Source organism: Eretmochelys imbricata, chromosome 9 (genome assembly GCF_965152235.1).
Source record: "Eretmochelys imbricata isolate rEreImb1 chromosome 9, rEreImb1.hap1, whole genome shotgun sequence".
Classification (NCBI taxonomy): domain Eukaryota; kingdom Metazoa; phylum Chordata; order Testudines; family Cheloniidae; genus Eretmochelys; species Eretmochelys imbricata.
This window is the reverse complement of record NC_135580.1, coordinates 83,026,620-83,297,794: the sequence shown is the minus strand read 5'-3', so window position 1 is coordinate 83,297,794 and position 271,175 is coordinate 83,026,620. Positions and strand designations below refer to the sequence as shown.

Below are 271,175 nucleotides of genomic sequence, written 5' to 3'. Positions count from 1 at the left end.
AAAAAAAAATCACAGACCCCTACCACGAGATCTAAGAGATAATCTTTAATAACTGTTCCACTATTAAGACCTTCATCCTCTGTGTGCATTCGCTCCAGGCAGAGCAGAAACATGTTTGTGTATAGTACTTGAGACAGGCAGAAAGTTACACACACAAGCCATCATATTGCAACTGCCTCATACCTGTGATGTAACATAAATCATTGAATTATAGAGCCAGGGCCTTTCTTGTTATCAATCTCCTTTGAGCTGCTCTGGCGGCCTAAAGGGGCTGGAAGGCTACCAGCTTCTCCCAGCTGGTGATTCCCACCACATGGGGGAGTTCTCAGCTGGTGCAAAGTCGGTGTAGCTGGCTGCTGCACCACATGTCCTGTAGTCACCAGTGAAGGGGGCATGTCAGGGGTAGAAAACCATGGGAGGGAGCACGACCAGAGCACTACTACCCACCAGCAATCCACAGGTGGTCCTAGTTAGCTTGCCTACTTTAGAGCAGAACCTACAGTATGCCATAGCCTGGGTCATCGTAGGACTGGATAATACCACTTAGCTCAGAGATAACATATTTCATTCGTAGATCTCACAGCACTTTTCAAAAGGAGGTCAATATTATTATCCCCATTTTACAGAAGAGGAAACTAAGGCACATCCAGGGAAGTGACTTGCTAACGGTTACCCACCAGCAGAGCTAGGACGAGGACCCTGCTCTCTTGAGTCCCAGACTAGTGCTCCATCCACAAGGCCATACTACCTCCCCAGTTAGCTCATCAACTTCTACCCCAAGCAACGTTTTGAGCCCTAGTCAAGGAGCCGTTCCAGGGACTTCATGAAGTCCAGTAGGGACAGCATTACTGCTATTGATTTTACATGGAAGGTGCTCAGATACGATGGTGATGGGCAGCCGTATAAAACCATAAGACAGACAGACAGCTCGATCTGTGGCTTCGACCCTCCCCTGCTCTGCACCCATCAAATAAAGCATAGAGTCTAGACCATGATCTAGAGATGAAAAAGACCTATTCGCTCATATAGTGCTCATGCAGGGCTTTTCCATTCTGAACATTTCATGGCATTTTGTCCAACCTTGGAGTAGTTTTAAATGCAAAAAGAAAAAGTTGCAAGTAAACCATGTTTTATAGAAGACCCTTTGCAAACTTCTAGAGTAAGGAAAACTATTGGAAGACATTATTTTATAACTGTACTTAGTCTTTCTGACCTCTGCTCTTTGATTTGACATATTATGTTGCCATCAGCTGTCATTTCCTTCATTTCTTTACAGACAAAAAAAAAAAAAAAAAAAAAGAAAAAATCATATAAGCCAATACAGAATGTCTGGTTGTTAAGGGAATACAAGCAATTTTAGAGCAATAAATGTGAAATTTGTGTAAACTTCATTTCACTGAAATTTAACTTCCATATTTTCAATAAACACTGTGCATGATTAAGCCGATTATCTGAACCAAGCTCCAGTGGATACATTTATTTAACTCCTGTAGTGTTATCGCATTAGGAAGTTCTCTCTTTCAGATACTCAGTCTGCTATCATTTTACCTTTAAGTCTTTGATGTGTGTTAATGGAAAAGTGAAATCCTGATTCTAATCCCAGGTAAGTATTCTACAAACAATAGCAAAACAGATGGGATTAAGAAAAAAACAAACACCCTATGACATTGCTCTTGTTAATAAAATAAAATGAAATAAAAAAATAAAATGTAACAACAGAACAAATGAATAGACTGGGGTTAAGATGCTGCTAAAGCCCTGAGCTTGTAAGAAGCTTCCTTAATGGCAATTTTAAATGCATTTAGCTCAGACTGCAAATTAATCTCCTTACCACTAAATCAGTCTCTCTCCTGTCAGGTTGTGATGTGAGAAACTTCTGCTGCTCTCCGACATTCTGCCAGTCACACTGGCACTGTAATGAAAGCTCCTCTCCTCTCTGATGCCTGTGTGCAGCCACTCACCTTTGGGAAGGAGGGGAGGAGTTCTCAAGCCTCACTACCTAGTAGGAATTAACTCTGAGCATGCTGAATGCTTCCAACCAGGGCTGCTTGATGACACTGGGTAGAACAGGCTACAGTCCTCCAGACAGCAATATCAGGTACTATCCAAGAACACCATGAGCAGTCACTATTATGGGAAAGGACTAATGCCAGACATAAAAGTTACGACACGGGGAAGGGTCATGAGGGCAAGAATTGAAGCCCATGTTAAAAATATTGGCTCCATTTGTTTAAATCCAGAGTAGGTTTTGATTGTACACAGCAGCTTTCGTACTCAACTTGAGGTACTTTACACTGATGAGTTAGAGACGAGTTGTCCGGGGACTATAAACCAACACAGCAGCCAGTATGTGCTCAGCCATAGTTCATCTTGTAAATTAAGGACCAGATTCAACCTCGGTGTAAGCTGGCCACAATGGAGGAGGATATGGCTCTGTCCCAGGGAGGACACTGGCTGCTGGTTACTTCCGGCAGCAGGCAGCACTCCACCCCCACTTCCAACACACCCACCGTGGTGATGGAAAACTGATATGCTGCCCTGGCAACGAGCGATGAGGAATCACACCCAAAAGTGGAGAAGGAGAAGCCATGTACCCCCATGGCTGGGAGAATCGCAGCCACCACTCCCAGAAGTAAACGTAGGGTAGTGGTGGTTGGTCACTGTCTTCTGAGGGAGACAGAGGCACCCATCTGTCACCCTGACATGGCATCCCAGGAGGTATGCTGTCTCCAGGGGCCCATATCCAAGACTTTACAGAGGGATTGTCAAAGATCATCCAGCCCTCTGACTACTACTCCATGCTGCTCACCCATGTGGGCACTAATGATACTGCGAAGTATGACCCTCAGCAGATCAGAAGTGACTACAGAGCTCTGGGAGTAAGGGTGAAGGAGCTGGGAGCACAGGTGGTGTTCTCTTCGATCCTTCCAGTTAAGGGTAGGGGCCCGGGGCCCAGGCAGTGACAGATGCATCCTGGAGGTAAATGCCTGGCTGGGAGGATGGTGTCACCAGGAGGGCTTCGGCTTCCTTGACCACGGGATACTGTTCCAGGAAGAAGGACTGCTAAATAGAGATAGGGTCCACCTCTCGAGGAAGGGGAAGAGCATATTTGGATACAGACTGGCTAACCTAGTGAGGAAGGCTTTAAACTAGGTTCGAAGAGGGCAGGTGACCAAAGCCCACAGGTAAGTCAAGAACATGAAGACCTGAGAGAAGATTCAGAATTTGGGGGGAGCATGGGCTGTTATAGCAGGGATAAAGGAGAGACAAGACAGAACTGGGGGCGGGGGGGAATCAAATTAGTATCTTAGATGTCTGTATACTAATGTGAGAAGTATAAGAAATAAGAAGGAAGTACTCAAAATGCTAGTAAATAAACACAACTATGACATAGTTGGCATCACAGAGACTTGGTGGGATAATACACACGACTGGAATATTGGTATAGCAGGGTACAGCTTGTTCAGGAAGGACAGAGAGGGAAAAAAGGGAGGAGATGTTTCCTTATATATTAAAAGTGTATACAGTTGGACCGAGGTTAGGATGGAAATAGGAGACAGACTTGTTGAAAGTCTCTGGGTAAGGATAAAAGGGGTAAAAAACAAGTATGATGTCATGGTGGGGGTATACTACAGACCACCGAACCAGGAAGAAGAGGTGAATGAGGCTTTTTTTAAACAACTAACAAAATAATCCAAAGCACAGGACTTGGTGGGGATGGGGGAACTTCAACTACTCATTCATGTGTTGGGAAAATAGCAAAGCAGGGCACTGATTATCCAATAAGTTCTTCGAATGTATTGGAGACCATTTTTTATTTCAGAAGGTGGAGACAACTACTAGGAGAGAGGCTGTTCTAGATTTGATTTTGACAAATAGGGAGGAACTGGTTGAGAATTTGAAAGTGGAAGGTAGTTTGGGTGAAAGTGATCATGAAATGAGAGTTCATGATTCTAAGGAATGGTAGGAGGGAGAACAGCAAAATAAAGACAATGGCTTTCAAGAAGGCAGACTTTAGCAAACTCAGGGAGTTGGTAGGTAAGATCCCATGGAAAGCAAGTCTAAGGGGAAAAACAACTGAAGACAGTTGGCAGTTTTTCAAAGAGACATTATTAAAGGCACAAGAGTAAACTATCCCACTGCATAGGAAAGATAGGAAGTATGGCAAGAGACCACCCTGGCTTAACCAGGAGATCCTCAATGATCTAAAAATCAAAAAAGAGTCCTTCAAAAAGTAGGAACTAGCTCAAATCACAGAAGATTAATATAAACAAATAACACAAGTAGGTAGGGACAAAATTAGAAAGGCCAAGGCACAAAATGAGAGCAAACTAGCTAGAGACATAAAGGGTGACAAGAAAACATTCTACAAATACATAAGCAGCAAGAGGAAGACCAAGGACAGAGTAGGCCTGTTACTCAATTGGTGTGGGGGGAGACAATAACAGACAATGTGGAAATGACAGAGGTGCTTAATGACTTCTTTGTTTCAGTTTTCACCTAGAAGGTTGGTGGTGATTGGACATCTAACGTAGTGAATGCCAGTGAAAATGAGGTAGGATCAGAAGATGCTAAAATAGGGTAAGAACAAGTTAAAATTTACTTAGACAAGTTAGATGTCTTCAAGTCATCAGGGCCTGATGAAATGCATCCTAGAGTACTCAAGAAGCTGACTGAGGAGAAATCTGAGCCATTAGTGTTATCTTTGAAAAGTCATGAAAGATGGGAAAGATTCCAGAAAATTGGAAAAGGCCAAATATAGAGCCAATCTATAAAAAGGGAAATAAGGACAACCGAAGGAATTACAGACCAGTCAGCATAACTTCTGTACCCAGAAAAATAAAGGAACAAATAATTAAGCAATCAATCTGCAAACATCTAGAAGATAATAAGGTGAAAGTAAAAGTCAGTGTGGATTTGTCAAAAACAAATTGTGTCAAACCAACCTGATGGCTTATTGCCCTGTCCAGGAAAGCTTTGTGGATAGGGGGGAAATCAGTAGACGTGGTATATCTTGACTTTAGTAACTCTTTTGGTACTGTCTCGCATGACCTTTTCATAAACAAACTAGGGAAATGCAACCTAGATGGAGCTACTGTAAGGTGGATGCAAAACTGGTTGGAAAACCATTCCCAGAGAGTAGTTATCAGTGGTTCACAGTCATGCTGTAAGGACATAATGAGTGGGGCCCCAGAGGGATCAGTTCTGAGTATGGTTCTGTTCAACATCTTCAATCAATGATTTAGATAATGGCATAGAGAGTACACTTATAAAGTGAGTGGATGATACCAATTTGGGAGGGGTTGAAAGTGCTTTGGAGGATAGGATTAAAATTCAAAATGATCTGGACAAACTGCAGAAATGGTCTGAAGTAAATGGGATGAAATTCAATAAGGACAAATGCAAAGTACTCCATTTAGGAAGGAACAATCAGTTGCACACATACAAAATGGGAAATGACTGTCTAGGAAGCAGTACTGCAGAAAGGGATCTGGGGGTCATAGTGGACCACAAGCTAAATATGAGTCAACAGTATAATGCTGTTGCAAAAAAAGCAAACATCATTCTGGGATGTATTAGCAGGAGTATTGTAAGAGAGACAACAGAAGTAATTCTGCTCTACTCCACACTGCTAAGGACAAATTGGAGAAAATCCAGAGAAGAACAACAAAAATGATTAAAGGTCTAGAAAACATGAGCTATGAGGGAAGATTGAAAACACTGGGATTGTTTAGTCTGGAAAAGAGAAGACTGAGGGGGGACATGATAACAGCTTTCAAATACATAAAAGGTTGTTACAAGGAGGAGGGAGAAAAATTGTTTTTCTTAACCTCTGAGGATAGGACAAGAAGCAATGGGCTTAAATTGCAGCAAGGAAGGTTTAGGTTGGACATTAGGAAAAACTTCCTAACGGTCAGGATGGTTAAACACTGGAATAAATTGTCTAGGGAGGTTGTGGAATCTCCATCATTGGAGATTTTTAAGAACAGGTTAGACAAACACCTGTCAGGGATAGTCTAGATAATATTTAGTCCTGCCAGGATTGCAGGGGACTGAACTAGATGACATCTTAAGTTCTCTTCCAGTCCTATGATTGTGTTCACCTCGGCTTGATTTTACACCAGAAGTTTGCCCTCCCTTGTCACCACATCTGGGGTTCGCTCTCTCTCTCTCTCACACACACACACACACACACACACACACACTCTCTTTTCTTTATAGGAAAGGTGGAGGGAAGGACAGCTTGACAGCTCTGGAGAGTGCAGGCCTCAATTTATCCCCAAAACCAGCCCAGCACAGGCAGCTGCAAGACGAACTTTCCCCACATTGCCCTGCTGCCACTGTGCCTCAGCCCTGAGCTTGGAGGATCACTTTCGGGGTGGCTCTCTTTCTTTTTTGCCCTCCTCTGCTGAGACTGCCAATGAGGGTGCCAGGTGTGGAGGGAAACTGGCAGTGCGGGTGCTTAGAGATAGCCGTCCACAGTGTGAGTTTATCTGGCGAGTCTGAGGCAAAACATGGCCCTTGCCCTCTACCCAGGGAGCGGATATCAGCAACTCAGCTCAAACGGGCCACTAAACATTTTCATTGACCTCAGTCAGATTTGAGCAAGTGACCTAATGGTGACAGAATTCTGTGCCATCATTACTAATCTGGGGTCTTAGTTTCTTCCTGGACAGCCTCTGTGCAGAAAACGTCTCAAATAGCAGGTGCAGGACACTCACTCTAATGCTACCTCATGCTCTCGCTAACCTCCCCTCACAGCTCTGCAGTACTTGATAAGCATGGGGTAAAGTGGGGCATGAAAACATCCACTCTGCAAATCAGAACGCAACCAACTCAACCACAGCAATGTTCATTTTAAATCGAGCTTTGCAAACATCATAGCAACTCAGCCAGGGTTTTCTGATGGGAAGAATCGTAATGATGATTCCAAGATGGTGTGAGAAAACAGCCTCATTCCCTCATTGCCCTGAACCTTTGCTGCATTTTTGCATTTTCCCTTTTTACCTGCCTGCTGTCCTGAAGCACAGAGATATTAAACCAGGCAGAAATTTCATCTGATTCCTAATAGAACAGTCAAAATTCCCTTCCCTCCCTTTTTCTGTAATTTATACCATATAATACACGTGTGTAATGGAGAGCAGAATCTGGACCCTTTTCATATTATTCAAACTCTGGAAAGCACTTTGGGATACAGTTGTAGGGAGGACACTGTTCAAAGGATCATCGAGTCACACTATGCGGATGTGACCTTCATCTGAGGTTATTTTGACTTTTCCTGCATTCCATTTTCCATTCCCTGACTTGCAGTGCAACGTTAGGCAAGCCAGCCATAGGAATCATGCTTCACTGATTAGCGCTTAACTAAGCTCTGGAAATGGAAAAGCTAGGTTAAAAACATGGGGGGAAGTTCAGTTTGTGAGAGCCAAGAAATGTCAGCATACAAAGGTTTTCACCAGAATGGCTGCTGTTTGTTGGACAAGGACCTTTCCACCTTGTAAAGCATAATAGGGTTGATTTCCTTTTCGACCTGTTGCAAATCCCATCTCTTCTTCTCATCCTCTACCCACCCAATGAGCCATAAAACAAAGAGATTCCAATTCATCATCTTCTCTCGCTGCTAGACCTGCCTAGGACTGAACTTCTAAGTGCTATCAGGGCATGTTCTATAAAAGTTATCATGGACACACTTCAGCAGGTTGGAGCTACTTAAAAAGCCACATCAGAAAAACAACCATTACGGAGGGCCCCTTTGCTGAGGGCTTTACCAATGAAGCCAAAGCCTGAAAGGACCAAAGAAGGTCCTAGGATTCTGTCAGATCCTGGAAGAGCCGGACTTTTGCAGAGTGCAGGATGCTGTTTCAAAGGAAACTTTGTGAGTGGCATTTTTGTTGAACTCCAAAGAACTCTTCACAGGGCCCCATGTGACCCAGGAGGGAAGCCCGTCCCACACCACTGCCACCACCAGAATCCAACCAGCAGCTGGCTTGCCACACTCATGTGGGTGGTGGAGAGCAATTTCTTGATGCTTGTACAGTCCCACCAGCTGAGGAAGAAGGGTTCATTACAAGAGCTTCGATGGCATCTCAGAGCATCTGGAGACCCCTAAATCTGTGGGAGCACTGGCAGAGCTCTGCAATGAGGTTGAAATCAGTCCCTACTTGCTTTTAACACGCTGCAGAATCTTACGCAGTGCTGTAGACTGATTGAAAGCAGCAGCCTTGGTGGTTTTTGGAGAGACAGGAGGGAGTGGGGACAACGCAGGGTCAGTCAGTCCGTCTGTCTAGGTGGGGATTTAACATGGGAAAGAAAATCAGCCTTCTGGAAGAGTACAGCCAAGGTCTCACACCTGCCACAACCCCAGGGGGTAGATGTTTTGCGCTGTTAAATCTCTGGCCATGAGAAAGCCCTACTCTCGGGGCTGGTGTAAGCTCAATGGCAGCTGCTGCAAGAGGTCTCAAGCTAAGTCAAAAAAAATCAACATGAAATCACGTAAGATATATAAAGAAAAGAGAAGACGGTGACCACAGCAGAGAGCGAGGGCCTTTTGCCGGGAGCACTAACCATAACTGTGAGATGCAGCGAGTTCAGAGTACACGTGGCATTTTAACCCCAACATGGGTGTGGTATAGGAGGGACGGGGTCGGCCACTAAAGACCTACAGTGTAAGTATATTCACTAGTTTTTCCCTGCAGCTTTCAAACTAACCAACTAACACTGCTGCTTTTGACATGCCCTGCTTCTGACAATCCCAGGGCCCCTGGGGCTAGAAGAGGGGCTGGCAGGTGGAGAAGGCAGAGTTTCAAAGCAGGTAGCTGGATTAGAAGCTTAGAAATTAGAGGCTTTGGGTAATTAGCCAGAAAAACTATTGGTCTGGGCTCGAAGAAGCACGAATGCCCGTGGTACCACTAGGGTTTTTAACTAGTGGAGGAGAGCAAGGGTGCTGGCTATTTAGGGGAGAGGCAACAGATCTATGCTCCACTGTCCCATAAGCCTCTCTTTTCTCTCCTTTTCTAAATGTAATTACCTCTGTCAGCTCCCCCCACTGCATCTGCTTCCCTCAACCTGCACTTGATATGGGGCATTCACCTGCTCCCTTTGTTCCTGCACCTTGAACAGTATGGTCACCTCGTTTGGTATCTTTGCTTCCAGCTACACCTCCCCCTTATAATACTGTACCCTGCACCTGTTCTCCCACAGGCACCTTGCCACTCTGAGCCAGCCACCACATCAGTGCTGTCAAGAACAGGCACATCTGAATCTTGTCATAAAGACAAGGATGGAGGTTTGGAGTGCCATTCCTCCTTAACTAAAACAAACACCAAAACCCCTTCCAGTCATGCCAGGTTGTAGAGACAGCCCAACTATTAGCCTGTGGGTCTTCCACTGCTAACTTCCCAAAGTCCCCAGCAAACCACCTTCCCCCAAACAGACTAATGGCATAAATGTCTGACACAGAATCCTAGGTAGCTTTGCAGCTGTTATGCAAATTCAGCCCTATTCCTCTGTGGTGACTAATGAAGCCTAGATCAAAAGAACATTTAAAGACAGAGGTCTCAACAAAGGAAAAGAGTTAACTTTCAAAGAGACAATGAGAGGGGAGTGCTGGAGCCTTGAACAGGGCTGTTGCCGACTTCACTTCAAAAGAGGTTTGTTTTCCGTGAGCATAGAAAAAGCCTGAGATGTTTGTTTAACCAGGATAAAAATGTCCTTTCAGCAGTTTCTGAACATAAAATGGAATTCAAAGGGACTGGCTTATTGAAACATGATGATGCTTGGGCTGAACATTTGCATTTTTCCCCTAAGAAGAGGGAAAATAATCCTTTTTCTTTACATGTTATGTCTAGTGTTTGGGTGAATTGAGCACTAGTGAAGGGTACCAGAATGACAGCTGAAATTCTGTTTATCTACAGAACTCACATAGCACTAGATCGCTTCCCCTACCAACGTGCCTCTTCTGGTCAGGAGGGCCCAAATCTTGGGGAGAGGAGAGCAGAGCAGCTCAGCCTCCATGCCCCACTTGTTGTTAGAATGAAACTTATTTACTACTGTAGTGCCTAGGGCCCCATGGTCACGCTCTCAGTGGAGACCCACAAGTTAGTTGATGGTGGTTTGTTTTTGTGACGTGGGATGACTAAGAATAGCCACAATATCACCTGCAGCTCACCTACACACACACACACAAATTGCCATGACAACAACTTTGGATCAATACTGACCCAAAGTGGATTTGAACTGGCAACTGAGAATAATCTCAGAATAATAGCAGGTGACCCTTCTTCTACACTAGACACATGCAGTTTGCATGTGACTGAGCCCTTTATACCTCTCTTGCTGGTTCAGTAGTCAGGCTGATGGGTTTCCAGCAAATAAAAGAGCTGCTGCTATGTAAAGGCTCTTCTAATTTCATATATGTAAAGCAACATAACGGACTTATACAGGTTCTTTCATCCAGAAGGATTCCCAAGCACTTTGGGGGTTTACAGAACTGGACAGTTAGAGATCACTTTACTCATCAGAGAAATGCAGCTGCTTCTGGGGTAGGGTGCATTGGCTATTTAACAGTGCACTGTAACAACGTGTAATGGTTTAAGAGACAAAATCAAGGACAACAATGTATCTATTTGAACATGTAGGGAGAATTCATGCATGCAGAATCTAACTACCAAGTTATAGTCTGCCCCGAGCTCCTAGATATAACGCTGTCCTCTTGGACTTGTCTTTACTTATATTCTGAACATTTTTCTCCTGGGAAAAGTACTATTGAGTCCTCTTTGATATTCTGCCAAAGTGCAAAATAGCATTTTTCAGAAGAGGCTATCAAAGTACGTTACAAATAATGAGTGAAGCCTCACAACAAGTGGCAAACACAGGCACATAGGGTATGTCTACACAGGGATAAAAAAAACAAACACACATAGCTGGCCCAGGTCAGCTGACTCAGGCTTGCAGGACCCAGGCTGCAGGGTTGAAAAATCATTGCGTAGATGTTTGGGCTCGGGCTGGATCCTGAGCTCTGGGACCCTGGGAGGGTGGAGGGTCCCAGAGCTTGGGCTCCAACCCAAACCTGAATGTCTACACAGCAATTTTTAGCCCTGCAGCCCAAGCCCCACAAGCCTGAGTCAGCTGCCACAGGGCTTTTATCCCTGTATAGACATTAGGATAAAGGTTGATTGACTTGCCCAGGATGAGATAATGAGTCAGTGCCAGAGGCCTTATACCCAGTCAAAAGGGCAAACCTTTTCCTTCTCGTACTAGTGTTTCTATATTTTTAGCATATTGTTAACCAGCGTGGCAAGTTCCATGGAGTACACAGCGTTCACTGAGATCTTAGAGCAAAAACTAAATAGCAAGGAAAGGCATAGGTCTGTATCCGGGGAATGATCGCCCCATTTCTTGCTGCTGCACCTCCAACCCAGATAACTGCTTCCAAAATCAGATTAGGAGCAGGGCAATTGCAACCAAATGAATCTGATATCACAGTAACACACACATCTTGCAGAGAGTTTTCTCAGAGCTCTTAGCAAAAGACAACAGCAGTGAGGAGTCAATACCCACAATACGCCGAACACCTGGCCCCATAAATATCTGGCCCTTCGAATATGTTTTGTAACACAGACAGGAGAGTAGTCTAGCCCATTACCTGATCTAGCAATTAAAGATTAAATTATCTGCATGAATCAAACTGACCGGGAGACGAAACAGCCTGCTTTCATCAGAGCCAGACCTCAGCAGGGAGCCTGAGGAATCTTATCAGTCCCTTGCATTAATTATGGACTAGTAGGTACACAGGTGTGTCGGGGACCAGGAAAGCTCCTGGGGGTCACCCAGCCTGGAACCCCTGTATTTTGCAGGACTAATCCACACATTATTCCCAATCAAGTCTCATGCAACCTGTTCTTAGGGGGGCTCCTTAGTCATTCCTCAATACTACAAATACAAAAACAAGACAGACTAATAAGCAAGGGCATCAGGAAGAGAGACAAGCTTGAGCCACACAGTTCAAGAGCAAATTCAGAGAGGAACTTCCCCACTCTTCAGGGCCATTCACAAAATACCCAGTCCCTGACCTAGTCTGTGCAACCATGTCTCCATCCAGCATCTAACCACCATACTCTGCCACTTTCTCCCAACTAAAGGAGCTCTCCTTTAGTTCAAATAGCAAGGGTCTGTAACATTTAGAGTGTGGGTGCTCTGGGGCCGTGACTGTGTTTTGTTCGTTTTTTGTAAAATGCCTAGCACTGTGGGGCTCCAATCCTGATCCGGGGCCTTTGGGCCCTGCTATAGTGCAAATAATCACGAAAAACAGTCATTTTGGTGCCTTGGGTTCTGCTGGCCACTGCTGACTAGCATGTCTGTGTACACGGAGCCACAGCTTGTTACAGGGAGGTTGGTTTGGCCCATTATAGAAATGGGGCTGGTGTTAGGATATAGATAGTAAGGCCTGTCTGTAAAGGCCCATACTCTAAGAATTTAGGTGTATTCTTATCATTTGGCTAGTTCTAGAGGTATAAAAGAAAGAATCAAAATCACTATCTGCCAGTGTAAGGTCCTTCTCTTACTGTGACAGTCTGAGGCCCTATTCTTAGGCTAAGGCCTTTGGCTAAGCACAGAGGCAGCCATAAGCTGGGAAGCGACCGGTCACATCCTCACATTCCAAACTAGTCACATTGAAAGAAGGTGTTATTGGGCTGTTAGGAATACAATCCTGTCCTGATAATGCCTATCGCCTCCAGAGAAAGGGAAGTGCCTAGAAAATGTAAAAGGAAACTTAGTTTGATAGCATCCTGTCTGGCAAGAACTCACTTATCAATAGCTGGGATGTGAAATCCTCACTTCTGTATTGTTTTGTCATTATAGTTCCCACTTTGCTATTGTTTGTCTGTATAATCTCTGTCTGGTTCTGTGATTGTTTCTGTCTGCTGTATAATTAATTTTGTTGGGTGTAAACTAATTAAGGTGGTGGGATATAATTGGTTACATAATCATGTTACAATATGTTAGGATTGGTTAGTTAAATTTCAGGAAAATGATTGGTTAAGGTATAGCTAAGCAGAACTCAAGTTTTACTATATAGTCTGCAGTCAATCAGGAAGTGAGTGGGTGGGGAGGGGAAATGGGAATAGGGGTGAGGAAATTGGATTCATGTTTGGCTAAGGGGAGGAATGGGAACAGGGACACAGGTGTAAGGCTCTGTGGTGTCAGAGCTGGGAAGGGGGACACTAAGGAAGGAAACTGGAATCATGCTTGCTGGAAGTTCACCCCAATAAACATCGAATTTTTGCACCTTTGAACTTCGGGTATTGTTGCTCTCTGTTCATGTGAGAAGGACCAGGGAAGTAAGTGGATGAAGGAATAAGCCCCCTAACAGCTGGAGCTGAACTTCCCGAGAAGTTCTGGAGAGTCAAAACCTGGAGGTTTCTTTTGGGTGTGCCTCTATTCAAAAAAAAGTGTCCACCATTGCTAACAACTTATGTCGGGATGCTCCCCATTTAATTGCTTTTGGATTCTATGATCATTGTGATGTATGTTGTAGAAAAATGACCATTCTGTGGTCCCGATGCACATCTTCTCTCCTGGGGGTGTAGTGCTCCAGGGTTTACTCTGAGACTGTAATGTCCCACTACTCCAGTAACCAACACCTTGTAGCTCACTAAGAGCACAACATTTTGAGTGTTTCCTGGGTTCTCCTCCAGCAGAAGGTTATACATTTCTGATAGGGTTTAATGTACCTTAACACCAGGCCCATTAGCCTTTGGTGGGTGAGAATGCTTCACATAGGCTGTGAGTGGCATTTAAAGAGGTTATATCTATGAGCTATAAATAATAGAGAGAGAAATTAGGTAGGGCTAGTGGATAAATCTACAGTCTCACCTTTGGAGCCACAATTTGATCCAGTCATGGTTATAAACTGAGCAAGCCCCCATAGTGGCCTTACTGCCTATGACCATGGGTGTACATAACAAGGAAAATGCGCCCTGGTAAGAATGCTCACCATAGTGCTTTTGGAATCGTTGCAGAACACCTCAAGTCTCCTGGGTCAGTATATACCAACAGGTAGAGCTAGCAGGAGCTGCCAGGAGGGCTCACTTTTTACACAGCTGGTCATCAGCATATCGGACATGTGTGTTCATGTAAGTACAGAAGGAGGGGCTGCCTATGTCCTGGATTTCACTCTGTCACTTTAGAAATAAGTCCTTGAAGCTGGCACATATTCCATCACTCAAAGACGAACATCTGAGAGATAAGGTAGGGGAGGCAGTATCTTTTATAGGACCAACTTATGCTGGTGAAAGAGACACGCTTTTGTGCTACACAGAGCTCTTCTGCACCAACAGAAGTTAGACCAATAAAAGATATTACCTCACCCACCTTTGTGTCTCTATTATCCTGGGATCAACATGGCTACAGCAAACAACATCTGAGAGACTAACGGGATCTTTCCGAGTCACTCTAGGGACAGAGATTATAGCAACTCACTAGCATCATGTTCTGGTGTGATATAATGAGACTTCATCATAACATTATATCTCAAGTAGCTGCAAAATGAGGGGAATAGATCTGAAACCAATGGGGCTGGCAAAGAGCTGTCTAAGGCTCTTTAGTACAAGATATTCATTTTTAGTAACTTCACTGAAAGTGCCAGCAACATAGGTATTTAGCACCACTGGTAACATCTTCACCTCTGAGCCAGACCTCCCCACCAAAATACCCAATGCAGAGGTTGTAGTGCAAGATGGGGGGAAGCACCACCTATTTGGGGTCCCTTTCTTCAGTAACATGGTAGACGCAGACTGGTTGTGCTAGTAAATTTTAATGATGATTTTGCAAGGCTAGTTATGACTTATTATTTCCATTTTACAGATAGGAAAACAGAGGCACAGAGACTGAATGGGTCAAAGGCACACAATAAGTCATCAACAGAGACAGCACTGGAACCCAGGACCCTGGCATGCCTCCTGTGTTCTAAGCATACTACACAGAATTGAGGTGGGTGAATAACCTGTAAGTAATACTATATGTCTTTCATTTTACCTCTCTTTGCCTGGGAGCAGATCACAATTTTATCACATTCAAAATTAATCACCAAATTCTGGGAACAATTCTTGGTCTGTAGCAAGCTCATTGCAAGTACTTGGCTGTCAAAGCCTGAGTTCTTTTAATTGAACACATACATCATCATACAGTGGGTGAAATCCTGGCTCCATTGAAGTCAATGGCAAAACTCGCATTGGCTTCAGCAGAGCCAGGATTTCACTCAATATGTTTCTGTTCCCTGACTGGATTAACACAATGTTTAGAATCAGGTTTGGGAGTAAATACTCATGATCACAAATGCACCTTCCACAAACTCTCCCTAATATGGGCTGAAATTTGCTATTTCCCTCAATGTTCCTGCCGGCAAATGCATTTGTTAGGAGGGTAATGGAGAGTGAACACAATGAGGGAACAGACAGAACACAGATGCATGTATTTAAATATCTGATCTAATATTTGTAATGGTTGTCACCAAGGAGACCAAACATACTGGACACAGCGTGGGCTGTCAGTAAGAAGTGCAGCTCTCTTTTCACTTGTCTTTACGGTGTTAGCTGAGCAGTATCTTCTAACAAAAAATATATGTATCAGGATTTTTCCCTAAGGAATGTAGCATTCAGTTTCCCACTGGTACATCATCTCGGTGGCATGTAGAAAGCAGTTACCGTGATTAGTGAGCAAAAATAAAATCCCTGAACATGCAATAACAAAGCAGCAAACAGGAAAGTGATTAATACCTACAGCTTCTAGTTTTTTCACAGCCGCCCATCCCCCAGGCTGAAATAGGACTGTGATGCTAAGCACCCCTATATTCACACCCTACTGTAATAATCTTTGCACAAAATATGCCTTGTGAGGTATCGTTTGAAAACTAATAACCCACTGATCATAATATTCTTGTGTGATCTATGTACATGGTGGATATTAAGAGTTACAGATATATGCTAGAAATGTGTCTTAGGTATGTTTAAATCCAGCACACCAGGGGGCTGGTAGACAGGTCTGCGCTAGCCAAAGGGCCTGTCTACACTTAAAATGTTACAGCAGCACAGCTGCTCTGCTGTAGCACTTCAGTGTAAGACTCTGCCTATGTGAGCGGGATGGGTTCTCCCATTAGCATAGGCAATCCACCTCCCTGAGAGGCAGTCGCAAGCTGTCTGTATGGGGATTTAGGTTGGCTTAACAATACTGCTCAGGGGGTGGATTTTTCACACCCCAGACTGACATAGTTAAACCAACCTAATTTTCTAGTGTAGACCAGGTCAAAGGAACATGTTTTTCCTACCTGGGAGTTACTTTGAAAGACAGTGAAAATGTATTTACATATCATGTGAACAGACCTATCTCGCTAAAAAAGGGCGGAGGCAAACCTCACACTAACAAGTGGAGAGAGGAGACAGCACGGCAGCTACACACAGCAGGAGAGAGAAGTTTGGTCCAGGTTTTACTTTTCAAAGAATACATTGTAAATGTTCACTGGTCTATAAAGACAGGGGGCTGAACATCAAGTGATAAGCAATTGAATCAACTGATTGCATACAATATTACTGTATTTTAAGAGAATATAGAATGAGGTCTTTTCTGAAAGCTAATGACATAATGGTGATTACTATCATTGTGAAATGCATGTATTCACACTATATAAGGAACTATGGATACTTGTGGATATTAGGCTGTACAGGCTGCTCAGGCAGGCAGGAAGGTCACAGCTGTCTACCTGTCTCCTGTATAACGTAAGCATTGTGAAACCAGAAACAATCGAAAGTTCCACTTACATAGAAATCAGCAGGGGGATGGGAAGCCCACAGCAAGGGAAAAGTACCATGAGGTCATCCTGCCTCTTGAAACAAGTTCATTGAGCTTTGGAAGATACAAGCAAAGACAGAAGTACTCGTAGGCATCCATCACTCGACAGACACAAGGGAACAGAGCTCTAGCAAGCTGAGAAAGATGGGTCCTTCAACCAAAAGGGGGCTGAAGTCTCTGGAACTGAATATAGGTGAGAAACCTGCTTAGGCAAAGCTCTTTCACCTATGAAGATAAGGGAAGCCGTCAACTTGTACTTTTGTGGAAGGTCCTGCCTGAGGGAAAGTCAGCCATGGCTGGGAAGAAAAAAAAACTGGTGAGAGAAACTGTCTTGAACAAAGCCTGTATCTTGTGAGATTAAGTTTTAGACTTTTCAATGAGTGTTTTCAATTTTATTTGCTTGTAACCCTTTCTAACTTTATTCCTTTTACTTCCCATCACTTAACCTATGTCCTATTGTTAATCCATTTATTTTTGCTATAAACCACCTTCAGGCTGGTTTTAAAAGGGAAGAGTGTATTTACTCCCATTAAGTTAATAAGCTGTGATGTGGTTTTGTCTCTTTACAGGAGCAACAAATATTATATTATTTCTCTGAGCCCTCCAGGAGAGGGCTGGACACTTCAGGGCATGCAGTTTGGGGAAAATTCGGGACAGGGAGTGTGTTGAGGTCACCTCGCCAATTGTCACCAAGGCTGGGGTCAGAGTTGCTGAACCAGGGCTGCCTTACTCACATACACTCAGGGTGTGGTCTGCGTGCTGGTAGGCTGGCTGTGAGTAGCCCAGGTTGGGAGCTACAGCAGCAAAGCATTGTGGGGGATGCAGTGTTACAGGACAAGTGGCGACACAACCTCTCACTGGTCTGGGCTGTGTACCCAAACCCCGACCAGGCTAAAACAATGCGACTGTATTTTATTAAAGAAAACTGGTAATATTTGCCATATGTTGTTCTATCTGGTTCTATATAGAACTGTGTACTTGAAGCACTTTGCTCTTCCAGGGAAATGGCCATAATGACCTGGTAACTGAATTCATCCATCTAGCTGCCAGACTGGAAGAATACAGGACAGCATGTTGGTTAGTCTTACTCCCTCTCACTATGTTCAGTGCTCAGCAGGGGTGAAAGTAACAAAGGATTTAGTGGTACTCCAGAGTCCTGAGCAGGCGTCATGGCCTCAACTGGAAGAGGCGTGGCCTCAACTGGAAGAGGCGGGGCCTTTAAATACCCAGGCCCTTTAAAGCGCCAGCCTGAGGAAGCTGGTCCGGTCTAGCAGCAGCATAGTGGCTCTTGTAAATATACCATACCAGCCCATACCAGCTTACTTTCACCTCTGGTGCTCAGGTATTACCATGATTAATATATACCCCCAAGAAAGACGCATTTCCCATTTTCTTCACCCCATCTGCTTCCTAAAGCAGACAGCATCCCAAAGATGCAATCCACATTCCAGAAAGGTTCCTCATATCACCATTACTAGTCCATCAGGAGAGAGGATAAAGTCCAGACGACTTCAGAATTAAAGCCCCTGGGACTGATAAGTGCTTTATTGACTGTCTGTGAAGCTAATGGCTAAAAGGTAACCAACAATGAACCGCAGGAATGCAAGTGCACTAAGGAAAAAGCCACATTTTAAATCACTTAATAAGGCTTCTTCATTTTTAATGAGTTGTAAAGACAGGGGGATAGGAGGCTGCTCCGTTCTCCTTGACACAGACCTGCTGCTGCACACTGCATTAAAAATGCTCTCTCATTCCTCCAGGAGAACATCTCCATGGCTCTATACTAGGGTGACCAGATGTCCCTATATTATCGGCACCATCCCAATATTAGAGGCTGTGTCTTATATATGCTTATATATGTCTTGGCCCTCTCCCCACCCTCCCAAAGAAGTGTCCCCATTTTTCACACTTGCTATCTGGTCACCCAGTTCTATACTAGGGACCATACTGAGTCAAGCTTCACCACCAACCATTTGTCGCTATAGACTGACCTGAGCTTGATCCAAGGATACATCTCTCCTGAACCTTTCTGCCTGGTTCTAAATAGTGCACTGAAAGGGACACTCAAGTTCAGGTTTAATTTGAAAAGAGCCTCTTTAGGCCTTTGCCAATGAGCCAGACATCCAAAAGCACCTTTCCAATTACACTGTCCCCTGCAGAAGTATGCAGAGTTGGTGTTAGGGATCCAGAGAGAGGAGGAGAGAAGTACTAGGGCATGGATCCTGGATACAAATGCTGCGGGGAGCAGGGTCGGCTCCAGCATTTTTGCTGCCCCAAGCGGCAAAACAAAAAAAACCTGCCCGCCAAACACGGAGGCGGAGTGATGGTGCGGCCGCCAAATTGCTGCCGGCAATCAAAGAAGAGTCGCTGAATTACCGCCAAGGGCAGATTGCCACCCCAGAGCCTGACGTCCTTCCGCCCCTTTACATTTGCCGCCCCACACACCTGTTTGGTTCTCTCGTGCCTGGAGCCGACCCTGGTGGGGAGTGCCCACTCATTAAAGGACTCCAGGGGGTATACATATCAGAATTATTCTCACTCTTCAGGTGAATTATTCTCACTCTTCAGGTGTCTTTTCCAGACAGACCTCGCCTCTTCACTCTAGCAGCTATTCCTAAATCAGTCAAAATCACAGATTAAAGAGACAGCTCTAAAGTCTATGGGCTTCCTTGATGGTGAAGGAAGGGGAGTTGCAGCACTGGAAAGCAGGTGGCTTAAGTCACTGAGAGATCCCAAAGCAGTCGATGCCTTAGAAATCTCTCTGACGGAGAGACAGACAAGCAAGCTAGGGACTCCAGAGAGAGTGGATTGTAAAAGACTCAGCAACTTGGAGACCCCTGAGAAAAATATGGCTTGGACCAGTGTATATTTACCAGTGTTATATCAATACACCCTCTACCTTCTTAGGTTCAAGTTTTAACTGGCATTTTGAATGGGAACTTGATTTAAAAGAAAACACCTATTTTCCTAGTCCCACAGAGGCACAAATTAAAATTTACACAGGTTCCCTCAGGCCACCCTTTTGGAAAGAGATGACTGACCATTGAACTGCAGATACGTACATGCTAGTGCCCCCTAGAGGATGTTCTGAGGGCAGAAGGCCCCTTTGGCCAGCAAGCAATAGGAAGTGAGCTGTAGCTCACGAAAGCTCATGCTCAAATAAATTGGTTAGTCTCTAAGGTGCCACAAGTACTCCTTTTCTTTTTGCGAATACAGACTAACAGGGCTGTTACTCTGAAACCTATCCCTTATGAGTCAGTTTCATTCAAATGAAAAGCCATTTCTGTAAAGCTCAACCAGGGGACTCAGGACACCTTGGGGGATATGAAATATCGGGGGAACTTTTAATCTGTAAATCATTGGTTTAATGTCCATCCACGGTGCGTAGTAAATTACAGCTGTTACGATATGATGGCAGCATGGTGACCTACTGAAAAGAGTCTCACAATCCAGTCCTTAATGGCCATGAGCATGGGTTATATAACTGGCCTTATCAACGGTGGGTCTGGGGATTAAATGAGCATGGAGGCTGGACTAATGAGGGTTCAGAGGCACTGGCAGCGTGTTTGTATATAGGCTTACACTGCCCCCTACTCAGGCTGAATCTGTCCTGTAAATAAACAGAGGCCTTCGGAACTCTCCATCTGGCATCTTTCCCTAAGGCTAAATTCACTGGAAGAACTGTAGGAAAAGCTCAAACCGATTGCGACGTGATCAGCCAAATTGCTGATCCCAGCACCCCAGGCAGCCCATCAAAGGCTCTGGATAAACTGGCATTTTTCATCAGGAGCAAGATGCAAATACAGGAGGAGTCTCCAGTGAAGTGGGAGAGAGCTGGAAACAAACTTGAATGGGAAGAACAGAGCAGTTTACTGTTACTGCCGCCCATACCCTGCCCACTTTGAATTCGCTGCCCCAACCCCCAGTCAGGCCTGCTTATCTGCCGCCTGACTTATCGAAGGTGACTAATGCCTGCTACTGCTTCCTTCCATTAAAGCAGAACCACATCTTCCAGGAACCTGAAATATTCAGGTCTACTGGAGCTGGCTCCCCGCCACATGGCTCTTTCAGAGAAACAAGGCTAAGAATAGGTGATTGGGAGAGTGTTAAAAACCACAGAGCATCAGGAAAGCATGCGATACCCAGCTGATTAATGGAGCAATTGTCCTGCAGGTTAATTGTCCTAATCTGGGCATTAGAGCAGCTGATTCTTTGTCTGAATGCTCTCAGCAAGAGCCTGTTCTTCCAGGCGGTGCTTCTGCCGCTGAACCAGGGACAGCTGAAGCAGGTTTATAAAGGCCCCCTTGTTTTGTCAAACACAACCTGGCTACAACAGTCCCTCTGCCAACATCGTACCACCGGAGCACAGCACATGTTGTGTTTAATCCTGCAGGAGTGCAAGAAGCCCTCTTCCCACTTGCCCCCTGCTGTCCTGCTCCTGGCACTCCCAGAGATCCCAAAGGCAGTGACAAGTGTGGGAGCGTGGCCCTGAACCCTGCTCCTCATCCACAAAATGGGCACAGGTGATTTAAGCTCCATTTCAGTGCTCCCTGCTCACACCCACTCATTTTTGGGGTGCACAACCATAACAGAGGTCAATGGGAGCTGCAGGTGCTCAGCAGTGCTGAACATCAGGCTCTAGATATTTCAAAGTGGGCACCCAAAATCAGTGACCACTGTGGAAAACAGGACTGTCAGTGCCTGCCCTTGGAACCTGGCATTGCCCAGCAGCTTGGCTCTGCTCCGTGTCTCCCCTCGATGCTTGCCATAATCGGTACTGGGGAGATCAGGGAGCACTTAAGGTACCTACTCTCAGACTTGGGTTTTCCTCCAATCTCCTGGATCCCTCGAGGCCAACAAGCCTGTTCCACTCTCATGCCCATGAGTACCTATAAGGGGCACCTTTGACCCCCACAACACATCCAGGTCACGTACTGCTGTGTGCTGGGCTGGAAGCATTGTTTCTTCTCTTCTCTGAGTGGTGGAACAGTCTCTGCAGGAGATTTCACCACTGCTTTAGATCGCCTTATTTTCCATCATTCCCACAGAAAGCCAGGTACTTGTCAATACTTTACACTTTCTGCCAGAGTGGCTGTACAAATCCAGACCCTGCTCAGGTTATACCCAGACAAGAGCACAGTCCTTTGCTTCCATGATGCCATTGTTCAGCTAATATTTTTGTAACTCCCTTTTCCTTTTAAATAAGCGTTCTAGGTGTGATTAGCTCAAAGCTCCCTCTTGTGGTCTCCTTTAGGCAGTGTTACAGAAACCTCCCTCACAGATATACTGCACATAACAGACAAGTCTTCCAGACTAAATACAATCCAGGGACCAGATTCTGCGCTCATTTCTCTGTCACCTCTAACTTTAGGCTTCCCCAGTGCTCCATGGGTGAAGAGGTTTCAGGGACATTTTTTATTGCTGGACAAAGAAAAAATGAAATCCAACAGGGGTAAAATGTGCTGGATATTCTTTCAGGATGTTTTCAAGTGCTCAGGAATCACATGACAACAATCCTGGAAAGCCAAAAAAGAGAGAAAAAAGTCAAACTGACAACACATGCACGTAGGAAATTCAGACACTCAGTATGCAACATATATAGAATGTCCCCATTCAAATTCAGCACGCTTTCAGCCACAGCATCATGCCAGAGAGCAAACACAGCGCAGGCAGGCCTGAGTCAAAGTCTGTGTCAAGATTCCACTCTGAATCTTTATTGTGTCGGCGTTCCAAGTTCAAATGTTGGGCTCCGGCTTGCACATTCTAGGGGTGAGATTGAGTCATGCTATTTGGATGCACAGCTGCTGTTGGGTCTGCACTTTTCCAAAGTTGTGGAGAGTCCCGATCTGGTGTTCTATGTCTGGCCCATTTTAATACCAAGTTAACTATTTTATTTCTTTCTTTCATTTTTGCAGTTAGAATATAGGCAGCATCTACTTGTGTCCAAACCCAGCACCTGACATTGAGAATACACGGTGCAAGCTGCTTCTTTGGGGGTTTTTTCCTTAAGGGAGGCGGGTTATATAAGTTTTCCTGAGCTTCCCACCAGCACACCATGAAAAAGTTGCTAAAAGCTGATGGAAGGAAATTTATTATGTTGGAGAAGGAGGACTCCCAAAATAAGGGATGTGCTAAACATATGGGGCCTAATTCATCACTGCCCTGCACTTTGTGTAGCCATTTACAGACCTGCAAAGCATCAGAAAGGCTGTGTTTTATACCCACCGTACACTTGGCACGGTATAAATGACAACACAAAGCACCAAGTGATGCCAGTGAGCTCATGGGGTGGATTCCTCCTGCCCACGGTGATGTCGATCAGGAGGATTCCACTAAGTCAGTCCACTGCTGGTGTAAGCGAGAGGATTGTTTCAACAGGCTTTCCCAGCAATTTACAGAGTTAAAAAAATGAGCAGCAGATCTGTCTGCAATGCTGCACAGCCCCCAACTGAAAGTATGCATGCAGGCTGATTTTACTAAGCTGGGCCACTAAAGCAGGGGATCAGTGAAATTCACCTGAATGCAAAGCCATAGGTACCACTTAAGCCTCACATTAAGGAACCTCTCTATTGGGATGAGTATTCCATTAGCTGGCTGGTTAGAAGCTCACATTGTGTGTCAGTGTCTTCCAAGAAGGAGGGTGAGGTGAGGGGTATGGAAACAGGAAGGGGCGATTGCTCTCCCTTGGAAATGACAGGGTGTGACGAGGGAGAACCAGGGCCTCTTCCTGTTGTATCCTCTCTGTGTTTTTATGTGGTTTTCCAAAAGGCCAAGTCAAGGTCACACCCGTTACTTGTGGTATTTCCATAGGAACCCCCCTTTGGTTGTTTGAATTCTCTCTGTGTAGAACCCGTCAAGTGCTCACTTCAAGGGGCTGGTTCAGATGAGTCTGAGAAATTTGAATGTTAGTTATTTTGCAGCCTTTGTCCTCAGAGTACAAAAATAACAGTCACACTTGCCAATCCACACGGTCTCTGTCCGTCTGTTCCTTCTCTGTTTCTTCTAAAGGAGCTGAACTGGGCACAAGATTACAGAGAAGAAATCAGATCAATAATTTGCATTTATAGAGTCCCCTTCATCCCAATGGATCCCATGACAACTACAAAGTGTATATGTACGGCACCACAGAAACACAGCCACTTCTGGGTTGAAGAGAGGCAACCAGCTGGCATGTAGTATGCTGCATTATAGTACTGAGGGCTGAAGCAAACCCACATCACAGGGTGAGGGGCAAGAGACGCTTTTAGCTGTTAAATTCCAAATTGTGACCTTCTGCACAGATGTGTCCCAAGATTGAAATGTCTGTTGAAAAGAAAACTAGTCCCCCTCCTGGCCAGCAGGAAGGAAAATGTGAAAATAGACAAGAAAAATGTAAATAAAATAAATATTTAAATGAAATAAAAACTATTTACGTAGGACCTACAGTATTTTGGTCAACAGTTGGCAGAGGGAACAAAAGTTAACTCCTCCACTTCTCAGGGCTACGACGACAACATTGATGGTGGAAAAAAAAACAGGGCCATAAGCAGAAATGTCTTGTCTATTTTAGAGACAAGGTGGGTGAGCTGCGGTAATATGCTTTATTAGACCAACTTCTGTTGGTGAGAGAGACAAGCTTTTGAGCTTACACAGAGCTCTTCTTTGGGTCTAGGAAAGGTACCTTTCACCAACAGAAGTTGGTCCAATAAAACACGCTACCTCACCCACCTGGTCTCTAACATCCAGGGACCAGTACAGGTTATTACAAAACACCCTACAAGATAGCAGTTGGCGGCATCCCCCTCAATGTTATTTGAGTCCATGGTGGAGATACACTGGCAGCTTAACTGGAGAGGCACATGGGGTTCAAAGTCTAAAATGAATTTCCCATCATGGCTGATTAGCAGAAACTGGATCTGCCTACAGCAGGGCATGCATGAGCAGCTCATTCAGTGACTTCTGTTAGGAAAGTGTCTCTCTCCCGCGGGTTCCCCCAGAGAGCTACCAACCAGTAAGAGGTTTAACCTTCATGTGTCACAAGGCCTGTGGAGCTGAGCTGCTGCAGCCACAGCCAACTACATCGAGGCTTCTTGCTGAGAGGAAGTTTTCAAAATCAATGGGCCCAGCTGCTGAAGCCCCATGTACCTGCTATCAATAGTAGCAACGGGTCCAGGGTTCAAATGATAGATAATGGTGCTGTCCAAACAATAACAACAACTATTAAGGATAGAATAGTGACCTAAACCGCACCCAGCCTCACCCTCCTCAGCACTTTAAAGGAAGCTTTCAAGATGAAAAGCAAGGACTGTCATTTTTCCGCATGTTTGTACAGCTCCTAGCACAGTAAGGACTTAAGCTGGTGAGGTCTTTAGGCACTACTGCAATATAAATAATTAATACAAATAATTTTTAAAATGCTCTCTCTTTTAAAATGTCCTTACTTGGGTCATAAATAAAACTGTAGAAAACTGAAAGTTGTTTTGTTTTGTTTGTACTTTGAATCAATTCTGCTAGGTTTTTCTTATTATTATTATTAATGAAACTCGCATTTTAGGAAAACTGACCAGTCAAAATTCCATTGTCAAAGCTTTCTGGTTCTCATGCACTAGTAGGGCTGTCCTTTTGTGATTGGATTTCCAATATCACAGGGAAATGCTTCAATCCTAAACCTTTCTTCTATTCCCTTACTTAGCACTTACTCCTAATAATTTACCATTACTCCCCTCCCCACCCCCTTTGTCTCTCTTGTCTGTTTCAATTGTAAGCTCTTTGGAGCAGCAACCATTTCTGGCTGTACAGCATCTAGCTCAGTGAGGTCCCAGTCTGGGCTGGGGTCTCTAAGCATTACTATAACTCAACAAAGTAATAACGAAATATAGGTTTTGTAAAAACCCCTTTCTGCAATACTTAAATGTGAAATCTAGTACCCGGTCTGCAACAGTGCCGGCTCAAGATGTAGCTCCCCTGCCTCTTGCATCCAGCAGTGCAACATTTTCCTCCCGAGCCTCTGTAATGATCAGCCCTGAAGCCTGAGGACTGAGCCTTAATGATTTGAGCGGAATTAGTTTAACTGCAGATGTTGCTAATGACTGTGCACATAAATATTAAAAACTTTTCCACAATGCTGAATGCTAGTATCGGAAGCATGAGCACTAACACTCCAGCACCAGGAGATTAACTATTTACTGGCCCGCACAGTAACACTGGCTGTACTTAGCGGCTTCCTTTTTCCCCCCTATAGGTTTGTCAGCCTCTTGTGAATCTTCCTTGAAATGCTTAAAAAGAAAAGGAGGACTTGTGGCAGCTTAGAGACTAACCAATTTATTTGAGCATAAGCTTTCGTGAGCTACAGCTCACTTCATGGGATGCATACTGTGGAAAATACACAAGATGTTTTTATACACACAAACCATGAAAAAATGGGTGTTTATCACTACAAAAGGTTCTCTCTCCCCCCACCCTACTCTCCTGCTGGTAATAGCTTAAACCAATTTATTTGAGCATAAGCTTTCGTGAGCTACAGCTCACTTCATCGGATGCATACTGTGGAAAATACAGAAGATGTTTTATAAATTGGTTAGTCTCTAAAGGTGCCACAAGTACTCCTTTTCTTTTTGCGAATACAGACTAACACGGCTGTTACTCTGAAACCTTGAAATGCTTAACTATTTAACTCTTGATGTGCTTCCTCCTTGTCAAAGACCCCTTGTCAGGCAAATAGCCCCCATTCCGGCATTAGATCAATCCCAGATAGCACTGATATTTACCCATCTGATATCATTAATATCTATCTGTTCACATTTTAAAAAATAAAGATTTGTAAACCCGTGGACATTGCTAATCTATGTAACAACATGTTCCTGTCACCGTCATCCTCCTCCATCTCCTGCCGTCCCCTCACTCTGTTTGTTAAAGAGACTTTTTGGAGTCCTGGCATAAATTGGACCCTAATCCTTCAATCTGATCAGCAAGCATGAACTCCTTGTCCTGCCGCAGAGCCCCACTGAAGACATAAGGTACAGCCAATCGATGAAGCCAGGCAGAAAGTGAGATTTTGATCAAAAGGAAAGAAATTCATAGAAAATGTCAACGGTGCAACAAAAATCGAAACCAGAAAACTTGGACTTGGAAATGTCACTGTGACGCATCATGAGAATCGGAGTGCAACTGGGGAGCCCAGCCCACCCCATAGAGGAGAATGGGGGCACGAGGCACCTGAACTAAGACTCCCACGAGGAACCGCTGCGGCACATCCAAATTGAAATCTTCTGGGTTTGGCCAAAAGTTTTTGCCTTTCAGGTACTCAGTTTTCCAACTAAAAGTCAACATTTTCACCAAAAAAATCAACTTCTTTAGTCAATAACTCAATTTGCCATTAAAAAAACAGTTTTGATGGGCCATTTTTGACCAGCCCCATCACTGCCGTGCTCTGCAAGGGGTCTGTACTAGTGGAGCTGACTGCAGACTTGGGGCTTCAGAGAATAACCTCCTCGGAGCCTGAGGGCATTGCCTACAGAGCCTAATATAATGGGGCTCTGCTCATGACTGGGGCCTCTGGCACAATACAAATAAATAATTGTTACCCCCATCCTCTGGTTTGCAGTTGGCACAGGTGACCTAATGAAATCTATAGGTCCCTCACGGCGACCACAGCGCGAGCAGCGCCTTCTGGTTTGTTCCCAGGCTCGTGTTTACATGCTCTCGTTGCCCAGTTCCTAGTTGTAAACATCCTGTGATTTTCACTTGATTGTTTGCACAGCTGAGAGTGTCCAGAAGGAGCAAACCTGCTCCCCTCCTCCCTCTCCCAGAGCTCCCTGTGGCCAACCAGCACCTGCAGTGGGACCTTGCCAAGGCTGGAGACCTCTCCTGTACAATACTAGGGGCGCTTTGGATCACAGGCACTCTCCAGAGTTTGCAACACTTTCTCCTCCCTGCTAGGCCTGGCTGCACCATTCTCAGCCTTTGCATAAAATGCCTTAAGATCCCGGGATGAAAGGCACTCTAGAAGGCCAATGAATTAATATCACTGCAGTAGCTTAATAGGCAAGCACATGGGAACATGACAGGGAAGCACTGTCTGCCCAGGGGCGCCCAAGATTGCCCACTAGTACACTACATTTGCTGCTGCCATTCACTGCCCTTCTCCTGGCATATAAAGAGGAACCAAGCCTCTTTGACCCTATCCTCCAACAGCCTCACTGTCTCCACAGTCATTGCAGGATCCAGTTCATTACTAGTCTCTTTGATCCCACCTTGCTCATGGACACAGATTCTCCTCTCCCATCAGTTAGTACCATCCTCCTCTCTGCCCCTTATACAATCTGGCTGGAACTGAGACTGCATGGAGACTATTTTAAAAACACAATAACAGATTCAAACGAAACGTATGCCCCCAAATTAAAAAAACAAAACAAAAAGTAGGAGGACCAAAAAAATGCCACCATGGTTAAACAGTGGAGTAAAAGAGGCGGTTAGAGGCAAAAAGGCCTCCTTTAACAATTGGAAATCAAATCCTAGGAAAATAGAATCTGGCAAGTCAAGGGTAAGAGTATAATCAGGCAGGCCTAGAACGAATTTAAATGCAATTACTTAAAGACATTAAAAAAAATAACAGCAAAAAAATGTAAGTACATTAGAAGCAGGAAGCCTGCTAAAAAAAGAATCAGTGGGGCCACTGGACAATCCAGGTGCTAAAGGAGCACTCAAGGAAGACAAGGCTGTTGCAGAGAAGCTAAATTAATTCTTTTCATTGGTCTTCACTGCAGAGGATGGGGAGGAGATCCGCACGATGGAGACATTCTTTTTAAGTGACAAATCTGAGGAATTGTCCCAGATTGAGGTGTCATTAGAGGAACAAATTGATAAATTAAACAGTAATAAGTCACCAGGACCTGATGGTATTCACCCAAGTGTTCTGAAAGAACTCATACGAAATTGCAGAACTACTAACTGTAGTATGTCACCTGCTGCTTAAATCAGCCTCTGTACCAAATGACTGGAGGATGGCTAAGATAATGCCTACTTTTTAAAAAAAAAGTCGCCAGAGCAGATCCTGGCAATTACAGGCTGGTAAGATTAACTTCAGTATTAGGCAAACTGGTTGAAACTATAGTAAAGGAAGAATTATCAGCCACACAGATAAACAAGGTATGTTAGGGAAGAGTCAGTATATCTTTTGTAAAGGGAAATCATTCCTCACCAATTTGTTGGAATTTTTTAAGGGTGTCAACAAGCATGTGGACAAGGATGATCCAGTTGATACAGTGTACCTGGACTTTCAGAAAGCTTTTGACAAAGTCTCTCACAAAAGGCTCTTAAGCAAATTAAGCTGTCATGGGATAAGAGGGGAGATCCTCTCATGCATTAGTAATTGGTTAAAAGACAGGAAAACAAAGGGTAGGAATAAAGGGTCAGTTTTCGCAATGGAGAGAAGTAAATAGCAGAGTCCCACAAAGATACTCGGACCTGTGCTATTCAACATAAATGATCTGGAACATAGGGTGAACAGTGAGGTGGCAAAATTTGCAGATGATACAAAATTACTCAAGATAGTTAAGTCCAAAGCTGACTGTGAAGAGTTCCAAAGGGATTCCATAAAACCGGGTGACTGGGCAGCAAAATGGCAGATGACATTCAGTGTTGATAAATGCAAAGTAATGCACATTGGAAAAAATAATAGCAATTATACATACAAACTAATGGGATCAAAATTAGCTGTTACCACGCAAGAAAGAGATCTTGGAATCACCGCTGATAGTTCTCTGAAAAACATCTGCTCAATGCACAGCGGTAGTCAAAAAAGCTAACAGAATGTAAGGAACCATTAGGAAAGGGATAGATAATAGGACAGAAAATATTATCATGCCACTATATGAATCCATGGTATGCCCACACTTTGAATCTTACATGCAGCTCTGATCATCCCATCCCAAAGAGAGATATTAGAATTGGAAAAGGTACAGAGGCAGGGCAACAAAAATTATTAGGAGTATGGGACATCTTCCATATGAAAAGAGAGTTAGAACACTGGGTCTGTTCATCTTAGAAAAGATGACTAAGGGGAGATAAATGTCTATACCAGAGGTTCTCAACCTTTTTCTTTCTGGGACCCCCTCCCCCACACGCTATAAAAACTCCATGGCCCACCTGTGTCACAATAACTGTTTTTCTGCATATAAAAGCCAGGGTCAGCATTAGGGGGTAGCAAGCAGGGCAATTGCCCAAGACCTCATGCCACAGGCATCCCCGCAAAGCTACATTGCTTAGGCTTCAGCTTCAGCCCCAAGTGGTGGGTTTCTGCCCTGAGCCCCATCGAGCCCTAATGCTGGCCCGGCTTGGTGGACCCCCTGAAACCTGATCGTCGCCTCCAGGGGGCCCCAGACCCCTGGTTGAGAACCACGGATCTATACAATTATGAATGGCGTGGAGAAATTGAATAAAGAAGTGTTATTTACCCCTTCACATAATACAAGAAGTAGAGGTCACCCAGTTGAATTAATAGGCAGCAGGTTTAAAACAAACAATAGGAAGTACTTCTTCACACAACACGCAGTCAACCTGTGGAACTCATTGCCAGGGGACGTTGTGAAGGCCAAAAATATAACTGGGTTCAAAAAAGAATTAGATAAGTTCAAGGAGGATAAATCCTTCAATAGCTGCTAGTCAAGGTGGTCAAGAACCCAAACCCATGCTCTGGATGTCCCTAAAGTTCCAACTTCCAGAAGCTGGGACTGGACAACAGGGGATGCATCATTCAAAATTGCCCTGTTCTGTTCATTCCTTCTTAAGCATCTGGCACTGGCCACTTCAGAAGACAGGATACAGGGCTAGATGGACCACTGGTCTGATCAGGATGGCCATTCTTATGTTCATTGGTGAGAGAACCTTCTTCTTTGCATCTCTTGCTAGCTACAACTCCCTTCCCTCCTCATTCAAATCTGAGCTCTAAACCTCTCTTTTCTCCCTTAGTTTTTCTCTCCCTCTGCTACTATTGGTTATTTAGTGCTACAGCATGCAGCATTTATCTCTATATAGGCTTTTAGGATATGCTCTGTATGAAATGCAAGGTTATCGTGGAGTAGTAACCAGTGCATGCTTTTTGTTTTTCAAAGACCAGGCTTTGCATGCATCCTCCTTCATTTTGTTTTGCTTTCAGCTAAACAAGGCAGCACTTATCTACAGAACACTTGGAACACATCACTGTCCTTTGCATGATAAGGTCATGTGCTTGGCACTGTGCCTTCAACCCAAGAAAGTGAAATAAAGTAAAGCCTCAGGCTTTAGAGAGCCATATCCTTCTATTCTCCTGGAGGACAGGAGACCCTCTACGGCCAAACTGAAGAATTTTTAACTTCTTAATCCTACCAATTTTCATTCTGCAACTAACAGCTGCACCTGCAGCTGTGATCTCATCAATTCTCACAAGTCCAGCAGAGTCAGGCCTGCTTGGTGCTTAGGATTTCTTTGGTAACCATTCACCTAAAGTACCGTGGGAAATGATGCTAGTGATTCAGTAAGTGATACTGTTTCCTGTCAGAACTGAATGAATGCTCTAACATGATGCTGAGATGCTGTCTTTTGGTGTAGACATAGACTAAAGTCCTGACCATTAGTGATCATTGAAGATCCCAGGCTATTTTACTAGTGAAGCATTGTTAGCTCTGCTATCCTGGCCCAATCCCAATCAGGGTAATAACATTCCACCTCCCTAAAATTGTCATCTTCAGTTTCAGTTAGAGATGTCTTCTTTTTCCTGTCCTAGACTCTGTGTGGTGCTGCAGGGTGCTATTAGACAGCTGCTGTGTTCAACCCTATAGCCATCTTTCATTTTAGTGAGGGGGTCAAGGATTCTGTATTTGACAAAGTACTTGGGGATGCTTCAAATGAAAAGCACTATTGAAATGGAAGACATTATATTGCTGTTCCAGGAAGAAGGACTGCTAAGCAGAGATGGGGTCCACCTATCAAGGAAGGGGAAGAGCATATTTGGATACTGACTGGCTAACCTAGTGAGGAGGGCTTTAAACTAGGATTGATGGGGGCAGGTGACAAAAGCCCACAGGTAAGTCCAAAACATGGAGACCTGGGAGAAGGGTCAGAATCTGGGGGGGGAACATTGGCCATTATAACAGGGATAAGGGAGAGACAAGAGAGAACATAGGGAGGAAATCAAATCAGTATCTTAGATGTCTGTATACTAATGCGAGAAGAACTTGAAATGTTAGTAAATAAACACAACTATGACATAGTTGGCATGACAGAGACTTGGTGGGATAATACACACGACTGGAATATAGGTATAGAAGGGTACAGCTTGCTTAGGAAGGACAGGCAGGGAGAAAAGGGAGGCGGTGTTGCTATATATTAAAAAAGTGTATACACTTGGACCAAGGTTAGGATGGAAATAGGAGACAGACTTGTTGAAAGTCTCTGGGTAAGGATAAAAGGGGTAAAAACCAAGGGTGATGTCATGGTAGGGGTCTACTACAGACCACCGAACCAGGAAGGAGAGGTGAATGAGGCTTTTTTTAAGCAACTAACAAAATCATCCAAAGCACAGGACTTGGTGGTGATGGGGGACTTCAACTACTCAGACGTATTGGGAAAATAATACAGCAGGGCACAGATTATTCAACAAGTTCTTGGAATGTATTGAAGACAATTTTTTATTTCAGAAGGTGGAGAAAGCTACTAGGGGAGGGGCTAGATTGTTCTAGATTTGATTTTGACAAATAGGGAGGAGCTGGCCGAGAATTTGAAAGTAGAAGGCAGCTTGGGTGAAAGTGATCATGAAATAATAGAGTTCGTGATTCTAAGGAATGGTAGGAGGGAGAACAGCAAAATAAAGACAATGGATTTCAAGAAGGCAGACTTTAGCAAACTCAGGGAGTTGGTAGGTAAGATCCCATGGAAAGCGAGTCTAAGGGGAAAAAACAACTGAAGACAGTTGGCAGTTTTTCAGAGACATTGTTAGGGGCACAAGACAAGAGCAAGCTATACGACTGCATAGGAAAGATAGGAAGTACAGCAAGAGACCACCCTGGCTTAACCAGAAGATCTTCAATGATCTGAAACTAAAAAAAAAAAAAGAGTCTTACAAAAAAGGTGGAAACTTGATCAAATTACAAAGGTTTAATATAAACAAATAACACATGTATGTAGGGACAAAATTAGAAAAGTCATGGCACAAAATGAGATTAAACTAGCTAAAGACACAAAGGGTAACAAGGAAACATTCTACAAATACATTAGAAGCAAGAGGAAGATCAAGGACAGAGTAGGCCCAGTACTCAATGGTGCGGGGGGAGAGGGGGCGACAATAACAGAAAATGTGGATATGGTAGAAGTGTTAAATGACTTTTTTGTTTCAGTTTTCCCCAAAAAGGTTAGTAGCGATGGGACGTCATAGTGAATGCCAGTGAAAATGAGGTAGGATCAGAAGTTAAAATAGGGAAAGAACAAGTTAAAAATTGCTTAGACAAGTTAAATATCTTCAAGTCACCAGGGCCTGATGAAATACATCCTAGAATACTCAAGAAGCTGACTGAGGCGATATCTGAGCCATTAGCTATTATCTTTGAAAAGTCATGGAAGACGGGAGAGATTCCAGAGGACAGGGAAAGGCCAAATATAGTGCCAATCTATAAAAAGGGAAATAAAGACAACCCTGGGGAAATACAGACCAGTCAACTTAACTTCAATACCCGAAAAAATAAAGGAACAAATAATTAAGCAATCAATTTGCAAACACCTAAAAGATAATAAGATGATAAGTAACAGTCAGCATGGATTTGTCAAGATTAAATTGTGTCAAACCAACCTAATAGCTTTCTTTGACAGGGTAAAAAGCCCAGCGGATAGGGGGGAAGTGATAGATATGGTATATCGTGACTTTAGTAAGGTTTTTGATACTGTCTCTCATGACCTTCTCATAAATGCACTACGGAAATACAACCTAGATGGAGCTACTATAAGGTGGGTGCATAACTGGTTGGAAAACCATTCCCAGAGAAGCAGCCGTGTTAGTCTGTATTCGCAAAAAGAAAAGGAGTACTTGTGGCACCTTAGAGACTAACCAATTTATTTGAGCATAAGCTTTAGTGAGCTATAGCTCATGAAAGCTTATGCTCAAATAAATTTTGTTAGTCTCTAAGGTGCCACAAGTACTCCTTTTCATTCCCAGAGAGTAAGTTATTAGTGGTTCACAGTCAAGATGGAAGGGCATATCGAATGGGGTCCCACAGGGGTCAGTTCTGGAACCAGGCCTGTTCAATATCTTCATCAAGGATTTAGATAATGGCATAGAGAGTACACTTATAAAGTTTGCAGACGATACCAAGCTGGGAGGGGTTGCAAGTGCTTTGAAGGAGAGGATCAAAATTCAAAATGATCTGGACAAACTGCAGAAATGGTCTGAAGTAAATAGGATTAAATTCAGTGAAGACAAATGCAAAGTACTCCACTTAGGAAGGAACAATCAGTTGCACACATACAAAATGGGAAATGACTGCCTAGGATGGAGTACTGCAGAAAGAGATCAGGGGATCAAAGTGGAGCATGAGCTAAATATAAGTCAACAGTGTAACACTGTTTCAAAGAAAGCAAACATCATTCTGGGATGTATTAGCAGGAGTGTTATAAGTGAGACAAGAGAAGTAATTCTTCTGCTCTATTCCACGCTGATAAGGCTTCAGCTGGAGTATTGTGTCCAGTTCTGGGTACCACATTTTAGGAAAGATATGGACAAATTGGAGAAAGTCCAGAGATGAACAATAAAAGTGATTAAAAGTCTAGAAAATGACCTGTGAGAGAAGACTGAAATAATTGGGTTTGTTTAGCCTGGAGAAGAGAAGAGTGAGAGGGGACATAACAGTTTCTAAGCACATAAAAAGGTTGTTACGAGGAGGAGGGAGAAAATTATTCTCCTTAATTTTGGAGGATAGGACAAGAAGCAATGGGCTTAAATTGCAGCAAGGTATAGGTTTAGGTTGGACATTAGGAAAAACTTCCTAATGGTCAGGGTAGTTAAGCATTGGAATAACTTGCCTAGAGAGGTTGTGGAGTCTCCGTCACTGGGGATTTTTAATAGGAGGTTAGACAAACACCTGTAAGGGATGGTCTAGATAATACTTAGTCCTGCCATGAATGCAGGGACTGGACTAGATGACCTCTCGAGGTCCTCTCCAGTCCTATGATTCTATATTCAGTCCTTCCCATAGGCCAGGAAGCTAAAGATGGCCAAGTTGCTCTTTGTAGGTGGTTTAGTGCACACTTATAGATGTAAAGATGGACAAAGATCAGAAACAATGGCAAAAGAGATAAAGGAGTTATGTGAAACCAGGAGAAGCAGGTCAGGCATGAAATAAAAACAACAAAAGGTTAAAATGCAGATCTGCCCTGAAAAGTGACTCTAAATATGGCATAATGGGGCCTCAATGATTTCACATTACATTTCCTCTGAAGATCAAATGAGGTTCTATTCCGCTCAGGCATTTACCAGTAACGAAGATTCTGCAGGTCGGTTTCTGCCTTCAGTTACATCTGTGCAACCCTATTGCCTTTGGATTCTGCCCTCAGCTAACCCAGGCAACTCTCCTGCCTTCACCTATTACAATGATTGTCCTCAAAGAAATTGCACAGTTGTAAACAAAGGCACCCTCTGACTTAGGTGATTGGAACCTAGTTACCAAGGCTGTTGACGATGCACAATCCAGAACTGAAGCTGACTTTGTTTCTGATGGCTGTATTTGCTCAGCAGGACAGACAAGAATAAAGAGACATGTTGAACTTAATTTTGTCACTGCAGTAAAGAGATGCAACTCTGGGCAAAGGGAGGAGGACTGTGGAGTAAGAAGGTGCTGTTTTTATACAGCCCCCTTTCAGACTAGAATCACACTTTTAAACTCTCATTCTTCATAAAAATCAGAGAAGGATCTGAAATGCACATGTACAAAATGAATCAGGAAACTGATCTTCCCAAGAGAGATTCTGCAGCCTCTCTGCTCCCACATATGGGTCTTCTATGCAGCTGGAGGAAGTTTAGAGGTTGGTGGCAAATGCACAAACCACTGGAGTCAAAGCTGATTCCTAAATATGAGGCATGTTTGCCAGGGGAATCTTAAATCCTTGTGGGGTTTGATTCTCTCTGCAGTTAGAGGCTTGAGAGTTTTACAAGGGTAACTTAAGCTCTCTGCGAAGCTATGAGGACAGGAAAACCCAACATAAAAAAAAATTCTCCCTGGCTCCCAGGAAATAGATAAATATTTCCCTCAGCCCCCATCCCGCCCCCCCCCCCCAAAAAAGAGGAAGGACTCCAATTAAGCTCTGTAAATTGATCAAGCACATTGTTTGAAGTTTGTTTACTTTAAATGCAGTTGGATAAATATGGTGACCTATTAAACACACACACACTGAAAAAGTGCCAGTGAAATGTTTAAAGTTAACTGAGAACAGAACTTTCCTGGAATCCATCCTTGACCTCCCAAAACATATGGTTTCATTTTTCCCCCTCTTAAAAAAAAAAAAAAAAAAAAAAAGGCAGATCGTGTGTTTCCAATAGATTCCTTTGATATATTCCCAGGCAATCAAAAAGAAGACGGCTGCCAAGAGGTAGGTCTAGCGAGTTTACTGTGAAAGAATTTATCATTTCACACACAATCAATGAGCCATTTACAGCGCTGCATGTCACTATGTCAGGACTGTAGCCCCAGCAAGGTCACCTGTCACAAGCTGCCCATGAATCTATTAGTTGCAGCTCCACCACCAAGGACAGCCGCTTGTGGCTGCCAGTGATACGGGTTTGGGGTCATCTCCGCACAGATTTCAAACAAAGGGACATCCAGATACCAGCGGTTAGGGATGCTCGTCCCAGGCTATATATGTTGGGCTAACTTCAGTTTTCAGCTACGCTGTTGTGAATCCCAAGTAACTTCACTGAAGTCAATGCACTGAGAGCAGAATCTGGCCTGCTGTTTCTTCAGCATTTTGGCCCCCAGGATATGCAGCGCCTCCATCCAACCTCACAGAAGTCCCTGTCAGGGGCAAGCAGTGCCTCTCCCCAAGATACTTCTGCTAGTTACCTTTCAGAATAGGCTGTCAGAGACGCAACTTCTAATGTACTGCTGAGTCTGGGCTAAGCACCATCTGAATCCGGTCAGCTTTTTCTTAACTCAGTTCTCATGGACACCAATGGGAGTCGGATATAAAAGCAAATGCAAATAGAGGAAACTATCCAGATTTTGTCATGGATACTATACTCCCACACAGCTGCCAATTGGATCAGGTATGTACCTACCTGCTACTCTTGGAAGAAAGTACGTGTGCAGGGTAAACCACATGATAGCATTTATAACTGAATTAGTACTAGCTACTGCATAGTCTATAAGGGCCCCCTGCTGGTCTGCGTCCTGGAATCCTCTGTACATCTGATCTCCAGGGGACTTCTGCACACAGACTCCCTGGAGGAATAGACCTCATGAGCAGCATTTGGGAAGATATTCAGAGGGAAAGATAAATAAATAACCTATAAAGAAAATGTCTTTTTGTATACCCAAAGGATTTTACTCTGACTGGGCTCACCATTTGCTTTACAGTTTCTCTCTGTAAGGCATTGTCAAGTTCATTAACACACTCAGCATTTCTCTCGTGGCACCTTTTAGCCACGGATCTCGAAACATTTTCCTAACGCTAATTAAACCGTGCAACTCTCCTGAGAGGTAGGGATGAAAATACGTTTGGGACACAGTCAATCAAGAGTGACTGGCAGCAAACTGTATGTCAGGATATAAATAAATCTAACACCAAATGAACGCCTCTTTCAGAGTATTCTATTATACCAAAGAGCTTTGAAAGAAATGGACTGATTTGGGGAAGGCCTCTGTTTATCTGAATGCTTGCTTCAGTCTAATCTGTTCCTCACAATGCCCCCTCTCCCCAACTGCAGCTATTTTGTTTGTGGTAAAGGATAGCATGATAATATACATATCTCAGTTGCATATGCTTCATGGCAGTCAGTGGGGACAGAACATCGAACCTTGCCCCTTGAGCTGACAGAGGATCTCTGTTCGCTGCAACAGGATTTCAGTTTTGTGTCTTTCGTGGGACCGCCACAAACAGCCAACAGGGTCACCATACTAACTATGCAAGCCTGACACTGAAGGACAGCGGTCCTTTTCCTAACAGTAATTAATTGAGGGACACATGCCTATGACACACGCCTATGACACACGCCGCATCCTGTGAAACGTGCGGCAAACCTGTGAGCCTCTATTTTGCAGAGGGGGAGTTTCTAGATGTATGGCGCTGGACAGTGTGCATGGGGATGGTTTCCTGTTACTGAAATGTTATATTAAAGTGTACCCCTTTTCTTTTTTGAGTTGCCTAAGAAAAAGCTAGTGACAGTTCAGGGTGGATGGAAGATATGTGGTCTAATCAAGATCCCTTCTCCATCGAGTCTTTGTCCCTTGCAATTCCCTTGTCCCCCCAAATGAGATTATCTTCTCAGTCAAATCTTGGTCTTGGAGCAAAACCAGGATGGCTTCAGATCTGCATGGGGGTTGAATTGATGGCTTTCCTTTTAAAGACAATACCTCTGTTATATATACCAGCTCATTTTCCTCCTTTAAAATGTCCGTTTCAGTCTCAGGCTGTTAATAGACATCTGACCCTCAGTTCATCTTGCCAAGTATTTGCTTTTATTTCTGCCTTTGGATAACATTTTAAAATTCCTGAGGAGATAAACAAGAGGATTAACTAAGTGGTAACAAAAGGAAAACCTGTGATAAGGCATGAGAGGAGCGGCAACTCGAGCTAGGGAATGTAAATGTTTGTAAACCCTGTTCTCAACTAGAGAGAGTTACAAGAAAGACTCAGCCCTGTATTCTCTGTCATGCTATTTACAGGAAACAGTTTGCTGGTCTGCTACCAGGGTGCTCCCCAGTCATGATAGCAAAGAGACAGGCATCAGGGGTAGTTCAAGCAATTCCCTCAAAGCCATTTGACCTCCCACCCCCACCCCCAGAGAGGCTGGAAAGCCCAACATTCAGTGTGCACCTTTCTGTTTACACCTCCCCACATAAAGCCCTGGTGGGAGTGAGGGTTGGAGATTGTTAAAATAATAGTGGGTGCAGGCTTCCTATTAAACAAATAGCGGAGGAAACCTACCTTCATTCCCCTGTTTCACTGACTTCTTCCAGTTTATTCTCTGCATCCTACATTGCTTTTTTCAGAAGCTGCAACTTCTGATCTATCATGAGCTCCTCTTCTTCCTCATCTCTCCTATCCGTTTAAGGTTGTTTTGTGCCTATATAATTGCCACCACTGAACTGGGTGAAAACCACTTGACTTCTTCATGCTGGATGTCTGATAACACTGAGTATTGCAGAATAAATAGAACAAATGGGAATCGCCTCTTCAGTGAACTTAAGCCTGATTTACCCTTAAAAGTCTTGCTGGCATTCGTCATGGTGGTTGGGTGTGATTTTTTGCCAATGTAGCTATGTTGTCAAAAGCTCTAGTGTAGATGCAATTATACCAGCAAAGAGAGCTTTGGTTAGTGTAGCTTATTTCACCCAGGGAAAGCTATGCTGGCAAAAGGATTTTTATCCCAGTATAATCTGTGTCTATATGATCTACCAGCAAACCTTTCAAGTGTAGATGAGGCTTTACTGTCATTAGGATGCTAACTCAGAATTTTTGGCTTCTTTGGTAATTCCAAAATGTGTGCGTGTGTATGTTCTCCTGCCTTCTTCAAGCAGGTCCTCTCCCTTCACATAGTCTATGTAGTTATACTGGAGACCAGTATAGTTTGAAATATTTTAAACTGCACCAGTAAGAGGTTCTCATGTTTTTTTAACCAGATACTAGAGCAGCATGGTCCACTGGAAAGCACCCTGTCTGGCCTTGGACAAGTCACGTAACCTCTCTGTGCCCATGGAAGGTGAACTGTAGTTGTTCTTATGTCTTTTCTCCATATATACTTTATATGGGCTTCTTTATTAACACACACAAATGAAAACTCTAGTCCTTTGGTGTCTAGCAGGGTAGATGTCTCAGTTTTCCTGACAATTCATTAACAGGTGTTTGTTTTGGGTAGGCAAACTTCTTCTCAAGATATTACGCATCCACGCACACAATTATAGATAATGCCACAAGTCATCTCTGCTCAACCCTTGTTTTGACTGAAGGTGCAAAGTGTTTCTTAGCTAGCTCAAAGTCTGACATCCTTAGAATTCCTTTCTGCATCCACTTGTCCAAAATTATTAGCTACCCAGTTATCTTTACTGAGGGTTTTCCCTATAGGTGTCCCTGAACTTTTTCCTATAGTACAATTTGGTTTTACAATGTACTCCACACAACATTTACCACACAGAAATAGCATTAGAGTGTAAAGCTTTATGTAATTTAAATGAACACCCTTCGAAGGTGCACGTCACTGGTAATATACAGTTTTTACAGTACATTTCCCCAGGGCATTAATGTTCTAGCTTTTAATTATAAAGAATAGATCTGTGTCACAGTCAAAGTCTTTTGATGTACATTTGTTGTTTCAAGCCTCATTTGTTTACTCATATTGTAATCTGATTCGTTTTAGTCTGGAATTTGTTTTGTTTCTTTTGAAGAATATCCATTTGTGGCATTTGAGAACTAGTAATTAACCTGTGGTGCTCCTACAATCTTTATAACATTACCCCTGCACCACAAGTTTAACATCTAACGGGGTTCTTACCTCTGTAATTCATCCGATAATTTGTTCTTATAGAGGTATTTTAGTCTCGAGTTGTCTTTGGCATTATTTTTGTTTTCATACTTTGTTTATTCTGATTCCAAAATATTTCATTTTTTTCAGACCCAGCAAAATGTCATTCTTTAATGTCTGAAGCCAGCCAACCAACAAGTAGAGATAGGACCTTCTAACTTAGTCCTTTTCACCTTATACCCTCTGCTACTATTGCTAGTGGTTTTGGTATCAAACAGCAGGATCTTGGATTAGGAACAAACTGTTATCCACATTCCATAGTTATATTCCTGCACTCCAAGGGCTTTTAAAAATCTCCTTATTGCTACTGATAGTGATTCTAAAGCTAAAGAAAACAGAATCAGAGCTAAAGGGCATGCTTGCATAATACCTTCCACAAAGGGCAGGTTTTCAAATGTGAATTTCCTGGACAGAAGTTAAATTAGCCCCTGTGCAGAGAAGCAAGAACAAGGTTTAAGCATCATTTTAAGTCCCACTTCGGACCTCAAAATTAAGGCTGAAGTAGGATATAAGTGACGCACAGGCCTTGTGCAAACTCTCTGCCCAGGTGTGAATTTCACCCCGATGGCTTGATTAATGTGCTATCTTATTTATTTGGTAACCCTTTAGTTTTGTACATAGTCATCGGTGACAAAAATCAACAGTTCCCTATGATGAAAGCAAGAGCAACACCATGAGATTATTTAACATGGTCTTGAGCCATGACATTGCTGGGAAATAGGGAAGTGAGGAAAAGAGTTGCGGAGGGAGTGGGAGTAATGAAAACACAGAATTTTTCATCTTCAGGATGTTGATTTAAATCCAAGGGAGGTAGGCAGTGACTAAGGGCATGTTTACACTTACTGCTGAGCGTGTGTGGTGAAGATGCTCCATGCCGACGTTGAATAAAAATACATCCCCGTGAGCAGCAGAAGCTATGGTGGGAGAGCTTCTATGCACACGAGCTCTATGCCAGCGTAATTTGTGTCACTCGGAGGGTGGAATATTCACACCCCTGAGCGACACAGGTTTTGCCAACATAAGTGGTAGTGTAGATAGAGCCTAAGGGGTTCCAACACCTTTTGGGTGAAGTCAGTCCATTTCCTAGTGTCCACCACACAATGCTCATTGAACTGCAGCTCAGTTAAGAGTCTCACTGTGACCCAATTCTTGGCTGCTCTTGTGGCATAAAGGACTCCAGCGACGACCAGATCCCCTAACAGGAACCTTCCAGCTACAGAGGGGCTCCCCACACTGACAGGTGGTGGTATAATACCCCTATTCCTCTCACAGTCCCTGACATAGGGATGTGCCAGAAGTATAGCCAGAGTGCAGAATGCCCTGTCCTATCTGGGCTGCAAACCAGCCACCAGCTTAGGTTGGAGCAGCTCCTAGAGCCATTGTTAACTTGTATCACCAGCCATGCCAGCCCTTACTCCATAAATCCACTTTTGCCCTTGCTTCTCCTGGGCTATACCTCCTGATTTCACGTCTAGAGGTGATTCCACCAGATCACGGGTAGGCTGGGACGTGTGAGCATGCATTACCACTCCCTTACTTGTGAGAGTAAACAGAGATCTTCAGACTCCAGCAGAATCAGAGTGGCCCCTTTGAGCACAATTAAATTCAAACAGGAAAAAAAATTAAAGAAAAAATGTTACGCTAACATTACAAGCTGGGTGAAACCTTATTGTTGGTTGAATTGAGACTGATCATTAAGATTAATAGGTATGAGCTCATCCTTCAGTTAAAAGAACTGTAATGATAAATCCCCACCTAAGACCAAAAAAGAAAAAAAACAAAAAACGCATGTGAACCCAGGCAGGAGCTTTTACTGGGTATTGTTTTGGGGAGAGGGTGTAGGTGGGAAGGAGGGAACGGACAAAAAGCTGGGAAAGACACATACACAGAGAGCAAGAATATGCACGCACACGCACGCGTGCTGAATGTATGGTGGCTGACCCTAGAAGAAACCTGGGGAGAGGTTTTGGGTCTGGAGTGCCGGCTGAAAAAAGTGCTCTTGGTGTTGGGAGCAAAACCAGCAGTTTCCTGTATTTGATTCCTGCTACTTTTCAGAGACAAAGGACTTTCGACCGTCTTTGTAAATAAACAAAACAGCATCAAAGACATACCTGACTGTCAACTATTTTTCCTCCTAACTGGAGCAACCTACTAGACCCCAATATTTTGGCTAGCCGCTCCAGACAAAGGGGTGACAAGACAGACAGGAACAGCCCACAGCACTGTCAATTGACTTGTCGTGTATTTCTTTTACAATTCTGTAGTTTAAAAGAAATAGGTGACCACAAATAATTTAAAAATATGAAAAGCCAGCCAGGAAATCTGGCTGCAAATGTTGGAAAATGCATTTCTAAGTGAAAATTACTCACTTGGTTTTGATCTCATGGGGAGATAGGATAGAGAAAGGTTAAAGGCATCCAGGGACTCAGGAATGCAGACCTGGCATTCCCATTTCACCTGAAACAAGAACTTGAGGGTTTACACACTGAACTAAAAATAGGAAAGATTTAGGATATTGTTTGCCTTAAAGGAAGGGGAAACTTCTGAACACAAGAGGAAACAGGCCCCCTGGACACAGTTGGAGACCTGTTCTTTACAAGCAACGAATTAATTCTTGTTATGGATGAGAGGTCAAGAAGGATGTGAGAATTAAGTCTTCTGTTTACAGCCTGGATGATCTTCCCTGCACTGCTATGGCAACATACCATAAGACAGAGCAGCACCATTAACCCTGCTCTGGGGCCTGATCCCGGAAGGTGCTGAACCTTCTCCACTCACAGAGACAGCAGGGAGAGCTGAGAGCATTCAGGGCTAGGTTTACAAATGGATCTAGGTCCCTAAAGATGAAGCTAGGCACTCAGTGGCATTTATTCAAAATGCTTAAGCCGTTTAGGCACCTAAGTCCCATTGAAAATCAAGCCCTCAGTACCTTGCAGGACTAAACTCCTAATAACTAGGTTTCCACAGTATGCATCCGATGAAGTGAGCTGTAGCTCACGAAAGCTTATGCTCAAATAAATTAGTTAGTCTCTAAGGTGCCACAAGTACTCCTTTTCTCTTTAGGCTATGCCAAGGAATTAGGCCCTGTCATATTTAGTATGGGGTACTTAAGACATGGAAAATTAAGATTTCATTTTGGACCAGTTCACATTTCAGGGGGGCTTGTTAAGCTTGTTTTCACAGATTTCCACATTTGAAGCAAACTAGATGCTTTTAATTTTGTGCTGTATATTAAAGAGTGGGCCAAATTTGGATCTCTATTACACTGAAGTAACTCTGAGTTACTCTGGATTTATACTCATACAAGTGAAATCAGAAACCAGCATGTCACAATGTGTATATACAGAAGCAAAAGATATCTCCTTCTGTGAGATTTTCCAAAGCTCTTTACAACAATTCCTAGTCCCTAGCCCTTCCTGGAGTTAGCTCTAATTTTTATTTTTAAGCATTCCCTGTTTAGGTTCCATAGTTGTTGCATGTCTCAATTTGCTCTTATTGCTTTACTTTATAAATTTATTTAGTCTAATTTTCCACTGGTGTGTAATCTGCATTTAACAGCAATGCAATTTCCTTTCAATTATTTTAAAAATATGTTTGGATGCAAACATTTTAATGAGTCCCAAATTTCCATGTGCGCAGTTGTAAACACTCTCGCATCTCTGTGCACAAAAACTCTACCCAAGGAGACAATCCAGATGAGGGCAAAGGCTTCTGTAAATATGCACTGGTACCTGTTAAATGCAGAGAACTTACACCTCTCCCTCTCTCTCTGAGAAACCCCCAATATACAGAGACAACACAATTACATCACTCAGGACTTTTCCCCATGTTTGGCGCAACAAAGAATAAACTCAGTCACATCATGTGGGCCCAGGCCAACTTCTGTTTAACAGAAAGACTCCAGTTTACTTCAGTTCAAGTAAGACCAAGCCCTAAAGACCTGTGATAGAGTAAGCTGCCCCACAGACCGCCCATCTGCTAAATTGCTAATTCACAGATTCTCTCAGACTCCCTTTCTGAGTTATATGCAAAGTCTCAAGGAGAAGATACAAAAAGAAAACTCAACTGCAGGGTGGACGCTGCAAAGCTGCTTCTTCCATCTTCCAAGTGCTCTTATCTCAAGAAGTAGAAAGTTGGACATTCCTACCTTAAGACTGATTTTGGCAGGACTTTCTCTGGAAGCAGGAGAAGCCAGTACTTGCTCAGAGCTGTTGGACTCCATTTTAGGTCATGTGATAGTGAGGCAGGTGAGTGCTGCTGTTCCTACCTTAATACAGCACCATCAGGTGTTAAGGCTGCAGTATTGCAAAGAAGGAAACAGTGCAGCTTCCCACTGAAGGGGAGAATTTGTGCTAATAGGTGGTTAATTTGCTCTAATTCTGGTTTGTTTGTGTGTGACTTGTTAATGATGGACCCTTATTCCCTCATAGGCAGAGGAATTAGGGTGGGAAAATGTTTTAATGGGAGAAAAAGTAATTAATAAAAGAGTGAAAGAGAGAGAGACAGAATGAAATGAAACCTGCATGGAGAAGTGGAAAGGGCTGATTGGCTAAAACCAGTAAGGGGTGGAGCCAAGGGATTATAAAACTGATCTCCAGCTCCAGAAGCTCAATCCAGGTCAGGACTTGAAATCAGTTAGAGATGGGCTCAAAGGTTTCAACCAGATGCCTTTTTGCCCTGAAAAGCAGGTTTTATGAAGGGGAGATTATTTCATGAGACTGTTGTCACTGGACCATTGTCAGTCAAACTCATATTCCTTTATGGGATCTTAAATTAGAGTCCATTTACTTTTGATATCTACAATAGGTTCCTGACTCCTTTCTGCTCTCTGTCTCATCACTGTTTCAATGAAGCTATACACCCTGCCCCCCACTACAACTGTAGAGTGACAGGCCCTGATGCTGCATTCACTTAGGCATATTCTTAACTTTAAGCATGTCACATTGCCAAGAGTGGGGCTTAGATCTGGAATAGTTGGGATATCTTCTCCATCTGGGATTCCTCCATAGCCTCCCTCTCTCTCTCTCATATATATTGGTGCCTGAATAAATGCCCTAATGAGTTTTCTGCTCACAGTCAATGGGCCTGGCCCCATCCAGGATACAGGTTCTGAAATGAGACTCAGTCCTATTAGCAAGATATGGGCAGGGCTGGTCCTATCCTGTCTCACATGCACTGATATCAACAGACAGTACATGTCACTGAAAAGCCCAGACAGACCGTCCTTAAAATGGGTTGGATACCAGAACAAACCAGGGCTAAGTTTAAACAAACAGACTTTCCAGCATCCATCTACTCTTTCCTTAATCCTTGAGGGGGTCATATATATTTGTACTGTGTATTCATACTAAGTCAATAAAGCTATAATAATGTAAATGTAGAGCAACAGTTATGGGCCAACATATTGTTGCAACGTACAGATTTCCTCTGCTGGCTCCGTTTGGATAGGTTTGGCACGGAAGCCCAGTGCGGGGGACACTAGCATGAGCTTGACTATACACAATAGAAGGGGCTTGTCTACAGGAAGAGTAGAAGAAAAAGAATCATTCACTTCTGAGTTCTAATCCCAGATCTGCTATTGGTGTGCCTTGGCCAATTCACTTCAACTCTCTGTGCCTCAGCTTCCTATCTGCAACATAGGGATGATTAAATTTACCAGAATATAGAGGTAGTGGAAGGCTTAATTTGCAAAATGCTGATGTTGTTACATGGTAGGGCCCATTTACACTACTCCTCAATGAATTCCCCAAAGAGCAAAAGCCCATAATAATATAAATAACTCCACTGCCTTCAAACTCATTTTAGAACATTAATAACGGTTTTTGTTTATTATGTAACTAACTCCCAAACCTTCTGCTGTATTTTTCATCTGCTGGTGCTGCCTGGCGCTGTATCTGTATTTGTGCTAGATTGTAAATGTGAAGAGGAGGGGGGTGAGACCATACACACACACAGAGGATGTCACGCCTATTTTCCACTGAGCTACTTTTGCCAAGAAGTGACATTGTTGGAGCATCCAGCCAAAAACAACCAGGCTAACCGTAATCAAGCGATCTTTAAATAACTCCTGACAGATTTTTTTTTTTTAATGAGAAGTCTTCTACATCTGATTAAACTATACTGCAAAGGGGGACTCATAACCTTTCCAGTTTCCTGGCCTTGGTCAGGGCTGTGTTGCAATTACCAAACACTGCACTGCAGTTTTTAAGCTAAAAAAAAACGTGTTTCAAACTCCAATTCCCTTTGCACTCACTCAACAGTCTCTTTCCACAGTTTTGTGATTTCCTCATGGAGATCAACCAAATTGGTAAAGTAAATATTTCCATCTAAAAAAAAGTCTTCATGAAAACTGCAGGCGGTTCAGTTCTGTTCTCATTTGTATGCTGGTGAGGTAGAGGTAGAATTAATTGAATTGAAATTTAATATAATAATGTCAGACACAGGAGGTAACTGTTCTGCTCTACCTGGCACTGGTGAGACCTCAGCTGGAGTACTGGGTCCAATTCTGGTCACCACATTTTAAGAAAGGAAGACACATTAGCTAGTGGTCTGACAGAAAATACTGCACTGAACAGAGTATTTTGGCAGGAGCAGACACATAGAGCAGACCCCATTTGATACAACGCAAGGAGGAAAAAATGTTTAAGATGTGACCAAGCTGGAAAGAATCCAGAGGAGAGCAACAAAAATGCTAAGGGGTTTAGAAAACATGACATAGGAGGAAAGATTGAAACATGTTTAATTTAAAGAAAAGAAGGCTGTAGGGACGGACATGAAAAGTTTTCAGATATGTTCAGGACTGTTATGCAGAGGACAGTGATCAGTTGTTCAGGGGGTTGTTCAGGGAGCAGTTGTTCAGGGGGTCAGGGAGCAGTCAGGGGACAGGGAGCAGGGGGTGGTGGATTAAATCTATACCTACCTCCTATAAAACAGAAATTAATGACCTGCCAATGCTACATGCAGATGACAATAACATTGAATGTATGAATAGTTTTTCTCTCTAGGTAGTCACTTGACAGTGGGAGGTTCTATAACCAAGGAAATCACATGTTGCATCAATCTTGGATCAGTGGCATTTCAGTGTCTTCAAAGGGCTCTGTTTGAGCAGCAGGATATCTGTTTGGCAACTAAGGTACGAGTGTTCAACATGGTACTAATAATAACCCTGTTAGATGGAGCAGAAACATGGCTATTAAAAGCAGCTGAGGAGAGGAAACGAAACAGTTCTCAGTGTCAAAAGTTACAGCAAATATTTTTAACATCTGTTGGTTTGATTTTGCCATGAAAAAGGAAACACAATCCCAGCAAGCTGCAGCTTGCATCACCTGAGAACAAGACAATCGTTATGGTGGGATCATGCCCAATGTGCAGAAGGTGCCACACTTTTACAGAACGTTTATAGGGCTGAGGTTGAAGGAAGTAGAGCACAAGGCCAACCGTGAATGAGGTTGGAAGATGCAATTTTGAGGGATTTAGCATGCCTAGGTCCTTCCATATTGACTCCTGCTGAAGGAAGAGACTTGCAAAGGACCATTCAAGGTGGAAGTCCATTCTACGGACCATCAGGGCTACATCATAGCAATGTGACTTTGCTGCTGCTGTGCAGAAACAAGCGTCATCCATGAAAACCCAAAGTTTTGGGAAATATGGGGGACGCTCATGTTACTGTTATTGGAAGGGTTGGTCAATTAATGCACTCGCCAGAAGGTGCACAGTTGTTGGTATGAACTCCCTGGAGCTATGTGAACAGATTACACCTGTTACAAATTCAAAACTTGGCAAACTGATTGAGCGAAACTGATCTGAGATTCACACAAATCTTCCTCTTCATGGAAGCCAGGGAGAGAATTTATGGTTTAGATTCCCAGCTATATAAGACTTGCAAACATGGGAGAGGGCTGTATGTTGAGACCATTACACAGTGTGTGTGAAGAGGGGTTTCTTTTCTCTGAAGTTGATATCAGAGTGTAAGATTTTAGGCAGCTCAAAATGAAAAAAGGAACAGGTCCTCTACATAACATTTTAGGGTGAAGGAGGGGACATGCAGCCCATTCAAATTTGTCCTCTATCTGCCTTTGGTTTGTCCTTCCATAATTCCAGTGGTTGGCTGCGCAAGAGAGGATACCACATCCCCACTCTTCTCCAGTGGGCCTGTCTATTTCTGAAAATTTTAAGATTTAATTTAATAAAAATCAAGTTTCAGGCTCTTATGATTAAAAGTAAAAATTTCCAAGGTAAGCAAACTGATGCAATTCTGCCCTACAGTCTATACTCAGATTCCATGCACAGTTGCCAACTTTCACACAGTAAGTAAGCACCCCAACTTTCACAATAAGTCAAAAATCAAGCTAATCCCATTTCAAAACAAGGCCAAAACAAGCCAATCCCTAAGAACCCCAACACTATATGTGACTAGATTCCCCCCGGTGTGCAGCCTGGGACTCTGGTGGGCCCGCTGTGCATCCCTGACTCTTTCTCTTGCCCCTTGTCCCTGCTTGCCCCTTGCCCCTGCTTGCTCTCACCCATGCTCCTGCTTTCCAGGAGCCAATCAAAAAAAAAAGAAGCAACAAGCTACATGCCAAAAACTAGCCAACAAGCAACTCATAAGACAATTAAGCCAAAAATAAGCCCAATTTTGCCCCCCCCCTTTTTTTTGGTGTGGGTTTGGCATGTCTTGATTTCATGGTGATGGATACACAAGAACCAATGCAGAACAGACCAACTAGCCAGAAAAAATATCTCCTCAATATCTCCCCAGCTCCCCGAACAAGCTTCTTTACCAGCAAATATTTCCTGTTTTGCCAAATTTCTGTCCTGTATCCTGGTTGTGCTCCTTCAGACATGCACAGTAGAAAGGAATAACAATTCATCCAGAAGAAATAAAAGACAACAACAACAAAATACTACAGACTGAGTTTTATTTTCCAGCTCCTGAGCATGGCAACAGAAAAAGAGAATAGTGCAAAAATAATTCTTCTGTTAGAAAACAACTCACTGTAAAACTTACTGGGGAAAGAAAGCAGTTACTCTGCCTAAGAAACGTTCCTTCTACCGTTAGGATCTCATAGACCTACCACTGGTGAACTCAGTTTTTTACTAAAATAAATACACAAATAAATAAATGTAGCTTTGTGGGGGAGGTTTAAAAAAAGGGGGAGGGGGGGACAAATTATTATCGATTGAAAGAAACACTATTCCTCACTCTCGACATTTGTGCTCATCAGTTTTTCCCAAAACTACAAAAGATTATGTCATTACTCCCTGTCTCCTCCCCCCCTCAACAAAAATGTCCCTTTTAAGAGGCCTTTAACCCCCTGAAGAGCAAACGGGGCCTCTTGTTGCCATCCTGTTTTATACATTTCTAGGAAGTCAATTCCAGTTACAGGATTTGTTTTTACAAGAAAGATGCTCAGATTCTACATTACATAGGGGAGGGGAGTCATTCATCTGCCTATGTAAGTGACTCAAACTACACTGGGATTCTGTGTATTTTAGCAATTGCTTTAAAGCGTCTGTTAAAATATAATAAAACGGTTAGTATAATATAATTATGCTTGAAGTTGCTGTACTCCAATTAAACCTAGGCCAGATATGAAAAGCTCAGTGGAAAGCAATAGCATCCCTTTAAGAGTATTGTCATGTGTACACTAGCCAACGAATTGTCTGGGGCTGTAAGCTAGCTTTCCATTGGTGTACTGTGTTCAATTAGAGCCCCTTTTCCTGGTAAAGGGAGTTACATACATGCCAAGGAAACAACAGAACCCTACACTTTTCCAGTTTCAGTCTGCAATGACATGGATCTATTTTTCCATGTAAAGATCCAGCCATTTAAAAACGGAGTACCAAATTAAATTAGAATTTGTTTTTAATTTAAACCCAAACATTTGGCACATCAAGACTCAAAGAGCAAGGAGAGAGAAAACTCACACCGAACACTTGCCCCAAAAGCGTTTTTCTAAGCAATAATACTGGGAACTGTGCAACCCGGAAGGACAGAACACACTGGGACAGCTGTATTGTAAGGCTTGCCACGTATGGATGTGCTAAAACAGGTCTGTCAAACAAGTGCAAGGACAAGAGAGAACCAGACTTATCACTGCAACGGCCCTGATCCAACACTCATTGTAGTCAATAGGAGTCTTTCTACACTGTCGTCAGTGGGTGCTGGGTAAGGCTCCTGAACTTTAATGAACTTTGGCTACATTCACAATGAATGGCCAAACTATGTTATGAACTGGGTTTTGCACCATGTTTAAATGGTGTTTAAAAGGCAACTTGCAAATGCACTACAGTTGCACTGCAGAAAAGCCAACTGTGCAGAAATCCACTGCTGTTGTCCATGGATTACACAGCTAAACAACAAGACAAATGAGCTCGCAAGCAAGGGAGACAGACAGAGACACACCCACCCTCCATTAAAATTTCTGTAGTGCTGTGACCAATTGTTTTAATTTAACCTCTGGCTCCCAGATTTGCTGACTCAGTATTATTTAAGAAACTATTGGCAGCTCATGAAGATTAGAAATATCAAGCTCCTCTTCTAAAGATTAACAATGAAAACACATCAACTCCGACAAGCCTGCTGAGACCTACTCACCTCCAGATGATCAGCATTCTTTCCCTTACAATGCAAGATAAGGGTGAAAAAAAAGAAAAGAAATGGAAGTATTCAACTCATACCAGAAGTAAATGAACAAACTTTACATCAGCAGCTTAAAGACAAAGGGCAAGCTTTTCAAAAGTAACTTGTGATTTTGGGTACCCAATTTCAGGCAAGCAAAAATGGCCAGATTTTCAAACAGTGGGCCCTTCTCAAATTGGGTAACCAAAAATTGAAGAACCCTAAATTGCCAGTGCTAGTCAAAATGTTCCAAATTTAAATTTTTCAACCCGGGGGAGGGGAGGAAAGAAATGGGATTAATTTTTTGCCAAACATTTTTCAGAAAAAATTTGATCCTGTTTTTCTGACCTGCTATATAATTGGTTGGGAAAATTCACATTTTGCTTTTTTGACCAAAAAGTTTTTCAGCTAAAAAAGGGACACCTTCCCCCCTCCCCCCCCAAAATTCAAAAAAATAGAAGTTTCCCCACGTTTCAACCACATTTTTGAAAATGTGAGCCAGAGAACTGGATTCTCCTCTCACACTGGTGCAAACTCCATTTACTCCGATCTACACCTGCGTAAGTGAGATCAGATCAGGTCCCAAAGTGAACTGGATTGAGTGTTAATACCCCTTTTTGGCATACACAGAAAATGTCTGTGGTAATTAAAAACAAACAAACAAAAAAAGCAAACTTATGATAAAAATAAATTTCAAAACACAGGATCCACATTTTAAAACACATTGAAGATATTTTTATGGCTAACTACAGACATGATAATACAGACATTTACAAAAGATTTAGTGCATATTTACACTTTTTAAAAAAGAATTAAAGCTGCCACATTCTTCAAAGATTTTAGGGCTATTTCAACAAGTGAGTTACAAAAGAGCTCATTCTCCAATTATGAAATCAACTTGACAATTTAAACAAAAAGGAAAAAAATAATCCACACAATTTATTTTAATATAGATTTATATAGAAAAAAAGACCATTCTCTTGATACATTTTCTACGGTTGTTAAATAGCAAACTTATCATGTTTCCATTCATGGTTTGATATTTTGGACCCTAAAAGATAAGCAGCACATTGGTCAGTTTCTTCTGGCTCTTCCCTGTAGGTCACAACTCCAGGGAAAGGAAAACCAAGACAGCATAAAATGTAACCCATCTAACAATTACTATTCTATAAATGGAGAACTAGAGGACTAGAATCCTGGAGAATATCTCTCAGAACCACTGAAGTCAATGGGAGTTTTACCATTGAGTCTATGGAGAGGCAAACCTCTAAAGGTTCTGATCAGCATCAAGTTGACCTGTGGATATTGAGTGGAATCCCAAAGGACAAGTCACCCGAGATTTATTTCAACACTTCTGCTTCTGGTCCCAGCCAGAAAGCGGAGGTGAATGAAAAATTATTTAAACATTTGAGAACTAAAACAAAACCCCCAAAGGCTCTGCTTGAGTTAGGAGAGGGAAGGGCCTGTTATTTTAATCTAAACTCCTTAGCTCAGTACTTGTTTTACATTTACACAACAGTGCAAACAAGACAGGTTTCAATGCTTTCCTGAAAGCCTAAGAAACATTACTAGAAATCATAAACTAAAACCACCCTAGAGTAAGATCTTTTGGGGGGAGGAAAAGAAGTATTTTCTTCATAAATACAGTAGTACAATTATATTTACTGTCTTTTACTTTCTAGACATAAAACTGCTAGCTTTTTTAAAAGTTCCTATATGAATATACGAAAAGAGAACCCCTAGGCACATTTGACACAGTGTGGAGAATTACAGTAAATCCTGTGCAGGCGCTCACCAGTCCTAATGGGTGTTAAAATCCAGAGGCCAAAAAAAGTCTGTCCATACTAAATGTGCGGTGTTACACGACCACCGGTGTAATGACCAGATAAACAACAGTCTCTGTGGTGGCTGCTAGTAATAGGATTCACTGGACAGATGTCTAGAGAGACTATTGCAACACATAATTTGAGCAATGGACTCCTGGAGCATGCAGTGTTCTTGGTAACTTTTGAGTGAATCCTGCAAACCAGCCGCATGGATAGCTCTTAGGAAAACCCACTAACTCATTTAATCAGCAAACAGCTGTTAGATGGGAGCATTTAAAGTCACCAGTGACATGGGGCCATATCTGAACCAATCATCTAGTGATGAAAGGTTCTGTCTCCTATTACTCAGTCCCCTGGGCCATCAAATCTCAGGGAGTTCCCCATGGAAAGCATTTGTGGGATTGGACACTTTGTGAGCATTTAAGGGGAAAGAGAAAGAGATGAAAAATGTATGCTTGTTCTGCTCTACAAAGAGGAATATGAGGTTTTCCTTATAAAAGCTGCAACTCTGCTTCTAATACCCGAGTTTAAGACAAACTCTTAGTCTAAAGTTTGGTTTGAGATTTAAGCTCATTGCAATTACTTTGAATTACAATCTTACTTCAGTAGAAAGTAGTCTACAGAAAGAAAAGGACCAGGTGTGCAGTTTGACTTCTTTAAGTAGCTTCTGTTTAAAAACAAAACTGAAAAATCTGTACAGAGAAAGACTGAAAACTATATCACACGACTCCCACAAAGAAAGCAGCTTGTTTAGATTCACATCAGGATCACTCAGGGAAGACTTAGGGGAAAGCACATATTCCTGATGGCTCCTAGTTTGTCAACCCAGCAAGAGGACCTCAGATCCCCAGCTCACACAAGAATAATCCACCTTTTTTTCCTTTCTTTCTTTTTTAAATGGCTGACTGTAATAAAAACTTAACTCACGACATCAGTGCTAGAAAACAGGGAACTTAACTAAAGCAATATGAAATTGTGGGCAATGTTTCCTTCCAAACTCATTCACATTTGCACAGAACTGCCAAAGGCACCATGTAATACTGAAGTTTTTCATTACTGGAGACCTCTAGCCTGCATTTTCAGGAGGAGACCATTGCTGTGCAGGTTCTGTGTTTCATTCAGAAAGCCTAACCCTCTATTTCTTTTCTTCATTAGAATAATTACAGTGGAATTTTGTTATAAGGAATGAGTTGGGGGAGGACAAACAACCAGTGTTGACTGGTCCATCCTAATCATCAACACACATGGACCCAGGCAAACTGGAGTTTACCCAATCAGACATATGTGCATAATTGATCCATAAATTTTAGTTCCAATGCCGGTCAACTGAGTTAGAATGGACTAATGGGCACAGGATAGAACATTTCTTCCCTGCCTCTGAGTAGCACTCAAGAAGGTACAGTTTTCCCAGACTTTGAAAGACTAACGAAAAGACTTCCACTTCTCACCCTGAATCCCTCTCACAGCTATACTCTCAATCTCCCTAGCTGTTCACTGTATTAAACCCAGCACACAAAATGTACAATAGGGAACAATCCTATGGCAGGAAGATGGATAATGTCACACAATGCATCCAATGACAACAAAGAAAGGAGAAGCATCATTTAGAATCATCCCAGGTAGGCATTACTTGATGTCATGGGATGAAATTAAGCAAAAAAGAACATTAGGTATTTTCAACAGTGAGAGCTATGAGGCTGTGAAGGGCATCCCCATGGGAAGGGGAAGAACACTTGCCTGGACAAAATATAACAGAATGAACTTTAAGGAACAATTCTGTACAGGCCAAGAGGAAAGACGAGGACCTACCTGGTAGAGCTGGGCCAACTCTTAAAGTACAGCTCTGAATTATCCCACACATTGTGGGTGTCCAGTTTTGGGGGGTGGATTCAGGCTGTTAGAGAAAGAGGTCAGTGGCAAAGTTAGGGTATTTGCACTGTGGCCATCTCTTACCAACATACTTTGCCATCTCTAAATTTTATGGTTCTAAGAGCTCTCAATGATTAAAATTAGCAAGTGGCAAACCCACCAGGACCAAGAGGAATTGCCTTTCAAGAGTAAAGCATAATCCATTCTGCTGAACAAATGCTTCAAGTAAAATATAATCCCACTCTGAGCGGATATTTGGGCATTACAGTGTTAACTTTGGGATAGGATGAAAACCAAGAAAGGTATCTGAGGCCTACTAATGGGGGACACCTTTCTGGGTTTTCTTCTCCCCTGTAAAATCCAGGCTGCTCCCACTGATCTGTTAAGGCCAATTACTTTAATCCTTTTAAAAGCCGATTAGCCAGAGGCTAGAAGACACAGTACCAATAGGTGATAGCGCTGCAGCCTCCATACTCCCACTGCAATTTAGGGCCTAATGCACTAAGGTGCCTAGTGCTCTCGACTCAGTGGGAGTGAAGGGTACTGAGCCCATTGTAGGATAAGGCTTGGTGCTTTAATGTGAAGCTACTTCACTCCATGGCAAGATTTGGCTACTACAATGCTGTAGTGGAATTTTGGGATCAGCTGAGATGCTTTAGCAGCACTGTCAGGTAAAGAAATAAAATTTAAGGAAACCAAGTGTTTTAAAACAAACTAATATTAATACAAGTGTTTTCATAATTTTTTTAAAAAACCCTCAAAACAAACCTTTTTTAAAATGTGTCTGAACACCCCCCCCTGCAGGGTTTGCAACCCATGCACTGCAGCATTTGGGCTAGTTCCTAAAACCTGAAAGTGAAACTGATGATGAACAACTGTGAAACTTATTCCCTTAAATACTTTAAAACACAGAAATGCTGCTCTCTCCAGTTAGAAGAGGGAAATATTTTGGAAGCACACAGAATTTGCCACTTGAAACTTTTGACAATGACCAACTGTACCCTTTGCCTTGTATAAGGTACTAACTTGGACACTTTGCTATATGAAAAGAGAATCCGTTATTTCATGGAATGAGGGACATACAAACTAGAAAGAGATTTGAAATAGAGGGAAATATACCAAAAATAATTCTCTATCAAGGTCTAATGCAGCAGATCAAGTTGCTAATATTCAAATACTACAGGGCTCAACACCTACACTGGTGGAAATTCAGAGTAATTCCACTGAAGACAGTGGAGTTACAAAGGTGAAAAACAGATGTTATTGAGATCAGGATTAGGCCCACAGTTTCTTCATATTTATTAACTTAAAACCTGAATGCAATATATTATTTATCTACTGTATAAATTACTCAAAATTATATATGTATAAAAGTACTGGGGACCCTCTGATACTGCTGAAAACAACAAACATGACATTAATCTCTGGAGTTATTAAAAATAATGCGACTGAGATAGAGTACAAAAAAAATCCCAAAAAGTGCATGAGCACATTGTGAAAACTGAAATCCTTCCAGCCATGGAATATGGGATATCCATGTTGACTTCGTACTACTGAGGGCAATAGAGAAAAAAGCTCCCTTGATCATCTCTTATGAGTTTTACAAAGCTACTCAGAATACCTGTACTCTGGAGCCTTCAGTGACATTCAGAACAAAGCACACCAATTGGTTGTGAGTTACGTGGTCATTGTGTGACCTGTGGTGCTCAATAAATTTGCAGAGTCATTACGCCCATCTTGGCAGTGTTCAAATGAAATTAACCAACTGCTGTGAAAGTAAGTACTATTTTTTTTAAAAAAAAATACAAGGTTTTAAAAATACTGAAATTAAAAATAGAATTTAGTGCATTTAAGACCTTGGTTTTATCCAGACATTACCAGATCCAGTATTTAAAAACAAGCTTGGGGAGGAAGAGAGGGGAGGGAACGACTTTCAAAGAACAAGTATTTTATAATTTAGAACAAATTATAAATTAACCTGTCCACATTTTGGAGACATAATATACAAGAGCAAAGAGCTGAGTGTTCCTTTATTACTCAGGTATTCTATTTTTTCTAATAAAAGTGTCTTTTTTAAAAAAATTCTTGCTATTGTGTCCCAGCTTTGATACAAGTTCAGCCTTTCAGATGAGGTATTCCACCATTTCTGCATCAGTGAGGTCCTGCCCCAAGCTGTGAACAGGCGGTTTTCTTTCCAAAGTGCTGGAGTGGAAAACTGGCCCATCTATATCAAGAGGAGGAAACATATCAGAAAGAATCAAGCTATAACTCCAGTTGCCAACTACAGCTACAGTGGGGATATTATTGGAAGAAGGGAGTTTCCTGCTTATTCATAAAGGCAGTTTGTGATGCTGGCCAACAGACGGACAGCAGCTCTTGAAATTTAAAAATTCAGATTTTCTCTCTCTTTCCTTACTTTCTCTCTTTCATAGTTATGCAATGATGTACAAATCTGCAGTGCGTTAAACTCAGTATAGTCACTCTGGCTTTACACCAACATAATGGAGATCAGAATCTGTCCCTTTGGCATTAACCTTTCACCAAATGGCGCTCTGAGATCCAGCCTTTACTGTGATAATCACCTAGCTCATATCACCCTTCCAACATCTAAACCCATAGAATTGGCAGTCCCAAAAGGCTCTGCATGACTAGCACCCTGAAACAGAAATTACACCGACCTCATACCAATGCTCCACTGGGGACCAGCTGGGTCTAGTTACCTGTTTTGTCTGAATTGTAGGGCATGCTGGTCGTGGGAAGTCGCCCGGGTACAAGGGCCACAGCAGAGGAAGCAGCTTTATTTTGTTCACTTCCCCTGTCTGTCTGAGTGCTGCAGTCTCGGCTGCCCGTTTTCGAGTGTGCAGACAGCAGCGGGGTGGAGGGAAGGACCGGCGAGGGCGTTGAAGAAATGGATTCCGAGCGATATTCTGGACCCAGCAGAACACCTTTGTGGACAGAAAGGGAAGAAGATTTTAAAGCACTTACATATAAGGAGCATCTCAGCACTAGTTCTGCCCAGTTCACAGTTTTGCACTTCTCCCCCTCCTTTCAACGGCCAATCTCGAAGTGCTTTACGAAGGACTGCATTATCCCCATTTTACAGATGGGGAAAGTAAGGCACAGATGTTGGGAAAACCAAGGTCGCTCAGCACTATAAAGGTAATGTTGGAATAGGTTTCATCTCCTAGGCCCTATCTCCAACCACTAGACAATGCTGCTTCCCCTCCACGGCCCACTTCTGTGTAGTCCTGCTCACCCTGAAGTCAATTGCAAAAAATTCCCATTTACAGCAATGGGAGTAGGTTTGGGCCCCAAGCCATCTACAGAAAAAATAACTAATAACTTGGACTAACTACAACACATTTTCTCCAAATAAAGGCTGTGAGCCCTTCAGGCCCGTTACCATATCCTTGTATCTGTTTGTGGCGCACCTAGCACCCTCAGTCAGGACATCGTCCTTCCATTGCTTGCACTGCCCCGAGTGGTTTTAGACCGCGCTCCCTTAACATAACTAACCATGCTTTTGTTAGGATTACGTTACCTAAACTGCCCTTCCAGCTTTTGTCCTCCCTCTTCTCTTCCAATATGGGAGTGCTGCTCAGTGTTGAAGAGTGGGACAGCAAGCCTGATCCAGCGTTAGAAATTGACATCAGGGACTTAGCTGGTCTCATTGAAGATAGCTGATCCGTCTTACTGGTCTCTTTCCGGGAGCGCTGCTGGAGGACTTTAATCATGGCATCCTTTTCAATGATCTGAGCATGGAGAGTCTTTATCCTAAGAGGATAACAAAAAGAACAGTATCTTCAGGCTGATGCTTCAAAGTCCACTGTGTTCTCGTAACTATCCCTTGCTTTTTAGGCATTCGGTGAATTAGTGCAGCTCTTTGTTAAAGAGAATGCAACTGAGCTAACTAACTTGAATAATGGGTGCTCACTGGCCCATCGTGGCATAGGGCCAGATCATGGACAAGACTTTTTACACTTGAGAGATTTTCACTGAGCTCCCCACCTCAGGCTACTGGACACAACAACTGCAGCATCAGTTTGAGATCCAAGAGCTATGGCCAGAAAGCGAAGGGATAAGGAAGAGGAGGAATTAATGCTCTTCAGCAAATCTGCACTGTGCCAAACACCAAGACAAACACCCCCATGGAACCGCACTGTTAAGACATGATCCAAATTTACCTGAGCGTGGTGTTAGAAGCACACGTCTGTATGAAGGTGGTGAAGACGAACAAGAGCAGACAAATATGGACAGAACATTAAAAAAATAAATAGAATCAAGAGTCTGAGGGGCATTTTACTTATGAATCCAAACCATACCAACAGTGAAAGAAAATGCAATTGTTTTGTTCAACCAAGTGAACACAACCTGGTATCTCTCATTTTTCATTGCTATAAGTGAGGCTACCGATACCCCAACACGATGATTCCCAATAGCCTGCCCCAGCCATCAACTTAAAATTACAATGCGAAAGAAGCTGTCTGAGAACAAACTGTATTTTACCTGCCCTCCATGTCAAGACACCGCCTGTTGGCCATCAGGATCTCCTCTTCTTCCTTCTGAATGCGAGCTTCCAAAGAGGTGTCATAGCTAGCATTAGGCGAGTGGCTGATCACAGTTGTGTCCCTGAGAATGAGCAGTATAGCAGATAAAGGACCATAGGAATGCACTGTCCTCATCCCAACAGCACACAATGATCTCTCAAAACTATTTAACAAAGATATCCACTTCTTTGAGTAAAGGCTTGTTCAAGGTCTCCATTTCTGGCTATGGATCTCAAACCAGGAAAACCCATCTCCCAGCACTAAAGAAACAATACAGATGCCTTAAGTCACTAAAAACAAGGGCCTACTCTACACACAGTCCTGCTCATCTAAAGGTGTGTTTCTAAACGGATTTAGTTAAACCCAGGCAAGTTTGTGTGTAGTCCAGGACAAGGATGTAGGGAAAATGGCACCCCAGGATGAGAGGCTAGACACATATATTCTCTTTTAAGCTAGAATATAGTGAATTTGTGTCTGATGATTTTAGATATATAGTCCTCTCTCCTACAGGCTAGTGCTCAAACATTCTGGGTACTGGTTGGATATGGAGTATAAACAGCTCTCTTTCACTTTAACTTCTACACAACACACTTAGGGTTCCCCACTGTAGTGGTTTTCAACCTGTTTACCATTAGTGTGTACCAATACTACCTGTATGGCCCTTAGGAGGTCACACGGGCCACAGCTCTGTGCTAACTGGGCCACAGGTTGAGAACCACTGTCCCATTGCAATCTTTGCATAGTCTACTAAACACATACCAAGCATTTAATGCTGCTATACCCTTACATTTCAGATAGATTTCTTTTTAACATGTCCTAGGAAGACCAGCCTGCCATTTAGGTTAAAAACACCACACACCAAACACTCAGGCTCAGATTTTCGAAATCAGTTAGAGGATACAGACACCAAATAGGAACTGGACATCCAAACCCCTTAGGTGGTTTTGAGAGTCTCAGCCCAAATGTTACAGTAGGATGAGAAGAGAGTTTATGTTATTATTCTGTAGCATCCCATATTTTAAACAATGTGATGCAGGCTAATAAAACTACAGCAATATTACAACCCTTGTTCACTTCAATACCAGTCATCATGCTATGCCATTATACCACCATGTGGGTCCTAACAATTAGAAGGCCCCATATAACATAAATGCACATTCAAATAACATTAAGACTGCAGCAACCTGAGACAGGATGAGAGCTACCAAATCATTATAATGTGCCAATTTTACTTCCCATGGCTGGCAGGGTTAAGAGTGGAGCGGCCAGCATACCTCTCACTCTGCCAAGGCACGAACAGGGGATGCAGTGAATGGCAAAACCCCAAAATAAGGAACACAAAGAGACTATTCAGACAGGAAGCTTAAAAATGGTGTCGCCTTGAAATGAGGAACATTTGGGAGGAATGGTGGCCAATCTTAACTTGGAATTAACTTTCTGACTGTCAGATGCTAGGGAAGTACTAGATCTGTCTCTTTTAAGGACCAGCAGTTGGAAGGAAACAGGAAACTAAAGTCTGGAGATGGGAGCTTTCCTGACTCTGGAAACCTTCCTTGCTTGTTTACTTAAATACAACATCAACTGGCTTAATGTGTCCTCTCCCCATATGTGACAACCAACGGACCACACTCCTACTTATCAGCGTGGACTGAAAATATAACATGTCCCCTGGACACACATTAAAGAAGCCATTTAGAGAATCTCAGGGAAGCTGGAAAACAGTGCACAAGAAGCATTAATACCTTGAGGTAACAGGCTGCTTCTGGAGTGAGAGAAGATAACCCTTTAAATGCTAATGCAGCAAATACTGCAACTCTCCTCGCTGATTTTTATTATGATCCTGCAATAAGTTACGAACCTAGGCAAAAGTACCAAAGTTGCAACATCCGCACTTGAATCTGGTTTACAAAATGGACTAAAATAAAGCCCTCTGTCAGGAGGCAGGCACCAGTTAGCAATAAAATCACATGTAAGCACTGCCCAATTGCACTCCATTAGCAGCACTTGCTCACTAGCTAACTGAAGCCTATTGACAGCAAGTATTTCTGGATAGTCGTCTTGGAATCTAAGCTGGATACCAAATTTCAGACACCATTCCCTCCCTGCCCCCACAAACGATGCCATCTTATGCAGCCAAATGCTTTAAGCGGAATTTCTGTGTATGTGTCTTTGGTTAACAGCCATATTGTGGACAATACCACAAAGTAGTTTGCAAAAATAGTCTGGTGAACAAATGTGGCATTCAGGCCAAATGTGAATCACCACGCTTCCCAGATCTTACGTGACGGCAGCAAGGACAGATTCTTGTAAATCTTTTTCTGCTCTACCATCTATTTTTGAATCAACAGCTTCCAGGAGCCATTCAGATGAATACTTGTATGAAAAACACAGTTCTTTCATTTGAGAAAACAGTCCCTTCAAAGTTTCTAAATGCTGGCAACTATGCAGAAATCCCAGCAAAAGCAGCCAAGCTCTACCTCCATTCCAGGAGTTTTAGCTGATGATGTGTGCAGGGCAAGGGGAGGTGTCATGGAAAAGTGAGACTCAGGGTAACATTCGTTGGTAGGAAATATGACATTCTACTGGAAAAATACCCTGCTATGAATAGTCTCATTTACCTCTGAGCAGCCACCGTAGCTGCTGCATCCAAAGCAAACTGTCTCATCACGCTCTCCTCTAGGTACTTCTGTTCCCATTTAGTCATGTCGGCTTCCAGGGCAAGAATTCTCTCCTCCTTCTCCCGCAGGAGTTCCATAAGTGCTGTGGCGTTGTACTCCGAGGCACTGGCAGTCTGAGATGTACCTTGACGCTGATTTTCAAAAGAACAAAATGCATCAGAATAGATTTGGAAGACCCTGTTCTCACACGGGGGATGAAGAGGCCGGCTTAGTTATCAGCTTAATGGAGCAATCGTTGGGCAGAATTCTATGGCCTGCGTTATGCAGGAGGTCAGACCAGATGATCGTAATGGTCCCTTCAAGCTTTAAAATTCATAAATCACCAGCTGGGGCAAATCAGCTGAGCTCCACTGAAGCCATTGAAGATATGTTGATTTACCCCAGCTGAGAATCTGCCCCATGAATAATTCTGTTCATGAACACCGTGACCCAATTAAAATATTAGATAATACCCACACACTTACCACCACTACTCTCTCTCTGTATATATATCTATATTCTGGAAAGCTGTATCTTGTTACTCAGATGTGGTGACTAAAGCCCATCTACACAGCCAAAATAATAGGGGTCCCAATTCCAATATCACTCCAGTTTTACACTAAAGTAAGTAATGCCTCTACCTTAAATGGAGTTGCACCAGAGTAAGCAAGATTTGAATCAGGCTAAAGAGTTTAACAATCATTGGTAATGTTGTGCCACACTGAGTTATGAACAAGCGATGTGGATAAAGACCCAGCCACATCATAACCAGGTGAAAAAAATGCTTTTGCCTTGTATTGAGATTTCCAACACAGCTCCAGTCACAAGATGCAGCATGTGACATCATTCACTTATTACAATAAGGAATATAATTAGTTAGAAAAGCAAGCTTTGTTTATAATGAAAAGATGGAAAGTGTCTGGCACAATGACAAAAAGCCACTAGAGGCAAGGGAACTAGAACTAGGAGAAGACAATGTATGAGACCCCTTGTAATTTTTGCAAAATGAATCCCGGGTATTAGAAAAGGGGCTGAGATTAGACATTGTCACATATAAAGTGGGATCACATGCTATACTTGGGAACTGAGGGGGGGAATTAATTAAACTCTAAGAGGAGGTTTGGAACATAGATACATTTATTCCATTTGGAGCCAATAAGCCAAAGAGAGGCATACTGGAAAATACAAAAAGATGTTTGAGATTTTCTATGCTAAAAGCTCAAAGAATAATATTAAACAGGAAAGTATTATAAGGAGACTTTTCTGGGAGTGCAAGACCTTGTGCCCAGAAAGTTAGTTATGAAAAGCTCATTTATAAGAGAAGGAATCAAACAGACAGACAATCTAATATGTGTGACTCAGGGTTCAGTTTATTTTACATTTTCTGTTTCCTTAAGATGAACCATGGTTTAAAGCAAAAATCTTGTTACGTCCACTTACAAGTTGTTGGTTTTAAATAACCTTGTAATTTGAACACTGCAAATAATTCTCAAATTATGTCAATTCGATATATTTTCTGTATTAGATAGGAAGAATTTTTAAACAACATTTATATCTAAACCCATTATAGAATGTGTTAAATCTGGTCTTCTTCCAAGACAGTTTCATTAATAATATAACTTATTTCTTCCTTCATATACTTATGTTTTTGTTCAAATTTTTTTTTATTAATCCTATCATTAGAGTTAATCACATAATATCATATCATTTCTAGTAAAAAATGGAAGTAGTTTACCATTTAATTTACTGTCTATTATATTGTGGCATATGTTTCAGTCAATTGGATTTTTAGCTGTAATCTGAGACAGCCCCCAGTGTCCCCAAAAAACAGTTAACTGCAGACTATCATATTGTCGTAATTCTTCTCCCTCACTTATGGCATGTCTGCATTTGCATTGTTAGTCCTGTTTTACCTTGTGTTAATTAAACAATTGTTAATTCTAGAGCAAATGTTTGTTCTAGGGTTTAAACATTTGTTCCTAGTCACATTTAACTCTATGTTGCAGTTTAGGGCTAAACACAACGAGGAACAAATATCTGTATCCTACTTACACCAGAATTTACAATCACATTAATTAACGTGTGTTAACATGGGGTCAAACAGGACTCAGAATTCAAATTCAATTCATACTGTCCCCAGAAAAAATGTTTTCCTTTCATCCCATTGCAAAAATGGGCTCAATACAAATTGTTAGAGCATATTATATATTAGTGGTTACAAATTTCCATCAACAGCATTTATGTTATCAGGCTTCAAAAGCCTTCCAAAGAGCGTTCTGTCTTCAGGCCAATGTTTGAGCCTGTGTGAACAGATGTGACCACCTAACAAATCTTGACAGGAATGGGGGTGTGTGTGTCAGGGGTGTCTTAAAAATTAAAGACAAATTACAAATTAAAATGCAAAGCAGGAGTCATTAAAAGTCCAAAACAATTTCGAGATATATGCCTGTAGCCTCCCAGATGAGGAATCAGCTATTATTTTTAATTTTAAAACGTTGGGATAGAATTTAAAGGTTTACTCAGTTGAGTGAAACCAATACCAACCCAGCAAGGTAATGGCAACATTTTGCAAAAGAATATTTTTGCTATAGTTCTATACAAAAGAGGGGAAAGATCATGCTCTGCTGCATGTTTAGACAGGAAAACCTTACTAGGAATATACTGACATGAAAAACTGCTCAGTACATGGACTAATCCAGGTTACCTGCTGCATCCGGAGAGACTCCAGTTCTCTCTCCAGGCGAGTTCGGAGCCGGTGCTCCAACTGTTCTCGCTTCTCGCAGGCTGCCTGCAGTTGAACCAGTGCCTGCTGCATCTTCTCCACCTTCTCCACATAAACCTGCTTCTTTTTCAGCTGAAACAAGAGAGGACAATGATAATAACTTTAGTTCCCACCTGCTCCCCGTTCTTCTTTCCTCTTCTCTCATTCCCAGTCACAGTTAGGCCCAATCTAGGTACCCATATGCCCTCCCCACCCCATTGCCTTAGTATCTGAACATTCACAAGCATTAATGAATATATCCTCACAACCTCCCTGTGAGGCAGGAAAGGATTATCTCCATTTTACAGATGGGGATCTGAGGCACAGACAGGATAAGTGATTTGCCCAAGTCACACCGGCAGTTTGTGTCAGAGCCAGGAATTACAGCTTGTCAAAAAATGCAGAGAAAGTTTTGAAAACATGAAAGGTTTTGACCAGCTCTACAAAGAATTACAACCAGAACTCCTGCGCGCCAATCTGAGGCCATAACCATCAGACCATGAAGAGCACCAAAATAACATTATAACCAGATTAAGGACTTGTATTCTGTCCACACTGCAGACAGAATAGTGCTAGCAACAACTGTGCATGGTTCTAGGCATTGTTCCAGAGGCCAGAGTGACCTAGGAAGTCCCACTCTATTCTTCTCTTTCACTGCCCCCGAAGACTTATGCTAGCCAAACCACATTAACCTATCAAAATTATCAGACTGGGAGACCTATTTATGAAACATTAGGGCCCCAGCAGGATTAAAACACAGTCCAGACTTGTATGATTTTGTAACCTCAATTTGGTGCTATCTACACAAGCAAGTCCAATCTGTGTTATCTGGATCCTGGTACTACCAGATCACAGCAGACTCCCCCAGTATGGTAGTGTTCACAGTAATGAGATGTTAAAGATGACCTTGGGGAATCACGCTATGGCAGAGGTGGGCAAACTACGGCCCGCGGGCTATATCCGGCATGCGGGACCATCCTGCCCAGCCCCTGAGCTCCCAGCTGGGGAGGCTAGCTCCCGGCCCCACCCCCACAGCCTCAGCTCGCCACGCCGCCAGCGCTCTGGCCCGCCACTCCAGTGTGGTGGCGTGGCTGGCTCCAGCCGGGAAGCACGGCTGCAAGCTCTGAGTGGCATGGTAAGCACGTGGGGAGCGGGGGCGATTGGATAAGGGGCAGGGAGTCCTGGGGGGCAGTTAGGGGACAGGGGGAGGTTGGATGGGGCAAAGGTTCGGGGGGGGCGGTCAGGGGACAGGGAGCAGGCAGGGATTGGATAGATGTGGGAGTCCTGGGGGGCCTGTCAGGGGTCGGGGGTGTGGATAGGGGTCAGGGGACGGGGGGGTTGGATTGGGGGTGGGGCCCTGGAGGGCAGTTAGGGGTGGGGAGGTCCCAGGAGGGGGCGGTCAGGGGACAAGGAGCGGAGGAGGGGGGGTGGTTGGGAAGTGGGAAGGGAGGGGGAGGGGGCCAGGCTGTTTGGGGAGGCACAGCCTTGCCTAACCCGCCCTCCATACAGTTTCGCAGTCCCGATGTGGGCCTCGGGCCAAAAAGTTTGCCCACCCCTGCACATTTAAAGACCATACTATAAACACACCCAAGAGCCATGCTAGAATATGCTTTGGCCTTTCTCATATGGAGAGGCCCAAACCACGTGTTATCCATGTTAAGGAACCATGGCCCAACTCTGTTTGAAGGGTTTAAACACAGTGGATACTGCAGTCCAAATGAGGCCTACAACACAGCTATAAAGATGGTTGCCAGAGGAGAAAAATACGAACCACTGTTGTTAGCTAGGTTTGGGCTTCAAGTGCTGGGCAGGGCCCTAGGTGATGACAACCCACTGACTACCCTTGGGTGAATTCTGCGCCACAGCAGAAAAATGCCCCCTCTACACCACCACCCCCTGCAGATTCTCTTTGTTTCCTTGCAGAAAATGGTTTCTGTGGGGAAGAAAAGAGAAGCTGCACCAGTGCTCACTCACCTCTCTTCCTCCCCCCCCCCCCCAGCTCAGATGCATTTGTTCAGGCAGCCAGGGGAGAGAGAAATCACTGGCGCAAAGGGGGTGGGGGATCTCGGAATTAGTCCTAGTAGTTTCCTCCCCCCCCCCCCCCCGCCCTTCCTTCCCTGCACAGAACAACCAGGGGTGGGTTAGATCAACCCCCAGAAACTTCCCCTGGCTGCAGGAAGCTCTGCACCATCTGGGTGCGGGGGGGGAGGCTGAGCAGCGGTGGTGGGGTTTGGACAGGGGGGGTCCCAGATGCACAGGGGTTGGGCGGACAGCGGAACAACTCGCTGTACAGTGACCCTTCCACCCACCCGTGCATCCCTTTCCTTCTCTGTACCCAGAACCCCACTCCGAGTCCCTGTGCGTACAGATTTGCCCCCGCACCCAAACTGTGCCACACAGAACCCTGGTACTCTTGAGGGAATTCTATGCCAAACAATTAAAAATTTTAAAATTCTGCAAAGTTCTGCATATTTTATTTGTCAAAATAGCACAATATAATCAGACCATTTTCAATTATTTTGGTAATTTATTTCAAAATACTTGTCAGCAAATAATTGAAAATGATGTGATTAAATTGTATTATTTTATCAAATAAATACGCAGAATTTTAAAATATTGTGGGCAGAATTTTTAATTGTTGGCACAGAATTCCCTCAGCGTAACTGACACAATAATGGCTGAAGAAGGCAGTACTCCCTGGGAGACTCAGAGCCCAATTTGCAGGGGACACTGTTGCAAAATTTAGACTCTCTTGATTTCCCTATGTCATCCCTCAAAAAATTCTCATCATATGCTCCTCAGTCCCTCTGCATCAAGCCACTATAGATGGTGCTTAATTTGTAATGAAAGAGGTGCTGGGGCTCAAGCAATTTTTTTTTACTTTCGTAACTGATGTGACAAGCCTAGAGGTGCTGCGGCTCAGCCCTGGCAAGCCCTGGCACAAATTAAGTACTGACTATCAAGAACCCAGTGTGAGTAGTACAGTAGGTAAGCTGCAGACAGCAACATCTTATTTTCCACCAGTCCCAAGTCTGGTATCATTTATTCTCAAACTCAGCAGACACCTAATCTCACAGCATGATGCCGTGCTGCTGCCCTAAAGGATTTTCCAGAGACTGGTATTTTATTATAAAGGTATGATAAACAATGAGTAACCCAACCAAAGATTTCCCAAACAGGGCAGGTACAGTAAGTAGGTATTTTTACCTCTCGATTGCTCAAGATTTCAAATGTATTTGAATCAGGAGATGCAAGAACATGTTAATGCAATTTTACATTAAACTCTTGCTATTGAAAACAATGATTTAAAAAAATGATGATATGAAGATTGAAATTGTTGGATGAATAGCTCTAAGTACTTTACAAGGATTAAACTAACCCTTTTAATTCCCCAGTAAGGTGGATATTACTGTACCAGTTTTACAGTTGAGTTAATGGAGGCTCAGAGCAGTTAAGTGACTGCCAAAACTCATATGCAGTGCGTTAGCAGCAGAGCCAAGAACAGAACCCAGGAGTTTCTGGTTCTGAGTCCTTGTTTTTGCACAGGGGTCACACTTTCTGTACAAATGCAGGGTACAACATGATAAAGTGCTTGGGAAAATGCAAAAAAACAGTAATTCATGCAGGAAAATTAGCAATGATCTCTAACTCTCTAATGCATGAAATAAACCAAGGATCTTGGTTCTCCCAGTGCTATCCAATGAGTTACTATATTTCCAAAATTTTGTAAAGCACAATTTTTTTAAAAAAAAGCAGCCAATCACCTGCTAAAAGAAAATACATTTACTAGTTTTATAATTAAATAAATGTGAGAATGTGTGTGGATTAAGTTTTTGGCCTACAGTCAACAAATACCAAGAGCCCAGCCAAAAAAAGAATTAGGCCACAGAAATTCAACTGAAATGTTCACTTTGAAAATGCTCTCAGCAGCCGAACCTGCAGGTGAAATGTTGTAACACAGGTGATTGCCCAACATATTAGCACTGCCCGCACATGTTTAACTAATGTACCAAACCTAAAGTACAGGCATGGCTTGTTCAGTGGCTTTTCATAAAGTCAGATTTCTTTTTCTTTAAAAGAAACCGGAGTTATCCTTTCCATGTCAAGCAGCATTAGGTACATAAAAAAATAAGTTTAAAAGGGGCTTTAGTACAGAAACACTTGAACTCATCTTTGTTCAACTAAATTAAAAGATGGGTAAATTTTAACATCCCTTTGGCTACATCTTCACTGCAAGCCCCTTGTGCTGAGGTAGGACCATGTACACCTAGACCATCCCTGATGGGTGTTTGTCCAACCTCTTCTTAAAAATCTCCAATCATGGGGATTCCCAAACCTTCCTTGGAACCCTGTTCCTGATCTTAAATACCCTTATAGTTAAAATCTCTTTCCTACTATCTAACCTAAATCTCCCTTGCTGGAGATTAAGCCCATTACTTCTTGTCCTACCTTCAGTGAACATGGAGAGTAATTGATCACAGTCCTCTTTATAACAGCCCTTAACATATCTGAAGACTGTTATCAGGTCCCCTCCTCAGTTGTCTTTTCTCAAGACTAAACATACCCTGTTTTTTTTTAATCTTTCCTCATAAGTCAAGTTTTCTAAAAAAATTTTTGTCATTTTTGTTGCTCTCCTCTGGACTCTCTCCAATTTGTCCACATCTTTCCTAAAGAGTGGCACTCAAAATTGAACACCGTACTCTAGCTGAGGCCTCACCAGTGCTGAGTAGAGCAGGGTAATTACCTCCCGTGTCTAAAGGCTTGTCTACATTACCTGCTGGATCGACAGGTAGCAATCAATCCAGCGGGGATCGATTTATCGCATCTAGTCTAGATGCGATAAATCGACCGCCGAGCACTCTCCAGTACTCCACCAGGGCGAGAGGCCAGGCGGAGTTGACGGGGGAGTGTCAGCCGTCAACTTACCTCAGTGAAGACACCGGGGTAAGTAGATCTAAGTACGTCGACTTCGGCTACTTTATTCACATAGCTGAAGTTGCATAACTTAGATCGATCTCCCCACCCCACCCCACCCCCCTGGGTAGACCAGGCCTTACATACAACACTCCTGTTAACACACCCCAGAATGTTATTAGTCTTTTTTGCAACTGCATCGCACTGTGGACTCCCATTCAATTTGTGATCCACTACAGCCCCCAGATCCTTTTCAGCAGTACTTCCACCTAGCCAGTTATTCCCTATTTTGTAGCTGTGCATTTGATTTTTCCTTCCTAAGCGAAGTACTTTGCACTTGTCTTTATTTTTAATTCAGACCAATTCTCCAACTTGTTGAGGTTGTTCTGAATTTTAATCTGGTCTTCCAAAGTGCCTGTACCCAGGGTTCCTGGTGGGCTTGTACTCTGGCTGCTATCCCATGCTACTATGTCTACACAGCTATTTGTTACCCATGCTAGCTAGATTAAAGCTAGCATGAGTATCCCTGCCTGTGCTACAATCACACCTTAGATGCCTTTGAAAATTTGACTTCTCTAAAGTATCTCCACTACCTTATGCACGAGATACCATGTTACCTCTTGCAATTATTGTACTCAATCAACACACAGTATATTCTATATTCAAAGTTATACAATGAAGTGGTATTTTTCCCATCTCTGACTTCTTCGCTACTATGACTATCAGCTTGGAGCAATAAACTGTGAACCTGGATTCATCCGCTGAAGTCTTATTGCAGAAGTTTAGTTCTATTTTATCTTCTGGATGGATTTGTCCTCAATATAAAAAGGCCCAGGAATATTGCAGCCAAGCACAGAGGGAATTTATTAACATAAATCAAGAATATGAGTATGTTTTCCTAAGACTGGAATTGGAAACAGCGTTTCTTGAACATTGCCAAAATGCTGCAGGCAAAAGAGAAAAAAAGAAAGCACCAAGCTGAGGCTTGTTCTTTGTTAACTGTCATGGTTCCCCCCAATAAGAAAACAAAACTGGCTGCTCCACGCTGATGGCCATAACAACATCTGCCAGTTGGAGAGACGGCAGCAGTGGATGCTCGAGTCCTTCTGTAACTGGCTTCTCAGTCAACAGGTGCTCCACTTAACAGCTCTCTCTTGCTCGTTTATGAAGATGTAGAGAGCAGTATCTGCCTCCCGTTCCTTCCCTTCCAGCAAGATCTGGAAACTCTTTTTAAGCAGCTGCAACTTTGGATCACTAACATGCACGAGTCAAGAAGAGCCTGCAGAGAAGCACTGTACATTCAATGTGCCCTTTCCCATCACTAACAACCTGATGATTCAATTTCTTCTCCAAAAACTCCTGGCTTCTAGACTATTTCTTAACATTTTCCCCACAACCACTGAACTATAACTCCCAGATGCAAATTCTAACCAATTTGGATGCTTTGGTTGCTAGCTTCACTCTATTTCTTTGCATTATGATATGAATTTATCCAACGTAAATCCGTTTGTTCATCTTTTCTCTTAGCCTTGTATCAAATTAAGTTTAAATCCTGTGTGCTTCACTGTGATTTATTTGTAGAAAATAGATTGAGAACGATTTTTTTAAAACACGCAAACATAACAAAATGTCAGATTTTTCAATGATACAGATTTTTCAATGTAATCGGGTAATAAATTAATGTTCACATTACCAATAGTATCTCATCTTTTGGAGGGGGTGCTGTGAAGTTACAGAGTACTCTATCATATTAATAGTCTTCCATTAATATAGCACCTTTTAAAATTAAAAGATCCCAAAAGACTTCAACTATGCCCACTCAGGGCTGCGAGGCTGCCAGCTATTGCACAGCATCCCAGCACAACCATGCTGGGAGACAGAAATTTTTCTACAGTACCTGGTGCAATTCTAACAGCACGGGGCTAGATACATACATACAAATCCTTTTAACTTCACTGCCTGGCTACTTTGCAAAGTTCATTTCCAGATACCTAGGGTGTCGTTTTAATTCTGTCAGACATTTTAACTGTTGCAACGATGTCAAATTTAACCGTTTAAAATAGATGCTATCATTTTTCCAGGAAGAATTCCAAAACAACACTCTCCCTTCTAAAACATTCCTCCTGAAGTCCTGCCACACAGTTTTACACAGATGTCTAAGCACGACATAATGGGTAATGGGAATAAATTGCACAAAATTAAAATCAGCCAGGGGAGTGCCCCAAAAAGATTCCTTGGTCTCCTGATCAAGTAGTTTTTTCATTCTTCTTTTACTGTGAAGACTGTTTCTGCAGTCAAGACATTTCTGTTAGGTTTCAGTGCAATAAAGAGCAGCAAGGCAGGCTAGGGATTCTAAGGCTACATTGTTCAAGAGAGTTCTGGCTGACCTGAGCAGTTCTTTGTTTCCAAGTTAGTCAGAATGATTTTATTGCTTAAAAAAGACAGCACATTGAAATCCATGAACTGCAAGACTCCCAGCAAACAGAAATAAATCCATCTCTCTAAATACACAGGAATGAAATAATTAAACAAATACATTCATGAGCTGTGGAGAGCAGGAACTAGCTCTTCACATGGGAAAATACTTAAAACACCCACTTCCCAGAACAATGCAGAGAATTCCTTAGCAATTCCAGCCACCAGGCTACCTGAGGTATTCTTTGCCACAGAGAGCATTTGATCAGACGTGCAGAACTACTGGTCCAAAAATCAGTTATAGCAAAGAACAATGTGTTCCCATCTAGAGATAGGCAGCTGAATATTATTAGAATTGCTCACTGAAAGAGACTGATTGGTAAAACTCCAAGAGCCGAACAAAAACAGTTCATCCATTTTATTAAGCGCTTTAGAGACAAATACTGCAATATCCTCAAGGGCTCCAGAATCCTTGTAGTTAAACTAGTGCCATTCTGTGGGGCAAGGCAGCAGGGTGCGGAAAGACAGCGGAGGTCACACCCATCCAGTGAGGAGCCCAGCTCTGCCGGGGGCTTCAGGTGCAGGGAACAAAGGCAGTCAGGGCAGAAGACCCTTCCCTATACAGGTCCTTAGCTGCAAAGGGAGCACAGAGGCTGCTGCATCCTTCAGGCTGGAGTAGCCTCCATGGAGCAAATTCAGCCCAGAAAGCAATGACAGGAGAAAAGGGGGGAAATTCCTCCCCTTCAAAGAGATGTATAGCTCCAGATGAGTTACTCAGTGAGGATTTTTGGGAGAGGACATCCTGCGTAACCAGCAATGATTCAGAAACCCTCCCAGCCATTATCCTCTTTGTTTTGGATAGCACTATGTCAGCATCTGCCTCCAACCCGCCGTTTCTGAGATCTTCAACATATTTTTTAAAATCTTTCCAGTGTGTTTTGATTCTATAATGGATTGATCCTAAAGCTGAATCAGTTCAGATGCAGCTGAAAATGTATTTCCCCACATGAATTTGCTCACTATTTCCGAAACATACTAAGAAAAGAGCGCAAGCACATTTAACCCATATATAACGTATGTAACTCTCTCTCTGCTGTTGGACTATATTCCTGTAAGATTCCTGTGAACCCTCAGTTTGACTGAATTCAGTTCCAGTAAGATGCCACTGGCCTCAGCAAGAGCTCATGCTGAAGCAATTTGGTAATACTATCCTCTTACTAGGGAGTAGGGTTTGCTGCATGGGAAGGTCATAATATTGTCTCTCCATTTGTTTGGGTTAAAGCCTCAAAGCCACCTCTGGAAAATTACTAACAGGCAGAAACAGAGTTGGAAATGCAGCAGCAAAAAAGCCATTTCTGCATCATTACAGAACGACAGGTCATTAAAGACATGCACACACTACTTAGGGGGAAAAAATGTAAAAGCACCTTTCTCTCCTCCCATTGCCATACACACATGCATGAACAAGGTTTGTAAATAAAGTATTTCCTTTAAAAATGATTGTTATGAATGACATCTTGGATACAGCATATAAGATACAGTAGACACCATTAAGAAGTCAACATTTCAACATCTGCCCACAGATAAACCTCAGAGTGTAACCAGAAATATCACATTATTCCCCTACACTGTAGATAAACCAGGAAAACCTGTGCTATCTTAGCTCTGGTAGCTGGTTTATGTTCACATTGTATGGCTGTAACGTCTTATGTCTTCTAGAAGCTTCCTTTGTAAAGAATATTTCCTTCAAAATTTGTTTCCAGGGTTTTTCCCAATGTGCTTTATAAATTTGGGAGGAGGTTGTTTTCCTTTACATTGTGAGTTGCACGTGTGTTATCTACTAATCTGTACTTTTAGTGGCAATTGCTTTACTTTGGGACTGTTGTATCTGGACCGCTCAGGCTCTGTTCTGTGGTGGAACCAAGAGAATGAAAGTTATACTCCGATAAAGTTGCATTTTGGGAGGAAATGTGGCAGCTTGGTTGAAGTTTGGCCCTCCACCAAGAGAATGTTAAGAGTCGACTGGCTTAAGGAGAAATTGAGTTTAAAATCATCTTTTCTAAAAGCAGTGCTGATGATCCTTTCCTCCATTATCACCAGCTGTGGCTGCAGTAGGCACCTGTGACAAATTCCTGTTGCCATACTGAAAGCCTGGTACGCAGAGTCAATGGGTCTGGTCACTATGGCCAGTTCTGCAGATTCTGCAACTCTGTTAACATTAACTTAGCCAGATTAGTATATGCTACCTATAGTGTCTTGCCCACAGTAGACTCTTAAAACCTGTTAGTTAGCATGTAACCCAACACATGCTAATAATGCAATTTTAAATCCTAGTCCAGACAAGGCCTATATTGGAACACATCCTAGACCCCTAGCATCTTCCTGCATACTGTACACCAAAACCACTCAAACCTTTGCAATGCAATTGAGGACAGAATGGCAATCCATTCTCCAAAACTACTGACTCCTACAATGGGGGCTGAAGAAAAGTCTCCTTTAGTTGCCAGGAGTATTAAGTCCATAGTACACAGTTAACCAGTTGGGACTGCAAGATATTTTACAGCCAGCATGTATTTTAGTTCTGGTATGTAGAATTCATGTAAACTATGTTTTAGTTATATAAACAATCAGGGTTTTTCACTGAGGAGGAAAAGGCTAAATATTGCCCTAGAAATGGATTTGGTATGACACTGTAATCACTCAGTTGTTACTGTGAAACTGTGGCACTTAGTAATGAGGCCTAAAGTAGAAGGGAGAAGGAAACTGACTAGAAATATATTACCGAACTTTATATAAAAATGTTGCCCCTACATATGCGGCATACATGAAGCCAACTCATGCTAATGGTAAAATACTTGCACTTCAATAACACCTTTTAACTCAAAGAACTTTAAACCACTCAGGCCCACAACACTTCTATGAGATGGGCAAGTATTACACCCTACTTTGCTCAGATGAGAAATAGATGCGATAGGGGAAATTTAAGTACTTGGCCCAAGGTCACACAAAGTCAGTGTTACAGCTAACAGCAGAACCCAGGAGTCCAGGCGCCTGCTCCAATTTCTACACCAAATTGTCTCCCAGTCTGACCTACACTGTGCATTCCTGACGTGCTAGAAAAATAATGATAACCCTATACAGCATAGCAATGGTTAACAATTCCCTCAGCAGCCTCTTAGGCCACGTCTACACTACCCGCCGGATCGGCAGGTAGTGATCGATCTGTCAGGGATCTATTTATCGTATCTAGTGTAGACGCAATAAATCGATCCCCGATCGCTCTGCCGTCGACTCCAGAATTCCACCAGGGCGAGAGGCGGAAGCAGAGTCGATGGGGGAGCGGCGGCTGTCGATCCCGCGCCACGAGGACGTGAAGTGATTCTAAGTCGATCTAAGATACGCAACTTCAGCTACAAGAATAGCGTAGCTGAAGTCGACGTATCTTAGATCGATCCCCCTCCCCCAGTGTAGACCAGGCCTTAGACACTCATTCAAGCAAAGGAAAAAACTAGACTAACTGGCATATGCCAGCTATTCCGCAGCCAGCCCATTCTTCTTTAAATTCAACGTCTCAAAAAAGCCAGCAATTTTTCCCATGATCCCAGAGGCAGCCACCAAAATAGCTGTCCTCTTGATCAGCCTGAGCCAACAGTGAGGAAGAAGATTCATTGGCCTGGATTGTTGGCATTAGCACCAGCCATTTCCTTAACTACATTAAGTAAATTATCTTCTTAATGAGACTGCTATGGCCACAGGAAAACAGAGAAGTTCTTTGATTGGGAGTTTAACAAGCATTTACTAATTTGCACCTACAGCCTACACAAGACACATTTTACTGCAAACTATGAGCCAGGTTTCCAAAGAGCTCAGCTCCCATTCAGACACCTCAATGAAGGGGACAGAATTTCAAGTGTTCTGCACCCAGCAGCTCCCACTGGTTCTCTGTGGGAGCTGAACTCATTTCAAAACTTGCCCTTATGAGTCAATTGGTCTTCCCTTACCCCGACTGCTAAGCAGGAGTCCCCACTGAAATCAATGAGGTACGATATGGAGGCAACAGCAGCAGGATGTGATCCGATTTCTCCCAGATACATTAAGTAGTAACATTTTATTTTAAATGCACATTAAATAAAAGCATAGTCCTTAACTACCAATGAGATGAGGGCCTTTTAAATACCTAAGATAAACATACAGAAAGATGGAGTTCTGTTTTTTTCTCCTTGGGTTACTTATCTTGTTATATACATGCCCCTGGCCTACTGCATGTTGAGAAACATAAGTGCAGGGCTTTAGTCAGGCCTGCGTCTCATACATAGCAGTGCAGAGGTACCGCTGGCTCAGTTGTAGGTGAGCATCAGGAGGAGGGAAAGCCACAGTTCACATCACTGCTTCAAGCGGCTACTCAGCTCCTCCCTCAAGATCTTACCAAGGCCCTCTGGCAGAGGGAGGACAATGAAACCCTCATTATTTCTGAAGTGAAAAAAAATATGGATGATAAACACCACCTGAAATAATTTTGAAATCACAGATAAGAAGTTAAGGGCAAACATTATATGATACACACAGACATATACTGGGTAGTGTAGACATATTTGCTTTGAGTTCCTTTAAGTATCCGTGATCATACCCCTACTATTGCCCAGAAATAAACCAACTTTCATCTAATTTTAATTTCAGTTGCACCTTATTTTAAACTTTTATTTAAAGAAACATTTAATCTACTATTAACAATGCAGGAAAATACTCTGTGAGCGTCCCTTTCTCCTACTCTAGCAGCCTCCACAATGAGTTTGGAGAACTCCAAGGAGGCTGCTTTCTCAGTATTAATAGTTATTTTATATAACCCTTTCACCCTGCCACCAAGTTCTTAGAATACAGAATATTAATTAAGACTCAGAACATTCCGATGAAGTAGGCAAGTAGTTTTATTCCCAGGTTTTAGAAGAGGAATATACAGGCTCAGAAAGTTAGCTGACTTGCTCAAGTCAGTGAGTCAGTAACAGAGCTGAGAAAAGAATCCCTTCATCCTGATTGCAAGTCAAATTTTTAAGTTCAGCGGCACATAGTTTCTAGCTCTGATATAAATTAGAATAAATTCTGTTTTTTAAAGGATCTGACAGATATCAGACAGGATGAGAATCTGCTGAGTAGGAAGCCAAAGAGGAAGAAAAAAAAACAACCAACCACACAATACAGGATGCAACAACCAGGGCCACTGCCAAGTGTTAACATAACTAACTCCACCCTCTTCTGCAGCACTAATTTGGAAATTCCTGACAATTATGGGGACTGCCTATTCGGGCAAAGCACGCAGGAATAAAAGAAATCATTGACAAATTGTTCAGATATCTTAGTCACTGTAAACCACAGAATCATAGCCTGACATTTAGAGTCCTTTTCAAATTGTTACTCTAAGCACTGAGCTGTTTCCTGTGCCTTCTTTTGGAAACTTACTGAAAAAGCAAATCAAAGATTTGAGAAGCCCTCACAGTTTAGTGCCAATGAGGCAACAAATCCTTCATGATCCTAAGTATTTTAATGAAAAGTGATTTGGGAGAACTGCAAAGAGTGGTCATTTTTTCTCCATTCTCCCCATGCCTCCACTAAAGAGTGCAACCCTGACAGTTAATTTCTGCTCACTTGCTGAGAAGCTTCCGTATTTATCTGCAACAGGAAAGGTGGCACTTCCTGTGGGGCCTAGATTCAAGCAATGGCTGGATAAAAACCACCACAAACCTTCATACAGACTACACTATAGTGCATTTGACCTAAAACAGGGATCATTAAGTATATCCCATATTTTATTTTAAAAAAATTAATCTATTGGCAGAATATTTATAAGACCGCAGCATACCACAAATCTCTTACTAATACAAGATGGCTTTTTAGAAATACAACATGTGCATGTTTATCTATTACTAATCTGCTGTCATTCAGATGCTACAATAATGGATGCAGCGTTAGCACCCTCTCTCATTTTAAAAGCCTTCACCTGACAACTCTTTACTCTCCTGAGCATACACAAGGCCCAATTCAGCCTGGGCATAAGCTGATGCAGCTCTTCTGAAGTCAATGGAGTTGTGTCAGCTGCAACCAGAGCTGAATTTGCCTCTTGGTCTTTAACAACCTCTCAGTCCTCCAGCTTCACGAAGTCCCCACCCCCTCTCGGGCCCACTTCCCTTGCTATCTTGAGGAGCAAAGCCAAGTCTCACAGCTATGCACAGCACTATACCTGGGGCAGCTCAAATATTTGACAGCGTTGGTGTGACATTAGTGCTGGTAAAAGATGCTAAGTCAACAGTCCCTGAGCAGGAATTCCTCTGCTTATCTCCAGAACAAGCAGCAGCAGGGCCAGCTTTCCTCACACTGCCCCAGATGTGCAAGAACCCCTCATGTTTTCAGAGGGCAGTTCATACTCCATATCCAGTCAATCCTTAACTTCTCTAATTCGGTGTAAAGCTGAAGTTCCATTTCTCCAAATGACTCCACATCCACCTCTCTCTCTGCCCTCTTCTCCTCCCACAACTCTAGAGTTTGCCAAAGTCTTTTCCCAGACATCCCACTTTGATTGCTTCAACTACTTGCATCTTCATACCTTCTGTCTCAGACATGTCAATCCTCTCCTTTAAGGAGAGTCTGAAAACCCTCCCATTCCACTGCATGACCACATAGCATGTGCATGGCTCCTGTTTATATTGTACTTTAGTCTGTAGCTCCTCAGGATGGGGATTCTTTTGGCTGGTACACAAACACAAACAACAAGGGGATGCACACCGACCAAGGAGCGGCATATAAATGGAATCGTAATAGTCTGCAAAGATTGCCATTTGCCAACCATCATGGGGTTTTTTGTGACACAGGCGTGTTTCCACTGGGAAACAGAATGTTGATTCTTTGCTTATTAAAAAAAAATTGTTAATTCAAATTATGCTTTTAAAACTGTTTTCCTTTATTAACTCCTCTTCAACTCCGCCCAGTTCAATATGAGTAAGGAATACAAAGTGATCAGTGTAGCTCTGTACCAGAACACCACCAAAGCATTAGTGGACAACGGCATGAGGGGAGATTATTCACTATTAGTTAAAAGCCCACCCTGACCTGAGTTCCCCCAAAATTCTGGGGGTGTTTGGATTTGAGATTTCAGTTCAAGCCCATCTTTATCATTGATTAAAACAGGAGGAAAATGAAACATCGTTGCTCAAAGGATGAAAGCCCTTAATGGAAATACAGGCTTATGGCTTATATACGCTCTGTTTTTGCACCAATTTAATTAACTGACACAAGCTAAACAGATAAACAGCTTTAAAGATAGCAGATTTCCTACCCAGTTTGTAAAAGGTAAATCACTGCCACATTCTCTTTCATTAACATGTACCTGGAGCTACCCCAATTTCTCTCTACCAGTGACCTTACCTCTTCCTCCAGTTTCACCACTTTGGCCTGAGCATTGTTTAAGGCCTGATCACGAATCTCAATGTGCCTTCGCTGATCCTCGTTGGTGGAGCGTGCAGCAGCTAGTTCTATCTCCAGTTTCTCCTTCTCCCTCTGCGTTTCTTTATCTACGGAAATAAAGTGGGAAATGTAAAATAGATAGAGCTTTCTTTGACAGACGACTAGGAGTGGGGCATTCCCCTAAATTCTACCAGTGATCAAGAACAAGGGGGTCTTTGCTGACAGCTGCTTGCTCTCCAAAGAATGGAAAGGGCCGACATCTCTCTCTATACAGAGGGATAGAGATAATAGATTGCTGAGAAAAATATGTTAAATTCGGTCATTTATCTTACCCTGATTAGATAGATGGCTAAGAGAATGCAGCACTTTTTATCTCTAGCTCACTGGTTTAAGATCAGAAAACAAGCTAACCTGGTAACATCACTGCTTGCTGGCTGGGTGATGGCAGGGGTGCAAAGGGGACCTGTCCAGCTTAGGGCCACAATGTAATGTTTGCTTTTGACATGCCCTATTCTGTGATGAGCACATTTTTAAATTAATCCATAAATACAGAAATATAAATAAAATACCATGACAGCTCACTCACCTCAGTTCAGTTCCTGACGGGCAAGTGTCTTCATTACTGAAGCACCGCCCAGTGGCGCCCTTTGCCGGCATTTTCAGAGGGGCCAGGAAATGAATGAGCAACGAAAGCTCATCTCTCCTCTGTCACCCTTAAAAGTGACACCCCAGGTCAGGACTGAGGCATGTTGGCCTGCACGGTCACTGGTCCCATTGTACCCGTGCTTTGGTTACATAAGGAATTCACCCTCTAAGGCATCACCTGGCACCATTTGCCAGCACTGTATGCATTTGCCAGTTGTTCACATTGGATGAAGAACTAACTGATGCTTGATGCAGGAATTACTGGGTGGGGTTCTAAAGCCTGTGTTGCACAGTAGGTCAGACTAGAAGATCATAATGGTCCTTTCTATCCTTAAAATCTATTACATTGTTTGGATTTCGTATTTAACATTGCTATTTGATGGCTTCTCATCTCTTGAACCAAGGATTAGTAGGCTCAGATAACGCTGCTAGTGATGAGGCACACAGACTGCAAGCTTGGACTTCAGGTTTTTTAATCGTTTTTGGAAGCAGATTCACTTGGGCTATTGGTACAATTTTACACGTTTGCTTCCTCTGCCCTCTAAAGTGTTTATTTCAGTCCTGACTATTTCCCTTCTCAGTCAATTCTAGCCTCAGCAGGTCCAATTCATACTGTGAGAATCCAAGCCATGCTACTTGTGTCCCAGCTGGACAATGGGTGGTGTCCAGATTTACACACCACCACAAATGCCAGAAGCAAATGCACACACTGTCATCCTACCATGGAAACAGTCAAGTCAAGACAAAATTGACTGGAATCTACTCCATGCTCACTGACTGCTCCAGTTACGTTGCCATCTGTCAAGAGCTGAACTTCACGAATGCCTTAGAATCTGTGCAGTTACACTGCATGTTCATTCACAGAAGAAGTAAACAGGGCAAAATCAGGCCCAGGGGAAATATAATGCAAGTGTATAAAGCAAACCTGTAAGTGAGCAAAGCAAGAGTGCTGAGCGGATGTGCTTTCTGCAGAGTCACTGCAGTCCTCAGAAGAAGCCAATCACTTGTACTGGTAACATTAATTCAACTTCAGAATGCACCCCTGCAGCAATCTACATTCGGCATTGACAACACCAGAGAAACTGCATTCCAAAAACTAATATCCCATGCAAAGGAATGAGGACAAGCAGTGAAAGTTTTTGAAAAACAGATGCCAGACCTTAGCTGTTAGTGTAGACAGTGTGTGGTGTACACCAGCGTATAAATATATCTACAGGCACAGAGCAGTTCCCATTCTTTCACCAGAAAAGAGCCAAGTGTGGAGTGTTAGCAGCATAGAGAAGCTACAAACTCCGTTCTGTGAGGGGACCAGAGCAGCCCAAAAAATGGTTGCTGTGGCAGGGAGGGAGCATAACCAGGGCAGCCACGAAGAAGCATGTCAATGCAGTACATTTACAGGGCAGCCTCTGAAGTGGGGCTGTTAGGGAGCCCTGATTGCAACCTTAAGCTGGCTTCTGCTGGCAGAAACGTGGGATAATAGATGGCAGCAACACCACCTGCCCTTCCCTAGGTGATTCTTTCCTACAGCCCAAGGATCGCATCAGCTGGTATTGCAGGTTTAAATCACAGCCTGGAGGATTGTAACCTACAGATTCATACATACAGGGCCCAATTCTGCTCCCAAAATCAATGCCAGTTTTGCTACAGACTTCAGTGAGAACAGCATCCAGCCTGTGTGATTTATGCAGACAGACATCTCATAAGAGCTATGGTACACCTCTAGATATCAAGCAATAAAACACAGCATTTCTCCCCTCTTGTACTTTTATCTCAACATCTATTAATCCAGTTTAAAAAACAAACTAAACTAATCTCACAACTAAGTAGACTTCCCAATACCATCTTCAGGGATTTACATGGACAGCTAAGCCCTGTGACTTCAAAGCCACATACTCACAACATGAACGGCTAAGTGAACGGAGGTAGATTGAGGACAGCACAAGGGAGGGATTTCAGCACTGCAAAGGAGGAGAAGCGGAGTGTATTGCACCACTGCAAATCCTCTTCATTTTGCAATTTTCTCTCTCTCTCTTTTTTTTAAAAGACATTATATAACACAACAGGAAAGAAGCAAGCATTGTCAGAAGGGTGGAGTGCACCATGGAATTAGGAGGAAAGTTGACTCACTGCCATAAGCCTCAAGATATTTCAGTACAGGGGAAAGGCAAAATTTCATACCTGCAATTTTGGTTTGCCCTGTGATGGATCCACTGCTCTGGACATAAGTCATGACCCTTGGGTATCGCCGCCCAGCCCAGCAGAATAGAGGCAGAGCTCCTCCTTTTTATTCTTTTAGACTGAAAGTTCTCCCTGCCAACATCTTTGCTAAACTGACCATGCCAATGAGCGACTGTCTGGGAAACAGCTGGGGGATCCACAGCCCTGGATCTCAACTTAGCTCCTCGTCTGCCCTCACTTCCTTTCAAGCCCTTGCCCATGTGAGGGATCAGAATTCCACCCTATGCATGGAAGCACACTGATGTTATGGACTCTCATCACCCAGTGATAGGATTTACCCTGTAAGCAGGTTGCTTTGTGTTTGTAGGTGAGCAGATGTATTTTATGTGCTGACAGAAGGAGAAACCTGAATTTAACTTCTTCTTGCACTGGTAGTTTCAGAGACTCTCCAATGTGCCCTACATCACAGTAATATCTGAGTGCATGACAAGACAGACTGATATGGACTACACGACACCGCCTGAGTGGAGGATTTTTCCCAGCCTGAGTGGCACATTTTTCCTAACCACAGTAAACCTCTGACTCACTTTGTGCAAAGAGCTGAGAGATGGTTTTCCGATTGTCCTCAGATCCCTCAAATTCCTTCTCAGCAAGCTGCTTGTTGGCCGTCTCCATACGCTCTGCAGAATTTTTTTTGAAGAGGAGAAACAACAAGAGAATGAAAAACTTTCAGAAATGCTGTTAGAATCACTAAGTGAGTTGCATCTACTCTGGACGTGTAAAAACAAGTTCTATGCAAAGGACTCCTGCTTCTAAACAATTTGAAACAAAAAGCCTGGATCAGAAACTGAAGGGGCAGTTGCTTTTGCAACACCCACAGATGCTGTTTAAATATTTCTAGCTCCAACACTCTTCGGGAAATATTTTAGAGAATTCAGTGGGGGATGAAGCTAACAGAATTCTCTATAAATTACTCTAAAAATTTCTGTTGCACTGCCTGTTGTTGTAGCTGTGTTGGTCCCAGGATATTAGAGAGACTGGGTGGGTGAGATAATATCTTTTATTGGACCAACTCCTCTCAGGGAGAGAGACAAGTTTCGAGCTTACACTGAGCTCTTCTTCAGGTCTCTCTCTCAGATTCCCTCACCCACCTTGTCTTTCTAAAGATCTATAACATGTAAGAGTTTCGAAAATTTAAAAAAAAAATAAAAAAATCACAAGAGTGTTGAACTATCCTATGGAATTTTATCCCAAGGACATAATTTTCTTTTAAATAACACAGGATGGCTCCAAAAACCTGTAGAAAGGATATCATTTTTTAAAATTAACTTCCGCAAGGGTATGTCATTCTCTCGCAATCCTCCACTAAATCTTCTGGGCAGAAGTTGGAAAACTATAAGCCCTAGTGGCCTGATCTCTGATTACCTGACTTTCCAGAAAAATGAATAGCCCTAATAGTAAGTGTATCAACATTTGTCTCTTGAAACAGCAGAGCTAACAAAAGGCTATATCAGTCTTAGGACACATATATTAATTGCTTAGGATGTCTGATTTGCTGGGAAAAAAGAGGTTAGTTTATTTACTACAAGCTTCCGTATGTCACCCTCCACTGTAGTACTGGACACTATGCATTTTAAAACCTACCGCCAATGAGTCTCACACTACAGCACTAAATCCAGCTGCACAGAGGTTTGAGCTTGGGTTCTAAAGCCTAGGGAGGTGGGAAGGCTTCGGAACCCAAGCTCCAGCCCGAGATGCAACCCAGACGCCGAGAATGACTGCTGTGCGTTTTTAAAACAACAATGTAGACATACCCTACATGGCTTTAGACCAAGACAAAATATTTCCCATTCTCCAAAGTCACCTGGCTTTAAACGGTTAGAGACCATGAGGAAAGCGATGGCAGATAACACACAGGAGAACCAGAAAGCATTTACAGAAAAGGCTGAACAACTAGTTAAAATTATTCTGTGTTTATGTTTCTAAAACCACAAGCCGTTTTCTCCCTTTGAAAAATTAAATGCTTAACCATTGCCAATCTCGGCTCCAACACCACTCGCTGACAGCCTCAATTCCCTACCACGATACTGATGGAACTTCTTACCAAGAGCCAGACACTACTAAGGAAATACAGACAGCATCTTGCCCTGGAAGGGAAAGGAGAGTCTGAAGGAAGAGCTGCCTGGATTGATAAGGAATGTTGAGTGCAAAGGGGTCACTGGACAGGACATGAATGTCAGCATTCACAGTTTCACACTGGCACTTGAATAAAATGTTTTTAGAATACGTGAGAAATAGCCCCAGGATTATATCCTGGGATATAGTTTTGGCTTGTCGCTATCTTTCTGTTTCCTTAATGATTAACAGGCTGGAAGTTAGATATTGCAGTAATCAACTGAACCTCACCTTTCAACACTCCCAGCACTCTGATGACAACACTAGACAGTTGAGAATACCTGGAGTATTAGGTCATGCTCTGTAAGCGTATCAGCCATAACAAGTGAATCACAAAGGAAAACAGACAAGTACAAAAGAATTTTTTTTTAAATTGAAATTTTTAATATTTTACCTCTCAAATCCCTGTTGAAATCATGAAGCCTACGAATTTCTCCTTCCAGCTTATTTCTCATAGCCTTTTCCAGGGCATCCCGCTTAGAGGAGGACTTCTCCAGGTTTTTATATGCTTCCGAAACTTGCTGAATTTCTGTTTCCAGCTGCAAAGTAAATTAAAGCATCCATTTCCTTTAGAATTAACAATGCCTGGCACTTAGGTAGCATCTTTCTTCTGAGGTTCTCAAAGCGCTTTATTGAACAATGATTTATTAAGCCTCGAGTGAGGGAAAGCATGATTCTAGCCATCGTACAGGTGCGTAAAACTGCAACACAAAGTCGTTGTGATGTACCCCAGGTCACACAGGGAGTCAGAAGCACAGCTAGACAAAGAGCTGGAGTCCTGTCTTCCAGGCCCTTGCTCTTCATTACAACAGTCAGTGCGGGGAACAGTTATTTGAAAAGACAGAAATGCGTTTTTGCAGGTTTTGATGCTGGGGCCTGGGAGCAGGGGCACAACTACCCAGTGAAACCACCATGAGCTTGGTCAAAAAGCAATTTCATAGAAGGACTTTGATGCAAAAAATAAAGCCAAAGAACAAGCAAAGCATATAAATAAAATTATATTTAAAAATATTAATATCAAACTGTAAGTTACCGATGTGCTTTGCAGATTTGTATTTATTTAGGGGATAACAATCTATTTTGTATGTTCTACTTACAAATCTTCAATCTAATTAATAAATAACAATAATACCCAACTCATAGATAGTGTTTTCATCAGTAGATCTCCAAGAGATTTACAATGGAGGTCAGCATCATTATCCCCATTTTACAGATGGGGAAACGGAAGCACAGAGCAGTGACATGACTTGCCTAAGGTCCCCCAGTAAGCCTGTGGCAGGGCAGAGAACACAGCCCAAGCAAGTCTCCTGAATCCCAGTCTAGTATCCTATCCACTAAGGGTACAGTGGCAAAACTTTTGTTGATCAGGGGTGTTAAAAAAAAAAAAAAAAAAAAAAAAAAAAAGAACCCACACACACACTCCAAATGACAAAAGTTTTACTGAGGAAAAGCACCGATATGTACAGCACTTCGTCGGCAGGACCACTGTCCTGCCGACAAAGCTGCTGCCGCTCATCGGGGGGGGGGGTGGAAGTTTTTTGTTGACAGGAGAGCTCTCTCCTGCCGACAAACAGCAGCTACACTGCGTGGCTTTTAGCGGTACAGCTGTGCCACTAAAAGCCACGTAGTGTAGCCATAGCCTAAGAGACACAGCTCTGAAAATAAACCAGAATATTTGGTCAGTCATCATTTAACTTCAATTTACAGAGTCTTGAAGCCACAGTTGTTTAAACAGTAAAATATAGCTTTCCCCATCCCCTCTCACTGTACAGCCTCTTGGTTTGATATCTAAGCAGGGAACTGCTCACCAGAGACAGAAGCCAATTCACTTCCAGTTCTCCAAAGCAGGCAGAACATGTTAATGTCACTTTGGCACTAACAATCCACCAAACAGCAGACCTCACCAGACCTCCTGGGGCAAGAAGTTGATTGGAGGGGTGGGGGAAGTGGGGAAAGAGAATTCCTTTATCCCTTGTTATCAGGAAGCTGTCAAACACTTCACTAAAACACTTCCCTCACTGGAACCTCCCTAAAACTGAACAAACCAACCTGGACAGAAGTCATGTTGGGAATAAGCAGCCATGGGAAGAAATAGCAAACACAGGATCTCCGACATGGTACGAGAAACAAGAACAACTAGGTAAAAGTTACAACAGCCAGGCACTTCAAGGGCCTTGCAGGCTATTTAGGGGCCAAAGTGCAGTTCAAGACCCAAAAAGAGGTTTGCAGAGTCCTGAACTGCAGCCTCTGCTCACCTTCTCTCCACATCTGCAGGGTAAAGGGAGAGCTGACTGATCAGCTGCAGGTTCTAATTGCTGGTGAATTCAGTAACCAACAAGCAATTTATCTTTGTTTGTCTATCAGGCAAGCACAACTACAAACACACACTACTGACAATTCTTTTAAGAATTATAAAAGCCATACGTGGCGGTGTGATGGCGAGGGCTGTCTCTCTTACTTTGCCAATCCCTGCTGTATAAAGCAAGCAACAGTGAGGCTACTAGAATGACACGTGAATTGTGTTATGTCGGGGATTTAAGTGGATTTATAGTGCCAGAGAGAAGAGCTGGCTTAACAGCCCTGAAGGTCCAAACTTCTTTATTTACCCACAGTTTGGGGTATACACAGCATGGGCAGCAGCTGTGCAAGCTTCTCTCACAATGCACTGTCAGGCAGTTTTGGAGGGACCATTTCTGGGGCAAGAAGCTAGTTCAGTCCCCATGACTGACTTAGTCTTTGGCCTATGGAATCTCAAGTATTTCTAGAGAACTCACCATCATAATACCTAAGCCTTCTCCAGACCTAACGGGAAGATCATACCATCTGCAGCCTCAATGTTATTAGAACTGGCTTTAAGTAACTGAGCTAACCAGTCAAGCAACCCGCCTCTCTGAGACTGGCACCCTTATTGGCAATTGGAACAGGCACGATCGTCTACTAGGTGCAGAAATGAGGCCACCAGCTCATCACACGTAGATCAACAAAACGCCAGCAGAGGATAAAGCTTAGGTACTACCAACATGAGCAGGTTCCAAACTGGGTATGGAGATGAAAGGCTCCAGAACAGATAACCAATCCCCTGAACCATGGGCGGCAGGTATAATAGGCCAGGGAAGGCTGTGCCTGCCCTGGCGCTGCCGCTGCAACCCCAGCTGCCAGTTTCCACAGTTTTGGCAGTTTCCACATCTGCAGGAGGACATTTTTATTATGTGCTATGCAGGTTCCAGGGCAGCTGAGGAGGCCCTAGAACCTGCATGGTGCATATGAAGCTGACAGGTAGCTCCAACCCACCCGCCGCTGCCTGGCTGCTCTTCTCCGCCGTGGCCTCCCCGCTGCCGGTGACAGTCCGCCCACCCCAGGATCTGGACGCCTTTCTGTCCTCAGACAGGTACATTGGCCTCTGTGCCCCCTTAATGTGGGGAGATGAAGCTGCCCCTGCCCAGAGGACATGGAGCCCCCGAGGGGCAGGTTCCAGAGCAGGGGGGCTGCAGTGCACTGAGACTGGCACCTCGATAGGACCCAGGAAGAGCTGGCTGGGAAGAATGGCTGGACTCCCTGCCTTGGGGCAGCAGCAGCAGGAAGTGATTGTGAATCGCACTCCCCGCTGTGCGCAGTGACTCGGGATCACACGCTCCTTGCAAGGTCCCTGAGCCCTAGGGCTCTGCTGCTGGGGACCCCTGAGCCCTGGCTGCAGCTGGGAAAGGTGAATCTTGAGGAGTAACATTCCTGCTGCTCCCCAGGAGCCTCTCCCAGTGCAGAGACCTCAGCCTAGCTAGGGCACCCCTTCCTTTGACCCAGCCCCTGCTCACAGGGAGGGCACTGCTTGGATGGAAGGTAAAAGAGACCTTCCCATTCCCCCTCACATGGTGCCTCCCGGTTCTACCCTGGCTGCAGGGGGGAGGGTATGGCCCCAGGCTGCTACCAGCTGGGCTGTGGCCAGGACAGCTGCCGCCAGCTCCCATTCTTGGCAGGGTGCGTGAAGCCAGCCTGCGGTGTGCTGAGGGCTGGGACAGTGACATGTGGGGGGACAGAGAAGGGAGAGCGTGCAGCTGCAAGGGAGCGCTGTGCTCCTTGCTCCTTCTGCGCGCACATGGGCTTACTTGCATGCCCCTCGCCTCGCAGCCTCAGCTATATCTGCTGACATGCATGCCACTCCTCTGCACAGTCAGTGCATTCTTCTACATGCCTGCCCGCCTCCCTGTCATCTGAGTGTTACTCATTACTTGCTATGAGATCAGTGCACTAACGGCTTGGACAGCGAAGTGCAGCATTTGTGCACAATTACCCTTCCTGTGCCATTTAAAACAAGAAACCGATAATGTTCCTTTCTCACAGTTTTACCGCCCCACCCAACACCCCCCATTTCTATTAGGAGAATGGCTTTATTGGGTTAGGGGAAGGAGGAGATTCTAATTGAAGAGATTACTCCTAGGTATCAGAGTTTTCCTGAGGAGTCTTTAATTTCCTCCACAAAACCCTCTTGCTCTGAATCTAAATGAGAAGTTGCTGCTGCTTTTCGAAGTGGTATTCCTGAGCCTTCTCCGTTGACGGGGCTTATATTGCACTCGGTGTGCTCTGAAGCAGGGCAGCCCGGTGTATCTCTTGCAGGGACAACCCGCATAGCGGCTGTTCGAGGATGTGGGCAAGAGGGGATTGAAGGGGAAACAGGGATGTGTGAAGGGGCAGGATGCGGGTGGAGGGAGATGCAGGGAGCAGGATGGAATGGGGGGCAGGGGCAATGGGTGAGCTGCATGTAGGATGGGGAAATACGGGGGAATTGGGACGGGGAGGGAATTGTGGAGCTCTGGTAGGAGGAGGGATGCGGGGGGCACAAGCAGAGAGGGGGGCAAGGAGAGGAGGGACCAGTGAGTGGGGGAGGGGGCGGGGCCATAAGTGGAAGAGGCAGGAGGGAGAGCTAGCCTCCAAGGGGAAGCGTCACAAGCCACCCATGCCCTGAACCATCCAGCCCACATTTGTTTTGTTGTCATTTTAACTACAGAGAATATTAGATAAAGGAGAAGGTCAGTTCCATTCAACACCCACCTTCTGTAACCTTGCCACTTTCTCATAGCACCCATCCAACTCCTGCCGTAAGGATCGGTTCTCCTCTGACAGGATCTCCACCATCTGCTGGGCCCTGGAAACAATGGCAAAAGGATCTACTTGTATCTGTTGATAAGGAGAAGGTATCTGCTGAGCCCTTGGCATTAATGTGTAGGAATCTCCTTGCTGCTGCTGCGGCTGCTGCTGGCCTAGACCAGGCTGGCATAGCCGGTAGAAATCTCCCTGATGGACCTGGTTTGACAGGAACAGCTGCTGGGTCCGTGGTAGAAAGCATGGGTCTCCCTGATTTGGAGTCAGAGGTTGCTGATGCTGGGAAGGAGACAATCTGGATGGTGGTGGAGACTGCAGTAAGGTCAAAGATCCCAAGGAAGTTAAGGAGGAAGTTGGGCTGTGATGGTGAGGGGGTCTCTGCTGTAACTGCAGGTGTAGGTCAGGGTTTTGCCTGTAAAACAATAAGAGCAAATTCAACTGAAGTTCTGCAGAGCATCACACATCAACCAAGCTGTATGGCAAGGTGCCGAATGCAAGTACATGTAACAGCTGCTACCGGTAGGATGTTCCGCGCACAAGACTTTAATGCAAATACGTTAAGTATGAAAAATCATGTAAAGAAGCGCTTCAAAACCACTAACCAGCTGTGTGGAAAAAATCCCAAACGTAACAACTGTCCTAAGCTCATGAGTACGTTTGTACAGAGATGGCATAAGAAACTACCTTGAGATCCACTCTGTCAACCACTCCAGAATAGCACTATTGTAATTCAGAATACACTGGCAATATATTTATTAAAAATCAAATCTGAACTGTTGAAAGGAGAACTATTTTGCATGTATTTACTTTTCCTCACTTTACATGGATAATATATTAAACTAAGGACAGTTGAGCCAGTCCTGTACTGAACTGCATGGGCTCCGTTGCAAAGGTCCTGCCAGCCAAGAAAATCTTTCTGCAATTCAGGATACAGATTTAAAAGGAACAGGCTATGGTCTTGTTTATTACTGTGCCAGCTGCTGTTGGCTCAAGTACACTGAAATACCCACTAATGAGCCACAGCACAGCCAGCGGAGAGAGTTAAAAGGAGGTGATAGCCAGCCTGACAGTTGGGATCAGAATTTGGGTCCAGAAGCTTCCTCAGTCCCAACACAACAGGTATTTTACAGATCACCTTTGTACCCAATATGCAGAGAATGAGAGTCTGTTATAGATCTGTCTAAACAACTTTAACTCAATCTGTAGCAGCTCATGCATGCAGCTGTGGAGGTCCCCAGCTCACATCCTGGTGTGTTGGTCAAGATGGCAGCTGTCACTTGAGCACTTCACATATCTAATAGACTGCTCAGCCTCAGGGGAAGGAGTGCCAGAGCTCTTTGCTCCAGAGACTCCCTCTGGTTGATGTGTGGAACAGCACTGTCAGCCTGCATGGGGAGCCACAGCCAGCCCTGGAGGAAAAACTCTCATACTGTTGTGGGAAGGAGTAAGAGATGAGGAAACTTGAAGATCTCTCTCTCCCCATCCCACCATAAATTTCCCATGCACATATGCCCACCTCCTTTAAAAACAGTTCAATTTGGTGAAGTTCTGAGGACACTTTTTATTTAACAGTCTAGTTTTCTAAACAGTGTCCAGTCCCTTCCTAAAAGTTACCCTGATACGGGACAAGTTTGGTATTTCCCATTCTGTAAAACATTCCTGTTCTTCTGCTGTAACTTCTTAACCCTTTGGCTGCTGTTCAAGCTTGCAGGTGGAATGCACTCGCAACCCTGCATCAGGTATGGCCAGGAGGAATGACACCTATTGTGCTGCTCTGCACTGCTGAACATACCAAGTACATCCACCTACTGGGCTACTCTGTTGACCATATCAGGGACGTTAGGTGGAATACACCTGCTGCGCTGCAGAATTCCCCAGGTACATCCTTCCATTCCATCCAGCGAAACATTAATTAATGATTGCAAGTGCTTAGGGGGATTAGTAGCTAAAGGGTTACATGAAATATTTGTTAGAGGATGTTTGAGTGCTTAGAATCGGCCTTCCTGTACTGTACAAAGCTCATGCATCAACTTTTCATACACATCCAAAGAGGAAACATCTGCATTAATCACATCTTGTTAGCAAAATATTTTAGAGGTCATATATTCTGAGCTTCTGCATGGGATATACTACCTCGGGGTTACACGTCCTGTGCCTTATTTAACATAAATGCATGCCACTGTATCCAGCATGTGATTGTTACTTTTAACTGGACTTCTTCTGGTCAAAGCCACTCCTGTTTACATAGAACAAGTTACATCTGTTGTCTCTTATTACTAGGAACATAGGTTAGAAATCCCTCTTTGGCTCTCACATTCCCTAGCAGGCTAACAAACACAGCCAGAGAGGCAACTCACTGTCACTTCAGAAAAACTAAGTACTGGTCTGGTTATTGCCCATATCATTACTACCCTCTAATGACTGTGTTACTTACTGTTTGGTAGCAACATTATTTCAATTAATGCATTTCCCTAGGAAAGATCAGATGCAGCATGTGGTTTTCAGGGATTGGGGGAAGAAAGAGAAGATGTGCAATTAATTTCCTCAGCAATGTTCAGCTCAGATGTAACATCTGGTTATTTCTCTACTGGGAGGTTACTGCTTTATACCTTTTTTTTTAAAACCAATAGTGGAGACTGAGGCAAAAAGGTCAAGAGACTTGCTCAAGGTCAATGCTTCAACCAGGAAGGGAATCCTGAGTCTTCATGACACCCAACCCTTTCGTCTAACCAAAAAACCTAAAAGAGAACCTGGCCCCTAACATTCCACCTTAAATGGCCACAAATGCCTCATAGAAACATCTGAAAAAATATCCCAATTAGAGAAAATTCTGCAGATGAACCTAATCTTGAGATATTTTATTAAATCATCAAGGAAAGTTACATGAAATGTTAGACTTTTGCTTCTTCAGAATTCACTGGCTCCTGGAGTTTATTCCCAAGTGACATCATAATCCTCTGCGTGATGTCAATCATTTCCATAAAAACCTGACCATGATGTCAAACACAGCACTATGTTGACCGACAGTGGTCCAATCAGTTTCTGTATGAATTTACATTTTCAATAAGTTGCCAACCCTTATGTTTCCAAGAAAACCTTCCAGACATGAACTGACGTTGTACTCTCTGTCCGAGTATGCAGCAGACAGCCTGAAGCACTAACCAACACAGGTCAAATGCCTCCATTAATCTAAATGGTTTGTTAACAAACATTGTAAGCCTATGAAGGATCATTAAAATGTTAACATTATTTACTACTTCAATACATATCATTTTAGTGGAAGTATTTTGTTACTCTGCAATGGCGAGTGCAGAGTAAAGTTTGGGAAGAGTATTATTCTCTCCTTCTCTTCACCCGACTGCAGGTGAGCAGAAGGAGCAGGTAAGTATTGAAGGGAGATTACCATTTTTGTGCATATGTTCCTGATAACAGTAATAATTAAAAAAAAAAAAAAAACATGAGTGGGAAAAAAAGTAAGTATAGAAAGTTGCAGCTGAGCTACTGCTAAACAGAATACATTTCCAAGATTGCCAACCAGCCGAGGGTCGCAGAGCTCACCTATGCAGCATCTCACCTTCTAAAATTAGTCTGGGCTTGTTGGTTCCAGCACTGACCTGAGAACCAGGACTCCTTAGTGCTACTATCAGTTCTGACACTAGCTAGATGTCTGATCTTGGGCAAGCCACAAATTCTAAGTGCCTTTACTTTCCCCATTTGTAAAATGGGGGTAATGCCACCACCTTTTAAAAACACCCTGAAATCCTCAATTGCAAAGCTCAATATACAAGTTCAAACGGTTACTCCGTGTTGCTAAATCCTGCAATTTTCTCTTGTGGTATCTGGTGGTTTTCTCAAAGCCCCAGCTCCTGGGTTCCTCCGATGATGAGAGAATTACAACTGTCACCTTATTTTAATATAGCACATTTCTAACCCGCAAAGTTATAGAGAAAAGATTGAGAATATGACATGTGTGAACCATAGAGGCTCAGAAACCAGAAGACAAATAAAGTGAACCCAAAACGTTTTGTGATTTTTGTTTGTTTGTTTATTTGTTTGTATTAGACTTCTGGATTTTTAAGTCAATCTCATTATGTTTGAGGCCCAACTCGTTATTTTCGAGTACACGGGACTGGCAAGTTATTAATCAACTCAACAAATACTTAACTCTGTGAAAGACAATGGCTAACCATAACTTGGCGTTTTATGCATAGCTTAAAAATATGTATTTTTTATTTTTAGTTCTGCTCACTAGGTGCTAGACATTATCCAAACACTCAAGAAAAAACTCACAATCTATGTAAAATAAATATATATATTATTTATTAAATTTACTCCAGTGTACAACTGAGCAACAAGCTATACTGGATGGGGACATCAGAAATATCAACTGCAGAAGAAATTAGAGCAATAATTTTATTGAGTGTTTCCCAAATTGGGAAGACCAACTCCTAAGGGGCCTCTTCACTTTCAAGACTGCATCTTGAGAGAATTCCTGCTTTCCACTCCCTGGTGCATCTCCATGCAGCATACAACATGGAGCGGTGCAGATTACGTACTTGGATTTGTGGTTTTGCCCACTACAAAAGAAAGTAGGTATTTTAGCTGTGAGGGCAGAGACGTCGGAAAATACTACATGGTAATAAGAACACCAAGCAAAACAATGTAGATTCCTGCATTAGAAGCCCTGAATGTTGCATGCACTGCACACATCACATCATACACAAAGTCTCCAGGGGGAAATAAAGAGACCAGAGAAGGTACCTGACTCATTAAAAACTCTCCTTCTCCCCTTCCTCTCCTTTGTGCTCAAGCAGTTACTCTTCCCCTTTCTTCCACTGCCCTCCCGTCCCAAACTTGGAAACATTAACCACCAAAGTGAGCAGCCTTCACATGATCAGACAGACAGCTGAAATCTAACTGAAGTATTTTTGTTTTGCTTCCTGTTCATACCTGATCATCATCTAGTTGGACACAGCTCAGGCTGCAGAGGGGGAAACAGTATGCCGAAAAAATACTAATTATGGGCCAAATTCTGCAGCACTCGTTCACAAGTGCAGTCCCACTGCGGACAACAGAAGTAGTCCCCCACACAAGAGCTGATGGATCAGGTCCAAAATGGGGCTGGAACTTGAATTATTCATCATGATCACTGAAGTGCAACAGGCAGCTACTAGGGAGAGAATCAGGCCTCTGAAGCTTCACATTCATCTTACCCATATTCAATTATTTTTAAAATTTCTAAAAGTGCCAAGTAATAACATGGATGCGTCAGCCTGAATCCCTGGCTGGCCTGATATTTCCATGAATCCAACGTCATTATGAACATATATATGTTCCCAAACTAACACCACCCAGAAGCAGATGAGGCAGACAGTTTGCAGTTAACCTGGTGGGTTAAACTTACCACACCAACCATTCTTTTCCCAGACTCAAAAGGGTGAATCACGAGAATGCTGCGAGTTCCCTAGTGTTTATCTTGCTCAACCAGTTTTCGTTTAACTGCATTGTTCGGTCACCCTCAAATTCCACTAAACAATGAGGGGGGGAAAGTGGGTGTGGTTTCAAGAGCAGAAAGAAAGGTCTTTGTTTCCTTTCTGTGCACTTAAAAAAAATTATTTATCAGGATTCGTTTGGGTTTTCAAATATAAACAGCCCCAGGGCACGCACAAGAGAGAATTTTGAAGATTTTCAGCATGAGAATTTCGAAGATTTTCAGCGTTCCAGACAAGGCTGCAAAGCCATTCATTGCCCTTCCCTGACTCTCAGAAAGTGTCCCCCCTTTTAAAAGTTGTGGACTTTTAAAATGCCCAGTCCATTGTCCAGCTGCACCTTTAGCAGCATGGAAGGTTTATTGTTTTAATGACAGTATATTTAAAGAGGGAGGGGGGTGGGTTTTGCTATGCTGCTCTGTAATTTATGAATTAGGAGCTAACAGTTTAGTCTTCTAATTGTTCCACCATTTCAGCAGTTGCTTCCAAAGGAAACCTCTGCCCTGTGCAGTTATGCAGGTTAAAAAGTAACCTCCTGGACTCACAGTGCTTTGAAGACAAATTTAAGTTGCTTCCCAACACCTGAAAACTTGCCAGGTGAATCTCCTTCCATTGGCCAAGATCCAGCCAACACAGAAAAGTAAGTTGTTGGTGTGGTTTCAAATGCCTCTCTCTGTACACAGAAAATAGGCTAAGTCTCTCATATGAAGAATATTCCCACTGAGGGATAATCGTTAAGGGTCTCTTGCCCTTTTCAGCTTGCATAGCAATTTGTGGCCTTGCCTATGGATTTTGTGAACCATTTGCAACCAACTTCTACAGTCATTAGTCCCACTGGGAAAAAACAAACAAAACCAAAAAACCCTCCTCCTTTCCTGGCTTATTTATTATTTATGTCGACAGATCAAAGGGCCTTCTCACCAGGCCTGTTTGCTGCAGAAAGCATTTCAGATCATGAACAATGGCGAATGAAGCCTGAAAATAGCTTCCAGTAGGGCTGGAAAGGATCCACCTAGATTCAGATTCTCCAGAGCTCTGAATCTATTCCAAAAGCACTGGCTCTTCTCTTCCTCCCACCCCACTCTTTAGACACAAATACACACAGCCTCCCCTGCCTACTTTTGTAATACTTCACTGACCTCGTGTTGCTGTTTTAGAGCATTGTCCAGCCACAAAACAAGGCAGAAATTATTACACTGATGTCCACTAGCTTGAAACATTTGAAGTGGGTTTCCACTTGGTCTAAGAGAGAAATCTGATCCACCCTGGGCTGGGTCTTAAAGTTGGGTAGGACGAAAGAAAAGGGAGCTTAGAGCCAGGTTGCATTGCAGTTTAATAAACTTGAACTGCTTCACCCACCCAGGATATCAGTATTTACCCCAGATCAGATCCAGCTCCTGAACCAGAGCAAATTAGAACAGGTCAGGATCTCAATTAATGCAGGGAAAAAAATAATGGCTGCTAAACAAACAAGTCTGGGATGATGCACTTTCCCCTTTCCTAAGTGAGCTCATATAAAAACATTTAGGTGTGGTTTATACCCTAATAATCTATTGTCCTGGCAGATCCAGTTAAAGCATGGCTTAACCTTGCAGCAAGAGACTGCATGTTTCAACAGTGAATCATGCTACAGCTTTGGCTTTTTAGCAGAGCGGTTGCATGGCTCAGGAACCTGGATAAAACTCAATGTGGACCCATCTATGCTACAAGATCAAACTGTATTTTAAACAGCGTTAAGCCACTACAGCAAGGAATTTGGCCCCTAACACCTGGGCAACAGTCCTACCATACTATAGCTATAGCCTAACACAACAGAGATGGGATCTTCGTTCAAACCCAACCTGCATTGGGAGGCTGAGTTTTGCCCCTTCTTTGCTTCTTACAAAGATAAAACCCACCGAGTTGGGAAGGTGACTAAGCAGTTAAGGAGCTCCTTACCTGATTGACCCATACTCAGGAGGATGCTGATACCTCATCATAGGCCCATCGGATCTACTCTGCTGGCTCATGCGATGATCACCATAGAAATGTCCAGGGTCCTGAGGTTTGCAGTTCATGGGTGGGGTGGACATGTTTTTGTAAGGGTACTCTGGCGGAGGACCCCGGTGCTCTATTGCTTTCATATTAGGCTGGGGAGGCGTGGGCACTGAGTTTTTATAGAAATCATTGGAACCGGAGTTTTTGTACAGGTCATTTGGCTGCTGGGGGGAAAGCGGAGCACTCGTGACGGGCGCATGGGCCTTGACACCACTGGTGGCCAACGACAGCTGCATCAGTCTCTCACTAAGAGAGCGAACGTGTCCTTGCTTGAGGTCCTTAAGTCCTTCATCCTGATGGACTTTCCCAGGGTTCATTCGCTGAACCGTAGGCCGCCCTTCAGTCCTCATCTTTTGATTGGTTACCCCCGTCACATAAAACGCTGCCCCAACGCTAGCATGCGGCTGGCCTCTGAAATACTGTGACTGGACTTTGGCTTCTTCGTACGTTGGGAGGTCTTCACTGTTCTGAAGTCTTGGAGAGAGCTGCTTCTCCATGATGCTATTGTCCACTTGAATCTCCTGGCCCTGGGGCTCTTGGCGGGCAGCATGAGTCACAAGCTGATGGTCCTGGGTGCTCAGCCCTTCGTTCTGAGACCCTGGACTCCCATTGCTGTTGAAAGGGGGTGCATTTCCTGTGGCTTGTTGATGTAAGGCAAGGAGGTTGCGGTTGTCATTTGGGTTTCCGTATCGGAGCTGCTCCTGCAGCAGACGCTGTAAAACTGTCGTAGCTGTTTGCTCTTCTGAATTCCTCATCTCAAACTGTGGTGCCTCTGGGGTGGAATGCAAAAGCTGCCCTTGACCTACGGAGAGGAAACGTGGTTAGCAACTCTTCATTGGCTCACTGTTTAGGAGCAATGGCTTGAAATTGAAGAAAAATATAAGTTAGATTAAAAGGATTTTCATAACAATGAGGGTCATTAAGACCATCAGACACTGGAAGGACCTGCCTAATAAGGTGGTGAAGACTCCACTGACTGCAGGTGGCAGGGCTATGGACGGAATGCCCCAAACAGGAAGGCTGATCATTGGCAAAAAGGAGACCTATAATTCACAACATGGTGGTAAAATGACTGAGCTACACTGCACACCCATTCCTGACAGTGCTGAATTGCAGTTTCCATTTCTGCCATGTAAACAAGGACCAAGAAGAGAATAGGGAACTCAGCACGTAATCTGTTCAATTTAAGAAGAAAACAAGAAATACACTAAATAAATTATATGCTCAGAGTGAAAAATGAGAATCCCCATCACTTGGGTCATTTAAAGTAAACTAATGAACGCCTGACTAGATGAGGAGTACTTGTGGCACCTTAGAGACTAACCAATTTATTTGAGCATGAGCTTTCGTGAGCTATAGCTCACTTCATCGGATGCATACCGTGGAAACTGCAGCAGACTTTATATATACACAGAGAATATGAAACAATACCTCCTCCCACCCCACTGTCCTGCTGGTAATAGCTTATCTAAAGTGATCAACAGGTTAGGCCATTTCCAGCACAAATCCAGGTTTTCTCACCCTCCACCCCACCACACAAATTCACTCTCCTGCTGGTGATAGCCCATCCAAAGTGACAACTCTTTACACAATGTGCATGATAATCAAGTTAGGCCATTTCCTGCACAAATCCAGGTTCTCTCACTCCCTCACCCCCCTCCAAAAACCCACCCTCTCCTGCTGGTAATAGCTCATCCAAACTGACCACTCTCCAAGTTTAAATCCAAGTTAAACCAGAACATCTGGGGGGGGTGGGAAAAAACAAGAGGAAATATTGTTTCATATTCTCTGTGTATATATAAAGTCTGCTGCAGTTTCCACGGTATGCATCCGATGAAGTGAGCTATAGCTCACGAAAGCTCATGCTCAAATAAATTGGTTAGTCTCTAAGGTGCCACAAGTACTCCTTTTCTTTTTGCGAATACAGACTAACACGGCTGTTACTCTGAAGCCTGACTAGATGGTTATTTTTTTAGAGTAGCTGTAGGTTTGAGGGCAGATTTTTAAAGTCCAGTCTCGCTTTTGCACCCACTACTATATACTGGTTTAAGTGATGTCATTTAGACATCTAACTTCCTGACACACAGGCATATTAAAGTAGTTAGATGTCTAAATGACATCAGTTACAACCACACAACTATGGGGGAAGGGGTGGTGAGGGCACTGGAGGAGGAGGAGGACGGGGAGGAATCATCAGATTGACTCCGAGTTTGAAAGGAAAAACATTGTGAACATCATTTAAGAAACTCATAGATCAATGTCGAGTACATACTAAGACTCTGTCTATACTAAAGGGAAAAGTCGATCTAAGCCATGCAATTTGAGTTACATGAATAGCGTAACTCAAATTCACATAGCTTAGATCTACTTACCGCGGGGTCCACACTACGCGACGTCGACAGGAGACGCTCTCCCGTCGACTCCCCTTACTCTTCTCGATCAGGTGGAGTACAGGAGTTGATGGGAGAGCGATCGGCTGTCGATTTAGCAGGTCTGAAGACCACTGATGCATCCATCGCCGCAGCATCGATCCTCCAGTAAGCGTAGACATGCCCTAAGTAAGGGCTCGATGGTCAGGGAGCCAAAGTGGTCAGACGGGACTAAGACACTGCATCTCCCATTAGAGTTGCAAGTACTCAGCACTTCTGAAAACCAGTCCCAACATGTCCCTTATTGGGCATGCAAGAATTGATGCACCCCAAATCCAGGGTCATTTTTGAAAGTGTGAGCAAAAGTAGCTTGCTTTTTTAGTGACAGTCTGTGGCAAAGCCAGGGCTAGAATCCAGGTCTCCTGACTCTTCTGAAGTATTCTTCATTATGTGTCTTAACTACATGTCCATCCAACCTCCTCTGCTCTGTCATGCCAGCTTACAGTGTAGATATATCAGCCACAAACTACTGTTTACGATGATGTATTGTCAAGAGAGAAGACTCTTCTCCAGAGTCTACTAGAGAGAAAATTAGAACACACCCTATTCCATAAAGCCTTTTCAACAATCTGAGAATTCAGATACTGACACATGAACTGGATTTTCACTTCTTTGAAATCATATCTACTATGGCATGTACCTTATTTCCGTCACTTTGACTTCCCCAGTCAGGAGGAGCAGTTCTGCTACATGAGGGGACACCTGACCTTCCGCCTGCAAGTCCAAAATCTCCACTCACAAATGGTTTCAGTCCCTTCAGTAATTGGGATCACTTGATGCTCTCTTCACTCCCCAAAAAATTCTGAAAGAGAAAGAACATTTTAACCAGCAGTTTGGGGGACATCAGGAGTTACAAAACTTGGTCAATATTTCATGCTCCCCAACCCTTCACCTACTACCCACTTTTCCTGAACCTAAAGATTTCAGACCCTATGAGATGAACAAATCCTACTGCCCAACATCTAACTCCAGACACTTCTTAATCATTACAGTTTTCTTCCTTGAGAACAACTGTAGCTAAATCATGTTCTGTCCTATTTGTGCCTTCAAAAGAAACAGTGATAAAAACTCCCCAATTCTTTAAACTGCTGAAGATGCCCTGATGGCTGCCTTTCAATGGTACTGTATACACACACATCAATAATAAATATAGTACCTTCCATCAGAAGATCACAAAGCACTTTACAAACATTAATGAATTACGCATCATAACATCCCTGTGAGGCAAGTAAGAATTATCCCAATTTTTAGATGGGAAAAGTGAGGAACAGTTGCTACTGGTCTAGCACAGTGGTTCTCAAAGCTGGTCCACTGCTTGTTCAGGGAAAGCCCCGGCGCATGAGACCGGTTTGTTTACCTGCCGCATCCGCAGGTTCGACCGATCGTGGCTCCCACTGGCCGCGGTTCGCCACTCCAGGCCAATGGCGGCTGCGGGAAGTGGTGTGGGTCAAGGGACGTGTTGGCCGCCCTTCCCGCAGTCCCCACTGGCCTGGAGCGGCGAACCGCAGCCAGTGGGAGCCACGATCAGCTGAACCTGCGGACGCGGCAGGTAAACAAACCCGTCTGGCGCACCAGGGGTTTTCCCTGAACAAGCGGCAGACCGGCTTTGAGAACCACTGGTCTAGCAGAAGTATATGGCGGAGCCCAGATCTACTTCCAAAATCCTGTTCTTTAGCATCACCCTTTGCCCTTTAGGATGAAAAGCACTACAGCAATTTAAAATAATATTTTAATATCTTTGAAACTAGAGGGAGACAAAAATCAGATCAAACTTCTACATTTATATCGATATAAAACTCCCCCTATATATATATATATATATATATATATATATATATATATATATATATATATATATATATAAATGAAATTGAACATAAATTCCTAGGTGTGTTCTTGACACTCTCAAATAGAGATGTTAAATCGACTAATAAACTAGGATCTCTGAAGAGGGAGTCAATCATGCAAAGGAAGTGGCACATACTAGTATACACAGCACTTACGTATTTTAGGAACAGACAATTATAACAAAACAAAATAAAGCAAGCAAAAAAAAACAATTAGTAATTGAGGTATATAATTTAACATGATTTCCTGGAATGTTTCAAAAAATAAAGTCAACAGATGCAGTGAAGGAATGCAGACATGAATGCTTCTGTCTCAGTCTTATTACAGCACACATCCACACCCAAAGAAATGATCTCAGGTCTGTAAGTTAACTACTTAAGGTATCATCAGCAATTTCAATACATATGAACAATATCTAACTATGGAACAAGCTTGTTTTGTGTGGTGTATTACATGCAAGATGGTGGCTAAGAACTAACACCTAATGTCAAATTCTTAACAAGTGACTTAACTTGAGAGGGATATATTGAAAACAGCTGCCAAAAATATGCAGCAAGAGATCCTTTAAACCCAGGCTTTAAGATAGCAGATAGCTAGAGCAACTTCCAGCCTCTTTTCCCAGTATTACCCAACTTAAGTTCAAGGATCCTTAGTCCCACTCATACCAATATCATCCTTAACTCACTTTTTACAAAGTTGCCCAAAGCAACCTTTTTTATGAGAACACAAAAAGGCTTTTATCATGTAATATGATGTTGTCTTTCCACCCAACTACAGTACTTCTTTGGTGTCAAGTGGGCAAATGTGGATTGTATCTTCCTGTTAAAATGCAAAGTCATTTGAGGGAGAATTCCATAAATCCTGCTTCTCAATTTAAAAGATTTCTCAACAGAGCAATTCAATCTCTGTGTGTGTCTAACGCCCTCTAATATTCTTGAAAGAGTAAAGAAGTGCTAAGTATCTCCGCAGTTATTTCACACACACTCTTTTACCTCAACACAGCACTAACTTCTTGCACTGATCCAATAGAACAAAAAAGACCACATCCCACTTCAAAAAAAAATTCCAGCTGTGATTAAGGAACACTAAATAATCCACCTGTACTTCGGGCCCAAATTAGGAACCATCCCTGGAAAACTGGGACAAGAGGCGAATCCAGTTATACTATGGGAATGCTCTAGCCAATAGATCCTGCTTTCTTGAAACTCCAGGTGTTAGCAATGTTATTGCTGACCCAACTTTATTAGCTACACCTTATTTAATTATCACTCACAAAGAGGGCCTTGGGCAAATTGCTTGTGTGGGAAGATCCTTGTATTCTGCAGCGCTCTTGTGCGGAATGCTGGAAATTCTATAGCAGAGCCACTTAAATGGAGGTTTTTATGTAATTAAACATGAAAATGATCAGTACAATCAGTACTGCAGCTTATGTGTTATTTATCTGGATACTAAATTCTATTTATGCTCCCCCAATATTTTCAGTTTTCCATGTGCCAAAGATTTCTGCACTGAAAACACAGAAGTGCATTGCAAGTTGTCAAGGGGAGGCCAGAGGCTTTGGCACCTGGAAAGGCATGGGAGGCTGGAGTTTGGGCATAATCACATGATATGATACCTATGCCAAAATGATTGGCAGTGAACTAGTTCATGCTGCCATTTAAATGGTCAACTTTAGGTTTCAGGCTTAACCATTAAGATGAACGGGGCCACTCACGCTTACTGTTTCAGATAGCCTGCAAAGTCGTTTTCTTCCCAACCATAAAGGCTAGAAACACTTTTTACAAAGAAAGATTCCATTCTAGAGTACAGTTCTGCTGCAAGGGGCCAATTGAGGTGAATTCCACAGGCTGCATTATGAAAATAAACTGACAAATGAAATACTCACCACTATTGATGAATGACTACAATGATATAGCTACATATTACCCTGCGTGGAGTGACTGCAGCAGTAAGAACACAAGTGAAAGGACGCATCTCTTTTCTGCTTGCGAAAGTAAGTGGAATGTAAGATTCCCTGTGAATGCAACCTGTACACACTTGCCCTGAATTACTGCTTAGCCAAGAAGCTAATTAGCGAACACATCAGGTGGGATAAAAACAGGTTCACCTCCTCCATGTCCTCCTCAGAAGGGCTGAAGTACAGTTAAGCACATTCAGTTTTAATACTCAATCCTGTACCATCCATACAAATAAAATATAGTCCAATGGCTTTATGGACTCACAAGCTCCACACTTCCAGCCACTTCAAAGTGGAGAATAACAGCATTCCCAAGTAGCCTAATGGCTTTGCTGGATGGTGCTATGGTCTATTTCTTTAGAAATGCAGATATGATCCAGACCCTCCCCCCGGGGCTGGCAGGAGCAGATACAGTTTGGCTCTCTGTCAAACACACTTTAATAGGCAGCTGAAAAGTTCTGTGGCATCAGAGGTCTTTGCTTGCCCTTGTCGGTTCCAGGAGAATGGTGAGGAGATGCTTAGTGTGAAGGTGACGGTCTTGGACTGTGTCAGAAATTAAAAGGTATCTCTAGAAGCGCTTAGATAAAGAGGGGCCATGAAGCATAACAGATACCTTAGACAGGACTGGGTAAAAGCAGAGACTAGCTCACATTCTGAGTGATCTGTAACGGAGAAAACAAGCTTCCCCTTTCCATACAGCCTAAACAGGGGCCCAATCCTGCAATTGTTTATTCACACAAGTAGCCCTTACAACCTTCAGGCCACCTGGAAATGCAGTTACTGCGCACGTGTGCACACACAAACACACCCTTTGAAGTGGCTGGAAATGTTGGGTTCATGAGGGTGAGGACATCGAGCCATTTAATGAATGATGCAGGTCAGGGTGCCAGAATGGAGGGGCCATGGCCCCCCCACTTTTTAACATGGGCATAGTTTGGTGGTAGGGGGCCATGTTCCCCCCCCCCAAACTGCAAGCCTTGGGCAGGCACAAAGCAGGGCAAGCAGGGACTGCTGTGCTTCATGATGGAGGAGCTGATCAGGTCCCTGCCCGCAGCGCCAGCCTCCTTCCGGTGCGGGCCCCTCTCATTGGCCCCACCCCTGTTCCTCTTACCCGCAAGGCCCCACCTCCTGGCCAGGCCAGGGAGCCAGGGATGCTGTGCGGAGCCCTGGACCCTCCACCTGTCCTGGGCGGCACACCTCGAGTCCAGGTGGCAGGGAAAAGGGCTAGGGGCTGCTCTCGGGCCCCTGGCCCAGGATAGTTGGAGGGTCCCCGAGTTTACCACCACCCGGCTCCAACTTTTTTCAGCCTGGCCAAGGGGCAGGGCCTCAGGGGGAAAAGGAGCAGCAGGAAATGGGACGATGGAGAAGGCGGGGCCACAGAGGCGGGGCCTTGTGCCCCCCTCCCCCCACTTCTACCAAGGTTCCAGCGCTCCTGATGCAGGTTATAACTAAGCATTCTTAACTGTACTCCAACCCTTTCTAAGGAGAATAAAGGTTTTAGAGGTATGCATGCCCTCTGGCTCCAATACCCAAAACCCCAGAGGCATGGACGCACAAGTCCCCAGAGTTCTGATAATATTTTACCATCTGCTTCTGAACAGAGCACAACTGTTCCCAATTAAATTTCAAAGTATAGAGCCCACAGGTAAACGCCACCAAAGCAAATTTGTTGCCTAACATGTGCTTCCCTAGCTTAGATTCAATTATTCCTTTCTCAGTTGCTTGTGTTTGCTGACGGTGTCTCAGGTGATCTTGCAGGTGCGGCAACCAGCAGGTGCATGTATCCTGCCAGCATTACACATCTTCATACCAAAGGGACAGAGTCATCACACAAAAGAGGAAAACTTCCTCCTTTTAGCTAAAACCAAGAAGTCGTGCCACTTGGAACCATGTAAATTAGACACATGCTTTGAGCATTAGATCATCAGGCATTCTACTGCAGTAAGGGGCTCAGGAATCTAGGTAGATCTATCATAGTTCTAGCGACTGATACAACTCTCAAGTACCATGTTGACAAGAATCGTACAGTGGCTAAATACCCTCCCAACCTGCTCACCGTATTGGAAGCAGGTCAGAAGGAAATAAAGTAAAGCTTGGCAAGCCTGAACAGAAAGCACTGAGTGAAAACCTTACTTGCACTGACCTAATAACAGTTGAGTCATATCACCAGTGAGGGTAAGAGGCTCCTCAGGAGCCTGAAGGAGAGGTGAAAAGACCTCACCCATACTCCCAATTCCTGTTCTTCCATCATAAGGAAAGTATCCATTTCTTTACAAGGACCTTATCAAGTAATTTTAGCCCAATATAATTTAGTTTTTTTATTGTAAAAACAAAGCAGGAAATGCATTACAAAATCCAGTATAAATGGAAATGTTTCCTGGGCTTGTTTTTAAATATTTCAGTAAAAAGAGGTGTTAAGGGATTTAAAGGTTCTCCAGCAGTACTGGAAACCCAAACTCAACAGTGTTGATCAAATGGGTAAGGGGCATTATTCCTGATATCTTGGTCAAATTGCAAGATCTACTGACTTTGGGGTGTGCTCTTACACAGCTGTTGCAATGTACTCCAGAGGAGACTATTGTTTAGCAAGAGACATAGTAATTCCTGCACATCTAGGGTGAAATCCTGACTCCACTGAAGTCAATGAGAATTTTACTGTTGACTTGCATAGGACCAGGATTCGACCATAGATGTTTGCATGATATAACTAGATCAGTTTTGAATAGACTTAGTTACACTAGAAAGTGCAAGTTTTCTAATACAGACCAGGCCTTACATCGCATTAAGGTCACTGGTGAATTTTATCAATATATATTAGGCCAAATTCATTCTTGCTGAACTTCATTGACTTCAACAACTCTTGAGTTTTTTAGAGCAGCCTTGTGAATTGTCAAACCCAAACAGCCTTTTGAATTCAACATTTAGTTTTGTTTTTACAGACACTTGACTCCTTACTGCTGCCAGTACTCAGGCAGCAATGGGCTTCTGTCCTCAGCAGCCCCATCCCACAAATATCCCAAGTATGCGTCGGCCGCATTTTCATTTCATTGTGTGGTTTCTCCATTCCTTTGCTGATTTAGTCCAGGCCTCTCTTTTGCATTCTCAGATAATGAAAACCATGTGAGGTTAAAATAAAATCTTCAAAACACACAAACCAGTTTCATCTGCATTATCAAGACTGAGAAAAATGTTTAGGGTGGTTCATTTGTCCCTATAAATAGGATCAAAATGTTAAGCTGTGCATTAGATAAAAAGGTTGGAATCAACTTCTACATTTTAAAAAGCTGAATTAATTCCCATAGCATAAGACAAAGTGACCATAGAAATGCATTACCTAGCCAGAGATTTATGTTGCATGTTATTCTTAGGTAGTTTTTCCTGATATGTCAGTTAAGACATGCCAAAATAATTCAGTTAATGCAGATCTCTAATATTAATAAAAACTTGCAGCGGAAAAGGGAAAAAAAACTTAACCATGGCCTGATGTTAGCAAAGAATTAATTCCCTGGATTTTGCCCATATATCACAGCTCTAGCCTTGTTCAGGGCCAGATTCTAAAAGCCCTTTTCATACTGAGAGGCACTTTGTTCCACAAACAGTCATACTGAAGTGAAATGGCTACTGGCAGAGTGTGGGTATCAGAATCTGGCCCTTCATTTTTTCAGGTTTTTATTTGCAGAAAGAAGCCAAGTAAATACATATTTTTCTATCCAATGGCTAAATATTGATAACTTTTTAATTATTCATGAGCCTCACAGATTATAAATACCTCCTTCTGAGAAACTATGACCCAATCCTCCTCCTGAGGGACTATAACCAGGCTCGGTTGTGGTAGTACTGAGACAAACCTAGGTCACAGAGAGGCCTGTTATGTGCTACCAGTAGTATGAGGTGAACTGCAAAGCTTTTTTTTTTTTTTAAATTAATGGAAAGCTGGCTCAAGATCCTGTTTAATCAATGTTTAAAAAGTCAGAGCAGTTTAAAACTGATATGCATTATTCTTTCATCATAATGATGTGTGATTTGTATTTTTAAGTACTTTATGAATATTAAGTCTCAAAACCCCAGGAAAAGGGAATATTATTGTACCCATTTTACAGATGGGTAAACTGCAGTGCTGAGTGGTTAGGGCTGATCTACACTTAAATATTTTTCCAGTATAGCTATGCCAGTTAGGGGAGTGATTTTTTTTTTCAACAATATATAGCTATGCTGGCAAAAGCCCTAGAGAGGATGCAGTTATACCAGCAAAAACTTGCTTTTGTTATACTTATTTTGCTCAGGGAACTGGTATAAGCAATGTTAGCAAAAGGATTTGTTTGTTGGTATAGGCTGCATCTACACTAGGAGGTTTTGCCAGTATAGTTATATCAACAAACCTTTAAACACAGATCTGGCCTAGGTGACTTTGCTCAAGGACACAGGAAATCAGAGACCTTGTTTACACACAAAACTTGTACCAGTTTAATTAGAATTGGTTATTAAAATAAATTCAGTATAAACAGTGCAAATACTGATGAAGGGACTATTAAATCAAATACACCTGTTTTACATCCATTTACTTAAGGTCCATAGTTTACCAACACAATTTAAAGCAAGAGTTAAACTGATTTAAGTGTCTTCATATTAAAGGGCTTGCACCAGTTTGACTAGATAGATTTTTAAATCAATTTAGTTAAATCAGTGTACTTGTCTAGTATAAGCAACGTCCTAGTTTTATGTTCTAACCATTATTGGTGTATTATATGCATTAACAGTGGCTGCACAGAAAACAACCAAAAAATAATCCAAGCTCCCCATGATTTTCACATATTTTGTTCTAAAATAGAATTGTGATTTAAGCTTATATGCATATGTCATTAATGATTCAGAATCTCAGACAGTATTAAACAGCTTCTTCTGTTTTTTAACCAGAAGTTTGCTACTCAGAGATAAATTAGACAAGAGTCATCCTGGGAACTAGAAGTTAAAAAAAAAAAAAAAAAAAAAAAGGCTACAGAGATCTGAATGGCCCTGCTTATAGCTGAGCATCCTCTGCAGGACAGTGAATGCAGAAGAACTCTTTGGACCATTAAGGAAAACACGTGAAGATCTGGCTGTTGTAAACACGGAGAGGGCACTTATGTTTTCATCACCAAACTGGCAATACATGACTTGCTCACCACAACATGACATGTTAGATTTTATTACAGGTGGCTAACTAGCATTGACTTCCTGCACTACATCACTGTGCAAGGCTCCAGCACCCAGGCCTTGCCCACTTAAAACCATCACAGCAAACACCACATTTAATACCAGATTTTAGAAACAAGCTTCAAGGCAGTCTATATTTCTCCACTGCTCAGGGAAAGAGTTGTTTGCTTATTTATTTTTTATTTTTAAAATATATCAGTCATTAACTCTACCAGATCAGAGCCACTCATTCATTCTTCATTCTCTGATCTCTCACTTAAGCCAACTGTTTGGTTCGCACTTCAATGGCCATCAATATACACAACACATTTACACAGGTAAGATTTAATAAGTTATTATTTAGAAAATACAGCTGGGTGTCTAAGTAAAGAAAAATTACAACAGCTTTGCAAAACTCCACTTGCTTGGAGGGGTTTAACAAACAAGAAAAGTAAATATTATACTGCAGACTTAAACTTTAATTGGTCTTTGATTCTTTTGCTTTATTGTTTCCTGTCATCCCAGGGGCGGGGGTTGGGAGATCTTTGCCTGAGCTGTTAAAAGTTTCATGACAGTTTTGGAAGGCTGAGTTACATGCAATATTACAGAAATATTACGGTTTTATGGTGTCTTCTGATACACTTAACTGCAACATTTCCGTACAGACAAACTGTCAATCTAAGTGGTAAATCCAGTCTAGAGATACTTGAAGCATGAACCAAATATTTTTACAAGAACTGAAACTATCTCCGCGGCACCGGGCCTGCAATAGATTCACTCTATGTAGCTGGCTGGCACTGCATTCCAAAGCAGCTTTGGGATGCTCTCTCTTTTACTCTGAATAGGAATTTAACAAATTAGTGAATCATGCCGCCAATCTGGATTCATAAGAAAGCCATTTGCCTCCTCTCTCACAAAAGACAATGATCTAAAGCAGCAGTTCTCAAACTGTGGGTCATGACCCCAAAGTGGGTTGTGACCCCATTTTAATGGGATCACTAGGGCTGGCTTAGACGTGCTGAGACCCAGGGCTGAAGCCCAAGTCCCACCGCCCGGGGCCAAAGCTGAAGCCTTGGGCTTCAGCTTCGGCCCCACCTCCCAGGGCAGCGGGGCTTGGGCGGGCTCAGGCTTCTGTTCTCCCTCCTGGGGTCACGTAGTAATTTTTCTTCTCAGAAGTGGGTCGTGGTGCAATGAAGTTTGAAAATCCCTGATCTAAAGCAGTGATGCTCAGACCTCAGTGGTTCAGGAGCCAAATTAGCAATCAACATTACCCAAAAGAGCCACAGTAGTGTGAATTCATTGTTTCATTTACTCGATATATTATTCTCACAGCAAAATGACTGACCAGTATTATTATTTTATCAACTACAATTGGTCAATAACAAAGTAAAAGCATCCTGATTGCTTAATAATTAAATTACAATGTTTTAATATCATGTGCTGCAAAGAGCCACAGGAGACACATTAAAGAGCCACTTGCGGCTCCCCTGGCTCAATCTGAGTATCACTGTTCTAAAGACAGGTTTCAGAGTAACAGCCGTGTTAGTCTGTATTCGCAAAAAGAAAAGGAGTACTTGTGGCACCTTAGAGACTAACCAATTTATTTGAGCATGAGCTCATGCTCAAATAAATTGGTTAGTCTCTAAGGTGCCACAAGTACTCTTGTTCTAAAGACAGTTTTCAGCTGATTAAATGAATACTGGGGGGGGAAGGGGAAGAGGGGAATTCAGCACCTTATGGAGAAGCTCAACCCCAAAAGTGATAATGCCCTATAACGGGGAAAGCAAGTAAGAGAGACAGATGAAAGTCCACCTGAGAAAATAACCACAAATTGGACCAAATAAGACACACAAAATTCTTGGTAACACGAAACTTGCCAATTTGCAGAAGCATCGTGGCCCAGATTTAACACAATGGCATAGATGCTGGAACTAGGGGTGCTGCTGCACCCCCTGTCTTGAAGAGGTTTCCATTACACACAGGGTTTACAGTTTGGTTCAATGGCTCTCAGCTTCCCCACTATACAAGTTGTTCCAGCAACCCTGCACAATGGATTGAATTGTTTTGGAAAATCCTCTACTGCTTAATGGCACTTCATACCTACAGCAATGGGCAATTTGGAACACTTATCTGAACAGCCAAGAGAGTCAGATCCTCATTATATTCCAACTGGCTATACGGAGAGGGCGAGCCTTCTACCTTATTGCCAGTCACTAAGCATGGCTGTTCTTACAATATTACAAACACTTGGTCTCCATGGAAGGGGCATACCTAGCAGCAAACACTAGCAACAGAGAACATTCCACTCCCATCCACAATAAGAGAAACACTCTGTAAAACTACTACCCTTAGAAAATCTTCCAAGAGACTTCCCCAATCAATGAATATCTACCGTTAGCACCAAAAGTCCATGAAAACAGGATGTACCATTAAAGTTCGGGAGCGGTGAGGGTGTCAAAAGAGGGTCTCCTGCTTATTTTTAAATTATTATTTAAAGAGGGAACATAATCCAAGAGTGGGAACAAGCCTAGAACCTTATGCCAAGAACAAGGATGTGCTTTTCCTTTATAAATTTACGCATGGCCCAAAGCCAAACAGCATTCTGCTCCAGATCCAAAATCTCTATGTTCATGGGTGTTCAGACTCAGGCTTTTTGATTTAAACCAAATTCTAATGCAAAATCTTAACACTGAGGAACAGTTGTACTTTCACTGGGGTAAAATCAATGGCGCCTTTAAAAGCCATCAACGTAACAGAATAAAGAATTGAGAGCCAGCAGCGTGCCCTAAAAAGGTATCAACAGGTAGGTATACTCACAGCTAAACAATATTTTTAAATTAGCGGACAAAAGCCATTGGACCGTCAACTTCAGTTGATTATCGGGAATAAAGCAGCATCACTATTTTTTAAGACATCAGTGCCCTGAATCAATGTCAAATATTTCCCAATGTTAAAAAAAAAAAATGGAAGCCTCATTGAGGAGTAGAAGTTTTATATATTTATGATTATGTTGTGAAATGTGAAAGTTCTACTTTATTATTTATTTTGTGCTAGGCACTGTACAAACACAGAGCACAGCGACCCATTAAGACATCCCCATTAAGAAACTCATTATTTCTAGACTGGCTTCACAGGGAGAAAAAAATGGGATGAGAACATTTGCAATCCAAAAATCATCAATTTCACCAGCATGGTAAGGAATGCTTGGCAGTGAAACACTGCAGCCCTACTATTAAATACGAAATGAAAATGGTCAGTCCGTTTATATGGAACGTGGGGGATGGGGAGGAGGAAAAACATTTAATTCTCTGTACTCCCACTCAGTCTTAATATTCTTTTACAAAGCGAAGGGCTTGCGTTAGTCAGGGTACATCTGAAAGTACATAATTCAAGCCTTCATTTACAATCATAAATCTTCTTTATTCTGGAAAGATCCCTACCAGGTGGCAATGAGTGCATAAATTGTTAAAGCCAACATTAAGTGCTTGTGCATCGCAAGTCATTTTGCATTTAAAAACATTAGTGCCCTTGAATATTAATGTGGATGGCATATATACCACCATGGGAACTCCATGGAAATTCACCAATAAAATACCATAGAAGTATTGCCATATAACCCACTTCAGCATAAAGAAGTTGTAAAAAGACAATTCTTCAAAGGCGCTTTCACTATATAGTATCTTTGGAAAGTGGTGGGGCAGAGATAAAAGTACTTACCAACTCTTTCCATATGGATCAAACATTCATGCTATAGCCTTTCCAGACTAGTAACTTATGGAATGTGATCCTCTGACCTTAAGTACTTCCAAATCAGCTGCCCTTTTAAGTATACTATATTCTAGTGAGATTTTATACATTCAAATCAAAAGTAAGAGTATGGTCTGGTGGCTCAGATATCACATTCTACGCTACATGTGGACCACAGATTCAATTCACAGTCACTAGACTGCCAGGCTGGCAAAGGGCAATATTCTTTGCTCCATTTCCATGAGCAGAAAGAGACAACAATGTCACTTCCTACTTTGGAAATGAGGAAGCAGCCCCTGCTCTATAGCATGCTTCCTGGGACCTGACTCAGGGCTTAGGGGTAGGGAGCCTTGATCACCAGAATAAATATGAGGTGGCAGAAGTGGAGAACAGCAGCAGTCACACTCTGCAGTGTGCTTCCCTCTGCACCCCACAGATCTGCAACTGAATTTCCAGTCAGGCATCGATGCTGCTTCCTTGAAAAGCCGGGTCAGCTAATGTGAAGGTACATTGTCACAGGGTAGCTAAGCAGAGACACAAGGCCTCTGCAGATCTTAGGAGATCCACCGATTTAGAGGACACTGACAATTGCCCCTTCTATGGTGGTGGAATAGGAGGCTTTTCCCATTCCCCTTCCACACCCCACCCCTCCAGAAAGAAAAGGACATAGTGAAGGAAATGTTGCAAGCCAAAACTTGGAATTTCCTGCGTTATCCTCAGGGAAAACCCACACAGTGGGGAAGAACCTGGCACTGAGACAGGGAATGCCTCAGAAGCAGCCAGACCTGTCTTATGGAGACACTTCACATTTCAACATGGAACAAGAACCCTCCATGGATAAGAGCACTCCGGTATAGTCCGGGTAGAATCTCACAGAGGCTTCTGTGGACATGACACAGAGTTTTGGAAGAAGCGAAGGTGGGTGTAGTGGAGAGGGAGAAGAAAAATTAAAAGCATGTGAAACGTTCTCACAGACAAACCACAATATGTGCGCTGTGAATTAACAGGTTTCAGAGCAACAGCCGTGTTAGTCTGTATTCGCAAAAAGAAAAGGAGTACTTGTGGCACCTTAGAGACTAACCAATTTATTTGAGCATGAGCTTTCGTGAGCTACAGCTCACTTCATCGGATGCATACCGTGGAAACTGCAGAAGACAACTTCTGCAGTTTCCACGGTATGCATCCGATGAAGTGAGCTGTATCTCACGAAAGCTCATGCTCAAATAAATTGGTTAGTCTCTAAGGTGCCACAAGTACTCCTTTTCTTTTTGCGAATTAACACTAACTCACTAAAGAAAACAGCCTGCCACAAAAGGTGTGTTGCCCTGCTAGGAGACTGGGCCTTCATCTGGTCATTCTCTGCGCATGACCATACAGAACTGTTCATCTTAGAATGAAACTTCCTAGAGGCACAGCTCCCAACTACCCATAGGTTCAGTACAGCGCCAAGTTCACCAACCATGCTCACTAAATAATACATGGTTATACATTCGTACACACGCACTCTGCGTATTGGTGACCGACATTTTTATATTTGATAAGCACAATAGAGAATAGAACACTTTAATTAAACACTTCATACATAACCAGAGCTTCAATGCAGCAGGAAGAAATCTTGATACGGTATGGAAGCCAAGATTACACACACACACACTGAGCCCTGGGTATTTCTCTGTAAAATCGGAAAAGCAAAAAATCTTGAAATGTAGATTCAGACTTTCACTTTTCCCACAGCAGTGGAAGAAAACGAGAAACACCGCTGCCGTGAACGAGAGCAGCGAGCAACCTCACTTAAGCCAGCCTTGCAAAATTCTACTTGCCCAGTCACCCAGGGCAAGCAAAATGTCATTGCTGCACTTTTAATGACAATTTTGCAAGGCTACGCTTAAATATTTGCAGGAGGTGACGGGTCAAATAATGACCCCAGGTTCTCAGACACCACAGTGATGGACAAAGAAACTAACCAGAAGAGAGGAGAGCAAATCTAACGCCTAGGTTTATGCTATCACAAATAATGCGGGCTCCACTGTGCCATAAACACTTACTTCTCTTACCTACTTTTGAGCTCGAGACAAAAGGATTTTCTTCTCTTTTTTCTCTTGTAGCTCTTTGGGTCAGCTACACAAAGGACGCCTTGCTGCCAACAGAATTTTCACTTTGTGCTCTTTTTACCCCAGGGAGTAAAGGGCGAAACACTGGATTCAGGAGGGAAGGTGGCTGCAGTACACGATTCAACAGGCTGGCTTCACAGGCAGAGACAGAGATGTTGCACTTCAGGGAGCTTTCACTGCAGATCCTTCCTTCATTCTCAGTGTCGATAAAGCAGGCGGGAGGAGGGTAGAACTTCTTTAATTGCAAAAATAATAGTTTGCTGGGGGGGGATTCTGTGGGCCGAATTTATGGCTCGACTTTTTTTAATACAAGTAATCAGGATCGACGTATAAAAAATCCAACTGCAGACCGATCAGACGTGCCTGGTTTCCCTGGAAGAAAGAATGTGGCTTATTTAAGAATGGCAAAAAGGAGAACAGAACTTCAAAAGTTTCCTCCGTCCCAGTGCAATTTGCTAAGTACAAATTCTGCTTGTCAAGCCCAGAACTGCACAGGAAACTCCGGTCCCCCTCTGCCCAGGGAGGGAAAAGCGGCCATCCAACCACTGCATTCCGGCCTCGGAGGAAAGTTACTGATCTCAATGAATTGCTCTCACACACGAAGTATTTCTTTTTTTAAAATGTGCCTTCTGCACAAACAGGTTTCTGAGCTCCCCAGACCTCAGGGACTGATCTCCCATTAATGGGAAAACATGGCTGGGGAGGAGAATATCCTGCAAAAAGAGATCAAGCCCAAGAAAAGCAGCGTCTCTCTTCCCTTTTCCTTCTTCCGACGCTCTCTCGGTCTCTCCCCCAGCCTGGATTCCCGCTGGGGCTGTGCGAGTATGTTATGAGAAGAATGCAGGAAGCACACCTCCTCCACCTCCCCCTAGCAGCAGCCTTCCCAAGCCACACTGCAGCCCTGCTGCTGGAGCCTCATCATCAAGACACCCAAAAGGAAAATCCCTCCGAAAGTTTAGCTGAACAGAGTCCAGACTGGAAAGAGCAACTTCAGCATGTTGTAGAACTGCGGGAGGAGCCAGGAGAGAGGAAAGCCTTCCCAGCCACTCTTTTTATGTCTATTGGACAGCTCCATCTTCGGTGCAGTTTTCTGTTGGCTGACTGGCTTGTCCATCACGCCACACACGTTTAAAAAAACCCAGAAACCCAAGACAAGCTTCTATTGTATTCTTGCTGGAGCAGCAGGGAGATTTAAGTCTGAACCTCTGGTCTCAGGAGAGGTGTACCGAGGACTCAGTGCCCCTGCAGGAAATTCTGTAAGGAAAATGACATCTAGTGAAGAACTACAGCCCCCTGAAGAAGCAGCTAAAAACCTGTTTTAATCTTGAGGAGGAAAGGGGGAAAATAGAACCAAGCATCTCTCCTGAATTCCTTAAAATACCTTTCAACAAATTGGAAGCGCTGATAGCACCAGAGATCAGATATTGTTGTTTCACCTTGGTCACCCGAATCAGCTTGCTTGCAATTCGAATGAAGAAAATCAAGTTAAATGTGTGCACAAACTTTGTAGTGTAATAGTTGGCCTTTTATCGGTAGTGGCTAATTGGTTCATATTGGTAAAGGGCTTTAAAGGTGAAAAGCACTGTGAGCTCCTTAACTGCATATCATTGTGCACTGCTCATGCATACTCTGGCCCTATGATTTCTCTATAAATATGAGTTTATTTACACAATCCTATTTAGATACTAAGATATATACTGACAGGTTTCAGAGTAACAGCCGTGTTAGTCTGTATTCGCAAAAAGAAAAGGAGTACTTGTGGCACCTTAGAGACTAATCAATTTATTTGAGCATGAGCTTTCGTGAGCCACAGCTCACTTCATCAGATGCATACCGTGGAAACTGCAGCAGACTTTATATATACACAGAGAATATGAAACAATACCTCCTCCCACCTACTGTAAGCTATAAAATATTTAACCACTTGATACATGTAAAAGCACTCAGATCATTGGATGAAAAGTGTGATTACTATGTGTTTTATTTATTTTTTTATATATTGTCAAATATATACTTCAAGCTGTAACATATTTTTACAACTTGATACACTTTGAGACCACTGGATGAAAAACACTATTATAAAGCATTTTTCATCCAATGATCTCAAAATGCTATTACAAATATCAAGCTGTAAAAATGTTACTACAAATATCAAGCTGTAAAAATGTTACAGCTTGAAGCATATATTTGAATATATAAATATGATATATTTCATGAATATAGTCATTTATATATAAATATTATATATACTTGTTTACATACTTATACAAAAACCACTGCATGTAAAATTACATAATAATAAATAAAATACATATCATTGCACTTTTCATCCAATGATCTCAAAGTGCTTTTATAAATATTACTTTAAGCTTCACAACATCCATGTGAGGTAGGGAAGTAATTGTGATGTAAAAACAAGGGATGTTCTTGCGTATGTGAATTTGTGCAGTTCTTATTCACTGATATTTAATAAATAATGAAATAAAAATAAATATATATTGATCTGGGTTCATTAGGCCTAATCTAGCCTTACTTCAATGCAGAAGGAAAATCAGCATGAATTCAGTGGGACAAGTCACTTGGATGAAGTCAGTCATATGCTTAAGTGTTTCCAGGATTAGGCCCCACATTTTGAAAACATCAAGTCAATTCAGCACAGCTAAATGAGAACTTCCAATTTACACAACATGCAGAAAATAACTGAAAGCATGGAAAAAACAGATGATGACTAAATACATGAAAATCAGGTAAGTACATTTAAGCAGGACACTTTAAAGGAGGAGTCCCCTGTACTAACTGTTTTACTCAAAAATAAAACTGTTAAATATTCTTCCAGAGCCCAAACCTGCAAGTTCTGAGCGTCTAAAACCCCCATTGCCGTCCCAGAATTGCACCTGAATGATAGATTTGAGAAGAGTGTATGCTCCATGCCTTCTCTAGATTTGTGCCAAATACAGCCACAATATTGTCAACTCTCACGATTTTATGAAGTCTCATGATTTGTTTTTTTCTTAAAATCTCAGCTCCTAGAATCATGTGATTAACTTTAAAAAAAAAAAAAAAAGGAAAGGAAAGGAAAGGAAAGGTGAAATTCTAAGGAAGCTTCTTTCTAGCTATCCCAGTTGTAGAGTTAAGCTTGAAAACATAGTACTCACCGTGCCTTTCAAAAACAGAAGACAAAGAAAAAGAACCCAAAACGTAATATTTCCAAATCTCATTATTATTAATCCAATCTCATTATTTTGGGGGCCCTGCCTCATGGTTTTTCAACATTTGGGATTGGCAATACCACAACCATTAGTATAGTTGTAATCGTGCAAACCTCTAGCATAGTCAGGCAAAGCTGCTATCTACACCAGTGCTGGAGCTTGAAACAGATACGCTCCACTGGTGCAAATAGCCTCTTCGCCTGTCTGTTCTAGCGGTACACTGCACCCCTGCCCTGTAATCGGGGCAAATCCCCAATCCAAACAAGGTCTGAGATAACAATATGGCCCCTCCTCTCAAAGGTTTCAGAGTAGCAGCCGTGTTAGTCTGTATTCGCAAAAAGAAAAGGAGTACTTGTGGCACCTCAGAGACTAACAAATTTATCTGAGCATAAGCTTTCGTGAACTACAGCTCACTTCATCGATGAAGTGAGCTGTAGCTCACGAAAGCTTATGCTCAAATAAATTTGTTAGTCTCTAAGGTGCCACAACTACTCTTCCTCTCAAAGGGACCTTCTGGGTAGCAGAATATTTACATACAAACTATTTCCTTGCCTTTCTCACAATTCACCTCCTCCTTTGTTTACATACAATAAACTCTAATCCTTTGTTTGCCACATCACCTCTCTGTGAGGTCATTTCATTGTCTGAAAAGCAGGATGGAGATTACTGGGGTGACAGTGTTTATTTGTTTTTTGACTACCTCTTTCAGTAACTTGCAATTTCAAGAAAGAATAAGATGAAAAAGAAAGGAGGGAAGAGGTCTATCCATCATGGCAATTCATCTCCCTCATTTTATAGTTCAGGCCCAAGGCCTGCAAATATTTGTACCATTGAGTAGCTTCATTTACTTTGCAGGATCAGGCCTTAAAGTAACACCAATTTCCAGAAGTGTTCATCAAGCAGCAGTTTCCACTGGCCACTGGTCAAACCGTGCTGCTTGCATTATAAAACTTGTCCAGTAAAAGACATTACCGCATTAGGGTTGCCAGGCGTCCGGCTTTCAACTGGAATGCCCGGTCGAAAAGGGACCCTAGCAGCTCCAGTCACCACCGTTGACCAAGCCATTAAAACTCCAGGGTAGGCAGGGAGCCTGCCTTAGCCCCGACCAGGAGCTGCCTTAGGTAAGTGCCACCCGGCCTGAGCCTGCACCCCAAACCCCCTGCCCCAGGTCGGAACCCCCTCCCACATCCAAACTCCCTCCCAAACCCTGCACTCCCTCCCACATCCCAACCCTCTGCCCCAGCCCTGAGCCCCCTCCTGGAGCTCGCACCCACTCCTGCACCTGAACCCCCTGCCCCAGCCCTGGGCCCCCTCCCTCACCCAAACTCCCTCCCGGAGCCTGCACCTCAGCCTCCTGCCCCAGTCCTGATCCTACTCCCACACTCCAAACCCCTTGGCCCCGGCCCGAAGCTCCCTCCTGCACCCCTAACGCCTCATCCCCAGACCCACCCCAGAGCCTGCACCCCCAGCCGGAGCCCTCACTCCCTCCCATACCTCAACCCTCTGCCCCAGCATAGAGCCCCCTCCTACACTCCTCATTTCTGGCCCCACCCCAGCGTTCACACCCCCCGCTGGAGCCCTCACCCTCTCCTGCACCCCAACCCCCTGTCCCAGCCCAGTGAAAGTGAGTGAGGGTGGGGGAGAGCAAGTGACAGATGGAGGGGGGCTGGAGTGACCGGGAGGTAGTGCCTCAGAGAAGGGCCGGGCCTTGTAGAAGGGGTGGGGTAGGGACGTTCAGTTTTGTGCAATTAGAAAGCTGGCAGCCACATACGTCATCCACCTTGTCTTGTCCAATTCAAGTCAGTTCAGTGGGACTATTATTGTGAGGAAGGACAGCCTGATGTGGCCCTTCATCTTTTAACTGCTTTACCCACAAGACTTATTTACATATGTTCACAAATCTATTATAAAAATAATCTGGAAACAATTTCAGGAAAATAAAGCAACCCTCCCCCAGAAATTCCAAAAGCCTGCACATATAAATACACAAGTTTTTTTCTGTAACTGATGCTCATTCGCTGGAAAAATTTAGCAAAAACAAAAGTAGGAACACATGTAAACAATTCATTAACATTCCCACAACATTTACAGCTAGAACAGGTAAACAGAGCACAATATATGCCAGAAGTTATGGTGAGGAGTGTGCTGGAAATACATAGCTATAGCTGGATGAAACATTTATAAATAACCCTGAAATATATGATCCCACCACATAACTGCCTACCTCCTGCATCCCAAAAGAAAACTTGTGGCATGGCAAATGGAGGTTCATCAACAAAGCAAAATATTTTTAAATTCACATTGTGAAAAATGGCTTGCCTTGTCCAAGGCATATTAACCTCAAGTCATCTTCCTCTGTTTATTCAAAAGAACATTAGTGCAGCACTTTTTTAAACCAATCAAAGATAACAGCGTTATCTGAACAGGAAAAGAACAAAGAGAGATGCATGAAATCCAAATTCTCCTCAGAAAACGTTCTTCCTTTGCATCCTCACTCCCCCACCCCTCCAGCTAGCACAGGACTCGTGAGCTATGGCACACACTGACTCAAGTGCTGCCAGATGAAGGAACCTAGCAGTTTTCCACACACAGATCACACTAGAATGTGGGAATTCAGGAAACAGCACAAGAAAGAGGTTCCTAATAACCACGCCAGCATTCTCCAGCCAAGTTATGCAATCACGCAAAGGTTACAATAGGTGTATTCAAGGCAGAGAAGATAAATATCACTGTGGAAAAAATTTGGAAGTAGAAAAATGAATCCTGAGCCCATCCTATTCCTAGAATAGTACTTGATAACCTGGGATCCCCCAACCTATGATTTTTGAGGGGCTGCCGCTCTTTGCATTCTTTAAAATGACTTCATTTAAAATTTCTCCCTTCAGTAACCACTGCTCTCTTTTTGTTCTCTTTTCTCCTCAGCAGCTGGAGTTTAGGAAGCTGCTCATATCACCCTCACTAAATGGAACAGATTCCCAGCTAAGCCTAAAATCCACTAAATACAGCTGAGGGGGTGTAAATGCTGCAACACCAGTGCCACCCCCATCCCTGGCATAGAAAGTGTGTTGCTGGTTATGGCCCCTGGGGCCATTATGTCAGCTGAGACTACACAGATCACAGCAGCGCTGTGGCCATTCCCCTTTTGCCCCAGCCTCCCTCCTACACTAAAAGCTCCGGGGGGGGCAGTGGTTATACTGACTCTCCAAAGCCAGTGAGTTCCCCACTGTGAGAGTGGCACAAAGTTGCCAGAGAAGAGAATATGGCCCTACACATTCATTTCACTCAGAGATTTATGGAATTTCGAGCTAAAGTTGCAGACTGAGTTAAATACTGTAATATGAAAAGATCACACAATCAACAGAAACATACAGGATGGAGCCAGAAAAAGAGATGTGGCTAGGAAGTTTACTGAAGGTAGAGGAGCCAAAAGAACAGGTAGTTATGAGAGAGAATATTTCCTTGTCTTGCTCTCCCCATATAAATAAGATCATTAACATCCAGGGCTTTATTCTGAGCGAATGCAGTGGTTAAAAAGGAGTTATAAGAATATTCTGTTTTTATTTTCATCTACAGATCCCAGTGCTACAAAGTTGGCTAAGAATCATTTTTGCTGCTTTATAGAGAACAGACTGGAGGTACAGAGGGGATAAGTGATTTGCCCAACGTTAGTGAGCCAAAGGATGAGCCAGGAATAGAACCCAAAAGACTCATGATGCCTTTCCCATATTTTATCCAGTGGATAACACTACCTACAAGAAAAGTCTCCTTAAAGCTTCCCCTCAGCTGAGAACTGCGCCTTGTGAAAAGAGAAAGGTCAATCCACTTGGCCCAGCAGAAGTGAGGATGAGGCATACATTCAATGTGAAACAGGTCTTCGTACACCATGAGATGGTAATGATGGGTACTTGCATCCCAATGATATTAAAAATTACTACTGTAAAACCTAGCATGTTTGGGGTTATTAGGAAAATTCTGCTTTCCAGAATACAGACATTTGAACAGTTATGAGCCATATCTAATGGAGAGCTTCAATGGAGAGCTTGAAAGCTCATCTCTCTCACCAGCAGAAGTTGGTCCAATAAAAGATATTGCCTTATCCATCTTTTCTCTCTCATCGGCCATACGGTCTCGTTTCCCCCTCTCAGTGCTCACGGGTGTCTTTCTACAGCAGTTTATTAACCTGCTAATTCTACACAATAAAATTTTAATGACCGTGTAATTTAGCAAACTGCTGTGGGGAAAGTAATTACTGTAGAAAACTTTTACATCGGCCTGGTCTACATTACAAAGTTAGGTTGACATAAGCCACCTTGCTTCTACCTAACTGTGCATGTGTCTACACTTAAATTGGTCTCTTACCCATGTAAGTACCCCATTACAGCAACACAGTAACGCCTTCCTGAGCAGCACTGAGCCATGGTCTAGGTACTGAGGTTGACGTAGCGCAAGTGTAGACACTGCATTACTTATGGCAACCCTAACAGTCCTCCAGCAGCTGTCCCACAATGCCCAACACTGACTGCTCTGATCACAATTGTGAACTCTGCTGCCCAGGGGTCACGGAGACTAGAAGGCCCTGTCCCCTTTAAAGCCCTGGGAATTTTTGAAATACCTTTTCCTGATTTTCCAGCTTGGCAAGCATACCTACCTGCTCTCCACTGTTGTGTGCAACTGTCCAGCTTACCATGCCAGCTACACGCTCCAGATGTGCTCCAGTTTGGAGTAGACAGGAGATATTGGATCTCCTGGGCCTGTGAGGAGACCAGATTATGCAGCACAGCTATGGACCAGTTGTAGAAACACTGACATCTACAAGCAGACTGCAAGGTGGATGCAGGAGAAGGGGTATGACAGAGATCAGCAGTAGTGCCATGTGAAAGCAAAGGAACTGCGTGAGCCATATCAGAAGGCCAAGGAGGCCAATAGTCGATCTGGTGCCGAGCCACAGACCTGCCGGTTTTACAAAGAGCTGCATGACATACTTGGTATAGACACTGCACGCCACCATGGATACCTTCAAGGAGCCCAAGACACGGGCTCCTAGTGTAAATAGTGAGGACGAGGAGGAGGAGGAAAGGAAGAGGATGGGGAACATGTGACCAGGTGGTCCAGCTATGCCACCAGCCAGGACCTGTTTGAGATTCCACCGCAGACCAATTAGTCCCGACAGTCGAGCATGGGTGAGCCCGATGCAGAGTAAGGAACCTTGGGTAAGCGTGCAAATGTGTTTCCCATTACAGTGATGTACTGATGGTGCCCCAACTTAACAGGTCACAGCCATTAATTTTTCATTAATTTACTCTCACTAGAAGAGATAGCAGTACAACAAAGAGGGGTAGCGTTGTTAATCTGCTTTTCATTCTTCTGTAGAGTTACGGGGGGCGCTAAGAAGCAGTTTGTTTATGTATACAGAGATGACCCTTGAATCCTCCTGAGAGAACTGGATGCAACTGTCACAGATGTACTCTGCAATCATCTGTCAAAGGTTTCTATGGACCATATTTATTCCTCCATGGTAGGACACTTTCCTATGCCAGTCAGCCATAACTTCAGCAGACACCATTGTAGCACATAAGCTAGCAGCATGTGGGCCCAGGCAGCTTTTGGGATACCAGCAGCAGCTGTGCTCTCTGTGCCTTTGTTACCCTCAGGAGTGAGATATCAGCTAAAATCGCCACTGGCTGTGGAAAAGGCTGCCAATATTCAGAGCCAACACTGATGTCGGTGAAGTGTCCCCAATGATTCACCAACACTTGCATAACCATAGAAAAGTAGCCCTTTCTGTTGATGTACTCAAAGACAAGTTGATCTGGGGACACGGGTACTGTCTATTGCGCCACTACAGTTCGGGAACCCCATTACTGTGAATTTATCCCTTATATCCTGCACATTGCCAAAAGTCACAGCAGGAGACAATTAATGGCCCTGCACACTTGCATGATAACAGCCCCCACAGTGGATTTTCCAATTCCAAAATGATTTCCCAATGACCAGCAGCAACCCAATGCTGCAAGTTTCCACAGTGAGATCGCCACTTGCTTCTCCACTTTCAGTGCAGCTCTATTTTGGTGTCCTCCTGCCCAACCTCCAGAGGTTGGCACACAGATCCAGGAACAAGAAAAGGAGTACTTGTGGCACCTTAGAGACTAACAAATTTATTTGAGCATAAGCTTTCGTGAGCTACAGCTCACCTTCATCGGATGCATGTAGCCTTGTGCATCTGAAAGTTCTGCAGTCACTGCTCGTCATCCCCAGCCTGCATTACAACACAATCCCACCAGTAAGTGCCTGTTTCTCAGGCCTAAAAGCAGCGCTCCATCATCTATAGCTGCTCTGTGAATGCCACCAACAACCTTGAGTTGGTTCTCACTATGTTCCACAGCAATCTGCCCTCCAAGAAATCATCATGTTCCCTGCTGATGTGGTTCTTCTTACAGCTCTGCAAATACCATCCAATGTTTGCAACACTTATGACAGTAGTACAGAGCTGTGTATGCCACATGCTTCTGTCAGAGAAGGCTGAGGGGGGGGGATGCATGGGTTTGTGAAATTTTTACAAAGTCACAAAAATTATGGGGTGGAGAGAGTGGTATGTTGAGAAGTTGACCCTTTGCTCACAGCCACCCCTGCTAGACTCATTTCTGTCCCACCACGGACTGCCAAAACTTCCCCAAAAATAGTGCACTGAACAATGGTGAGTTATACATCAGGATACCTACCACACTGTTCATTGACACAAGCACTCCCGGTGAGTATGTGCAGCGCTGATGGAAGGAGCCAAGTACACATGTGCACAAGCACTATACTAATTGTGGCGGCTTTATGCCAACATAACTAGCATCGACCAAAATTTGTAGTGTAGACATGGCCATAGATAGCCTCAGACCCTGTTTATCCCAGGCTTTACACTGAATTGAGGAACATGGTTCCAGCTAATACTAGGATTGGCGGTTTAAACACAGCTCCTTAATCCAGGTCCCAGCACAGAGTAGTTGGGACTTTAGTGTGTGCAGTGGAACAAAAGCAGCCTCACCCACTGAAAATGGAAAACAAAATGAGCGACAATGTTTCCACCATTAATCCCTTTCGGCTACAGCCTGTAAGGGAAGTGCTATAATTAGCAAGCACAGGCCCCCTTTTACAGAGCAATTCGGAAGAAATAGTTAGAATGCTGCTAAGCAATCACCGACTACAGAAAAATTAAATTAAATGTGTTGGCTTCACTCTGGCTATATTCATGCCCAACTCCCACGGATTTACATGGGAGTTTTGCCTAAGAAACGGCTTCAAGATCAGATTCTTAAGAAGGGATTTGATTTAATCATCTCTAAACCAAGTATATTAATAAGGACCTATCTCACAGAGGACCTGTGAGCATGCTGAAATCTTTGGGTGTAAAATACTATTACTGAAGTGTTTTAGGATTTAAAAAAGTTTACTGCTGGACTCTACATAGGATCTGATCTAAAGCCCACTGGAGTCAATGAAAAGACTTCCATTGACTCCAGTGGGCTTTAAATCAGATCCACAGTGGACTGTGTGTTATAAAACAGTGTATAAAAAGGCACTGTAGTGCAGGGGCCGCTTTCCATGCACTTCACAGTGATCATTTAATCAAATTAGGTCATATTCATCAATGACTATTTAAATGTGGGAATATCAATCACAAACGCCATTACCAATTATATCAGTAATTATTTGTATTATTATCAATATTACTCTACTGATCTCCTTTTTTCCCCTAATGTCGACACATTATTAAGGAAAGGTGCCACAATAAAAAGTGATAGAGGACATGGAATTCCAGTATAATCAATACTTCACCACAGTGAAAATTATACATTATACAATTTACTCTTCCCAACCAAAATTAATGCTTCTGTTCTAGACTGCAGTTTATTTGTCTTAAAGGTCACTTACAAAGAAAAATATTAGACTCGTGCATCTCTTTTTTTCCCCTCTTTGTGTTGTACAAAGAAAGCCTATTTTTATATATTATAATATAGATATACACACACACTTTTTTTGCATTTGAAATTAGAATTCGCCCTGTACGACTCTATGATGAAGAACTAACAATATGATGATACCACAAAAGAATGAAAGTTTAGCAAGTGAGAGGGAAAAGGGATGTTTAGTCAGATAGTGTATTGTTTTGTGTTGTTAACAGCTATTTAACTGCAGTGATTATTGAACATTTTGAAGAAAGGAAGCGTTTACTAAAATTTCAATACGAAGTTCTGAGAACTTACAATAGAACATGTTCTGAGACATTCAGCAAGTCCTCCAGAAGAAGCAGACTTCATATTCTTGATATTCCTAAGACTAAAAAAAGGCAAATTTTCTTTTCGGAAAAAAGAAAGATCTTTCAGGCCCTCTTTATACATCATAAAGAAGCAAAGCAACAACAATAACAAAAAAAGAAAAAGAAATAAAGAACACAAGCCCATTTGTATTTAAGTCCTTTGCAGCTCACTTTTAATATTAGAGTCACAGAATTGAGAGCTGAAAGAGATCTAATTGATCTTTTTATCCACCCCCCTGCAAGAATAAGAGTATAGCCTCAATCCTACAATGAGCTCCACACACACAGACACCTCCCGCTTCCCCTACATCTGAGTGGAATTAATTACAGGATCAGCCTATATCCTCCCAATAAAAGCAGCATTAAATATTAAACTGATTCTGAATATTAACTCTGACCAAAAAATTAAAAAGAAGCAGTGAAATGAGAATACATTATCTAAAGAGGAGGATAATCTCTGCTGAGGACAAAACACATGAAACTCTATTCAAAGGTTAGAGAGAGAGAGAAAGAGAGAGAGCAAAAAAGACAACCAACATCAAGTTTTTTTAAGCAAATGGATAATTTTTAGAATTACATTTCTCCTTTGATGGAACTAAAAGCAGCAAGACAGTGAGTATCAGATAATTGATTGAAACTTTATTTTCCTAAAATAAAAAAAGTACAGATTTGATCACGGAACAAGGTCTAATCAGATTTTTCCAATCCGTTTGAGATGCTGGTTCTGAGTTCTGACAGAGCACCAGCATCCTCTGCTGGTGATACCAAGTTTAATAGGCCATTTAGAGGAAAAATGAACGAAGAAAATCAATTCTATTTTAAAAACACAATATGCCATTTTTTTTTAATGAGCTATAAATTGGACCCATTTCAACTTAACAAACAACAGCAACACTAAACAGATTGCTAAACTTTGGCAGACAGAACAGTCACTTTTAAGAGGCCAGATCACCCTAGCAGATCATTATGTTTGGTATCTTTGCCAGCTCAGAAACCATTATTTATAATTTGGTCCATACTGGAATAAATTTAACTGTTGCAGGTAGTAAACATCCTGTTTTTACTGCTGTTCACAGAAGAAAGCACCTATTCTGCGCTACTGAATAGTCCAGACACAATCTGTCAGAACAGGGCTTCCATAATGCTGAATCTTCCAGCTATCCAATCCTCAATTATGGCATTCCATCAATTTCATTACTGCTGTGACAAGTAACAGCAGCACATTAAAGGTGCATCTACACAACACTGTTTTTCCTTCAAATTTCCCACTGTAGAACTGGCATGGGTGCAGCTGTGCCAGCAGTATCAACAGCGGAACAGCTAGTGTAGGCTAGCCACTGGCTTTTTAACTAAAGTGCAGTCCAGACCTGCTCTAAGCCCTATCTGCACTAGAGCTTCCATCATGAAACTGCAACAGCGGTGTGTCACAGGTCCTAATTCTCCTGGTGTACGCATAAGCCTTGTCTACACACAAAAGTTATATAGTTAAAATATAGTATCGTTAAAGTGGTACACCTCCCCCAGTGCAGACTCAGTTATACTGGTATTTATACAAATAGTATTGCATCCACACTAGGGTTTGCATCGGTATAATTATATCGGTAAAAAATAAAAATCGCACCCCACCCCAACATAGTTATACCAGAACAAAAACTGTATGTAGAGCAGACCTCAGTCAGAAGGGTTAAGACTGGCAAACTGAATCTGTGTGCAGCTCATGAGAGCGTGGGGAATCAAAAGAGACAATGTGAGTTCAGGACAGAGTATTCATTAGCCTTAGGTTTGAGTTTCTTGGGTTTTGCCAGTTTGTTTCCCATTGAACACTTTTCAAAAGTAGCTTTTTGTTCTTCCGATTTCCTTCTTAATATACAGTAATGAAAAGCCATGATATTCAAGCTATTTCTTGGAGACTCGTCTCTTCAATAAATACACATTAAGCTGCTTAAAATGGTTTCTGTTTTGTTGTTTAAATGTCTTGAAAACAGGAATGGGATTCTTTTGATGGATTGTAATGGGCTTGGGACCCTTATATAATATACTTGATCCAAGGATCTCAAAAGGCCTCACAAATATTGGCCTAAAGTATTAAACACATACATAAAGAAATTAATTTTTTAAAAATACATGGGGCTTTGGCATGCATCTCCATCAATTCAACAGTACGAGCCGCACTACAGACCTGCTGCTGGAGTTTTTACCGCTGTGTCTGTTTCAACCCTTGCCTCTGCCTCAAGAGCTCTTTCTTGTTGGCAACATTTAATGAGGGGGCACAGGCTGCAATTTATTCACCAGGCTGAAGAAACCCATCTTCACATCTCTACCACAGCTGACCTGGCCACAGCAGTGGAACAAATCACCCACTGCTTCTGGATGGAATTTTCAGGAGTTCAGCACCCAACCTACGGAGGTCTTTTGAAAATTGGCCATAAGCATCACAATGGGAGCTGCTGGATGCCAAGCACTTTTGAAGATATGACCTTTAATTAGGTGCCTAAATGGGAGTGGAGCTCTTTTGAAAATCTAACCCTCATGGTGGATGCTTGAACACTCCAAAATCTGGCCTTGGGTTCTTTTATATATGACCCTAAAAACCATGGGACTGGGTGAGGGCTGTTTGCTACATAATTCAGCTAAAACTGAGACAAGGGCAGTGGTTTGGAGAAAGCAGCCAGAACAGTTGGCAGAAGTTGGGGGAGGGGATGGACTGAGTGCTGCAGGGGCTTGGGTCTATTTTACCATTCTCATCTCAGCTGGTAGATATCCTTTATAGTGTATTTTGCATTGTGTATTTTAATTTATGGGACGACCATAAAGACAATAGGACGGACATCTATAGAGAGTTTTATAACCCTAAACCAAATACAATTGTGAGGGCTACCAAGAATAAATAAATAATAATAATGATAATCAATAGTACAACACAAATAGATAAGATTCAACATACAGCAAAGTCAATTTCAATAGCAATTGGTCCAATGCATTCTGGTTCTGGAGAGCATCATTCTAATAACACTTTCCGCTTACATATAATCCCAAAGCACTTTTTAACCATACAATCACCAGTGAGATGCAGTTAACTCTGGGGTGGAGGGTGACAGGCAAATGACACACAGCATGTTGCACAAACCATGTGGGGAACAAAGGCAGCCAAAGCAAACTCCTACTCTTACTCGAAGTGCCAGGTGGTTTCAAACATGAGGCTCCACACTTTTCAAGACACTGATACTCAGGACCATGGCAGGTATACACAAAGAGATCACTGCAATATTAGAAGGTGCTAAAAGCAGGAGTCGAAAGAATTCGAGAGGAATTGTGACACCAGTACAGGACACTTATACCACAGAAAATGTGGACATTTCTCCCTTTTATTAGCTGTGTTGTACCTGCTGGGCTGCTCGTATACCCCTCTCCCCATACTCATACTAACCCTCACCTCAGTCAGAAATATGAATTCAGTAGTCAGCTCTGGCCCTTGGTCACGCATGCAGACTCCTAAGCTTCAGACATCAAAAGCAAACACACGTAAGAGTCACTGTAACAGGACTGAGGCAGCACAACAGCCTCCCTGTAAAAGAACCTGAATCTTCTATTTGATCACACTATGCAAATATCTAATTCTACCAAGACTAGGAAATTCAGTGAATTAAAGAGTTAATAAGAGAACCCAATAGTGCCCCACCTACATCCGCTGGCCAAATACTGGCACATGAAAAGAAATGGAAGTGTCTCCTGGGGTCACGGGGAAGCAATGAGCTCTCTACAGACATGCAGTCGAAGAAACTAAAGGTTTCATTGTGTGAACGTGTATTCTACCAGGAATCATCTTCCCTTTCTCCCATAGATGACATTTTAGAGTGTGCTGGAGGACACACAGGGATGCTTGGTGTGACACACAGCCACACTCACCTCCATAATGCTCACCAAACAATCCAGCACACTGCTTTTTCCCCAGTCTCCTTCCAGCCCATCTCTTCCCCTCCCATTTCTTTGCCATTCATATAGTCCCATACTCTCAGCCTTGGTCTTCACTTAATATTTAGATTGACCTAGCTATGTCACCCAGGGGTGTGAAAAGCTGACCAAACTCCCTGTGTAGACACAGCTAGGTCAATGGAAGAACTGTTCCATCAATCTAGCTACCACCACTCAGGAATGTGGATTACCTACATCAGCATAGGAAACATCTATGCTATGGTGCTACAGTGCCCATACCAGTTTACACATGCCCTGAGTTTCTCTGTTACCATTTCACGTCCTTTGTCTCCTCGTCACTGCTTTCTCTTCCTCCATTCTCTGCCTCCCAGCTTCTCTCCATTCCCCCTCTTCCCTCCATAGGTCAACTCTCTCAGGCATTTAGAATACATCCAATATTACAGTATGTATGTAGGTGATTAATACTTTAAACTTTAATCATGCCTTACATTCACAGTGGCTTTACAGATTTAAATCAAGGTTCCCTGCTTGCTGATTTAAATGACGATTAAAATCAGTGATTTAAATTGCTTTGATTTGAAACAATCCAACCTGCAGTGGGCGTGCATAAAGCTGCTTAAATCTTGACACCCACTGCCTAGCTCATGCGTAAGCCCCAGCAGGATCCTCAAATTAGGGGTTCCCCCACAAATCTCATCTGCAGAGCCCAGGTCAGTAAATGTTCTCAGAGGACACCTACCAGACCGGGCCTTGCACAAAACATAGCTCTGGTGATGGGATCACCCCGCACCCCCCCTTATGTCCAACAGGCCAAGGGATAGACCCCCAGTCAACCTTCTGGGGAACAGGGACTTGAATGCAGGTCTCATGTCCCGGGTGAGTGCCCTGATCACCGGGCTCTAAGATATTCTGAGGAAGGCTACCCTCAATCTTTCCTGTTGTAGCTACTCCACTTTGTATAAATAATTAAATACTCATTGGAACAGCAATTTGAACTTGGTTCTACCACATCCCTGGTGAATGCCTTAAGCACTGGGCAATAAAATTATTCTCACTCATTCTTGCTGGCCCAACAAACATTTAAGCATTTCATACAAAGTGGAACAGCTCCACCAGGAGAAACTTCCACCCTAGATTACCCTAGCCCAGTGGGCGCTATGTTCACACGGGAGACCTGGATTCAACTTCCTGTTCCACATCAGGCAAAATGGGGATTTGAACCCAGGTCTCCCACATCCTTCACCACCTTTATGAGAGAAAGGGCTAACCTGGCGTAGGCATCTAACTTCAGAAAAGGAGTCGTGGCTTGTCTTCTGAGTAGGAGGAGGCACCTCCCTCTGGCCCAGAGTTAGGTGGCTAATTCCTTTTGAGGGCCAAGACTTAGGCCCCACCTTTCTCTTCAGCATTTCCCACTGGATAGCTTAGGCAGCTCCTTGTTCAGCTTGCTGGCTTGGTGGATCCCCTTCTTAGGTGCCTAATTTTCCCAGGCATTGTCCAGGAAACCTGGTCACCTAATTCAGAGCTGTGGATTCGATTCGGAGGCACGACACCTAAAAATGGGGTGCTGCTATGCTGAGTCTAAGTCCCCTTTGCAGATCTAGCCCTAATTCTGCAGCAGCACCAGGAATGGCACCTAGACCATTGTTCCTTTCTCTTTAGTTCCACCTAAGATTTGAGGCTCCTTCTATACTGGCAATTTTCAAGAAATTTCCCACCCTTGTACTAGGACTGGTGCAATTCCACAGTGGTAGCAATGGTGGGAAAGCTAGACCAGGCACATTGTATTGTGAGGCAATGATCTCTTTGGTGAGAAGACATACCAAGAGGCCACAAACACGTACTTTTCCTACACAGTGAGACTGCGGCAATTAGGTCACCATTGAGCATTATCATCACAATCCAGGGCAGACACATTCCTAGGGAATAACTATGACATGACATCAAGCACTCAGACTGCGGAAGAGGATATTGTCTGTAGTGGTACTCAGAGTGACCAATGTAGGGAAACATCAATCCTGGGGTGTTCTGTTTCCAATAGGCAGAGGAAGAGGGCAAGATACATAGATCTGGTTTAGCACTAGGATAGGATTCAGAGTTTGGGTTTGAGGCTGACACAGGAGTATTCAGATCCATTTATGACAAAGTGTCACATACTGACCTTATAAAATTTTGGCCCAGCATTCTTCACAAAGTTTCCCTCGTCTTAGGAGTCATGTAAACTGAATCTAGATTCTGAGTTCCAATTCTGGGCAATCTCTAATTTTGAATTACTCTTTCTCTTCTATGAATAGACTGAAGTAGATCCAGGGCCAACTCTGATAGGTTCAGACTCTAGGTTTGAATAAGCTCCCTAACATGCACATACTTATTCGAATGACGGAACTTGGATAAAGGACCAACTGACAGAATATTCTCCCTGAGGCCCCTCAACCCTGGAATTCACTCCCCAGCTCCCCTTCCTTTGGTCTGTAATAACCTAAATACATTAATCTACAAGGCCACAAAGCCCTTTGATTTGAGCAGGTGCTTGAGGAGAATTGAGATTTGGGAGCTAATACGGTATGGAGTTTTATTTGATGTGGAAATTGTGGTTTTGTGGAATGGCTTCTTGTGTGTGGGAAAAGGTCACTGGTTGTCACTGCTGCTTTCATTAACTGGTTTGTATTCTTAACTATCTGTGGAGGGTGCCCAGTGCCTGTGACAGGCATTCTTAATGGGAATAATAATACTTACCTGTTTTGTAAAGCACTTTGAATTCTACTGATGAAAAGTGCTAAGTAAACACTAGGTATTATTATTATATATTGGAATCAAAATTAAATTAAAGCAGAATCTCTCCTCCCCTGAACAAGTCGTATCTCCTGCTTCTATCACACCGCTTTGGGACTGAAACCAGGCTCTTTGCCAGGATTAAGCCACTAATTTTATGTGAAGTGACAGTTAGTGCCAGAACTTTGGTCTCTGCTGTGGCCCCTTTGAGACATGCTAACCAAGCCGCTGAGGATTCCTCCAGCATAGGAAGCAGCAGCAGGAAGGGGCATTACTGAAGAGCCTTGTGCTGCAGAACTAACAGAACCACCCCTAGGAAGCCACTGATGTAGGAACCTTGGGCTGCTGCAATTTATGTGGAGGGGTCTATCAGCTCCTAGCTGCCTCCAAGAGAACAAAGGAGGTTTAAACCCACCTTGGGTCCAATTTATATGCTATGCTTCATCAGTACCCAAAATCTAGCTTTTACTGCCTAATCTTGCATCCCTTACACAGGTAAATAGCCCACTGAAATTAATAGGATTTATTCCCTGTGCTTGGATTGCAGGGTCATAGTGGATATTTAATATGTTTAACGAAGACAGAATCCCAACCTACTTATTCTCCCAATTTGCCATCACCTCAGTGCCTGGCCTCAAAGATCATTAGGCCCAGACCCTGCCCAAGGCTGCAGTGATTAGCAGGATCCTGACACTTATTCAAGAACAAAGAACTGAAATAAATTTATGGAGCTAAATGCGATTTGCAGGAAGTGGCACAAAACTATAACTACTGACTCTGCTGGGATTATTGTAAACTGAGTGAAAAGTTTGTTCTCTTGACACATCCCAGCTGGTGGGTATGGATTTACTTACCCTCTTTGGAATTTAAAGAGGCCTAGGGGACGGATGGAAAAATAGAGCAGAATCTTTATGTAGATGCTATAATAAAACTATAATAAAGAACAATATTGTCAGACATATAGATTAACATAATTTGTTGAGGAAGAGTCAACATGGTTTTAGTAAAGGGAAATCATGCCTCACCAATCTACTAGAATTCTTTGAGGGGGTCAACAAGCATTATGGACCAAGGGGATCCAGTGCATACAGTGTACTTAGATTTTCAGAAAGCCTTTGACAAGATCCCTCACCAAAAGCTCTTATGCAAAGTAAGCTGCCATGGGATAAGAGGGAAGATGCTCTCATGGATTGGTAACTGGTTAAAAGATAGGAAACAAAGGATAGGTATAAATGGTCAGTTTTCAGAATGGAGAGAGATAAATAGTGATGTCCCCCAGGGATCTGTTCTGGACCAGTCCTATTCAACATATTCATAAATGATCTGGAAAAAGGGGTAAACAGTGACGTGGCAAAATTTGCAGATGATACAAAATTAGTAAAGATAGTTAAGACCCAGGCAGACTGCGAAGAGCTACAAAGGGATCTCTCGTGACTGGGCAACAAAATGATGGGGCCTAAATTAGCTGTTACCACTCAAGAAAGAGATTTTGGAGTCATTGTGGATAGTACTCTGAAAACACCCACTCAATGTGCAGCGACAGTCAAAAAAGTAAACAGAACGTTGGGAATAATTAAGAAAGGGATAGATAATAAGACAGAAAATATCATATTGCCTCTATATAAATCCATGGTACGCCCCCATCTTGAATACTGTGTGCAGATGTGGTCGCCCCATCTCAAAGAAGATATACTGGAATTGAAAAAGGTTCAGAAAAGGGCAACAAAAATTATTAGGGGTATGGAACAGCTTCCATATGAGGAGAGATTAATAAGACTGGGACTTTACAGCTTGGAAAAGAAACGGCTAAGGGGAGATAATGATTGAGGTCTATAAAATCATGACTGGTGTAGAGAAAGTAGATAAGGAAATGTTGTTTACTACTTCTCATAACACAACAACTAGCGGGTCACCAAATGAAATTAATAGGCAGGAGGTTTAAAACAAATAAAAGGAAGTATTTTTTCACACAACGCACAGTCAACCTGTGGAACTCCTTGCCAGAGAATGTTGTGAAGGCCAAGACCATAACAGGGTTCAAAAAAGAACTAGATAAATTCATGGAAGATAGGTTCGTCAATGGCTATTAGCCAGGATGGGCAGGAATGGTGTCCCTGGTGTTTGCCAGAAGCTGGGAATGGGCAACAGCGAATGGATCACTTGATGATGACCTGTTCTGTTCATTCTCTCTGGGGCACCTGGCTTTGGCCACTGTCAGAAGACAGGATACTGGGCTAGATGGACCTTTGGTCTGACCCAGTAGGGCCGTTCTTATGCTACAGGTTTGGGGCTGGGGGTGCAGGTGGCACAGGGCAGCCCCACACTTTGGTGTTGGGGAGGGGCATGTGCTCCCTCTCGGCTTTAAGGCAAGCTGGAGGGGGGAGGGAAGCCCCTTCCTCTGTCTGATAAATACCCCCACCCCTCTTGTATTCAAATATCTCACAGTTATTAATGAATAGACAGACACACACACACACCCCACAAGGTCACAAAAGGAAGCTGTGGTAAAGCCAGGAACGGAACACAGGTCTCCAGGGTCCCAGCCCAGTGCCTTAGCCACAAAACCAGCCCTCCAGCTCCTGCCCCGGCCCACTAGAGTGGAGCAGGGGGAAGAGAGGCCAGACAACCCCCCGCCCCTTTGAACTGCGGGGAGGGCAAGACAGCTCCTCTCGGGCGATACAGGGTGGGCAGAGAGCCAGGAAAGCCAGACTGCACCCGCAGGACTCTGGTGCAGGTGCGAAAGGGGACAGAAGGGGAGGGCCGCCCCCCGTCACCTGCCGGGAGCCCGGGGGCGGGGCAGCCCCATCCCCGGGACCCTGGGGAGGGAGTAGCGGGGACTAGAGCAGGGCTTGGTGGGGAGGAAGGGGAAGAGATGGGCAGCGAGGGGAGGCCAGTCCCCCTCTCTTGAGGCTCCGGAGGGAGGGGAGGAAACCAGCCGGTTTTGTTTCCCCCCGCTGCCGTTTGGAGGGAGCTGGAGCCACAAATCCCTCTCTCAGCAAACGCCCTTCAAGCCCCGCGACAGCGAGAAGGGGGAGGAGGATGGGCGCATCCCCCCTTGGTCGGCGGACACAAAGTAGTTCAAAGGGCAGCGGCGGAAAAGCTCTTGCAGCCCGTGCAGAGCCCCCGGGCTGCCGGGAGCCGCGCCCGCCCGCACCCGAGCCGGCCCCACGCCCCCAGCCCCCAGGGCGGAGCGCGGGCAGCAGCTGGCTGTAGCCAGGGACGGACCCTCGCGCGGCGGGTAGATCCTGCCCCCGGCCCTGTGGGGCAGCGCCTTACCCCGCGGGCACCTGCCCCAGCAGCCACCCGCCACTTCATCCATCTTGCGCCGCGCCCCCGGGAGGTGACAAAGCCGAAGCCGGCACGAGAATGAGACACACCGAGGCGCTCTAGGAACGGCCTGCCGCCGCTTCGCCGATTAACTTTCACCGGGCGCCGCCAACTACGACTCCCAGCATGCCCCACTGTGGGAACCCGCTGCAAAGGCTGCTGGGAAGTGTAGTTCTCTCCCCCTGACGCGCCCCCAAAGGTCCCCAGGGAAGACGTGAGTCCACAGCGGTGCTGCAGTGGGGCGGGGGGCGTCTCCGCCCGCATCCCGGCGCCTTGTGAGCCATACTGAAAATAGCCACCGCTGTTATGTTTTTCTGTACACAAAAAGCAACCTTTTGCTTGCATGACTTATGTTAGGCTAAGGCAGAGATTGTCCAGTTGACTCTTGGTGAGCTGGCTGCTCCTACTCACTGTTGTTTTATGCCTATGTGCAACATTATAGACAGTACACCCACAGCCCTACAGAGGGCGAAGAGAGCGTTCACCATAAAGACACGTTCCCTTCCCCAGATTTTATCCAATAAACTACAACCCCAAAAGACTGAGGTTTGTAATGAGTAATTGCCTATGAAGTCTAAATATTTATTACTTTTTACGTCTGAGACTGACTGTGGAACCCAATGTGGGACTGGGGGAAGAAAAGAAACTAGAAATAGCTTTTTTAAAAAACCCCACATATTTTAATCTTAGCTTCCTCTGGCCATGCATGAATAATGACACAGATTTTTGCAGGTATGGCTTCTAGCTGACAGCCCTGTCTCATTCAGCCTCATATGACAACACAACTCAGTGGTGTGCCACTCTCATTCTTTTGTGTCACTGGATTGTGGGGGACCAGTAACAAACTCTCTTTATGGAGCTGCTTTCTCAGACTTTCCAGTGAAAGGTCAGCGTGTGTCCATTAAATAGTAACAGTATTTTCTTCTTCATCAGCAGCACCATAAAAATGGCTCAGACACAAATGTGACTAAGGGCAGCATCCATGCACAGTGATTTCTGTTGTTTAACAGCATTTTTTGTTGGTTGTGCCTGATTCTGGAACTTGCCACTCACATTTAAAAGGTTTCTGTTTCAATATCACTTATCTGAATTAGTTTAGCTTTCAAACCTATGAAACTCACTGCCCCCCAAATGATCCCAAGCCTTCACAATGGGATTTGAGAACTCTCTCTTTACATGTGCCATCCCATGACAACAGGGTCAAAGATATACAGTAAGAGGAAAAGGGAACATTCCAAAATGAGCATACTGATATCCACATACTAGCTGTAGATAACTGGTATTAGTAGGCAGTATAGTTCCCAGCCATTTAAAATTGTATGCAACCCTTAATTTTGTTTTAGCACCTAGATACCACTGTGATTAAGTACCTTATAAATATCTTGATAGATTACTTTAATGGCTATTTCTAATGCATTGCTGGATTTGCATTTTTTTAGATAAACCTTGCAGAGTTTTAAATGATACTCTTCTAGATATGATTTTATTATTCTGCTTTACTTGTATTTGTTTAGAATTTGGTTGGGAGGGCATGATAAATCAAAAACATTAAAGGTTAATCTCCATACTATGTTATAAATCATCCTATAATGGAAATGTGGTGCTAGAACACAAAGATCGTAAGCTGATGATGGGAAATTGTACAGAATAATATATTTAGCAAGTGAAGAGTAACAAAAATATAGCAGCAAGGAAGAACTTCAGCCCTTGCAGCTGGGAGTGAAACATTTTAAAATAAAAGGCTTTAAAAGATTTGTGTGAATTTAGCCTTGGTGCTAAGTGTCACATTCACAACAAGTGAGTGAAGCCTTTCATTTACACACAGAACCAAGATGCTACATTACAACACAAGCCATTTAAAAATTATCTACAGTATAATAAAAAGGTCATGAGCCACCTCAGTACTTCAGCCCTGTGAATGCCATCGACCCTAACTTGGAAAGACCATCATTCAGTCCTTGAGCTTGTCAGCTGACTCTCTCAAGGCGGCCTACTACCGTCACGTGTGGGAGTTGTGGTGTAACAGTTGTTGATTGTCAACTGTTGCAATTTTATTATCCCTTTACCTGCATTACTAAGGTACCTGCATGGGTGCAAGAGCAGCAGCCATTTCCTGAGTCACAATTGATTCAGGATGTCAGAGGAGAGAGACACGGTCCCTTGGAGGCATTACTTTTGCTCTTCCTTGTTTTATTTCTCTTAATCTATGGTTTCCTCAAACTTGTTCATAATCCAAGCCATATTTTAACAAAGGATTTCTCATGGATGGTGCCCTTTCTATTTTCAAGTGCATGATATTCTTGTGGCAACTACCTGCATGGAATAGTGAGGTTACAGGAAAGTTTTAAATTTAGTTGTCTTAAGTGGATCCAGTAGCTGAAAAAGAGCAGACTGGGGTGGAGGCAGAGACTTAGGGTTGCATTTATAAATGCAAGCATTAGAGGTGTTCAAAAACCAAAAGGCAATTTTTTCATAGCCAGCTCTCCCAAAGCATGTGTGAAATGTAACTCAGCCCAGCTGTAAACATTTTTTTCTCTTGTCTGTGCAGACAGATGTCAGAAAACAGTGTTTTAGGCCCAAATACCTACACCAGCAAAAACTTGTTTTGTCCACACTGATAAGTCATTAGATCACCTTTACCTCACAGTGATGTTTCACAAGTTACTGCTGTAGCACCTACAGTGTGAACAACCCATTAAGACTCCAGTAGTCAGTCTAGTAAGAAGCTAATTGGACATTTTACAGCATATTTACATTTCAGTCCAAAAGGCACATATGGTACACAGCCCCCACATCTCACTGATACAAGATATGTCCCAGAAGCCAGAGCATATGCCACCTCCCTTCCGCCCAGTGTTTTCTTCTGTTGAAGACTGCATATTTTAGAACACTGTCGCTAAATTTCCTGTATGGGGAAGCTGTTAGGAGTCTCCTTAGCTGCTACATCCTGTTATGTAACACAGCAGTTCTCAAACTTTAGCAACCCAAGGACCCCCATTTTGATTTAAAATTTTCAGGGACCCCCAAGCCCCACCACTCAGCCCTTACCCTGCCCCCTTCCCCGAGGCCATGCCCCTGCCCCACCCTTTCTCTGAAGCACCGCCCCTCCTCACTCCATCCCCCCTCGCTCACTTTCACCATGCTGGAGCAGCGGGTTGGGTGCAGGAGGGAGTGCACGGTGTGGGCTCTGGGAGGGAGTTTGGTTGCAGACTCTGGCTGGGGTGCGGGCTACAGTTGGGCGGCACTTACCTTGGGTGGCTCCTGAAAATATCCAGCACATCCCCCTTGCAGCAGCTCCTAGGCAGGGGTCTCTGTGCGCACTGCTCCTCCCCGCAGGCACTGTCCCATAGCTTCTGTTGGCTGCAGTTCCTGGCCAATGGGAGCTGCAGAGTCAGCGCTCAGGATGGGGAGGCAACGCATGGAGGCTCCCTACCTCACCCCTCAAGGACATGCCAGCTGCTTCCTGGAGTGGTGCAGAGCTGGGGCAGGCAGGGAGCCTGCCTTAGCCCTGCTGCGCCACCGGACTTTTAGCATGCAGGAGGCATTGAGAGGGAGGGGGAGGAGTTGATCAGTGGGGCCCTGCAGACCCCCAGGGGTACCTTCGGGGACCCGCAGGGGTCCACAGACCCCAGTTTGAGAAATGCTGATGTAACAGGTTTAGAACAAGCAGGGAGAAGGGGATATAGGGGAGGGGTTCTTTTATTTTAAATTTATTCTCTTTAAAATGCGGTTTCTATGATTGCTCCCCAATTGTCCTATAATGGTGGACAGAGAGGGTCTCAGCTATGCCACATTTAGTGCACACCTTAGTGCTTTTATAATTGCTTCCCTTAACAGTTTGAAGGGAGGTTAATTTTTTTAAGTTGATTCTCAAAGAGTGAGCCAAGGTGGCACCCAAGTCTTTCTTTGTTTCACTTGCGTGTACATGCAATGCAGAAAGCGGGAAAAGAATGCTTATAACTTTCAGTGATTCCTAGATTTCTAGTATATCCAAACTGGATGTATCATATACCAGCTAAATGAGCTGATTTCTTTCAGATTTGCAAGTGCTTATCCAAGTCTGAAATTTCCCAAATTTCATCCTAATCTGTTATCTGAATTTAGTTTTAGCTCTAATCTAGGAATTTAAATTTATGTATCTTATCAAATAGTGGCGGAGTTCTGGCATAATGGTATATATGCTGATTTTTTAGGGTAAGGTCCTGTTGTTGCCCTGATAACAAATCTGGCATCTGCAAGCTTCAAAGCAACGAGCATCATGCCAGGAAAATCAGTTTCAGGAGTATATTAGGATGCTAATAATACCAAACACTTGGACAGCTTGAAAATGCATTTTAGAAGTTTACAATGCATTAGCACAAAAGGGAAAAGACCCAAACATATGAAGCACAGCTTTAGATGAGTGCATTCTTGTGCAGGTAACTACGTGAAGGAAGGAACACACACCAACTGGTGAGCACTGACACATTTATTCAGCAGCTATTACAGTCAATCTCAAAAACAAAAAAAAATGTTTTTAGACTGCGTCAAGTGACAAAAAACAGCTGCTAAAAACACTGAGCAAGCTTAATGCAGCAATCTACTTTGAGAAACAGACATTTAATAAGGGTTAATCTCTTTAAGAGGCAAAATATAAATATATACACTCTAAATTAACACCAACAATTTAACGCACTACATTAGTTCAAGTGGGATAACCGTGGACAAATCCACATCATGTAAACTGTAGACTCAAGCCACCTCCGTTGTCCTCTTCTCATAATGCCATCTAATTTCGGTTTACATTCTGTGATCTGCCTCTTGCAGAGCTGAGATACAGAAGCGCAGCAGTGTTGATGGTTAGGAGCTGTGCACAGGAACATACTGGGGAAGCGTTCTGTCCATTACACATTGCTTAGAGCATTTACACCAGGAAGAACTTTACCTGTTAGCAATTTAAAAACCCAAGGAAAGTTAGGTTTACTTTAAAAAAAAATAAAAAAAATCAAAGTTTAACCTAGCATCTTGCAACATTTTAACAAATCAGTCACAACTGAGCTGCAAGAGGACACTAACCCCACATACCCCTGTTAATTTTTGTAGCTATTAGTGTTATACTTAGCTGCTTTATATGAGCAAACACACATTAAAGTGCCAATGAACATCTGATACACAACTGTATTCATATGAAAACAGAAAATCCCTTTACATGAAAGGTAAAAAGTCAAGATTCCTCTGCTCAATTAACATGGCTTGTACAATTCTATCCAAGTCCCTCTTACGATCTAATCCAAAGCCCATTGAATTCAATGGAAAGACTCCCATTGACTGCAATGGGCTTTGGATCTGGCCGTTGATGCTGTTCCATATTTTTGAATCATAGGTGACCTGCAGACCTGGAAATGGAAAGGGATTTTGTGGGGAGTTAACATTACAAGCCTTTATTTAAAACAAAACGAAACAAAAACCCCACAACTTGTGTTAAATACCAGATTATTGAAGTACAGGATTTTTTTCAAAAAATCTAATTTTTCCCACTGTTTATGCCATTTTACTCCTGCACCTCATTTGGTTTTGAGGATGAAAATAGACTATTTGGTTTCACTTTCGTTGAGTCAGTCTTATTCTTATGCTGTAGTACAATGCTGCAATAGTTGATTTTTAAAGAGCTCACTAGTGTTCACAACGCTTAAGTATTTCAAATCAGTTAGGGGTTCATTACATTTAGAGACTGTACACACAAAACCTACATTTGGGCCAAAACTAAACAACTTTGTCCTTTCAAGTAAGTCAGCTGCACAGTGCCCCTTCCAGCAATTTGCATTTTTTCCCTTCACCATTACTCCCTAGGCAACAGAAACAAAAGCCCTGTCTAGCATACAACCACTGAACGGCACTACTATCTATTGTGGCTTCTCTTTTATACAGTATGTGACAGCACTAGAAAATTTACACATATTGGGAAACAGCTAATCATCAGAGGAAATGAAAACCCATTCACAGTACAATACAACCACCATAAAAGAGTCCTATAAATTCTCACTATTTTAAACTTTCAAATCTACTAGTGTACAATTCTAAGTGACCACTAGAGGGCACCATAAAATGAGTGGATAGTTTAAAAGAATGTTCTAAAGCTACTGTAAATTTTGGCTAGAAGTACAGACTATTCAGCCTTTTTACATCAGTTGCTTCATGAAACCCTTTAAAGAACTATTACAAGGATTAACTAACTATTCCTGGTGTTAGCATCTGAGACAGAGCCTCTTAGTATGTTTACATTTTTCCTTTTTAAAAAGAATGGGGATGGGGGGAGCAAAGGCATGGCCAGGAGTTTAAAAAAACAAAGGTGAGCTCTTAAAATAGTGTGTTTTAGTTTCTACCAATTCATTTCTGCCCCTTCTGGAATGAGAAACTCTGTTTTTAGAATAGTACTGGAAGAAAAGAGGAAAGGAAAGGGAGTAGAGTAAGGAATGAAAGTAGCATTTAAAATAAAAAAGTCACTAGGTATCTCAAAGGTAGTGACAAAGCACGTCCTATGGCCGGTGAAATACAAGGGACACATTACATTACTATGCCACCCCAAAGTAAGCCCCAGGCTAGCTGAGAACCGGCAGAGCTGCTACTCCCCCCCCTCAGTTTCTGAACTAGATTAACAGAAGGAAAGAAGTTACCCTCTAGAAGTTCCAAGCTGGCACCACCTCCGGTGCTGACATGGCTGACTAGATCCTCGGTGTTCCATTTAGCACAGGCAGTAGCAGTGTCTCCACCACCTGTTAAACAAAGCAAATTAATTATAGATCGAAGGAAATTTAAATTCATCCAACTAAGAGAAAGCTGGCATGGAAGAATCTGCTCTTCCTCTCAAGGCTGTGTGTCAGCTGAGTCTACCGCAGCAGTGTGCTCAGCACCCTTCAAGGCCACACTTGCTGCCAGAGCAGAACTGAACAGTCCCTTAAGGAAGGGCATGAGATTTTACAATCACTTTGTAACTCGATGCCAGCAAGCAGCAACTTATAATATATTGACACAAAATCTTACCAATAATGGTGATGCAACCCTTGCCAGTAACTTCCACAACTTTATCCATCAGTGCTTTGGTTGCTTTGGCAAACTTTTCCCACTCAAATACACCAACTGGACCATTCCACACAATTTGCTTGGCCCTGCCCACAGCTTCCACAAACTTCTTAGTACTTTCATGACCGCAATCCAAGCCCTAACAGGTAAGAGAACATGGATGCAATTACTGTACAGCTTCATCAGAAATCACCTACATAGAGGTGGCTTCCTTAAATAATTAAAAAAAAAAAAAAAAAAAAAAAACACACCACACACACACACCCCCTCACTAAATCAGAGATTCCTGCACCACCTCTCAGTCACATCAGCCTGACAGGTGCTAGCCACATCTGATCTGTGTCAGTCTGAAAGACACAGTCACCTCCTTGGGACAAGGACTAGTGAACTTATTTATAACACAGTAAGCTCATTGCTAGTGCAGGAACAGCAACAGATTGGATAAGAGGTGAGAGCTTTTTCCCCCCTCCCCAGGAAGTGAATATTGAGGAACTAGGAGGAAATTGCTAGCTGTTGCTGCTATATGGTGAAGCCTGCTGTGGTATTTCTCTTATTATGAACAGTCATTTGAAAAGAAAGTTAAAGCACTCAGAGCCTTGGAGAGCAGTCTTTGCCATTCACTATAAGTCTAAATACAGAAATTGCACATCCCCTATTTTATGCAGAACCTCTCTGATCTGAAATCAGAAGGTTTTAAAAGGAATTTTATTTTTTTCATCTTAGTATCGGAAAAGATGCTCAAGATTTATACTTAACTTATACTTAAAAATGCAAGACAAGACACACATTTTTCACAACTTATTTAGTCAATATACACTACACGGCTGAGTACATGCACAAGCTTCCTGCACAGAATTTTAGAAAAGATGCTCATCCTCTCCCCAATGTACTTTCCCTAGTTTATTTAGTGAGACTGGAAATAAGGTGTAAATTTTTTTAACAGGGAGGTTACTTAACCATTAAAAAAAATGCTCCAGTTCAAAAAGGAATTATTTTGGGGAAGATTTATGGCTTGTGCTATACAGGAGATTAGACTAGATGGGGCGGGCAAACTTTTTGGCCTGAGGGCCGCATCAGGTTTCTGAAATTGTATGGAGGGCCAGTTAGGGAAGGCTGTGCCTCCCCAAACAGCCAGGCATGGCCCGCCCCATCCAACCCCTGCCGTTCCCTGATGGCCACCCCGGGACCCCTGCCCCATCCACGCCCCCTGCTCTCAGTCCCCTGACCCCTCGCCCCAAACTGCCCCCTGCTGCCCCATCCAACCCCCCTCTCCTTCCTGACTCTTCCCTTCCCCCACCCAGGATCCCTGCCCCATCCAACCACCCGTTCTCCTTGATTGCCCCCAGACACCCTGCCCCTAACTTCCCCCGTCCACCCCATCCAACCCCCTGCTCCTTCCTGACTGCCCTCCCCGGGACCCCTGCTCCCATTCAACCTCACCCTCTGACCACCCCGACCCCCATCCACACCCCTGGGCCCGACCCACCCCAAACTCCCCTGCCCCCTTACCACGCTGTCTGGAGCACCAGTGGCTGGCAGCATGGCTGCACCAGGACATCCAGCTACGCTGCGCAGCACAGAGCACCGGGTCAGGCCGGGCTCTGCCTTGTGCTGGCGGAGCAGTGAGCTGAGGCTGTGGGGGAGGATCCGGGGGCGAGCCTCCCGGGCCAAGAACTCAGGGGCTGGACAGGATGGTCCTGCAGGCCGGATGTGGCCTGCGGGCCTTAGTTTCCCCACCTCTGGACTAGATCATTGCAATGGTCCCTTCTGGCCTTGGAATCTATGAATCTATTACACCTACCATCCAGCCAGCAGGGATCCCTGAGGCCACAGTGGCTTCCCCACTTTGCGCATTCTCATCAAATTTATCTGCAGTAATAAAGTCAACGGGCAGAGTGATCCTCACACCATTCTTCTCAGCCTTGGCCATCAGGTCCTTGATGATCTTTGATCCCTCTTCATCAAACAGAGAATTGCCAATCTAGAGGAGGAAGAGTTTGGTGGGATATTTGAAAAGAATTTCTTTCAGCTTTCAATCACCATGGAGCGGTTGCTATGGGTCTACTAATCTGAAGCAGCAGGGAAAGCTTGTTTTGAGGCTCCAAGGGGCTATCTACACCGTGATACCAAGTATCAGAGTCCAGGCCTACTGATTTGGGCTTAGGGATAAAAATAGCAGTGTAGACACCTCGTGGGGTGTCAGAGCCCAGACTACAGACCGACTGCAATTGTATAGCACAGTAGCCCGAGTCTCACAAGCCCAAGTCAATTGACCTAGCCATAGCAATGCCATGGGTCTTTTATTGCAGTGGAGATATACCTAATATGCGCTTTAGGAGAGAAATTCACCCCTAGGCTGAGGGTCAGCATGAGTCCTTTGCTCCACAGAATTCCTTTTCTGACGGCTGACACTGGAGGCCTTTGTTGCTGGCTCTCTGTACAGGGCTGAGCGTCGCCCAAGGCCCCAAGTACTTACTTTCAAATTATTATTCATTCCTTGACAGCATCCAGACCTCAGCGATAGGCCCCCATAATGCTGGCAAATTGAGACCACTCAGTATTACATTTGTTCTAGAGTTAGATTATGAACTTTCAGTTCTGAACTCCAGGAGAAGGGAGAGAGAATGATCTAGTGCAAGCACCTGGCCTCCCTCCTCCTCCCCCTAAAACAGGCAGAACTGCTGGTTTCATACCTCCATATTGTTGAGTACTTTGAGAAAAGTGAAAGCCATTCCACCACCAATGATCATCTCATTGACTTGATCCAACATGTTATTGATGAGCTGAATCTTATCCTGAACTTTAGCTCTGGTGGGAGGAGAGAAAGCAAGTAATATAGTTAGACATAACACTATTTGAGCAGGATTTTTTTGATTTAAGCAGTGCATTTTTCCTGGATCTTTGTACCTTGCAAGAGGTAACAACATGCAAGGCAGAGCCATTTTAGCTACCCAAGAATTGCAAAACTCAGCCTGATATGCTCCAGGCTTTACATCTCTAGGCCATCCTGCAACAGCTGGTATAACAAAATCAGGGAGTAATACTACAACCAGCTCTGGCAGCAACTCCTAGGAGATAAATATTCAGCACTTAATATTTTCATATCACTGTATAAACATTACCTATTCAAGCCTCACCACACCCATGTAGCGGCTACAATTCCCATTTTACAAACTGGGGAGAAAAAGTGACACTTGCCAGGCTTCCCAGAAAGATAGCAGCAGAACTGGGATTAGAACATCAGAAGTTCTTGACTGCAGCTAATGCATAATCCACTGTGATCTCACACTGGCCCCTGATGCTCAGTTTATGTAATTAGCCCATCACTACCACTCCATTAAGTTAGAAGTACAGCAGAAAAAGCCACCTTCAAGCTACTTGAACTGCTTCAAGATCAAAGCCAGTACAGAATCCCTCTCCCCCAAAAAGAAGAGGAGTCTATTTTAGGCATAAGTTTCAGATCACAATGCTATGACAGTGTCCATAATACTAAAATTTCAGAGATGGCACCACGTGAACCCATCTCTTGCTCTCCCCTCTCTTTAATACCAAGTGTTGCAGATTTTCTTCTCTAACAGAGGGCTTGTCTACATTAGGGATTTACCCCACTATTGCCAACCCCAGTTCAACTCCACAGACATTACATCACCAGGAGCCACAGCACAGACAGTGCACTGGTGCCAACACCATTTTAAGCAGCTGGCCTCCTAATGTTGCTAACACTGTTGCAGCTGAACTGGTGGGCAAGTTTTGTAGGGTACACAGGGCCAAAGAGCAAACCAGCAACCAGGTCATATAGAAGTCCCACGCCCTGTGCAGCCAGCAGCAGTCCCAAGCTGGAAGAAGATGCACGTGATAAGAACATTAAAAATGACAGGGTCTAAATTAGCTGTTACCACTCAAGCAAGAGACCTTGGAGTCATCGTGCATAGGTCTCTGAAAACATTTGCTCAGTGTGCAGCAGCAGTCAAAAATGCTAACAGAATGTTAGGAACCATTAGGAAAGGGACAGATAAGACGACAGTAAATAGCATGTCACCACATAAATCCATGGTATGCTCATATCTTAAATGCTACGTGCAGTTTTGGTCATCCCATCTCCAAAGAAATACATTAGAAACAGAAAAAGTACAGAGAAGGGCAACAAAAATGATTAAGGGTATGGAACAGCTTCCATATGAGGAGAGATTAAAAAGACTGGGACTTTCTGGCTTGGAAAAAAGACGATTAAGGGGGAATATGATAGAGATCTATAAAATCATGAATGGTGTGGAGAAAGTGAATATGGAAGTGTTATTTACCCCTTCACAACACAAGAACTAGGGGGCACCCAATGAAATTAATAGGCAGCAGGTTTAAAGCAAGCAAAAGGAAGTACTTCTTCACACAACATAGTCAACCTGTGGAACTGGTTGCCAGGGGAGACTGTGAAAGCCAAAACTATAACTGGGTTCAAAAAAGAATTAGATAAGTTCATGGAGGAGGGGACCATCAACAGCTATTAGTAAGGCTACGTTTTAGTCAGGGGTATTTTTAGTAAAAGTCACGGACAGGTCCCAGGCAGTAAACAAAAATTCATGGCCCATGGCCTGTCCATGACTTTTACTAAAAAAAAACAGTGAACAGAACTTGGGGGGGGGAGAGGGCGGCGGCCTGGGGGGGCAGCCTGGCTGCTTGGGGAGGAGACACGGTGGCCCGAGACTGCCCCAGCAGCAGCCAGGGCATCTGGCACAGGGGCTGCATGAGCTACCCCTGAGCCAGGCGCACCAGCCACTGCAGAGGTCAGGGAAAGTCACAGAATCCGTGACCTCTATGACAAACTTGCAGCCTTAGCTATTAGCCAAGACAGTCAGGAATGCAACCCCATGCAGTGGGTGTCCCTAAACCTCTGACTGCTAGTTGCTGGGACTGGATGACAGGAGATGGATCACTTGATGACTTCCCTGTTCTGTTGGTTTCCTTGAAAGCACCTGGCATCAGCCAGTCAGAACACAGGACACTGTTCTAGACGGACCATTAGTGTGACCCAGTACAGCCATTCTTATGGTCTTATTTGTAGTGTGATCTCTTGATTTCACCAATAACCTTGATGTTCTGATAATCTGTCCATTCAAGATGCAACTCGAGCAGGAGCTTACACTACCAAGAACTAAAGCACTGCTCCCTTTAATTCTGAAAGAACCATTCAGGCCAAATGCTGCCATTGGTGTTGAGCATGCAGCTCCTATCGCTCTCCTAGACTGGCATGTGCATATAACAGAAGGCAAGATGTGACTAAGATTCTGAAGGGTGTCAATAAAGGCAGCATTGCTGAGAGCGTTGCTAAGCCCCGGTCATGTTATGAAGAACAAACAAGGGAAGTTTGAGCTTTTTATATTCTATAAATAAAACAGTATTTCTTAAGAAACAAGTTAAATTTTTGGGCAGAACGAGAAGCAGGAGTAAGTGGAATCTCAGAAGAGAATACGAGTGTTCATGTTATTTAATAATCATGTCGTACTGGACCACAAGAGGCTACGCAGAGTCCAAGCCTCATATCACTTAGCCAGGTGTCTACATTGTGTTTTTATTCATTCCTCAGGGTCAAAGCGACCCTGGCAGAACCAACATGCCAGACTGAAAAGCGCGCATACATACCACAAGAATAAGCAGCACATGGGGAGATTACTCCTAGTTACTCAACAGCTGTCCCCCCGGGGAAAGTCTTTGTACATTAATTGCCTGTAAAGAGCTGAAGTGAATCTAACTACAGTAGGTCACAGTTGCATAATGACAGGTAGTGTCAACTTACAGAAAGAGACGTTGAGTTTGCATTAGGTCTGTACTCTGAACCCCAGTAGAAAGGTCACTAACTGACAACCTTCTGTATCAAGGCCATTGTTTACATCTAAAAGCTCTTCTGGTTCATTTGCACAGCATAATGCTGCTGGCTAAGGCTATGTCTACACTGCCATTTTCAGCGCTAAAACTTTAGTCGTTCAGGGGTGTGAAAAAACATCCCCGAGTGACAGAAGTTTTCACACTAAAAGCGCCAGGATAGATAGCGCTTTACCCCTTGTTCACGGTGGTGGTTTGTTTTTTTAAATTGCCGGGAGAGCTCTCCCCTGGCAATAAAGTGTGTCTACGCTGCCCACGTCACAGCGCGGCCACGGCCGCACTGTAACGTGGGCAGCGTAGACATACCCTTACTCTGATTAGGGCAGCTAAAAAACTAGCACAGTATTCAAACAGAGCCTGCCAGCAACACTGGAATGGACAGAGCCAGTCAGCTCCTCTGTAGGGTGTGAATTACATGGGACTCAAGATTTGCATACCATTTTTTGGTTAGGAAGAAAATAATTCTTGTTCACAACACAAATTGGTAGAACTGTTCATTCACTCGACACTCAAGGGGTGTGTGTTAAAATGAAATAGTGCATGTAAGATACACTTTTGGCTCTTACCCTCCAAGGATTGCCAAGAAGGGCCTCTCCGGACTCTCCAGAGCCTTTGCAAAGTAATCCAGTTCTTTCTTCATCAGGAAGCCAGCAGCTTTCTGAGGCAGATTAACGCCTACCATGGAGCTGTGGAATCAAAAGGGGGGAAAGAGTTCTGTAATCTGTAGAAGAGCCATCCAACAGCAAAATCCTAACATTCCTAAGGCCAGGGGACCTTTAATGTCCACAGCAGCATATGTTAACCCTTTATTCAGCAACAGCAGCAAGAGATCTGTATGAAAACAATGACCACACATGCGTCTAATCTTACTGTGTTTAGTGTTCTGTAGATAGCTCAGAGAATTTTTGCATGGACCGTTTGAAATGCAAGGTATGTTTACAGCAAGGGCCAACACCTGAAATTCTGGGGTGGGAATAACAAAAATAAAAGCAGATTCATCTTCACATAGCCCTGGATTATGAAATAAAGCCCAGCAAGCAGGCCCTCCCTGGAGTTTGCGCATGTATATATGCACACCCCACACATGTGGATGTCTGCTGAACTAAGTTTCAATCTTTAGGGCAAAGGATAACAATTACAGAGTTGTTTGCCTGATAGTCTAGAGAAGTCCTAGCCAAGTGATCTTAACTCTATGTCCCATCTTTCACTGCTTGTCTTCAAGGGAAACGTGTACAACACTTTCAAAAGGCTAGCCTGGGAACTTAAACAAGTCTGCTAGACACCAAAACACCATGGACTAACAGAGACACTGGTTTTTGGCTCATTACAAAAATTTGTCACACACACGCACACACACACACAGCCTGCTACCCTTTAATTGCCCACTTCAAACTCTTTATGCATAACAATCTAACCCCCACTTGCCCACTCCGTTTCAAGTGACCATTTCCAATATGCATTATCTCTTTTGCTTAACAATCTGTCTGAACTTTTATTTGGCCAGACCCTCTGCTTCCTTCTCCAGACCTGAAGAAGAGCTTTCAAAAGCTTGTACCTTCCACCAACAGAAGTTGGTGCAATAAAAGTCCTCACCCATTTTGTCTCTCAAGTGATTTAAGTTTCAATAGCCTAAAAGTCAGTTCAAAGTTCATATGCTTGCCAATTCTTATAAGAGGTAAACTCTAAATAGCTACAAAATGAACAGGACTTGACTATACGGTAGCTAGGTTAAATTCAGCCATTTGCTCAGAAAGGGTTCATGGGTATGGGTAAAAGCTGCATGGACTATGTCATTCAAGACTAAACTTAGTTAGCTGACAATGGAACTGGGGATTTCTCAGCATACATCCAGAAATAATGTCACAAGGCTATTGAAGGTAAAGCTGTATGTATTTCCCATGTGGTGGGAAGCTCAGCAGGTCTTCGGTACCTGGAAAGATACTGGAGCAAATTATTATAAAATGAATTTGTAAGCACCTAGAGGATAATAGGGTTACAAGGAATAGCCAGCATGGATTTATCAAGAATAGATCATGCCAAAACAACCTGGCCTAGTGGATAGGGAGAAAGGAGTAGATGTGATCGATCTTGATTTCAGTAAGGCTTTTGACACAGTCCCATATGACATTCTCATAAGCAAAACAAAAAAATGCAGTTCAGATGAAACTACTATAAGGTGGGTGCACAACTGCGTCACAGACCATGCTCAATGGTTCACTGTCAACGGGGAGAACATATTGAGTGGGGTTCTACAACGGTCAATCCTGGGTCAGGAAAAGTCCGTATTTAAACTTAGATAACAGAGAGGAGACTATGCTTATAAGATATGTGGATGACACCGAGCTGGGAGAGGTTGCAAGCACTCTGGAGGATAGGGCTAGAATTCCAAACAAACTTGACAAACTGGAGAACTGGTCTGAAATCAACAAGATGAAATTCAATAAAGACAAGCACAAAGTACTTCACTTTGGAGGGAAGAAAAATTAAATGCACAAATTACAAAATGGGGAATAACTGGTTATGCAGTAATACTACTGAACAAGATCTGGGGGTTATACTGTATCACAAATTGAATAGGAATCAGTGAGATACAGATATAAAAAAGGCTAATATCATTCTGGAGTGCACTAACAGGAGTGTCATGTGTAAGACACAGGAGGTAATTGTTCCGCTCTACTCGGTACTGGTGAGGCCTCAGCTGGAGTACTGTGTCCAATTCTGGCTGCCACACTTTAAGAAAGATGTCAAAGTGGGCAGAGTCCATAGGACTGCAACAAAAATGAGAAAAGGTTTAGCAAATCTGACCTGTGGGGAAAGGTTAAAAACTGGGCATGTTTAGTCCTGAGAACAGAAGACTGAGGGGCAACCTGATAACAGTCTTCAGGTATGTGAAGGGCTGTTATAAAGAGAACTGCTCTCCATGTCCACTGAAAATAGGGCAAGTAATACTGGGCTGAATCTGCAGCAAGGGAGATTTAGGTTAGATATTAGGAAAAACTTTCTAGCTATTAGAGTAGTTAAGCACTGGAATAAGCTTCCAAAGGAGGTTGTGGAATCCCCATCTTTGGAGGTTTTAAATAACAGGTTAGACAAACACTTGTCAAGGAGGGTCAAGATTTACTGGGTCCTGCCTCAGCACAGAAGGCTGGACTTGACTTCTCAAGATCCCTTTCAGCCTTACATTTCTATGATTCTATATTTGGATCCCCCCCAAATCACAGCCCCAGCAGGCTTCATTTCCCTGAAGATTTATATCCATTTTTGAACGACTAGTGGTACTCAACATGCAAATGTCAAACTTTATCAGAGTTGAGTTGCAGTTGCTAATCTGAAAATTCCCTTTGCAGTGCTGTTCAGGACACCTTGCTAGTATAGAAGACCAGGACTAAGCAAACTCGCATATCCAGAGTGAATCCAAAGGACAGATATTCTGTACCACTGCCTGCAGAAGGTGGTTAACATACCTGTGAGCTCGGTGGGCAGTTCCAAAAGCATCATTGATATAAACATCTCCCAGTTTAGAAAGAGAAGCTCTGAAAGCATCCACTTTTGCAGGCTCAGCCTTGATCTGAGGGGATAAAGACAAGTTTGTATTACTTAGTTACAATATGAACCGGCAGTTCTGCAACAAATAATTGCAAAGCAGACTCAGTTGTTCATTTTGGGTCTACAAATCGAACTACTGAAAGTAGGGAACATCTGAGAAGCTTCTTAGTACCCATGACCTAGAAGACAGCTTTTTGATACTGGTCAGGACTTATCTCATAGCCTCTTTTCCAGCCCAACCACTGGCAACAAGAGATTTTAACTGAGTTTAATATTCATGACAGAGACAAACCATTTTGCTCTTGTGGGCTGAGAAGAAGGGACGCCAAAAAAGAATTTCAGAATTTAGACTAATGCTATCAGTAGCTCCCAAGTTGACCAATTTAAGTGCTTTTCAGAGCCAATAACTGCTAGAAGCAGAACAGGAGATGGATCTAGATGTAGACTTCGCTGCAGAGTGATGTGCTTAACAAGCTTCAGAGATTTCCCATCATGTTCAGTGTACACCAGAAATCATCAATAGCCCCACAGGGCCACAGATTAGTAATATCACTGTTACTGCAGCATCGATTTTCATTCTGTTGGGACAAGAACCAAGCCTGCCACATCCTCCTTTACTGTCACACTCCATTGTCTGTGCCCCTGTTGATATGCTACAGCATGTAGTCAGCCAGTTAGAGACCGAAGAGTAAGTTGGAATAAGTGCAGACAATTATTTCTTTCGGAAGGAAATGAGTCTGGCCCTCTCAGTATAAGACATATTGTCTTCCAAGAGTTAGGTTGTGGCAAGAAATACCAGCCGTTCACGGTTTCTTAGTGCCCATAATGGGAGCACCCTCTTTTCAGAGGCTCACTTGCACGCCAGGCTATTTTTTCTAAGCTAGAGTCTTGTATGTCAGGCTATAAAGGGCACCATACTGTACATCAGCATTCCACTCCATGCACTGTATCTGAAGGGAGCCAAAGCCTGCCTGGCTAATGGGGTCACCAATGCTAAGAAAAGAAACTATCTGAGAGCAAGTGCTCTTCCTGACCTTCAAGAAAATGTCAGAGGTACAAGGCAGCACGGACCCTGTATGGTTGCTGATGGGAAAGCAGTCTTATTCAAGGTATTTCAGAGTGCTAGTCAATACAGTAGTTAAACAACCCATTAGTACCCCTAGAAATAAGACTGAAATGGACACATGGTTCTCACAGTTACAAAGAGGCAATAAATTCTCTCCTTCCATACTATATTTTCTCCTGTTCGCATCCCAAAATAAAAACCCTTCAGCTGCAGCCAGTAGCTTCCCCATAACCCTTTGCTCTGCTCCTCCCTTTATAACAGTGCCTGCTACTGCGCCTTCATCCTGAGCTCCTGGCATGAATAGCATCATCTTTCAATTTTTTACCTGTCAATATGGTCACTCAATATCATGTTTACATATGAGCAGTGTGTGTTCTAAGGAAGTTGTGTCATTTTCTGCCCTAGTCATCAGATGCTTTTAACCTGCCAAGAAGTTGTCAGATTAGCTACGAATATTAAAGCAATACACTAACATGTCCAATCATTTCAGATGAGTGGATTTTATTCCAAACTGTAAAAGGAAAAAAAACCACAAAACTCCTATCCATCAAGAAAGCTTCAGGACCAGAAGGCCAGTTTTTACACCACACCCATCACCACAGTATGCAGTGGCAAATCCAGAACACAGCTACTAACCAAGCATCTGGTCATTCCCCAACTAAATCCTTTTGCGTTTCCACAGTGGCTTCAACAGCAAGCAGAGCCACACAGTGTTTTATGTGGTATCGTATTAGTGCCTTTCAAACAGGCATTTGGAGAGTAAATGCTGCCAGCGATATCAGAGTCTTTCTAAACACATTCTATAAAATATCCCACACAGCCCCCCGTCACTCCTGCTTGCCCTACAATAGTGAATAAGGGAAAGACACAACTGAGTTAAAAATGAGATGTTTCACCTTGTTCCCTGAAGCATCTTTCCCTTTCCCCTCTTCTTCTACATGGAATCGGAGGTTTTCCAAGAGGATGATGGAGCCAGTTGGAGGATCAGCACAGGCCTTCTCCACCTCTGGACCCACACAGTCCTTCAGAAACAAGACCTTCCTAGAAGCACGAGTCAAGACACACAGATGCATGTAACTGACATCAACAACATCTTTTCTTATAAGATCCATTTATAGCGAGAGCCTGCATAAACTCAACAGCTATTATACTTTACCTGCCAATCAATGCTTCAAGTTCTCCAACCACTGGTGCCAAGGAGAATTTGTCAGGCATAGGGACTCCATCAGGTCGGCCCAGATGACTCATCAGAACCACAGATTTGGCGCCATGATCCAAGCAGTGCTTGATGCTAGGGACAGCCGCCTTGATTCTGTAACCACAAAGAAAATGACAGAAGAGAAGTTCATAAGGGGTTCAATTTGAGCTCCTAGAGAACTGAACTTGTTGGCCATTAAGCATGGGAAGCAGACTCCTTGAAGCATATCTGCTGGGAGCGACCTCTAACAGAAATAAGGGCAAGCTGAAGAGAGAAACAGCAGAAATAGGTTCTCATCTGAGCAAATTGCAAGAAGACATTATTACATGACGGGAAAAGTCCACCACAGGTTTCCCTCAGACATTTGTAAAATCCATCCTTATTCTTAAAACACTGCACGGCATTACCAACAATACTACACCATATGCGATATCCAGCCCCTCCATAGGTCTGCAACAGGCACTGGTTATAATGATTGGTATGGTTGATGTTAACATCCAGGAGCCCATAAGGTAGAACTTTGCATGTTGAGATTATCCAGTAGCATGCACTCACAGCAACAGCAATGGCACTATGGGGAGCTTCAGGAGTCCCAGAGTGCACTGGTATAACTCTAGTTGCAAGATGAACCGAGTATGGACATGTCTAACAGCTTCAGAAACAGTAAGTATAATCTGCACTACTAGATTTCTACCCATTTTTCAGTAGCTGAACTGCTGCTATCTTCTACTGTAGACAGGGCACAGGAGTTTTATGTACATCATCTAATCCTGATAGTTGTTCATGGTTAGAACGCCAGTAGACACTGCACCTTACAGAAACTAGCACCCCCCACCCCACTGTTGCCCTAGAAGCTGAACCAATAGAGTCACAGAGTTTAAGGCCAAAAGGGACCACCAGATCATTTAGCCTGACCTCCGGTATGTCACTAACCACCAGCATCACCCTGGAACTGCACACTAAATCCAACAACTGAAATGTAATCAAAGTATTACATCCCATAGGAAACTATGATGTGCCCCGGACAGAAAATAGGAGGGACCGAGGTACACCAGTGCCCAAGGCCACCACAGTGGCAGAGAAATGATTAAGCAAGATATGCCCAGATAATCCTGCCAAGTGACCTGAACCCACACACGACTGGGGGTTTTGCCTTTCTCAAGGTCCCTGTCAATCTGACCTAGGGAAAATTCCTTCTGTCCCCACACATATTGATCAGTTAGACCCCGAGCATGTGAGCAAGAACCAATGACCAAGCACTTGAGAAAGAGGATACCTGGTCCCATCTCCAGCCATGGCTATCCTGATGCTTCAGAGGAAGGGATTCCCCCTCCTGCACAAATACACTGGGGGGTGGACCCCTTCCTAATCCCTGCAGGTGGCCAGTAGTAATGGTGGGAAAATTTATCAAAAATATACTAGTGTAAACAGGGCTAGTATCTGTCTGTAGGTGCTGGAACAGTTACAAGGACAAGCAAAACAACTAGCCATTTGATCTTAATGTCCCGAACAACTGTTTCCTTGATTAGAACTAAGATCCCACCTGCACCAACTGGGGTCAACCAAAATGACATACGGCATGTTTTGTACATCAGTTGTCCCCTTCTATATCTGCAAAACAATCATTTTCAAAACATTGATGTGGTTGAGTGAGAGGAGAGGTGCCTTTGGCACCCCATGTCAACGCTAGCAGATTCTCACATGAGAATACAGCCAGGGAAAACAGTTTCTTGACAGTTATAACATTGCAACCATGTTTAGCGTGGAAGCAAAGGCTTTGGTCTCTGCTAGGGAAATTTTTTTACAAATGTCCCACTATTGCTAACACCAGCAGTGGCTAATCTGATCTCTAGTATAGATGGGTTGTTGACAGCCACAGGCATTTTTATTAATGTTTCGGAGTTAGGCTTTCTCCAGGACAATTTAGATGACATAGTGGTAGCAGCTGGTGGCCTAACCACACTAACACATCATTGCTAATACCATTGGAGCTGAACTGTATAGTATAATGTGTCCTTAGTATGGACAGGGCCACCAAGGCTTCTACTTGGATTTTAAGAAGAGTCTTACCTTTGGTTGTTTGTTATTTTGTTGTTCTTCATTGGAACATTGAAATCAACCCTAAAAGAAAAAAAAATGTTTTAAGCTCAATTGCAAATAATTGATTTCCTTTAAAAAGAGGTGGGGAACTTGCTAATTAGGAAAGCAATTCAAGAGCTCACTGAAGTGCCAGGTTTTCACTTCTACCCTAATGTACAGCAAGTCTCAACATGAAACTGGTATGTGACTGAAAACATCGGAATAGTGAGGTCACAGTAGCCAGGGTGTAGAAGGCAGGAAGGGAACAAAAAAAAGTTAGATTAAATCTCTTCTTATGGATTCAATGGATGCTGCCACTTGTGAGTAAACATTAGTATCCATGAAAATTACATTGTTATAAGAGAAAGAAAAAAAGAGCATGGAAGCTTAAGGTAAACTATAGCATGTCATCACCATGTTTAGTTATAAAAAATCATGAACGTGGTTAAAAGAATCATGCAATGTGACTACACGTAAAGGCATGACTGCATCTGAGCCAGGAAAAAGAGGACTGCAAAATTATGCAATATTATTGTAATAATAATAATAATATTATTATATATTTAACTTTGCATTGAATATTTTGCAGCATTAGAGCCAAACCTGCAAGCCTTCCATAAAGCTAACTCCCATGGGTCTGATGGTTTGATATCAACAAGAGTACTATATGCACTATCAGGCCCCATGTTATGAAACCCCAACAACACAGTTTATTCTCAATAGGGAGGAAAAAGCTTTATGAAACATCAGCTAGTTTCTTGCTCTTTGGAAGTTACTATGCAGACTCCTCCACTGAAGTGGAGGCAGGCACAAGTAAAGAGGGAGATGTTTAAAGACGAATGGCAAGCTAGGTGCCCAGCTTCCATTGACTTTCAACGGAAGTTAGGCGCCTTTGAAAATTGCTCTGAAAACTCCGTTTCTCCAGCAGGATGCCAAGATTCATTTTCTACTTCTCTCAGAATCTTCCAGACCCAACAGTTAGTCATAAAGCATCTTCTAACAAAAAAAAAATATATATACTAATTTATTATCTCTGCCTATGTCTGCAGTCAGCCTGAAATAGAAGCTTTGAATGGTGTGTCCTTCCCCACTCATCTCAGTGTGTTAACTCTGAAGCCTATTGTTTACATTTATGTGATAAACACCGCTTACGATTTTATTACTGATCAAGTCACACAACAATCATCCCTCCTCCTTACTAGGACCTGCACAATGTACTGAGAGTAGCATCACGTTTTGGTAACACAACTGGGCAGGGCTTGGAAGAGTACCATTACTTCCTCCTCCCTGCCCAATTTAGACTTTTGCTCTGGCGCCCACTGAAAAGGTAAGTTGATGTTCAGCTAGTGAGCTGATATGAAAGATTAATTGGCTCTGCAGACTGCAGTTCTCCAGCTAAGTCAGCAGCAATGATAAAACATCCTTAGGAAACCACATCCCCAGAACAATTACGACCAGGGGCCTTAATACTGCAGGGTAAAGAGAGGGAAGAAAATAAAACAATCCTGGTTACTCCATTAGGGCCTCTATAATACCTCTGTGGGTGAGTGGTGGAAAGCAGAAGGATTCCATGAAGTATTCCAGATATTGCCTGCAACTCTGATCTCTTCCATTTATTCTGTATGCACTCAGGTCTTTCAATCACAGGATTTTCAAAGCAGAGGCCTGTGATTTTTGTTGGTCCCATTGGTGTACTGTGCTGTGCACCTAATTTATTATTTATAAGCTCCTTAATTATCCCTAGTCTTTCTGTGGTTAGTTACCTGAGCTTTCTTGCATTCTCTTCAGCAGATCTCATGTGGATTTGGAGGGTAATTTCCCAACAGCACATTGGCCAGATGGTGAGAGAAAAGGGAGGAGTTTCTGCCATTTCTGTCTAGCATACTAGTACCCATAAGCTAAGGCGTGACAGGAAGTTGTGTTGCATAATAACTGAAGGGAGAACTTATTCACAGGATGCCAGAATGACAGAGAATGTTTGAACTTAATGAGAGCAGCCCTCTCTTTGCTTTTACTTTCAGCAATTCTGACAGGAAAACGTTGCTGAAGCATGATGACTAATGAGCAAAGCCTTTTAATTTTGGGGAAAACGGTAACTTTTACTCTGTAAAAGCAGTATCCCAGCATCTGGATGAGTAAATGAGATATTACCCTGGAGTTTGTGTGTCATAATATGAAATGGTCCCAAAATCCAGCAGGCTGCATGCATTTTTCTCTGCAGTGTGCTTAGTAAAAAATGCATGAGGCCAGATCTTTAAAAGCTCCAAGCAAAATAGGAGTAGCTGAGCAGAAAGAATTGAACTGGCAGCCCATGGTACAACAGACTAATAAAAAAAAACAAAAAAAAAAGCCCACCACCGTAACACTGTCACTGTTTTACAATCATTAAGCAAATGAACAATTTGCTTAGCAAAGTCTCCAGTCCACCATTGCCTCCCTCTGCAGCCTTACAGCTAATAGACAAAGAAACCAGATTGCTCCTTAAACCGAATAAATGTAAGACTTATGGAAGTCACTAAACCACCAGTTTTGCTTAGGGCTCCTACCCTTTTGCATTAGCACTGAAAGACGGGTGGGGTATATATACACATACACCAAAAATTATCTGAGTGAACAGGAGTAAAAAAAAAACAATTGTTAAATTCAGTATCAATTAGAAGACAAGCTAATTCTTTTCAGAGAAATGTGCTTCAGACAAAAAACACAGATCAACCCTGATATCTTGTCTGCAATTTTGTATTTCCATTTAGCAGCCTTGTTATGGTACAGATATATTTAAAAAATTAGCAGCAGTACTGTGTTAGAAGGATGGTAATCAAGCAAAAACTAAAGTGAGTTTAGGAATTATTTGGGTGACTTGAAATATTTCACCTCAGATGATGAATGCATATCACTCAGCAGACTTTGGACGGTTGATTGATTGTATCGACCTCACAATTCAAAGGGGAGAGAAGTAGGAAAGACATTTAAAGCCTTTGGTACAGTGGACATAGAAAGGAGAGACCAAGTACCACACTAAATTGGTAAACATGCAAGCCTTTGATCAAATGAGTCAATTTCTTCGTAAGGTACCAACTGAATCACTTTTAAAACAACACGTTATTTCTTAAATCACAGAAGTTAATAATGGAGACCCTCTGATTTTACTAGATTCTATCAGCCAGTCCATCTTCTGCCAATGCAGGGTTGTACCCTAAAACACGTCACAGGAAAAACTGGTCAAATAGTAAGTAGAAAAAAAAAAAAAAAAGACTGAAATTCTTGTTCTTCTGTATTTGGGAAATGAACCAGGATGCATTTTGGGTTCTCTTTGCTTGAGTTTCTTCTGTCCATCTGGCAATACCAGCCTCCAGACAGCCAAAATCTTGCTGAATTATTTGAAAACAGAAGTACACAAGGTATTTCACAGAGGGGAAAAAAAAAAAAATCATTTTTACAGACTAGGAGCAGGCACAAAAAGTTAGTGGTATGGCCATTACATTCCACCTGCCACTCATGCACCAAATTAAGTGGTATGCACTTGTTATGTTGAGATGACCTTGGGAAAAGCCTTTGCCCTAGAAAGAACAAAATCTAAAGCTTACGTGCATGCAGATGTGCCTTAAAGCACTAGTGTACCAAAAGAGTTCACAGTGCCTAGTGTACCAATTCCCAGGTCAGGCTTAAAATTGATTTCTATAAAGGCCAACTGAATTTCCTGTTTAAGAGTCTGATATCAGGAAGTGCAATGCACCAACAATTCAATGAGACTCTCTAGTTGTGCTAACAGGAATCACCGTTATTCAGTTAACAGCAATGAATTCATTTTCAGTTGTTTATTGGAACAACTGGTCTAGTTTAAGGGGGGGGGGTGCGTATTAAGTAAATATCCATACATTTATAGCCTGAAATTTCAGTCCCCTGGGTAAGCAGTGCAAGATCTATACATGTTCCTATGTCAGAATGGATATTCAGAGCCATCAGACGGCTATCCCATAAACTTTTGCCAGGTGAACTCACATCCCTGTCTGTCAATCATAAACTTCCTAAAAGGAAACATATCTATTTCATTCCATCTTATTCAGATTAGAACTCACAGTATTCCATCACCAGGCTGATAAAGGGCATTTAAAGAAAAGCCAGAGAAAAAAGTTTGTTGGACTAATAAAAAAAAAAAGCGTGTAGATGATTGCCTGCTGGTTAAACGGGATGCATTTTTAACACAGGTTTCAGAGTAGCAACCGTGTTAGTCTGTATCCACAAAAAGAACAGAAGTACATGTGCCACCTTAAAGACTAACAAATTTATTAGAGCATAAGCTTTTGAGGGCTACAGCCCACTTCATCGGATGCACAGAATGGAACATATAGTAAGAAGATTATACACACACACACACAGAGAAAAAGTGGAAGTTGCCATTCAAACTGTAAGAGACTAATTAATTAAGACGAGCTATTATCAGGAGAAAAAAAACTTTTGTAGTGATAATCAAGATGGCCCACTTAGACAGTTGACAAAGACAGACCAGTGCAATTTATGTCAAACCCCCAGGAACAGCCTGAGTGAAAATTAGACCTAATTTTATTTTTCCAAAATGTCCTTATACAGTTTGAAATGCCTCCTGAATACAATCCTAACAGGAAAAAAAAAAAATACCCTATCCACCTTTCCTAAAGCTGATCCCATTGGGTCTATGGGGGTCACATCACAGGCACACATCGCACCGCATGCCCTAGAGAGGAGTCTGCTCACTGACGCATCACTCACACAAGCTGCTACAGTTTCATGAAGCTGGGCCCAAGTAAAATATGAACCAACACGTGGTTGCTAGATTGGGGGGGGGGGGGGGGGGTTAATGCCCTCCCTTTTTTAGGAACGTGTACTGAGACCATTAGAATAAATCCCTGAAATTTACTGGGTCGCTGATTGGAGCCATAACCTCATTCTCAAATCACACACAGACCTTTTACAGATTTTTGGCACACTCATGAGGGTAACATTTAAAAAAAAAAAAAAGGAGAGTGAAGAACGACTGACTGTTGCCAAAGCGTGTGCTACTTGATGCCTTACGTAAAGCTCCAGCTGCTGGAGTCCTAAGAACCTTACTTTAATTTAAAGAGAGAGAGAGAGAGAGAGAGAGAAAATGTCTGGCCCTCGTGGCTGTGGAGAAAACCTAGAAAAACGTGCCCCGAACCCATGTAAAAAGCTGAAACACCAGAACCCAAAAGAAAAAAGAATCTGGACTCTGTATTTCAGAAGCTCATTATTTTTGATCCAATCTCATGGGGGGGAGGGGGGAGTGACGCCTGATTTCTGAATGCCCGGCTGGGCTTGGCGAGTGACATTACCAAGGCAGCCCTCTGGAGAAGGCCGGCCGCAGTCACCTTGCCCGGGAGCAGGCGCGCCCGGAGGAGACCCTGTCTCACACCTGGGCCGGCCTGGCCAGACAGGAGCTGGATGGGGGTGAGTCTCCCTCATCCAAGCGGGCCCCACTCACTCCCTGCCGCCAGAGCCGGCTGCCTCCACCACGGAGCCCTGCCCGGGCCGCAGCCGGCGCCGTGCCCAGCCCGGCTCCTCACCTCATGATCACCCGCTTGCCCTTCACATCCACCTTGTCCAAGGTGAGCTTGGTGGAGAGAGACATCGTGCCCGCCGCTGGCTCCGTCCTGCCCAACGCGCCCCAGACCCGCCGCCCGCTGTTCTCCCTGCCGCAGCCCCTCACGCTCTGCCCGGCGCCTGGGTCACCCCGGGGTGGTGGCAGAACCGGCCCGCCCCCCGCCCGGAGCCCATTGGGCACCCGGCCGCGCCGCGTCAGCCAACTGGCCGGGCCGTCCGTCAATCAGCGAGAAGCGGCCGCCTCCTCGGGAGGCTGAGCCTGCCTGGGTTGGGCGGTCACGTCCCGCACGAAGCCCTAGCTCACCGAGGGCGGGAACATGGCCGCCTGAGGGGTGGGGCGCGGGGGGTCCGGCTCTCGGTGACGCGGGCTGTAGGGCCGCCCCTTTCCCCTGCTTTAGGAAAATGGGGATTCAAGTGCACCCTGTGGCGGCCTACTCTGTGCATTGCTAGGCCTGGACCCCTTGTAACATCCCCACGCAGCCACTGGAGGATAGGCAGTTACATGCTGCCATGCGTTTCACCTCTGGCCCCTTGCATCTGACTCCCCTCCCATGGCTTCCAGTTCTGAGCAATATTGCTCCTCCTCCTATCAGACCAGAGGTTGCCAGTGGCAGGTTACTGGAGAAAGTACGCGCCAACTCAAGCCTACCGCTGCACAATGACCTTTTTAAAACACCAGCTGCACATTTGCCTTCACATTGCCCATTATGCTCTCATCTGCCACGCCAGGATGTTAGGGAGGAAACACTGGTGAGAGGAATGGATATGTTTTATAATCCCCAACCAGTCCCTTGGCGCTGACCCCACAGTGTGTCCGCCTGGTTTTGACCTGCCCCAGCGCCAATGGTCCCTGGGGAACAGGTTCTGGACCGGGCAAGGTCTCTGTGCAGCCAACCAGTATCGCTGGAACCTTCATGACAGCTCTTTGCGCAGCTAGGGCACTACACAGATGATGACACACATTGTCGATGAATGCCTGCCAACTCGGTTCAGCGGTGGCCTAGAAGAAATGCATCACGCCCCTGAAGATGCCATCGCTTGGCTAGACGACTATGCACACACTAAATAAAAATAACACACTAAATGCCAGTGACAGGTGGGGGCAAGGGGTGTTCCGCTCAGGGTAATGAGTGTGTAAAGACCCTGTCCTTTCACCAGACAAATCACAGGCACACAGACCCCTCTGAAACATTTATTCTAGCCTCTTTGATGTTCCATGCTGTGTGAGAGAACTCAATAGAACTAATTTTGCCACTTCTTTTTACTATGGGCATGGCCTATGTAAAAGTATTAATACATAATAATAAATGTCTTTAGATAGGGTGAGACAAGGTGGACTACCTTTTACTAGACTAACTTCTATTACTGAAAGAGGCAAGCTTTCAAGCTTCGGGGAAGCTCTTCTGCAGGTCTTTAGATAGAGGTGTTCATTGCAGAACAAGTCCTAGTGTATTACACATTAATATGTCCACAGTTCTGTAGATAGAGTTGAAAACATATATACTCTGAGATAATCTTGTCTTCCATTCATGTCACATTTTTAAGTATTGGATTGTCTAAATATACATGTTCAAAGCCCTGTCCAAATATGCACATAATGATCCACTGATCATATGCTCTGTCCTATGTGTTAGACAGCAGTTTCTGGAGCACCTAGTGGTCATTTATTTTTAGGATTCTAAGCATTGTAAAAATCATGTTCTTTCAGTCCTCGGGTGGAAACTAAGATGAATCAGCAGAGAACACTGACAGTGGATGCTGACTCCTTTTACGATGTGGGGCAGCTGATGACGCACACAGCCACAGACTGCCCTGTCTATGGAACATCACAAGGAAAAATAAACAGTAACATTTGAAATGTGTACACACACATATTTTCCAACCATACTCACAATATACCTAGAGCCTCCCAAGGAGAGATCTACTCCTTACAATATGATCCTAAACCACAGTAGATTTACTGTGATGCATTTATATCCAATTCTGTATGATAAGGGCATTGTGTAAGTGTTTCACTACCTTATGGAAAGCTTGCAAAGGCTCATCCATCTCTCTGACCACTACCCATGATAATCATCCACATCCAAATCATCCACTGATAATACTGCCAAATATGATACTGAGCAGAGCAGCAGTGAGTGCAGGGCTCGGGGAGCAAAAAGTGAAGGAGTTAGGGACACAGGTTTTGTTTTCATCCATCCTCCAGGTTGAGAATAAGGGCCCAGGCAGGGGACACATGCATCCTAAAGATGAATGCATGGCTGCACAGTTGGTGTAGACAGGAGTGCTTTGGCTTCCTTGATAGTAGAATTCTGTTCTGAGAAAAATGACTGCTGGGAAGAGACAGGGTCCACCTGACCAAGAAAGGGATGAACATCTTCAATCACCTACTCGCCAACTGAGTGAGGAGGACTTTAAACTAGGTTCAAAGGGGGAAGATGACAAAAGCCCACACCCAGGTAGTAAATAGGTGACCAAAAACAGGGATAGATGGGTTTTTTTGTGGTGGTGGTGGGGTTTAATCAGGGAAATGGAAAATTACAGTAGGGTCATAGAAACAAGAAGGATAACAGTGGGGGAAATCTGCTCAACATCTTAGATGTCTATACACAAATGCAAGGAACATGGGGAATAAACAGCAAGAGCGGGTAGTATTAGTACATAAACTGAATTATGACAATTCATATCACGGATTTGAGGAGATAAATCTCATTATTAGAATATCGGTATAGAGAAGCATAGCTTGTTCAAGTAGGACAGGCAAAGAAAAAAGGGAAGAGGTGTTGCATTATTCATCAAGAACGTATATACTTGTTTGGAGGTCAAGAAGGAGTGCACACTGCATAGTAGCACTTTCAAAAGGACAGGATTAGAATTCAAAATGACCTTAACAAACTGAAGAATTGGCCTGGTATCAACAAAATGAAATTCAATAAAGCAATGTGCAAGGCACTATACTTAGGAAGAAAAAATCAAATGCACAAATACAAAACAGGGAATAACTAGTTATGGGGTTTATAGCGGATCACAAATGGAATAAAAGTCAACAACGTAATGCGGTTGCAAAAAAGGCTAATATAATTCTGGGGTGTATTAACAGGAGTGTCATGTGTAAGTATAGACGCAATAAATCGATCCCGATCGCTCTGCCGTTGACTCCGGAACTCCACCACGGTGAGAGGCGGAAGTGGAGTTGACGGGGGACCAGCGGCCGTCGATCCCGCGCCACGAGGACGCGAAGTAAGTGATTCTAAATTGATCTAAGATACGTCCACTTCAGCTACGCTATTCTCGTAGCTGAAGTTGCGTATCTTAGATGGATCCCCCCTCCCCCCCAGTGTAGACCAGGCCTAAGACAAGGGAGATAACTGTCCCACTTCACTTGGCTCTGGTGAGACGCTAGCTGAAGTAGTGTCCAAATTATCGTTGCGACAACTCAAGAAAGCTGTGAACAAATTGGAGAGAGTCCAGAGGAGTGCAACAAAAATGATAAAAGGTTTAGAAAACCTGATCTAGGAGGAAAGATTAAAAAAAACCTGGGCATATTTAGTCTTCAGAAAAGATGATGGGGGTGGGGTGGGGAGGAACCTGATAACAGTCTTCAAATATGTTAAGGGCTGTTAAAAGAGGACTGTGATCAATTGTTCTCCATGTCCACTGAAGGTAGGACAAGAATGGGCTTAATCTACAACAAGGGAGATTTAGAACATTTTTTCCTATTATCTAACCTGACTATAAGGCTATATACCAGCAATGGACTCAAGAAAATTCATGTATGCGGATCATATTGCCAAGCCTTCATACCATCGGTTGCACCCTAACCCAATATCTTAGCACTATGGCTGATTATTTCCAATGCTGGAAACGTAGGCCTAATCCAAAAAAACCCCAAACAAACGTGGTAACTGCTTTCCATCTGAACTATAAAATGGCTAATATCAAACTTGATATCAAACTCAAGTAAGAGTCTTGTTATATGCTACAGAGCTGAAATTGCTGATATTTGGGTCTATGCATTAGACCTACTCTGGGCTAGTGGTTCTGATGCAAGAAGACTATCCAGCTGCACCAGCAGTGAGGCTCCCCTACTAAGAGCTGAGATCACTGAGAGCTGTGTTAAGTAGAGGGGACCTGAAGACATATTGGTGGGCAGCTAGTGGAGGGGCATGGCCAATGGGGTGGCAGGTGGAGAGGTGTTTTATGGGGGAGGGTTCTCTCAGTGGTTTGAGCATTGGCCTGCTAAACCCAGGGTTGTGAGTTCAATCCTTGAGGGGACCATTTAGGGATCTGGGGAAAAAATTGGGGATTGGTCCTGCTTTGAGCAGGGGGTTGGACTAGATGACCTCCTGAGGTCCCTTCCAACCCTGATATTCTAGGATTCTATGTGCAGCTCTGTAGTGAAAGCATCAGCCAAGAAGCTAATTCAAAGTATCTTGGCGTTACACTGGAGTTTGATCTTTAGACAGCACCTCAAGAACACCCACAATAAGGTGAAGTTTCGTGTCGTGCTTATCAGAAAATTGGCCGGAACATCATGGGGCTCCAGTCCATGGACCTTACGAACCGCAACAACTGCCTTGGTATATTCTGCAGCTGAATATTGTGCACCAGTGTGGTCTCACAGAAGTCACACTAAACTCCTTGACACTCAATTCAATAATGCTATGCACATAGTGTCAGGGACGCTCAAATCTACTCCAGTTGACTGGCTCCCGCTCCTATCGCACATCCAACCTCCACAGATTAGAAGAGCTGCTCAGACATCTCGCTTTCTTAATCATGTCAATGCAAATACGAGGATCCCAATGCATCATGACCTGCAGAACCCACCAAAGACGAGATTAAAATCCTGCAACCCTCTATGGAACCGTATCAAGATCCTTACGCCCAACTTTGCTGCTGAGGCTCAATGGAGAGTCACATGGAGCACTTCGACCACTCAAAACAAACCACTTATCATTGATCCTGTTGAGGAACCACCGGGTTTTGATTTATGTCGGAAAGACTGGTGCAGATTGAATCACATCAGGACATCTCATGGGAGACGTAGACAAACCCTCTTTAAACAGAAAATGAGGCAAACACCTGTATGCAAACTGTGGTCACCAGGCACAAACAATAGAGCACATCGTATCTGAATGTCCCCTTTGTTCTTTTGACGGGGCCTGAAGGACATTCACCAGGTCACTGCTGCAGCAATGTGCTGGCTATCAAACTTAGATATAAATTTGTAGTTGTTGCTACCTACCCAAGCCATATGAAAGAAGAACTATAAGGCTTCTAAGGCAGGTCGTGGAATCCCTATCATCGGAGATTTTTAAGAACAGGATGGACAAACACTGTCAGGGATGATCTAGGTTTACATGGTCCTGCCTCAGTGCAGGGGGCTGCACTAGATGTACTCTTAAGATCCCTTTCAATCCTACATTTCTAGAATTTCTTTGCTTTTATGGTAAAAAAGTGCGAAGAAACAAAATGAAACAGTTCTTTTCAGGTTGAACAAAATGGCTGTTTGCAATTAAGTTTTTGACAACTATTTTAATTTGGTGAATTTTTTTTTAGAATTTTTGGTTTTGTTACAGGAGGAATGGGATTTATTTTCTGATTTTTCACAAATGCAAGCAAATGTAAAGTCCATTTGTCCAACTCTGTGAGGATGAAATCCATTACGGAGGGGGAAACGCTCAGTCAAAACAGCCATATAAGTAGACAGATAGACTAGGCAGTTCTCGTCTGGTGGCTTTCAGGCAGCTCCCAGCATTCTTGTTAACAGCAAAGAGTTCTTGCTTTTTCTCTTACTCCTCTTCTATAAACAGCAATCCACAGTGGTCACAGTGCTGCTGGCCTCTTCTCTTTAGATCCTACTACCACATAATCTTACCTATTCTGTCTTTCAGTGTTTCAAATGAAGATGAAGAGATGAACACACCTCTCTGACCAAATTCATCTTACTAGGTTACTCCAAACCACTAGACCTCCAGGGGTTACTCCTTAGTTCATATTTGAAAGATTAGGATTTGTACACACACACACACAAAATGAACTAAAAATTGGTTTTAGTCCCCACCTTTAGATAATTTGGTGCAAATCTATGTGGACACTTCTTTTGGAATAAGAATGTTCTACTTTAATTTAAATTGGTAAAAAATAATAGACCTCAACAAAATAGGACACTCAATCTGAAATAAGTGTGTCCACACACAGACTTGCACCAAAATAGCTAAAGGTGTGAATTAAAACAAATGTTGCTATTTTGGTTTCAGTTTGTGCGTAAACAAGCCCCTAAATTCACCACCACAATGGCTAGAAACATAGGTCTCATCCGTGCACTAAAATTCCCAGACCTATGTGTGTGGCACCCCATTACTTTCAATGGGGATCTGCACCTGCAGACCTGTTTGCAGGATTCCCATGCTAATGGTTTTTTTAAAGGAAAGCTAAGGACTCAACCCTGCAAAGACATAGGCTATGTCTACACGCACACCTTACAGCCATGCCCCTGTAAGGTGTGCAGCGTAGCCGTTCTTTGTCAGCAGGAGAGAGCTTGCCTGCTGATAAAATAAAACCACCCGCAACGAGAGGCGGTAGCGCTCCCGTCAACAAAGTGCTGCCCACACTGACACTTTTTGTTAACAAAACTTTTTGACAAAAGTTTACTGACGAAAGTGTAGTGTAGACATAGCCTTACACACACACTTAACTTTCTATACTGTAAGCAGTCCCAACAAAATCAATGGGACCTTACCATGCATAAGTTAAGCACCTATGTAGATCTGTTCAGAATCAGAGCCTGAGAGTGACAGAGAGGACTTATTAAACAACTGTGACATTTTCACAAAAGACAGAAATACTTCACAGCCAACAATGCCTTTACTTATACATTCATAGAGACAGGGATAAAGTGTGCATATGCTGGAAAAGCAATCACAGGAAGGGGAACAGAAAGAAGCCTCAGCAAACATGCTGGTAAGAGAATTGCTTTGGTGGAGAGATGTATTTTGCAGACAGCAAAATGTTAGAGGCAGTTCTACTATTGTTTTTATTTTAAATGTTGTGTTTGGGAGATTATACTGTGGAAGTCAACAGATTAGCCAGTGAACTCAACAGCAACACCCCCACCCCACTGCCTGTCATTTTTGTGTCCTTGCATCTTTCATTCTGAGCCCTTTGAATTATTGCAGCAATCATTCTGGCTATGCACAGTATCTGCAGAGATCTAGGACTTAGACTTAAACTCTGGTCAGAACAAAGGGTGCCATGACCTCACACGGGGCCCTCAGGTTAAATTTCTTCTCTGTTTAGGATGCTTCAAGTACAACTTTATGCTAGTTAGCAGTTTATTTTGGATATGGAGTGACTAAATGAATGAAAGGTTCCATTCTGCAATAATACCATCTGATACCTTTTACCCACAGATCTCAAAGTGTGCATAACCAACATTAATTGACCATGCCCACAGCATCCCAGCCCATTTTATAGCTGGACCAATTGAGGCAGAAAAGTGAAATTACTTGCCAAAGATCATATATTGTAGCAGACCAATAGCAGAGCTGACAATAAAAATAAAAAAATCCCAATTCACAGTAAATCACATTCCCAAATAAGAGGGTCATCTATGAAAATGGAAAGGGGGAGCAAGGTTGAAACAGCATGTGGTGCCAGACAGATGGTTCCATAATGCCCACCCACTACATGTGACTATTTAAATATGCTGCAAAGCAACTCTACTTAGGTGAAAAAGAATCCTTTCTAAAAGCCATACATTTTAAGCTTTATAGTGAAGCACAACAATACAGCTTCACAACAGGAGTATTAGAATGGAATTCTGGAAAGCACTTTAAAAAACAGGCACTGAACATTACATTTTGACAACATTATAATTACAAAGTTGAAGGCACAATCTTGACAGAATTATAGTGTAATATTACATACTTATAGGTGTAAATTTAAACAGACAGAACAGTCCTAAAATTAGTATTTCACAGAATTGTTCACCATTCCTTTTCTGATACCAAACTTAATAAAAAAAGATTCCTCTAAAGTTAAAAATATTTACTTGGAACTTCTGGTTTCTTGGCCAGAAAACAAAATATTCTTATCGGCTCATGTAATTAAACATTGCCCTGCTTCTGTTCTGATTTTGTTGGTCTTACAGCTCCTTTTGGTATCAAATTGATTACATGTAATAAGAGGCATGCCTGTATCATTTGTAAAAGTTTACTGGTAAATCCAGTGTAAAATTTCAGACAATGATTATTTTCAGGACTTTGTTTTGTTTTTTTAAATAAACCAGAGGTCTTACATCTATCTAATGACAGTACAGGAAATAATAATAATAAATAAACTAGTTTGATGCATAGTTTCATTTGTAACTGAATATTTTAAAATGGTTTTGATGACACATAATCACAGGATTTCAAGATGTCCATAGACAGGAGTAAAGTATATTTACAGAAAAAAATTATCACATTTACATGTGTTCAAACATTTTACCTTTTATGCTACTTCACCTGCACTGTACATTCAAACTAGAAAACATTTTGGTTTTTTAACTTCAAGCACAGCATGAAATATTTTATTCACAAAGCATCAACATAAACATTCTAAAATGTCAGCAAGTTCCTATACCGACATTTACCAGGAAAAAACCCTGTTTTCAAAAAGACTGACTCAGATTTTCTGCACCAGATGTACAATACAGAGTATGTCAATGCAGTGTATCTTCATTCAAGTGCAAAACAAATTTTCAGTCACCTGATTAAAATAAGAGGCTCCTTGTTATTGGATACCACTGTGCGTGTGCAGTAACTGGATCAAATACTGGTTTTAATGATGCAGAAATAATTAAAGAGGAACTTTCATACAAGGAAAACTTGCAGATTTAACCACATCTATTCATCTTAAACACTGAGTAATAAATTGTTCTCATTACCGTATGTTTGCTAACTACCAACCAAGAGTTTAAAACCAGGATTTGTCCCAAGTGACCATTCTTGATTCCTGAAGTAAAAGTCTTAATTTTGATATTTTTTCCCATGCAACAGATGTGATAAGCATAGGATTATGAACCTGTTCCTGCTCCCACATAAGTGAGTGGCAAAATTCCCATTTTTGAGTAGGACAGGGCCCAGTTGTATTTGTTGCAAGATCAGGCAGAAGATGACCAATTACTAGCATAATTCAAAACCAGTTCTTTTGTATAAACAGGCTGCTGCCATGTAAAATTCCTCCTTGAGAAAACAAATCAGGCAGAATACTCCCCATTGCACCTGCTGAGTCTTGCCAGAAAGAGCCTCTGAAAATGAGGGTAGGTGAAAAACAAAACTGGAATCATGGAAGCAACGTATGTGATCTTAAAGCAATAAATGCTGCATGGCAATATTTTATTGGTTTCTACATAACAATTCATCCACTAATCAGAAATAGCTGTGTTGTTCAAGACTGAGAATACCACTTAATAGAATGGCTTTACTATAGCATAAACTAAAGTTTCCTGACACTAAAAAGGACAAATATAATCTAGATTGAAATATTTCTTAAAATCTTATCAGTTTGTGATCTCATGAAACCAAATTCCTGAATGGAAATTTGATGTTTTCCTACTCCTCATTTTCTCTTTAATGTGGAAACAACAAAAAGTTATATACTGCATTCAGCATTACGATATGTGTAAAATACTCTCTCATCACACCCTAGGGACAATGTATTCTGCTGCACAAAACTTCCTGTTTTCAGACTTTGATATTTTCCCTTGTGAAGCGACAGTCATTTCAGTAGTGAAAATTATACAATACATTAAACATTTGCTTTTGACATTTTACATAACCTGTGCATAACCACTGATTCTCAATTTAAAAACTAGAACACTAAGATTTATTGTTCTCTGTGTCTATTCTCTGACAGATGGACTGACCTCTCTGAAAAACACAAATGAGAATTAAACTCTCACACCATGGATTAGACTTCATGGTATAGTTCCTCATCATTATTTACCTAGTAAACTGGTAAATAGCTCTCTCAGCAAAGGATTTCAAGAATAAGATTTGCAGATTAGCCAATATTCCAGGGAGGTAAATGGTTGATAAACACCTAGTTGCTTTCTCAGTGAGAAATTTCATTTTTAATATTTATGATTAGCGATCAAAAATCTAATTTTGAGAATTCAGTATTATAACAAGTGAAGGTGGGCCCAATTCACATAGTCTGGATCTGGATAGTCCCAAATTGACGTGGTTGGGAACCCAGGTTTTGGTTCAGGGCTCTGGTACACTATTAACATCTTTACAAGCAATTGACATTAGCTCAGTAGGTAGTAAATGGAGCAAACACTGTGTGGTAACATTACTTAAGTGTGAAGGCGTAATTGTAAAGATTACAATGGTGGACCTTGTAACATCAGTATGAATCACCGCAATTCATTTAAAGGGAATTGGCAGGTGCTGGTAACTAATAATAACTCCACTGAATGCTAACAGGCTTTTTAAAAATAAACAATAATTCAGGTAGTAGCATACTCTATTACTTCCTCAGAAGAGCATGGGAGAAATCGCAGGTGGTGTGTTTTCTGAGCTAGCAGAGGCTGGGAGAGGCAAGACATATCAACCCATTCTGTGTGTACTTAATGTGCTTTCTAGCAGACAATCTCAGTCGCAGGAGTGTATTGGGACACAGATATACAGAGAAAGGAAAGAAGTTTAGCGGGGAGAAGATGGAGGGAAATAAACCAAAGCTCCCTCAGTTCTCTCTCTCTATATGTGACCAGGATCCAGATCAAGGGAGAAGAGATGGCAAGGGGTTTGGTTTAAAAACAAAAACAAACAAAAAAAACATTCTAAGCTTTTGCAGGACAATTTCTTGTATGGAATAAGTTATACATGAGAGAAATCCCAAGTTATGCAATAAGGCACATCCATTTGCAAATGAAGAGCACTTTTAGTGTTTATAGCTGTGGTCATCAACATCTTTGATACAGCAAACATATCAGCCATGCTAAACATCAAGAAACTGTCCCCAGTTGCCTGTTGGTCAGTCCTCTACTCCATTTCTGGTTCCCCTGTGTTTTCTCTTAATTGTATTTCAGCATCTTCTAGAAAAATAGTGTGACATTACTAGCTTCTTAGCTACATTACCTGGCTTCACCTGCAGGCTCCAGCCACCACTGCCCTTTCTTTCTTTGCTGTGTCTGGTAAAAAATACTGGAAGGTCACTGCAAATAAATGCACCAGCTTCAGTGTTTAAAACATGAAAAAATATTTTCTTTCCTGTACAATTGGGCAATTAATACCTAGAGAAGATAAGAGGAAAATCCTTAAAATAAGTCGGACCTCTGGAACTTATCAGTGCGTACAGAATTCTAGCCAACTGTATCTTTTTAAGAGCCTTTCATAATGCTGTGTCTTCTTCCTCTCTGAAATCTCCCACTAGAAGTGAGTGCTTATCTGGTTCACTGAGAACAATGCTGTTGAGGGAGCGTTTATCTGAGAACAGGGAATTTAGTGAGGCTCTACTATAACTGATGATTTGATCCATTAGGCTCAGTTTGGGAGAAGCTGTCCCAGTATCCTCAATTCCAACATGGACACATATTTCCGAACGACTCTTCTGTCTCATATTGCCATGGGCACGGGGCTCATATTTCTCATAACTTGGTTTCTTGTAGCTAAGGAAAAAAAATCCAGTATAAATTAGTTGGCAGTAACTGTGAATAGAGACAACCCGATGTGGAAAGAAACTGTACTGCAGATGCTCATGTACAAATCAGTACAGTTAATACCCACTGCCATTCATAATTTGAATACATAGTGCAGTGTTAAAAACTTCTAATTTCTCATCTTTTGGTTGATTCTAATACCAAATGAGAGCTTTATTTTAAAACAATAAACAGAAGGGGAAGGGAGAGCAAAACAGATTCGTACCACTTCTTATATTTAACTGCTTGACTGGGTATTAAAATTCCAAGGTACATCCTGGTAGACAACATCTACAGGTTTTGTTAATGGAAGAGGCATGCGTCAGTGTTCTACTATGGTTAGGAAATCATCGCCTTTTCTACCCATGGCCCTTTGACGCCTGCACTCGCTGGTTCCCACACTATATGGTATCACATCTACCACAGCTCTCCATTGAAGTTGGCTGAGGGGTAAGAAATAACACAAGCCATAGCATTTAACAGTATTACTTCATACTGTTAAGTCCTCAATGCCGGCAGGTGTGGTGTTCCCAGCTGTGTTGCATCATAGCCACAGAATCTGTAGAAAAGCCAGCATGGCAACAAAACTTCCCACAGATTTTCAGTGACAAGAGTTATTACATACTAAGTGCACTACTGATTTTTATAGCTCCCATCATGTACACCTGGCGTGGTTGCAGTTCAAACTCACATGTTTAACAAAACTGCCTGACATATTTTGGATCAACTGGCTACACCGATGAAGCAAAACGGACAAAAAAGAAACCAAGAAGGAATTGTATTGAGAAGGTGACCATCCTGAAGACAGCCACTACTAAAGATGGACTTGCCTGAATTCCAGAGTTAGGATTAGAGTTTAGAAATCTCTAACTCTTCATCCTGTGCTCAGTTCACTAGACCCCTCTGCTTCTAAACTAAGAGACCTATGACTGCAAATCAAAATAAATACAGAATTTTTCACTTACAGCTTTAGCAACAGAGAAGAACACACAACGGAAACAGAAGAGGCAGCCATTGCAGCAGAGCCCATCCATGGCTGCAAAACAATACCAAATGGCAGAAAGACACCTAGGAAAGAAACCAGCACTGATTCCAGAAAAACCATATAAGAACAGAATAATCCTTATACAGTACCTTTAATGCACTGTATACAACCAAGCAAGTGTCCCTATGGATGACTATACATGAAGTTTTAGTTGCATTTTAACGTTAACAAACATGACTAAGTTCTAGTGTATGCAAAACAGAAACACAGGTAGGAATAATCATTTTGTCATTTCTATACTAAAATTTACAGCTGTATTAGCTAAAATGGGTTATCTAGCATGTGTTAAAATACAACAGAAAGTTCAAGTGCAGGCATAGCTTATTTTCCCTGCAGTAAATGGTTCTCTTCATGAAGTCAAAACCATGGGTTTTCATGCCTCATTCAACAAAACATTTCTCTTAAATATATGTCGATGTACAGACCATATCTATATTAATCATAATAGGGGATAGCTCCCTGCTACTCCACCACCATCTCTTTAAAGGTAAAGAACTTCTATTGATAATCACTCACAGACAAGAACGATGGGTACCATTTTATGGAAAAAAAAAACCCACTGCAATCATCTATTAATAAAGCACAATGTTAGTACTACAACAGAACACTCACGTACCAGCAGCAACAGGAATTCCCACGAGATTATAAATTAGAGCAAAGACAAAGTTGAACCGGATTGTTCTGACGGTCTTCCTTGATAAATCTATACTTGCCACCACATCCAACAAATCGTTCTGCAAATTAAAGTGTTTATAGGAAAAGTCAAAGAAAACTAATGTCACATATGAAATGTTATCATATTACTGTTTTCAAAGCTAAATACTGTGCACTGAGCATTTCTAAAAGATGCAAGTGTCTCTCTAATAGGTGTCTTTAGATTGTCAGTCCTTCCTCTATTTTATGTTTGTACAGTGCCCAGCACAATACGTGTTTAGAGTCCCTGGGCACTGATGCAAAACAAATAAATATGTTTACAGCAACGTTAGTGTTGATACAGTCATTTGTCAGGGTTCCTATCAAACTCTGTTTTTCAGGCATTTATAATCAGGCTGTGAAAATTCATTATTAAGTGCAACTTAGCACGCAGGAAGATGTGATCAACAGATGTTCTAGGTGTGATCTAGGTGTTATAGCGTCCTACCAAAATAAAGTTTAATTTTCAATGTTCCATTCCTTCCCCAAAGGTCACCCTCATTCCCCCTCCTTTACCCATCCTCAAACTTGGCACTGTTGCCACAATACATCCAGCAAAAGAAAGCTGGCTGCAGCTTCCTTCCAGAGCCAATGAACATCACACCTTTAGGAGTCAGAGAAACATAGTTTCCTCCCTGCTCCAATTCCATTGGTCTGTAGGGATGGAGCACATCATCTCTGCAGTTGTCCCAGTCAGGCCAGTGTTGGAGTGAGGGACTGAGCACAGGTCCCAAACAACAGCTTTCACTTCACTGCCTCTGGCATGGCCCCACCCATTTTTCTTTAACGAAACAAGCTTAGTTCCATTACTCACCCTAATTAAAACCACATCTGCTGCCTCAATGGCTACATCAGTGCCTGTGCCAATTGCAATTCCAACATTAGCCATGGCAAGAGCGGGGGAATCATTGATACCATCTCCCACCATTGCTACCCGCTTGCCATCCTCTTGTAACTGTTTCACTTTGGCTACCTTGTGCGAGGGAAGAACCTCAGCAAACACTTTGGTGATGCCAACCTAAAGGAAGAGAAAGAATAAAACCATATTACAACTTTTCCATGTGCTGTCCAAGATTCTGTCTCTGAATTTATATGCTTTCTGTTCTCTCTGGTGAGGAGCACACAGTATCCCTCTGAGTGAACAAAATACAATCCAATTTCACTTTAAGTAACATACCACACTGGAGACTTCCCCCTCCACTGCCACACTATTTTATCATTTCCCCAATGAGGTCACTGGCACAAGGGAGAGCCTAGTCTATTTTAGGGATGTGACTTGATTTTAGCAAGAAAAGTAGTAATTGTGATTACTGGATTAGCAAAGGGAGACCAATTCTATTAAAAAAGCTGAAATTTAAAAAGTTAATAGGAAGATATAAAGCAGGAAACAGTCCTAATTCACCCTTTTAGCAGAGAATTTACAGACTGCTGAGAAGACACTAATTGCTATAACAACTCAAAGAAACCAAGGAGATCTAGAAGAGTAATCTTCAAGAAGAGTAATCTTTCTCCAATGATCAATGTATTTTCATGCCAGCTATTTAAGTAGAGATACTTACATAGATAATTGCTTGAGGATCATTCAATAATAAACTGATTTTATTATGCACTATGAGGGTTAAAAGGGACATCATCAGGCTAAAAGTCCTGATCCAAATCCGATGTAAGAAGTGCAATACACTGAAGTCAGAGTTATAGCTGCTTATAAAAAACCTACAAGTGTTTCTGTACTAGTTACTAACATCTTGGATTTTTTTTTACACTGTTGGCACTTTTCACCTTCAACCAATTTTGCTATGTATGAGTGTGGGGGGTGGCGGGGGGGAACACACTAAAATATGAAATGAGATATTCCCTCCCCTTGGAGTAGAGCATAACAGAGTTCATTGGGTGGGGTAGGGAGAATACCATGAAGAAAATTGTAAGTCAATTAGATATTCAGCAATTTACCTCAGAGGCAATATATCTCGCTGTTTTACTGTTGTCTCCAGTCATTAGAACAACTTCTAAACCCATAGTCTTCAAAATGTGGACTGCCAATTCAGCTTCAGGTTTCACTGTATCAGCAATAGCTATCAAGCCACACAGCACTCCTAATACAGACAGCATGAAAATGAACGTGTTCCTATTAAAGTTCTTTTCCCCACCTTTAGCAGGCAGTGGGTCCTAGAAGACCCTCTCAGAGCCCAAAGGATTCTCTCTCCTTCTTTATTAGTCTCCTAACCCTTAAAAGTCCTTGTAGTGTGCCCAAACATCCGTGCAGTAAAGGAGAAATGGACGAGGCTCTATCTTTCAAAACGTTACAAAAAGTTGAAAGCTAGAGACTCATTTGTGGTCACATGATTCTATACAAGAGCAAGGTATTATTAATTATTATTAATTATTAATAGTTTCAAGGTCAATTGTTTCCCTCATCACTTTCTATTTAAATGCTCACAAGTCAAATCCAATAACACAGAAAAGGGACAACAATCTTACCGTCAACAGCTACAAGGACTGCAGTGCAACCTCTACATTCGTGTTCAATCATGGCATTATCAATATCGCTTTTAAGAAGGAGGCCATTTCTATTCATCCATTCCCGGTTTCCAATGAGAACAGAATACTTTTGATGATTCAAAGTAGCTGAAGAAAGAAAATACAATCCTACAGTCATGTGGATACATTTGGTCAGACAGACTAGTAGCATCATTACCCAAAATCTAAATAATGCTTAGGAACTGTTTTCTTCTTACCCAGCCCACAAACGTTTCTTTTCCTGTTTTTTTGATAAGTAAATGAATTAACTGTTCTGCAATAGGAGGCTGATAGCATTTACTTGGACCTACAGTTGTAACATGGGACAACTAATACACATGAAAGCCATGAGCTGAGCCTCTTTTGAGCAAAGACTGGTCAAGAGTGTAAGTTACATGAAGATTTTGGGTAGTAATCATCTGGGAAGAAGCACAGTTTTAAAGAGAACACAGAAGGGCAGTGGGAGCAGACTCCCATGTTCTATTTCCAGCTCTGACACGAATTACCTTTACCACAGAACTTTAAAATCTCTGTGTCCCACTTTAATAGAGCTCCTTTTAGCCCACGTGCCTTGAGATATGGAAGCATCAATGACCCCATTCCACAGATGAATAAAATACATAGCTATTTAATTAAGTAAAGAGCAACTCCTTTGTACCTCCAGGAGGTTGCAGACCCAGTTCTCCAGAGGGGAAAGGTTAGTGACCCATGGCAGCCTCTTCCCCCAGCATCCTCAACAAAAGTCAGACAAAACCAGATCATCATTCTTGGCACAAATTTTATTTTACATGCATGTGTCAGCTTACTTGGCAATTTGGCATCAATAATCAAGGCAGGTTGCATTGACTCCTCAATGTTCTCATCAACTCTTATGAGTGTCATATTCTTAATATTATTTTCTTCAACCTTCTCATTCCTCCTGTACAGCAATGCTTCAATATTGGTGACTTTACAGCTAATGCCACAGCCTGCCACTACCTGAAAATCTGTACAGGTTCCAAGGGTTTCTGAGTCCAGTTCCTAAGATAAAAGGTCAAACATTTTCTGAAAAATACAGAACCAGTTGCATTTATAAGCGTGCTGACAGTAAATTACACCCAAACCCAAATCTAGAACATAAGCAGATAAAATGCAATCATCAAAACAGAAGTTTAAGTGTCAGGCTCCAGTGTAAACAGTACCAAATCACTCTCATGCCTTCATCATTTTCAACTTTCAGAACTCTCCAAGTAAAAGGCCACTTCAATAAGCCAACCACTTTCTAGTCAGTGCAAGGTTATTCACAGACGCACACACAATATTGAGACAAAGCTCTATAGGAGAGGATCTCTATCACTGCAAAATATTCTGCCCATCTAAAAGAGTCTCAGTACCATACCTTCTTGCAGTATTTTGTTATTGCTGTCCCCAGAGGGTGCTCACTGTTACCCTCGGCAGTCCCAACTATTGCCAAAATCTTATTACGTGGCATCTGGTTATCCTCCACTAGAATCTTCACCTGCATCACTACTGGAGTTCCATGGGTAATGGTTCCTGTTTTATCAAATACCACCACCTTTACCTGCAGCAAAACAGAAAACTGCATTGTTGCATAAAGGTCTTACTGCAGAATCATTCAGATGCAAAGTTACTGTCCAAAGTTACTACCTAGCCACTTACAGACAACATGCAGTGATAACTTCTGTGTTTGGAAACAAATGCAGAATACTGGCATGTAGAGTCCTACTATAAATTAAAGCCTTGGAAAAATAAATAACATTTTTTACCTTATGAGCCATCTCTAGTGGTTCTCCACCTTTGATCAATATGCCATTCTGAGCTCCTACCCCAGTACCCACCATCACAGCTGTTGGGGTTGCTAATCCCAATGAACAAGGACAGGCAATGCACAAAACTGTGATGGCGGCTTGGAAAGCAAAGCGGATTACTACTTCGGTTTTGGAAATGCTTTTATTGTAACCCTGTGGACGCAGAAACACATTTTAGTAACAGAGTAAGGAACACTGTAAACCATGTAGTCAACTATACATTTTCTTAGTCACAAAGGCATATTTGTAATTACATAAAAAAAAAATCTATGTTTGAAGAATGTTAAAGTTGAAAAGTAAAGCACTCGAAAGTTAGTAAGTACCAGAATTCTGATTGCCCACGCAACCTTATTCTGTCCTATATTGCATATACATATCACATGCTATATTTTACCCATAAGACACCTGCCTCATTCTATTTATTTTCTCAAACTAAAGAATATAAGCCATGAGACTCCCTGAAACTGTACCATAATAAACAATACTCTAATCACTACAGATGGTGATTAATGGCCTATAAACATTCTCCACTAGACTCTTCATCTGCATCCTCTGTCAGAAAAAATAATCAAGCAAGAAACTGCCATCTTAACTGTCTGATGGTGCAAATTAGGGCCCCAGTCCTATACTGAGATCCACCAGTGTGTAAAGTCTATTGATTTCAAGCTGGATTCTCCATGGGGCTGTGCCAGCAGATCCTGATGCAGAACTGGGACCTATATTGAAGAGATCATCTTTCCCAAAGGAAAGGAAATTTGGAAGGTTCAAGGTTTTTGTAATGTCAAGTTATTGCTTTGTTTGTTTTAAAAAGTTAATAATTAGTTTAATAATTAAGTTAACCAATTAAAATATTTTTAAAAACAAGATATTTTTGTTAATCATTGAACTCTTTCAGGTTTGTAAGTTCGATACTTTTTCAAAATAAAGTTCCTATTTCTGAGTCTTTTTAGTAGAGAAGCTGACACTTTCAGTCCTAATTTGTATCAGACAGAGCCATTGCTAAGTAGTACTAATAAGGGCAGGCCTTCACGACCTGCCGGATCGGCGGGTAGTGATCGATCTATCGGGGATAGATTTATTGTGTCTCGTCTAGACGCGATAAATCGATCCCCAAACGTGCTCCCCTTGGACTCCAGAACTCCAGCTCGTGAGAGGCGGAGTCGACGGGGAAGTGGCAGTGGTCAACTCACCGCCATCCTCACGGCCAGGTAAGTTAACCTAAGATGCGCCGACTTCAGCTATGCTATTTGCGTAGCTGAAGTTGCATACTCTGGGTTGACCCCCCCCACCCCACACACACACAGTGTAGACCAGGGCTAAGATAGCTGCTTTCCAAGTAGTTTTAAATATTTTGTAAAGACTTAGTTAACTATCATGTGCTATATGACTTTGCACTTTTCCTTTCATAAGCAAAAATATAGAAAAACATTCCAGCATGTGAACAACATACTAGACAAATGACTGTGAGGATATTCTAGGATGGAACTGTTGCAGTCAAACAGACTTCTGTTACACCTATTATTTAATAACATTTAAGAAAGTGATTTAAGAGAGTCACTTACATGAAAATATATTTCCACAACTTCAAAATTGACAAACCCAATTACAATCCAAGCAAAAAGGGTAACCACAGAGACAGCCACAATAAAAGGAACAAAATAGCCACTAAGTTTATCTGCAAATTGCTGGATTGGAGCCTACGGAAGAGAAAATACAAAAACATAAATTCTAATCACATGATACTCTCTTCCATGCTTTTAAGCACTAGTGTAAACAGAGTATCTCAGCATATTCAACATATACTTCTAATAAAACCTAGATAGTCTCTCAATAGTTTTGACATTTTGACATGACTTTAGAGAATTAAGAGACTCAGAACTTTGAAGTTTTGAGTTCAAAGTTTCTCTGATTGATATGTGGACGTTGCTTGGTGTCTTGATTTTAAGACTTATCCTGAGGTTTAAAAGACTCCAAGCTTTATGCGATTGGCTGAATAGAGGCCTAAATGAAGAGGCAGAAACTAATAGTTTAAATGAATGCCACTCTTCAGAAAAAGTACCTTTGAGGTTTGTGCCTCCTCCACAAGTTTGACAATCTGAGAGAGAGTTGTATCAGCTCCGACGTGAGTTGCAGAGATCAGCAGTGACCCATTCTGATTAATAGAACCTGCAATAACCGTACTGCCAGGTTTTTTAGTCACAGGCATTGCTTCACCTACAAAAGGCCAACAGCAGACATTAGGCTGGCAAATGCTCATTTTGACAGTGTTATTTTTCCTACTGCTCTCTAGTCCTAACATACAATTAGAAAACATACAAGCAAAATAGTGAACTTTAATCTCCCTTGTTCGTAAGTATTTGATGCAAAGAAATATTTTAAATTTTTTTAAAAGCAAACAGCTTACCTGTGATGAGGGACTCATCTACCATAGACTGTCCTTCAATAACATAGCCATCAACTGGGAATTTGCCTCCTGGAACTACTTTGACAACATCACCCCGTTGAACCAGTTCAACGTCAACCTGATCTTCACTGAGAAGGGAGTATAGTACATTTAATAAAACATGGTTAGTGATGTTACCAAGTCAAAAAGCACTTTTCAGGATTATATACAGCAGAATCTCACCAATTCATACATTGCTAATTGACAAAGGGCATTTTGTGATGCTTTATACTTTTTTATTATTTATTATTTGTGTACTTGCCAATTCAGAAAATCCGTTCAATTTCAAAGTGCAAATTAGCAAGGTTCCACTATGGGATATCAGAATGGTATCAATTTTATTACATTTTAATGTTACATCTGGCAAATTCTCTTAAGTTGAACAAGTTATTTGTTGTGCATATCTTCAGCAAGGTAAAAGTATTAGTTCAAAAACAAAGAAAAGAAAGGAAGGACAAAGCAAAATACCTCAAAAGAATGTTGTCTGGTCCTAGGTTAACGAGAGTTGCTTCTGTAGCTTGTAGTGAAATTAGTCTTGAAAGGGCTTCCGATGTTTTACCCTAGAATATGAATTGACACATTTCCCTTTGATCACGCTATCAACAAAAAATAAATCACAGGCTAAACAGCTACATGCAATACAATTCACCCTTTAAAACAAACACTTCTTGCAAACTGACTAGAAAAAATAAATTTGACATTTTAAATGATTTTCAGCAATTCTGAAAACCGTTTTGCAACATGAACAAATGATAAGCAATCAGGATAACACTTTCCCATGTGATTTCATTTTAAAACATGCACACCCTATAACTACACACATGTAATTTCCTGCAATTTGTAGATGTAACACTTTACATCAAATATTTATAAAAATATAAAGTTCAGTCTTGCTTCTGTTTTCTTACAAGCTGCGATTTTGCTTGCTAAGTATTGCCTCTGTATCTCACTAAAAAGTTAATCTTTCATGCTTTCTAGTGCAACCTGTCTCAAACATTTTATAGTATTTTATTTCATGTCAACCACATGAGCAGGTACTTTTATTTTGCTTTACCTTTGCCATATGTTCTAACCACCGGCCCAATGCAATGAACACAAATAGCATAGGAGGTGTGTCGAAGAAAGTCACAGGATTCACTTTTGCTTTTTCAGCCATTGCAACTAGAAGAATAACGAAGGAGTAGACAAATGCAATGGTGGTTGCCAAAACAATGAGCACATCCATGTTAGCAGTTTTATGCTTCAGTGCTTTGTATGCTTGAATGTAGAAGTACCAGCCCCCAAATAACTGTAACAACAACAACCACAACTGTACTTTACTCACTTGAAAATACAAAAGCAAAAATTACTGCTCTAAAGCTACTTTATTGAAAGTGAAAGGTGCAGGGTTCTTTTCCGTGCATCCTTTTTTAAAGTTCAGGTTAAAAAAGTTTAAATATTAATATTTCAATTGATATGAAGAACAAACATCTAATAAGTCTACCGCAAATCAAGGGAGCTCAAATTAAAAAAAGACTAATAATTACAATGCTAAAATATAGAAGATGATGGATCCAATCCCGCTCTCACTTAAGTTAAAATACCCACTGATTTCAATGAAAGCATTCACAAAGTGATCTTTTGTGCTTAATTTTTTTAACGTTCCTTTATAAAAAGACAATTTCTATTTGTGAATTTCTAATGACAGCAAACTGAAAGTCACCATGTTTTTATTTACCTGAACAGGGACACACAATAAAAAAGACAGAAAATTCATTACAGACAATCCTGGCAGGACCTGACGCTCCAAGAACATAGAAGAGTGATAGGCCTCCATTTCCTCCTTGCTCATGTTGCGATGCTGGTGAACACCTGAGAAGTGACTGTCCATAATCATCATGTAAATCATCAGCACCATTACAGGAATGCAGAAAACCAGACTCACAAGAAAAGATCTTTTCCACCTTAGATAAGGGAAAAAAATTATGAAAATCTGACTTGTTTCACAAGTAACAGATAATTAATCATGACACAGATAATAACATTTTAGCTACAATGTCTGTAGAGATCAACAAAGTAATTTGTGAAAACTACACTACTGGTTCAAAAACAGCCTCAAATTTTATAAGAAGAATCAATGAACATTTAAGTAGAATTTAAAACAGACTGAGTAATACTTACTGCCTTATTTCCTGTTTGTGGTCTAGATGGCTAGCAGATCTGTCCTTCTTGACTAAAGAAGTATCAAAACCTAAATCCTAGAAGAGAAATGTAGCAAGGATTTGATTTTACCATACAGAGGATTAATATCACAAAAGATACACTTTCATCTTGATTTGCAGGTAGTCATCAATACTGCACAAGGAGAAAACACCTTCAACTGTATTTCTTTGTCCAGGCAAGTAAATATCACCTGTGATATTATAGTTATACAATTTATACCATGAACGTGTTAACTGCTCTACAGTACACAAAAGCCATTCCCTGCCATCTAGAAAAAGGAATTTGCCCACTGGCACAGACAATTGGAACATACTTATGCGGGCAATGTAAACTTATTTCTACTTTTTTTAAGACATCTTGTGCTGTATAGAGATATTTGTAGGTTATCTGGTAGAGCAGGCCATGCATTCAACTTGCTTCATTAGCACATTTATAAGGTCATTCTTTCACTTTCTATGTCAAAAGGTACCTCAGAAATAGCTGTCAGACTTAGGCTTCAACTTGTTCTAAAATGCTCTTCCAGCCTTTCCTTGCAGGGCATGGACAAGGTCACCAAGGAGTACTGTTCTGCTGACATATGGAGTTTCCCTGACTGCCAGAACACCTGTTCTTTATGTTGACTTCTCTACACCGATGGTGAGAAGAGTGGGTGGAAGAGAAAGGGGACAGGATTTTGGTGTTGATAAACCTCTGTTCCATAACCATTACATACCAAGAGTTCTTGTATTCCAGGGTTTAGAACTCTGGGAAGCATATTGGATATTCTATAAGATTTTCAGTGGCCCAATGAAACAGTTTAATACCACGTAAGCACTTACCTCTACTGTTTGTATAATATCTCGAGGACCAACAATCTCAGGATCATATTTAATGTGTGCTTTGTTGGTTGCAAGAGCCACTGAGCTGTATAACACACCTTTAGTCTTCATAAGGGTGGATTCTATTTTATGTACACATGAGGCACATGTCATTCCTCTCACCTGTTAAACACAAATTCTTGCCTGTTATCAAAACCAAAGACTGATTTTTTAAAATATTAGTGAATACTTTTTCATCTATTACAAACAGAGAATCTGAGAAAAATTAGGAAACCATAAACTGTGCTTTTGTTATCTGAGTCATAGCATCCATAGATGGTAGAACAAAAAACCCTTTTGGAATATACAGCTATCTGACCAGCAGGTGGCACTGTGGCTTGATATTTGAATAACGTGTAGGTTAGCAAATCCACATATAGTTTGTAATATTTATCTATCTTTAGGTTTTATTTTGCTGCCCATCACCACAGTACATGAGCAACTTCCTACCAAGTCAATTGCAACAACAAAGTCTCTAGTGGAGGCATATAAATTGCACATCTTCACAGAAGGTTGAAAAATTCCGAATGCTACTTTTTTCCATTTATAGTCAATATACAATTTTTAAAAAGACTGAAGAGGTGGTACAAAGATCAGCATTTCAGCTTTTTGCATCCTTGCTAATATTTCAAGCTTTCAATAAAAGGCATGGATTGAATACACTGGGAAAAGGTACATTTGTCATATATTTGGGAGGTTTGTTGCTATTTGACATGTATTATTGCGTTTGTTTCTAAACCACCTGTGCATAGCTTTCCACTGACATTTAACCTTATAGAAGCAGATATTCTATTTGAAAGTCATATTTTCAGCTAAAAACTGTCTACGTATTTTTGGTAAAAGCAATCTTTAAGATTACTCTAACAAAGATTAAAAGATTAGAGGGGAAAAACAGCTTTTCCCCCCTTTTTACCCAGTTCCTAGTGTAGACCAAGGTGTTTGTGCATTGTACTGCACTGGGTGAAAAGTTAACTTCAGCTGTTTTGTTGATTGTCAGTCACATTTTCTGTCTCACACTTAGCATGATGACATCATTCTCAAGTCTTCCTCTAGGGGTACTCACATGCACTATCCCTAAGCTCTGGAAGAGCATGTTTATTAGCAACAGCAAAGCTGGAACCGACACCGAAGAGGACACATGAAGCAATCAGGAGTATGCATGAAGAGGAAGGTGGGGAAGAGGCAACTGGAGAATAAGGATGGTCTACTGGCTAAAGCGCTAGCCTGGGATTAAAGAGACCTGGGACCAGTTCCCTGGTGCTTCCTGTGTGACCTTGGGCAAGCTTTTTAAATGGGGATAACTCTACTTCTGTATATCACAGGAGTGTTGTTAGAATAAATACATTAATAATTGTGAGGCATTCAAGTACTATTGGTAATGGGTGCCATTAAGACAGAGAGACATATGTAAAACCATGTTTGGTGTTGCTATTCTCAGATCTGCCCATAAGTCTTCTATAAACATCAACAGAGGAACGTAAGAACTCTTAAAATTTTTAAAATATTTTTTTAACTCTGTACTATTTAAAGGTGCTTTATCAGAATCTTGAATTTATCTTTTAATCAATCAATACAGAAGTTTACACTGTCATTTTAACTATAGATTTTATCCCATGGTAACAGCCAAATGCAGCTATTTTACAAATATATCTATTTTTCTTTGAATCAGACAATCCTATCTGTACGGAAAGCTTTCTAGGAAGTAAAAACATTACACATGCACATTGAACAATAAATATAAATATAAATTATTGATATGGTTTATTTGTTAAAATGATCTGCTTACAACAAGTTCTAGAATTCCATCTCCATCATAGTTTTCCATAACAGTAGCTCCAAATCCCAATTCACGGATTAGATCTGCTATGAGTGATGGCTGTATGATAGCAGGGTCATATCTCACTTCTGCCTTCCCTGCCATTAGAGCAACAAGCACAGAACATATTCCTAGAAATATACAACCAGAAAGTACAGTGTTAATTAAACATTGTATTAGAACAATGTGCAAACACATTTAGTTTAGTAAACATACTGCACCTCAATCACCATATTACAGGAGGCTAGCAATTACCCACATTCACTAAGACTGTGAAACAGGTAGTCTGCACCTAGCATACTGTGGGGGCACTTTCAGAACAAGCAATAAAAGGTAGGCTCTGAGAGAACATGTGTACTGGACGAATCTAAGTCTAGAGGTAAAGGAAGACGATGAAAACTGAGGGAAATGCCAGATTTACTACTTGTTTAAATTGGTTAATTTCAAAAATTCCAGTTTATGATACATTAAGGGAGCTCGAAAACATCCTCAATTTTTTTTTTCAAAAATTCCTTTTAAGAAATTTAAGAAACACACTTTGTAAGGGTTTTAGGGCTCCCCACTATTTGTATTTCCAAAGGCCTTTTCTGTAAGAAATAAACTGATTGAATACATGTGGGAAAGAGAAAGGAACTAACACACAGTCCTGACAAACACAGAACAAAAGAATTTTCTCTACTTTCCAGTTTCTCCCAGCACCAAAGGATTAAAGCATCAAATAGTCCAAGATTTGTCCAACTTTCATATTATTTTAAACTGATTAAGTATAGCCTTCATTTGCCATTGTTATTTGACCCTGCAGTATTTTGCTTCTGCAGAGCTCCTCATCCTGTTAGCAAAGGGAGCACAAAATTATGGTCATAACTATGAATTACATTTTGGACCATGTAACGGTGTAAGAGCTTGGCTCTTTATCCCTCCCTACTTGCTAGACCACAAACAGTTTTTATGAGTCTGCCAATGCCTCCAAGTTACCAGGTCTATCTGGTCCTTTAGGTCAAACAGTAAAGGCTCATTGCTTTTAGTTCCGGGGACCTTGGGTTCCATCCCCACTGATGACCTAAGGCGGGGAGGAGTGAAGGGGAGAAAGTAGTTACCACAAGGAAGTAAAGCAGGTAAAGCATGGTTAACTTGGCCTCAGTATGGGCTTGTCTGTGTAATGGGGAGAGTTAGCTAACACTGAGTTGAAAATCTGGAAAGCATTTTAAGTGTGCTGAACAAACAAAATGCAATTGTCTAGCTTCTAAAAGGGCAATAATAGAGAGAATACAAAAACTGAATGGAGAAATGAGTGCCATTTTAAAAGGAATTACTTGCCCTCTAAAAAGTTGAAACAATTCATTTTGTACTGACCAGAGTTTTTAAGGATTAAAGATCCACTGTGTACATCAGTAACTGGTTTACTCTCAAAATGCAGGAGACTCTCTGTATTGTACATTGTCAATGTGTTGCACATGTTGAATGCTAATTAATACCATGCTATGGGTGGGACAGGCAAACAGAGGGTATGTACCTAGGAGTAAGTATGAGATCAGAGTTTTATAAGCTGCAGCCCCAATGCACAGGGGAGTGATGTACTGATGAATGAGAAGCTTCAACTTTATGTCACCCTCTATGCTCTCCCTTGTGCTTTGGGGCTGCAGCCGATAAAACTGTTTTAATCTCCCTAGAAATCAGAAAGTTGATTTTACAATGTGTTTAATCCTTTGAGTGCTATAATTCCACTACTGCCAAGGCAATTTCATAGAATCATAGAATATCAGGGTTGGAAGGGACCTCAGGAGGTCATCTAGTCCAACCCCCTGCTCAAAGCAGGACCAATCCCCAATTAAATCATCCCAGCCAGGGCTTTGTCAAGCCTGACCTTAAAAACTTCTAAGGAAGGAGATTCTACCACCTCCCTAGGTAATGCACTCCAGTGTTTCACCACCCTCCTAGTGAAAAAGTTTTTCCTAATATCCAACCTAAACCTCCCCCACTGCAACTTGAGACCATTACTCCTTGTCCTGTCCTCTTCTACCACTGAGAATAGTCTAGAACCATCCTCTCTGGAACCCCCCTTCAGGTAGCTGAAAGCAGCTATCAAATCCCCCCTTATTCTTCTCTTCTGCAGACTAAACAATCCCAGTTCCCTCAGCCTCTCCTCATAAGTCATGTGTTCCAGACCCCTAATCATTTTTGTTGATTGGACTCTCTCCAATTTATCCACATCCTTCTTGTAGTGCGGGGCCCAAAACTGGACACAGTACTCCAGATGAGGCCTCACCAATGTCGAATAGAGGGGGACGATCACGTCCCTCGATCTGCTGGCTATGCCCCTACTTATACATCCCAAAATGCCATTGGCCTTCTTGGCAACAAGGGCACACTGTTGACTCATATCCAGCTTCTCGTCCACTGTCACCCCTAGGTCCTTTTCCGCAGAACTGGTGCCTAGCCATTCGGTCCCTAGTCTGTAGCGGTACATTGGGTTCTTCCGTCCTAAGTGCAGGACCCCGCACTTATCCTTGTTGAACCTCATCAGATTTCTTTTGGCCCAATCCTCCAATTTGTCTAGGTCCCTCTGTATCCTATCCCTGCCCTCCAGCGTATCTACCACTCCTCCCAGTTTAGTATCATCCGCAAATTTGCTGAGAGTGCAATTTAGAGTAGTATGTATCAAGTGTGGCAATGGAGCTTTACAGTCAGTGTGCAGGACCACATACTTTATACCCAGTAATGCAACAGTGTGTAGGATGTACACTGTAAAACAATCAAAATTCAACGGGTGGTTGTTTCTCCCTCTAACCCCACGTTAAAATTCCACTACGACAGCTGTAAAGATATCTCTAAAACACGTTTAGAGATTTAACAGGTTTTACTGAAGTATATCTCACCATCTTCTCTCCTCAAATTTCTCTCAATATTTGCTACGCAGGAAGCACAGGTCATGCCAGTGACCTGGATGTAACACTTCGATGGAGTCCTTGCCTCCTGTTTATCATCATGGACTGGTGACACTTTGGAGCGCAGCGCTGTTTTGTAAAGCATATTATCCTGAGAGTCTAACAGCACTTCCAGTGAAGGTTGAGTTATTAATACCAATGGTTCTGTCTTTGCTGGGGAGTGGGAAAAAAATCATAAATCGTGAATTTATTAACAACCTCTGAAACAAGTTATGACCCAGACACAACATAGCATGACTGCACATTACTGTAGTATTCCCGATTGAGAAGCTGAATTGCACTCACCTTATCAGAAAGATGCATGTATTTGCTCTGTGGGTGCGAAGTCAAATAACTAAGCCTACCTCTGCTCTGATGCCTAAAAACCACTCCCTTAGATACTAGTTAGGTAACTGACAAACTGTGACTTCTGTTTTTCTGCTCAGCTGTGTTCATTTTGTTACCTTTTTTACTCACCCTCCCACATCATCTGTTTTGTCCTTCTGTTGTATCCTGTCTGTTATGTAGATGGTTAGCTTTCTGGGGCAAGGAATGACTCCTTGTTATATGTCTGAACAGTACTCAGGCCAGGCCTATATTAGGAAATTAGGTCAGCATAAAGACATCATTCAAGGGTATGAAAAATGTACCCTCTTGAGCAATGCAGTTAAAATGACCTGACCCCTGGTATAGACAGTGCTAGGTTGACAGGAGGGCTTCTCCCGTAGACACAGCTACCACCTCTCGCAGAGTGGGAGTACCTACATGGACGGGAGAAGCCCTCCCATTAGTGTAGGTAGCGTCTTCACCGAAGCGGCGCCACTGCACTGTAGACCTGCCCTAGTTGTGACACCAAGCACCGCTGTATTTACACCTTACCCACTATTGTAATAATCTTCAATTAATCCAGAGGACTAAGGAAATGAGTCTCCACACTATAGGGGTGGGTCTCCACATGTACAAGCCCCATTAGCATGAAAAGTAATTATACAGATGGTACCTCATTCAGCAAGTTGAGTCTGTACCCCATACGTCTGTACATTTAATTCTAGGTAGTATGATATGCTGAAGGGAAGTGAATTAGTTATACAAACTCGGTACAAAAAATGTAGCTTGGCATTACCTGATAAGGAAGCATCAAATCCCATGTCCTCTATTGCAGATCTTAAGTCTTCTGGACAAGTTAGGAGAGGGTCATATTTTATAGTCCCATTATGATTCACAAGAGACACAGATATTGATTTTACACCTGGCTTTTGGGAAATGACTCCCTCAATAGATTGCACACAAGAATTACAAGTCATTCCCTCAATATTTACCACAGTAACTTGAGTAACGGATTGGTTTGTGCTGTTTAAAGCTGTCTGAGAAGATTTCACTGGAGATATCTGTGCATCGAAAAGCTCAACGCTTTCACATTCATCAGGAAGACTGACTTTAAACGTCTCCGGTGATACTGCCTCTATGGTTCTTCTCAGCGCATCTATGCTGATGAAGTCTGGGTCGTACTTTACAGTAGCTGTTTTCTTCTCTAAAGAAACTACTATGCTTGCTACAGATGGGAGTGCTGATATGCTGCTCTGAATATTTAAGACACACGAATTGCAGTGCATGCCATCGACTCTGAAAACAATGGCCTTTAAGTCATTAATATGCTTTGGACTTTTTTGAAGTGTTCCCTGTGAACATTTGGTTTGGGTGTTCTTTAAACGCTCCACCTCAATAACACCCAGCTTGAGGGGTTTGGGCTGTTTTTTGATAAATGCTGTGAAACCTGCAGCTTCAATTTGGTTTTTGATTTCCTCTGCTGTAATTAGATGAGGCTGATACACAATAACAGCTTCCTGATTGTCCAGGGAAACTAAAAATTAAACAGAAAAATGTATTAGTGTCTTTGCTCCCCATCCTCTCCTCATAACATTCTATTTAAATATCACTGACCATAGAGAGTCCTATGAACAGCGCATCTTGTCAATGGGGTAAAATTTTTAAAAAGTGATTTAATCACTAAGTCTCACCGAAAGTCAATGGAATGGACTTAGGCTCTTAAGTGCTTAAATCACTGAAAAGGGGACTTAGATACTTTTGAAAACTGTACCCAAAGTGATCTAGTTTTTCTACCTTTGGTGCCTAATACTGCAACAGGTCTTAATCTCCTGTTGCATCATTTTTTGACCTTCTCCTAGAAAGTTCATGCCTTGCCCAACAGTGTGTTAGTTATTTCTTACATTAATGCTAAACAAACTCTTCCATAATAGACCCCCAAGTCATTTTCTTTATGTTATAGACAATTAAATATGTGTTTCTGCCATCTCCATTTATGATACTACCTTACATACAACATTATTAGTTATTTAAAGTTAAATATAATTAGAGCTATGAAAGAAAGAGGAGGTCTATTACTCTGGTCTCAATCAAAACGTAAAGTCATCATGTGAGACCAATAGCTTGGTCAGAGACTGGGCTATTTTCTTTATGACACTCTGTCAACAAACTTCAATACTAATTGCATCCTGTTGTCTCTAGGCCTAGCAGTCTCCTGAGCAAAGATGATGCACCTTACCAAACTGTAAAACGGTTTTGTAAAGTAGGCAAGTGCTCACTCACTGGGGAAGGGAAAGAGACTAGAATGCTCCTGTTAGAAACTAGAATCGGATCAAACTCATTTTCACTTGTGCTCTAAAACGTGAAACTGTGATTCCACTGATACACAGGTGAATCATCCTACTGAACGACCTAACTTCATGACAGATCGCATCAACAGATATGAAAAAAGGACAGAGTAATCAATTAACAATCTACATGTAAAATTAAAATAAAGCATTACCTTTAATCCGCTGTACCCCTTGCAGTTTGCCAAGCTTTCCTTCTATGGTGCTGGTGCAAGAATGGCAGGTCATCCCCTCTACCTTCATCCTTAGCACAACATCACATGCTTGGGACCAAATGGAATCTTCACCAGTCCCTGATGTCTTCTCTGGTGCTGCAGTATTTAAATCTATGCCTGGCACCATTTGAATAATCTGGTTGCAATTTATAATAGAAGAAATGAATGTCACAACTGCAGTTTTTTGGTCAGAGGAAATTTTAACACCTAAGATACCTTTGTTCTTTAGTAGGGCGTTACAGATCTGTTCACATGTTACATGTGACTGAGTAGGAATGGTTAGAAAAGTAGTGTCAAGTAAAACAGGTTGTGGGTCTGAATCAGCCAGGGTAGCATCAAATCCCATGTCAACTATAACTTCCTGAAGGGATTCTGGAGTCTGGAGTCTGGGGTCATAGATAATGGTTGCATTCTTTCCTTCCAGAGATACCTTGAAGAGGAAAAAAAATGACTTAGAGCTAATACCACCCACTAGTTTAATGTCAAATAGCTTTTATCTACTGTAGGATAAGCATGAAAAAGACAGTTACCTTTTCCATAACTGGTGTTCTTCGAGATGTGTGGCTCATGTCTATTCCACAATAGGCGTGCGCGCTCAGCATGTGCACCGGTGCCGGAAGTTTTTCCCCCTAGCAGTACCCGTAGGGGGAGAGCGCGCCCTGCGACCCCTGGAGTAGCACCTGCCTGGCGCGGTATAAGGGGAGCTGCACACTCCCCCGGACCCTCAGTTCCTTCTTGCCAGACAACTCCGACAGAGGGGAAGGAGGGTGGGATGTGGAATAGACATGAGCAACACATCTCAAAGAACACCAGTTACAGAAAAGGTAACTGTCTTTTCTTCTTTGAGTGATTGCTCATGTGTATTCCACAATAGGTGATTCCAAGCTATATCTGTTGGAGGTGGGTAGGAGTTTACAAGTTCCCAGGACAGACTACCACCCTGCCGAACCTGGCATCATCCCTGGCCTTGGAGACAATTGCATAGTGCAAGATGAACGTGTGAACCGAAGACCACATGGCGGCCCTACAGATGTCCTGAATGGGGACGTGGGCCACAAAGGCAGCCGACGAGGCCTGTGCCCGAGTCGAGTTTGCCTTCACAATGGGCAACGGGGGGGACACCCGCCAGCTCATAACAGGAACAGATGCACAAAGTGATCCAATTGGAAAGCCACTGAATGGAAATCGGCTGGCCCCTCGTGCACTCAGCTGAGGTGACGAATAGTTGCAAGGACTTTCTGAATGGCTTGGTCTGCTCAAGGTAGAAAGCCAGAACCACTTGCACATGGAGTGTGTGGAGACGGCGCTCCTCACTGGACGCGTCGGCCTTGGGGCAGAGGACTGGTACAAAAATGTCCTGACCCATGTGGTAAGCAGAGACCACCTTCAGGAGGAATGCGGGGTGTGGGCGGAGCTGGACCTTATATTTATGAAAGATCGTGTTCAGCGGCTCGGAGGTCAGGGCCCTGAGCTCCGAGACTCGCCTGGCCGACGTGATTGCAACCAGGAAGGCCACTTTCCATGAGAGGTGAGACCAGGAGCACGTGGCCAATGGTTCAAACGGGGGCCCTGTAAGATGAGTCAACATCAGGTTTAGGTCCTACTGCGGAACTGGGGGTCTAGAATACGGAAAAAGACGGTCCAACCCCTTGAGGAACTGGCCAGTCATAGAATGGGAAAACACCGTGTGCCCCTGCAACGGTGGATGGAAGGCCAATATGGCTGCCAGGTGCACCTTGACTGACGAAGGCGCCAGGCCCTGAGCTCTCAGGTGGAGAAGGTAGTCAAGAATAAGCTGGACTGGGGCGGTCATGAGAGAGACACCATGGTCCGCCACCCATCTAGAAAAAAGGGACCACTTGGCCAAATAAGCGCGGCAAGCGGAGGGCCGTCTACTTTCAAGGATGACACGCTGAACTTGTTCTGAGCATGTCCTCTCCTCTCCGCCTAACCACTGGTCAGCCACGCCATGAGGTGAAGAGCCGCTAGGCTGGGATGGAGTAGGCGGTCCTGGTCCTGAGAGAGCAGGTCCGGGAGGAGCAGCAACGGCCACGGTGGAGCTACCGCCAGGCCCGTGAGGGTCCCGTACCAATGTTGCCTGGGCCACGTCGGAGCAATCAGGATGACCCAGGCCTTGTCCGTCTTTATCTTCTCCAGGACCCTGCTGATTAGAGGGAGCGGGGGAAAGGCGTAGAGTAGCCGGCCTGACCAGGAAGGATAAAGGCATCAGAGATAGTGCCCCTCTCCAGGCCTCCCCGGAGCAGAACCGGGGAAATCGCCAGTTCTGTCGAGTCACGAATAGGTCCACCTAGGGAGTTCCCCACCTTCGTAAGAGCCGGTGGGCCACTTCCGGGTGGAGGGACCACTCATGTTGCAAGGAAAAGTCCCTGCTCACGCAATCAGCTCTCTCATTCCAAGCACCCAGTAGGTGGAAGGCCTTCAGGTGGATGTCGTAGGCTATACAGAGTCCCACAGCCTCAGGGCTTCGTGGCAGAGGATCAGGCCCTGCCTTGCCTGTTGATATAGAACATGGAGACTGTGTTGTCCGTGAGGACCCTGATTACCTTGCCCTCCGGGTGCAAGCGGAAGGCCATACACACCAGCCGCACCACCCTGATTTCCTTGACATTTATATGTAGGGTCAGATCTTGGGCCGACCACAGGCCTTGGGCCTGAAAGTTCCCCACATGGGCCCCACAACCCAGGTCTGACGCGTCCCACAACCCAGCTCCAACAACGGGGCTCTGTCCCTGAACGGGACCCCTTGGAACATGTTGTTTGGGGTGAACCACCACCGTAGGGAGGTGATCACAGAGTCCAGCACAGTGAAGACCTTGTCCATCCTGTCCATGGCCTAGGAGAACTTCGAGGCCAACCAGAGTTGGAGGGGCCACATCCTGAGTCTGGCCAGATGGACCACATACGTGCATGCCGACATGTGACCCAAGAGCTGCAGGCAAACCCCGGCTGTTGTCACTGGGAACTTTAAGACCAAGTCAATGAGACTTTTCAGGGTCTCGAATCTGTCTGGCAGGAGAGAGGCTGTGGCCGACGCTGCGTCCAGGAGCACGTCAATAAACTCTATGCGTTGGACCAGGACTAACGTGGACTTGGTGCTGTTTACCAACAGGCCCAAGGCAGTGCACGTGGACAGGAGGAGCGCCACGTGATCCCTCACCTGGGACTGGGAGGTGCCCTGGACCAGTCAGTCGTCCAGATAGGGAAAAATCTGGACCCCCCACCGTCTGAGGCCGCTACCTCTGTCATGCATTTCATAAACATCCTGGGGGAAATGGACAGACCAAATGGGAGGACGATGAATTGGTAGTGATTCTGTCCCACCACGAAATGGAGGAAGCGCCTGTACCCCTCGAATATGTGGATGTGGAAGTACACGTCCTGCAGATCGAGGGCAGCATACCTGTCCCCGGGATCCAGGGAGGGGATGATGGAGGCCAGGGAAACCATGCGGAACTTGAGTTTCACCATGTACTGGTTCAGACCTCGCAGATCTGAGCCCCCCTTTGGGATAAGGAAGTATCAGGAGTAATATCCCTTGCCCATGAACTCCTTGGGCACCGCCACTACCACTCCTAGTCTTAGGAGCCACCCCACCTCCTGCTCAAGCAAAGCCTCATGCGAGGGGTCCCCCAATAGGGACGGGAGCGGGAGGTGGCTGGGCGGGGAGGAAGTAAACTGGAGGGTGTAACCTCGGGAGATGGTGTGAGGACCCATCAGTCTGAGGTTGGCCGCGACCATTCCGGGAGGAAAGCACACAACCAGTTGGAGAAGGGGAGCTTTATTGAGGGTGGATCCCTGATGAGGACTGGTGGGGTGCCCCCAAGCATCCCATCAAAAGCACCTTTTCCCGGCCTGCTTGCCCTTACAAGAGCCAGGTTGGGGGGCCATCAAGACTGCCTCTGAGGCATCTCTTATAGTCTCGGTGTTTCTTGTGGGCGGCCTCATGCTTCGGGAGGGCGACCTGGACGGGCGTCTGCTGCAGCTTGAACTTAGGTCTTGCCAGAGCCGGTACATATAGGCCCAGAATCTGGAGGGTCGTGCGGGAGTCTTTCATGACGTGACGCCTTGTATCTGTCTCCTCCGCAAACAGGGCTTTCCCGTCAAACGGGAGATCCTGCATGGAGGACTGCGCCTTGCTGGAAAGCCCAGAGATCAGGAGCCATGACGCCCGTCTCATGGACACCGCAGAGGCCATGGATCGTGCGGCCGTATCTGCAGCATCTGAGGCTGCCTGCAGGGATGCCCTAGTGGCCGCTGCCCCCTCCTCCACTAGCGCCTTGAACTCCTTTCTATCGCGCTCCTGGAGGGAGTCCTCACAGACTGAATTCGTACCGGCCCAGGAGAGCCTGATGATTTGCCACTCACAACTGGAAGCTCGAAGACTAATAAATTTTCCTTGCTAAAGAGTCCAATCTCCGAGAGTTCTTAGTTCTTTGGGTTTGGGGCTGGTTGACCCTGCCATTCCCTGTGGTTGATCAACTCGACCACCAGGGAGTTGGGCGCCAGGTGGATATACAAGTACGCATGCCCCTTGGTGGGTTCAAAGTACTTGTGTTCTGCTTTCTTAGAGATAGGGGCCAACAAGGCTGGTGTCTGCCACAGGGCATTTGAAATGTTAGCCACCTCTTCATGGAGAGGCAAGGCCACCCTACCCAGTGCCGATGAGGACAGCACGTTAAACAGGGAGTCTGAGGGCTCCTCCATCTCCTCTGCCTGGAGGTGGAGGCTTGCTGTCACTCTCTTTACGAGTTCTTGATGGGCCCTGAAGTCCTCCTGCAGGCGCAGGGGGGCGGGACCACAATCGCTTCCTCTGGATGGGGAGAGGAGGCCAGTGCGATGCTCTGGGTATCAGCCAGCATTGGAGGGTCCATCACCTGTTTGGACTCCAGGAACAGTGTCGAGGACGTATGTCCCACCGACTTCTTCTTTGGGGGTCTGGAGAGGGAGGCCGATGGTGCTTTCGAAGCTCTGGCCACCGAGCGAGCCCCCACTGGGGGCTGCGCCAGAGGCCACGGTGCCCACTGGTACCATTGGGCCAGCCACGATGCTCGGTGCCACTGCACCTGCTGCGGCACCAGTGGGGCCAGCTGTTCAGCTTGGCTGGCCTGGACTGGCCCATCGAAGTACAGCTACGAATGGAGGCCGAGCTGGCGTATGATCTGCTGCTGCCTCTGGACCGGGAGGAGCAGCGGTGTCGGGATCGACATCGGCCATGAGACCACAATCTCAATGTGAAGGATCGGTACCGACGGTAGCAGCTGCTCCGCGAATGGCCTCGATGGGCGGACCCGCAACAGCGAGACGCCAGCAATCGACGCCCGGGACTGCGATGTCTTGCTGGAGACTTGGAGCGGGAGTCCGAGCGGGAACGGCGTCGACGATCATGCCGTGACTGGCTGTGGTACCTGCTCTGAGACGAGGACCATTGGCAGTGCCTGCCGCGGTCGCGTCGATAATCACTCCTTGAGGACGAGCGATGCCAAGAGTCCCGGCCATATGGAACCCAGACAGACAGTCTGGTCGGCGTCGAGGGCGATCCACCTGGACTCTGCCCCGAGCGGTCGCTGGGCAGTGAACTGCATCGGGAACATTCCCTCAACCAAGACCGAGCCGGAGGCGACTGTGGAGATCCCAGCAGCGGCTTCCCTCTGGAGAGTGGGGCCAACATCAGCGGCGCTCCTGGCACCGGTATGGATATAACGTCCCGGGCCGCCTGGAGGGCTTCAGGCATGGAAGGCATCTGGACATCCAGAGAGGCCTGTTCTGAAGGGGCTGAGCTACTCCGCTCGATGTGAGTCGGAGTCCTGGGGCCCAGTGGGGAGTGACAACTGCCCAACATGGGTCTAGCCTCTGTCCTGGATTTCCCTCCATGCCGCTGCAAAGAGGGAGTCTTCCTGGCCCTCTTGGCTTGCCCCGTGAACGGGGAACAGTGCCGACTGGTCGATGGAACCAGAGGGTCGCCACGTACCAACGCCGTGGTGCTGAGGACCATTCTGGAACGGCGTGCTGGAGATGGGGCCAGCGCCAACTCCATCAGGAGCCTAATGTCCCTTTCTCTTTTGGTCAGAGGCTCAAACGACATACTAATCTTGCACCTTTCACTGATATGGGTTTCTCCCAAATAGCGCAAACAGTCTGCGTGTGGGTCACTTCTCAGCACAGAACGCCTACAAGAGCCGCACGACTTAAACCACGGGGCATGCCCCGGCCCAGGCTCACTGACTGACTAAACTAACTAAACAGCTAACTAACTACAGATACTAACACTGAACAAACAAACAGTACTGGGGATCGAGCTACAGCAAAGCTGGAGCAGACTAGTTCCAACGCACCTTCACTGGCAGCAAGAAGGAACTGAGGGTGGGGGGGAGCGTGCAGCTCCCCTTTTACCACGCCAGGCAGGCGCCACTCCAGGGGCTGCAGGGGGCGCTCCCCCCCACGGGCACTGCTTGGGGAAAAACTTCCGGCACCGGTGCCCGTGGCGAGCACGCACACCTATTGTGGAATACACATGAGCAATCACTCGAAGAAGAATTAAAGTATTAGAGTTATCTTAAGTTTAGTTAAGGAAATATGTAAGTACATGAGAAGAATCAGAACATCAGTACAACAGATGCAGAAAGCCTGCTAAACAACCAGTGGGGCCCCTGGACAATCGAGATACAAAAGGAGCACTTAAAGACGATAAAGTCATCGCAGAGAAACTAAATGAATTCTTTGCTTCAGTCTTCATGGCTGAGGATGTTAGGGAGATTCCCAAACCTGAACCGTCTTTTGTAGGTGACAAATATGAGGAACTGTCACAGACTGAAGTGTCACTAGAGGCGGTTTTGGAATTAATTGAGAAACTTAACAGTAACAAGTCACCGGGACCAGATGGCATTCACCCAAGAGTTCTGAAAGAACTCAAATGTGAAATTGCGGAACTATTAACTATGGTTTGTAACCTGTCCTTTAAATCAGCTACTGTACTCAGTGACTGGAAGATAGCTAATGTAACGCCAATATTTAAGAAGGGCGCTAGAGGTGATCCTGGCAATTACAGACCGGTAAGTCTAATGTCAGTACTGGGCAAATTAGTTGAAACAATAGTAAAGAATAAAATTGTCAGAAACATAGAAGAACATAAATTGTTACGAAAAAGTCAACATGGTTTCTGTAAAGGAAGATCATGTATTACTAATCTATTAGAGTTCTTTGAGGGGGTCAACAAACATGTGGACCAGGGGGATCCAGTGGACATAGCGTACTTAGATTTCCAAAAAGCCTTTGACAAGGTCCCTCACCAAAGGCTCTTACGTAAATTAAGTTGTCATGGGATAAGAGGGAAGATCCTTTCATGGATTGAGAACTGGTTAAAAGACAGGGAACAAAGGGTAGGACTAAATGGTAAATTTTCAGAATGGAGAGCGGTAACTAGTGGTGTTCCCCAAAGGTCGGTCCTAGGACCAATCCTATTCAACTTATTCATAAATGATCTGGAGAAAGGGGTAAACAGTGAGGTGGCAAAGTTTGCAGATGATACTAAACTGCTCAAGATAGTTAAGACCAAAGCAGACTGTGAAGAACTTCAAAAAGATCTCACAAAACTAAGTGACTGGGCAACAAAATGGCAAATGACATTTAATGTGGATAAATGTAAAGTAATGCACATTGAAAAAAATAACCCCAACTATACATACAATACGATGGGCGCTAATTTAGCTACAACTAATCAGGAGAAAGATCTTGGAGTCATCGTGGATAGTTCTCTGAAGACATCCACGCAGGATGTTACGAATCATTAAAAAAGGGATAGAGAATAAGACGAAGAATATCTTATTGCTCTTATATAAATCTATGGTACACCCACATCTTGAATACTGCGTACAGATGTGGTCCCCTCATTTCAAAAAAGATATACTGGCATTAGAAAAGGTTCAGAAAAGGGCAAGTAAAATGATCAGGGATTTGGAACGGGTCCCATATGAGTAGAGATTAAAGAGGCTAGGACTTTTCAACTTGGAAAAGAGGAAACTAAGGGGGGATATGATAGAGATATATAAAATCATGAGTAATATGGAGAAAGTAAATAAAGAAAAGTTATTTACTTGTTCCCATAATATAAGAACTAGGGGCCACCAAATGAAATTAATGGGTAGCAGGTTTAACACAAATAAAAGGAAGTTCTTCTTCACTCAGTGCACAGTCAACCTGTGGAACTCCTTGCCTGAGGAGGTTGTGAAGGCTAGGACTATAACAGGGTTTAAAAGAGAACTAGATAAATTCATGGAGGTTAAGTCCATTAATGGCTATTAGCCAGATGGGTAAGGAATGGTGTCCCTAGCCTCTGTTTGTCAGAGTGTGGAGATGGATGGCAGGAGAGAGATCACTCGATCATTACCTGTTAGGTTCACTCCCTCTGGGGCACCTGGCATTGGCTACTGTTGGTAGACAGGATACTGGGCTGAATGGACCTTTGGTCTGACCCAGTATGGCCGTTCTTATGTTCTTATACGCGTTATAAAGAAAGGCCCTGATTAACAAGTAGAAGGAAGGCCTTGAAAATAATACAGCCAGAAGGAATAAAATAGGGAGGATGTCCAATTCAAAGAATAACTAATGAGATAAGGGAAAGTTGCTAAAAAGAATGCCTCTAATTGTTAGGGGTGACTGCAGATGGTTTTAAAGAAGACAAAAAGTATCCGTCTTAAAATGAGACAACATGGCCTTCCCAACCACATACCAGTGTTAAAGCTTATGTGAACCCGGTGCAATGGAAAAACTGTTGGTCCACAAGAAGGAGGGGAGGAGATAAGTAGGAGTGGCCTTGGGAAAGGGGAATGGCCTTGTAAATCTTATCTGGGTTAAGAATGGAAATAAGCGTGAACGGTCTCAAATTGGCTTTTAGCTGAAGTCAGTAATTGGCAATGACATCACTTTTCTGCTGAACAGTTTAAAAAAGTAAACTCTTAAAGGGTTCATTGCTAATACCTGCCTAACCACACTGGAGCCAACCAATACAGGTTTAAGCACCAGAGGTGACCCAGGCCTGCCAATAGTGAGGGGGCAGAGTGAGGGCAGCCAGCTTCAGCAGTGTTAGTGAGCATGCTCAGTCCATGTGAGCATGCTCAATACAAGCCAAGCAGCAAATGGGACGGGGCACATGCCCCCACAAGCCCATACACACATCGCCTCTGCTAAGCGCCCCACAAGCCCATACACACATCGCCTCTGCTAAGCGCCCCTAGGTGTAGCCTGTTTGTAAGTATCTTGATCAAATGTTTATAAATGTTTTGTTATTGTTTGTATGTAGTAAATTGCTTATTATTTAGAGCAATTGTATAAGTATCATTTGGCCTTTGGATTTAATAGAAAAATGTATGGTTAAATTAGTGTTTGTTCATTTCCCATACTAATAATTTCAAATATGAATAATTCCAACACCTACCATAGTGACACTTCTCCATTATCATTTGCCCTTGAGGGCTCACCCGAAGACAAAGTCTGAGACTCTACTTATGAAAACCATAAATTAATTTATGTTCACCTGTGTGACAACAACATGATTGGATATGGGAGGCTCTACCACAGAAGCAGTCCGCCAATTTCAGAATCTTATGCTCTATTATACTGCATACACTGCTCTCACACAGCAACTTTCATACATTGTTTCAATGCTTTTTACAGTACATATTAAAACCCTAAAGTGAAGGTCTGTTGAATTGGATTAGTCATTGCAAACAAATGTATCAAATCTAATCTTAAAGGCACAACTCTGATCTGTCATACAATGGTGCAGTGATGGATTAGGGGAGTGTGAGAAGAAAAAGGAAGGAAACAGACCAGAGATGTGGGGGACTTCACTCTGTAACATTCCCAGACATCTGTTGAATCTGTGACTATAGCTCTCTGCTCAAACAGAGCCTTACATATAATCTGAGTTGTGTGTTCTATAACAGCCTGTTTTAGAACACCAAATGGATTATTTACAGAAAACAGGAGGGGGCGGGGAAAGCATTAGGGGATGGGCAGATGGCTGAAAAAGTAAGTCTGCAAAAGCAAGACTTATTTATTATTATTTAAAATGTATGTTGCAGTAGTGCCTAGACACCTCAGCCTGGTCAGCTCCTCATTATTAAAGCTCAGATTTTGTCACAGATATTTTTAGTAAAAATCATGGACAGGTCACAGGCAATAAAGAAAAATTCATGGAAGCCCATGACCTGTCCCTGACTTTTACTAAAAATATCCGTGACAAAATGGAGACCCCCTAGGATTCCCTGGGACTCTCACCGCCCATGGGGGCTTGGAGCTGCGGGGTCCCCCTGCCCGTGGCAGCTGGGAGCTGCGGGGAGCTCCATGGTCCCCCCGTCTCTCACGGTGGCTGAGAGCTGCAGGGGGCAGGAGGAACCCCGGAGTAGTTGTCAATATTTTTGTGATGCCAACACCTGTCCACTATGCACTAGATGGTGACCACTAACTCATTTTACACCATCATCAGACAGTAAATTTTCTGTCACTTCCAACCTAGGCCAGTTTGTTTAGTACGTAAACCAACGCTGAAGGTGATATAACCTCATTTATTATTTACGATAAGCAAAAGAGCTGTAAATTCCTAGTATGAATTCACCAAATCACATTAGTAGAACTTTGCTAAGCCTCATTTTACTAACACACACACACACTTTATAATCTGGATATTCAAAAAAATATGACCCTCCCTTCTTTGCAGCAAAGGTTTAAAACCAGCGTCTTGGAGTAAGGTTTCTTGTTACTTTATATTTACAACTTTCAGTTACTGAGAACACTTCATAATGTGCTAAAATACAAATGTCAAAACAAATAAACATTTTGCAGTGTATTTTCCCTTTTTATTATATTTGCTTCCTCCATTTGCAAAATTCAATCATTTGCAATGACCCTCCCATTTTCTGTATGGTTCTGCTGTAACAAATAAATCAAATTAAGAAGTGTTTGGTTGGTGCTGGCCCAGTGATCTTGTAGAGATGCAGCACAATTCCACTCAGGGGAATTATTTTGCATACACAGGCTGCTAGCATATGAGAAGTTCAAGAGGGTGGCTACCCATTAGAGAGAAAATATCTAAACTACAAACAAGTATTCACATTATAACAAGCAGAAATACATAGGGCCTGCTTGCTAATCTCTAAAAATTATACATAAAAGGTGTATCATTTCTTACAGCTAGGCCAAGAATTAGCTTTAGTGTAATTTTTCCCCATATCAGCAGTTAATTCCTGATGCTGACCTATAATTACTGAAAACCATGCTTATTCTACTAGACTTTGTACAGACTCTACAATAATTTCATATTGGTGAGAGTTACATTTCACATTTGCTTGTGCTGCAAATGTAATTCTCTCTGCATGTCCCTTTCCTCACCATCAGTACTTAAGGGATGTTCTCTTTCATGCCTGTTGTTATGTGCGTACTTAGCAGTAAACCCTGCAATAATTACACATTTCTGGAGAAAATTAGCAGCTTCCCGGAGTGGTACTGGACAAATTTTTTACACTGTGTTTTCTTTTTAAATTTTATCTGCTACATTCTGTGATGTCGTGTTTAACTAACAATCTTTAGGTCATAATTTAAATCCAATTTAAAATGAAATAAGGAAGTTTGCATAAACTGTTTATTGAAGAAACAGATATCTTGTATAGGAAACCTTCTTTCCAGTTCTTCATATGGTTCCTTAAGGCCTCTATGGAATGGACCATCTTTTTGTTCTGTGTTTGTACAGCACCTAGGGCTATGGGGTCATGGTCCATAATTAGGGCTCCTAGGTGCTACCACAATACAAATAAATAATATAATGGCATAAAATACTCCCACAGATGATCTTGAGTGAGGACATATAGACTGAAAACTGAAACCAAAGTACAAAAACTCTCTGTTGACTTTACCCTGAGATGCATGTCAACTGTTAGAACAACATACAATAGAAGAAACAACTTTGTCACATCCTACTTATATTCCAAACATGTCAGTTCGCGATGTAAGAGTTTAACCGGTTAACCGACAAGCTTGATGCTTATCGGTTTCTGCTAAAGATTAAAGTCTGCTTAGTGTCCCAGCTGCCGTGAGGCGTGCCCAGCATCCCTCCAAGCTGCCGGCCCCACGTACCCAGGGTCCCTCCAGGCTGCCAGCCTCGTGGCCAGGACTCTGGATCCCAATGTAAAACATGGGGGTGCTGCAGCACCCCTGCACCTTTAGTTCCCTGGGTAAACATTTAACTGTGTAACCAATAGAATTTTAATTAGTTACATGGTTACTGTTTTTACACATTATTTACATCCCTAATGTCAGTGCACTCTGAATAGAACTGGTTACAAGGACACAATCTAATGGAAAAGATATACATATGAAAAACCTTTTCTATAAGGGTGTTTCATATTTATATAGCACTACAGTCGTACATGGTGCAGTATGACAGCTAAATTCTGCCAAATAAACAGGGTATCTATCAAAAGAGCTTGTGTGACGCATGGCTAGAAAGGGTTAAACATCCTGCAAAATAAATAACCCTCAAAAGACAGGGAGGGAGATAATGTTTGTGTTTTTGTGTATTTACATATGTATAAGTAGGGTCGATAATGTAATCAACAGTCCCTGTCTATGCTGTATTCTGATAATTCAGAGGCCAAAGGACGATGCTATCATTTAAATGAATTGTAAACATGGGATATCTTAGTATTCATCTCCTTGAAATGTACTGTGAATGGTGGAGGAACAAGCAAATGGCCATATGTTAATTCATATGGCTAAGCACCAGTGATGGACCTCCTTCAAAATCATCCTATTACCTTTTGTTCCCTGAGGAAATCCCAACTTGTCAAAGAGAACATTAAATTGTATAAAAGACCCGTGGGTCCTGATTCTGTCATCTCAGATCTGCTTACACTTCATCGGGGAAGTTTGAGTCGCAAGATTGAGGTCCCAGTTATGCTGGTATGCCCTGAATATGAGATTTGGACATTTGACCTATGAACTGAATTCTAAAAGGACTCTTTGGAACTACGAAGCTCACCGTCTCTGTTATGAATCTGCACCTCAATGAACTGAATTCATGTCTGTATGTATATTGATATTTTAACCATACTCTCTCTCTCTTGTTTTTTAATAAATTTTAGTTTAGTTAATAAGAATTAGGTGTAGCGTCTATTTGGGTAAGATCTGAAACATTCATTAACCTGGGAGGTAATGTGTCCAGTCCTTTGGGATTGGTAGAACCTTTTCTTTTATATGATGAAATAAGATTTACAGAAATTTTTATCATATTTGACGTAGGTACCTGGATGGAAGCCTAAGGCTGGATCACTTTAAGGGAACTGTATTGTTTGGACTCCTGAGTAACCAGTGAGGTAATAAAGAAGCTGTTTTATGCTGTCTTGGTAAATCTAGATATTGAATATCCACCAGCTTTATGGGGATTGTCTGCCCCATTCTTTGGGGTTCAGCCTAATTGAGTGACCATAGCTGGCTCCCCACTAGGAACCTGGACACAGCTTGCAATTCAAAGGCATAAATTAATGCAATACAGAATAGTAAATCTTTATAGCTGGAAATCTTTGCAGAACAGGTTGGTTTCAGAAGAATTGTGAATGAGATGACATAGATGAAGTGGAATGGTTAGGAGATAAGTTTAGGTGGAGCACAGAGATGCAGAAGGCTATAAAGTAGGAATGGTGGATGTGCCAGACGGAGTTTTGAAAGTCAGGAGAAGTTTCAATTTTATGAGGAAAAGTTAATGCAAATAGCCAAGAGCAGGGTTGTGTATTAAAGAAATGGACAGAACAGAATGTGTTGTTAGTATCAACATTTGAAATATAAGGGAGGAGACAAACTGGAGAGAAGACTTCAGTACTTGGAGGTAGGATAACACCAGAGCATGGACTAGCATCTTAGAAGTAGGGATAGCGAGGATCAAATTCTACTGAATGAGACACAGCTTTAGAATTTCAACATGAGAACAACAACTTTTAGAGGTTCACAGACATCCTACTCTTTCACGTCATACAATACAAATACCCCCAATTTAATTTGCTCCCAACTGGAATGGAATCAAACATTATTATTTCCATTTCCAAAAGGGCAAACCAATACCAGTCAGAAGCCCAACACATTATCTTCCAATTTTATCTTTTCCTTGGGCAAAAAACAACCAGGAGACCATTGCTGTGATCAAATTACATCAGTTTAATCATTTTAATGACCACCTTCCTCCTTTTCTGTCATCAATTACGCACTTTGGCAGAATCAATAACAAGGATACCATAGTTTATTGGTTTTCTTGCAATTACAAAACAAAATAAGCCAAATTAAATCTGTGTGTGGCTGCATTAGATGTCCAACATATGCTTCCTTTGCTGGCCTATCTGATAACCCTTAAACACAGCAGTGCCTTATTATTTACAGAGATTACGCATGGGCCAAGGGGAGAATAAATCTGTCCACCTAACTCAAAGTTTTGTTTCTGTAATGTGGACTAAGTATTAACTATGACCTCTTGATTTTCATTATAAGCCTCTTCCACTTAAACTTTTAGTGTCTACAATATATTTTTGGCCAAATATGGCTTGGCAAGAGCTGTATTAGAATAATATTTCTAGCCTACTGTTTCAAAACAAAGTGGTTAATGCCTTTTTTTAAAACACCCATTTCACAGTGTACGTGCTACTAATGGGGCTATACAGAGCATGTTATCTTCAGGGAGGTCATGAATCATTCATTCCTAGCACAGGTTTTTGAGTACAATTTTCAGGAGGAGGGTGGAACAATTTAAACTATGTTAGATTCTAGAATGTCAAACCTTTCAGGTAATTTTCCAAAGGCACCAAGAGAAGGATACTAAAATAATTTTATTTTGCAGATAGTATTTTTCATTCATTCAATTCTTCATTTTACTTAGTTTTGGTGGAGGCTTATTTATTGGTCTGATCTCTCAATGTTACTATTAAAGTAGTAACCCTTGCTAAAAACAATGAACTATTGATTTTGCCAGAGGATCTGTTTTTTGTTACCAGAATCAATCAAGTTCAAATTCTATTAAGTCACCAATGGAGATCAAAAGTAGGATCTAGTGTAAATACCACTGTTGTTCACAGATCTCTATAGCTGGCACCAACTCCTTGTTTAGGTAGAAGTAACCTGTACTAGCTGATTGCATCATATCCTCTGATAAACAGCTGCGCATCACAGCTAGTTATAGTGACCGCGTGCCAAAAAATAAGCTCCACTGTTTTGGCAAGCCCAATGTTTGTCTAGACCACATCTGTTAAGATGGAAATACCTCCCCACAGAAAGCAGGGGTACATTGTTTTATGCAGGATCATTTAACTGCCACAGAATGTTAAAACCTCATTTGCAGGGGAAAACTTCACCTATGCACCAAACAGTTGGGATTAACAGCACACTGTTGTTGTAATTGGTAGGATTAAATATGCTTTCTGGCACCAAATAACAGGTCACAAGACTAGAATGGATTGATCAGGTGTTAAATTGCTTTATTATTTATAAACATATTGTAAAATGGATGTATTGGTTAGAATGGAACAGCTTACATTGCTAAAAATATTCCTGTTAAAACAGTTTTGTTTCAAGTTAGACAGATTCTTTTTTTTTTCCAGAATAGCCCATGTTACAAAAGCTGGATTTCTTGTTTGAGCCAGAATCTCTGAAGACATGAAGTTTTGATTAAAAGTAGATAAATTTTTCTACTAAAAGCTCAACCTCTTTTAAAACACTTTTGTATAGTAACAGTTAAATTAATAAGGAAAAAGAACTACTTTTTTCTCTTAAAAGAGCACAATGCAGCTAATACCACCTCCCATTCCCATATAAACACAGTAAAAAGGAAAGGAAATTCTGAATGCCTGGCAGGGACATCAAGAATCTCCCCTTTCCCATGCATTATTCCCCATCCCCACTCTCAAGTTCCACATCGTAGTGACATTCCTTTTCCTGGTGACAGGCACCATGGTTAATTAGTTTGGGATTCACTGAGCAACTCAAGGCACACTCTCCTTTCACAGGCTATACAAGCTGCCTCACTACATTGCAAGTCTGGAAGAAAAGACCTGAAGAGGTTTAGGGTAAAACAGCCACAGGAAGGCAACTGGACAGAACACTGGATTGTGATTTAGGAGACCTTAGGCAAGTCACGTCACCTCAGTTTCCCCTATCTGTAAAATGAGAATAATGATGCTTACCGCCTTTGTAAAGGTGCTATTAGATATCTAACGGAAAGCCCTACGTAGGAGCTAAGTGTTACTACTACTATTTTATTGGGATTAAAAGTGGACCACCACCACTTTTCCTGTAGTTTGACCTCTATCTGCTCTCTTCTTTTGGACTTTACATAATGTCCTCTCCTCTGCTTTCTATACATAACATTGCTGTACTTGGTTAAGTATGAGAGAAAAGGTGCTTTAGAAAAAACATGAAATGAATTGTCATCAGTTGCAGGAAAAGTATATTTCTGCATTTCTCTGGCACTGGAAATACTCCAAAGCCACTCTAAACAGCAAATCCACAGATAATAAAATGACTATGTAGTTTTTAAGTCCTTTCCTCCTCTGCTGCATACTTCAGATCAATCTTTATCATGGCTTCTCCCATCAGAACCATATCATGTAGGAGACTTTGGTAGAGTTACTTACTTGGATGTTGTGAATTCCATTCATTTTCTCAATGTGTTGTTCAATGGTCTGAACACAAGAATTGCATGTCATCCCCTCCACGGAGACTACCATGGATCTTGCCCCCAGTGACGGATCCATTCTGCTTCAGTCTTCACATTCCTATCAGTCAAAAGGAAATACTGAGACATGAATTAAAAAGAAAAAGCAATCCAACCTCATATTGCATTAAAGGTCAAAAACAAGGTGACCCGCATAAGATTAAATAGATATTGTAACTGGGAACATATAAATTAAGTACAAGTAACAACTTGGTGGGGGCTAGGAACTGCAGAGAAACAGATGTCTAAAAAGGAATCCTTTAACCACTTACATACATCCTTTACCTTTGAATATATACTTATTAAGTATTCGGGAAGAAAAGAATTCATACATTTAAAACTTGCTCTATGCTATAGCCAAGACAATTTAATTGCATGTATCAGTTCTGAATCACTAGTGTTCTACCTCCAAGCAAGGAGTTAAAAAAAACCCAGTAAGATGTAGCTTTTGGTAATGTCAATTACCATGGCACTGGGTGAAATCTGAAGGTGAGAAGAATGCACAAGAAGAGAATTAATTCTTCCATAGATCTGTTTGTTTTACACATTATTGTGTGACTAACAAGAACAGCAGCCATATGGGATGCAGTCCTAAGAAACGAACTGGAAAAGATAGGGGGCCTTTCTGACATGTCCTTGAGGTAGCTCTACTTACTACTACTTAGCAGGATGTTGCATTCATTTCTGTTTGTGTAAATGCTAAAATGTACTGAACCACATAATTAAATGTAAGGTAATTAAAAGTATATTTTCAAGTTTGAAAATTAAACTAGGAGAAGTAAACAAACAAAAGCAGAATTTGATGCAAAATATTTAGATTACGTAAGCCATTGGCAAAAAAAAAATTAACTCATAGAAAACAAGAATAAGCTTTGAAACAAGGAGAAAAAGAGGGAAGGAATTTATGTCTTTTACAAATAAAAATTACAACGGACATTTGACCAGGAAAGAGTATGAGCAATTGCTGAAGAAAAAGGTAATTAACTGCCTAATGTCTGATAGCAATGAAAACAGCAGAGTGTATAGATGATTTCAACGGGAGTACTCATGCATTTAAAGCAAACCACAAGCTTAAGTGCTTTGCTGATAATGGGAATTTATTGTGAGAAAACTAAACTACAGTATAACATTCAAAATGTTTCATAAAACTGGTTTTGCAGAGAGACTTCATTCAGAATGAATATGCTCTTCCTCCCCATGACACAAGGGCATGAAAATACCTGGTTTTGCTTTGAAATCTACTAGAACAGCACAAAGATTGTGAAGCAACCACTTTACTATCAGGATTATCTCTTATCTTGAACTCACATACATGACTATCACAAGAAAAAACACAAAAGTTGAAACTCTTCTGAAGAATGCTTCATAATGAGATGAAAGGTGAGTGACACTTTGGTCTAATTAGCATCCATTTCAACAAACTAAGAATATATGTTTTTCCTCAGAAGATTTCAAAGTGAAGGGGAAATGTAACGATGAACATATCTGAAAAACACCTTGGTGTAAACTCAAAAGCTTGTCTCTCTAAGGAACTTGTCTGTCATGCAGCCACTATAGCATGGGAGAAGAGTAAATGGAATCAAAATTCAGTTTTTAAGAAGTAGGAATGGCTATATTCATCCAGCTCTCTGGAAACAAACATGATAAATGTAAAAAGAAAAGGAGTCCTTGTGGCACCTTAGAGACTAACCAATTTATTTGAGCATGAGCTTTCGTGAGCTACAGCTCACTTCATCAGATGCATACCGTGGAAACTGCAGCAGACTATATATACACAGAGAATATGAAACAATACCTCCTCCCACCCCACTGTCCTGCTGGTAACAGCTTATCTAAAGTGAGCATCAGGTTAGGCCATTTCCAGCACAAATCCAGGTTTTCTCACCCTCCACCCCCCCACACAAATTCACTCTCCTGCTGGTGATAGCCCATCCAAAGTGACAACTCTTTACACAGTGTGCATGATAATCAAGTTAGGCCATTTCCTGCACAAATCCAGGTTCTCTCACTCCCTCACCCCCCTCCAAAAACCCACCCCCATACACACACAGACTCACTCTCCTGCTGGTAATAGCTCATCCAAACTGACCACTCTCCAAGTTTAAAACCAAGTTAAACCAGAACATCTGGGGGGGGGGGGTAGGAGAAAACAAGAGGAAATAGGCTACCTTGCATAATGACTTAGCCACTCCCAGTCTCTATTTAAGCCTAAATTAATAGTATCCAATTTGCAAATGAATTCCAATTCAGCAGTTTCTCGCTGGAGTCTGGATTTGAAGTTTCTTTGTTTTAAGATAGCGACCTTCATGTCTGTGATTGCGTGACCAGAGAGATTGAAGTGTTCTCCGACTGGTTTATGAATGTTATAACCACCACCAACCTCAGCCTGGTCCAGTCCATACAAGAGATCCACTTCCTGGACACTACAGTGCTAATAAACAATGGTCACATAAACACCACCCTATACCGGAAACCTACTGACCGCTATTCCTACCTGCATGCCTCCAGCTTTCACCCTGACCACACCACACGATCCATCGTCTACAGCCAAGCTCTGCGATACAACCGCATTTGCTCCAACCCCTCAGACAGAGACAAACACCTACAAGATCTCTGTCAAGCTTTCTTACAACTACAATACCCACCTGCGGAAGTAAAGAAACAGATTGATAGAGCCAGAAGAGTTCCCAGAAGTTACCTACTACAGGACAGGCCTAACAAAGAAAATAACAGAACGCCACTAGCCGTCACCTTCAGCCCCCAACTAAAACCCCTCCAACGCATTATTAAGGATCTACAACCTATCCTAAAGGATGACTCAACACTCTCACAAATCTTGGGAGACAGGCCAGTCCTTGCCTACAGACAGCCCCGCAACCTAGATTCATAGATTCATAGATATTTAGGTCAGAAGGGACCATTATGATCATCTAGTCTGACCTCCTGCACAACGCAGGCCACAGAATTTCACCCACCACTCCTACAAAAAAAACCTCACACCTATATCTGTGCTATTGAAGTCCTCAAATTGTAGTTTAAAGACCTCAAGGAGCAGAGAATCCTCCAGCAAGTGACCCGTGCCCCATGCTACAGAGGAAGGCGAAAAACCTCCAGGGCCTCTTCCAATCTGCCCTGGAGGAAAATTCCTGAAGCAAATACTCACCAACAACCACATACCACACAACAGAACCACTAACCCAGGAACTTATCCTTGCAACAAAGCCCGTTGCCAATTGTGCCCACATATCTATTCAGGGGACACCATCACAGGGCCTAATAACATCAGCCACACTATCAGAGGCTCGTTCACCTGCACATCCACCAATGTGATTTATGCCATCATGTGCCAGCAATGCCCCTCTGCCATGTACATTGGTCAAACTGGACAGTCTCTACGTAAAAGAATAAATGGACACAAATCAGATGTCAAGAATTATAACATTCATAAACCAGTCGGAGAACACTTCAATCTCTCTGGTCACGCAATCACAGACATGAAGGTCGCTATCTTAAAACAAAGTAACTTCAAATCCAGACTCCAGCGAGAAACTGCTGAATTGGAATTCATTTGCAAATTGGATACTATTAATTTAGGCTTAAATAGAGACTGGGAGTGGCTAAGTCATTATGCAAGGTAGCCTATTTCCTCTTGTTTTTTTCCTACCCCCACCCCAGATGTTCTGGTTTAACTTGGTTTTAAACTTGGAGAGTGGTCAGTTTGGATGAGCTATTACCAGCAGGAGAGTGAGTCTGTGTGTGTATGGGGGTGGGTTTTTGGAGGGGGGTGAGGGAGTGAGAGAACCTGGATTTGTGCAGGAAATGGCCTAACTTCATTATCATGCACATTGTGTAAAGAGTTGTCACTTTGGATGGGCTATCACCAGCAGGAGAGTGAATTTGTGTGGGGGGGTGGAGGGTGAGAAAACCTGGATTTGTGCTGGAAATGGCCTAACCTGATGCTCACTTTAGATAAGCTATTACCAGCAGGACAGTGGGGTGGGAGGAGGTATTGTTTCATATTCTCTGTGTATATATAAAGTCTGCTGCAGTTTCCACGGTATGCATCTGATGAAGTGAGCTGTAGCTCACGAAAGCTCATGCTCAAATAAATTGGTTAGTCTCTAAGGTGCCACAAGGACTCCTTTTCTTTTTGCGAATACAGACTAACACGGCTGTTACTCTGAAACATGATAAATGTGTGTCTTAGCTTCCTTCTTTTGCTATATAAATTGGTGGTTTTCAGCTCCATAAATGCAGCACAAAATGAATTAACTTTAAGGAATATGGGAATTTCTTAATTTGATTATTTAATAAAACTCTTGAAGTTTTAACAACTATTTCCCTCTTTACTCTTGCCTCCTCATGCTCTTTCAAGGTCAACCACAGGAATGTTCCTGCCATTTTATAGCCCTGTTGACACCCTAAGGGAATATTCAGAAAGACATCCTACTTTCCACATAATGCTGCTGCTATACAGTGAAACGTGACCACCCAAGAGACAGATGGTACTTGGCTTCTTCATGGAGGTAGTCATTTAATGAAAGGGAGCAGAAATGTACTCAACATGCTCCCAGTTCAAAAATACATCCCTATTCATATTCAGGAGAGTGAATCAGTACACTCTTGAGCGCTCTCCTGAATAAAAATAGATTTAAACATGTTCATAACTGCTTTCCTGAATCAGGATCAATGTTTGTGGATACTCTACAACAGTCGGGAGAAAAGAGATGGCCTAATTAGTGGGGGAGCATCATTAGTACAAATTTCAGGTTTTTTTCTCCCCTCCTCTTTATATTACTTCTAGAAAATTTTTATAGGGAAAACAGGATCTTTAAAAGTTCATCTGCACCTGCTGCTTATTTGTCACCCAAATTCAGAACCTGGTTTATTACACAACAAATAATTTCAGTGAAGATTATTTCTTTCCACAACAAACAGAGAAAAAGGATTTCAGGTGAGGAATAAGCAGCAGCTGCACATGAACTCAAACAAAAGGCCTTTTTCATCCAAACATCCTTCATAATCTATATATGTTTATCAGCAGAATTTTTCTCTACTTTTTTCCCTAGATATCAGTGACTAACATAGCGTGTGCATATGCTGGGATTTCCAGTAATGGAAATATTAATTCTGTAATACATTAATACAGCTTGACATATTTATTGTTCACATTACAATTAGCTTACAATGGATCTTGCCTATCTCGCTGCCCTTATCTTCTCCAACACACTCCCTCTAAGGTGTACTTCTACACTCCCTTTATATTTCACGCACTCATGACTTTGGTATGCCCCCAGAATGACCTTCCCACTAATTTATGACAGTTTTCAGAGTAACAGCCGTGTTAGTCTGTATTCGCAAAAAGAAAAAGGAGTACTTGTGGCACCTTAGAGACTAACCAATTTATTTGAGCATAAGCTTTCGTGAGCTACAGCTCACTTCATCGGATGCATACTGTGGAAAGTGTAGAAGATCTTTTTATATACACACGAAGCATTTTGTGTGTATATAAAAAGATCTTCTACGCTTTCCACAGTATGCATCCGATGAAGTGAGCTGTAGCTCACGAAAGCTTATGCTCAAATAAATTGGTTAGTCTCTGAGGTGCCACAAGTACTCCTTTTCTTTCCACTAATTTATGCCAACCTCCCACCTTCTCCTCCAAAAATCTCTTTAAAACCCTCTATCCTGTGATGTGCTCCAACCACAATAACCCCCACTACTCAGTCTTTGTTATTTTATTGTTCTATATTGTACTAGTTTGCATCACTGGACAGGGCAAGGTGCCTGTTATTTGCTTGGCATAGACCCCTCTACCCCCACAAACATATAGTGCTTTGTATAGTTATATAAATAACTAATAAATGCCACACAAAAAATTAATAACATGAAAAACTCTACATGTAAAGGAATTAATCTAGTGCCTTTTTAAAGGGTAAAACAGAGTAATGATGAAATGCCAGCACAAAAGCATAAACATTTTTCACTTATTGAAAGGTTTTTAAGTGCAAAGCTGGTAATAGGAAAAATTATAAAGTTTATGGCAACTAACTAAATTTTTTCATATGGCATAACTTTGCTAGAAAAAAGTTCATCTGATGATGATGCAGAACACAGTGATTATAGAGCCTCACACACCAATTTAACAATCACTTTTTAGGGCACAGTCCTACTTAAAGCACTTACTTATCTCATGACATTTAGTACAAACATTTCAAAAGTTTTATAAATATTTAATTAGAGATGATTCTCCGATTTGTTCGATCCATACCCTTACAAAACCTGAACAACCTAGTTTAAAGTCACCACACTTCAATGCATTTAGTAATTCTCTGGAAGACTTCTGCTACTGCAGGTTAAGGGATTGGTCTTGAAATGAGCTGAGAACATACAACAAGGTGCTGAGTGCCCTCAACAGCAACTGAAATAAGTGAAAAATGTGCAGGTTTGGGCACAAAGTGACTAGAACCTGGCACCAGGCTCAATCCAACTCCTCTTGAAGACAATGGGATGTTTCTGGCACTCTGCTGTAATTACAGTTAAGAAAACCTCTGTTTAAAGATTGACTTTCCTATGTGCTCTAAAATATGCACATCTACTCAGATTGTCTTGTAATTTGTTGTTAATGCAGAGCTCAGGTTGCCGGATAGTATCTTATGCACATCCAGAATGTCAAATTCAGCAAAATTCAAACCCCTGAAAACCAGAAAATACAAAGTTAAGGTATACTCCAAGACAACCCTAACTCTGACCTCTTTGAGCAATATTCTGGTACATTCTTAACGCATACTTGCACTCTGCCTTTGCAGATATTGCAGAACACTCAGGGAAAAGGGTACATGACCACTATAGGACAGTGTCTAATGCCTGTGGCATTATGCCCCATATTCTTCATAGTAATATTATGATATGAGTATGGCATAATTATGATGTATTTTGTGCAAGACAAGGCACCTGAGATATCGTTGGAAAGGTTATGATTTACTGAATATGATTATAATATTTATATGCATGTGTCATTTTTGTATCTGAAGTTAGAAATGTTATCTATGCACCTATTACAAATATGTTTACAGCTGGGGAATAGTCATTAGACAGAATGCAATCAGTCTAAATTGATGGCTGGAAAGGGCCATTAGGAAAAACAATAGGTCATAGAAGATGCTAATCTCTCTCCAAGAAAGGCTTCCTGTGGATGCTGCAAACAGCCTCTAAGGCTGCAGGGTCATGTGATCAAGTCACCTGATACTGGACTCCATGATAATACTAGTATTTTTCCACTGACCGGAGGCGGGAATCACACTGGAAGACAAAGGATTCCCAACATATGTAAAACCTATTTAAGGTAGGGGAGTAACATAATCAGGGTTGGTTCTTCATTGCATCTCCGCCCAAGATGACTGCTGTAAACATATAAGAAACAAAAACTGAATAAGGGGAGAAGGACTGAGCCCAGGCTGGAAGACTGTCTAGACTGCAAATGAAATATCTGAAGATTTAAGCTGCAGGCAAGTGCAGCTGGCCATCAAGTATCTCTGCAACCTGCCTAAAACATTATTTAGGGTGAGAAATTACTACTTATAACCAGGTTTCAGAGTAGCAGCCGTGTTAGTCTGTATCCGCAAAAAGAAAAGGAGGACTTGTGGTAGCTATAGCTCACGAAAGCTTATGCTCAAATAAATTTGTTAGTCTCTAAGGTGCCACAAGTCCTCCTTTACTTGTAACCAGTTTCTTTAGTATCTTAAAAACTTAGATTGCATTTTTGTTTTATTTGCTGGATAATCTGCTTTGATCTGTTCGTTATCCCTTATAATCACTTAAAATCTCTTTTGCAGTAATAAACTTGTTTTTGTTTTCTCTAAAACCCAGTGTGTGGAATTCATAACTGGGATGCAAAAAGCTGTTGCATATCTCTCTCCACATTGAGGGAGGGGCAAATTTCATGCGCTTACGCTGTATAGTTCTCTGTGCAGTGCAAGATGGTACAATTTTGGGTCTAACCTCTAGAGGGGGGCATGTACTTGAGTACTGGGCAATTCCTTCCCTGTGTCTTTTCATGCAGAGCTGATCTCAGCATGTGTGTGTGTTTCTGCAGCTGGCTGTGTCCCTACCTGTATGTGTGCTGGTAAAGTGCAGTCTGAAGCCTGAGGGAGGGCTTGGCTAACTTGCCTCAGAAATACAGAGTGAAGGGAGCCCAGGCTGGTGGGTCAGGCAGGCTCAGTGGTACCCCAATCCCAGGTAGCACCTTGGAGGGGAGGGAAACCTGTAACAATGCCTTCTCTTTGGTAAAGACAAAACTCATGTTTAGGTGAGCTGTACTGAACAGGAGCTTCCTACACCTGCCCTACACTGAAACATTTAGCCCACAGAAACACCACCACAGCTGCTAAATTTTTAAAAACCTTCACTCCCTTTTATAACCCCTTCACCCTTATGCACAGGATGCCATTTAACACCATATTTATCATTAAACCCACAGAGCAGTCTCATTTGAGGCCTCGCTGCTCATAAGCCCCATGGTAAGTGACACTAAGCTACTGAGACAACTACAGAACTTTCTGATCCTACAGATCATCTCTGAAATGAGGCATGCTAATTTCTCAAGGAATACACGCATCTTCTGACTTTGATCACACAAATGCGGAGCGGGGGGGGGGGGGGGTTCAGATCCCTTCCCCCACAAATGGGCAGAGACCCCCAGATCTCCTCTTACCACAATCACAACTATGCCAAGCTGCTTCCTCCAACTACACAACACATTGTATTCACAGCGTGAGTGAATACACATAATTCCCAGTGGCTATTGCCAGGTCCAGAGTCAGAGTTAAAGACTCATTGACATGTATCTTAACTTTATATTTCCTGGTTTTCAGAGGTTCGGTTTTGCTGAACAAGACATTCTGGAAGGATAGGAGATACCAAAAGGCAACCTTAACTCCATGTTAACCAAGCTTCTTTTTGTCAGTGAACTGATTTCAAAGGGGGGCTGGATCAGGCCTTGTCTGAATACCATCAGCAACATTTTCTGGTATTCATTTTCAGCCACAATTTCCTTTAAAAATCTATAGCAGTGGTTTTCAGTCTGTGACCCGCAAACCCCTAGGTGTCCACAGGCTACGTCTAAGATTTCCAAAGGGGTTCGTACTGCCATTCGAAATTTTTTAGAGGTCTATAAATAAAAAAAGGTTATAAAAACTACAGATCTATAGATTCAAATTATTCTTAAAATTCTTCAAGCTAGAATTTTGCCGAAGCTCTATTTCAGTTTCAACAAAACAGAATGGTAAATCAGATCTGAGTTTGTCCATAACTTACAAACTGCTCATTATTTCTGCATAGAAGATTATGATCAGTGTGATCTTATGCAATAGAACCTTGGCACCATTGAGGTTTGTAACTATATTCTGTCCAGTTTGTGTATGTTACTTGCTTCCTTGTAGTTGCAAGATTACTAGTTAAAAGATACAACCTGAAATGAAAAAGTAAAGAGCAAAACTAGCCACAAACCACTGAATGCCAAACTGCTGAACAAATGCCCTTGAACAGATTTCTAAACTAGGTACAGCACAATTTCCCTGAATTTAGTACTCTGCATCTAGTTTCTGATGGGGCTAATTCCCAGTCTCAGGTCAGGATTGGCAGAGAGTGAGGTTAGGTAAACTGAATGCAACAAAACTCAAGACCCTTTGCTCACAACATACATCACCTGTAACATTAACTTCTAGTTATATTAGGGTTTTAGTATTTTTGGAATGTGAGAAAGATACAAGAAAATTAATCTTTACAGTCACCTGCTACTGGTGTTTATGGGTCAAAATAGGACCCATATTTAACTTTCACAACAAGCATAAAAACTAGTTGGAAGTGTTGAGACTTTCTGGATTTGCTTTCCTTACATTTCCTCTGAAATCCTCAATTAAGACTAGCTAATCTCTCTAAACTTTAACACCAACTTTCCATGATAGGTATCTAACAGCGCAGTTTTTGATCAAGGCATCTGCCAAACTCAGAGCCGCATTCAGCAAATGTTAGCCAAGAGGCAGGGAAAAATCTTAAAAGCCACAAGACCCTTAAAAACCTGGCTCTATGATTTAACATTTCTGCCACAGACGTCAACAGTGGGTATGAGCCGTGCTCCTACTTTTATTTACTCAGACTTTCACCAGAACTGTACAGTGTTTATACCACATGCTTCTTGCAAAAATCATTTAAAATAGATTATTCTGGTTTCATCCTCTCATCCCAACCAAGACTGGTTTGCAAGGGCAACAGGCAGAAGCAGGACTCCAAACTGCTCAAAGTTGGAGGATCAGAAATGACAAAAGTTACCTTTGCCTTTGGTCCTGCTGCTGGGGATTGGTTTGGGAAGAGATGATGATGTCAGGCAGGAAGCTATTTTCTCTCTCTCCTGGTCTCATTGCTAGAGAAGACAGGGTCCGTGTGCTGACTGCAGAGTCTGCAGGGAATGTGGGGCCCCAAGCAGCCACTGGCTCTGTTTGTACTTAGGGCTAGTGTAGAAGTCAGTATTAACACTTGCATGAACTAGAATAATCATGAGCTACTACCTCAGAGAGCCAAACAACAAAAATGAATAAATAGGTAGAACAAACAGAAGACATTTTATTCTTCTACAAGCCGTCAGGAACACTATCCCCAATAATGTCACGGCTAACCTGGTGGCTGAACTTTGTGACTTTGTCCTTACCCATAACTATTTCACATTTGGGGACAATGTATACCTTCAGATCAGCGGCACTGCTATGGGTACCCGCATGGCCCCACAGTATGCCAACATTTTTATGGCTGATTTAGAACAACGCTTCCTCAGCTCTCGTCCCCTAAAGCCCCTACTCTACTTGCGCTATATTGATGACATCTTCATCATCTGGACCCATGGAAAAGAAGCCCTTGAGGAATTCCACCATGATTTCAACAATTTCCATCCCACCACCAACCTCAGCCTGGTCCAGTCCACACAAGAGATCCACTTCCTGGACACTACAGTGCTAATAAACAATGGTCACATAAACACCACCCTATACCGGAAACCTACTGACCGCTATTCCTACCTGCATGCCTCCAGCTTTCACCCTGACCACACCACACGATCCATCGTCTACAGCCAAGCTCTGCGATACAACCGCATTTGCTCCAACCCCTCAGACAGAGACAAACACCTACAAGATCTCTGTCAAGCTTTCTTACAACTACAATACCCACCTGCGGAAGTAAAGAAACAGATTGATAGAGCCAGAAGAGTTCCCAGAAGTTACCTACTACAGGACAGGCCTAACAAAGAAAATAACAGAACGCCACTAGCCGTCACCTTCAGCCCCCAACTAAAACCCCTCCAACGCATTATTAAGGATCTACAACCTATCCTAAAGGATGACTCAACACTCTCACAAATCTTGGGAGACAGGCCAGTCCTTGCCTACAGACAGCCCCGCAACCTGAAGCAAATACTCACCAACAACCACATACCACACAACAGAACCACTAACCCAGGAACTTATCCTTGCAACAAAGCCCGTTGCCAATTGTGCCCACATATCTATTCAGGGGACACCATCACAGGGCCTAATAACATCAGCCACACTATCAGAGGCTCGTTCACCTGCACATCCACCAATGTGATTTATGCCATCATGTGCCAGCAATGCCCCTCTGCCATGTACATTGGTCAAACTGGACAGTCTCTACGTAAAAGAATAAATGGACACAAATCAGATGTCAAGAATTATAACATTCATAAACCAGTCGGAGAACACTTCAATCTCTCTGGTCACGCAATCACAGACATGAAGGTCGCTATCTTAAAACAAAGTAACTTCAAATCCAGACTCCAGCGAGAAACTGCTGAATTGGAATTCATTTGCAAATTGGATACTATTAATTTAGGCTTAAATAGAGACTGGGAGTGGCTAAGTCATTATGCAAGGTAGCCTATTTCCTCTTGTTTTTTCCTACCCCCCCCCCAGATGTTCTGGTTTAACTTGGATTTAAACTTGGAGAGTGGTCAGTTTGGATGAGCTATTACCAGCAGGAGAGTGAGTTTGTGTGTGTATGGGGGTGGGTTTTTGGAGGGGGGTGAGGGAGTGAGAGAACCTGGATTTGTGCAGGAAATGGCCTAACTTCATTATCATGCACATTGTGTAAAGAGTTGTCACTTTGGATGGGCTATCACCAGCAGGAGAGTGAATTTGTGTGGGGGGGTGGAGGGTGAGAAAACCTGGATTTGTGCTGGAAATGGCCTAACCTGATGATTACTTTAGATAAGCTATTACCAGCAGGACAGTGGGGTGGGAGGAGGTATTGTTTCATATTCTCTGTGTTTATATAAAGTCTGCTGCAGTTTCCACGGTATGCATCTGATGAAGTGAGCTGTAGCTCACGAAAGCTCATGCTCAAATAAATTGGTTAGTCTCTAAGGTGCCACAAGTACTCCTTTTCTTTTTACTAAAAAAACAAGAATTCTGAGATCAGTAGTGTGAAAGGGGATAAGAACAATGCACACAAATGATAGTCAGCAGATATATTGCTTGACATGCAGTATAATCACAACTGGCACAATAATTATTGACTGCACCCCATGTGATGGGTCCTCATCTTTCATCGAGTAGTCTCACTTTTCATTAGTAATTTTTAGCTATGGGGAGTCTGCTCGTGTTTTTAACACAAGTCAAAATGCCTAATGATGCTTAATAAGCTTCTTTCATGGTAGCCTCTCCACAACTGTTATGCAATGAAATGCTAATCCATTAATAAAGATTCTGTGCATTTAGAATGATAAAAAAAGGCAAACAGAACAGTGTGTTAAGATATGGTAACATAAAGAATCGTGCCAAGAGGCATGAAGGAGTTACAATCCATTGACATGAGTTCCTGATAAGCCACAGCCTTATTTCTGAATTTTTCAATCCAAGTTATTTCGCGTAGCCTTCCATAGCTATATCTCTTGGAGGGGAGGGGGGAGAAGAGAAGGGAATTCCAGCATTTCAAAGCCTAAAACAGCTGCCTGGTTTAGAAAATGTTAAGCTCAGTCACAACTCTTCAACACAGATGTCAGCCAATCAGCCAGCCAAACCCCCCACCTCTTGAACCTTCTTTTTAAAAGCCCATATATAAAAAATGCCAGTAACATAGGACTGATACTCAGAAGGAAGTTGTGTTATGTAAACAACACTATGGACTTCTGGATTGCAGTTAGTTTGCAAAATTGCACATATGCCACAGGCATGATTTTTTCCCTGGAATTATGGGATCAGGGGAAATATTAACTGTTAAAGTTAAATTTTAGGCTGTTCAGTATAAATCTGTAAAGTTGCATTATATGTAGATACAAGCAAACTAGCAGTATTATTTTAATGCTTTATAAAATATGTTATTTATCAAAACCATTATATAATACAACCAATTCAGTTAGCACCCTTATTGATAACAGAGGTGGGTAAAATTCACCAAACAAAAAATCTAATTTGGCGTCAACCGAAATTATTCGTGAATTTAGGTCAAATTCAGCAAATAGTGTCAGACAAAAAAAAAGAAGAAAAAAAAACCCTTGAAGGCCAAAAAAGACTTATTTCAAAACTCAGTTCAAAATTTACCTTGGTTTATTGAAAAAATTAAAGGATAAAAAACATCCAAAAATTACATGGAATTTAAAAAAATATGTTTGTTTCTAATTGAACTTAATATTTTGTTTAACCCAAAAACAATTGTTTGAGAGATTTCTTGGTGCAGACACCAAACCGAAAAAATCAATTATTTGTCGATAGCTCTAACAGAGGCAATGGCTAAACTCTCTTTTTAGCCAAGAGGGAGCTGTCGCTTCACCTCACACTTGAAAAGCAACTATAATAGCACTATCTAAAAACACCTGTTATTTTAAAAATTGACTACATTACTTTAAGTAATTGAAAAATAAATTTAATAACCATTAAATAATTTATAAAAAAGTTCCTAGAGCTTAAAAGCTGCGTAACAATAAATATAAAAAATGCTGAAAATAAATCACAATATCAGTTTTTGAAAAGCAAGAGTTTACAGTATGGAATTGTTACATGAACATTCACAGTAACAGCTGTGATGGTAGATTAATACTGAATAGTATCTGACTATTATATCTTGTAGTCAATATTATCTCAAATAAGGATAAAATAGATGACAAACCAAAGAACAAATAAGTAACATATCAAGAGGAAGCATGTTCTAACAGTTAAAACACATGATGAAGTCAGAAGATCTGTGTTCTATTCTGGGTTTTGCCATAGATTTCATGTGTGGCAAGTCAACCTGCATTTCCTTATTTTTAAAACAGGGACAAAGGGTGAAAAAGAAAAACAGTGAGCTTTCCCACCATAAAGGGGTGCAGCAAGGTCTGATACAGGCATGTTAGTAAAGTGCTTTGAGACATTCAGATGTGGAAGGAACTAATTTGATTACAGCCAGGCACCCAATCATGACCTCCTAGCAGGGTTGCCAACTTTCTGATCACACAAAACAGAACACCCCTGCCCTGCCCCTTCTCCGAGGCCCCATCCATGCACCACCCCACTCCAGTCCCCCACTCAGTCACTCACTCTTCCCCACCCTCACTCACTTTCACCAGGCTGGGCCAGGGGATTGGGGTGCAGGAGGGGGCTCTGGGCTGGGCCAGGGGGTTGGGGTGCAGTGGGATGAGGCCAGGGATGAGGAGTTTGGGGTGCAGGAGGGGTTCCTGGCTAAAGCAGGTCCTGGTGGTGCCTACCGCGGCTTCGAGGAAGCGGCCGCCAGATCCCTGCAGTCTCTAGGTACATAGGCGGCCAGGCAGCTTTGTGCAGTGCGCGCTGCCTTCGCGCCCACAGGCGCCGCCCCTCGCTGCTCCCATTGGTCATGGTTCCTGGCCAATGGGAGCTGTGGTGCTGGTACTCAGGGCGGGGACAGCAGGTGGAGCCTCCCAGTCCCTGGCCACCTGGACCTGGCAGCCACTTTTACAGAAGCAGCGCAAAGCCAGGGTAGATAGGGAGCCTGCCTTAGCCCTGGGCCCCCAGTGTGACGCTGACCGGAGCCAACAGGGTCCCTTTTCAACCGGGTGTTCTGGTTGAAAACCAGACACCCGGCAACCCTACCACCTATACGGCTAGTTTTCATACTGTCAGTCCAGCATAATATCTAAATAAATTAATCTCAAGATTATGTCACTCCAGTTTGATGGGTTTGAAGGCGTACATTTCATATACAGAAAAAGACTTTTCCTCCAGAAAGGATCCTCACCAGGAGCAGAATATATCTCCAATGATTTGTTAGGACTTTCACAAATTCTATCACGAAGGGCAGGCTTTTTTTGTTGTTAAAACTTTGAGGCCTTCCTCGTATACCATAATTAATTAGTAAAAAGCACAAGATTTTTGCTCTGCAGTTAATGTGAAAAAAAGTTTCCCTAACATAAAAATCCTGAAGAATTTTTAAGAGCTCTAGTCATTCCTGATATGGATTGCTAAGTTGGCTGAAGTTTTGTCAGAAATTGATATATATATATATCTATATATCTATATATATATATATATATATATAAAAAGCTATTTTTTGTACGAAGGTAATGCCTATAGGCCCAAATCAACATCAGGGCCTTATTGTGCTAAGCACTCCACTTCCAATCCAACCAGACAAGTGGGAGCAGAAACAGTGGGGATGTGACTTGCCAAAGGTTACACATCAGGTGAGCAGCAGCACTGCAAATAGAATCCAGGTCTTCTCACTTGTGCCAATGCCCTATCTGTTGGACTATACAGCCTCTCATTTAGGTTCTCCAATTTCAGGGTGCTAAAGTCATATATAGACCCAAGGGCAGAAGTTTAGATTAGACAATGTTATTAGATCTTTACAACGTACTTATTGTTATGCATTCCCTTGTTAAGAGATATTTATGATAAGAACAGTATTTATCAGAGGCCTGCAACCAAAAAGGGTTAATGTGACTTGTTGCAAATAGTTGACAACATTCATTTGATTATTTTTATTATTTGATTTACTTGCACCCAAATCTAAAGGTGATAGGTAAAGAAGCATTTTCAAATAAAACTGATTTTTAAAGTTATGTCTATTGAACACTGATTGACTGTGATAATCTAGTCTGACATCCCATACTTCTGACATGCAAGAAGAACATAAGAATGGCCATAGTGGGTCAGATCAATGGTCCATCTAGCCCAGCCTGATACTTGAAAGGGAATGAACAGAACAGGCAATCATCCAGTCCCAGCATCTGTCAGTCAGAGGCTTAGGGACACTCAAAGTGTGGCGTTGCATCCCTGACCAACTTGGCTAATAGCCACTGATGGACCTAACCTCCAGGAATTTATCTAATTATTTGTTTAATCCAGTTATAGTTTTGGCGTTCACACCATCCCCTGGCAAACAGTTCCACAGGTTGACTGAGTGTTGTGTGAAGAAGTACTTCCCTTTGTTCAAAATCGGCTGCCTCTTAGTTTCATTGTCTGACCCCTGGTTATGTGAGAAGAGTTTCCCAGGGCTCTGCATGGCATGGTCTACCCTAATCCGAGAGCCACAGTTTTTACTGAGACAGATCTTAAAGCCATACTCTCTGCTCCAGTTTCATGTAGTTATTTTGTCAGAGCTGCTACACCCACTGGGGTGGAATCCCCTGCACAGGGTACCCAGCTGCTGTAACTCTGCAGGGCAGGTGGGGTGGCGAACCATCAGCCCCTGGCTTCTTAACCAAATGCTCTAACCACTACACCACCTCCAGTTACAGGTATTTGTGCACGTTGTGCCACTACTCATTTACTCCAATGCTAGATGGAGCACTCCACACTGAGACCTGGAATCTGCATAGGGTGCACCTCCTTATTGATTAGCAGCAAGTAACGTTGTGGAAATTAGTGGATCATGCTGCACCATGACACAATATGGCCATCCTTGACTGTAACAATTCAAATTTTCATTCTTCATAAACCCTGATCATTCTCTTGGCATTAGGTACACACACTATTTGAGGCAGAATGACAAAAGATAATACAGGTAGTGACAAAATACTGTATTTCGCACTTGGATAATTTGTATAGCCTAAATTTTCAAGTGTGCCTGGTGATTTGGGGTGCCAACTTTTTTGGATACTCATGTTGAGACATTTTAAAGGAATCTGATCTTCAGAGAACAAGTGTTAGTACTTAAAATTAGGCCCCTTCAAGGTGTTATTAACTAGACAACCAAAAATGCTGACCCAAAAAAGTCACTGATCCATTTTGAAAATGTAGGCCTACATTTTAAAAACGTTAACTCAGTCTCAAAACCCCACTGTCAGGTAGGGAAGTATCCCCATTTTACAAATGGGAAAACTGAAACACAACATTATGTGAGGTGCTGGATGTCATGCAGCAATATATGGCATATCAGTAACCAGAACCTGGTAGTTCCTAACTCAGTACGTTTAACTACTAGCTGATTCTACCTACCAAAATAAAAGATATCAGAAGCATGATAAAATTATTTTTAATTAAGAGCATTAGATTGTTTGAAAATGAGATGTGCACACAAACCAGGATCTGCTGGTTCCTGGAAAATACAGCTCCTAACTGGATGGAGCTTCTTGGATGTCACTTTTGACCTCGATTTTTGACAAGACAATATATGAAAAGAAATGACAATTCTTTTAGAGTAAATATCCAAGAGAAGTAGGAGGCATATTTTTGCAACATCAAACTTTTTGCAAGAGATGTGCAGAAAAAGAAAGGAGAAGAGTCATCTTTGAAAGCAGTTCATTTTATTTTTCCTCTCATCTATGCCTGTTAGCTAAGACCAGGAAAAAGAAATTACTTTCTGACTTTTGAAGATATCTTCCAGTTATGCTGTATCCTGCTAAACTGTGTTTCCTTTATCAGGAGAAAAGGAGTCTTTTCCTTTATCAGGAAAAGGAGTCGGTTTCTTGGTATAAAATCCAAATTAAGGCAGACAGAAAATGCTGCCAGTTCAGATAGCAATTATTCTGATAGGGTGGGGTCATGCTTAAAGACAGCAAGATAAGCAAGAGCTTGGGAACCTATGCAGTTTCCACTCACAGCTCACTCTCTCCTTCCCGCAGAGCGACCAGAGACGAAGACAACTCACTCATCTATCCTATCATGTAGGAACTTCCGATGTCATGAAACTGAAACTGTTCTTGTGATAAGTACCCTTTTGTTAGAATAAGGATGTTATAAAAATCCTAGGATAGGGTATGATACCATCTTCCTCTCTTCTTCACGTATGGCCAAAACAACAGTTTGAACCTAATTTAAGCAAAAAACAAACACAAATTTACATCTGAATTAGGGCTTGTCTACACTGGCACTTTACAGCGCTGCAACTTTCTTGCTCAGGGGTGTGAAAAAACACTCCCCGAGCACTACAAATTTCAGCACTGTAAAGTGCCAGTGTACATACTGCATCAGCACTGCGAGCCAGGTCCGTTGTGGAGGTGGGTTTTTTAGAGCACTGGGAGAGCTCTCTCCCAGCGCTATGCCACGACTACACAAGCCACGTTAAAGCGCTGCCACGGCAGCGCTTTAACATTGCCAGTGAAGACGTGCCCTAAGTCACAAGGTTCTACACTCAGTACTACTTCTAAGGGTAGAAACGTCTGGTTGAAGCTGAAAAGGAACTTTGTGACCACAATTTCTTCCTAGTGATAATATTAAATGAAGACAAACTCTCCATTAAATAGCCTGCAACATGCTAATTATGTTATATAATTTGGCTAGCACAAATATTAATAATTAATCCTTATACTCCTGTGTTCAAGATACATCTTACCCTCATTTCACATGTGGGGACAGATACCAAAGTTAAATGACATGTCCAAAGCCACACAGTGAGTTGAGGAGGAGTAGCCATGTTAGTCTATTTCAGCAAAAACGAGGAGTCTTGTGGCACCTTAAAGACTAACAAATTTATTAGAGCATAAGCTTTTGTGGGCTATGACCCACTTCTTCAGATGTACAGAGTGAAAATTAGAGTGGGCAGGCATAAATATACAGCACAAGAAAAGATGGGAGTTGCCTTACCAAGTGGGCGGTTAAAATGCTCTCCCACTGGTTTGTGATATATGCCATCATTTGCCAGCAATACCCCTCTGCCATGTACGTTGGCCAAACAGGACAGTCTCTAAACAAAAGAATAAATGGACACAAAGCAGACATCAAGAATTATAACATTCAAAAACCAGTGGGAGAACGTTCTAACTTCCCTCAACACTCAATTTCAGACTTAAAAGTGGCCATTCTTCAACAAACAACTTCAAAAACAGACTTCAACCACAAACTGCAGAACTGGAATTTGTTTGCAAACTTGACACCATCAAATTAGGCCTGAATAAAGACTGGGAATGGCTGGGTCACTACAAGAAGTAATCTCCCATCAACTGTGAAGTATGTGCCATCCATCCTGATGCAACTGGCATCGTTAGCACCACAAAAAGTAATTTTTACTTTGTTGACATTCACACCTTCTTGTCAACTGTTGGGAATGGGACACATGCACCCTGATTGAATCACTGACCCCTCACTTGGTAAGGCAACTCCAATCTTTTCTTGTGCTGTATATTTATGCCTGCCAACTGTAATTTTCACTCCATACATCTGAAGAAGTGGGTCATAGCCCACGAAAGCTTATGCTCTAATAAACTTGTTAGTCTTTAAGGTGCCATAAGGCTCCTCGTTGTTTTTACAGTGAGTTGAGAGTGATAGAGCCAGGCTTTTAACTTTTGAGTTCCTGATTCCCAATCATGTCAATCACTATACCATTGTTTATTGAACTGTTCCACCCCATCATCTTCAAATCCATATGGTAGGACATATTCTACCAGCTATAAGAAGCAACAATACTGAAAATTAATTTTTAAAAACCGTCCTGGGGTATTTTTAAACTCCCATAAGAAGGGACCATTCTAATGAATTAGAAGGCCCACCCAGATGGTTTTCAAAACTTCTCTGGCTTATGTTATGTTATGTTTTTTGGTTTTTTTTTGCATTAATATGATTTGCTAATCTCTAGATGTATTCAAACAACCATAAACACATAAGCGCTAAACAACTGCTATCCCATGGTTACTCAAAACAACTAAGGTCTGGTCTACACAAAAAAAATTAGGTCAGTTTACTATGTCAATCAGGGATATAAAAAATCCACACCCCTGAGTAGCATAATAAAGCTAACCTAAGTCCCCACGTAGACAGTGATAGGCCTAAGGAAGAATTCTTCTGTCAACCCAGTTATCACCTCTCGGAGAGGTGGATTACCTATGGCGACAAGAGAATCCCTCCTGTTGGCATAGGCACCGTCTACACTGAAGTGCTCTAGTGGGCACAGCTGTATCATTTTAAGTGTAGACAAGCCCTAAAATATGTTACCTCTCTGACCAAAGAGACACCAGTTCTCCTAAGCAACTAAATCAGTAAATACCTTTGTAAACAGATGTGTCTTGCAGCACGCCATGAATATTGAACTTGGCTTCTGTGGGACCAATGCTGTACATTACTTTACTTCCTTTCAATAGAAACTCAGAAAATAGATAGCATTTGTAGAGCAACAGACTGTTGCCATCTTAAGTTCCAAATCATGGTCATTTGTGAGATGGAATAAATCTGAAAAGTACCTTCCACTTTGTGGAATGTAGGCTGAAGGATTATCTCCTGTAGCAAGACTGTAGTGGGTCAAACTACAATATGGTCTTATTGATACATTTAGAAGGACACAGGCTACCTATAAACTCAAGGGCATTTTTTATCTGCAGTAGCTCAGACAAGAAGCTCATTCTACAAGGAATGATTAAAGTCTGATGATGGTAGAGGCAAGATCTGGCTGAAGCGTCATCTGTAAATCAAAATCCTATTTAGCATTTGAAAAGTATGCCAAGTAGCATATATAATTATATACTAAAGTTTAAGATTGTAACCATTACACCAGCAGGCAAGCAGTGTCTAGTGAGTAACTTGTAATACAAGATTATCAAGTACACATTTATAAAACTGTATTAATCAGACTTTGTTTTAGAGATAAAAAATGGTTGAACTCAAAACCAAGGTATTGTTCCAACTGTAGACCCTCTATAAACAAAGAGGATTTAGGACTTGCCATCACAAACAAGCAGCATGTCAATCTAAGGGAGGCAGTTTCTACCATTAATTTAAATAGAAACAACTAGGATGCAAGAAACCAAAAGGTTCTCAATCCATTGCTGCTGTGCTGGAAGAAAGTCAAAAGCATCACCACCTCATATACAAGATTGGCCTCAAATGGCATTTGTAAGGCACCCGATAGCTTTTTATTGTACTTTTTATTATATTCTTTACTATGTAATATCCTTAGAAATGCCTTTCTCTGCCAGTTTTTATCCTTTCCCATTATTCTTCTCCCTGTATTTTACAAAACACAAAACAATACTACTTCCTTGTTTGTACATCAACACCATCAATGAAGTCAGCACAATACTAGAAAGAGGCTGGCTCTGCAATTGCAGAATACCAAATAGTGAAGATGCTCTCAGTGGCTGAGTAGCAGGTTTATCGTAAATATTTAGACTCCACAGGATCTTTGCCACTAGACTGAGGTACTGCAGGCTTCATTATTTGGTCTGATTGTCTCTCGAGGTTGGATTCCAAATACCACATTTTCTCCAAGGGACTCACTAAAAAGTGTTTGCAATAAGTGGTTGAGGAGACATGAAGGGAAAGAACCTATATTTCTCAAAGGCAATTTTCCCTGTAGAAGAGGAAAAGAAGCTGTAATCTGGCATAAGATAACAGAGAGATACAGTGCCACAACCAGTTAAGCCACCCTTTCTAACGTGCAAACAGTGAATTTTGAACGTAGAAAAATCACAAATGGCATCAACTGAAGTTTGAAGGGTCCAAAATATAATCACTCAACTGCATGTTACTATGTGGACATTTAAAAAAAAAAAAAAAGTCAGTCATGTAAAATGAAGGCTGCAAGACTGTTAAAATCCTAGACTCTCAACTGGGTGTCTCACCTAAAATAAACTAAGGGCTTGTATTATCTGTTTTATCCTTGTGACCAATAATGATACATAGCACATATACAACACCGACCATTTTTTAAGTTTTGTACAAATATTCATCCTCAAAATACCTTTGGGAGGGTCAACACCTCAATTTACAGCTGGCAAAAATTAAGAGAGGTCAGTGGATTTATCTGAAATCATACAGCTGGTAGGAACAGAATCCCAAAGGTATTACACTAGTATTCTGTTTACTGCTGGAGATAAATTTGGGTTTATAAACCAGTGATTCCTCATTTATACGTATTCATATTTATTATTTGTATTATGGTAGCATGAAAGACGTGTTAGAAATTGCATGAAAAAAAAATATGTGGCCCCTACCTCAAAGACATTACAATCTGCAAAGATACAAAACAGGCAAAGGTTGGGCAAAAGGCGTATAGTACACAAGGTATATGATCAGGCTGGTAACAGGCACATGTCTTGTTAGGACCAGGTTGCCAGCTATGTTGTAATTTATTATTTCTAATTGTTAAAGCATTTCTTTGTAAAATTACAGAAGTGGAGTTTTTTGAGTGGTCTGGAGGGAAAGTTACACCAGAGCTTGCCAGTGAGGCTAGCCAAATTGAACTTTTTGGTCTTTACTGGCAAATGATTACATGCACTGCTCTTATCTATGCAGTAATGTAACTAGATAGTCCAGGGATAACAGCTCATCCTAAACGCACATCTAAGTTTTGTGAGACTCTCAACTGGTTATGTTTCACATTGCTTGAATTAAAAACTGAAAAAATCCAGATATTAACAAATCCTGCCTGAGTTATACAAACTATGAAAAATCCTTCAGGGCTTCTAGCTCTTTATAAGATGCACATCAGAAAGTATACATGACAAACATTTTTACTTCAGTTCAAACAAGAGCTTAATAAAACTTGAGATCAATTAATAGCAAATCCTGTTTCTTGCTTCTATCCTTCCCAGCAACCACTGCCGACAATAGCAAATGGAGGGTTTTGGACAATATGAATATAGCCCAAACAGGACCATTCTAAACATTAAGGAATAGAATGCGTCTTAATTATGTGGGTATATAATAAGACTAACAGAGGCGCCTTATTTTTTAGATTAGTCTCAAAATACTAACAAGAACAATGCATAATTAAATATCCAAGCATAAATAAAAATATGAGAACAGTAAGAACAGTAAATGACATGTTTTGCCTGTTCACCACCTGCGGGAGAGGCAGGTGGACTTTCACTATCCAAGCTGGGAGAAATAAAAGAAAATAAAACAAAATACACCATCCAAATCTGCATAAGAGATGTACAGATTTTATGAACCCTTTAATAATCTAGAGTGTTACCAATAAAAGTGAAGAGTCATGTTTGATTATGGCATGTTATTAAGCCAGGAGTAACCTTCTAATCACCACCTTATATTTCCTGAAATTACCTGGATCATCCTGAAAGACGGATGGATCAGGTAATATCTTTTACTGGACCAAGTTCTGTTAAGAGACAAGCTTTTGAGCTTACACTGAGCTCTTCTTCAGCTCTTACTGAAATAGAGCTTTGTGTATACTAGAAAGTTTCTCTTTCACCAAGGGAAGTAAAAGATATTACTTGACCCACCTTGTGTCCCTCATACCCTGGGACCAACAGCTTCAACAATCCTGCATGGATCATCCTGGCCATACCTAGTCACACATACCTGTAGGGGATGCGAAGGAGAGATAGAGGGGAGGCTTCTCCTGCTGGCATAGCCCCTCACACCAGCGGCAGGTCTAATGCATTCTCCCTCCCGACCTCCCCCAACATACATACAGCTCATTTTGCGGGATGGGAAAACTGTTTCCCCCCCCCCCTCATGTTCCTGGAGCCCCCACCACGGCCAGCAGCTCAGCGACCCAGAGAGCGGGGCGGCGGGAGGAGATGTCACCAGAGCCCGGGGCTGCTGGGCCTGAGGAGCGCGCTGCCCGCAGTCACAGCTTCCCCCACCCCACGCCAGAGCCCGGGGAGCCGGGCTGAAGCCCACCACAGCGCGGGGGGCAGCACTGACCAAGGCAGACTGGGGAAGGAGATACGCGCGATGACCAGCTTGTCTGGGGACGGGCCCCTCAGCGCCGGGCGAGGGAACGAACGCGCGCGCGCCCACGCACTCACCCAGCAGCGCTCCAGCTCCCCAACAGCTGCGCTAGCGACTCCCGCCCCTCAGCGCGGCAGCGGAGACTCCGCCCCCTGACAGCCCCGCCCCGCTACCATTGCCAGCCACTCTGCGCCGTCCCCCTGCAGAAAGCCACGTGACAAAGCTCGGGCTAGTCCCCCAATCACGTGACAAGGGAGTGACTAAAGCTGTACCGGAGCCTTAAGGGAAAGGGGCCCCATGACCCGCAGTCCCCCAACCCTGCGAGAAAGGGGAAGGGTGGAACATTTTCAGTCAAGCGTTTTTGCTACAGCAAGGCCTTGGCGACATCGCAGTCACAGGACTGTAGAGGAAGTTTGATTCTCTCCCTCCGCCCCAATACCATTTCTGGTCAAGTGGCTGTGGTTTAGTTTTTTTGAAGCAGAATGAAACATCACAGGTTAATTTAAGGATCTCGTTTACAAAATCAAAGCTCTTGGAGCAATGGGGGAACAAGGTCATTTCGTTCAAATTTTTAAAGGAAGTGGGAGTGGAACTCTGTGGCAAGGAGGGTGAACCCAGCACAGGACATAGGAGGAGGAGGAGGTGGTAACTAAGGCAGATTGCTGCCCTGGTTTATTTTTCTAAAAGTGATTACAGTTCAGAAACCTACTGTAACCTCAGCATATGAGGGTGGGTGTCATATAGTACTCCCATTAGAGAAGGGTGTCTTAGGAAGAGGCTATATTCAGGCACTTCCATTCTTCCCAGTTTTCACTTTAGCACCTTTCCACAGAAGTGTATACAAATTTCTTTTAAATTAAGTACTGTGTTTTGACCTTCATATGCACATGGATATGGTTCCTTTACCAGATACCCCAAAAAGGAAGCAGTACAACTATATTAATAAAAAGAAAAGGAGTACTTTGGCACCTTGGAGACTACCATTTATTTGAGCATAAGCTTTCAAGGTGCCACAAGTACTCCTTTTCTTTTTGCAAATACAGACTAACACAGCTGCTACTCCAAAAACTATATTAATGTATTTTAGCACCACAGTTGAGGGTGGGGGAAAGACTGCGGGCACTTGCCCTACACACCTCTAACTGAAGTGATCTTAGTGCAGTGAATTGCACGAGTAAACATATTAAGAGCTACTAAAATGTTTATAAAATACTCCTTTTGGGATATAACTTAAAAATCAGAAGGGATCAGGTATCAAAGTCTTAAACCACTAATGTCATATACCTGCAAAGTGAAAAAGGGCCCTATAATCACCAGAGGTAATATTCCCACATCCAATTAGGCCAGAAAGTCAGTCTTCAGCCTCATATGGCAGGATACATTTGAGTTTCAAATCACAGGACTGGAAGGGACATTAAGAGGTCATCTTGTCCAGTCCCCTGCATTCATGACAGGACTAAGTATTAAGTGTCAACATAAGTTTAGGAAGTAAGATGGTCAGAACACCCCAGAGTTATCAGGAGCCCTTGCACAAGTGCTGCAACAGGAAATAAGGCAGCAACTGGTTCCTCAGACTGGTCTAGGGTGTATGGTTTACATGGCAAAAAATACCCCATTGTGCTAGGCACTACTTAAATATACAAAGAACCAGCAAATTAATGACAATTTCTATAGACAATTGGGATGAGGATTTCACCCAGTGCCTCTGCCTTTCAGTCTAAAAACAGGTTCAACCTACAGACTTCTGCCAGCATAGGTATGTTGATCAGGTGTGTGAAAAGTGATCCCTGACAATTATGCTGGCAGAAGCCTCTAATGGGATTTTCTGGTATAACTGCATCTACATCCTCACTGACACCAAAGCACTTTTACTAGTATAGGCTTTCACTATACCAGTGGAAAGCACAACCAACACAGCTGCATCCAAACTAGGAGTGCTTTTCTAGTATAGCATCCAGCATTCCAATGTTGGTAAAATGCTTCTGGTATAGCCAGAGCCTCAGTCAGACCTTCAAGAGCGTTCGTGGCTCCAAACAGCACCACCGATGGCGAAAAGGCAGGCATTACCAACTTCCCTTCGACCTCCTGAGTTCAAGAACCATTTCAGCAGGAGCCTGATGTCAAGCAGAAGCCATGTTCAGCCCTCTTATACAGGCAATCTATTCTTGAACATTTTGGCCTCCCCTCTGTATTGTCACTAGCTACTGGTACTTAGTTTTGCAGACTGTAAGCATATACTTCTTGCTACTATCTCCACACTATGATTATTCTGGCTAATGGGTACTTCTAAAATGTACTCAGATAAGTTCACTTTCCATTGCCCAGTATGAAGTAGAGGATGCTGGGGATGATAGATTCCTGAAAGGGAGACTTGATAAACCAGTGCCCCTTGCAGCCCTTAAAAAGACTGCTAAGTGAAAAAAAAAAGAAAATACAATGCTTCTTTGTTAAAAGAACTATGATTTAAGAATGGAAATGTGTCCCTGCAGTAAGTCTGCATGCAGAGTCCAGCTGAAGTGAATAAAGTCTACACAAGTAGACGTGTCGTCCACATGCTCTTAAATGTCTGGTTATTGCAAAAAGATTCATTTGCCTTCAGTTACTTCATCATCTGCATCTATCCTAAACTCATATCAGTGGTTTTTAAGGAATATCATGTATCTAAAATTCAAGATTTTATAACCAAGCAATATTCTTAAAATTGCTCACTATACTTTTATAGCAAGCTATGAAACATGGGACAGGAATAAGACCGAGATGAACAAAAGAATTTTTAAATATATTTATTAAACCAATAATGCCACATCACAGATAGCAATAATCAGTGAACAGATGCCATTACACGTATGGCAGAAATGAAAATTTCAGACCAGTTCAGGATTACTGCACATTTCAGTCCAGAATAAGGAAAGGCTATTTCTCTCTCCATTCTTTTGGGGTAACTTTGCCAACAGGTGATAAATTCCACTCAATTCCAGTTTGTGTTGCCACCTGTAATAGATTAAAAAGTTACATAAGAACAAGTTTGTCTAATTCCAAGGCCAGAAGACCACTGTAATCATCTAGGCTGATCTCCTGTATATCATAGAACTTACCCAAAATAATTTGGATAGCATATCTTTTAGAAAAACATCCAATCTTGTTTTAAAAAGTGGTCAGTGATGGAGAATCCACCATGACCCTTGGTAAGTTGTTCCAGTGGCTGATTACTCTCCTGTTAAATAATTATGCCTTATTTCCAGTCTGAGTTGGTCTAGCTTCAACTCTCAGCTATTGGATCATGTTATACCTTGCTCTGCTACACTGAAGAGACCATTAGGTACCTACCATATTCATGGTTCATTTTCCTAAGTTTCATAGTTATAGCATTTTTAAAATCTTGAATTTCACAGTTTCAGATATTTAAATTTTAAATAAACATGAGTATGTATTTAAAAATGGTAAAATATAAACATGTAAAGCCCTTAAGATTCAGCATTTCTCAAACTGGGGGTCCTGACTCAAAAGGGTGGTCACAAAGCTATTGTAGGAGGGTCATGATATTGCCTCTATTATTTCTGCACTGCGTTCAGAGCCGAGTGGTCAAAGCAGCGGCCGGGTGCCCAGCTCTGAAAGCAACACTGCCACCAGGAGCAGCACTGCTACCTATAATAGCCTTGCTAACCCCTTTTGGGTGGGGACCCCCAGTTTGAGAAAGCCTGTGTACTTTTGCATACTTTTACTCTGTAGCATAGGATACTAACTATAAAAAAAGTACCCTATTACATGGTGAAAGTACACAAAAGATGTCATGGTCTGGGATGCATTTTTCACAGCCATTAATTTGATAGGACCCTAACCATTATTAATAGTTAGTAGCCCTCAAATCCAATAAAGCTATACAGAGTAAAAGTTACGCATATTAGGTGTCTCCTTTTAGGAGTGACAGTTTTATAGTATCTTTAACCTATGCAACTGTTAAAGAACAAGAAGTTAAAATAAAAGAACACAGTTGAGGGGCATCATTCTCTATCAGAATTATTTTTACTCTCAGATTTGAGATCTTATTCAGCCCCTTACACTGATTCAATTGGTATTACATTTATCCTATTTTACAACAGTAACTGGTATTACAGAAATATTAATAACTCAATATCCACACCTGTCTTTTACTAAACTCTAAATAAAAGACTTATGTCACATACTGTATTAGAAATCTATATTTAAAACATTTAAAAACAGATACTGTGAAATTCGGGGGATAACAGCATCAGTCCAATATTTTGCTCTTATAGTACAGCCACACAATATTTTCACCAACATAAAAAGAAAACTTGAGTTGAATAGCTCACTCATCCAGCTGCCCATTTTGGAAATGCATTATTAGACAAAGGAAGTGTGCTTAGCTTATATTTAATCAAGCTGTTTAACAGTTCTGAAGACTTGCAGTAAATTGATATTCAAAATAAGTGCCTATTGAAGCCCTACATTTAAAGCTGTACTAATGAATCGCTTCCCTTTGGGGTATTAATGCATACAAAATTACTCTTTCAGGAAACCCCAAAGCTCTACGCTTCGAGTTGCTTCATATAGGCAAATCCTTATAAAGGTGCATAACAACTTGCAAATTCAGGGCTACTGTTACAGCAGACACTAGTGATAGTACCAATCATATAGTACTTACATATCCCCAAATGGAGACACAAAATAGGGCTCCACCAAGTAGTATAACGTTGCCATATTTATCATGGAAGTCAGATGCATGTTTGTGGTGACTCTGTCTTGCTGCAATCCACTGAGTGCCCCGAGCTAAGAGAAATTGTCAAAATGTAAGATGTACCAATGGACTGATATACACATCTGTTCAAGTCTCTGGCAATCCTCCCTTGCATCCCCTAGAAAAAAATGTACTTCAGAACACTAAGAATAAGGATGATCTTCATTAAAACAGAGAGCTAGACACAAGACCTTGTAACATTCTGGCAGCATTACAAAGCCACACAATTGCCGGAACAGAGAAAATTTTAGACAAATCCATCAAAGACTTGTTAACATTTTATTTTATTTGGTTGGCAAGCTACTTTACAACTCTCACTAGGTAGGTAACTATAAAATACACCCACAGAAATGAAGACCTTTTGTTCACTCAACTTCAAATCTCTAGTGCCACTCTAGGTACAATCACTTCCTCAAATGCTAAGATATATGGTTAGTCTATAGACTTATCAATACATACTTTTCCACAAAGAATGTCTGTGATTAATCCAAGTGTTTCCAGAAGGAGCAAAGAAGCCAGAAAACTTATGATGGTATCTCTCTCTCTCACACACACACACAACCAGGAAAAAGACTCACGCACTGTGTAGACAATGCTAATTGAAATATAAATCCCAAGAGCTGAAAAATTTTGTATGCACTTACTCTTGTGAAATTAAATGTACCAGGTAAGACCAAGGCCCAGACAACCAACTTCAAGAAGGCTGTAACCTGACGTTATTTCCAGAGCATTTTACGTAGGCAATGCACTGAAATAGTCACACACTAAAACATGATTTCCCTAACATTAAACCCCAGGCCCTTTTTTTAGCTTCCACTTTAAAAACCACTGAGCTTAAATTAAGCGTTTTGCCAAACGTTTACATATGTGCTCAAACACAAGACATCACCCATCAATCCGTAGGCTTCCAGTATATATCGCGCCCACTCTGCCTTGGAAAGTCACAATCCAAGGTCTCATTCCTACAACAGCATCCATACGAGCAGACCCCTGTGCCCACGCCATTCCCCACGCCTCGGCGGAGGCTACCCGGACGGAGAACGGGCTCGCGGAGGCAACTGACTGCAGGGGTCGGGAGGAGCTCGGTTCCAGTGCGGACCAGGTCACTGCGGAGGGGCGGGGAAGGGGCGCTACACGGCTCAAGAGCTCTCGGTTCGGAGGGGACTGGGATTCTCGGGACCCCTCCACAGCTCACCGCTGAGGCGCACCGCGGTTCTGGCTAGAGGCAACATGCTGGCGTCTCGGACGGATAATTTCTGCCCTTCTCCTTCTGCGCCTTATACCCTTGCAAGCAGTGAAAAACAAAATGGTGGCCAGCCAGGAAGTCCGAACGCTGCGCATGCGCCCCGTTTTGTATTCCATCCTCTTCCTGAGCGCGGCCCCACGGCATTCTAGGAAATGTAGTTTCTGCGGTTGCGTGGAGGGGCTCTTACAACCATGTGGGAAGAAGCCGCTGTACCCGGGAAGCTGTGGGCCCGGGACTCCCACGGGCTCCCCCACACTCCCTACGTTAGTGATGGCTTTTGTTATGGGAATTAATCAGTCAGGAGAAGAATGCTAGTGGCGCTGACTCTGCAGTGAAGAACAAGGATCTCCCAGCTGCCCTTTTTAACAGCGGTGTCAGGATGGCCGAGTGGTCTAAGGCGCCAGACTCAAGGCTTAAAGTGCCTTCCTCTGTCGAGGGCTGGGTGTTCTGGTCTCCGTATGGAGGCGTGGGTTCGAATCCCACTTCTGACACATTTTTTTTTTTTCTTCTCGGTATTTGTGCGAGTTAAACACCGAGTTTAACTGTAATAAGCACCCGAGGAAGCGTTTTACTACGCGGCAGGGTAAGGATCACCTCACGCAGACAGGAATTTACATAATATCAATATACATTGTGGCGCCCATTAAATAGGGACTTACATTATAAAAATTACTAAATAAAGACAGGGATTTACACTATATACTCAGAGAAAGCCTTTACTGATTCATAGGCATGATCTAACTTGGTCATTGATGTATCGATCTTAATAATGTAAAATCCCTGTGGCTCTGATTTTACAAATACATGTCCATATGAGTAAAATTAAGCATGTAGTTTATATGATTGAAAGATCACAGTTTATATCTATACAAACAGGTGCATATTTAATTACTTAAATCACGTAAACTCTTGCATATGTAATGGATACCGAATTAAAATCTCTCAGTAAGAATATGTCGAGAAAGATAGAATTTAAATCCATACCTATGTCATACATCGAAAGATATAGGTATGGAAGTACATTCCATCTCTTTCTTGATAGTGATATAGATGCATGCATGATAGTGCCTTGTCTTTATACAAAGAACGTTCATTCCTGTATGTATAGCGGAAATCTCTATTCGTATATAACTATGTATGTTATCGATATTGATTTATTATAGCTATACTGATATATTCCAGACAGTTTTTATGATCCATGAAGAGACAAACCGCGAAACTGCTCTGCTTAGGTCAACGAGGTTCCACTTGCATGCAAGGGTCTTCTTAGGTAGACCCAGTTACAGCACGAGGGTCCAAATCTGCACAAAGTATGACAGGATACAAGAAATAAAACTTGACGGATCAAGATGATACTTTAAAATAAACACCAAGAATAGGAATATAGGATTGTGTAGCTGCATGAGAGGGGTATTTGAGGATCTACTATAAAGATTATTTTCCTAATTATAATACTCCCGGCATGCACTATTTCTTCAGAGGCATCCAGCCATCCTGTTGGTTGCTCCTGCTATCCTATGTCTAACCGAATATAAATGTATAATAAAATGTATAAATGTATAATAAAAGTGTTTTCTGTGTATTAACAGACCCATCTTCCTTCAGAGGGTCGGCGCCTTCAGATCTCATGGACTTTTCATAGACGCTGAAGAACATGGTTAGTAGTTAATATAGTAACAATTTCAGGGGCAAACAGTTCAAAGTTGCACCATAACCCGTGGAGCAATGAAGCTTGGAAATGGAGAACCAGAGACGTAATGGACAGTGCTCTGAAAAATGGAAGCCAAGGAAAGCAATCTGGAAAACGGACTTTTAGCTGAAGAGAAGTACTGGTTAGTCATCAGTAACGCTGAAAATGCTTCACGAGGATAGCACATTAAGATTCACATTTACAATGTGACAGGACAGGAAAAGATTGTCAGTGCAATGCGAACTGCGGATGAGACTCCCAGACAAATAATAGCTGAAATAGCACCTAGAATAATGTGCAAGCCAGACTGGACACCTCGGTACCACGAGGCACCCCCCCTCTGCATTGCTGATGCTGCCCTGTGCCCTGGCTGTAATGCTGTCCTTACTCCAACTATTTAACTGCAGTGACGCTGCTGCCTCAGCTCATCGCACTCCAACACCCAGGCCAGTTTAGCTCCGCCCTGGATCCTGCGGTCCCTATCACAGCCCATCCGACTAGTAGTTCCGCTCCTTGGCCCTCCGAACCGACTCCTCCCAATTCATCAAACAACCAATCGCACTACAACAGCTTGCCTCGTTACGATTGGCTGACGATGAGGACGTTGGACCAATACAAAATGAGCTGGAGCCAAGGACGTGAATGGAAAGTAGTCTGTCCTCCTTGTTCGGCCAATAGAGTGGTGCTTGAGTAAGCGGCAGGGCCAATCAGCGGCGGGTGCCGGTGGAAGGAGCGGACATGGCGGCGTTGCGGGTGCTGATGTTGGGGGTCTTGGTGGTGCTGATGGCCTGCGAGGGACCCTGGACTGCAGGGCAGAAGCGGAAGGAGGTGAGGGCCCCCCGCCACCAGCTGGGCTGAGGGAGAAACCGGCCTGGGATTCCCAGAGCTATAAGGGCCATAGTCTGCCTGGCTACCTTCCGCTGGGGGAGCCCGGCCATATCCTGGGCTGCCCAACCTTGAGGAGCCGGACCCCAGCCTTGAGGAGCCGTCCGCCCGGAGGGGGGCAGTGTGGGGAGCCGGGCCCCAGCCTGTGGGGAGCCGTCCGCCCGGAGGGGAGCAGCGTGGGGAGCCGGGTCGTGCCTGAGACGAGGTCATCTGTGGTCATCGGTAGGGAAGAATTGTGGACCTTACTTAGTTGCTGTCACTAAGATGTGTCCAAGCTTACATACAGATAAGTGTTTTTATATGTGAAAATGATTGCACTACTTGTGTATGGGTTTGTCTGGATTAGCTAAAGAGAATGGAGCCTATTAACAGTATCACCAATAGAGAAATCATTGCAACTGAGCAGTTATTTTTTTGAACAAGGTAATGTTCTTAAGTTACAGGAAGTGATCCAAAACTAATCTATAATTTAATTTAAATCAGTAGGCTTGTTTAATATTACTGGACTATATTAGGATCTGTTTTCTGGGTACATTAATGCCTGATCATTGGCTTTTGACGTGATTTTTTTTGGAAGTACTGAACACTCAGAACTCCCATTGAACATTGTTATAATAAAAAACTGTGGACTCTCTCAACCTGACCACATAATGTGTGTCTTGCTTTCTTTTGGATTTCAGTCATCTTGTTGAAATATCACCATGAGACTGTTAACGGTTCAGAGGATCAAAAGACAAGAATCTTTTTAATGTCAGTCCAGTTTTTAAAATAAACATTTGTGACTTTATTTTTTAGATGGTTTTATCTGAAAAAGTTAGCCAGCTGATGGAATGGGCCAGCAAAAGAGCTGTTATCCGAATGAATGGAGACAAGTTTCGTCGCCTTGTAAAGGCACCACCAAGAAATTACTCAGTGGTTGTGATGTTCACTGCTCTTCAGCCTCACAGACAGTGTGCCGTGTGCAAGTATGGACTTAATTAAATTCTAAAGAACTTAAATTTAATGGTTACTGTAAAAGGTGCCATATGTTCTGAGTGGGTAAAAGCTGTACCGACCTACTTTGCAGTACCTTTTTCTTGAATTTGAGCAGTTTCATTCAGAGTGGGAGAGAGCTACTAAGACACAATAAACTGTAATAGTATTTTTCTAATGCAATCTCTTATATATGCACATGCACAGATTATCTAAAGTCATATTAACTGTGTTGATCTCTGTGCTGTAATAATTGCAGCTGTGCAGAATGAAAAAGGGAAGTTTTTGGAGGAGTTAACATTAATCTTTTTGAGTGAATGGCTAAACACTTTTTTTAGAGTTTGCTGTTGAGCCTTGCAGTTTGAGATTTTGCTCATATCTGGAGTATTTATTTACATTTATACTGTATCAGATCCTAGGTTCTGTTTCTGCCACTTTGTATTGCTCCAGAGATATAAAGGGACTCTGAGGATGGCTTTAATGGCTAGTCGGGGAAATCTCTGGGTCACTTCCATGTACAGAAGCATGTTGGGGGAAGAGGGCATACCTTGAATTCTGCTGCATTCTGTTGATCTTCAGCTGTCACAGCAGCATCTTGAAGCACAGGCAGCTGGGCACAATGAAAAACAGCCTTGAGCATCAGTTTTTCATATGCCCTGCTTCCTGATGGTGGGCCTAGTGCAGCTTGACCAGTCCAGAAGATCTGCCCCACACCTTAAAAACAAAAAACTCTGTGTGCCCAAGGCTGAAAACAGAGGAATGAGCAATGAAGCATGACACATCTTGTTAGTTTTAAAATCTTAACTGGAAAGGAGTTTTGGTGTGGTTGAGAGATGTTACTTCCAGTGAGATGTTAGAGCTGGAAGGATGTTCACAGGTCCCTCTGTTTTTGACATAGCCTCATGAGTATAGCATCTGGTTTTATATGTTTTGTTTTGGTTTTTTTCTTCAGGCAAGCTGATGAAGAATACCAGATTCTGGCAAACTCCTGGCGATACTCCAGTGCATTTACCAATAAGGTGTTTTTTGCCATGGTGGATTTTGATGAAGGCTCGGATGTATTTCAGATGGTAATATATCTTTCATTTTTTAAAGTGATTTTTATTTGGGGAGAACTGGGGGGTAGTGATAAAGAAATATACAATACAAAAGATATGGTACAGTATTACCATAATGAGGGATGCTGGCCAATCTGTAACGAAACTGCTGCAAAATAGAAATTGCACAGATTTTTTTTAAAACCACAACAACCCTCCAATCCATGAGAAATATGCAAGATTTGTTTGCTAATGTGACAGTAGCACTAATAGGCCAAACTACTAATAATACGCGGGTAACAGTGCTGTATAGGCATGAGTGATAGACTGGATGACCTGATTAGGTCTTTTATGTCTAACTCTTGTAATGCCATTCAGTGTAATAATGGAATTACAGTGACTTGTAAAATACTGGAACTAATTTAAATGTTTATGGCAGTTTGCAAAAGACTTCTAACTCTAAACAGTGATGGGAGAGGGAAGAACCTTTAATTTGTTATAAAGGTATTTTTAAGAAACTCGGTGTCCCATTTAAAGGAGCAGTGTCAGAAAACTGATTTTTTTTTTTTAACTGACTGAAAATATTTTCATGTCCATCTGATTTTCAGAAATGTGACAAGTTACTAGGAATGCACAGTAAATTACTCTTTAAAATGTCCACTTAATTTTTTCCTAAAAATAAAAGTACATGTTAGTTATAGGCAAACAATCTGTGGTCTGTCTCTTAACACACAAAATCTGTTTTTGAAAGAAGTGCAAAATCCTCAGAAGAAACTAGAAATGCCACTCTCCTTGCGTTCTTTCAAGTTACTTGGAACCTGTGCAGCTCAATCATACAGATTATTCAGGATAGTACTTGATCCGGAATGTACATTATGTTTGTGTTAATTTGTTTTCAGAGAATTATCAAATCTTGATCTTGGAGATTTACAGTTGGACCTTTACAAAACTGTGATTTCAGTTTCATGTTGAAGCAACTCAAAAGGAAAATCAGATTTTGTAGCTGATTTGCCAAGCTTTGAGTGCCATGATTGTTTCAGTCTGAAAGCATAATTCAGTCCAGGGTCACTGAAAGGTTTACACACTCTATCTGAGGTTTAGGCTCACGGTGAAACTTTGGTGAAGCCATGCTGTTGGAAATTTTATGCAGGTCTTTTATCACAGAAATAGCTGCTTCGCTATAGAAATATGCTAGAACACATTAAGACAAGGCTTATCAATATTCATTAAGATGTATGCGATTATCTTTTGATGCCAATACGTTTACTCTAGACACTACTGTATAGATTTCTTTATAGATATACTTGTATACAAAGATTCAAAAAACCTTCCTTTATAAGCAAGGGCAAGAATAGTACTTTACCATATAGACAACTCTCAGGAGCTTTATCTCTCAGCTGATTTCAGGTACATGTATTAACTGTACAGCCGCCTTTGAGTTCTTTGCTGACCACAGACGTCAGTATTGAAGACATGAGAATATTGTTTATATTAGAAATTAAACAGTGCAGTGTTAAACCTAATGGGAGAATACCCAGTCTCAAACTGCTTTCTGAGATGTGCATTATTGTTAGCATTGGGTATCGAATAACTGTGGGTGTCTCAGGACATTCTCGATACTAAAGAGAGAAGAAAGTATGGAGCATTCAAGAAGAATGTGTCTGACTAATGTACTGTATACATAATTTTGTGTCATGGATTTTTGCATATCCTAGACCATTTATGAGAAAAAACATTCAAGCTACAATACCATTTTTTGTTGAAATACCCATGAGATCTATTTTATGAATAGCCCTTCTGTTTAATTACGTGAATAAGCTACAGGACAAAACATGAATGAGAAACGTGCAATAAAATAAGAAAAGTTTAAATGGCTAAATAACTTTAATTCTTGATGCTTCACTTCTACTTTTATTTATTAATCTTTTTAATGCAGCTAAACATGAACTCGGCTCCAACCTTCATTAACTTCCCAGCTAAAGGGAAACCTAAAAGGGGTGACACATATGAGCTGCAAGTGCGAGGTTTTGCGGCCGAGCAGCTTGCTCGTTGGATAGCTGATAGGACTGATGTCAATGTAAGTACAGATGGACTTTCATTTCCTTCCTGCGATGTAAATCTAGCTATGGAGAGTCTGTTTGCCAGATATACACAATGGGGAAGGAAATCTATTCTAATTGGTTACTCGGTGACACTGTTCAAAGCAGGTCCTAAGCCCAGCTGTGTCTAGCTGAGCTTTGGAGATGAAGTATCTCTTAAAAACAGGCAACTTGTTTTATATGCCACATTATGATATTTTACATTTATTTAATGCTCTCCACCTAGAATGATTCCAAATCCCTTTACAAACTTGTGTGGATTCACCCACCAGTAAAAGCATCCACCTCCATGGAAATAAATCATTATCACAGGAAGAATATTAAATATGGCCTAACAGATTTTGCTCTATAGTATGTATTATTGAAACAAAAGATGAAAGGCATTCATTTCTGAACTACAGTTAGAATTATTAAAGAAATATTAAGTTGGTGTGTTGTGTACGTTGGTATGGTTTTATTTCTCCATATTCATCCTGTTTTTTTTAAAAAAAGAATTTTTTTAAGATAACCGTTTGCTTGCATAGATTCGAGTGATAAGACCTCCGAATTATGCTGGTCCCTTGATGTTGGGTCTGCTGCTGGCAGTCATTGGTGGCCTTGTGTACTTACGGAGAAGCAACCTGGATTTTCTCTATAACAAAACTGGCTGGGCTTTTGCTGCTTTGGTAAGCAAAATTACTTTCTTTAACCTCTCCCTGTTTCAACTTGATCCAGATTGAATTGAAAGGGAAGGAAATATTGCATTTGCTTTGTTACCTCTCCTGCGTGGGAAACTATTTAGTGGTGAAACAAATAACCTTTTTCCGTCAACTGGGTGTATTATAAACCAGATTCTCCTACTGACCTCAGAGTAAGCTGAACATGAGCAATTTAGGAGAGCATTTGTAACCAAACAGATGAGGCCAGACTACATGCCACATCCCTCCACACAGATTATTAGTGTGAATTTTATTTAAAATGAGTTTTGTACCCAGTTTATACTTAGGCTCTGATTATCCCTAGTCTAATTCAGTAAAACTCATTTTTCAGGATATTAAAATACAGGCTTCAGACTCAAACATTTGCTATTTGGCCTCTGGAATTGCAGCTTAAAGTCCTAAGTATTGGTACAGGTGCTGGGTATATAAAAAGCACTGACCAACAGTGTTTGAAGTTATTCAAGATACAGTCAATCAAATGGTATATATCAGGGCATATGTTGATAGCATTCAGAAGATCAGAAAGAATCTTTCCTTGCTATACGGCTTTGGTGTGGTTTTGTTTGCTATTAGTTGATACCAGACTTGATGGGACAGTGGCCTGATCTAGTTTGGCACATCCAGTGTTCCTTGAAATGGGAGCTTATTGTTCCTCTAAGAAGAGAGGACATCTTGGCTAGAACGTAGTACACTGTAAAGAGTCTTTTCATCTTAATGGCAAAATCCAGAAGCACAGGGACCAAGAGTTCGGTGTAATGCAGATCATATTACTACAGTATTCATATTTTACATAAAGGATTATTTGTGCCACGGACTTTCAGGTTTGAGTGCAGATGATGTTTGAAAAACATGATTTCTGGAAGGAAAAGTCCATACTTTTGGTTAGAGTGAAGATGAGGTTCATGTAGCTTTTCTTCATGGTTGTCTGGTAGTACTACTTGATTGCAACCTTTTCAGTTCAAACTGTGAGAAACATTATCAGTTAAGAATAGATATTGTGCTATGCGTTGTATAAGGCGACATCAACATCTGTACATTCCTGGGTGAAGTGAATTGCAAAGATGAAAACTGAATAGAGAGACATATGAGGTCCATACTAATTTGTCTTATGTTCTTCCTTTCTTTCTTTCTAGTGTTTTGTGCTAGCAATGACATCAGGCCAAATGTGGAATCACATCAGAGGGCCACCATATGCTCATAAGAATCCCCATACAGGACAAGTGGTAAATCTTTATCTTTGTAGGATTACAGTGAAAAGATCCATGTTAAAAACACAAAATCCAGGATGCAAGTTTTGTTTCTGACTTCTTGCTTCCTGTGTCAGCAAGAGTAGGAATACTACAGAAGGAGCTCTTGAGCAGTCAGTGGGCAAATTTGAGGAGTTGTATTAACTGGTTTAGAAGGAATACCTGTTTATCCTCTGCCAGAAATATAGGAATCATGAAAGAAGGGCCTCGAGAGTAAGATGTGAGAACAGGAAGCTCCTCAGGGCTCCAGCATGGATTTAGAGGGACCAACATCTGGTCCTATCATTCTTTTGACTAAGAAGGACAAAGAAACATGACCTTTTTATTATGGATTGTGATTAATATTTTGGATGTTATCACAAAGCAATGAAGTCAGAATTTGCCAATCAAGTTTACTACATAGTTGTTAGCACTTAGAGAACATAGAGTAAATGTGACAGTATATACTAAATTGGTTTGAAGTTCATTACAACCAGACTGCAGTTTGCTGTAGTGCCTTATAATTTAGTGTCAATGCCACAAGAATGGTGCTATTAACCCTATGATCCAAGAACAAAGGCTGCTTAATGTCTGATTCAGTTTAAGTGTTTTGTCTTTTGTAGCTATTTCTCTTGTGTGCAATAAAATACATAAAAATAAAACTAGAAATGTAGTCACTAATCAGACTAAGAATGATCATTTTGACCAGCCTGGTAACATGCCATGCTCAACTCAGTATGATAAATCACTCTAATTCATGACTAGATTGCATGTAATAGCTAATACTAAAAAGGGAATGGTCTAGACAGAACCCTGTATTAGGAGCAGGGAAAACCAATTCAGAAGAGGGAACTCCATTGTCTATAGTTCCATTTATTCATTTTAAATGCTGAGGGACTTCTTAGTTTCAGTATGCTGCATTTTAAGAGGAGGCTTCCATTTCTTGCTGTAGACATATCAAAATTAAGTGAAGATACAAAAAAATTATTTAGGGTAGATAAGTACAAATGATCGTGTTAGGTGAATCAGAAATGATACCTGTTTTATTTTCTACTTCCAAACTTGGAATTACATTTTATAGATATTTTGCTAACTGCTTTCTTCTAGAATATATTCTTGTTACTAATCTATTTTAGAGGAAGTGCAACAGTTGCACTGTCTGCTTAGGCTCTGGAGGTACATTATTTTAACAGAACTGGCTTTTTTTTAATCTACTTTTTATCTCAAGCCCATCCATCCTTCTTTGTCTTGTTCCATAAATTTTAATTCCATCTCTCATATGCCCCCCGCTGCTCTACTCTGTCACTTCCATACACACATTTTAAAAAATGAAACTAAGACCTCTCCGGGCAGTGGGAGAAGTGACAGCAGTTGGACTTTTAAGCAACTTTCTTCTGCTGCTTTCAGGTTCTGTGTTAAACCGTTTTATTGCCTCCTGGAACCTGGCCTTCCTTTTTTTTTTTTTTTTAACATGTACAGCTTCTCTCCTCACCTCCTCCACATACCCAGTAACTAGTACGTAAAACCATTATTTCTATTTGTATGTATTCAGACATGCTTTTGTTCTCTTTGGCAATGTTTTACTGAACTTTTATAATAATTTAATCCTGTGACTTATTAAAAAGTTATATCAGCCTGTCTTGTCCTCTTCAGTTCTGCCTTGCATATCAGATAGGCAAGATGCAACTCAAGTGCTTCTCAGTTGTACTGGGCACATGACATCTCTTGAGATGCCTGTGCCCCAGATATTGACACTGAACTGAAAGCTGCTTCACAGATCGTTAAATTAACTTGTGAGTAAAATGTGAAATTACATCATGATCTTTACCCAGACAGACACATACACTTTCAAACCACATGTTCCTTTTTAATTCTCTGCGTGTTATAAAGTATTGCTGAGCTGCTGTCAAAAATGTTGTGCTTGGATCTAACATAGCCCCGCATACACAAAGCTTTCCATATGTAACTGACTAGCAGTAAAAATTTTATTCTCCATATAGTCTAAGCTGTTTGTTAACCTGTTCAGTTTGCAACCTTTTAATATCAAACAAACCATGCTTAATATTTTATTGTCTAAGCCACATTGAGTGAAAATAATTTTCATTTTTAATATTTTTCTTATCTGCATTTCCTGTGTTTTGCTATTGCTTTCTGTTTATCTCGTTCTCAATGGCCAGATTTTATATCCATTACTAATTACTTTAAACTCTGCTCCAAAGTTTCTTTCTTAATTGAATTTTGTCTTTTACAGAACTATATTCATGGAAGCAGCCAAGCCCAATTTGTGGCTGAAACACACATTGTTCTACTGTTTAGTATCCTTTATAATGAAATATACATATCTGATGGCAATTTAATTTTCTGCCAAACCTATACCTTCTCCCCTCGCTACAGGAGTAGTTTGCTAAGATTCAAACTGATCACATAATACCGATATTGGTGACCAAAACCTTGCAGTGCCTTTATAATATGTCAACAGCTAACATTTCCTTATGCCCACAATCTGCCAATTCAACAGGATTAGGTATCGTTCTCTTCGTATGTCCTTAAATGAAGCCATGGACGACTGCATTCTTTGAGACAGCCTGTGTTGGTGTCTGGCAATAGGTAAGTGGAAGCAGAACTAATCATCCTTTCTCTCTCTGTTGGTGGAGCCTTTCCTCTGTACTAAGACTTCCTGTCCAATGAAATCCCATAAATGCTTAATTCATGGGCTACTGCATACTTCTAAGTTCTCCTATTATTATCTTAACCTTAGCTATTATGCTAATGTTTCACACCTTTTGTTTTCCTGTCTTGACAGAGTAAACTTATAGCTTTGTCACCACTGCCTTCACATATGTTTTTAAAGTTTTTCTTCTGGACAAGAGGAATATCTTCCAATCCAACTCCTCTCTCCTATTTTTCCTCAGCTCAGATGTGCAACTTTTTTCCTTCCACTGTCGGTAACCTTAGTTGTCCTTGTTTCTGAACTTTCCTCCTGAAGCATCTTTTGTGTTTCTGTAAATCCACCAATTCCGACCTCCACATCACTTCTGTATGCCACTGCCTTATCTCCTTACTGAAATCTTCGTCCAGGTGTTTGTCTCCTCGCCTTTTCTATAGCAACAACCTCTCTACAGCCTCAAAGTCCCCGCTCTTCAGATACCCCTACCTGCATTTTCAAAGTACAAAGAGCAGAAAATGTACCATAATAACATCAAGCTAGTGCACTGGCTCCACATCTACTGGTTCATTTTAAGATCTAGTACAAAATTCCCTTCCCTTTTCCTTTAACCTCTACATAAAATACCGCAGCCATCCTGTAGACCTTTCCTTTCCCGTAGTAAGGTCACTGGTGCATGAGCCTCTCTATTACAGCTGTTGCCATCTGGAGCAGACTTTCTAGGGTGTCTCCACCTCAAGCGCTCTTCTCCTCTGAAAATGCAGTCTACCTTTTTTCTACTCACCCACCCTCAATTCCTTTCCTTTTTGTAGTTTAATTCTGCTAAGCATTTTGGAGGTACACATTATATAAATGATACAAAACTTAAAATCGCGTTAACTTTCTCATTGTTTCACATTCCTAGTTTTAAAACCAAAACAAAAAACTACAGTTGACCTTGTAATTCTCAGCTGGTATCCGGTTTCATCAGGCTCCAAAATGGGTTTTGTGTGAATTATTTTTCTTCCCCCCCCCCCAGAGTCTCTTTTTATTTCAGTAAATGACAGGCTCAGTCTTTTGTCTCTTTACAATATCACAGTGTAGCCACAATATATGATAACTTGTCAGTTCAGGTGAATGAAGAAATTAATGTTAAGTTTGATACAAAGCACCAGGAATCTTTGTTTTCTTTCACTGCACTTTTGATTTATTCTGGTTGTTTTAAGCTGGTGATAGTGTTTTGTGACTCTGTGTTTTGAAAGGGTTTCCAAATGTCAGTGCATTTATTGAACAGCATGGGAGATATTTTTTGAGGCAAAAATGTTGCCATAAAGACCAGTTTTGGGGCAGAGGGAATTTCTTTCCTTTTTTAGCTATTATTACTCTCCTCTATTGGTTCTGAATCTAGTCAAATTCCACCTATCAAGAGGTGTCGGGCAGATTGCAATGACAAGATGTTAAAACAAATTGGGGGCTTTAAAGTGCTCTCATTTTGTGTGTCTGTGTCTCCACTCCCTCCGTGTACCTACCAAATTTTCTAATAATTAAAGCTCTTCAAAAAAAGGCACAATTTGGTAGTATCATTTCATAATTAAGTCATTCTTTTCATGTAGCTTCACTAACTGAAGAGTCATTTCAACTGGAATTGAAGGGTCTATAAGTCAATGATAAAAACCCATTCTTTTTCAGTGGGAGCAGGATTAGGCCTGAAATGTACATACTAGAATGCAATTAAACAATGTAGGGCTTGCGTTCTGTTTTGTTGTCAAAAGAGTTTCACTATGTTAGATTTCCTTGTGGTCAAATACAGCATAACCAGCTTATAAATCCTTACCTTAATTTTAGCAGTATTTTTACTGGTGAATAATAGTTCAAACTGAATAACAGAAAAGTCCAGACTTTGCTGTTTGTGCCTGTTATAGTCTGTCAAATTAAACAAAAACAGAAATATATTAACTACCATCTTGTTAGGCCAACAGAAGTTAAATAACATGGACAAGCTTTTGAGAATCACTTCTCATCAGGAATGGGAAGGTGAACAAGGTAGATCAATATGAATTAGAGGCAAGGTCTTAATTCATACCTCCCTCTTTCTGAGGGAAAAGTACTATTTGTTGCAAGCTTGCTGAGTCCAATTATGATTTGTAGCTAGTGCAGTTAAACAGATCCCTTACATTTTCCTGGTTTTTGCTCTTCTGTGTTTCCTGGAATAATAATACCATTACTGCATGTTAGTTGTAATTTTTCTACAGTGTCTATCTTGGCTGGGGAGTCTTTAATCTTTCTAATAAGTTTTGTATGTGCCACATATGTGATTATGATTGGATTTATTAAATTTAAAAATAAGTACATGGTGTCTCTGTCAGTTTAGCCTTAAACAGCTTTTCAGATGGTGGTGTTACTTTAGGAATGGTACTCCTGCATGAAGCTGCTACCTCTGATATGGAGGTGGGGAAAAGAAAAAGTAAGTACTACTTCTAATCCAAGCAGTGCATTTTGTTGCTTAATTGAATCTCCATCAAGGGAAGATGCATTCAGGAAATGTTTCCAGTATGATGGTTTACGACAGTGCTGGCACTCTTATTAGCTCCCCCCCTCCGCCCCGCCCCGAGGTGTTTAGGTTCTCTGCACTTAATTCTTCGTTCACTGTTGAAATCTAGCAAAACCATAAAATTCAAAGTTAATTCACATTCCCTCTTTTATTCATACAATTGTTGGAGTGGACTTGGAGCACAGAGGAGAGAAGCAAGATAGTGTCTCGCTATTGTCTCGTTTCTCTGTGAGAGACTACTAAAAAATAAAAGCTCAACTATTAAACTCATAATTGAGGGATGAGCACTGGGGTAGCTCCAGGTTGTCAAATATATATTTGATCTTCTAAAATGGCCTTTAACTAAAAATCCAGATTAGTCGTCATCCAAGAAATGGACATAAAGCTCCAGGCCTTAGTCCTTTTAAAGTCTTTTCCTCGGGGTTTATTTGTTTATTATGCACAGATTATCATGAAGCAGAGAGCAAATCAGCTGGAAAACACTGTGCAATAGTTCCTCGGAGGCTTTCCTTGCTTTAACCAGCCAGGAGGGGAGAAGATACAGCTTTCTTCTTTGACTCGCCTTCCCCTTCCTTTTATACTTCATCCTGAATAGCAATGTGACAGGCAGCAACCTGCTAATCCTTTACACACTGGGGTGCCTTTACCTTGTCACATTCCACAGTTCTATTTTAGAACCTGATAAAGCATGTACACCTCAAGTAACATTATGTACATTTGGTTTGTGTAACAAAGACGACTAATGTTCTTTCAGTCTATTGTCAGTTCACAGATTATTGACCTAATAGATTGTGGCAGTTATGGTTTATCACAGAGGTTCTCAAACATTTATTTGTAGGCTGCTTCTTAAAGGGACACTGTCACCTTCAGATTTTTTTAAATGCTTGTATATCATCTCTGTTGTCTGTTTTATAGAAATGTTTTGCACATTTCCTTCTCTACAGTTCATGACTGTTGGTTCAGCAGAAAAGTATACGCTGACCCAACCACAACCTTCTATATTATAATGTGCAAGAACTCTTATTTGGCCGTGCACTACCTCCTCTCATTTATCTACAACAGTTAATTCTGCTCAAACTCCCTCTGCACACTCAGCCCTGTGGATGGGAGCAGGGAGTTATTGACACCAGCCTTTGTCTCCTTTGCCCTACTACTTCCCAACCTAGGGATGAAATTACCTTCCCCTATTCTGCTGCTCCACAACGTACGTGTGTGTGTGTGTGTGTGTGAGAGAGAGAGAGATGCTTTCCTCTACCCAGTTGAACTGTTGTGCATAGTATACCCTGAAAGAGGTGAACTTTCTGTTTCTACAGAAGCATGTGGAGGAGCTTAGTGAGGTGCAAGAGAGAAAAAAAGGCATTCTGGGTTATATGGACTTTCATAAGTGCTATGTAATATTTGTTAATTAAAAGAGATGGAGGGGCTTGTTTTCCTATACTGGATCTGCATTATCTATATAGGGTGTGTCACGCTGTCTGGAGTGGCCCGCTACCATGAGTGCCAACCTCAAGGCAGACTGTCAAGAAGTAGGGCAAAGGCCCCAAACTGGTTGTATGTTCTATAATTAGATATCACCAACCCAGTAACAAGTGTGAACTCCTAAAGCACTATACGTCTTACCATGGAGTCACAGTCACATTGGGCATTCCAGTCTATCTCGCCACCCAGGCGAGCTGGACTTAGTGATAAGTGGTTGCTATACACCAAAGATCACACAATACTGTATTCAGGTTACTCCTGGAGCCAAAGGACCCCAGTCAGCTACCCAAGTCCATTTGTACCTTACGTCTCACCAAAGACAATGCTTGTAGCCAATCCTATAGTAAACTATTTAAGAATTTATTAATTAAGAAGAGAAATGAGAGTTAGTTATTACAAGATTAAAGCAGGCAAACACATATGAACAAATGAGTTAGTGTATGGTTTCAAAAGGTGACAGAGTTGTTGTAATATGTCAGCTCTGAATGTCTTTTAGGACTAACCCAGGTTGACCCTGCAGATCTCTGCTTCTATTTCATAGCTCTGGCCCTGTGAGAGTCCAAACAGCAAAAGAGATGAAAAATGTTCTTGTCAGCTAGTTGTATTTTCTTCTTCCTGAATTCAAGCTGATGGGACGAGCCCTTTTGCATGTAGCCTCTTCAAGAGTGGAAGGGGCAATTAATAAAGGCTATGTCTACACTGCACTTTCGTCGCTAAAACTTTTGTCACTCGGGTGTGAAACACCCCGCCACCTATCCCCCTCCCCCCACCCCCGGGAACAAGTTTTAGCAACAAAAAGCGCTGCTGCGGACAGCACTTTGTCGTCGGGAGCTGCACTCCTGTCAACAGAACTACCGCTCCTCATAGGGGGTAATTTTACTTTGTCGCTGGGAGAGAGCTAGAGAGCCACACACAGCACACCTTACAACAGCGAGGCTGCAGCAGCACAGCCGTACCGTTATAAGGTGTGCTGTGTAGACATAGCCAAAGCCTTTGTATTGTGGTGTCCCACAATGGCCCATTTAGTTTTGATAGGCCTTCTTGATAAACAGGAGATGATCCCTCCTGACTGGGCTCAGAGTTTCAGAGCAAACTTTTTTTTTTTTTTTTACAGTTGCAAAGCAAACACTTAAATATTTCCTGATAGCACGTGATAAACATATTATAAGTGAGATTAATGCATGCAGCAATTTGCAAGCATTTTATAAAGTCTAAACACCTGGTTGTAAGTTCAGTACCCTCTTAACCATACTAACACACAGGAAAAAACAGACTGGTTTCCAGCAGTGAATTTGTCAGTGCTCTGCTGAGGTCTAAAGCCTTGACAAGAGCTGGCACCTGGTCTGCCAGCATCACAGGGTGGGATTTTTTTCAAAGGGACCCAGCAATCGCCTAATCCTGCTCCTGTTGACATCCACAGTTAAATTCCCATTGAGTGCAGCAGGTGGAGATTTAGCTATTATTGAGCATTTTTAAAGCCCTATCCATAGTGGTGGTTTCAGGGTAGACTTACCTGTCTGGTCATTTTATTCTGCACTCTGTTGCTTATCTACAGTAATGTGTGTAGCTGGTGTTGGCCTGGTGGTATTATTCTTCAGCTGGCTGCTCTCTGTCTTCAGATCTAAATACCATGGCTACCCATACAGGTATGGCTTTTTTGCTGTTTAAATTATTGTGCTTTAATACATAGGTGTTGATGTAGCTATATTATATTGATTAGAACAGAATATTCTAGTAAATAAACATACAGTGACTTAAAACTTTGAGATTTTATAAAAATATAGGGGTGCTACTTGCATGGTTTACAGTGTAACTAAAAATCAATAAACTGTTACCTTACATTCATTCTGATTGGGGTTTCCCTTCCCAATAGTTTTTTGACAAAAGTGGGTGACTATAAAAAACAATACTTTGCCTGAAGTCCACTTCACTTCAGAAGAAAAATGGAAAACAAACTGTCCTAAAGACCCTTTTTTTGGTGAAACTAAGGGTGTAAAAGTGAATTGATTGCAGTAATGACCAGAAACTTTTACCTGTTGTGGTCAACAGTTTAGTCCCTGTTTCCTCTATCCTATTCAAAACAAAAGAAAAAGTGGTACGGTACTTTTTATAATCTGACAGGTATAGAGTAAGTAAGAACCCAAAGATTACTTAGTATTAAACATCTTTAATGCCCCATTGTCATTACTCGCCATAAATTCAGTAATAGGAGTGAAGCATTTGATGACCTTAAAGCTTTTTTCCTATATTTTTTTCCAAGTCACCTCTTTCTTAATCGTTACCTCATTAGAGATGAGATTTTTTTCAAAGCTGCTTCAGGGATTTGGAACCCAAATTCTACCTGGAGTTCTACATTTCTTGGGCTGAGATCTTCAAAGCTGTCTGTGTCTCTGCATTTGTTATATGGAGCATCTAGTACAGTTTTTGAGGGGCTGAAGTCCTAATCAATAGGACTCTATATAACACCAGGTTTTGATTTGTAACTATTTTATCCTTTTGGGGGAAAATTTTTAAAAGTTCAAATGGGAGTTAGGAAGCCAGCTCCCATTGACCTCCTCTTCTATTGCTAGTTTATGATTTGCCCTTGCTTCTGTAGGCTGATATTTTCATCTTTCTGCCAGGGCAATCGTTCTTTCAAAAAAAATTCTATTAAAATCCATATTGTGTTTTGGAACTAATGAGGGCGTGCTTCCAGAGCAATGGACAAAGTTGGATCACTGCTCTTTCTAGTGACTGATGTGGAAGGAGACTGTCAGAACCCCCACGTTTTCAGCTTTTAATTCTCCTACCATCAATGACCTTTGTATGTTAATCAACTTTGTAGCCCAGGAGGTATGGATGTGGTTCCCTCCAGAGCCAATCAACTTTATGAGTTACTATAGGACTTGCTGTAAAGGGACTTCTCCCCAACTACTTCCACCTCAGCTGTACCATATACCCAGTTCATGTCATGTTACATTCTCCCATATGCCCCTAATCATTCTAAATGAAACCGTCTAGAAAACTAAATGGAATATTTCTTACTTTAATTCAGTTCTTTTTTTAAAAATATCCTATGTTTTATTGCAGTTTCCTGATGAGTTAAAGGATTCCACAAGCTGGGAGCATTTGAAAGATATCAACTCTGAAATTGTGTGTAATGGAACTGAAGAGCTAAATGTGTATGGTTCATGCTACCTCTCTTTAAAGCGAATGAGATAGTTAAACACTGAACCAAAGAAAATGTGTAGTGCCTTAATATGACAAGCAGTATGCTCTGAACGTGACATGGAGTATTAAGATTCAGTCTTTTTTCATAAGCTTTACATCATGTTAAACCATTTTATTTTAAACCTAGTGGAATTCAAAACTTAGATTATGGACTACTAGTGTTTCTTTGAAATAACTAGAAACAGTACTTACATTCAGTTTGATAATTTGTTTGCCTCATTGTTTTCTGCTCCCTCATAGGTGAGGGGGGTGGTATGTTTTTTGTGTTGTTTTTTTAATTGCATTCTCTTTCCTGTCTACCTGTTGCTACTCTCGCTGGCATTTTTCCTTTCCCTTTTTTTATAACTCTGATGCCTGAGTCATACCCTTTCACGAATGAAGGGGCCAAATTCAGCATGTACCTAGAAACCTCTTCCTTTTTTTCTGGAACGCTCTCCAGCTTCTAGTGGCAAATGTGCAGATCTTACAGTCCTCAACTTGAATCTCTTGTATTTGACTGCAATGCAGTGCAACTGATTACCCCCATAGAGTAAAGGAAAGTCATCAACATATAGCACTGGTGAATGCATGTGGAATCTTGAATTAAGTTACGTAGAGTGGTTTAATATTGAGTTTTCCCCTCAATGCTCATCACTCCCCATTACCAAAAAGACACTGATATATTTTTTTAATAAAATTATCACCATTTGTTGCAGTCTCTGCTATCCTGAGCTGTCTGATAGGTCTGGGAAATCCCCCCCTTCTCTTCTGAACACATTGTCCTGTTACTAATTGGCCAGTGAGGACTCTCTGACTGCCTAAGACTGAAACTCCCCTGTATGCAATAAATGCTGGCACAGTGAGTCCAGTCTACATAGCCCAAGGTCAGGAATGTTCTTAGCCTTTTCTTCATTCTAAATAGTTGATTCTGAAAAACTAATCTGAAACATAGCCCAAAAGATAGCCAGTTTCAGCTGATAAAGCAGAGGGATCCTAAATGTGGTTTAAAAATATTCTCATAGTCCTGCCAAACCAGCAGACATGCAAGCACTTTCAGTCAGTATCACTTGGAACTGTAACTTGCCACCTCCTTTAACTTGTTCTAATTTCCTTCAGCCTTACTTACTAGGGAGATTGGGTGGGGGGAATACGGGTATGATCCTAGGATAAACATTACTATCCCAGTGGAGAATCTTAGTTTTATAGTAGCCCTTTCTGCTTTCTGCTTGTTAGAGGAAATAAGAGCAGAAAATGGTGTGCCCCTGAGACACTTCCTTCTCCATCCCATCCCTAAGAAGGAGGAGACTTGACTTCTTGTGCTTCAGCCCAAATAGTCTTAAAATTCCATGACTAGGAATTCCAGCACCTATACTAGTGGGAACTCTTTCAGCTTGACTAGATAGTGCTACCTGCTGCAGGGCAGAACAAATGTTTGGAGGTAGTTTTATCATGGAGGATGTTATAAATAGGTAATTTCTCACCTCCTGTCCTCTTCTCTGCCCCAAAGGGGCAAGGGCTATGGAAGTTTTCTTTAGACTGAAGAGTACATGAGAAATAACCGCTTCATTCAAACTAGAATGTAACTGTTATGCAAGTTCGCTAAATTAACTTACATCTCAAGTGCCTTAACTACACTAATCTAGTCTTTTGGTAATGGTTCAATTTAAATATTGAGATGTTTTTGTACGGCTCAGAATGATGAGCCTTAGTGGCACAGATAAGCACATGATTGACTGGATTTTGGACAACTTTCAATAAAATGTTTTACAGTCTGATCCTTGTTCTTGCGTCTGAAATTTAAACATATATTATAAAATATTCTATTAATAAAATAGAAAGTTGTGATTCCTTTTGAAAGTGAAGTTAATTTTTCTCACTCCAGTATATTGACCTAATAGACTTTTTGTCAGCAGTATGATCAGATAAACTGTCTGGGGCCTACTGGACTAGGACAGAAAATATAGTCCCAAAATACAACAGTGTTAGGAGAAAACGACTCTTCTGGCTACGAAATTCTATCTTGGTCTTATGGATTTTCTTGTACATTCCCTCTGATGCATTTGGCCAGTGTCCTGAGAGAGGATATTGGGCTAGATGGGCTACTGGTCTTATGCAGTATGGCATTTTGTCTAGGAAGAAGCAAGCTAGCACTGAGTGCTGGAACTTTGAAGATGTTTGCAATGCAATTATGAATTGCTTTAGCTGTTGCTTTTTCATCAATACTCCACGAATGCTGCCATTAGTTATTTTCAAACTTGCTGAACTTCAACTATTGGGAACATAGTCATGATGTCTAAGCTATCCAGACCATAGCCACTTAGGACTCTGTTTCTGAGAAGGTAAAATCTTTGTTGCTTTAACTATGTTGTTAGGCTTGTTTCTAGTAATAGTTTTAAATACACGAGGTACATTTTTATAGGCTCTTCAGAGGAGCACATAGTTTATATGACTCACTAGCTTTCAAGCAGTTGTAGGAAACCTGTGGACCAGATCATTTTAGTGGGTAGAGAGGAAGGATGGCATTTATGGTTAAGGCAGTGGACTTACAGGCAAGAGATCTAGATTCTCCTGCTCTGTGACTTTGAGCAAGCCACTTAATCTCTGTGGCTGAGTGCCCCACTTATAAAATGGGGATAGTGTTTTACGTCTCACACCATTTCTCTGTCTTCTCTACCAAGACTGTAAATACAATGCATAGACTTGAAGGCAAGGTGAATTAAAATAGAGCAAACAAAGTGCTCTAATAAAGACCTGTGAGGTCCCTGTTTTGTGCCAAGGAGATCTGCTTAGGGATCGAACAGTCAGGGTTGAAATACCTACACTCTGTAGAACCATTAGTTTGAATTTTAGCAGATTCCACTTGCCCCTTCAATCCATCTAGATCAACTGAACACCATCAGTTCCCTCTGTGTATGCCTTTAGACCAAAGGGTTGTGTCTGTTCTGTGCAGACATTAAAGATCCCATTATGCTGCTCAGAAGAGTGAGGGGCTCTGAGCTGGCCTTCTCAGCAAAAATTTCCAATTCCAGCACTGCTGCCCTCCGTTGTGCTATTGTGGTAGCTATACATTTAAATATTTTGGGATTACAGACTATGTGTAAGTGTAAAACTATGCAGACAGCATAAGGCAAGTATAGTAGGCTTGGCTGTAAACTGCTATGCAAATTGGGTTTACCAAATCATGTAACCAGACTGTCAGACTAAGCATTTCTAGTCTTAAAATTTAATTCTGCTTCTTTTAAAAAAACAAATAAAACCACTTCTCCTCTGGAGGTGGAGAGAAATCAAATAGCTTTATCTGGGTAATGCAGCAGCAGTGAACATAGGGGCTCATGCAGTGGTGAGCTGGAGCCGGTTCGCTAGAACTGGTTGTTAAATTTAGAAGCCCTTTTAGAACCGGTTGTTCCATGAGGGACAACCAGTTCTAAAAGGGCTTCTAAATTTAACTGGCCAAAAGTGGCGCCTTAGGCACTGACTCCATGGGTTCTCCAGCCCTGGAGCACCCAGGGGGAAAATTTGGTGGGTGCAGAGCACCCACCGGCAGCTCCCCGCCCGGCCCCAGCTCACCTCTGCTCCTCCTCCTCCTCCCCTGAACGCGCCGCCCCGCTCTGCTTCTCCACCCCACCCCCCAGGCTTCCCATGAATCAGCTGTTCGTGCGGGAAGCTGGGGCAGGCTGAGAAGCAGGCCACAGCTTCCTGCGCAGGCCAAGGGAGGCTGAGGTGAGCTGGGGCCGGGGGGTGGTGGTGAGAGGAGGGCCGCCCGTGCCGCAGCAGGTAACCTGCAGGGGGGGGGGGCATGCAGGGGAACTGTTCCCCGCCCCAGCTCACCTCCGCCACACTTGGCCTGAGCGGGAAGCCGCCACCTGCTTCTCAGCCCTCCCAGGCTTCCCGCCAAACAGCTGATTCACAGGAAGCTGGGGGAGGGGGCGGAGAAGCAGAGGGGGGCAGCGCGTTCAGTGGAGGAGGCGGAGCGGAGGTGAGGTGATCTGGGGCTGGGCGCAGGGTGGGGAGCTGCTGGTGGTGCTCTGCACCCACCAAATTTTCCCCGTGGGTGCTGCAGCCACTACGGTGGCCCACGAGACCCTCCTGCCCGGTTCTGGGGGCAATCAGGGGACAGGGGAGGGGGGTGGATGGGGCAGGGGTCCTGGGGGGGGGCGTCAAGGAACGCGGTGTTGGATGGGGCAGGAGTCCCGGAGGGTGGGGGTGGGCAACGACCCCCTCGTGGGGTGAGGAGGGAACCCGTTGTTAAGATTTTGGTAGCTCATCACTGGGCTCGTGTAATACAGCGGTGGCCACATTTCACGTTACCTTTTCCTCTTCGCAGGAGATCAAGACAGTCATGCTTTGAAGGGAGAGTTTTTATAAATTAAATTTCCTGCCGACAGAGCAAGTTTGTGCCCATGAACCAAAGTGAGAGCATTTTATGTAGCGGAAGTGTTGCAATTAAGAGAACAATTCACTATATTAAAAAAAAAAATTAAAGTAGAAAAGTGGAGGGAGAGCAGTTTTTTTCTCTAATGAAATAGGAAATTGAGTGGAAAATGAACAACTGGAGTGATTTTGTTTATGTAAACAAGACCTGACAATGAAGGTGTGATTCCTCAGTATGGCAGATGACAGAACTTGCTGGTTTCCTCCTTTGAAGAAATGAGCGAGTGTGAATTCTTTGTGTATGCTAGCCACTGCTTTTAGAATAATAGTAATTGAATGCAATTTTTGGGAGCCCTTTGGGTGCTAAGGTAGGTGGTTGTCCTACAAAAAGGGAAGCATCCAAATGACTTTAAATCTGGTTCCATCTACACAAGCAAGACAAAACCATTGTGCAACTGTGCTTTAACACTAAAATTGGATCATTTGTCTCAATGGCCATCAAAGAGTACTGCTTCCATTTCCTTTTCTGTAAAATGGAGACCATTAGAAATTCACTTACAGAAGTGTTGTGAAGTTTAACTAGCAACTATAATACCCTTTTCAGAGTAGCAGCTGTGTTAATCTGTATTCGCAAAAAGAAAAGGAGTACTAGTGGTACCTTAGAGACTAACCAATTTATTTGAGCATAAGCTTTCATGAGCTACAGCTCACTTCATCGGATGCATATCCTTATGATTAAAGATAGTAATAGGTTAAAAAAAATCAGCTCAAACTTTGGATTCCCATTATTTTTATTGCTTGTGTAGCAAAAGTTACCCAATGCATAGAACCTAAACTTCCATTTTTTGAAAAAAGTGAATTCCTACTCCTATTGTAGTCAATGGGACCAGGATTTCACCAGTTATGGACAGGGACTAGCATGAACCAGGACATGGGGGTCACAAACAAGGACCTCTGCTGGCCCTATCAGTTTCTCCAAAATTTAAGTGTTAATGTTTTAGGTTGGATGCTTTTGAAGATAATCTTCTGAACATTAGTCAATTAAATGCTCTCTTCCAGAGTCTGAAGTCCTGTCTTCCCCAATCCTCTTAATGGAATGTTTGCTCTGAAACCTAACATTTATGTCACTGACTGTTTCAGTAAGAACACCTACCTATTGTGAAATTTTGTGTGGGGCTAAAATATTATAACATTTCCTCCTCCTCCCAGTTATGCAGGAAATTGGCTCTATCCAAACAAACCTCTCCAATTCACATCAGTAAGATGTAAAGATTAATGCATAGATGAGATTTGCTTGTTGAATAATATTGTGCTTGTAAAAGATACAGTCTCTGTCCCAAGGGCTTTATGATCTAAGAATAGAAGCTCCCAGCCAAGGAATAGAAGACATATCCAGTTGCATAGCATAGCTCATTCTAAACTTGTTCAAATACATAATAAAATGGTTACCTACCTTTCTATAACTGTTGTTCTTCAAGATATTGCATATATCTGTTCCACTATAGGTGTATGCGTACCTTGTGCACAGTTGTTGGAGAACTTTTTCCCTCAGAGGTACCTCTTGGGGTGTCTTGAGCACCCTTTCTCATCACGTGTGCTAGTATAAGAGATGGAGCCATCCTCAGTCCCCCTCATTTCTTTCATACGGGATAGACACTGATAGAGAGAGGGGAGGGAGTGTGGGTTGTGAAATGGACAGTTGCAATGTGTCTCAAAGAACAACACCATGGTTAAGACCTAAGTTCCCTGTAAGCTGTGCAGTCGTGCAGCAGGCTATCAAGGGCTGTGCAGGCAGGGAGAGATGCCCCTACCCACGCCCACCACAACTGCCAGGGAGAGGAGCCCCTCTGGCAGCCCAGCCCAGCCCTGCCCTGTCAGAGCTGCCAGGGAGAGGAGCCCCTACCTTGGCTCAGTCCAGCCCCACCAGAACTGCCAAGGAGAGGTACTTCTCCCTCAGCCTGGCCCAGCCCCACCAGAGCAGCCGCGGCTGGGGAGAGGTGCTTCTCACCCGGCCCTGAGCTGCTGCAGCGAGAGAGGGCTGGGGGGAGTCCTCTCTTCCCACCATAGCCCCAGGGCAGCCTGTACTCCAAAACACTCATCCCCAAAGCCCACATCCCCCGCACTCCAACCCTCTGCCCCAGCCTTGAGCCCCTTCCCATACCCTGAATCCCTCATCCCCGGCCCCACCCCAGAGCCTTCACCCCTAGTCAGATCCCTCACACCCCCGCACCCCAACCCTTTGTTCCAGCCCTGAGCCCCCTCCCAGACTGCAAACCCCTTGGCCCCATCACACATCACCTCTGTATTGGTGCATATAACAACACTCATTCCGCATATGGATGTAAAAAATTAGAGGGAACACTGCTTAAGACCCACGAATCTGATGTTACCTGGGCCCAAGCACTTAGGAAGTGGGATAAACAATTTGTAAACAAAAGGTGGGAAACAAATGGAACTGGTACACCGCCTTTGACCAATGCATCAAAATGTCTGTTAGGATGAGGGGGCTCGACAGGATGAGCCCACTGATGCTGAAGAGCGGCAGTGGATGTTGTCTTCTATAACCCCTGTACTTTCTCCTCAGCGGATCTTGAGGCTTGGAAGCAAAATCCTGGTATCTGCATGGCGGTTGAGGATTGAACTGTTTCCTCTTCGTTGCCTAAGTATAGTATCCTATAGATTTTAATGTTTCCCTGGAATTTTTTAGGCTTCTAGGTCCTCAATGGTTTGCTGGACTTCTGAGGAGATCCCAGACAACTGTAACCATGAACATCTCATAGAAATGGGTAATGCCAGGGTTTGAGCTGCCACATTTGTGCCATCTAAACTGTCCCGAATAGCAGTTCTGCCAACTAGCTTGCTGTCATAAATATAAAGGGAAGGGTAACCACCTTTCTGTATACAGAATTATAAAATCCCTCCTGGCCAGAGGCAAAACCCTTTCACTTGTAAAGGGTTAAGAAGCTAGGATAACCTCACTGGCACCTGACCAAAATGACCAATGAGGAGACAAGTTACTTTCAAAACTGGGGGCGGGGGGGAGAGCAAAGGGTCTGTCTGTCTGTGTGATGCTTTTGCCGGGACCAGGTCAGGAATGCTCTTCAGAACTTCTGTTAAGTTAGCAAGTAATCTAGCTAGAAATGTGTTAGATTTTCTTTTGTTTAATGGCTCGTAAAATAGCTGTGCTGAATGGAATGTGTATTCCTGTTTTTGTGTCTTTTTGTAACTTATGGTTTTGCCTAGAGGGATTCTCTATGTTTTGAATCTGATTACCCTGTAAGGTATTTACCATCCTGATTTTACAGAGGTGATTCTTTTACTTTTTCTTTAATTAAAATTTTTCTTTTAAGAACCTGATTGTTTTTTAATTGTTCTTAAGATCCAAAGGTTTGGGTCTGTATTCACCTATGCAAATTGGTAAGGATTTTTATCAAGCCTTCCCCAGGAAAGGGGGTGTAGGACTTGGGGGGATATTTTGGGGGGAAGACGTCTCCAAGTGGTCTCTTTCCCTGTTCTTTGTTTAACACGCTTGGTGGTGGCAGCATAGGGTTCAAGGACAAGGCAAAGTTTGTACCTTGAGGAAGTTTTTAACCTAAGCTGGTAAGAATAAGCTTAGGAGGTCTTTCATGCAGGTCCCCACATCTGTACCCTAGAGGCAGAGTGGGGAAAGGAACCCTGACACTTGCCCTCATCGACTATTACTTCAAAATTCTGCCTACAGTCCTCTGGTAACTTGTCTTTTAAATTTTATAATGCTATCCGAAAGGGTGAAGTCACAGTAGGTGAGCAATCCTGTTGGTTTGCAATCCTGAGTTGCAGATTCCCTGTAGAAGAAAGGTTGCATCCAACAAGTCCAGCCTCTTCAAAAGTTTGCCTTTGACTGTTGATGGTTGGTGTCCTTGTTCATTAGCATGCTCTCCTGTTCATTAGCAGCTGCCACCACCAAGGAACTTGCAGAAGGGAGAAAGTACAAATGGGCATACCCCTTAGAGGGGATATAGTATCTCTGTTTAGCTTGCTTTGCTGTGGGGGTAAGGAGGATGGTTCTGCCACAGTACCTTGACTGGCTCCATAATGGCTTCATTAATTGGGAGAGTCACTCTGGAAGAATGTCCACTAACTTGAGACAGCTTTCACGCATCTCCTCTGCCTGAATGTCAAGAATAGAGGACACCCTTCTCAATAGATCTAGATGAGTTCTGTGGTCTTCTGGTGGTGGTGGATTGCTTGCTGCCTCAATAGCCTCATCTGATGATGAGGAAGAGGATGACACAAGATTCTGAGGTGGTGGCTGCTCCGTGACTTGTGCTGGGGGAAGCTGCCTAAATGACTTCTGGCTGCTCAGTAGTGGGTACTGGAGATTGATGCTCTTGGTGCAGATGCCCTGAGAGCAGTCTCAATGACAAAGAACTAGGTGGTTGAGGAGGGGTCTAGTGGGAAGAGGGCTACCCCACGTGTCCAGAATGGCCATTCATATGGACCTGAGACCCATCCTTGACTGGGCAATTGCTCCTTAGGAGGAAGCCAGTGCTGTGACTGTGGCATGTCCTATGGTCCCCGTCTCTGATGAACGGTATGCCCTCTGTCTTGGATGTCATAAAGATGGATGCACCTCTGAGTCCAATGAGGAAGAATCTGAAATGTCGGACAATGGGGCACAGGGGCCAGAAACAGCTGGGACTGGGAATAGGTAGCCTGGTACCAGGGATATCATCCGAGGCTTGCCCTTGGACTGCACCAGCCTTTGCAGAAGCTTGGGAGGTAAAGGTACTATGGGTTCCTGATGCAAGCATCGGTACTGAGTGTAAAGTACTTCTTGTGCTGCTGAGGATATCGGTACTGAGAAGCTTAGAAGGTCCCTTGTGGCTGCATAGGCCTCCACATGTTTGGGAGCAAGCAATGACTGGTCCTTTGGGACTTGGAGTAACCAGTATGTTGCTGTGATCCTTGGTGTAAAGGACCATCTATCACAAAGGTAGGCTTACCTGGGTGGCAAAACAGATCAGAGTACCCAAGTCTGTGACTTCATGTAAGGGCTCTTTTAGTGTCTGAGGGGTTTACACTTGCTAATTCATTGTTGAAATCTAAGTATAGAACTCACAACTAATTTGGAGTTTGTGCCCTGCTTCTTAACAGTCTGTCCTGAGGTTGATACTCACACTTGACTTGAGCCACTGCAGGACACCTTGACACCTTCCACTCCTACTCAGCCAGATAACTTTAAAATATTTCAGGATTTTTTGTGTCACATAGAAGAGACTTTAGAAATTCCTGTGGTGCTTGTGCAAGAAAAACTGCATAAACCACTAGATATTCTGCACTCCTCTTATGCCTGGACAGATTACCATGATCATTTATGAGGGGCTACTAGAACAAGAAAAACATTTGTGGCAGACTCCAGCATCTTTGGCATTTACCTCTAAAAATGGTAGATAGATATTGGTAGATAGAACTCCCTTGAAACTCCCTTTGAATATTTTAAAGACATATCTAGTTCCTTGATCTCTGGTAATGCTGATAGTGCACGAAAGGTCCAGATAGCAAGGATTCAAAAAATTACTTCAGGAGACATGGATTCCTCCCCAGAAATAGGTTTATTTGGCAGGAAAATTTACTTATAATGAAGTCTGCATCTCAAATTACCAGGCACTTCTGTTAAAGTATGATTACCTTAATTGTGACAAGGTATCACAGTGTATAGAGAAATTCCCTCAAGAACATTGGGAGGAACGGAAATGTATTGTATCTGAGGTACAATTGGTAGCTCACACACTGCTACAGGAAGCGTTTGATGTGTTGGATACCACAGCATACTCAGTGGCCACCTCCATCACCATGCATAGGACTTCCTGGCTTTAATCTTCAGAAATAACAAAGGAGGTCTAAACAACAGTTGAGGACCTCCCATTCAAAGGGTGTGATCTGCTTAATGCAAAACTGATGAAGTCCTGAATTCTCTGAAAGATGTGAGAGCCAGTCTCTGTTCCTTGAGAGTTTACATGCCAGCTCCTAAGAGAAAGCAGGACAGGTAACAATGTTATTTTATTATTACGTATTACATATTATTATTAAATTATTACAACCCCTAAAGATCATTAGAGCCACCAAGGAAGGAGCAGATGTTCCAATACAGAACTCTTCTTCTACTGCACACCCTGTGTCCACCTCATGACAGCAAGTTTGATACCATCATCAAGAGCTGCACAGAAAGTCTGAAAGATCTATGCCCTTCTCCCCCAACCTCTTTTTGGCAACAACATTTTTTATTTTAAAAACACCTGGAACCTCATTACTTTAGACCACTGGATCTTAGAAATTAATAAGCTTGGAATATTCCATTCAATCGGAGTCCTTTTCCATCCAAGTTATCTGCTTCCCTGTCTCTATTCAGGGACCCCTCTTATGAGAAACTGTTAAAGCAAGAAGGGGAAAAAAATAGATCTAGTTTGCCATGGAACATACAGTACTTTCAATATATATTAAAATACTACAGTAGTGTAACAAGGTGGAGCACGTCATGTGGTTTTTCTTTTCCTCCCTACAGTTTCGTCCCTGGTGTGACATTCTGTACCTTGGGGGAGCATCCTGGAATCCCCATATTCCTCATTTTTATATAATCATGATCTTACACGTAAAGGTATCAGGGGGAAGGTTATGATCTGCTGAAAGTCATTTCTCTATCCATATATGGATATCATGCATATGAAGTTATGACAATTGTGTTGTATGGTTGTCACTAAAACATGCCCTAAGTTGGGAGATCAGGAGATATTAGCTCCCCAGAGGCAACAGCAAGGAAAGTAACCAACACCTGGGTGGGGTGTCAATCAACCCATCAACAACCATTGTCCAGCAAGGAAGCTACAATGCAAAAACTTAGGGCTTGTCTACACTGGCACTTTACAGCGCTGCAACTGAAAAAATACCCCCCTGAGCACTGCAAGTTTCTGCCCTGTAAAGTGCCCGTGTAGGCAGTGCACCAGCACTGGGAGCTGCACTCCCAGCACTAGTAGCTATTCCCCTCGTGGAGGTGGGTTTTCTAAAGCGCTGGGAGAGCTCTCTCCCAGTGCTGGTGCTGCGACTACACAGCCATGTTAAAAGCGCTGCGGTGGCGGCGCTTTAACGTTGCTAGTGAAGACATGCCCCTACCTGCATGAGGCCACACCAGGGGAATTTCTCAACCTTGCCTGGAGACAGCAATGCCCACTCAGACATGGCTGGACTTGTGTTTTCCAAGCACATGGACTCAGGGTATAAAACCAAACACATGGGGCCCATGCTTCGCCTTTCTCCTTCACCCCACCTATGCTGCAAGCAATGAGGACACTCTGAAGACTCCAACTGAGGGGACTGGCACAGATTTAAGGGACAAGTCTATACATTAAGGACTGCAATATCCGGTGGGGTGAGAAAAACTGCTTAATCTAGATGTTGCCCATTCTAATAAGGTTGAGAGTTTAGATTGCGTGTTTATATTTTCTTTTGGTAACTAACTCTGACTTTTTGCCTATCACTTAATATCACTTAAAATCTATCTTTTGCAGTTAATAAATTTGTTTTATTGTCTATCTTTACCAGTGAGTTTGTATGAAGTGTGTGGCAAATCTGCTCAGGTTTTGCAAAGGCTGGTGTAGGTCCACTTTCCATTGATGAAATGGTGAACCAATTAATAAATTTGCACTGCTCATCTTGAGCAGTGCAAGACAGTATATTCCTGAGGTACAGTGCTAGGAGCTGGGGGGATTTAGTTGATTCCTCTCTGTGTGATTCATGAGTGGCTCTGGGAGCATTGAAGCAATCTAGCTGGCTGTGGGGCTCCACATGTGGTTGTGCTGAGTGATAACAGCAACTGGAGGGGTTTGCTGCTGTTCACTAGCAAGACATTGTGAGAGACAGACCAGGCTTGAGAAAGTTCAGGGGCATAGCGGTCCCATGGTCCCAGGCTGCATCCCGGGGATCCCGTCACACTTGGTTATTACTTGTTTCTCACAGGCTTATGCCCCTTGTATTTCTCAACTATTTTTATTCAGCTTTAGAAAAATCATCAGTTCTTTTAAGGCCTGATCCTGCACCATTGACTTCAATAGGTGCAGGATGGAGTCCTCCACTGAGCATTG

General features: G+C 42.5%; 5 protein-coding genes and 1 non-coding gene across 10 annotated transcripts; 2 read left to right on the top strand and 4 right to left on the bottom strand.

Moving 5' to 3' along the window:
• Positions 1-51,788: 51,788 nt before the first annotated feature.
• Positions 51,789-136,136, bottom strand: AMOT (angiomotin). 2 transcript variants are annotated; one of them, XM_077826420.1, is made up of 14 exons: positions 136,016-136,136; positions 114,467-114,895; positions 100,329-100,490; positions 97,161-98,061; positions 89,683-90,145; positions 85,034-85,178; positions 83,052-83,144; positions 79,603-79,748; positions 64,804-64,953; positions 62,061-62,251; positions 59,402-59,524; positions 58,437-58,669; positions 57,616-57,840; positions 51,789-57,119 (listed from the first exon to the last, which is right to left on the bottom strand). In XM_077826420.1, the coding sequence occupies exons 4-14, from the start codon at positions 98,012-98,014 to the stop codon at positions 57,019-57,021; spliced, it is 2,724 nt and encodes a 907-aa protein (XP_077682546.1). In that variant the 5' UTR covers positions 98,015-98,061; positions 100,329-100,490; positions 114,467-114,895; positions 136,016-136,136; the 3' UTR covers positions 51,789-57,018. The 2 variants fall into 2 exon arrangements, with proteins under 2 accessions (XP_077682546.1, XP_077682547.1); XM_077826421.1 differs by having other exon boundaries at positions 114,471-114,895.
• A 4,380-nt stretch (positions 136,137-140,516) lies between these two features.
• On the bottom strand, positions 140,517-162,599 carry PGK1 (phosphoglycerate kinase 1). The gene is made up of 11 exons (XM_077826648.1): positions 162,450-162,599; positions 156,883-156,933; positions 154,771-154,926; positions 154,511-154,655; positions 152,467-152,570; positions 149,569-149,688; positions 145,819-145,933; positions 144,927-145,106; positions 143,087-143,264; positions 142,720-142,818; positions 140,517-140,990 (listed from the first exon to the last, which is right to left on the bottom strand). The coding sequence occupies exons 1-11, from the start codon at positions 162,512-162,514 to the stop codon at positions 140,950-140,952; spliced, it is 1,254 nt and encodes a 417-aa protein (XP_077682774.1). The 5' UTR covers positions 162,515-162,599; the 3' UTR covers positions 140,517-140,949.
• A 5,410-nt stretch (positions 162,600-168,009) lies between these two features.
• Positions 168,010-234,315, bottom strand: ATP7A (ATPase copper transporting alpha). Of its 4 annotated transcripts, none has more exons than XM_077827194.1 (23): positions 234,293-234,315; positions 210,050-210,190; positions 193,308-193,797; positions 191,604-192,341; positions 190,433-190,654; positions 187,527-187,687; positions 185,702-185,863; positions 184,842-184,918; positions 184,399-184,624; positions 183,736-183,969; positions 183,150-183,241; positions 182,643-182,770; positions 182,298-182,452; positions 181,801-181,935; positions 180,197-180,391; positions 179,809-179,991; positions 179,237-179,450; positions 178,392-178,538; positions 177,864-178,006; positions 176,728-176,931; positions 175,837-175,954; positions 175,141-175,243; positions 168,010-174,145 (listed from the first exon to the last, which is right to left on the bottom strand). In XM_077827194.1, exons 2-23 carry the CDS (start codon positions 210,167-210,169, stop codon positions 173,869-173,871), a joined length of 4,524 nt encoding a protein of 1,507 aa, XP_077683320.1. In that variant the 5' UTR covers positions 210,170-210,190; positions 234,293-234,315; the 3' UTR covers positions 168,010-173,868. The 4 variants fall into 4 exon arrangements, with proteins under 4 accessions (XP_077683320.1, XP_077683319.1, XP_077683321.1 ...); XM_077827193.1 differs by having other exon boundaries at positions 234,189-234,305; XM_077827195.1 differs by lacking the exon at positions 234,293-234,315 and adding an exon at positions 233,762-233,780.
• Positions 234,316-236,983: 2,668 nt separating this feature from the next.
• COX7B (cytochrome c oxidase subunit 7B) lies at positions 236,984-240,305 on the bottom strand. Its single transcript, XM_077826766.1, has 3 exons — positions 240,167-240,305; positions 238,879-239,003; positions 236,984-237,206 (listed from the first exon to the last, which is right to left on the bottom strand). Exons 1-3 carry the CDS (start codon positions 240,201-240,203, stop codon positions 237,129-237,131), a joined length of 240 nt encoding a protein of 79 aa, XP_077682892.1. The 5' UTR covers positions 240,204-240,305; the 3' UTR covers positions 236,984-237,128.
• Positions 240,306-240,590: 285 nt separating this feature from the next.
• Positions 240,591-240,708, top strand: TRNAL-CAA (transfer RNA leucine (anticodon CAA)). The gene is made up of 2 exons: positions 240,591-240,628; positions 240,663-240,708. It is a non-coding gene; the product is annotated as a tRNA-Leu (tRNA).
• Positions 240,709-242,526: 1,818 nt separating this feature from the next.
• Positions 242,527-260,462, top strand: MAGT1 (magnesium transporter 1). The gene is given in 11 exon segments (XM_077826461.1): positions 242,527-242,593; positions 242,596-242,735; positions 243,588-243,757; positions 244,717-244,834; positions 246,738-246,878; positions 247,425-247,565; positions 248,732-248,821; positions 251,076-251,139; positions 253,858-253,932; positions 257,054-257,144; positions 258,568-260,462. Coding segments are annotated over 11 exon segments (1,113 nt in total). The 3' UTR covers positions 258,584-260,462.
• Positions 260,463-271,175: the final 10,713 nt, after the last annotated feature.

Coding starts and splice junctions, on each gene's coding strand:
- AMOT (XM_077826420.1), bottom strand. CDS start 98,014: ATGAGGAATTCAGAAGAGCAAACAGCTACGACAGTTTTACAGCGTCTG. Junction 64,954..79,602: donor TGGTGAAACTGGAGGAAGAG/GTAAGGTCACTG, acceptor CTCTTGTTTCAG/CTGAAAAAGAAGCAGGTTTA. Junction 57,841..58,436: donor AAGCTGGAAGGGCAGTTTAG/GTAACGTAATCC, acceptor CTGTCCACAAAG/GTGTTCTGCTGGGTCCAGAA.
- PGK1 (XM_077826648.1), bottom strand. CDS start 162,514: ATGTCTCTCTCCACCAAGCTCACCTTGGACAAGGTGGATGTGAAGGGC. Junction 145,934..149,568: donor TTCTTGGCAATCCTTGGAGG/GTAAGAGCCAAA, acceptor TCCTCCCACCAG/AGCTAAAGTTCAGGATAAGA. Junction 140,991..142,719: donor CAGCTTGGAACTTCTAGAGG/GTAACTTCTTTC, acceptor AATTGCTAACAG/GTAAAGTTCTTCCTGGTGTA.
- ATP7A (XM_077827194.1), bottom strand. CDS start 210,169: ATGGATCCGTCACTGGGGGCAAGATCCATGGTAGTCTCCGTGGAGGGG. Junction 190,655..191,603: donor ATTTGATGCTTCCTTATCAG/GTAATGCCAAGC, acceptor CCCACTCCCCAG/CAAAGACAGAACCATTGGTA. Junction 180,392..181,800: donor TTGTGGAAATATATTTTCAT/GTAAGTGACTCT, acceptor CTGCGTCCACAG/GGTTACAATAAAAGCATTTC.
- COX7B (XM_077826766.1), bottom strand. CDS start 240,203: ATGTTGCCTCTAGCCAGAACCGCGGTGCGCCTCAGCG. Junction 239,004..240,166: donor AACCGCGGTGCGCCTCAGCG/GTGAGCTGTGGA, acceptor AATTTCTCTTAG/CTCGGGGCACTCAGTGGATT. Junction 237,207..238,878: donor GTGTCTCCATTTGGGGATAT/GTAAGTACTATA, acceptor AATCTATTACAG/GTGGCAACACAAACTGGAAT.